Source organism: Triturus cristatus, chromosome 12 (genome assembly GCF_964204655.1).
Source record: "Triturus cristatus chromosome 12, aTriCri1.1, whole genome shotgun sequence".
NCBI classification, from domain to species: domain Eukaryota; kingdom Metazoa; phylum Chordata; class Amphibia; order Caudata; family Salamandridae; genus Triturus; species Triturus cristatus.
This window is the reverse complement of record NC_140595.1, coordinates 301844253-302088045: the sequence shown is the minus strand read 5'-3', so window position 1 is coordinate 302088045 and position 243793 is coordinate 301844253. Positions and strand designations below refer to the sequence as shown.

Sequence of the window (243793 nt, the reverse complement as noted above, 5' to 3'; positions counted from 1 at the left end):
AATTGCACTGTAGGGATGATCAAAACCAACAGTGGTAGGCAGCCATCTTAGAAAATTATTTTTTATAGTTACCAGATTTTCACCAAAATACAGCCAGACGCAATGTGGTGGCCATCTTGGAGTGGTGTAGCAATATTATTTTGCATACTTATTGTTAGTTTGTTCCACGATGGTACATGGAGTCTACACAGAATGTAAGAAGGATCTTAAAACATCCAAGATGTCCACTCACCATAACTAGGTTTGGCATGCTCCATACAAGACGATCAAATTGGCCCGATGCCCAAAAATGGTTCTCTCCTGACTTAAAAGCAAAAAAACTGGCCCTTCGACAACTTGAGCGACGTTGGCGTCGCAACTATGCCCCTGACGCTAAAACTCGATACATCTCTGCCAGGAAGGACTACATGAAATCTATTCTAGTTACTAAAACTACTTACTTTTCCTCCCGTATAACCAACTCAACCAATAAATCGAAGGACATCTTTTCTATTCTTAATGAATTAACCAACCTTGACAATGTTGGTCCCAGTTTGCCCCCGACCCAGGTTCTCTGCAATTCACTGAACGTTTTTTTACCGAGAAAATCACGGCCATCAAAGCCAGGATTCCACAAACCTCAAGTCCTCTCCTTTCTGTTCCAAGCCCCAACACTATCGACTTACTTAGCAGTTTCCCCCCCATCACCCCAGAATTATTCCAGGACTTACTGGTAAGAGTAAAATCTGGCGCCCCATCTGACAGATGTCCTCCTTATATCTTGAAAGACGTCCTCCTTATATCTTGAAAGACTGTCTATCAGTTATTCCGGCTCCCGCCTGTACCCTTCTAAACAACTCTTTGGCCACTGGACTAGTCCCCCTCGCATTCAAAGAAGCTATCGTAATACCCCTTCTGAAGAAACCGGGTGCAGACCCGACCTGCAATGCAAATTATCGTCCAATCTCCCTTCTTCCCTTCCTTGCAAAGGTGTTGGAGGCTCATGTCGCCAACTGCCTGTCCAACTTCATAGAGACATCAAACTGCCTTGATCCACATCAGGCGGGCTTTCGTCCAGCCCATTCAACAGAGGCGGTGGTAGTGGCAGTAATGGACACCCTTAGGGACTGCGCAGACAATCACATTCCACAGGCTCTAGTGCTCCTGGATCGGTCAGCCGCATTTGACACGGTCGATCACACCATCTTGATCGACTGTCTCTCAGGCTGGCATCCGGGGCACGGCAGCCGGCTGGCTGAAGTCCTTTCTAGCAGACCGTTCCCAGGCAGTTCACCTGGGTAACTTAGCGGGCACCAAGCAAGCCATCACATGTGGTGTACCCCAGGGCTCGTCCCGGTCACCTCACCTGTTTAACCTCTATATCTTCCCTTTAATCGAAGCTCTTAGAGACAAACAGGTAACGGTGCTGAACTACGCGGACGACCTACAGCTCCTATTCACAATTGACAACTCAGACACGTCCATCTCCTTCTTCCAATCAACAATGAGGTTCATCCAAGCTTGGATGAACCAAAATCATTTGAAATTGAACGCAGGAAAAACCGAGCTGGTCCTGACTGGGGACAGCGCTAAAAACTGGGGCCCACATTATTGGCCAACAGAAATGGGTCAAGGTCCGATCCCTTCATCTTCGGCAAAGACGCTTGGCATCACCCTAAACAGCGACCTTTCTCTAAAAACGCAAGTAGGCCAGGTGGTCTCCAAGTGCCTCTTTCAAATGAGAAAAATCCGGAAGGTTCGCCGCCTTTTGACCCACGAAGCCCTGATACAGGTGGTGATCGCAACTGTGATCTCTCACAGACTACGCTAACTCGATATATTTGGGCCTCCCCCAGTTCCTTCTGAAACGACTTCAGATGGTGCAGAATCAGGCAGCAAGACTGATTTTGAACCAGCCCAGATGGCATTCTGCCACCCCCCTTCTGAAAACACTTCACTGGCTCCCAGTCGCCCAACGCTGTACCTTCAAAGTCAGTTGCATGATCTTCAAAGCGCTCCACTGCAAAAGCCCTACCTTCATCACAAAACTCATTATAAAGTATGCCCCGTCCCGTAGCCTTCGCTCGGCCCAACAATGCCTTTTACAAACTCCATCCTTTAAACGTAAACGCTTGGGCGGCTGCAGATTTGGCACTTTGGCACCTAGTCTGTGGAATGCCCTCCCCCTTGAGATCCGGCTATGCCCCAACCTCATATCATTCAGGAAATCCCTAAAGACCTGGCTTTACCAACAAGTATACTACTAATCCCGCAGGCTTCCAACTCTGACTGTCCCCTGTCTCTACAGCGCCAGGAAACCAACCGGTGTCAGTGCGCTATACAAACCATTGTTAACATAACATAACATAACAAAGCATACAACACAATTCTGCAAGTACTGACAGAGCAAATTCCAGCAGCAAACAGGCAACGGCAAAGCAAGACAAACTGGTTTGCCAATGCTTATTTTGCCAAAGTACTTTTAAATTTGCCTTTTGAATCCATTAAAGGCCTAAGTGGATTGAATGGTAAAAATACAAAATAAACAATGACTAGGATGCACTCACTGTACTTGATAATTTTATTACATCATTAAATTATGAAAGACAAAACACAAGTAAAAGTTTGCATTTACACTCAAATTATTGAAACTTCACATACATGTAAAGATTATTTATTCAGTTTAGTCATACTACACTACAAAAATACTGTTAAAGTGTTAAAAGTTGCAGACCAATGATTTCATACTCCCCAAAACAAATACTCTTTCTGTTATACTATTTTTGCAATATTATCAGTTTGCCAGTTTTAAGAAGTGCAAGAGTCAGTGTAGTGACATTCAAATACCTCCATGCCCTTCATACTTTGAACAAATAGGGTAGCAAAGCAGCTTTCCCCCATTTTTCTCCATTCAGGGAAACCACATTTTTGGTGCAGGTAGCTTGCATCACATTCCCAATTTCATTTGATCTTGAGATTTTAGCTGCATGTTTTTTAAACTTCCAAAATGCCAATCGGAAAGAATGACTGTCAGAATGCTTAAGACAACATGGGAAGCAACAGTTTTGTGTTTAAGGACAGCAATTCCTTGCTCTCTGCCACCTCAGGTCAAGATGGCTATTTCACCATGATTTTAAGAGAGAGTTCCTTTCCTTTTGATATACATTTTGGATCTGGTAAATCGCTTGACATTCAGTATACCCCACAAGAATTCTTACATGTTTGTTAATGAGAAGCAGAGTTAGTAAGCAAGATCCAATATTTTCTGGATACAGATACAAAACATGAACCCTTACATCATTATTGTAATAGTTAAAAGTTATACAACTTGGTAATGTTTAAGAATGCAGAGAGACGACCAAGGGAGGCACAGGGCCAGACCTCTGCATCTCTTTGATCAGTCTGACTTTTCCCCCATGCAAGCCTCTCCCAAGAATTTCAAATTTACTTAACTGACCAAGTGTAATTCTATACCTGTATTTAGCCAATCAAGTGGTGGTTCGCAGGATACGGTGACCAAGCTGGGCCTATATAGTTAAGGAGTGCAAACAAGTGCTTTAACTCCAATGTGCTCTTACACCTGGCAAAAACAGAGCAGAATGCAGGAAGTTATCAAACCAATGCGATATGGAAGCCTGCCTTGTTAATTCTTCTGGTCTCACATTTCTGTTCAAACTGCGACGGAACAGCTACAAACTATTATGGGAAACTTTCAGACTTAAAACAAAGTAGTAGGACGTTGCATACAGAGGGCAAATCTGATATTACTTTTGGCACATTATATATATCAAAACATCAAAACAATGCATTGAATATTAATTTTTGTAATACAACATACACGGAAATGGTGTTCTTTTGAAAGGGCAGATTCCTTTTAATGCTTTCTATACTGATGTATGCCTTGACCGAGGGAATACATGCATTCTCCATCCTTCTTCAAACTGGCAAACAAAATGTAAAAATACAAATATTTCAAGTCATAACTGTACAATAATAGTTGACATCTTTCTTCTTCACAGCCAAAAATATGTTCAAAGTTAACTGCTTGTGTGTGTTTACACATATTTGCATCAGTGACAAGTCTCTCGATTTTTTTCTTCAATACATCTGCACAAAGTACGATGGGGTCGATCTTCTTAGAAGTGCACATGCCTTTCCATATTTTAGCTAACTTGCGGGAGAGAAAACAGACAACCTCACGTAAATAAACCAAAGATAAAAACAGTGGAACCTTCTCACCGTCAGCACCTAACCCTAAATTACTCCCAATTTTTTAGTCCCTTGCAAGTTTTATCAAGGGTGTATGTGCACACCGAAAAGCACCCACCTCACGTAAATAAATGGCAACAAATTCAATGACAATTGTTACTAAAAACAAAGTTCATTATGAGTATAGAAAGTTTGAGACACTGTATGGCACAAATAACGGATCATCATCACTGTAAATCCACTAAACTAAATACGAATGGCGTAAATTGGCATAATAAGCAATGGCACCTACCAAAAACAAATCAGTCTCAATTTATATGTGTGTGTCTTGTGTGACAATCCTAGTTAGTCAAGGACGTTAACAGGCTAATCTAGCCCATATTCCAGCGGAGAGAATGCAATCTAGAAAACAAACTCAATGTTTCCTGAGGTAAGAGATTTGCTACACAAGTAATTGTGGAGGGAAAACCTGAAAGTTGGATATGGTATCAACTCTGAAGAAAAAGGCACATAGTAAGGTAACGTTTTAAGGCAGTGTAGTGGAATTACAGACTTGTTCCTTCAAAGTCAGGATTTTACTGTGATGATTAGCTAAAGAAGTGTTTATTTAAACACTGCTTGTGTTTTACCACTCTCTCTACTAACTGAAACGAGAAACCTATTCAACAGAAGTCTGGGCGGGGAAACTAGGGAAAGGGGGCATGAGCATGAGGCAAGGCAAATAGATACGGTATAGATTGAGCATCCAGCACGTCTGGTTAAAAGGAAAGAAGATTTGATAGAGCTGGAAATAAACTGAAATGGTTTTATATGTGCACAAGAAACAGTCACATACCTGATCTGAAAAACTTGTTGATGTTAAAGAGTTACTCATTAGCATCCTCTCTTGATGTCATGAATGTTACTAAGCTCGTTTCTCACCGCAGTGATCTCCTCAGTTTCCAGGTAGACGTGTCCACTGAGAATTGTTTGGTATGATTTCTATTAGTCAGAAGGGGTTGCCCTATTAAATTCCAATCTAAAGTACTCCATTTTTCATGTTAGGCTTTTTTCTAACCCCCCTGCTTTCGCATAATAAACCTTACATAAGATATTTCAAAACCATTTCAATCTAACTAAATCTTTCAAAAGGATTAGCAGTTACTTAAGATTACAAAGTTAGATAAAAACAGAGTGTCCAAACTAGGTACGTCAAGGAGGAAAGGCTTCAGCAATATATTTAGCTACGAAATGGCCCAATCAATACTTGAAGGAAAATCTAAGCATCATTCCTTAAAGGTAAGGTTGCCAATTCAACTCTATTCTAGAAAACTCCTGTTGAAATTTATAAAGTAACTAAATGGAAATCAATCCATAGGTTTACACGAGTGCACAGATTCAGATTTAAGAACCAGCGCTAAGGTTGTGTACAATCCATTCTCAAAAGCGAATGAAGTAAAAGTGTGCTCTTGACTGAGTCAATCATTTCATAAAGTTGTTTACATGAGATATTGCTAGATAGAAACAAACTCTTAACTTTTTGGACTAAAATCTTAAATTCCTAGTTCAGAAGTCATTTCCAACGGAGAACTGCAACCACTGATGACCTTTAAAAACAGAAACTATATACAGTACCTTTTAAGAATGGAGCATAATAGTATGTTCCTTTGTGAGTGCTATGGAAATTGCAAGAAGATGCAAATGCTGTAGTATTCGAATACCTCAGTAGCTATGATACCACACTCATTATGGGGAAAGGGGGAAGATGAGGGTGAGTGTGTGATCTGCTCTTTATCTTGTACATCATTTGTGACCGGTTAAGTGGGTTAATGTATGAGTGGAAGTATGCCTTAGTAGAAGATTTTCATGGCCAACATAAGGATTATGTTCACCATTGCAATTTAAATTTCCGCTATAAGGTTTGGAAGTAGATGACTGGTGGCATGCAATATGGATACAGATGATCATCCTCCCATTTTACCATGGAAAGGGGCATTACTTCCTCCATTTTGATCAGTCTCCATTTCTTTGTAAGAAAGAGGGCACTAACCCTATATAGCCGGATAAGGAGGAAATATTTTCCTAAGAGTCTTTGGCTTCAACTAGCTAATGCTTGTAGTTGTCTACTTTGAGATTTGGAAAGAAACAGTGCAGACACCTGTGCCCATCTGGCGGTCACTCTGAGGGCAAAAGAAGAAAACAATAGGAAAGCACAGTATCTGCTGTGGACTACAAGAAAAGGTGGATGCGATGCACATACTGAAGTTAAAGTTTAAGAGGTGGAAAGAAAAATGTGTTTAAAAGAAATACATGTTGAAAATTTGAATATGAATGTAAAAGATTTCACCCAGTAAAATATTGTTTAAAAAGCTGAATTCAAAGGAAACGTGTAAGAAAAGATAAGTGCTACAAAATAAAGAGTAGAGCACTTTAAACAACACCCAACGTTGAACTAAGAGACACTTCCTTGTATAAATACACTATTTTAGTCCACACCAAGGATACCCAGCTGCCAAACTCATCGTATTGCGACAGGTTTGTTTTATCTGTAAGGGGCCACACATCCATTCACCGACCTAGGTTTCCAGCTCCCAAATTAACTCTTCGCCCTTGTCTCTATGCATGTTTCAGTACAGCTGAAGCGGTCTCGCGGCCTCATATGAACAGATGATTACATCATCGTAGAAGGCACTGCTTGGTTCGAGCACAAGCTAAGGTGGCGACTGTGGACCAGTTTCTGCATGCATAAGCAAAGGACTTCTCAACACTTTATCATAAAAAACGTAGAGAAAATAATAAATAACACCCACTTCTGTGACTAACGGATGAATGGGATATCGAAATAGTACAGGACTCTGATATGATCCCATGCTCTACAAAAATTGCAACTTAAATTAGCTTAGCACAACAAACAAGTGCCCCCAGAATGACGCATGCTCATGTGTCTAACTAAACCTGATAAAGTATGCCGAAGAACGATAAAGCTCACACGTCTAAATCAGGCTGATAGGGTTAGCCAATAAAATATGGCAACCTGTAAGGGAAGAACATACATACTAGCAAAGGAACAAATGTACACAGCAAAATCCTGCATAAAAGATAAAGTACTAGACGACACACATTCTCATACATCAACTTGGGTATATTGGAATTTTTTGTTACAGTTTGTGCACTGCACACACAAGGAACAAGAGGAGGACTTCACATAACAAAGAAGCAAACTTCCACCTGATGCAGAGGTATCTAGTTCTACAGTACTTCAAAAGGTTACAAATAACAATAAAGACATACGCGTTCTAGAAAAGTAGCTCAGGCATATTAATCTCCCTTGCATACAAATGTATCTTCGATTGAAATGGTGGTTGCTCACTTGACTGACGGCCGAATAACCATAATTTCCAAGTTAAAAAACACAAGTATGCCTGGGCTGTAGTTCCACTTAGGCAAGCAATCCGTATTAGCATGTTTCATGAATATGAACGTTTCTGTAGAATCTATGTGGTAATTGAGAAGGAATGCTTCCAGACCACCAACACTTATTTTCTGAAAAGGCGGTGAGATTGCAAAGTTTTAGTGTCCTTCTCCTTGACACTCTTATTCGGTGAGGAGCAAAGTGAATTATAAGCCTTTTGGAAAAATCACACTTTTTGGTACGAGGCATCCAACAGCTGTAGCTATCTCAACTGTGGTGGAGGCTCACAAACACAGGGCTTACGCTTTACATCATAATTCTGGAGTAAAGCAGATAGCAGTTGAAGTTCTGTCGGGTGGTGAATTCCACAATAGTTCACAAATTAGAATACACAACAAACCGACTCTGCAGCCGAAATACCTACCTATCAAATAGCCACTTAATTACATGTCCAGTACACTGCCATAATCGGTCTGAAGACTACCTTCAGGAAACGGTTAGATGATAAGTCGCTCTAATGTGTGTAGGCATTGCTCAGTGATTACTGATTTTCACCAAATTAATAAACATTGTCAACACAGACCCATTTTAGGGGGAAAGCTTAGATAACTTGTGTTATGGAATATTGGGACACAGAAAAACATTTTGACTTAACTCTGACCAGCAACACAGTCACAGAAATGTATGTGGAGTCCTATAAAAACCGAAGACAATTATATGTAGAATGGACTTCTTACGGCCATGTGTATCCTTTCAAACTACACCTTTTATATCACTACAGGTTTAATGTACAGATGGTTGATACCAGAAACCAAAGATAATAGTTTGCATGCCTTATGCCAGACCAAATCTCTTTGGGATCACTAATAGCTCCAGTGAAAAATGCAGGAAAAATAATTGTATTTTAAGTAGTACATAACAAACTAAATTGCCAGCACCTGCACACAGAGAGGAAGTGGAGACTGCCCTATAATCATAGACCATTAAATACTCTTTTCAGTTTAATCACACAACAAGGTAGAATTCATTAACTCACAGAATTGAGAAAACATATCCACTATCTCAATTCATGACAGAAAACACATATGTAAACGTATAGTCTTTCAAAACACATGATATTGCAAGCCACATTTTATGCGCTCTGTGGATGTAATCAAGAACACAGACATATGTCTTGATAATCACTCAGAAGGTTAGAGTGTGAAAGCACAACTCGTCCACAAATACAGGTTCCACAAATACAGGAAAACAACCTTGGATCCATTGGAGCACCTGAACAGCAAGTGGAACATGGCCTAAAAACAACATCATATGCATATATGAACAGCAGAAAAAATAGGGGAGAGTAAGAAAAGGATCCCCTCCTTCATTTGAGACAAGGCTTCAAGTGTGACATAGTTTTCGGCTGTCACAAACCAAACAGAACCTGTTTGACATATGAAATGGTTTCGGGATTTGACAGCATCTCAATGTGCTCTGCTCCGGTCAGATTCACCAACGTCACTTCTTGCTTCTGACGATTCTGCCAACGTTGGCATTGCAATGCACTTGGTAGATTTACAGTACCATCGCCATCACTGTAGAAGATCTTAGGCTCCTTGTCAGGGAAAGAATCATAGTAGAAGGAGTCAGGGGTTTCTACACCAGTGCCATAAAGGCAGTGAACACGAACTGAAGGCGGAGTCAGCGGATATACCAGGTGCTCTGTATTCTCTCTCATAAGCCAACCATCCTCAAAGTTGAGATCTTTGTAGAACTTTGGAAAATCCCGAATGGTGTAATTGGCAACAGGAGTGCTTACGAAGATCTTGTCTGGAGACCAGGTGTGGTTGTAAGGAAGAAGCCAATTTGTGGTTACGGCCGACCTCTGCTGATCTCGGATCTTCAGTGAGCTGATAACTGGAATTCTGTTGTTGTCACCTGTAAAGGGAAAGCAGTAATTGCCTTAGTCAATAAAACATCTTGGAAATGTTCAAGTTAAAATTAATATACTGTCTGTTATAGATGTCATAGAATGAAAACAAGACTCAAAAATCATAGAAAAAGAGTACACAAACCATAAAGGGCCTTCTGACCAGGCCTGGTTGGGTCCATTTACCTTGGGCCTGCATTTCAGCCATGTTTTGCAGGTACATAGGGACAGATACATAACTTTTGTGGCAGATATGCTAAGGATTACATTCTGTGGCATTAGGTGCTATAAAGACTGCTTTAGCCTTATGGTACAACTGGTCCCAATTAAATAGGAAATACATGCAGCACTGCTATGGCAGTTGAGATCTGGTCCTCAGACTAACATTCCCAGCATATGGCTACTTTTGTGAAATAACATACATAAACCCTGGACTTGGTACATACAGTAGCCATAAGTGCAGAGAAGACAAATTGTCTAGTAGCTAAGGTTAAAGGGGGGGGGGGGGGGGGCTAGATCAGATATTATTCAAATCAGTGCAGCACAACTCTACACAACAAGCCATCTCATAATCTTTAAGAAATGTTTGGGAGTAGAGATGCAACTCATTGAAGTTTCCTGCCTGTAAGAGATTCCTTAGCACAAATATCCTCAAATTCTCAGTTAAAACATTTTACAGCCTGAAGGAACTGTCCCTTTACAGCGAGCATTTTGGTGAAATAAATGAAGATCAAAGAAAAGTTATAGCCAGAAATCATGATTCAACTGCGCAAACCTGTTTTTGAACATGCTTCAATCATAATCCACGAAAGTAATTCCACGCAATAATGCTTTATGAAAGTATGGTGAGATGACTAAGTGGCTGACCTGCATATTTTCTATATGGAGACATTGGCCAAAAAGGCCAATGTATCCCCCTTCTTCCGAGTTGAGTGCACTCTTGGTTTGTTGAGCATGGATTAGTTTGCTAAAGAGGAACACAGCTAGATAGTCTGTGCAATCCATCTAGAAATGGTATTCTTGGAAACTGCTGTGCCCAGAGTTTGAGTTGAGTGCCTCACAAAGAATTGCTGTGTTTTCCTGATGCTGTGGGACACTTGCATGTATTACACAACTGCCCTCCTGACATCCAATATGAGCACGGCCCACTCTGCTTGTCGTACTTTGATATTTGGGACCGCGTAGGAGACAGGGCCCTACCCCTGTTTATTTATGTATTAGCAAACCGCGATTGGTCAATGCGGTATTTACAAGCGCTTTGCATGACGTCCCATTGCCAAATGCACTATGTATACGTTATTATACATTGACTCCGTGGGTTCCATCTTGGAGCGGTGGCCATCTTAATAGTTGCCCTCACATAGACAAACCCATTATAAGCAAGTACGGGCCTTTAGAATACATGTACTTTCTGCTTGACTTCTCCATGACCTGGGCAGCTGGTCTCCGCTGCCCCAGGTCAGTCCGGTCTCACGAGCTCCCCATCCTCCGGCCACCTGTGATTAGCATCAGGGCATGACACACCATAAAACCTTTTTCATCCCACACAAGCCTCCGGCTAATCTCTTTCACACCTGACTGTTCCTGCTTTATGGCCTGTTTTTCTAAACAGGAGATGCCCGTGTTCAACTAGGGCCTGTTGATATCTGATGTGGGATCTGAGCCTTGCTGGGTAAATAATTGCGGGCTGGCTTAACTGGAATGTGGGATGGTCATCATGACTCTGCTCTTTCGTTTGTAATATATACTTTTGAATAACCATACCATAAACTGAAGAATGTGTGCCTGAAGCACAAGAATCTGTATATAAGGGAAGACTGTTTTTTGTTCTGTAGACTGCCTCATTCAGTTGCTAAGGCTTCTGTGCGACGTAGTCTCACTCATTTGAGTTTAATAAAGATGTCTTTTCATATTTCAGCTTCTGTTGCCAAGTTCTTTGTGATATTATCAAGATATGCAGAATTTTATAATACCACATCAGGAAGTACTCGAAGTCATAGGGTGCTACCCCTAGCACCTCTGGGGTCTCAAAAATTGGAGTACTTCATGCTGTGTATGTAGGCTTCTGGAAGAAAGCTGAAATAGTGAGTCTGGTTTATGTGAAAATGTGAAATAACCTTTTATAGGAACTTTAGATCTGTCCTTGTTATTACCTTATTCTTCTGTATGGATATGTATGGTACATGTACCATTAGTGCTAGTATCTCACTAATAGAATTGCTACTAAGAACACCGTTTTCAATTTAAGATGCCAGAGTGCAGTCTTCTGCATTGGTTCAAAAGGTGCTTTCATCAATCCTTCCAACACTAAGTTTAAAAGCCACTGTGAATGAGGAACCTCCTGTTCTGGGTAAGGCCTTTTCACTCCATCCATAAACCTTTTGATCAGTGGAAGTAAGAACATGTTTTCAAGTAGGCCGCAATGGCTGATAAATGCACCTGCAGCAAGGTATATGAGAGCTCACATTTGTAGGATGTTTCATGGATCGGACTATTAGTGTCCTGGTGGAGCATGTGTTGCATTTTCTTGGACTGGCACTAAGTTACATAACCTCATCCACTTAAAGGCATAAACACCTTCTGGTGGCAGGACTACAAGCCTCCCTGAGAATACATAATGTAGCCTTTGGCGTATGGAGGTGTTTAAATAAGGCTATTTCAGGAACCATTCTGTCAACTGACTTCCCCTTCCTTTGCTTCATGGTTAGTGTCCCTGATGAAGTGGAATTTTGACATAATGTTGTTTCAGCAACTTAAGTACATTTGAGAACCATGGCAGTCGACGCCACCTTGGAGCAGCTATGAGGACTGTTGTCATGCTGGAGATTATGAACTTCTCTAGTGCCGATGGGATGAACAGTATCAGTGGAAAACAATATGCAAAGATCCTCCACCACCTTATTGACAGGGATTTCGCAGTGGTTTGGGATGGTAGTGCCTTGATGTGAAGCACAGGCATTTTGTGTTTTCTGAAGTTGCCAAGACATCTGCTGTTATCCAGAGATCGAACAGTTGGTTTACTATAGACTTTTTTACCTCAGTCATGTGTGCAGCTGGTTTGTCTGCTTACCATCTGCCTGAACGGTCTCCATCCCTGGAACATGACTAGCCAGCAATGATATGTTCTCTGCTACGGCCGACTTACAAATGTTATGGGCTAATTTCGACAGTGGGTATGATACGGTTCCCAGTTTGTTGATATAGAACATTGCTGTTGAGTTGTCTGCTAGTGTTTGTACAGTCTTTACCCTCAAATGGCTCTGGAATGTCTTTAGTGCTAGGAAGATAGTCTTCACCTCTGTCAAACACACCAGTTTTCTAAAGTTTTGGTCTGGCCATAGCCTTCTTATCTTTAAAGTACATGGGTACTCCCCAACCTACCATTGAAGCGTCTATGGTGATGATGGCTTGTAGTAAAGGAGTCTTCAAGGGTCACCGATTGAGCATATTCCCCACACTCCACCTCCTTGGTCTTTGCTTCCCTTGTCCGTTACAATCACTAGATCCTCCAAACTGCCTGATCCCTTGATTGAGTTACCATTCCTGTACTGGTCTTATGTGAAGTCTTGCTTTGGGAAGGAGGTGTATACAGAAAGCCATCATCTGTAAGAGTGTCATTACCTTCCTCACTGTCAGAGACCAAGTAATCTGATGCAGGCACATTTAAGCGAGTATGAAGTGAATCTTCCTAGTCATTTAGTACGCCATTGCCAATTGTGTGTGGAGTTCTGCTCCTAGGAAAGGTTTCATGGTTTGTGGTCTGGGAGAGGATTTCTCCCAGTTCACTGTAAATCATAGTGGGTGTAGAAGTGATTCTACGCTGGTCATGTTCTCCCGGCAAAGCTCCAAAGTGTCCCCCTTGACTAGCCAATCATCAAGGTAGGGGTAAACATTTATACCCTGCCTTCTGAGGTGTGTGGCTATCACTGCCCGAGTCTTAGTAAGACCCTTGGCGCAGACTTATTCCGAACCGTAGGACTTTGGATTTGTAATTTTCTCCCTCCATGACAAATCTTAGGTACTTTTTGTTTATGTAAATGGGTATGTGGAAGTAGACATCTTCGAGATCTACTTTCGCTAGGTAGTCCTTTTTGTCTAGCAAAGGTATTACAACTGGCAATGTAGTCCTTCGGAATTTTTAGATTTTTATGTACTGGGTTACAAAGTGCAGGTGTAAGATAGGCTGCATGGCTGTATCTTGTTTAGATGCAAGAAAGTAAACAGAGTACATACCTGTGTTTCCATCCTCTCACAGCACCTTCTCTATAGGGTTCTTTCTCTGCAGTTCTGAGACCTCTTTGTGCATCAAAATTGGTCCTTCTTGTAATGCTGAGGTGTTGTTTGTGTTTTTGTACCAAGTCTATACAGTATCCCTTACAAATGCTATTTACAACCCACTTGTCTGTGGAAATGGCTTCCCAGTATTTGAAGTAGTCCTTTATTCTCCCCCTACAGGAGTTTTGTTAATGGGGAACTGAAGTTCAAGTCTCTTTGAGGGTCCTGAGGCAGATCCTCTAGAGTTTTTCCTTCGTTTCTTGAATTAAAGTCTAAAGATCTGAATGGGCTTCTATTACTTTTATGGTTTCCTTCACCTTCTTAATCTTTCCCAGTGCTTGGTCTACCCCTAGGGCCAAAGTGCTGGTTTCCTGTGAGAGGTTACCGGATTGTACCCCAGATTTAAAAGCGTACATACATAGCAACGCAGATCTGCTTATGACCTTCACCGTAGCCAGCTGACTGCTTGCTGTGTCAGCAGCATCGGAGACTCATTTAAGGCATGAGTTGGCGATGTCCTTTCCTCCCTCATAATGCTTTTTGCAGTGTGTTTGAATTAGCAATTCACCACTGTGTGGCTGCAGCGCTCTCCAGAGGCCTGATGGATGCAGGAGCCATGGCTTTCTTCATTGCCACAGAGACAATTAGGAAGTCTGGCTCTACATGGCTGTGAATAGATTAGGGGTCTTGTGTTGACGCCCTGTATTTCTTCTGTATGTACTGTGTGACAGCCCTTGCTGTGCCTCTACCCAGTCGGAGAAAGCAATGTCCCGCATCCACAGAGTACCCCTCTATTGTTTCTCCATCTCCGACAAGCCTACCATGTCTGTACTTGCCCAATGTGCTCAAAGGACCTGGTCTCTGTGCAGGGCCGGCTTTAGCGCTGGTAGCGCCCGGTGTAACAATCATTTTTTGCGCCCTCCCACACCCCATGACCACCTCCTCGGATTCTCTCACTGCCACTGGGAAAAAGGACCCCTCATCTCTCCAATCATAAGTTATTGTTAAAAATACAGCTGCCGCCTCCACAGGTCAGCGCCCAGTGCAGCCGCACCGCCCTAAAGCCGGCCCGGACTCTGTTGATCAGGATTTCTGGCTTAAAATACACGCCTCAGTCCTCAGACTTTGGTCTTGAAGCAGTCAGAAAATAGTCTGGGTGATCGTCGTTGAGGATGAACTTTCAATGGCAATTTGGGATAGTTTGCTCTAAAATGGTGTCGAGGAGCTCCAGGGACCCTACTTTGACCCAAAAACATTCTGCGAATGCCGATCCCTCCTGACAAATCCCCCAAAAACCTCTCCAGTGATGCGCGCCAATCTCGGTTTCTTCAACTGCTTTCCTTTCTTCGAAGACTCTTCTACACCTCCATCTAAAAAACATCAGGAGCTCTCCAATCACCGCTGTACCCAACAGCGGAAACCATATAGGGGCTTCACCTATGTCAACTCCCAAACCACAAACTAAAAGTTTGGAAGACAACAAACATTTACAGACCCAATCACTAGATGGCGGGTTTGTGCAAATCATGTGAACCTACAAGAGATTTCATGCCACAAAAAATAGACATAGCAAGATGACTTTCTATGAACTGCAGAGGAAGTGGGTGGCGATTTTCAGAAACATATCTTCAAAATAGGTGCATATGTGCTTCCTCCCCAATAACCTTAGATTGGATTGGAGATGGCATTTTTAAAGTCCTGACCTTGGCAAACACAAAGATATAAGGAGATTGAATGGGCACACAGTGAGCTGATGGTGCCCCTCCTGCTCCTCCAGCCACAACTTACAGGTAAATTCTGTCCATTGGGACAGAAGAAAACGTCAGACAACTATAGCACACAAAGCTAGAATCCCAGGTAGAAAGCCTAGGGGATTCAAATCAGTATGACAATTTTGAAGAAACAAAAAACGTTGGAGAGTAACTAACCTAAGAGATGGATACAGAGAACAGTGCTGGTGGGTGGGTAGATGGATGGGAGAGAAGCACATAGTGGTGGGAGAGCAACAGGGAGGGTGAGGGGAGAAAAGCACACAAGGGAGACAGCTGTGATGGAGTGCTTAAACAAAAAGAAAGAAATACTTGCCGAAAAGGAAGCATAGAAGCCAGACAGTAAAGGAAATGGTAGAGCTATCCTCTATGGTGTTACAAACACCAAATGGACACATTAAAAGAAGGAAAGCGTCAAATTGAAAGCCAGAAAATAAGAGTGACAGCAAAGTAAACCAATCTAAGAAAAAGTCCAGCTCCAAGTCCTTGTATGCGCTTGGTAAGTCCACGATAGGTCTTTTGCAACCAGCGAGAAAGAGGGAGAATGTCCTTTACTCTTTTAAAGGCCTCTGGAAAAAAACACAGAGTACTGAAATGTTGACTGGGGCACCCATGTGGGGGTCAATAAAGAGTACTGTATTTTATTTATTACTTTATTTTTTTTATTGTGTGGACCTAGACACAGAAGCAACAGAGCGATTTTCAAGTCGCATACAAAGCATAAGTAAGCCAGCTGTACAGACTTTAAGAGAACCACATTTCTAGAAGCAGTCAAAAAGATTGTTGACATTTTGAAAGGAACTCAATAACAGATTTGGGTATTATTATTAGGTGAGCCGAAAGCTGGCTCCGTTACCTTGAATTACTGTATGGTTGCCAACATTTCACTCTAACAAGGGGCTTCGAATTTACACAAGTTTGCAGCCTTTTGGATGTTCTCCTGGATCAGAATTGAGAGCTTATCAACCAAGATGCAGGAATGTACTTGTGTCCAGTCAGACCACAACTGAATGGAGGAACTTTGTTTGAAGATTATTCGTCATCTAACTCAGCTTTTGCATCAGCATTCATATCTATGTCTGCTGGGGTTAAAGGTGGGGGCAAAAAGATGCACGAGGATGCCAGGTAAAGAACGGGTGGTAGAGTTGCCGTTTGCCAAGTAAAAGGCCAGGGAGCCAGAGCGTAGTAGGTGGTATGGAAGATTAATACATATGCAGTAGCAGCTCCTTAATTAAATATTGTACTCCACTGAATTGCATAAAGATTGAAAACAAATTCAAGCCAGGGGGAAAGGAAGTCATCTCTGAGTTGGTACATGTCTCCTCATAACTATAGGGTCATAAAGGAGTGTATTGTATAGTAATTGCATTGATATAGCACTTACTACCCCTGAAGAGGCGTCTATTTTTTCGGCGAGTAGCACGCTACTCCACAACCCATAAAGAATTAGTGGTGAATTAGTATAGTGAAAATATGAAAGTAATTTGAGCGGTGGATATGTTAGTCAGTCAGTTATTTGGATTGGGAAGGATAGTGGAGGGATAGGAGAGGGAAAAAGGTTTGCATTTATATAGCGCCTGCTAACCTTGATGGGGTGTTGAAGTGATTTTTCGGCGAGTAGCACGCGACTTCGGAACCAATAAAGGATTAGAGGTGAATTAGTATAGTGAAAATATGATATATGAGCACTGGACATGCAAGTCTTATTTGGATTGAAAAAGAAGATTTGGGCCACTGGGCTCAAGCCAGTGTATATGTGCATAAGGTTCAGGCATTGTGAATGCTAGCCCAAAGTAAATACAGCACATGTTTCTGATTAGCATGACTGAAGAGTATTCACATGACTGGGATATGAGGGACAATGCTGAGGCATCACTAGATTGGGCTGAGGTGACAGGCAGCCTAACATGTTGTGCATTAGATAACTGAGAAACAAGCAAAACAATGCACCATGGTTGCATGGCACCACTAGGAAATGCTGAACTACTATTTCAGGGCAAGGAAGTGCTAGAACTCCGCGGGTCTTTTCCTCCACAGTGAAAGAACATGGTTTGATGGTGAGCTGCCAAGGCCTGTAACATTGCCAAACACAGAATCTGCACCTTCTGAAAAGGAAAACATGTGGCCTAAAGCACTACTCCTGTAATGATAGGACGCCCATAGAATGGAGAAAGGCACCCATGAGCAGCATGTGCACAGGCTCAGCCGAGTCTATGCCTCAAAAACTGAACCAGTAACGGGAGACATGGCCTTGTGGAGTAATACTGTGTGTTGTGAGGTAGGGTACTTGCCCACACTTCTGAAGTACTTTTGCTTTTTACTTTGCATAAAAGGCTAACGTGACCATTCCTGTCTTCACAGACATTGACCACTCTAAGCAATCTTCCTGGGAGGTCACATATCTAGAAACACAAACACCGCCAAAGATAAAAAACATTTATTAAAATAAAGGAAGCTGTAACATTGCCTTGTTTTTCCATAAAGGGGCTTGACAAAAAGTGGAGGATATTTAACAAGCCACTCAATTGATGTCATACCCGAAGGTATAAAAATTCTAACTCTGCGTGGAATAAGTTACACAGCAATGGAAGAACATTCAAGTGACCCCAATAAATCAATCTCTAGACTTGTCATATAGCCTTCAATATTTCCACCGAAATCTTTCCAGGTATCAGTGCCATGTGCAGTACTTGTTCATCTTACCTATTAAAGTTCTAGCCTCCTCTAATGCAGAACACCACAAAGGTGATAGCCTATAATCTGCAATGCATCTTGCATTTAATGGCTACTTAATGACTGCAGATCTTGTGGGGAGAGAAGAGAGGGATCTGCAATAGGAAAGATGGTTGCAAATACTGTGCATACTTGGTGCAAAAAGTAATGCCAAGCACCATTCAGCGACGATAAAGTACATGATCAGGACAGTCACATAAGCTATGTTTAGGGGTTATTTTTATAGGGGATGAAATTCCCTTGTGGTCGGGCATCTTGGCACCCATGTGCGTTTTGTAGGAGCATGACCACTGAAGAGCAGACTTATAAAGGAAAGCGATCAGTTTTGACCACTTTCCAGAATTTGAAAACTTCAGGGGAGATGCACTAATACTAGTCACTTATAAGGGGCGGTGGGGGTACAATTCACACTAGATGCACAGACTGATCTCCTGTACAAATAACGTCCAATCAACAAGTAGTAGCAGCACACAGCACTCACACTTTGGGACTATAAGGATAAAAGCTTAAGAAACTAGTGTCAATAGCTATGAGTAATGCACTTATTACAGTGAAACATAATTTCCGCCGCTCCTAGGTTAGGCGCGTTACCTGAAGCAAGGACTCGCAGGGTTTTGGCCACTCCACCCCAGGGGGCTCCCAGCGCCACATACGACTTGATGTACTTGTTCTTCCAGTAGGCTGTTTGTTGGTTGAGGAAGTAGAGGGTGTACATATTGCCCATGCTGTGGGCAATAAGAACCACTGGACTGCCGCATTCCATATACATCGACTCGATCATCTTTTTCAAAGCCAGAAAAAAATCCCCATTCTCGTCTGAAGAAGAAAAGAACATTCAGTGTTTGTAGAGGAGTCCGTAAACCAAGCCAAGCAGCACAAATGATGTTCCTGCCTTCCTTTATGTAAAGTTAGCAGTAGTAGTAGTAGTAGAGCTGACATGTTTAAAATCAAAAGCCGATAAAACAAAATCGAATTTTCAAACCAACGTAAACAATAAAGAAACTCAAAAAACGTTTCCTAAAAAGTAATAACGTGTTAACTAGGCTAAGAATGGGTCTAATAAAGCCAACTGCATGTATTGCCTGGGACCTTGTATGATCTGCCCGGATTCTGGACAGGTTGTGCCTACAGAATAGTCCATACACGAAGGCCACCTTTATATCGACTGCCTAACCAAAGCTTCACGTGAAAAAGCGGTACAATACAACATTACGTACTATGTGTGCATGTTCCAAGAGCGTCTTCTACTGACCAACAATACACCGGTCTCCTTCTAGTAAGAAAGGATGCAGAAACCTTGAATTGTTACATTAACAAATTACACCTGGCCCTACCCACTCAGAGTCGTCTCCTAGATGTGTAAAACAGGCATGCCTTTCTGCCCCCAATGGACTCAAAGTCAACTTAAAGAATGCACAGTCCCTATCCTTTGCAAGATAACTTCATTATCTCTGACAAACCTGGTGAATCATACTAGGCTTTCAAATTGGACAAACTGACTTTCCCCCAGATTTTGTCGATCCTGCTGGGGTACAGACTACAAGTTAGGTGGAATACCTATGGGGAAAGTGGGGTGGGAGATGGGGACATCTCCTCACCCCAATTAGGAGGTGCCCTAAATCAAATCACACCTAGGGCTTGATATTCACAAACTTCACTTTTGAGTACATTTACACTTTTGAGTACGATTACTACTTTTAGGTATTCACAAATTGCACTTTTGTAGTAACTTACACTTTTGTAGTAAGTCCACCATTACATGCCTAGCCACTGGTACTGCAACACCCTCTCAAAGAAAATAACTGAGGTAGTGACTTAAAATGAAACCCCATTGGAAATAATGTTAAATTATTTAAAAATATAAATAAACAAATTAATGCTAAAAAAATATATTAAAGATGCCCGTTTATCATTTAATTCTAAAATATCAAATAACATTTTACATTTTAAAGTAATGTAACATTTTCCAATAACATAATAAATACGTACGTTTTTAATATATTTTATTAACATCAATTAATGCCAGGTCTGTTGTGCCAGTTGAGAGAGCACACCAACTTGCTTTTGGATGTAAAGCATGGCTGTCATATTGTCTTCCTCTACAAGTACTGTTTTCCCCATGAGAAGTGAGAGAAAAGCTTTGAAGGCTGGTCTGGTGGCTAAAAGCTCCATGTAGTTGATGACAGCCCTAGTGCTGCGGAGCCCAAGAGCCTTAAATTACCCCTTGGTGGGTTGAGCAACCCCACCCCACGAGTGACATCACTGGTGATGGTCACCTGCACAGGGTGGTCTAGGAAGGGCCTACCGAGCAAATGAGACAATGCTGGGTCCTGGTTGTTAACACAATCTTCCCAATGCCATTCTGCTTGTGCCCACTGCTGTGACAGTCATTATTTAAATGGGTTCATGTGTAACCTGACGTGCAGTACAATCGCTATGCATGAAGCCATCATTCTAAACAGTTTCATTACAGGGTGGACAGTGATGGGATCGGGTGCGTGAAAAAAAGTGGACAACAGCTATTGGAATGCCTTCACTCTCTATTGGTTGGGGTATGCTCTGCCTGTTAACCCATTTAGAATAAAAAAGAGGAAGGACTGAATTTGATGGGGCTAAAGATGCAGCTTTTTCGCATTAATGGCAAAGCCTAGACTGCGAAGTAGACACTGGTAGCGACGTGTGCGTTAGACATTGTTGGTTGTTTCTGCTCTTTATCAGCCATTCGTCTAGATATGGAAACACATGAAAGGCATTTTTCCACAGATGGACTGCTATGACTGTTAGATACTTTGAAAATACCCTTGGAGCTGTAGTAACACAGAAGAGCAACACTTTGAACTGGTAGTGTTTTCCATTTACTGTATAAATAAGTGTTTTCCATTTACCGCAAAGGCACATGTGATGCGCTGGGCACATCGGACGTGAAAAAACACACATTCTAAATCCAGCAACAACATAACTTTGCCTTGGCGTGGCAGAGGGATGACATCTCGCTAAGTGACAGTCAGTGGTTAGAGGAAATGAACCAGTTAAATGGTAAGAGGCCAAGGATCGGTCTGAGTGAACTATCTTTTCTTGGGATGGGAAGATGTAGGCAGTACACCCCTACTGCGTGCCTAGGTGTAGAGGTACTGGTTCTATGGCACCCTTAGCTAGGTGTGTCTGCACCTCTTGTTCCAGAAGATGGTGGTGATGTGAACTCAGTACGTGACTGCAGTGTCAGATTCTTGGAAGAAGGTGTGTGAATTTCGAGGTAGCACCCTTTCCATAAATTGGAGAGAACCCACTGATCACAGAGGATACATCAAATATTAGCATTCATTTTCTTGCCTCTGGCGACCTGCTCGTTTTCTCCTTTATGGTGAACCTCAGGTAGGTGCTTTAGTGGTTCTTTCATCTCCTCCCAGTGGTAACAATAGAACTGGAGAGAAGGCCACACCAAGTTAGCAATTTATTAACGTGTGGCTGTCTCAAGTGCTACCCACTACTCTGCAGCATTTATCTTTTTAGACTTATCAGGGGAGTATCCCGTGGCCCTTGCAGAAATCTTTCTAGACAGTGTACACCAGCAAGGAATCCGGGGTAATGTTTCTGCAAACAGATCTTCTAGGGCAGACTTAGATTTCATTTCCTGGCCTTAAGTGGGTCCCTAAAGAGGTCAGGGATGTACTTTAACATCACCTTAAGCAAAGGAAGATAGCCAACAGACTGCGGTCTTAGAAAAACTCCACAAGTAATTCATCCTCCTCTTCCTCAGGACAGAGCTTCATAGGATGTGTTGGGCAGCCCACTGTATCACTGCTTGGTACATAGTAGCATCATCTAGTGTGGATGATTTAGCAGGATTTGGCTCGAGATCAGGATCCACTGTGGTTCCACCACAAACCTCCCAGCGTTAGTCTCTTTCTCATGAGACTTAAAGGGATCCTCATAGGTTTGCCGTGGGAATTAGGGTATACCTGGGTCAGAATCTTGTGTATTAGGTGGAGGGGGTATGGAGTCAAAGGAGGTAGCGGAGGGGGGGTATGGATGGTAGTAGTAGGAAGAATATATGGCTTGTAGCCGCATGTCTATAACCATTTTGTAGCCTGATGCTGTAAAAAGAGGGACCTGAGATCCTTTCTTGAGGGTAAGGCATCTCCTTATAGAATGGGAATGAGTCCTGGAGCCAGAGCCTTAACCAGAATGTTGCTGGAGGTGAATAAATTGTTAGTTTTTTTTGGTGTTTTGCGCCCACACCATCTGGCAGCTTTTCAAAGACTAAGCCCTCTGAGGTGTTCGACCTCTGTGTCGGAGGGGGCTTCCATGAAAACTTGAATGATTGGCGTTAGTGGATCTTCGGCCTCTATTGTGGCTCAGAGTAGGCTTTGTCGACTGCTTGAGACAGAGCTGGTGGCAGCTTGACACTGAGTGAAGTTTTTCAGTGTCTATGAGTCAAGTGGGATACTGAACAGGATAAGGTTCGATGCAGTTGCGCTACGGAAACCATGCGTGGCCACAAGGCTCCAAGACTGGAGCGGTGCATTTCAATGCTCGGCAGCTCTCATCTCGAGGGAAAATCTGAATTATAGACCACACGCATCTGTGAAGTATTCGAAATGGAAAACATTGATGTAGGGCTGCATTACAGAAGAACGCGCTAACGCAAGGTGAAAATGAGCCCATTGAAGGAAGAAAGAGTTTGGTTCCTTTGTTTCCTGCCTTGCTGCCTGCCCTCGTGACTTCTGCCCTTTCACTGCCTGCTTCCCTTCCCAGGTGGTTGGAGGCGCCCTAGTGGGACGTGGTCCCAGGGCTGACATATCCTTGATGGAAGCATCTGCTGACATCGGCACCACTCTGGGGGAGAACTCTGTCTCCCAGACTGCAACTTTCCTGATTCAGCTGCCGCGAGTGAAGGGGAGGGGGAGGCGTGGCCACTGCACCTAAAGTGCTGCCTCTACAACCGCACGCGGGACGAAGCCCGGAACAAGGTCGGGCCTGTCTGAGCCCGTCAGGGGCCATTAGATGCCGGGCAGGGCCACCCCGCCGACATTTGACTTCCAATACATCTCACCGGTGAGACACTGTTGCGCTCATCTACGTTTTGTTTTTCCCAAGCGTATTATTAAGTGGCTGGGACATTAAAGCTGTGAGCTTCAGCAGACTGGTATTATCATACTTGTGTATAATTGGGAGTTGCACATCTTGGCCAAAAGAAAGTCACTCACAGGGAAGGGGGTGGTGGGCACTTTGGATGCCTTTCTGAACCGGGCAGGGTCAGCTTTAATGCATGAAATAGCGTTAACAGAACGTAGGCTGTCTCTTGATCCCACAGGAGTAGGGCCACATCCGCACATACACGCTCAGGAAGTTAATACGTCCGTCACAACTTCCTTTACGATATCTTCCGCACCTGCATCTCCGCCACCGATGGCAATTCCCACGCATGATTCTCAGGCAATAAATAAGGAGGGTGCGAGACCTAAAGTTGTCACAAGGGCCCAGAAAGCCAAAAACATCCAACCTTCCCAACTGAAACCTCCCGGGAAGAAAGGGAAAACAATGGCTACTACTAGGCAATCCAAAAAATAGCCAATCTAGCACCATGGAACCCTGGACTAATCCTGTGCCACAAATGTCGCTTCAGGAGTTCACTCCCCCTGCAGAGACGGTCAGTGCAGTTCCTGCAGGTGTAGGTATGAGAGAGTTCTGGCAAAAATGAGGGGAAACACTAGTGGCGGTTGTATCCCCCCTTAACTCACTAAAATTGAGAACAGACTAGTGACTCTCGAAAGTCTTGTTAACCTTAACACTGTATCAACCCAAGGCCCTAGTCAATATGCTTCTAGGGTTCCATTCAGTGTCTGAGGCCTCTGTATGTAAATCTTCCCAGACCAGAGCACCCAATCAGTTTCTTCCTCCCCCCAGGGGGTCCTACTAATGCCAGCCTGCAACTTAATACAGTTTGCACTATTACTGAAGGTGTTCCCCCTAACCCCCTGGCAGGTCACCTGGTTTCTATTCATCCTAACCGGCAAAAGAGCCAGTTGAGTCCTGTAAATTCAACAACTAATTCCCATCAGCAGCCGGTACACAAGATGACCACGGAACAGGGGTCTCGCATGGACCCAGGACCCCAGAGGGTGGGAAAGGGGGGGGGGGGTGGGGTGGGGGAGAGCCATGGGTCCAAAGGTACTTCATCTCCCGCCCGAAGCCACTCCACTCACAGTGTCCTGGTGAATGTCCCCATGTTCCCTCAGGGGGAGTCTGAATACTGGTCTACTCTGCGTAATAGATCCCTATATCACTTAACTGGGAAAACAGGTTTGACAAGTGAGCTTTTTTGAGATTTTAAAATGGCCCGCAGGATAAGGTGGGTGGGTCACTCCGAAAAGTCCCTTGATGAAGACTGTGTGGTCCTTTCCTTTGCATCTCCTGCACTTGTCCGCACAATTTTGAGCTGGGTGGGTCTTTGGCCAGTTACAAGTCAGGGGGTCAGTATTGTGCCATTGGGTTTCTTTTATCATCCTGCAAAACTCTCCCAACGTCATCCAGAGGGCTTCAGTGGTGGCTTACCTTATCTCTGCTACCCGATTTCTGTCAGTAATTCTTATGCTCCACTTTATAATCTGGATGAGGTTGACTGACTGGCAACCCCTACGCAGCGTGACAAAATAGCTGAGGGGGTGACCTGGCAACCCTGCGGCCTCTCCTGAGGTTCAGCGTAGTAGAATAGCGAGCCCCAGTATTGGTACTCATTTACCTCCTACTACCACTGTGTGCAATTCCACGGGGCCTATTCGCGGTAATTCCCATACACATGACTTGCGTAATGATGTTAGCTCTCCACTTACCACAGAAGGGTTGCCCTCCAGTGCAAGTCAACACCTATCTATTTACCCAGCGAACCACCCCTCCAAGAAAGTATTGTCTGAAACTAGTATCACCTCTTGGAATATTGCTGGGCTGCGTGCAAAGATTTCAAATCCCGTATGGGCTGAGTTTATAGATCGTATCGACATCTTATGCCTACAAAAAATATGGGAGCTGGAGCCAGTCCATATTTCTGGTTATATGACCTTCAATACCCCGGCGGTGAAGGGCCTGGGAGGAAGGCGTATATATGTATATATCTAGCATGTTAATGGTGGATAAAATTGTTTTTTCCGCAGGGAATTGCTACTACCAGATCATTCAATTGTATGTAAAACCTTCTAAGAGAGTGCTTGTGGTAAACTTTTACAAAAATGTACCTGAAGGAGAGTTGGGGATGGAGCTTTTTAGGATTGGCGAGGCCTTGGATGTTATTTGTAATTCGAGCTCCATGGATACTGTGATTATTCTGCTGAGGGATTTTAACTGTGCGCTGTGTAAATCAGCTAACCCGAAGATTTGTGGCACTGATACGGAACAGAGGGTACTCAATTGCCATTTTGAACACACTAAGGCTGGGGATCATCTCAACGACTTAATGTCTCGTTATGATTTGGGATTTGCAAATGAACTTGTTCCCACCCCTGTGATTATGTCCCTGACTTTTGTTGGTAGAGGCTTTGTCTCCACCATCGATTTTATGCTGGCTTCACACACCCTTGCCCAGAGTTTGTTGTCCATTATGATAGGGACTATTGTGTTGAGTGACCATTATCCACTTTGTCTCAAGTTACAACTACAAGCTCAAAACATTGTGAGGAAGAATCATGTGAACCAGGTGATGGGATCCTTAGAGCTGAATAAAACGAATGGGTATGCTCTTCGTTGGTCCAAAGTAGACCCTGAGGTATTGACTAAGCAGCTTATTGTATCCTGTAAAACTGCGTTCGACATCTGCTTAAATGAGCTTTCTACTGCTGATGACTGAACTTGTTCTTTCCATGAGATAACTAAGGAGGTTAGGAAGTTACTGACTGCTCAATGCCGTACTGGGCTGAAAACCACTGGCTGGTTCAATAGAACATGTGCCAAGGCACATTCCATCCTGAAGGTAGAGCTCCATAGGCAACCTAGATCCCAGGAGGGGATAAGGAGGGCTAGAGCTTTTTATAGGAGGACAATTGCTGCTAGAAAGAGGTCACTGAGGGAGGAAGCCTGGGAGTCGCTACATGCCGCAGCCCAAAAAAAGGACTCTGCAGCCTTCTGGAATATCTTAAGGACCCCGCCTCTGTGTGGGGGGTGGAGGACCTTCCATTGAGATTGCAATCCCAGAAAAGGATTGGATAACCCACTTTTCTGCATTATATAATGGCCCAGACACCGATGAGCTGCCATCTCAGGGTCCTCTCTGCGTACACAATGGCAACCTCCATGTAACGCCTGTAGCAAGGGGGGCAAGGCTCCGGGCCCTGACGGCGTGCCACTAGACTTGTTCAAGTCAAGCGTCCCGCTCTGGGCCCCACTACTAACCCAGATGGTCAATGCCAGTGACTGTACCACCTTCCCGAAGACTTGGACGGAGTCCATCATTGTCCCACTATTCAAGAAGGGAAATCGCCAAGATCCTGGTTGTTATGACCAATTTCCCTTCTTGACTCCATGGTGAAGGTGGCAGGCTGAGTTGTCCTGCACCGACTACAGGACTGGGCAATAAAAAATAATGTTCTGTCCGATCTCCAGTATGGGTTTAGGGAGGGCTTGGGAACCCTGGAACAGAGTTTAAACCTGGTAATGATCGTCGGGAAACACACAAGAGCCAAAAAAGGGAGACTATACTTAGTCTTCGCCGATTTGACTGCAGCATTTGACTCTGTAATCCATGCAAGGTTATGGGGGATTCTTGCCAACCTTGGTATGGATCCTAATATTATTGCCTTCCTGCACAGTTTTTACGAGGGAGCTTCAGCCAGCATAAGATACGGGGTGGATGGCTAGTGCACAGCAGGATTCCCTGTTAGACGAGGGGTCAGGCAGGGCTGCGTGCTGGCCCCTTTTCTTTTTAATTTATACATCAATGGCCTGGCTGAGGCACTCCTTAGGAGTGGGCATGATTTTCCCCAAGTAGGTGGGTGACCTATACCGGCCCTCCTCTACGCAGCTGATGCCGTTTTAATGGCGCGTACAGGTAATGGGTTACAAAGGGTCCTGACCAGTTTTAACACCTTTATGCTTGATTTGGGCTTAAAGATTAATTTTTCCAAAACTTTTATAATGAATTGTGCTACTGGAACCCGGAGCATCATGGGTCGGGATATCTATTTGGATTGTAAGAAGCTAGCAACTACAACTACTTTTTCGTATCTCAATGTCCTCTTCAGTCATAATGACACATGGACCCGTGCAATTGAGCAGAAAAAACTGGGTTTTAGTAGATCAACCAGCGCCCTGGCTACTTTTGCAAAGAGACTGGGAAGGAAGCCGCCCGGTGAACTCTTGCAAATTTACAAGACCCAGTGTACTTCAGCAGCGATATACGGGGAAGGGGTATGGGGCATTGCCAATTCCCTTCCCTTACAAACTGTGGAAAACGCTTTCCTTCGGTATATCCTCTCTGTCCCTCCTGGCACGTCCTCTTGTGTGTCATGAGGAGTTGGGCCTCCCGTATTTAGCAGATCTTATCAAACTTCAGCCAATTCTCCTATGGCACAGGATCTGGATCAGTGAGCAGACCCACTAAAATAGAGACATCCTGCTTGACTGTATTAAGTTGGATGGGGCGCTGAAGATACCCTGGCTTAGGTTTATTGAATATGCTACTTACCAGTATGCATCTGTTCTTGGCATGTAGGGCTGCTGACATTCATATCTGTGCATAGATCGCCGCCTAGTGTTGGGTCCGGATGTTTGCACGTTGTTGTCCTGGAAGAGTCTTCGAAGTATCCTGAGATAGGTGACTCCTCCCCTGGACCACAGTGCGCATGGGCATCCTCTCCATCCTCAGATTGTTTTTCGCCATTGTGGCAGTGATGGAGTAGATACAGAAAGTGATGACCATGCTATACAGGAATTCTGAGAGCTGCAGCTGCTACAGGCACCGGGGAGGAGGGTGGGCGATATGAATGTCAGCAGCCCTACATGCCAAGAACAGATGCATACTGGTAAGTAGCATATTCAGTTCGAGGCATGTGGGCTGCTGAATTCATATCTGTGCATAGAATATATAGCAGTACCTCCCATTAGCGGCGGCTACCAGTGCCAGCTGCAGCGGTCTGAAAAAGAGTTTTGAGAACAGCCTGTCCTACAGCTGCCTGCTGTTTTGATTGCACATCTACACAATAGTGTTTTGTAAATGTATGTGTAGTGGACCAGGTGGCTGCTCTACATAGATCATGCAAAGGAATGTTTCCCAGGAAAGCCATGGAGGCCCCTAACTTACGTGTTGAGTGGGCTCGTGGGGGAATCGTTAATGTGAGTTTAGCTTTTTGATAGCAAATTTGAATACACTTAACGATCCATCTGGCTATACCTGCTTTGGAGATGGCGTTACCTTTGTGGTGTGGGGCAAAGGCAACGAAAAGTTGTTTTGTTTTCCTAAAGACTTTAGTCCTGTCTATATAGTACATGAGGGCTCTCTTTACATCCAGTGTATGGAGTGCTCTTTCTGCGACAGTTTGTGGGTTTTGAAAGAAAACAGGCAGTTCAATGGTTTGATTCATGTGGAACTGCGATATCACCTTGGGCATGAATTTGGGGTTGGTACGTAGTACGACCCTGTTGGCGTGAACCTGTATGAATGGCTCTTGAACGGTTAGTGCCTGGAGTTCACTAACTCTCCTCAAAGAAGTGATTGCTACTAGGAAAGCTACTTTCCAGGTGAGGAATTGAATCTCGCATGAGTGTAGAGGTTCAAAGGGTGGACCCATCAGGCCTGTGAGGACCAAGTTGAGGTTCCACATTGGAGCTGGTGGGTGGCTTGGAGGAATTACTCGTTTGAGTCCTTCCAAGAATGCTTTGATGGCAGGCACTCTGAATAAAGAGAGGTGCAGCCTGTTCTGGAGATAGGCTGATATTGCGGTCAAATGGACACGTATTGAGGTGTACGCCAGATTGCATCGGTATAGGTGTAAGAGGTAACAAATTATGTTTTGGATGGATGAGTCTAGCGGGTTAATGTCATTGTTATTGCAATAAATGACGAACCTTTTCCATTTGGCTGCATAGCAAGCTCTGGTAGTGGGCCTTCAAGCTTCCTTAATGATGTCCATACAGTCAGGTGGCAGGTTTAGGTAGCCAAACTCTAGGACTTCAGGAGCCAGGTTCAGCTGTTGCGGATCTGGGTGCTGAATCTCTCCATGGTTCTGCGTCAAATGCGCGGGTTTGATGCGCGGCCTTTGATGCGGCACAACGGAAAGTTCGAGAAAGGTGGTGTACCATGGTTGGCGTGCCCATGTTGGAGCAACTAGGACGAGTGTCAGTGAGTGTTGTCTGAGTTTGCGTGCCACCAGCGGTATCAATGGTGCTGGGGGAAAAGCGTACGCAAATCTGCCGGACCAGTTCATCCATATCGCATTGCCCTGCGACTGCGGATGTGGGAACCTGGCGGTAAAGCTTTGGCATTTTGCGTTTTCGCTTGTGGCGAATAGGTCTATCTCTGGATGACCCCACTGTTGGAAGTACGGTTGGAGTACTGACGGATGTAGCTCCCACTCGTGCATCTGGTGGCTGTGTCTGCTGAGCAGATCCGCCATCTGGTTGTTTTTGCCGGGGAGGTGTTCCGCCATGAGGAATATGTTCCTCTGAATGGCCCACTTCCACATGCTCGGAGCCAGATGAGACAACTGTGGAGAGTGTGTTCCTCCCTGCTTCTGTATATAGTACATGGCAGTCATGTTGTCCGTCCGGATCAACACGACTTTGTTGCACAAGTGTACTTTGAATGCTTTCATTGCCAGGAAGATTGCCATCAGTTCTAGAAGGTTGATGTGCATCTTCTTTTGCTGTATTGTCCATAGTCCCTGCACTGTGTAATTGAGTACATGAGCTCCCCATCCCTGGAGAGACGCGTCCGCTGTCAGTATTATTTGTGGAACAGGCTCTTGGAACGGTCGGCCCTTGCAAAGGTTTTGTGGATTCCACCAATGCAGAGAGTTGTATGCCCGACCGCTCACCAACACTAGGTCTTTTAGTTGCCCTTGAGCCTGATTCCATTGACGTGCTAAGCACTCCTGAAGCGGGCGCATATGTAGTCTCGCGTGTGGGACTATGAAAATGCAGGAGGCCATCATGCCTATCAACTGCATGAACACTCGCGCGGGAAGGGAGTGTTGGGGTTTGAACTTGGAAATCAGCATTTGCATGCTGTTGATCCTCACTAAATTTGGCTGAGCTGTGGCTGCCAGAGTGTCTATGGTCGCACCTAGGTACTGTTGTACGTGGGCGGGTAGGAGATGTGATTTCGGGTAATTTAGTGAGAACCCCAGACTGTGAAGAAGGTGAATGGTGTGGGACATGTGGCTGGCACATTGCTGGGCTGACTTTGCCTGAACAAGCCAGTCGTCCAGGTAAGGGTAGACGTGAATTTGTTGCCTCCGTAGATGTGCAGCCACAGTAGCTAGGCACTTTGTGAAAACTCTGGGTGCTGTTGTCACGCCGAAGGGAAGAACCTTGAATTGGTAGTGCTGCCCTTGAATAGTGAACCTGAGATATTGTCTGTGTGAGGGGTGAATGGGTATGTGGAAATACGCATCTTTGAGGTCCAGCGTGGCTAGGAAGTCTCCCTGTTTGAGCAGCGGGAGGACTTGTTGTAGGGTGAGCATGTGGAAATGCTGTGAGAGAATGTAGCGGTTGAGGGGTCTCAGGTCTAGTATAGGTCTGAGTGACCCGTCCTTTTTTGGTATTAAGAAGTACAGGGACTACACCCCCGTACCTTGCTCTTGGACGGGCAAGACCTCTATTGCGCCTTTTTCCAGCATACTTAGCACTTCCTGCTGTAATAGCGCTAAGTGCTCTGAGGACATAGGACGGTGTTTTGGTGGTATGGTGGGTGGAGTGGAGGTTAATTCTAGGCAGTAACCGTGTTTGATAATATCTTTGACCCACCTGTCCGTGGTGATGGAGTTCCACGTGGACAGGAACCTTTGTAGCCTTCCCCCGACAGGTGTTATGTGGTCGGGAGGAAGGGAGAGGGCGTCACTGTTTGTTCTTGGGGGAGGACCTGGTATTGCCGTATCCGCGTCCTCTACCCTTTGTGCTGGAGCCACGATATCCACCCCGGGTGTTTTTATCGTAAGTACTTTGTGTGTTGCCCTTGTTGAAGGTTTGCTGTGACCCCTGTGCTCTACCTGCTCCTCTATTTCCGGGGCGACGAAAGGAGCCACTCCGAAAGGACTGTTTGGAGAGCCCCCATGGACTTTGCAGTGTCTGTGTCCTTTATTTTTTTTTCTAGGGTGGTGTCAACCTCTGGTCCGAACAAGTAGTCGGGGTTGACCGGCTGATTGAGGATGTTATTTTGAACCTCAGGCTTGAATCCGGAGATTCGTAGCCAGGCGTGTCGTCGTAACATGACGCTGGTATTTATTGCTCTGGCAGCTGTATCTGCGGCATCCAGTGCACACTTAATAGATGCGTTCGTGAGGAGTTGTCCCTCCCTGATGAGGATCTCTGCTCCCTCCTTGTATTGGTCAGGGAGATGTTGGAGTAGGGTTTCTAATGTGTCATAGTGGGCGCGATCGTAGCGAGCTAGGAGCGCCTGGGTATTGGCAATACGCCATATATTAGCTGCTTGGGCTGCAACCCGTTTGCCGGAGGTCTCTAGCACCTTGGACTCCTTGTCCGGGGGAGGAGCTTCGCCAGTAGTCTGTGAGTGCGCCCTTTTGCGAGCATTAGCGACTACAATGGAATCTAGAGGCAACTGGCCTCTAATGTACGTAGGGTCCACAGGCGCCGACCTATATTTTTTGTCGATCCTGGGGTTTATTACTCTTGCCCTAGTGGGTTCTTTGAAAATGTCCTTTGCTGGTTTAAGGACACCTTTCAGCATGGGTAGAGTTTTGATATTCCTTTCTGAGGATGCGAAAGTATCCATTAGAAAATCGTCCTCGATTGTGTCATGATTGGCCGCAGCACGTTCAATGAGGGCGTTGAATGCGGCAGTGTCCTCTGTGGGAGACGTTTTCGCGCCATATAGCTGCGTGTCCTGTGTATCCATAGGCGCACCCGGGTCTACAGGGTCATCCCAAGCCTGGTCAGGGTCCTGTTGGCCTTCAGGGTCCATCTCTCTGGGGTAGGGGACATCGTCACCCATGTAGTCCTCCAAAGCATCGGTTTCGGAGGGAGTCGGAGAGAAGGGCTGTGGATCTAGAAAGAGGTATGGAGACGTAAAGAACTGGTTCCGAATCCACTGGCAGCTTTTTCTTTAGCGGGATCCGGTAGGAGTCCAAAGGCTGCTCGGAAGATATTCTTCGCTTGTGGAGCATAAGTCTGCCGGTGTCGGCATCGATGATGTGGGACGGTGACGTCTCCGTAGGAGAACATTCGGCAGGTGTGATCCTAGTTTGGGTGACACGTGTCCTGATTTCAAACAGTTTGGGTGCCGTGGATGGTGGCAGTCCAAAAGTGATGTTGGGTATTGCTGGAGGAGCTTTTTGAGCCTTTTTCGGCTCGGAGCCAGACGTGTCCTGGAGGGTTGCCTTTTCTTTGATGCGTTGCAAGGACGCTGCAACTTGTCGAACCTGTAACGCCGACAGTTCTTTGGCGCCGAGCGGTTCTGCAGAGGCAGGCGTGGCCTTCTTCGGGGCCACGGGGTCGAGTCGAGGAGAGGTAGTAGCTGTCGACGACGATGATTGGGCCTTCGGTGCCGCTTTCGAAGCGATGTGCGACGCAGCGGCCATTTTGACCTTCGTGGCTGGAGCCGATTGTTTCGGTGCCGGGGGCCGAGGCGGCTTGGCGGTACCGATGGCCTTTTTCCGTGTGTCGGTGCCGACGTCGGCTGCTGCGAGTTCGGCACCGAAGTCCCGTTTGGTGCGGTCGGCGCCAACGGGTTTGGCTGGCGTCGAAGGTGTAGAGGGCTTCAATCCGACCAGTGGTAGTTACACTTTCGGTTTCTGTGGAACCGACACGACTTTTGGTTTCGGTTTCGAGGAAGGGAAACCAGTCATTTTGGGCACTAATGGCTGTCGCTGAATGTCCGAGGCCGGGCCAGATGGCGGGGCCGAAGAACTGCGGGATAGGTCTTGGGTAAGGCCCGAAGGCGATCCCTCGACCGGAGCCATTGACTGACGCACTGGGATATCCTCCGTCTGTACGGGTAGGCCTTGCTCGTCACCGGAGCTACTTTCTTCGGCCCCTAAGGCCTCATCGTAGTCTCCTACCTCGGTGTCGGCTTCTTCCCTGTGAAAGAGTTGTTCTTCGATGTCTTCCGATCCGGAATCGTGTTCGGAAGCGGGGCTGGAGGGTAGGTTCTCCACGCCTTCCACATCTTCGTCCTCGGCGATGAAGATGTTGGTCGGGGCCGGTGCCGGTTGCTGCGCTTCAAGTCTCGCCGCTCGTCGATTCCGGAGAGTCTTCTTGGATCGGAATCGGGCACAGGCCATACATGTGGATTCGTCGGGATCCGGTGAAAGGCATTTGTTGCACACCGGGTGGACGTCGACATGGGGATATTTCGCATTGCAAACAGGACACCGCTTGAATGGTGTCCTCGATTCCATCGTCAATGTAGGGTCGATGGTCAGATACGATGCGAAAAAGTTGTTGTTGAAGTCAGTAAACTAACAAGTAACTGTCGATACCGATCGGGAACAGTACCGACGCGAACTAAAGGCCTTTTGGCCTGAAAAAAAGTTTTTCCTAACTTGAGTCAAGATAAGCACATCCGAACCCAATGGCGGAAAAAAACAATCTGAGGATGGAGAGGATGCCCATGCGCACTGTGGTCCAGGGGAGGAGTCACCTATCTCAGGATACTTCGAAGACTCTTCCAGGACAACAACGTGCAAACATCCGGACCCAACACTAGGCGGCGATCTATGCACAGATATGAATTCAGCAGCCCACATGCCTCGAACTTATAGGTTTATGAAGGATCTCTGACACCCAGAGTTTTACTCAAATCCCAGCTCTGTGGCTGGAGTATCGAGGAAAACCCTGAAGAAAGAGTGCCTCAAAATGTTGGACTCTGTTAGAATAGCAGATGAGGCATTTAAACCTACAGTTATCCAACACCAGATAAGGCTTAGTTCTTTGGGTATGGAACCTTACTTAAATGTTGTCCCAAGTGGACATGATAGAATGCTGTTGATAAGATTCAGACTGGGTGTGGTACTCAGATTAGTGACTACACCCAAAATGAATGATTGGTCAAGAGTGTTACTTCCGTGTCTGTGTGACACCTTCTCAGAGAAGTCCACCATCCACCTAGTCTTTTTTTGCAAGTTTTTTAAAGAATTAAGGAAAGTCTGGTTACTTCCCCTTTTAAAGACAGCAGGGCCTTAGGCAATGCTGTCCAGCACTTGTTCGTTTACAACTTTTAGAGAATGAACACGTGGCCTGGAGGGTATCTACTTTTTTGAAAAAGGCCCTGCGGTTGAGGAAAAGCATGTCATTCGAACTTTGGGAGGCTGCCTTTTAGGTGAATTATTGGGACTTGAATTAGGTTTGGATTTTATGTAAACTAAATGTTTTATGTAAGGTGTTTTTGCTATTTAATCCTCTCTTTTTAACTTGGATATTTTAACTATGCACTTTTACTTTAAATATTTAAGGATTGTGATATGTGCTTTTATGACTGTAATTTGCATGGTCGAATAAAGATTAATTGACTTGACTTGAATGACTGGCGTTAGTGGATCTTCGGCTTCTATTTTGGCTCAGAGTAGGCTTTGTCGACTGCTTGGGACAGAGCTGGTGGCAGCTTGATACTGAGTTAAGTTTTTCAGTGTCTATGAGCCAAGTGGGAGACTGAACAGGACACGGTTCGATGCAGTTGGATGTGGTTTTGGAGTCTGGGGTGTTCTAGCAGGAGGTATGGGAACCAAAGGTTTAGGTTCAGCTCTGGGCTGGATGCCAGACTCCCATGGGAGTAGTGCTCTGCCTCAGCTGAAGGTCGTTTAAAGGCTCGAAACAGACCGTGAGGTGCAGCCGATGCATGTGGTGTAAGCCTAGCTTCGGCCCAGAGACTGGTATGTGCTGTGGTGCTGGTTCAAGGAACTCTACCTCCTCTTCAACAAAGGCCTCGGAGAGCTAGGTCTCAGATTCTTCTTGATTCTGACCATGAGAGAAAGACAAATGACTCCCTCCATGGTGCCAGGGGATATGCTCAGCCCCAAAAATGTTAGTCAGAGAAGATAAGTCTTGACGCTTCATCTTGTGATGCGGTCACCTTATCTTCCTCCAAAATCTATGCGTCTTCCTGAAGCACAAGACAAAAAAGGCTTCACAGGAGGTATTTGCGTGCTCCAGGGTTAGGCAGAGGTTACAGTCCTAGATTCGATAGTAGAGGGATATTTCACGTTGCACATGGGGCAGGAATGGAGTGGAGTGCAATCCATAACTCGATCCTATGCCAGATGGTGGAAGATAACAATCTGGAGGTAGAGCCTGTGTGCTGGTGCATTCTGGACTAAGCGGAGAGTGGCAGCAGGTCTTGTGACTCAAACGTCTTCGGAGAGCAACAAACCCTAGAGACCAACTTTAGACATCAGGAGTATGCAGAGCATATGCATCTACAGCAACGCAAGCTACGAACTGAAGTTTTCATATAAACTATCTCCCAATCCGGTTGTATTAATGGGTTGACCAAATTCCATATTCATATTCTAGTTTCATGCATCTGTTTTTGTAAAGCGCTGCATACACCATATTATGCCCACAGAGTGCATTGGGGGTGTGGGTACTTATAATGAGGAGCAGTGAGTAGCATCATAGTACATTCACTAGAACTACTTGTAACAAACCCGTCAAGGACAATGATTATCCAAATGTCAGAGTGAAGAGGTACATTTTTAAGGATATTCTGAATTTGAGGTAATCACCATCTAGTATCTTTTAAGGGGTAGAGAATTCCACAGGGAGGAGCCCTGGTTCTTGAGAGGTCAGCCACTGTTTCTCTTGTACCTGACCGGTCAGGCGGACAGCATTCCCCGGCTAGCAAACCCGAGGCTTCTGGTTGGTTGGTAACGAACAAAAAGTTTTGCAAAGCAGATCAGTGCACAGCCATGGATACAAAGCTAAAAGTTCCAAAGAATGCTCTCTTTTACTGAGGGCCAATTGAGGGATGTACGGACCAATGTCATGTTTTCATGCAATTTCCGGCCAAACAGGAAAGTTGCATAGTTTCTAACTCAGGTGAGATATGTAGGGAGAATCATGTGTGTACAAGCTGTTGAAGTATTCCAGGTGTGACAAAACCAAGTACAGAATAAGCGCTATCCTGAGAGCAGTGCAAGAACTGGCAAGACACCTTTCAGCAGGCGTAAGTGGTGGAATGCAGTTTTGGAGACCACATTTTGCTGGGACTAATAAGAAATAGCCATCTAAGATCACACCCAAATTATATGCTTTTTCACTAGATTTTGTGGGTACCAAATCCTTGCACCAATTTAGAGGGAAGGAGCCTGGATTAATAGGATTTAATTTTTTTTTTCATCATTTAGGCAGAGCTAATTATTTTGCATCCATCAATATACCTGTGCGACTTCATGAGATAAATTAGGAAGGTTGCCATGCTACAGATGCCACTGTCATCCACGTAAATGACGGCACTCAAACCAGCCTCTCAACAAAAGCACTGGCAAAGTGACAGACTTGGCTTCTGTAAAGTGCATGCACACTGAGGCACATAACCACATTTACACAGAGCATGCTCAAAACTAACCTGCCACAAGCACGAACAAAAAAACAGGTCTGGATTTCGTGTACACAGAAGTATGCAAATAAACCAACCCACCCACCTACCTACAGGCACCAATTTCCATTAATAATTCCAACAAACATACAGGCAAACAAGCACACCAACCAACAAAAGACAAGAGAGTCGCCCATACACACAAAAGAAAACGATTCAGGCACTCGTGACCAGCATATCTACTGGCAACCGAATCATACAGATCAATAAACATATGGGGCACTAAGGCACTCAGCCCATAAAAAAAAACTGAGCAGTGTGGGTGTGGTGCCGTTCTTTAGGGTGTGTAGCACTCAGTGATGTAGAGGTAAAGGGGTAGAGTGATCTATGGAATCATGGGGTGATATGCAGCGGGGGCACAAAGTGAAGTGTCATTGGGAACACACAGTGGGGCTAAGAGGGCCAAATGTGATGTACAAGGAAGGATCACACTAATCGGGAGTAGCTCGGCACAGTTTGAGAAGTTTCAAGTTCTTACAAGTCAGCTGTAGAAGCTGATCCAGAAACGTTTATTTTTTCCTTTGTATTCTGGGATTTGTATTCCTGCATTTATAATGAGGGGGGGGGATAAATAAATCACATGAGAGAGAGAATACATACACAGCATATCAGGAATGAACAAAAATCTACTGATCCTGCAGCTGACTATATATGAAGCACTTCAATCTTAATGTCCACAGAATAATTGAGGCATGTGCCAGTCGCCTCCGAGACCTGCTGCAGTTAGGTCTCACTGGAAATCCAGAGATACAAATTGTAGAGAAGTGGAGATAGCATGGGGGCGTGGCTAACCGTCGTACATGGCTGCTGCTGCCTGACGGAGCTCCATGGCGAGACCCTCATGTATCGTCACAATAAATGGATCCGGGGGATAAATACTGCCGATTCCCCTTTCTCCCGACCCTTTGTCATGAGGGCGCACGACGAGCTGGTCCGAGAGTCGCCCTGAGCACGAGACAGGGTATTGACGGCCGGAGGCCTGCATATGCCGGGGCCTAACTGCGCTGCGGACTATGGGAGCCTGGGGGGCAGCCGAGCACCGCGAGGTCTGCCGCCCGGGCAGGTTGGGAGGGGGGAGGGGGGGGGGGCGTGGCCGAACGGCCATTTTGTAGTAATTGGGCTACATTTGAGGGATAGCCCAAATGTAGCCCAAATCCAGGGATAGTAGCCCAAGGGGTATATAGGTAAACCGCGCGTTATCCCAGCCACCATTTTAGGCTTGGTGACCTGGTGGCTGGGTGCGCTAGTTTAAAGTTTTTGGTGGTTTTTGTAGGTGAGAATAGGAGTTATAACGGTACCTGGAGTCATGTCAGGTGGTGACTACCGTGTCTTGGAGGCCATCCGTTTGTTGAGCGAGGCGGGGAGGACGGACTTGCTGGTTCAAGAGGCTAATTGGACGAGGCGCCCGGCGAGGCGCGCGTTCGCGGGGGTGGCGGCCGCCGTCGCGGCTTGTTCGCCACCCGGGAGTCCGTCGCGAGGAGCGGTGAGTGTCCGAGGCGGCGCATATGTCAGGAGCGCCGCCTCTGGGTCTGCGGCGGTAGCAGAGGGGAGTGCGAAGGGATTGGAGGCGGGGAGGGGGCGGGGACGAGCGGCGCAAAGGGGGGAAGGCTCCGGACGCCTCACAGGAGAGGCGTAGGTCTTACGCGGGCCGCTCCTCGAGCCGGGGAGCGGCCGTTGCCTTGGTGACGGCGGGGGCGCGGAGACGCTCGACAGAGGGCCGGGCAGGCCCGACGAGAGGATCGCGGAGCGCGCGGGGGCGGGAGGAGCGAGAGGAGGTGGATGAGGGGCTTGGGGAAGAGCCCGGGGAGAGTGCAGCACTGGCGGTGATTTCTGGGGCCGGCACAGCGCGGAGGCGCGCGGCCCCGGGGTGGGAGGCGTCGGAGTTGGGGAGTGTGGGGGGAGGGGGGGGGCGGGCGGCCCGGGACTGGACAGGAGATCCGTGGACAGGCAGGGCAGGCAGCAGGTGGGGGGTCAGCGCGGCTTTCAGTGGGGTGGGGACCGCGTCGGGCCACGAGGCGGACGAGGTGGAGCCGGGGAGAGGCGGACGAGGTGGAGCCGGGGCGGGGGGGGGGGGGGCGTGACACGGGCGCATTGGAGAGGAGCGCAGGGGTCAGGGGTTTGGCGGGGCGCGACGACGGAGGGTGGGGGCAGGTAGGGGGGGCCCTGGGGGGGGGAAGCACCAGGGGGAGAATCCCCAGTGCTATTTGAGTCAGAGGGCAGTGAGAGGGACTGGGGAGGCCTGGATATCTTTGAGTCCTGGGCGGAGGGGTTGGGGGGGCGTCGGGAACGGGGGAGACAGAAGGGAGGGGGGAGAGGTGTGTGGGGGGTGGCAAGGACGGAGTGGGGCCGAGCGGGCAAGGGGCAGGGTGGAGCGGGCAGGGGGAGTGGAGCGACGGGGACGACGGCGATGGGGAGGACGACGAAGTGGCGGATTTGAGCGAGGTGGGTAAGGCGTGGGTCGCGGAGTCATCGGGGGCTGGCAAGCGGGGATGGGATGGCAGGAGGAAAGTAGGTAGGCCCAGCACACCAGACCATTCCTTTTCCTTGCAGGTAGCGGAGCGACAGCGGGATCAGCGCGGGGTACCGGACTTGGCAGGGCTGGGAGCGGCCTGGCGACGCCAAGGAGAAGGGAGGGTGGAGCCTCGGGCGGCGTGCCCAGTACCTGCGAGGGATCCCGACGCGGCTGGCACAAGTAGGCCCGTGGCGGGCTCGCCAGCCCCAACACCTACGGGGTCACAGCGCCCCGGGGGACAGCGCCGGAGGAACGCCGCAGAAGAAGTTGTGTTTGTATCGCGGAGGCAGGTGGCACCACCAGCGGGCAGCGCTGGGGGTGCAGGGCAGGAGGAATTGGACTATGAGGAGGAGAGTATGGAGGAAGGAGAGTTGCGTGAGGTGGGAGACGGTAGGGACGGGGGGCCGAGTAATGTTGTGGCTAGTTTCTTACAGGTGTCACGACGCCAGGCGCAGCCCACGGGTCGGACATCGAGGTGGGAAAGCAGCTTGGCCCCCAGGACAGGACGTCGGGAGGAGCGACGGACGGAGACATTGGCGCCAGGTAATGCACATTTGCTCGGGCGGCCAAGGATGGTGTCGAGAGGGGTGGGGGGGGCGGGGGTAGGGGAAAGATTGCGCAAAGGTACGTATGTGGTGGATGTGGCTGTGGGCACGGACGGCGTAGGGCAGGGAGACAGCGGGCAGACCAAGAAGGAGGGGACAAGCGAGAAGGGGACAGGGGACGCAAAGGCAGAGGAGACAAAACTGGAAAGTAAGGAATTGAAGATAAAGCGGTTACCATATATGGGAGTGACCAAGCCCTTGGGGGTGCACTTGATGTTGGCAACGAAGGAACGGATCTGGAAAGGGGAGTATGTGGAGATGCTCAAACTCCTGCACAGAGAGGTCAGGGCAAAAGAGGGTTCTAAGGATGAGGAATTTGAGCTCGCAAAGAGGCCTAAGGTGCCGCTGACATTAGAAAACTGGACAGCGGCTTTTCTGATATATGCCAGCGTGTATTGCGAGAAGTTTCCGGAGAGGTCAGTGGCCATGTTTAAATACATGGACGTCATTAGGAAGGCACAGATTACGGGGGGTGGATATGCCTGGGCTCAGTATGATGAGGAATTCCGGGCGCGCATGGCATGGGATGCGGAGGCAAAATGGGGAGAGTTGGATACGGATTTGTGGCAGCATACCATGGGCCTGGCTGGGTCGGGGAAGACTATATTTACGGCCAGCGGGCTGCCGCTTGTGTATCAGCCCTTTCGAGGGGGTCCCACCCGCGGGGGGGTGGGGGGAGCCGGCAGAGGGACGACAGGAGACAAGGGGGCTTGCTGGGACTTTAACAAAGGCCTATGCACGAGAGAGTACTGTAAGTTTCGGCACGAATGCTCGGGCTGCGGTAAACGACATCCGCTGGTCAAGTGTTGGGGGACTCCAGGACCGGGGCACAGCGGTCAGCAATGGCAGTCGGGAGCCCCTAAGGCTGGAGCCCAGCAGCAGTCGCAGCAGGGAAGAGGAGGGAGGGGGGTGAGGGGGACTGGGGCCAAAGGCTCGTACTCCGGTTAGGTTAGAGCAGTTGGTGGGGGCGCTGGGGGACTATCCGGACAGGGCGGCGGCGGAGAAGCTGAGATTGGGGTTTCAAGAGGGTTTCAGGTTGGGGTACGAAGGGCCAAGGGTCCGGAGATGGGCAGACAATTTGCGCTCAGCGAGGGAGCATCCACAGGTGGTACAGGCGAAACTAGACAAGGAGGTACAGGAGGGCCGCATGGCGGGACCCTTTCGCGAGTGGCCTTTGCCCAATTTGATTGTGTCACCCGTTGGCGTGGTACCTAAAAAGGAGATGGGCCAGTTTCGCCTTATTCAGCATTTGTCATGGCCAGAAGGGGGGTCGGTCAATGACTTTATTGCGGAAAGCGCGGCCACTGTGTCCTACTCATCTGTTGACGTGGCTATGGCACTGGTGGTGTCCGCGGGCGCAGCAGCACAGATGGCAAAGTGCGACATCAAGTCAGCTTTCCGGTTGCTGCCAGTTCATCCAGATGACTGGGATCTGTTGGGCATACAATTCGGCGGTCACTGGTATGTGGACAAGGCATTGCCGATGGGCTGCTCCATGTCCTGCGCACTTTTTGAATGTTTCAGCACGTTCCTACAATGGTTGTTTACGGAACGAACGAGTCACCAAGGCGTGACACATTACTTGGATGACTTCTTTTTTGTCGGCACCTCAGACTCCGCGGACTGCCAGCAGGGTCTGGACAGCTTCCATGAGATCATGGGGGACATGGGCGTGCCACTGGCCCCGGAGAAAACGCAGGGCCCCAGTACGGCACTGGCTTTCCTCGGTATTGAATTGGATTCGGTCCAAATGGAGGCGCGCCTCCCGGAGGAAAAGAAGCGAAACATGTTGAGCTTGCTGACCAGTGTGTTGGCACGACAGAAGGTGATGGTCAGGGACATACAGGTGTTGCTGGGACATCTCAATTTTGCTTGTAGGGTGGTCAGAGTAGGGCGGACTTTCTGTAGGCGACTGGGGCGCGCATTGGAGGGGCAGAGGCCTCCACACCATCATGTGAGCCTGTCAGCAGGGGTGAGAGAGGACTTGCGCATGTGGCAGTTTTTCCTGCACCAGTTTAATGGGGTGCCTTTGATGAGGGAAGTGGACATGGTATGGGACGTACAGATTTTCTCGGACGCAGCGGGGAGCAAGGGATTTGGTCTGTATTGGCAGGGGAGATGGTGTGCGGAGACCTGGCCCGAGGAATGGTTGGAGGGAGGCAGGAGCATTGCGTTTTTGGAATTCTTTCCCTTAGTGGTGGCAGTTACACTGTGGGGGGTTCTGTTGGCCCACAAAAAGGTCACGTTCAGGATCGACAACATGGCAGTGGTCCAGGTGGTGAACAGGCAGTCGGCGCGGGATGCGCAGGTGCTTAAGCTGTTGCGGGTTTTTGTGCTGGGGTGTTTGAGGCATGATATTGCGTTTCGCGCGGTGCATGTGCCAGGAGTGGACAATGACATTGCGGATGCCTTGTCTCGTTCACAGTGGGGGAGATTCCGTGGGCTCGCCAAGGACGCGGACGTGAACCCGACCAGGATGCCGAACCAACTCTGGGAAGTAGGCAATACCGGATGCTACAATTGGTTCTAGGTTCATTAGCGCGGTCAACGAAACTGGCATACAGGGCGGCGTGGGAAGAGTTTGTCCGCTCAGGGGCTAGATGGCGGGCTTCCGAGGCGGAGAGACGGGAGGATGGAGTGCAATTTATTCTGGATTTAGTGGAGAGAGGTTTGACGAGGGTGACAATAGTGGGCAAGTTGGCGGGGGTTGCGTTCATCGGCAAACTGTTGTGGGGTTATGCGCCATCCGCGGGGGAGCTGGGGGCGCGGATTTTGGAGGGCTGGGCGCGGGAATGCGGAAGGGTGGCCAGGGTGCGGAGGCCACTGTCCTGGGAGCTGTTAGGTAGGGTGCTGGGGGTTCTGCCCGTGGTGTGTTGGGACAGTGGGGAGGCCTTGCTGTTCGCCACGCTTATGTCTTGGATGTTTTTTGGGGCGTTTCGGGTGTCGGAGCTGCTGGGGTCGAAAGGGGAACGGGGTTTGACCTGGGATGAGGTATCCTTTGGGGAACAGGTAGTGAGCATTTGGCTGCGGAAGGCGAAGACAGACCAGAAGAGTCGGGGGAAGTGGGTTACGTTGAGGAAAGGGCGATCCCCGGGGGTGTGTCCGTTCCGCTGGGGTCGGCGGTGGAATGCATGCTCTGGGGGACTGTTTTTCTCCCATCAGCAGGGGCGAGGCGTTAAGGCTTCGCAATTGCTGGCAGTACTGAGGAAAGCACTTAGGAATCTGGGGGTCGAGGAAAAGGGTTTTGGCACGCACTCCTTTCGCATTGGGGCATCGTCAGAGGCGCATGCGAGGGGTTGGGACAGGGAAGAAATCATGAGGTTGGGTAGGTGGTCTTCGAATTGCTACCAGCGTTATGTGCGCAGCGAGCCGGGGGGGTGGGGTGACACTATAAAAAAAATAAAAAAAGCAGAAGGGGGACTTCGCAAAGTGCAGTGGAGCTTTTCAAGGGGTGTGGCTAGGTTTTCATTCTTGTTTTTCTTTTCAGGTTCGGTCATGAGACCCCTGGCCCGAGAAATGTCTATATGGATTGTGGGGCACTCGTTCGTGAGGAGGGCCCAATTGCAGGCGCAGGAGAGCTATTTTGGGTAACAGTTGGGTTTCAATAAAGATGTGTTCTCTGTGGGGTGGAGGGGTGGGGGGGGATGCGTTGGAAGGAATTGGTACCGGTGTTGAACGGGATCTTACGGGCGGGTCGGTGCCCAGATGTATTGGTTCTCCATTTGGGGGAGAACGACATGGTGAAGGAGACAGTTTTGGCACTTATGCGGGCAATGAAGAAGGACCTGGCTTTGATTAAGGAGAGATGGACGGGTTGTTCTATTGTGTGGACGGAATTTGTCCCCCGGAGGAGTTGGAGGGGAGCGGTGAACCCAGGTGCGGTGGATAAGGCGCGGCGTAAACTTAATACGGAGATGGTGAGGTTTTGTCAGCATTTGGGGATTGGCCGAGTGGCACATGGGGACATTGGCTACGATGCGCGGGAGATGTTCAGGGACGATGGGGTGCACCTGTCCAGGATGGGAATGGACCTGTACCTTTTGGAGTTGAGGGAAGTGTTGGCGCGTATGCTGGGAGTTTACAGGTGTTAGGTCATGCGGGGTCGCGGCGCATGGGGGGAGGGGGCAGAAAAAGGGGAGGAAGAGGCGCAGTCGCCGACACTTCCCCCCCCCTTTTCCTGGGTGGCGGGGTGGTTGACAGTTGGCCGGGATTGGCTAGAGTTTGTTGTTAGAGGTTTGGTAATGTGGGTCCAGGGACAGGTAAAGGGTAGACAGGTTGGATAAGTTTAGATTAGAGGTTGGATAGTTACAGTTGCACTAAAGGCAGGTAGGGGTTAAGGTCAGGGGAGTTTGGGAGTTGGGAAAGGCTACATGGTGTAGGATTGGGTTATATGTTGGTTATGGAATGTTATGTTGTATTTTGGGGGGATGGGGGAAATGATGTGGGGATCGTAGGGGTGGGGGGAAAACACAAGGAGTCAGGAGGTTATTGTATAGCGAGGCGTTAGTTTTGTAAGGCAGTGGCCAAGGAGTTAAATTGTGATATGCACCTGTTTCAATAAAGCGGCCTTTTTCACACACAATAAAGTGTTTGGTGTCGGCTTGCCCCCCTCTCCCCCCTTAATCTCCCAACGGGGTGCAGAGACCAGCTGCGGCGACGGAGATCGAGGCGGTGAGCCTTGCAGATACTGTCGTCCTTCCACGGCGGTAATTCAGAGACCGGAACACTGCCGGGGGCCCCAAGTGGATGCACGCTGTGCGCCAGTGCGATCGGGAGGAGCTGTGTGGCCTGCATGTGCCCTGCCGTACCGCGGACCCTGCCGGTCCTACGGAGGCCGGATTCAACTGGGGAGCCAAGTGCTCCATCCACCCAGCGGCAGGAGACATCAATTCATCGCCAGGTGCAGACTCCTGGGACCGGCAGAGACGGCTCTAATCACCGCACTGACACTGTGAAATCTAACAGAGGAGGGCAGGTGGGGGAAGATGGAGTGGCGGAGTGAAATGGCCGGATTGTACAGACTAACTGCCCTGAGGAGATGATTGAGCGCCGCTGTGCGTGTGTGTGCTGCCCCCCGCTGTGACACTTCATCAGTTTAGAGCCTTGGGATTGCGGTGCGGGAGGCTGCTGGTTACTGCAGTCATTCGGAAGTTTGCAGGGCTGCTGTGACCTGAAGGAGCGCCTTCACACACGGTGGGCCCCTCTGCCTTTGCCCTCCCCACCCCACTTCTGCCAGTAGGCTTGCCCTGTATCGTGCGCTTCACCACCTGCAGTTGAGCCTAGCCGCTCTCTGTTGGGGTTCGGTTTGGCAGTGGGCCCCCATCTGCTCCCCGAGGGGGGCTCCACGTATGCAACAGAGGGCGGATACAATGGGGCGCACGAGGAAGAAATATATAGAGCAGCCCCAAACGGAGCAGCTGCCCCGAGAAGACCCCGAGGAGCACTCGCAAACATCTATAAGCTGCGTCCCGCCGACCAACGAAGAACCTGTCCGGGACAAACTGGACTTAATCCTGCAGGAGATACTGGAGTCCTGCACATCCATAGAGCGACAGATGGGTACATTGGTCACAGGCCTATCCCTCCTGAAAGCGGACCACCTGAAGCTAGTGGACACTGTCAAAGACAACAAGCATGCGCTGCTGGAGATCCTGCCACAACATAAAGATAATACGGAGGCCCTAGACTGCATGCATAAACAACTAACGGCCCTTCAGGACAGGGCGGAGGACGCTGAAGGTAGGGCGCACCGCAACAATGTTCACGTGCAAGGCCTGCCGGAATGGGCAGAGGGGGCCCAATGCGACTCAATACATGGAGCAATGGTTCCGTGACCGGGCTCACCGGATTGCAACAGGCAGACCAAGGGCGGGGGCACCACCAAGGACAATGATTGCCCGCATTCTCAATTACAGGGATAGGGACATACTGCTTCAAAGAGAAAATGCGCCCATTCAATTTGAGAATCACCTCATCTCGTTCTATCCGGACTACACAGTCAAGGTGCAATCGCAACGTGCCTCCTACCTGCCCCTCAAAAAGAAGCTCCAGGAGCTGCAACTTAAATACGCACTAATGTTTCCTGCCCGGTTGAAAATACTGTACAAACAGAAATCCCACTTCTTTGATAGCCTTGAGGAGGCAAATGACTGGCTTGAGGCTACACTGCCGGCCCAAACACTGGTCGACCTTGAGCGCAAACTACGAGGTGCTACGACACAACCGCAGAGACCAAGGCAGTGGGGCAGTGGACGATCTGGGTAGTCAGGGAAACAAGGACCCTCCCCGGAACAGTCTGCACGGGACCAGGCATCAGTGATTGCAGCGGTGTCGGCCATACGTGTAACACACTCACACATGCCTTCAACGCAGTCGGAGGACACTGTGAAATCCATACTCTGATAGTCAAATTAAACTTTATTCGGTTACACAAGGGCAACCATAAAAGTTACGAATCAACATTTCTGTAGTAGGGGATCTCTGTGTATAGTCATAATCTAGTGAATAGTCCCGCCCATGTGCGTGGACCCCGGAGCAATAAAAAATAATCTCTAAAGGTGACAAATCATGCAGACCTGCATACACCTTTAAGAGAGAATTTAATTTAATTTAAAGACAGATAATGCAGCCTATACCCACAGGCTACACTGTCCAGTACTTCAACTAGAATTCCACCAACATCCACAAACAGCACTGCCTGTCCAGCTTTTCTCCACATAGGAAAAAATCCTGCCTCTACCAGCAAAAGCCTCTGGAATGATAGAGAGGAAGGAGTGGACAGACAAGCCCCATAGGCTGCCATTATGTGGCTTAGAACAGGATACTGTGCCTTTAAGAAAACTTTCCAGGTTTCCAGAAATTTCCCCAGTATCCCAGAATGCCCAGCAGGTCCCATTTACTTTCAGTTCTTTTTTCCGGCTCCTGCTAGCAGGACCCTGGAGCATTGAGCTCTCCCCTTTTCAAGGGTTTATTGTAGTTTGTCAATTTTTGTCACTTTTTCAAGTGCTTAGTGGCTGGTACTGTCAACATGCCTGGCTTGTTCCACAAGTGCCCGGAATGTGGTAGAAAGAAGGCTAAAACTGATCCACACGAGGTGTGTATAGGTTGCCTTCCCCAGTCCCACGTGCCTGAAGGCTGTGATATCTGCCACTCGTTCTCTGCCAGGACCCTGAGGGACAGAATGAAAATCAGGCTTCAAAACCTGGAGGAGAGAAGGCTGAAGGCACCAGGTAGGTCTGGAGGGGCTGATTTGGCCTATACTGAGGCCTCTGGGGGCTCCCCAGGGGCAGGAAGACCAGTAAGCGTTCCCACTCCCCGTCGACGTCGAGGGCGTCGTCGAGGAGGATGACCACCATCTGTTCGCCGTCTCCCCAGGGCTCTGGGGAGAAGCGGCGTCGGCGGTCGACGTCGAGGGACCTGAATAGGCCGCCGTCGACTACATCGGCGTCTTCGGCGACGACGCCGTCTACGGCGCCTTCCAGCAGTCGGCGTCGAGATCGGACCCGGCGTCGGCGCTCGCCGTCGGGGGGAGATCGCCGTTCGCCGTCGGTGAAGAGGAGACGGTGGACGTCGCCGTCGAAGATCGACGTCGAGACGCTCGAGGTCAAGAAGATCGCCATCGAGGCGCAGATCGCCATCGAGGCGCAGGTCGCCGTCGAGGCGAAGGTCGCCGTCGAGGCGAAGGTCGCCGTCGAGGCGAAGGTCACCGTCGAGGCGAAGGTCACCGTCGAGGCGAAGGTCACCGTCGAGGCGAAGGTCACCGTCGAGGCAAAGATAGACGTCGAGGAAGAGAGTCATCGGGATCGGTGTACTCTGTGGTGTATACGCCTCCTCGGATGCCTACGCCACCGCCTCCTACGCCACCGCCTCCTCCACCTCCGACTCCGCCTCCACCACCTCCGCCTCCACCACCGCCGCCGCCGCCGCCACCACCACCACCACCACCACCACCACCACCACCACCACCGCCACCACCACCACCACCGCCACCACCGCCTCCACCGCCACCACCGCCTCCACCGCCACCACCGCCGCGGCCACTGCCTCCGCCGCCCCCACCTCGGTCGTTGCCACGCACTCCATTGGGACCGCCGGCGGTTCCCCCGCGGTCTGTTTCCCTTCCGAGGTACCCGACTCCGCCGCAGGGGACTCCGAAACCACGACGCCCGCGGTCGCCGGGACCGGCGGGCAGACTGAAGCCGAAGAGGTCGCGCTCCCGCTCTCTCAGGAGGAGAAGATCAAGGAGCCATGGACGGTCATCGTCGGACTCAGGACGACGCCGTAGGAGGCACAGGTCCAGGTAGCACACGCGATCCTCGACCAGAGATTTTTCCCCGACGCTGTCGGACTCGCCGGGGACTAGGGTGTCTCCGGTGGATGATTTGGTCTCTTTCCAAGAGGTGCTGTTGAGAGGGGCAGCAAAGTTGGGTATCACGGTGACGGTTCCAACACCCACGACGTCTGTGATATTCGAGACACTTCATAAGAAACATCTGTCTCGCCCTCTACTGCCCCTGGTACCAGGACTGGTGGAACCCGCGTTGGAGCTGTTCCTCACTCCTGCTGTGACGAAGGCTGCCCCCTACAGGCTCATGAAAAAGTATAGGGCCCCGGAGTCGGACCCTACCTTTTTGAGGGTGGACCCGAAGCCGGATTCGGTCATCGTGACGGCGGCGAGGAAACAACATGCGACCGCCCCTTCATCGACGGTTCCGCCTGACAAAGAGCCGCTGGCTGGATTCTGCGGGCAGGAAGGTGTGTGGGACCACCGCCACCACCATGAAGGCGGCGAGTGCAGGGGCTTTGTTGGGCCGTTACGACCGGGCCCTGTGGGAGTCCCTGCAGCAGTATGCGGACCTGCTGCCCCGGGACAGGAAGGAGGACTTCTTGGAAACCGTGCGTGAAGGTATGCTGGTTTCTAATCAGGTGATCGGCGCGGCGGCGGATGTCTCCTTGTTGGCCGCCCACGCCTACTGCCATGGCGTCCACCAGAGGCGGCATTCGTGGCTGCGCCTGACGTCCCTCAAACCAGAAGCGCAGCACAGAGTGGCCAACCTGCCCTTCTTGGGGGAAACCCTGTTCGGAAAACATGCGGATGATGAGATGGCCTGCATGAAGGCGGAGGCGGAAACCCTGACGGCCGTCGGGTTGGAGAAGGCCGAGAAGAAGAAACGCCCGCTCCAGAGGCGGTTCGGGTCTTCGGGCAGAGGGCGTGGGCAGATTTCGGGACAGCAGCAGCACCAACAGCAGCAGTTCCGGAAGCCCTTCCAGAAACGCCAGAGGGGTAGAGGAGGCCAGCAGGCGACTACCACTACCAAGGGCCCGGCCGGGTCTCGGCCCTGAGCGGCTACTTCCCCCTCAACCGTTACCCACTTCAGTGGGGGGAAGCATTCAACTTTTTCCGGCAGAGTGGAGAAAAATTACTCAGGACAAGTGGGTGCTCAATATTGTTTGCAATGGATACAGTCTTCGGTTTATCAGCCCGCCTCCAGCGATTCCGCCGTTCAGCTCTCGGTTCCAGCTGAGAGAGCTCCAGGCGGAGGCAGACATCTTGTTGAGAAAAAAGGCGGTAGAAGAGGTACCTCTGTCTCAAAGGGGAAGAGGTCTGTACTCTCGGTTCTTCCTCGTTCGCAAGAAGGACAAGAACGAGTTCAGGCCCATTCTGGATTTGCAACAGGCAAACAAATGGATTCGCAGAGAGAAGTTTCGCATGCTATCGTTGCACCAGATTTACCCTCAGCTGCAACGGGGAGACTGGCTCTGTGCCATAGATCTACAGGATGCGTACTTCAATGTGCCCATAGCAAGGAAGCACAGGAAGTTCCTGCGATTCCAAGTCGGCGCCAATCACTATCAATACACAGTACTGCCATTCGGGCTAAAGTCTGCGCCCAGGACCTTCTCGAAGTGCATGGCGCTGGTGGCGGCACATCTGCGAAGGAACAAGGTGTTGGTCTACCCGTATCTGGACGATTGGCTGATCAAGGCTTCATCCTTCTCGGAAGCGCAAGATCACTTCCGATGGACGTGCGCTCTCTTGCACAAGCTGGGGTTACACGTCAACATGTCCAAATCGGTCCCGACCCCGGTCCAGTGCATACAGTACCTGGGAGCCTCCATCGATACGAGGTCAGCAAGCGTGTCTCCTTCGGAGGAGAGGCGGTTATCACTCCTTCGGAAGGCTCAGGACTGCTCCATCGACGACAGTGAGGAAGGTGTCTTCTCTACTGGGATCGATGGCCTCCTGTATCTTCCTCACGCCTCACGCTCGGCTACACACGAGACCACTGCAGGAGTGCTTGGAGGATCAGTGGGATCAGAGGACAGGCTCTTGGGACGACAAGATACGACTGTCGCTACATGCTCTTCAGTCTCTGAAGTGGTGGTGTTCGGCGGAAAACCTCCTCAAGGGGGTTCCCTTCCACAAGGACATTCCCACGACGAGTGTCGTGACGGATGCGTCTCTCCAGGGCTGGCGAGCTCATTCCGGGGACTTGCAGATTCAAGGGAAGTGGTCTGCTTTGGAATCGACGTACCACATCAATTTCCTGGAACTCAGATCTGTCTTCCTGGCACTGAAGGCCTTCCTTCCGTCCTTCCAGACCAACTCGCTGCTGATACAGACGGACAATACAACCACGATGTATTACCTCAACAAGCAGGGGGGGTCGAGATCGCGCACTCTGTCGCAGGAGGCGCAGGCGATCTGGCGCTGGCTGCTGGCCCGAGGACTGACGATTACGGCCACGCATCTGCCAGGGGTGCAGAATGCTCAGGCGGACGCCTTGAGCAGGCTGATTCAGGAAAACCACGAATGGGTCATAAACGACGAAGTACTAGGAGAAGTCTTCGCAAGGTGGGGGACTCCAGACGTAGATCTGTTCGCCACCGCCGAAAACAGCAAATGCCGAGACTTCGCATCCAGGTACTACCAGCGGGGGACGCTGGGGAATGCGCTATGGATCGATTGGTCGAACAGCTTTCTGTACGCTTTTCCACCCATTCCCCTGATTCCGGCAGTGCTCATCAAGCTGTCCCAGTCCAGGGCGCGGATGATCCTGATCGCCCCGGAGTGGCCCAGGCAGTGGTGGTTCACGGACCTACTTCACCGGTCTCTCCTTCCTCACATGCGGTTGCCATGCAGGCCGGACCTTCTCACGAAGTTCGGGGGGCGGATGGTGCACCCCAACCTCTCGTCTTTGAGTTTGGCGGCATGGCTCCTGAAATAGTGCAATATGGGCATCTGAATCTACCAGACGATTGTATGGACATACTGAAGGAGTCTAAACGACCTTCCACTAGGACATCCTATGCTTACAAGTGGAAGAGGTTCTGTATCTGGTGTAAGTCCAAGAACTTTGATCCGACGACATGTAAGGAAGATGTCATCCTTCCGTACCTTTTACATCTGGCGCAGTCTGGCCTTAATTTCCATTCCATTAAGGTTCATCTGGCTGCTTTGACTGCTTACAGGAAATGCCCTTCACAGACTTCCTTCTTTCAGATCCCTGTGGTCAAGGATTTTTTGGAAGGCTTGAAGAAAGTGTTTCCTCCCGTCAGACTTCCCTCGCCTTCCTGGGTCTTGAATGTGGTGCTGTCCAGACTGATGAAGGAGCCTTTTGAACCCATTCACAAGGCTTCGTTGCAGCACCTATCCTGGAAGGCGGCGTTCCTAGTGGCCATTACATCGGCCCGCAGGGTGAGTGAACTTCAGGCATTATGTTGTCAAGAACCTTATACTGTATTTCATGCTGCTAAGGTTGTGATGCGTACTCACCCTAAATTTCTTCCTAAGGTTATCTCTGACTTTCATGTCAACCAGACTATAACTTTACCTACGTTCTTTCAGAATCCCTCTTCGCCAGCGGAAAGGTCTCTCCATTCCCTGGATGTTCGGAGGGTGTTGAAATTTTATCTGGATAAGACCAAGGATATTCGTAGGTCTGACCAATTGTTTGTTAATTATGGCTCAGTCAGGACTGGTCTTGCGACCTCTAAGCAGTCCATTTCTCAGTGGATTGTGTCCTGCATACAATTGTGTTATCAAAAGGCTAATAAGACCTTAGGGGGTAAACCTAAGGCTCATTCCACCAGGGGCAAAGCTGCCACGACGGCTTTGCTGCGTAATGTTCCGATTGCGGAAATCTGCAAGGCAGCCACTTGGAAGTCGGTCCATACCTTTGCTGCGCATTACTGTCTGGACACGGATGCCAGGGCAGATGCTCAGGTTGGGCAGGCTTCGCTGCGAAATTTGTTCGCACAGTAGTGGTAGTGTCTTGTGTGTTCTCCACCGCTTTTGTTGTGTGGGGATGGGCTTGCCATTCTATTTACTAGATTATGACTATACACAGAGATCCCCTACTACAGAAGGAGTAGTTTCTTTTCTGTAACTCCAGTTCTGTAGTAGGGGTATCTCTGTTATAGTCATAAGCGCCCGCCCTCCTCCCCGGTGGAGAGATATTTATTCATATGTAGAATGCTACAGGTCTGGCGTGCTACGCCTTCAAAAAGAACTGAAAGTAAATGGGACCTGCTGGGCATTCTGGGATACTGGGGAAAGTTCTGGAAACCTGGAAAGTTTTCTTAAAGGCACAGTATCCCGTTTTAAGCCACATAATGGCAGCCTATGGGGCTTGTCTGTACACTCCTTCCTCTCTATCATTCCAGAAGCTTTTGCTGGTAGAGGCAGGGTTTTTTCCTATGTGGAGAAAAGCTGGACAGGCAGTGCTGTTTGTGGATGTTGGTGGAATTCTAGTTGAAGTACTGGACAGTGTAGCCTGTGGGTATAGGCTGCATTATCTGTCTTTAAATTAAATTCTCTCTTAAAGGTGTATGCAGGTCTGCATGATTTGTCACCTTTACAGATTATTTTTTATTGCTCCGGGGTCCACGCACATGGGCGGGACTATTCACTAGATTATGACTATAACAGAAATACCCCTACTACAGAACTGGAGTTACAGAAAAGAAACTACTCCTTACATAAAATCAGGCATATTAAAATACGACCTAAAAAATAAACCCACTCTAAGATATTTCACGTTGTTAAAAGAAAGGGGCCAGAAGGATCTAAATGTGCAAAACTACTAATTCACGAGGAACAAACGTTCCATAAAACATCGTAGAAAGAATAAAATGGGTCTATTTTTCATTTTACACCCTAAAGGGGACTTGGACCGACATGCTGGTATCTACCCAAAGAAACAACAGCTCCCACGTTATACATCCATACAAGCCCTTGATTTCATTATCGATTTTAAATAACCCACGACAAAAAATATACAATCCTCATTCAGTAGTTGTAAATACAAGAGGGCTGGGCGAGCTTGTCTAAAATTCAGTTTCTTTAGAATAGGGACCAGGAAATGTTTCCATGGAACTAAATAAAATTTACAGAAGTACAAAGTGCAGCAAATCCTGTGGAGACTGGCCGTCGCAGCCACAGGATGCTAGCACTTGTCCTCTGTGACAGCCCTTGGGTCTAGCCACCAGAAGATGAGAGGTTTGTCCAGAACCTGGTTAAAAGAAACTTCTCATGTGTGGACAGGGACCCTAGGAGGTAAGGCTCAGTAAGGAGTTGTTTTGAGCATTAAAAACCTACGGACACTTACTTTCTTGAGTTCCTGCTCGTCCCTATCCAGTTTCTTTAATAATAGGTAGGCTACCTTAACTAGTTCCACGTCCTTCTTGGTGATAGTTTCAGGCTTATAGAATAGCTCTACGCGACCTACCTCTTCCAGACTTCTTTTAATGTAATTAAGCCATGGAATTTGGAGTGCTTTATCAAGTGTCAAGCACTCTCTCATTATCATGTGGGTGAGGTTTAACTCCTGATTCAACCAGCATTTTAACCAGAATACAAGAGGGCGCGAGGCCAAGGTGTCACTCCGGTACGGGACCCCCAATTCTTCATGGGCCGCCAAATTAGAGAGGCTTTCGGGGGCACATAACAGGCGCTTAAAAAATTTGTTCTCAGCCACCTGTAACGAGTTCACTATAGTGTGATCCCAAATTTCACTCCCATAACTGGCTATAGCCAGGCTTTTAGCCTGATATACTTTTAACATTGGTCTCCTCCCTATCTTTGTAGCAAAATTAAAAATTGCCGCATTTGCCCTGGCCATAGCCCCCCTGTTCTTGGTCATTTGGGGCCCCCATTGTAACTGATCATCCAGGAGAACCCCTAAATATGAAAAAACATTTGTACGGGGATGGGGGAAGAGCTAACCCTAAAATGTAAAGTTTTTTTGGGGCACAATCCCACTTGCATGACATAAGATTTCGTATTGTTAATGGCCAGATCCCGATCAGTCATAAAGCTGAAGAAAGCCTCAAGCAGAGATTGAAGGCCTAATGCCGTCCTCGCTAGGAGGACGGCATCGTCCGCGTATAGTAGGACAGGGAGTCCACGCCGCCCTACGTATGGGAAATCTACCTCCAAACTACTTTGTACAGATCATTTATATAAAAATTAAATAAAAATGGAGCCATTATAAACCCCGGTCTTACTCCCCTTTTAATATCCAAATCCCTGGTGACCCCAAGGTACTGGGGAGAACCTTACATTGGCCCTGGATGACCTATGCAGATCTTCCAAGTAGTCAGCTAAACTGTTCTCTACCCCCATTGCCCTCATGGCCTGCCACAGCTTGACCCTATTGACACAGTCAAAAGCTGAGGACAGGTCCATGAAGGCAAGGTATACAGTACCAGGGCACGCAACTGTATATTTACTCAATATCAAAGAGAGATTAAGGCATTGAGCCACAGTAGAATGCCCGGGACGGAAGCCAAACTGGACGTCAGATAAGATTTTTTGCTCCTCCGCCCAGGTAGACAATCTGTCCAAGAGTACGCGTCCCACGACCTTGACCACTGAATCAAGAAGGGAGATTGGCCTATAGCAATAAGTGCTATTCCTGTCCCCCTTCTTGAAAACAGGGACAATGGTCGAGGTGCCCCAGGACACCCCTTTTTTGCGGCTGCGTTAAACGCTGCCAAGAGTATTGGCGCCCAGAAAGAAGGGTCAGACTTAAATAAGTCCAGGGGGATACCGTCCGGGCCTGGGGCTTTATTGCTTGTTAAGCCTAAAATACCTTCGACTACCTCACCCAATTTAAAATTCACTACAGGGGCATTCATATCTCGACCAACCTGTAGGAGGGGCTCCGTAGGACTCTCAAACAATGATTTAAAATGAAGCACCCATTCCTCCTCCGTTATATGGGAGTCAAGGGCCGTCACCCTATCCTGAGCAAAAAGAGGCCCATTCACAATGCTCCAGACCCTAGAGCTACTCCGCAAGGTACTAGGAGTTAATCAACTCCTTCCAGGCCTCTTCCTTCAGATCACCTTTCCTTTTTGCCAAGCAATCCTTGTATTCCTTCCGGCAGACTCGCACCAGTACAGGATCTCGAGGATTTGCTGACATAGATTCCCTTAGTTTTTTAGCGGCCTTAGAGCAAGGGGAATCAAACCAACTGGGTCCATTGTGCACCCGTCTGCCACCTGGGACACTTAAGATCTTTCCAACTTTTTTTTACAACAGATGCATAGGCATTAATAACCTCGCCTGATAGTCAAGATCCTCTGTTCCCAATCAGTACCCCACAAACAGTACAAACGCTTTTTGGATGAGGCGACAGGACTCCCAACCTAATAGGTGCAACGGTGTACCGGGATCGAAAGGAGGAGGGAAGTGAATCTTTTGTATAATTTCCAATTTAACTTTCACCCTCCAATATCCCCTTACATTGATATAGCCATATAGGGTTCTTGCCAGTGTGTAGCTCCGTCAGGCTCGTTATAAAGATGGACTTTCCAGGTCCCCCCCGTAAGTATCGCTATACTTCACCGTGTGGACTTGTGTTGTTTTAGTTATGGTTTGTATTAGCAAAGTTGCTATGCTTGTCCTTGTATTGGGACGTTTACAGTTGTTAACGTTGGGGGAGGGAGGCTCGCCGCTAGATAGTGCACTTGATGCTGTGGCACAGGCCCTGGCTGTTGTGAAATACAAGACCATTACTCAGATATGTCTATGCAGGGTAAATATAACAGTGACCGGGAATGTCCGTTGCATGGGTTTCGCTCCATAAACTACGCCGGATACACGCCCTATTGCATAGGAGGAATGTACATGTCGCGCTATTGCAGGAAATCCACCTCACACTTACGGAAATCTCTAAACTGCGCTGGAAATGGAGAGGGCAAATGTATAGCACATCCTACTCGGCATTTGCCAGAGGGACATTGAGCTAGGGTACGACATTGGGTGGCATTTGCACCACTAGAACAGCGTATTGACCAACAAAGCAGATATAGGATAGTGAAGGGGATGTTGGATTGGGAACAACTGATCCTGGGGAGGGTCTATGCTCCAAACTATGATCAAGATGTCTTCCTTAGAGGCCTTAACACCATCTTGGCAGACTGGGCTGATATCCCGTGGGTGCTGGGAGGAGATTACAATGCAAAACTGGACACCCAATTTGATCGCTCCCACCCCCCACTCTTTGGAGCAACATCCCTTAAACAAACGGAATTCCTGAAATCATGGGCACAGGGGTGGCTATTGGAAGATGTGTGGCGGCTACGTAACCCCACTCACCACGAGTATTCCTTTTATTCCCCACCGCACTTATTGCATACCAGGCTAGATAGGATTTTCTGCTCGGCCGCTATATCTACACATATCCATCACACAACATACCTGGGAAAAACTCTGTCGGACGACAACCCGCTAGAGATCACGTTGATTTGGGGGAGGGTCCCCACCCCAGTCCCCACTTGGAGATTATGGCCTCAGCATTTAGAATACACGGTTTTTAAAGACAGACTAGCCACAGTTATTACTAATTACTTTACTGAAAATACTAATACTGCCTCCTCCTGCCTTGTGGAGTGTGATGCGTTCAAGACTGATACGGGGTACCTCTATAGGGGTGCTGGTGGGGGCAAGACAGGAAATTAAAAAGAAACTTGCGGCATTGGAGGCTACCCTGCAGGATCTGGAGCGAGATGCCAGTACTGTGGGTGCCACACAATCCCATTTACAAGACGGCAGGATCAGACACGCGGAACTCCTCGAAGATCTCCGCTTGATCGAGTACAGGGCATACTCTCAACGGACGCATACTGAGGCGGATAAGGCAGGAACCTTATTAGCCCGATTGAAAAGGGATGCCCCCCCCCCCCCCCGGTAATAATACCAGAAATTGTACTACAGGACAGCGCTAGTGTACATACACAAACTGCAATAAACATGGCCTTTAAGGAATACTATACAGCACTCTATCTCACACCTGAGCCAACGCCACTGGAACTAATACATAGATTCTTGGATGGTCTCCCATACCCCAAATTGCTGAAAGCAGTGCAGAAAGAACTAGAAAGTCCCATTACTAGGGCAGAAATTAAAGAGGCCATCAAAGCACTGCCACGTAATAAGACCCCAGGAACGGACGGTCTCCCAGTAGAGTTTGACTCCACGTATGTGGATAAGTTGGTACCACACCTTGAATGCTTATATATAACAGCGTATGACACCCATAGGCTCCCACTCAACTATGCAAGCGTTGGTAATAACACTCCCTAAACCGGATAAAGAAGTGTGTGTTATGGCAGGTTACCGCCCCCTGTCTCTCCTGTCCACAGAGTATAAGATACTCAGTAAAATTCTAGCATGCCAGATTCTGCCCTATCTCCCCAAGCGGATCCATTTAGACCAGTGTGGATTCTTCCCAGGCCGCAACAATTCTTTAAACATACGTCGCTTACATCATGTAATGGAGGCTGCAGCCCAAGTCTCAGAAACCGCAGGGTGTATAACACTTGACCTCCAACAGGCGTTTGATACTGTGCATTCGGATTATATGTTTCAAGCGTTACACAGATTTGGTGTACCACCCAAATATATTTGATGGGTCAAGCTCCTATACACTGCTCCCACGGCTCGGGTCCGTACGGGCCCTCACATTTCCGATTCATATCCAGTGTCAAGGGGCACTAGACAGGGTTGCCCCCAATCCTCTATCCTGTTTGCGTTAGCCCTGGAGCCCCTTCTCCTAAGAATCCGGATGGAGGCCGGGGACAGGGGTATCCTTATAGGTAACACCAATGGTATCGGCGTATGCGGACGATTTAATATTATATCTTAACAATTTACAGGACGGCATTGAGCCTGTCCCCTCTATCTTTAGCCAATTTGAGTCCATTTCCGGTTTAAAAATTAATGGCGCAAAATCATATGCATTCTACATGTCCTACAGGGACAACCCCGGGGCTATCCCCTTTGGTCCCATTAGGTTGTCAGTTGCAGCGGCTACCTTCAAATACCTAGGTATCCAAATACACAGGACGACACAAGATCTAGTAGATGGCAACCTTATGAAAGCTATACGGTCATTACGGACCCAGGTTGCTTCATCCCTCCCTCTCTCGGTCATGGGTAGGGTGGCGATATCCAAGATAGTCGTGCTGCCAAGGCTGCTTTATTTCTTCACTAACCTACCTATCCTATTTCCACACAGTATATTCCGCACACTGGACAATTTGCTAATTGACCCAATCTGGGGGAGGGGCCGCAGGAGAATTAGTCTGGCAAAACTCAGATTGAGGCCGGGAGAGGGTGGGCTGGGAGCCCCTGACTTTAGAGCATATTGCATGACCAGTCAGCTGCAATGGTGGTTGTACTGGTTGGCTGGACGCAATTTGCACGAGATTGATTACACTCCGCGGACACGGACTCCGGGATTACTGCACACATGGTTACATCCGGGGACCCGCATACCTCCTGATACCCCTCCCCTGCTGAAACTGGCCCCAGCCTACTGGAAGCGCTCTTTACACTACACCAGGACTGCTGCCCCCTATTTGGATAAATTACCATTCTGGGGATACCACTTGCCACAGGACTGGTTACTGCACAACGTATTCAGCAGTGGACGCAAGAGGGAGTGGACACATTAGGTTGTTTATTTACTGATTGAGTGCTGGTGAACCATAATAACTTTACCCAAAACTGGGGGATCCCTCAGACGCTGTTTTTACTACATGCGGCGATTATACATTATGTTAAAAAACAATGGTTCGCCTATGGGGGCGGAACCCCCAGTGCATGACTTAGTACACGCAGTGTACTTAATGGGAAGAGGACGCCACTTGGTCCGATGGTTATATAGAGCCACCCAGGCACACGCTGGTCTATCACTGGCTCCCCTACGTGTAAAATGGGTGGGAGACATTGGGCGGAGTCTCACGGATAAGGAATGGGGAACCGCCTTAGAGCATCCTAAGAAAGTGTCCAGGAATGCTAGATTTAAATACATCCAATACATGGTGCTACACAGAGCATATCTTACACCACATCGTTTGAACTGTATATACACAGATGCCCAGCTCACATGCCCTAGGTGCAGAGCGGCAGATGCGGACTTGTTCCACATGTTATGGACCTGTCCAAAACGAAGTAGTTTTTGGGCACAAATAAAAGATATAACAGCAGACATCACCGGCACCACGGTATGAAACGCAGCTGAAAGCTGCCTTCTGGGAGTACACCCCCGCCCTAAACAACGGAAAACCCAGTATAGATTTGCGAACCTGGCCAGGATACTGGTGATAAGAACCATTACTATGAGGTGGAAGTCTGCGTATCCTCCTCCATTACACATGTGGCACTCGGAGATGGTCCGATGGGGAGCGGCAGAAAGCGCAGAGCTACGGCGTGAGGGCAGCGCAAAAAACCCATCTCCATGGACTGGGACATTATGATGGAATCACTTAAAGATGTGAATGTAATGGAGCCGACTGTATCACAGTCAGAAAAATGCTTCAACATATGCGTTGAAGCATTAGTGATGGTGTTAGCTATTGTATAGTTAGTACCCTGTGTGAATAGTTAATTGCCACAAGGTTCTCCGGCGAGCCTAATGGGAGGGTAGTGGGTGGGTGGGTCGGTTAAGTAAGAAGAAGTGGGCTTATGGTATTGCATGTTCAGATACCTTTGTTAATACGGAAATGGACTGTACATCTGGATATCATAGATAACAGACATACTATGTACAGAGACTAGCTATCAGGTTGAATTAGTAATACTGTGTCAACACTCATAGTGCTAAGATGGAACAGCTTTGCATGTCCATGATGTTACAGGTATGGATTCATGAATAAATGTCTATGTTGTAATGCTGACGTATTTTATAAAACTCAATAAAAAGATGTTAAAAAAAAAAAAAAAAAAAAAGTGGAGGCAGCATCCGGGATGAAGTCACACTTTAGCCAGTATGGTCATTTCAAATTCCTTTATTCTTCTATGTGTAAAAACATAGGACAACAGCCAACAGCCAACGCGTTTCGTTCCCTTCATAGGAACTTCATCAAGGCAAAAGGTTTTTGGGATGGACCACGTTCCATTTGATGAATCAAGGCAATAATAAGCCAAATAAGAAGGACAAAGTGGAATCTGGTTTCTGGAGAGAGTTCCGCTCACATGTAGATGCTCTTTAGTGTCTGCATGCGCAAAAATGATATTAGGACTGGACGGTGGAATCCAACAGTACTGCTAACGACAAGCACCGGAGCTCCCACTCGGCATCCCGAATAATTTGGGTAACAATCGCTTTTCAATTGATTACAGTTGGATTCCACCTTCCAGTCCTAATATCATTTTTGCGCATGCAGACACTAAAGAGCATCTACATGTGAGCGGAACTCTCTCCGGAAACCAAATTCTACTTTGTCCTTCTTATTTGGCTTATTATTGCCTTGATTCATCAAATGGAATGTGGTCCATTCCAAAAACTTTTTGCCCTGATGAAGTTCCTATAAAGGGAACAAAACGCATTGGCTGTTGTCCTGTGTTTTTACACAAAGAAGAATAAAGGAATTTGAAATGACCATACTGGCAAAAGTGTGACTTCATCCCTGGTGCTGCCTTCACTTCTCTACAACAGCATATCAGGACTGGATAAGCTACACATTTCTATCCTTTTGACAAAGAAAGAATTTAATTAGAATGAAAAGCTGAACATACCTTTGAGCGATTTCTTTAGTGAGGTAAGAAGTTATCTGCGGATAGATACCATACTTAAAAAGTTTTCATCCACACCTAACAATGAGATAAATGCCTAGCGACACAAGTGCAGTGACAAGATGCCCCGTATCACGAGTGACACCTTCAGCCAGTCCTAAGTGTCTGGGCACAGCATTCTGCAAACTGATTTTACAGTCTGGATCTCTGGTTGTGAAATCAAAGCTACCAGTCTCAGAATGCAAAGCTCTATAGGCTAAAACTCCAGAACTGGTTGAAGAGGACACATGAATTGGGCATCTTGGTAATTATGTGCATGGATACATCAAATATATTAAAAGAAAAAGCATATCAACGCAAGGCCATCCACCTGAAAAAATTCCACTGTTTTTGGCCAGTGTCCTGACTCGCTCAGGCAGTAATGGGTTATGAGGTGAAAAAAAGACTCACTACAATTCAGAGCCTCAAAATTAACTCAGACCACTAAGCAATCCTTTCCTGAAGCAGCACCAGCTTTATATAACTTCCCAGTCAGCTGGTAACTCAACCCACTCTATCTTTTACAAAATTACTAAGAGCACATCCACTCCAAATAAAATAACCATCCCATTTCTACCTACCTCTGAGTGTAGGCTATTTTTCAATTGTAATGTTCTGTTTTCATGAAAATGATATTTATACCACTGGTGCCAGTTAGCCATAGGAGCTGTTTTACTTGTCTGGATTTTGTGTTTGGTCTACTGGTTTGATGTTATTTTATTTGGTGTTCCGCATTCTAAGCGGAAAAATCTGCTTTGGGTACAAATTTCAACAGTTTTCATTTTCACTGCTCCCAAAAGGTTTTCATTACCATGGTGGTCTATATATTTCAGTACAGGTACTAACGTTCCACTGCAATAAATGTTTGTATTCGAATGCATGAAAGATCGGATTCTCACTGCACTGCCCAATACGAATGATTTCTGCGAAAAATGCATTTCTACCCAATAGTTCAGTAATGAAAACTTCACATGCATTATTACTAATGGAATTGAGTGAAACTGGATTCCTTAACCTAGAGTGATTCCTTACCTCTTGGACAACCAATAGCAAACCCATCAATTTCACATAATGCACATCGTTCCTTAACCTTTAAGTCAGGCGGTACCCAAGACCTTTTCATTTTACAAAAATTATACATTTAATATACATTCTCCGAGGAGCTTTCAGCAAGTCCTCTAAACTCATTGAGCTGTTGTTGCGCCATTAACATTTCAATTTTGCCCAATTCATCCATTGGCTAATCTCACTGTGAATGATGACATTCTTTGCTTCCACAAGGAGCACATCTAGTTAAATGTAGCTCCCTTCAGTGCCAGGGACTACTATGGCAATGGGTGCTTTTTAAGAACACGACAAAATGACTTTTAGCCATTTTATTTCTTAGCTTATTGAGAGTCCAGCAGTTTTCTCAAAAATAAAATTGTGAAAAAACCATGAAAAAACAGAACCAGAATAGACAGAGCCAAAAGGCTGGGGTCTATTGCCAAACCCACTGATTTTGCCAATGCTGGTTATGATATTGTCAAAAGGCTTAGAATGAAAGTTGCAAGCAGCATTCATCAAGCCAAATCTAAATAATGCATTCAGCTAACTAAGAAAACAACTTGAAATACAAATTTGACACTACAGTTAACAAAACCTAAGACATTCTCTAAAGCAATTAAAAAAACCTATTGGACACTCAGCCCTATCCCATTAGCAAAGATCAGGGACGCCTTCGATTAGCTCTTCATTCAAAAGTTTAAAGACCTCTTTGTGACCAAATACGTTAACCTGCAGGATATAAAGTAGCTCTCATCCAGACATTGCCACATGCGATAAAATATTAACTTCTTGAAGCTGTTGAGACCGGTTATGCTTACAAATCATGGTCAGCAACGACGGTAAGGAATATGGTTACATGACTAAATTTTTTTAAATGCAGAATATTCCATAGTTTAAAAAAATAAAAATAATAAGGAACTGCTACGCAACCACTTAAAAGTGGTTGCTCACACCTTTGTTAGGAAAGACTTCTATTAACACTGGTGTCCTCACTTTTGCATTTAATAAACTGTCTACTGCAGGTCTACCATTGCCTTTAAATATTTTTAGTATCTTTGCTTTTTTTAAAGTTCTGATCAGGGCCTCTCACAAGTAATTAGCTTTGTATTACATAACATAAAAGCTTCAAAGTCTGGCTATTACTCTAAATAAATAATTATAATAAAACTATCCAAGTAAAGCAAAGGCACAGAATGTTTTTCACACTTTACACTGACTTACCTACACTATTTTGCCTGGAAAAGAGTTAATACTTACTTGGAGCTTTGCGCCAGTCGTATGGGGCCCCTCTGACATCTTGATCCCTTGTATAGCCCCATTCCACCATACTCTCTACCAATTTGAAAAAGTAAATGCCTGCAAACATGGTGTAAATATAAAACATGACCTGTCAGTTTACGTATTGGAATAGTTAAAAAAACACACAGAAAAAGAAAACCACCAGCATCATAAACAAGAACTCGTTCATGTAGGACATGAGATACCTAGATACCAATTTGTAGTTACAATAATGGGAGTTGAAGTAAAAGCTGTAGTTACTCCATTTCTGTATAGCCAAGACCCAAAACACATACTTTGACATACTTTTACGGAAGGTTAATACTAATATGGTTTAAACTTTTATGCTTTCCTACTAGGACTCTGGGAAAACTCATTTAAGAGGTATTCTAAATAAGGAGTCATTAATTACATAGGCTAGATCCACATGAGGAGTTAACAAACCACAGGTAAGATGAGGAATATGCTACTTACCAGTATGCATCTGTTCTTGGCATGTAGAGCTGCAGAGTTGTACACTTAGCATAGATCGCCATCTGGTGTTGGGCCCGGATGTTTGCAGTTTGTTTTTCTTCTTGGACAGTCTTTGGAAGTCACGAGTTTGGTGACTCCTCCTTCGGTCCGTACTGCGCATGGGCTTCGGCTCCATCCTCAGATTGTTTTTCGCCAACAGGGAAATGATGGAGCGTAGTAATAACAGTGAGAAACCCATGTGTTGTATCTAAATAAGATGTACTGGAACGGATACAGGTAGCCGGGGAGGCGGGTGGGCGTGTACAACTCTGCAGCTCTACATGCCAAGAACAGATGCATACTGGTAAGTAGCATATTCCGTTCGAGGCATATGAGCTGCAGATTGTACACTTAGCATAGATTATATAGCAGTACCCAACCCTAGCGGCGACCACCGGTATCCGTTGCAGCTGTTTGAAAAAGTGTCTTTAGTACAGCCTGGCCCACCCTAGCTTGCTGCTTGGAATGCACATCTACACAGTAGTGTTTTGTGAAGGTGTGCGGTGTAGACCATGTGGCTGCCTTGCAGATGTCATCTAAGGGTATATTCCCTAGAAAAGCCATAGAAGCCCCTAACTTTCTTGTAGAGTGGGCTTTAGGGGGAACAGATAATGTTCTCTTTGCCTTTTGATAGCAAATTTGTATGCATTTTACAATCCACCTAGCTATCCCGGATTTTGAAATGGGGTTGCCTTTATGTGGTGGAGAGAAGGAAACAAACAATTGTTTAGTCTTCCTGAAGGGTTGCGTTCTTTGTATGTAGTATAGTAACGCCCTTTTTACATCGAGTGTGTGTAAGGCCCTTTCTGCAACAGATTGGGGTTGCGAAAAGAAGACAGGTAATTCCACTGATTGATTGAGGTGGAAGGGGGAAATGACTTTGGGCAGAAACTTCGGATTTGTGCGAAGTATGACCTTGCTGTGATGCATTTGTATGTAGGGTTCCTGTATGGTGAACGCCTGTATTTCACCAACCCTTCTAAGGGAAGTGATAGCTACAAGGAAAGCTGTTTTCCAGGTGAGAAACTGTAGCTCACATTTGTGCATTGGTTCGAAGGGCGGACCCATTAGACGTGTAAGAACCAAATTTAGATTCCATACAGGGGAAGGTGGTGCCCTGGGAGGAATTACTCGTTTAAGGCCTTCCATGAAGGCTTTAATAGCGGGCACTCTGAAGAGTGATAAATGCTGCCTGTTTTGTAGATAGGCAGCGATCGCTGCTAGGTGTAGGCGTATGGATGAATATGCCAGGTTACACCTGTAAAGATGGAGCAGATAGCATATTATGTGCTGTATGGATGCATCTAGAGGGTTGATTGTATTGTTACGGCAGTAAATTACGAATCTTTTCCACTTTGCGGCATAGCATGCTCTAGTGGTAGGGCGTCTGGCTTCCATGATGATGTTCATGCAATCAGGGGGAAGGTTAAGGTATCCGAATTCTAGGATTTCAGGAGCCAGATCGCCAGGTTGAGCTGAGCTGGGTCCGGGTGCCTGATTTCTCCATGGTTCTGGGTTAGGAGGCATGGGGATAGATGCAATTTTTGATGTGGTACCACTGACAGTTGTAGTAGCGTGGTGTACCACGGCTGCCTGGCCCACGTCGGAGCTACCAGAATGAGTGTGAGGGAGTGCTGTTGTAGCTTCCTGACCACTAATGGAATTAGTGGGAGAGGTGGAAAGGCGTATGCAAATCTGCCTGACCAGTTCATCCATATCGCATTGCCCTTGGACAATGGGTGTGGGTATCTGGCGGCGAAGCTTGGGCATTTTTTGTTTTCGTGGGTGGCGAAGAGGTCTATCTGAGGATGCCCCCACTGTTGGAAGAATGGGTGAAGAACTTGTGGATGCAGTTCCCATTCGTGTAGTTGTTGTGTTTGTCTGCTGAGCAGATCTGCCATGGTGTTTTGTACGCCTGGAACGTGCTGTGCCAGGAGAAAGATGTTTTGGGGAATTGCCCATCTCCATATGCTCTGGGCTAAGCGGGAGAGCTGGGGAGAGTGTGTCCCCCCCTGTTTTTGTATATAATACATCGCAGTCATATTGTCTGTGCGAATGAGGACTGCTTTGCCCGAAATCTGTTTTTGGAAAGATTTTAGGGCTAGAAAGATCGCCAAGAGCTCCAGGTGGTTGATGTGGAGCGATTTTTGCTGTGGCGTCCATAGACCTTGCATGGTGAGGTGTAGGAGGTGCGCTCCCCAGCCGGAGAGCGATGCGTCCGCTGTTAGAATCACCTGAGGAACCGGGTCCAGGAACGGCCGCCCTTTGGAAAGGTTTGTGGTGTTCCACCACTGCAGAGAGTGATGTGTGCGGCCGTCCACCAACACCAGATCCGTCAGCTGACCCTGGGCCTGGTTCCACTGTTGTGCTAGGCACTCTTGAAGTGGACGCATGTGGAGTCTTGCATGGGGCACTATGAAGATGCAAGACGCCATCATTCCTATGAGCTTCATAAACACTCTTGCTGGAAGAGAGTGTTGAGGAAGGAATGTTTTGCGTAAGGCTTGAATGCTTGTGATTCTGGCTGAGTTTGGATAGGCAATACCCTTGGAGGTGTCTATAGTGGCCCCGAGATATTGCTTTGTGTGAGATGGTATGAGGTGGGACTTTTGGTAGTTCACCGTGAAGCCTAGCTGGTGGAGCAGTTGGATGGTGCTGTTTGTATGCTGCACACATTGGTCGTAGGACGCGGCTTTTATCAGCCAGTCGTCCAGGTAAGGGAAGACGTGAATGTGTTGACGTCTGAGGTGTGCTGCTACTACTGCTAGGCATTTGGTAAACACCCGCGGTGCGGTGGTGACCCCGAAGGGGAGAACCGTGAATTGGTAATGTTGCCCGTCCACCACGAACCTGAGGTATTTCCTGTGAGAGGGGTGTATTGGAATGTGAAAGTATGCGTCTTTCAGATCCAAGGTTGTGAGAAAGTCTCCCTGGCAGAGGAGTGGGAGGACTTGCTGTAGGGTGACCATGTGAAAATGGTCTGAGTGTATGTAGGCATTTAGAGGCCGGAGGTCGAGAATGGGTCTGAGGGTCCCGTCTTTCTTTGGTATTAAGAAATATAGGGAGTAGACCCCTAGATTTTGTTGATTGACGGGGACCTGCTCTATAGCGTGTTTTTGTAGGAGTGAGAGTACCTCTTGTTTGAGCAGTGTGGAATGTTCTTGAGACATTGGACGGTGCCTTGGTGGGATATTGGGTGGGGTAGATGTTAGTTCGAGACAGTACCCTGACCGAATGATTTGGGTTACCCATTTGTCCGATGTTATGGACTCCCATACGTGGATAAAGTTTTGTAGTCTGCCCCCGACCGGAGTGGAATGGTCTGGGGGGAGCGGAGGGGAGTCATTGTGCGGGGGGGGTGGCAGAACGGGTGTTGTTGGTTTTGCCCCTGCCCTTATTGTTGTTACCCCTGTAACCACCTCTCTGATTGCCCTTTGAAAAGGTATTTTGAGGAGGGGACTTGTAGGAGGTAGAGGCGTTATCGGTGGAGGAGCCTCTGCCTGTGCCACGAAAGGACGAGCGTCGAAAGGAACGTTTGGAGGCTTGTGTTTGGAGTGCCCCCATAGACTTTGCTGTGTCTGTGTCTTTCTTCATCTTTGAGCGCTTCGTCTACCTTTGGCCCAAAGAGTGTTTCCTGGTCAAAGGGGTGATTGAGTATGGATGCCTGGACTTCAGGCTTGAAACCTGAGATCCTGAGCCAGGCGTGGCGACGAAGCAGGACACTGGTATTTATGGCCCTAGAAGCAGTGTCGGCTGCATCGAGGGCACACTTAATGGAGGTGTTTGTAATTAGTTTACCCTCCTGTATCAGGTCATGAGCCTTGTGCTTGTATTTTTCTGGAAGGTGCTGCATAAGAGCCTCTAGTTCGTCATAGTGTGCTCTATCATATCGCGCAAGCAGTGCTTGTGTGTTTGCAATGCGCCACATGTTTGCAGCTTGGGAGGCGGTGCGTTTACCAGACGCGTCCAGAAGTTTAGATTCTTTGTCTGGCGGTGGGGCATCTCCTGAGGATTGGGAGTTAGCCCGCTTTCTAGCTGTGGAGACAACTAGGGAATCTAGGGGAGCAGGGCCCTTGATGTAAGCAGGGTCTGTGGGTGCCGCCTTATACTTTTTCTCTATTCTAGGGTTCAGTACTCTGGCTCTGACAGGGTCTTTGAACACCTCTGTAGCGTGCTTGGTGACACCCTTAAGCATGGGTAAAATGGAAGTGGATTTGTCTTGTATATCAAATGTATCCAGTAGGAAGTCATCTTCTACTGGTTCACTGTGCATGTCCACCCCATGGTAGTGTGCTGCTCTCTGCACAAAATGGTGAAACCCTAAGGAGTCCTCTGGAGGAGACGGTCTTGATGGGTATAAGTCGTCCTGAGGTACATTGGGTATATCAGGGTTATTGTAATCCTCCCATGGATCTGGGGTCCCTGGTGGAGTGGGATCCATTGGGGCGTCCGCCGGGTAATTGTCCGGATCCCCATCATCCGGATCTGGGGATGGGGTCGGATCGTAGTGAGGTACAGGTGGCGGAGACCTGTGAGGTGGAGGTGGTGGAGGAGGTGGAGGGGGTAGGGGAGGCGGTAGTGGGGAGGGCACTCTGAGGGGAGAAGTAGCAGAGTCCTTCCTTTTGGGTGGAGGAGGAGGAGCCGGAGCATCAAGGCGTCTTTTCTTGGTAGTTAAAGTCAAAAGCCCAGTTTTAGGATCTTTAGACAAAGTCTTTTGTAAAGGGTCTGGTGTAAACAGAGCCAATGGTGTCGAGTCGTCTGTCGGCACCGGTGATTTCGGAACCGGGGGTTTCGATGGTCTGTGTGCGCCATGCTTTTTTGAGGTCTCCGGGTGTTTCGGCGTCGAATGATGTTTCGGCGCCGGAGCATCGGTGGTTTCGGAGTCGAGCTGGATTTTGCAGTCTTCGGTGCCGGATGCTGTTTTTCGGCACCGGGTGTCGGCTGGCTCGATCCCGAGCTGCCATGAGACTTTGGGAGCTTCGACACCGGGCCCGAAGGTGGGGTGATCGAAGTTTTGGTTTTGGTTTTGCCCAGGCCGGCAGGCGAGGGAGTAACCTGAGTCTCTTTGGTTTTCGGTGTGGGGGTAGGAGGGGGCATATTACTCACGGCCCGCTGCGCTGGTGTAATGTCCTCCACGTCGGAGTCGTCGGCCTCGGAAGCGCTGACGACGTCTTCCTCCTGCTTGGTGTGTGTTTGCCCCGAAGCTTCGGCGTCGTCTCCGAAGATGTCCGGTGGAGCTGCGGAGGATGAGTGCGCCATGGTGCGTCGAGCTCTTCGATCTCGGATGGTCTTCTTCGATCGAAAAGACTTGCAGGCGGGGCAGTCTCTAGCCTCGTGTTCCGGAGAGAGGCAAAGGTTACACACCTGATGGAGGTCGGTGTGGGGAAATTTAGACCCACATTTTGGGCACTTTTTGAACGGAGTCCTTTCCATCGGCCGGGACCGGAGTCGCGGAGGGCCCGAAGGCCGGTGTCGATGAACGGGATGGAGAAAGTGCCGCTTCGAGAGATGAAGATGATGAAGGAACTCGAAGAATCGAGGATTTTCCGTCGAGGCTGGAACCGTAGAAGTTCGAAGCCGGAGCACGAAGTATCACATCCGAGCCCGATGGCGGAAAAAAACAATCTGAGGATGGAGCCGAAGCCCATGCGCAGTACGGACCGAAGGAGGAGTCACCAAACTCGTGACTTCCAAAGACTGTCCAAGAAGAAAAACAAACTGCAAACATCCGGGCCCAACACCAGATGGCGATCTATGCTAAGTGTACAATCTGCAGCTCATATGCCTCGAACATATATATACGTTATAGTTAGGCTCAGGTTTCACTCTTACAAAGCCAGTGAATTTCAGCAGTTAGTTTCCTGAGGTAACTATAGCTTAAGCGCGGCAATGCACTGCTTATGACCACACATATTACATCACTTGTGACATGGTCAGTGACATCACTAATGACATCACTGATGACACCATCCAGTGAGTGCGAGGATTTTGTAAGAGTTTATGATTGTTAAACATATATACTGTACTACAAAGGTTAAAGTAGTATACTAGGTGTACTACTGAGTGATACTACTTCTAATATATATCATGTGAGTGGTTGTGTGACTGTATGCATCATTGTGCGTATGGATGTGTAAGTGGCTCTATGGGTGTATAAGTGAGTGTGTGAGTAGCCGTGGGGGTGAGTGAGATGTTGTGTAAGTGGCTCTATCGGTGTATAAGTGAGTGTGTGAGTAGCCGTGGGGGTGAGTGAGATGTTGTGTGAGTGGCTATAATGGTAAATGTGGGGGAGTGTGTGAGTAGCCGTGGGGGTGAGTGAGATGTTGTGTGAGTGGCTATAATGGTAAATGTGGGGGAGTGTGTGAGTAGCCGTGGGGGTGAGTGAGATGTTGTGTGAGTGGCTATAATGGGGTGAGTGGGTGAGTGAGTGAGATGTTGTGTGAGTGGGTGGGTGAGTGGGTGGGTGAGTGGGTGGGTGGGTGGGTGAGTGGGTGGGTGAGTGGGTGGGTGAGTGGGTGAGTGGGTGGGTGGGTGGGTGAGTGAGTGGGTGGGTGAGTGAGTGGGTGGGTGAGTGGGTGGGTGAGTGGGTGGGTGGGTGGGTGGGTGAGTGGGCGAGTCGGTGGGCGAGTCGGTGGGTGGGCGAGTCGGTGGGTGGGCGGGTCGGTGGGTGGGCGGGTTTTCGGTGGGTGGGCGGGTTTTCGGTGGGTGGGCGGGTCGGTGGGTGGGTGGGCGGGTCGGTGGGTGGGTGGGCGAGTCGGTGGGTGGGCGGGTCGGTGGGTGGGTGAGTCGGTGGGTGGGTGGGTGAGTCGGTGGGTGGGTGGGTGAGTCGGTGGGTGGGTGGGTGAGTGGGTGGGTGGGCGAGTGGGTGGGTGGGCGAGTGGGTGGGTGGGCGAGTGGGTGGGTGGGCGAGTCGGTGGGTGGGCGAGTCGGTGGGTGGGCGGGTCGGTGGGTGGGCGGGTCGGTGGGTGGGTCGGTGGGTGGGCGGGTCGGTGGGTGGGTGGGTGAGTCGGTGGGTGGGTGGGTGGGTGAGTCGGTGGGTGGGTGGGTGGGTCGGTGGGTGGGTGGGTGGGTCGGTGGGTGGGTGAGTCGGTGGGTGGGTGAGTCGGTGGGTGGGTGAGTCGGTGGGTGAGTCGGTGGGTGAGTGGGCGAGTGGGCGAGTGGGCGAGCGAGTCAGTGGCTGGGCGAGCGAGTGGGAGAGCGAGTCAGTGGCTGGGCGAGCGAGTGGGCGAGCGAGTCAGTGGCTGGGCGAGCGAGTCAGTGGCTGGGTGGGTGGATGGGCGAGAGAGTCAGTGGCTGGGTGGGTGGATGGGCGAGCGAGTCAGGGGCTGGGTGGGTGGATGGGTGAGAGAGTCAGGGGCTGGGTGGGTGGATGGGTGAGAGCGTCAGGGGCTGGGTGGGTGAGAGAGTCAGGGGCTGGGTGGGTGAGAGCGTCAGGGGCTGGGTGGGTGAGAGCGTCAGGGGCTGGGTGGGTGAGAGCGTCAGGGGCTGGGTGGTCCAGGGAAGGTATGGCTTGGCAGTTCGGGCTGGACTCGTCCCATGAGGCACAGGGTCAGAATGACTTGTATATGGCCATGTCTGAACTGGGGTGGCAGAGTGGGCTAAAGAACGGTGATGGATCAAACCCAGATCTGTTGACTGGGTGTGAGTGTTTGATTGGTTCTGATGCTCCGTCTATCACCACCCCCTTTTGTACCGCTTTGTTCGCCGTAAGTTGGCAGGGTATGCTCAGATTGTCACAGAAAAAGATGCTGTTGATCCGTCAGGATTACCGGGCTCTGCAGCACCTGAAGGCGCAGCACCTCCAGAGGAGTCCTAAGTATGCGCATGAAATTTCTTTCTCCAGAAGCCCAGACAGAGCTTCAGTGGTGGCTCAATCACATGCAGGCTTGGAATGACAGATGCCAGTTGTCAGGGATGGGGCGCCCACTGTGGAGATATTACCACAGTGGTCAGAGCGAGAGGAGGCTCTCCACATCAATTGTCTGGAACTCCTCGCAGGATCTTTCACAATGCAGAGTTTAGCGGCTAACAAAGTGTCTTGTGTCATCCTGCTGAAGATGGACAACATCTCGGCAGTCAGATATATAAACCACCTGGGGGGTACCTGGTCCAAGGTACTGGCAGCCTTGGCCAGGGACTTTTGGAACTATTGTCTGGAACACAAATTATCAGTGAGGGCGGAATACCTACCGGGGAGACTCAATCAGTCGGCCGACTGACAATCCAGACACCTGAAGGACTACAGGGAATGGAAACTGGATCCCTCTCTGTTTGAGAATTGTGGTTTGTTGGGGCCCATGCCAGATAGATCTCTTTGCGTCAAGGCTCAACCATCAACTTCCACCTTCCTTCAGTTGGCGACCGGATCCTCTAGCAGAGGCGACGGACGCCTTCCTGAAGGATTGGAGTCCGTTTTGGGGATGTGCGTTCCCCCGTTTTTAATGATAGCCAGACTCACGGCATTGGTCAGGAGACAAAAGGTGGAAGTGATCCAGGTGACACCACTTTGGAAAATCGCAAGTATGGTATCCGGTTCTTCTGGAACTTTCTATGGATTTTCCAATCCCCACTTCCCCCGACTCCTCATCTATTGACGGACCCTCAAGGCAACTTGCACCAACTGGTTCAGGATGGTACTCTTCTACTGATGGGTTGGAGAATTACAGGGGACGTTGGAAGTCCCAGGCCTTCTCTTCACGGGTTGTCTCCCTCATCAGAAGAGCCTGGGTCCATTTTGCCGCAAAGCGATATGGTTCGGCATGGAGGAAATGGTCACGCTGGTATCTGAGAAGGGATCTTGATCCTGTGGGGGCAGATATAGTGCATACTGTCATTTTTTGTCCGAATCGGTTGACAAGGAGTTGGCTTACCACATTATCAACGAAAGCAGATCGACGATCTTGGTGGGACATATGCCTATTCATGATGTTCTGGTAGGGGAACGCCCACTAATCGGTCATTTCCTAAGGGGTATTAGACTGTCTTTCCCTCAGGAGCTGAAGTACTCCTCCCTTTGGGATGTTAATGTTATGCTCATAATGCTGCACTCGTGGCAGGCTAATCAGTATTCGTCTCATAAGGAGTTAACAGATAAGTTAGCACTCCTGTTAGGTCTCATTTCTTGCACAAGAGTTTCTGATGTTCGAGCCCTAGTTATTACTATACATATATTTACCCCAGAAGTGATGTCATTTACTATTTCATGACGCACTGAATCCAATATCAGAGTGGTTCACTACCCAGCTTTTGCGGTTCATCTAAAGTGGTGTGTGATCTGTTGCTTGAGAGCATATGAGACTGTGACTGAGGAATATACATCACCTGGGATGGCTCAATTGTTTATTTCCCTCAAGAAACCTTTCAAACCAGTCTCAGCAATGGGTCCTACAAGAAACAGGTACTGATACGTCTTCCTTGGGGGTTCATTCCGCGAGGGGAGCTAGGGCGTTGAAGGCCTTCTCCCTGGGAGCCGCCTATACTCAGAATGGCTGATAGGTCTTCTGATTCAACTTCTAAGACCTTTTATTTTAAGCTGATCACAGGCATGGCTTCACTGGTGGTCAAACACCTTTAAACTGGCATAATCTGAGCCTCCGGTCCAGACAGACTAAAACATTTCCTAGCGATCATGAAGGAAAATTTCAGATCTATTAAGGACATGGAGATGTGGATTATCCCTCCCAATTGGGTACAATCTATTACTCTCCCTGTATCCGAAGAAACCTTCGGGGTTGGAGAAGTATGTTTTGAAGGTTGTTGTCAATACAACGGTTTATTAAAGACTCTTATACAATATTTTGTTCTGAAATATGCCCATCATTATGTTAAACATGGACCTTAGTAATCTGTAGATATCCTAATTGCTATAAATGTCTGTTGATGATCAGTTTTAGACATGATTGATGGATCTGGGAATTTATCGTTTGTATCTTGTCATTTTTCATTCGGATCAGACCAGAAGAAAGATTTTTGAAAGAAAAGTCGAGTTTAGGATGTTTTGCTCAAAGAAAGAGGAAATGCTTTTCCTTTATGTTGGATATATGGAACTGACTGTGGTTTTTATGTTGAGTTTTTGCAAAAACTCATGGGATTTCTATTCTTTAGATTAAAATGTTTGGTTAAGGCTGCTGAGTTAATAAAGGAAAGAGTAAAGCATAATACTCGCTGATGGAGCTTTTGGCTGCCTACTGTAGAAGGGGTCAACACCTTTGGTAAGAATGCAGTCCGAGCCCTCAGCTCAAGAGTGTGGAAAAGAATGTAGAGTAGGGTAGTTGTACTGAAGGTGCCCGCAGTTCACTCATGCGACTAGCTGACGTAATCACAATGAGGAAGACACTTTTCAGGGTCAAGAAATACAGTGAGCAATGATGCATAGGCTCAAATAGTGTACACGTAAGAAATGTCACGACCAGGTTAAGGTCCCACTTGGGCATCAATCATGATTTGGGAGGGAATATGTGTGTCAAACCTAATAACCACGTCAGAACTGGTTAAACAAATGCAGTGGGTCTAGCATATGCAGAAAGGCCAACAAATACTTTCAGTGCCCACTCCAAGGACTTTCTGGGGTAAGGAAAAAACAAACCGAACTTCCAAACATTTAACCTGTAAGGAGTCAATGTTTTCGAACACTACACCAAGAAACAAATGTATCCCAGTGTCTGGCAATGACGATAACATCTAACATTTCAATCACCATCTCAATTATAGTTAATAGAGGTGTGAATTTTGGAGGTTTAGATGTAGTGCCTTGCCCTGTTGGACAGGCCTAAGTGCCTGCCAAAGTGGTAGCTTAATTGGAGGAACGATACTCATGCTCCATAGTTTCAGGTACCACAGTTTCCTAGCCCAGTCCGGGGTAATTAAAGTGACATGGTGCAAGCTGTTTTGATCTTCCAGACTTGTGCTAGGAAAGGAAAGGTGTACGGAAGTCCCTCACTCCATTGCAGACGGAAAGCGTCTCCGAATAAGATCTCTTGTTGAAACTCCAACTCGCATAATCATTGACTCTGTGTGTTTAACTGTGGCGAATAGGTCCAGCTAGGGCTGTTCTCACTGATCGAATATGTCCTGTACCATTTCGGAATGCAGATGCCAATCAAGACCTGTCAGATGTCTGCTCAATTCGTCCACTTTGGCATTCCGGGATCCTGACAAAGTGGCTGGCTACTAAAAAAAAAATGTATGCTGTTCCAACCGCTTCCAGAGGTGTAAAGCCTCTTGGTACAGGACCCAGCACCCCACTCCGCAGTGCGTGGTCCTTGAGGTCCTGCACCAGCCTCCCTTTGATGGATGTAGGAAAACCTTTTGGGTCAGATAAATAGCCCACAGAGGCTGCTGATCTCCATCTTTCTTATATGACAACCCCACCTCGTAATGCAGTAGCGAAGCATCTGTCACCACAGTGAGCTCTGATAAGGGAAGGGAGAGAAGTCTGCTGAAGAATAAATTGGGATTGGTCAGCTACCATTGCAGATCTTGGGCAGTCTCCCTAAAGACATCGATGAAGTAGGAACAGCAGCCTCGATGCCGGCTCACTGGGTTTTCAGGTTCCACTGCAGGGTCCACTGGTGCCACCTAGATTTGCTGACAAGAATGATGCACATGTTAAAGAGACCAAGAAGCCTTTGAATTATCCTCCGTGATATTCAGATAATAGCCCAAATGTCTAGGGATTGATGCAGTGGAGGAGAGGCCTTGAACAGCACTGTGTCCAAGATCGCCATAATGAATGGAAGCCACTGTGAAGCAATCAGGTGAGACTTCAGCTTGTTTATGGCAGTGACACCTGGTGGTCTCTGAAAATAATGGGGAGTAATACTAGACATGGGTTCACCTAATATTTTCCAAAATGAAAGGGGTATCCCCTTATGCCAAGAATTACATACAATATGTCAGAAGCCGACTTTTGTCATTGATACTACTCATATAGCATGAGTGACTAATGTGTCAGCATTTTCTCATGGTTTGCTTCCCCAAATAGGCCTCCCAACATTAATCTGCCTTGGTTACCAATTATTACTTCCAGTACACTAGCAGCAGCAGTTTGTCCTAGCTGTCCCTCATAAGCCAAGAATTACTTCCAGTATGTCAGGGCCAGCATTTTTCAACAGCTGTCCCCCGTTATGCCAAGAATTACCTCCAATATGCCGGCAACGACGACATCTTTGGTGTCTCCATAAGGCACAAATTACCGTAAGTATGATATGGTCAAGCAGCAGAATCATAAGCATAAAAAACATTAACAAATACTCTTACTCACACTCACTCGCTTTTTCAGTCACGCTCTCGCCACCTCACTCAGTAATTCACAATCTCTCACTTACTCATTCTGACTCAGTCACTCACAAAAACGTACCCACAAACTCAGATTCTCTCACTCTCAAACGCACTTACGCACACTCACTCTTTCACAATCACGGACCCTCACTCACAGATAAATGCATACAGGGGGCTCCGATTTGAACTCCTGGTGCACAGGTGCTCTGTTTTCATAAATAGGTTTCAGAAGGCTCCGGGGCCCTTACGCACCTGCTGCACAATTGATAGCTGCACCTTGACCCCACCCTCCCACTCCTTCTCATAATCTACCCCTCCCTCCGACTCCTTTACTTACTCCCTCCCTTATTTATACTCCGTCTCTGTCTCACACTCACCAAGTGATTCCCACTAATGTTTACACTCATTGTGACACTTATAAACATCGAACACACATAATCAATAAGGGGCCTTGTATAACGTGCTACTCACCCATGAGGGTCTCAAGGGGCCTGGGGGGTTGGGGGGGGGGTTCGGCTCCGGAATCAGTTGAAGAGCCAGGTCTTGAGGTCTTTCCTGAACGTGTGCAGGGTCGGGGACCGTCTGATGTTCACAGGGAGCTCGTTCCAAGTCTTGGCTGTGATGTAGGAGAAAGCTCTCCCGCCGGTTCTGTATCTGCGGGGGGCATCTGCCATGGCGAGGTCGGCGGAGCGGAGGTTCCTCTTAGGTATGTGGCAGGATAGTCTCTCGTTGTGGTATTTGGGTCCGATGTTGTGTAGGGATTTGTAGACATGGGTGAGGAGTTTGAAGTTGACCCTCTTCTCGACGGGGAGCCAGTGGATGCCTCGTAGGTGTTGGGTCATGTGCTCATGGCACGTTGTCCTGAGAATGAGTCTGGCTGCGGCGTTCTGGATGGTCTGAAGTCTACGCAGTAGGGTTTTGTTGATTCCGGCGTAGAGAGCGTTGCCGTAGTCTAGTCTGCTGGTGATGAGTGCGTGGGTGACTGTCCTTCTGCAGTCGGGGGGATCCACTTGAAAGTCTTACGCAGGATGTGAAGGCAGTTGAAGCTGGTGGAGGCGACGGCGTTGATCTGGCGGTTCATGGAGAGGGAGGAGTTGAGGATGACGCCGAAGTTCCTAGAGTGGTCTGTAGGGGTGGGTGGGCTCCCGAGAGTGGAGGGCCACCAGGCGTGGTCCCAGGCGGAGGTGCAGGGACCGAGGATGAGGACCTCGCTCTTCTCTGAGTTTAGCTTCAGGCAGCTGTCCTTCATCCAGGCTGCCACGTTCTTCATACCTTCCTGGATGCAGTGTTTGGTGTCTTCGGGATTCTTCGTGAGTGAGCGGATGAGCTGGGAATCGTCGGCGTAGGATACAATGCTGAGCCCATGCTGTCTGACTATGGCGGAGAGGGGGGCCATGTAGATGTTGAAGAGCGTGGGGCTGAGTGAAGAACCCTGGGGTACTCCGTAGTTGATATCCGTTGGTTCGGAGGAAGGTGGGATGGGAGGAGTTGGATTCTCTGGGTTCTGCCGGAGAGGAAGGATTGGATCCAGCTGATTTCGGCTCCTTGAATTTCTGTGTCGTGTAGTCTGGATGCTAGAGTGTAATGTGAAACGGTGTCGAAGGCTGCGGAGTGGTCTAGAAGGATGAGGGCCGCGGTATGCCCCTGGTCGAGTAGCATGTGGATGTCGTCGGTGGCGGCGAGGAGAGCGGTCTCGGTGCTGTGGAATCCCGACTGGGAGGCATCCAGGATGGAGTTCTCTACTATGAAGGCAGTCAGCTGGGTGTTTAAGAGTCTCTATATGACTTTGGTCGCAAAGGGGAAGAGAGAGATGGGCCGGTATTTTTTCAGGTACGTAGGGTCGGCTGACGGTTTCTTGAGGAGGGGTTTTACTTACGCCCCTTTCCAGTCGTCTGGGCAGATGCCGGATCTGAGGGCGGCGTTGATAATGTGTCCCAGTTCAGGTGCAATGGCGGTGGCGGCCCTGTGGAAGATGTGTGGTGAGCAGGGGTCCCTAGGGGCTTCGGAGTGGGTTCCCTTCATGATAGCTGTAATGCATTCGAGGGTTGCCAGTTCCCAAGACTTAATGGTCGGCTTATCGGCGGTGGTCGGAAGGGAGGTGGTGTTCATCGTTGGTTTGTTAAAGTTGTCGTAGAGGACTTTTATCTTCAGGTGGAAGTAGGAGCTGAGCTTATCGCAGAGTTCCTGGGAAGGTGTGACGTCCGTGGCTTCGCAGGTGTGTTTTGCGAGCTGCTGGATGAGGCTGAACAATTCCTTGGCGTTGGTTGCGTTGGCCTGGATTTTGTCCCTTATGAACATCCGTTTGGTGTCTCTTATGTGCTGGTGGTATTCCTTCAGGGCGTTCTTGTGGACGTCCCATGCTTCCATGGTTTTCAGGTTTCGCCAGGTTTTCTCTAGTCATCTGCAGGAGCGCCTGGCTTCTTGAAGTTCTGTGGTGAACCAGGCGGCTTTTGGCGGGCATTGTATGGCGGAGGGGTGCACACTTGTCGGCCCAGCAGGTGATCCAGCAGTGGAGTTCCTTGGCTCCGGAGTTGGTGTTGGTTGTGGCGCTGGAGGGGAGGGGGGTCCTGAAGGAGGGTGGTGTTTAGGAGTTACTCTGTGACTTTACTCCAGTTGCCTTGTGGTGAGCGTAGGGCAGGCTTGGGTGCGGTGGTGGTGTTGAAGGTGAAGTGGACGCAGTGGTGGTCGGTCCAGGGGGGCTGGGTGGTGTGGCGGAGGTGGATGTTGGTTCCTCCCGCGAAGATGGGGTAGAGGGTGTGGCCCACTCTGTGGGTGGGTGTGTTGACGAGCTGCTTCAATCCTAGGTTGTCGAGGAGAACAGTGGAGTCGGGGGTCATTGCCGAGGTGAAAGTTTAGGTCACAGAGTAGGATGTAGTCCATGGAGGTGATGGCGTGAGGTGCGGAGAGCTCGGCGATGGTATTCCCGTGGTGGGTGCGAGGACCTGGTGGTCTGTAGATGAGGGTGCCGTGTAGCGTGGTCCTGGGGCTCGTCTGGATCTGGAAGTGGAGGTGTTCAGTGTTGGAGTGAGGGTCACACGTGCTGGATGTGGAGAGGCGGAGGGGGGTCTTGTGTGTGATGGAGAGTCCTCCTCCTGGGCGGTACTTTCTCTGGATCTTGTAGCCGTCAGGGATGGCGGTGGCGAGGTCGGGACCGGAGGAGTCATTGGTCCAGGTTTCCATGAAGAAGGCGATGTCGGGCGAGAGGGTGTCGAGTAGTTCCCAGATCTCAATGGCATGTCGGTGCAGGGAGCGTACGTTGAGCAGGATGCAAGTCAGGTTTTGGTAGTGTGTGCGACGGGCGTTTCTACAGCGGTTGCGGGGGCTCTGTCGATGGTGAAGGATTTGCAGCAGGGTCTGCACGAAAACTGCCCATGTGTGTTGATAGGTGACGCTGTCGCGTAGTTGGCGTGCCTTCCGGGGTTGAGTGCGTGGAGGGTCGTAGCGGTGAGGCCTCTGCGAACCAGAGGTCCTAGCGCTGGCCACGGTCAGGTCGCTAACGGGCGCAGACGGGCTTGCCTTCGCCGCCATTATGTAGGGGAGGGACGAGTAGCTGGGAGATGGGAGCGGGTGGTCAGGGGGAGGGGTTACGGGTGGACACGGAACATCAGAGAAACGGCGGGTGGGAAGAGGGCAGACTGAGGTGGTTCAATGAGAGAGAATCACGGGGTAAAATAGTGACAAGGTGAAGTAATTCACACCAGGCAAGTAATGCAGTAAAAATAAACAACAGTGAGGCAGGTGGAACGGAGAAAAATGAACACAGTGAGGCAGGTAACAGCGGGAGAAAAATAAAACACAGTGAGGCAGAGAAATCGGTAAACAGAATCGGGTGGGATCAAACCCTGCACGTAGGGGCTGGCAGGCGACACAGCACAGCGGAGCCTGCTTTTTTTTTTTTAAATAGTACTATGTAGATGATCATTGCTCAGGCCCCTCAGATGACTCCGGTCACCAGGAGCCTGGAGACCGACCGAGAGAGCGGATGATTGCACCCACAGAGTTCATTAAAAATGTCCAAATGTTTTGTTTTTATTAACACTATTCAGTTAAATAAATAGCACAGTGAGTGGGCCGAAGCTCAGGGCATTATGTGGAGCCTCGCACATCACAGAGCTGCACCTTGAAGCCCCTGTTGAGGAGCCACCACTGGTTTATGGTGGAACTGAATGATGTAAAAGTTCCACCTGGAGGAGGTCTAGGACTACAGCAAGCAAGCCTCTAGAAGCCTGTTGTCGAAGTACAGAAATAGAGGGCTCTCCCGACCTCCTAAGATGGACAGCATGAAATGCGTTACTTACCTGTAATTGCAGTTATCCAGTGTTGGTATCTTTCATAGATTCACATGCCTGAATCATTCCCAGTCGTCGGGATGGGAGTCCCCGGTATATAATAAAAGTAATGTCTCACTAGACATATAAAGAGATAGGCCAAAGGCCTCACATTAGTAACATATCCAGGTCCTTTTGTAATGAGGACCAAACTCTAGAGAACAACCAATCAGCTATCACCACCCTCTGGAACCTTCCTGGAAGGAGCTCTAGTCCCTCAGGTTTTCGTAAGCACAGTGCTAAGTAAATGTATCACTGAGAGAACCAGGGGAGCCCTTCCAGGGGAGGTTGGTGGGTTGCATGGTAATCTATGAAAGATACCAACACTGGATAACTGCAGTTACAGGTAAGTAACGCATTTCTTATTCAGTATTAGGGTATCTTTCATAGATTCACATGCCTAAATCAGAATAGCAAGCAATGATAGGCACAATTCGGATGGAACAGAATGCACAAATTCATCAGATAATAACATATCAATGCGAAAGCAGAGAAGTAACAAAGTTCAATCAAAAGAAAACAATAGAAAACACAATGGAGAAATGTGCATGTAAAGAAAAGGATGGTGGGATGAAAAGAAGGCTCACCTCTATTGAAATAGATGACGTAACACCGCCTGTCCCACTGCAGCATCCTTCATGAGTTGCGTATCCAAGCAGTAATCCTTGGTAAATGTATGTGGCGTCTTCCATGTCGCCGCTCTGCAAATGTTTGTGATAGGCACACCCGCAAAGAGTTCCATGGAGGTAGAAATCGCCCTAGTGAAATGGGCATGAGCTGTTGAATGCAAGGGATGGCCTGCTTGCTGGTGACCGAAAGTAACAGCGGCCGAGATCTACATCTACCTAGAAATACTCTGTTTAGTAAGTGGGAAAGCTTCGAGGTAGACTGTAAACCACAAAGAGTTGGTTGGATTTGCGAAACGTCTTTGTCCTGTCAAGGTAGAATTTAAGGCAGCATTTAAGATCCAGTGAATGCAGAGCCCTTTCTGCCGCCGTTTGAGGATTCGGAAAAAAGGTTTGTAAGACTATAGGCTCATGGAGGTAAAAGTCTGACGGGACCTTGGGTACAAACTTGGGATTAGTCCGAAGTATAACCCTATAATGTTTGAATTGAAGAAAAGGGTCTTGAATTGAGAATGCATGAAGTTCGCTTACTAGCCTTGCAGACGTAAGGGCTAGAAGCAGTGCCGTTTTCCAAGAGAGAAACTTGAGTGGCTCTGTGCATCGGTTCAAAAGGGTGTTTCATAAGCTGAGCAAGAGCGATGTTGAGTTGCCAAGTTGGAGGTGGAGACTTCACGGGAGGGAAAGTCCAAAACAGACCCTTGAGAAATTGTTTAATCAGCCTATGTGACCAAAGAGAAGGACCCGTAGAAGATCTCCTGAAAGAAGATATTGCTGTCAGGTGAACCTTAATAGAGGCGTGAGCCAGACCTGAAGTTGCCAGATGGAGAAGATAAGGCAATATTTGTTCTGGAGAAGAAGTGAAAGGATGTATATTCGCAGACTTACACCAGATGCAGAATCTTTTCCATTTCAAAGAATAGGTTTTGTGTGTACTGTCAGCCCGTGCCAGAACCGCCCTGCAGTCTGGAGGAATCTCTAGGCCATGGAACTCTCGGAACTCAGGAGCCAAGCCAATAATTTGAGAGATGCTGGATCCGGATGTCGGACTTGTTCCCGGTCCATTGTGAGGAGAGAGGGAAAAGATTTCAACGGAATTGGTGGTTCCAGGGAGAGAAGATGTAGCTCTGTGAACCAATGGTGGCGAGGCCACGCTGGTGCGATCAGGATTAGCATGCAGGGTTCTGCCTTCAACTTTCTGAGGACCCTGGGAATCAGGGGAAATCAGTGGAAAAGCGTAAGCAAAGACGTTGAACCATGCTGTCGAAAGTGCATTCCCTAGCGACCCCCGTTGGGGATGCCAGCTTGCCAAGTTTCGGCATTTGGCATTGTGCTGGGTGGCAAATAGATCCAAGAGAGGTGTGCCCCATTGAGAGAATATGCCATTGAGAACCTGCTGGTTCAATTCCCATTCTTGACATGTTGTTTGTTGCCTGCTCAGTGAATCAGCCAGCACATTGTCTGTTCCTGGGACATACTCCGCTCTGAGGGAAATGTTGTGTTGAAGTAACCAGTTCAAGATCTTTTGAGATTCGCAAGAGAGTGGCAATGAACGAGTACCCCTCCCTGCTTGTTCAGGTAGTGCAGTGTTGTAGTATTTTCCGTTCGGACAAGCACTAGAGAACCTTTGATCCTGGGAAAAAACGCCAGGAGGGGGAGATAAACAGCCCGTAGCTCGAGGAGGTTTATGTGAAGTTCCCGTTCTGAAAGAGACCACTTCCCGCTGATCCGAAGTTCCTGGAGGAATGCTCCCCAACCTTCCAGGGACGCATCTGTCGGGATTATATGCAGACAGGCTTGAAGCAAGAAAGGCAGGCCTTGAGAAAGATTCTGTGGACGAGTCCACAACTGCAGAGCAGTGACCATATGGGGGGGTCACCTGAACGACATCGAAGGATTCTTCGGCTTGAATCCACTGATCGGATAGTGACTCTTGGAGAGGGCGCATGTGGAGGAGACAGTAGGGAACCAGCAGAATACAGGATGACATCATCCCCGAGAAGAGATTTGAACAGGCGCTCTGTGAGAAACTTCCTGGCTTTTATGCAGTTCGCTAAGTGAAATAGTTTGCACTGTCGCTCTTGTGATGGGAAAGCTTTCCTCTGGTTTGTATCGAGAATAGCACCCAGAAAAGTTACCCGTTGAGACGGTTGCAGGATGGATTTGTCTGGATTGAGAGTAAGTCCCAAGCGACTGAAAAGCTGCAGACAGGCGTTGGAGGATCTACTGCACCGTCCAGAGAAGGTGCCTTGACGAGCCAGTCGTCGATAGGGAAAAACCACTTCAGAAAGGCACCTTGTGAAGATGCAAGGGGCTGACTGGAGTCCGAAGGGCAGGACTCTGAATTGGTAATGTCTGCCTGCCACAGCAAACCTCAGAAATTTCTTGTGATTCTTGTGGATAGGGATATGGAAATAGGTATCTTGAAGATCCAAAGATACCATGAAGTCGTTTGCATTGAGAAGTTGGAGCACTTCTTGAATGGTAACCATGCGAAACGATTGTTTCTTTAAGAATTTGTTGAAACTTCTCAAATCTAGAATCGGCCTCCATTTCTTCTCCTTTTTGCGCACCGAGAAAAAACTGGAGTAAAAACCTTTCCCCCGCTGGCGAAGGGGAACCCGCTCTATAGCATCTTTCTGGAGCATTAGTGATTTTTCCAGAAGTTAAATGCGCAGATTCTTGTGAAGTATAGGTCGAGGAGGGGTCTGCGGAGGAATTTGAATGAACTCCAGTGAGTGCCCAAACTGTACCAGTTGAAGAACCCAACGGTCCGTTGTGATCTGTTTCCAATTGTGTAGGAAATGGGAAATTCTGCCTCCTATTCTGGAGGATGGAGAGGAAATGGAGACCGGTGGTAGAGAAAAGTCACTGACGCTGGGCAGAATAATTCTGTCGTCTGCCCTTCCCGCGAAAGGAGGACTTATTGTATTGAGATTGCTGCTGTTGGAACTGTGGCCGATATTGCTGGTTGGAGGAAGAATAGGAAGATCGATACTGGTGGTAAGTTCCCCTAGCGGAAGACTGACCTCTACCTTGTGAGCCTTTTTTTAAATTGAAGGGTTCCCAAAGCCCTGGCCATGTCCGTATCCTTTTTTATGTCCTGAAGGGCTTCATCAATATGAGTGCCAAAGAGCAATTGGCCATCATAAGGCATAACCAAAATCTTTGTCTGGATTTCCGGTCCGAATGTCATCGCCTTAAGCCAACCTTGACAGCGGAGGACCTCAGCCCCAGCCAATCGGCGGAAACCAGTAGAGGCGATATCCATCGCACAATCGATTTCGGGAGCCGAATGTTCGCCCTCCAACAAAATTTTCTTTGCCTCCACTTTGGAGTCGTCCGGCAGGTCCTCCAAGTATGGGGCAATGTCCGCCCACATCTGCCTGTTGTAGCGCCCCAACAATGCTAAGGAATTAGACGCACGCACTGTCAATGCAGACATGGAAGAAAAGCGCTTCCCAATGTTGTCCAGGTGTCTGCCCTCCCTATCTGGAGGGGCTGATGGCGGAGCAGAAGGGTTTTTAGATCGCCATTGAGCTGCCTGAGTGATGACTGAATCAGGCTTGGGATGTCCGGTAAGACAGGCGTGGTGTCTGGAGCTAAGTACTTTTTATCCAAACGAGGCAATACTGGGGAGACCGTAGAAGGATTTTGCATGATTTTAATGCCTTGATCCCAGATGTAGTCTGATTGGCACAGATCTCACCGATTTTTTAAAAGGTTCCTTGAAGTCATACAAGAAACAGTCCTGCTGGTAAGAAGGCATAGGGATTTGGAAACGCTGTGCAGCCCTTTCCAAAACGTTGGGAAAACCCCCAAAATCTTCAGGAGGCGAATCTGCTTCAGGAGGCACTGGAGAAGCCGGAAAAGGGATGACGTAGTCGTCCCACTCATCAGGAGTTGATTGGGAACCTCTCCCTCCTCTTGTTGGTCATCCTCCTCATCATCCGTGGAAGGGGGAGGTGGTAACGTAACAGGTATAGCCGGAGGTGGAACCTGTAACCGTGGAGGCGGAGAGAGAACTGGAGTAGAAGACGGAGCAGAAGTTGGGAACCTCTGCTTGTAGTCAGAAATCAAAAATTGGAGGTCAGAAACCAAAGACTCAGGGAGACAAACCATGGGTTGTTGGCGAAGATGGCTGTCATCTGGATAATATGCCTGATCATCTGCATCTTGCTAGTCATAGTCCGAGTCCTCCTGGTACTTTACATGAATTTCGGAGAGACTTGTTGCAGCCCTGACAATGCTGCCCTCATCTGAATCCTCGTCCAAAAGTTGAGACAGAGGTAATGGCTGGACCCTGCTTAGTGATGTAAGGGAAGCCGTCAGCTTTCTTTTAGTACCCTTGAGGTGAACATAAGCACTGTCCACCGTTGATTTTGGTGTCGTCGACGAGGCCGTCGTCGACGAGGAAACACCAATGGACACAACCGATGATAGCGTCGACGAAGTCCCCGTCGACGAAGTCCCCGTCGACGGAGTCGTCGTCGACAAAGTCACCATCGTCGACGATGGGAGAGACGTCGATGGAACACCCCTCGTCGACGTACTCGTCAATGCGCTAGTCGACAAGCGTGGCGTTGACACGGTCTTGGACGTCGACGATGATTTTTTAATTTTGATCGTCGACAACAATGGAACAACAGCGTCGACGATGACGACGTCGTCTACGAGTGTGATGCTGACGACGCCAAGAGTGTAGAGACTGTCGTCGTCTACGAGGTTACTCCCACAGCTGTAGGAGATTGTCGTCGAGGCCACCATCGACGAGATGGTCGTCGACGGGGCTGAAGCAGGCTTTTTAAAAGTGTGTACAATTCTCAGCAAAGGATCCTTGTGTGGCAAAGCCTTAAGTGGTGCCTCTGAAGACTTTTTCTACGTCTTCTTTTGAGGGGGCTGCGAAGAAGGACCTGGAGAAGCATCTCTGGACCTTTTCTGTGAGGTTCTTGAAGACTTTGTTGAACCCTCACTCTCCTCAGAGGAAAAGGGGTATCCTTAAGCCTCTGCCGCCAAATAAACAGCCGTCCCTCACGGTCTTTAAGAGTCTTAGATGAAAAGATACGACATACCTTACAGTCTTTGAAGGAATGGTCCGGATAGAGACAGTAGAGGCAGTCTTTATGCTGGTTGTCGACATGCAGTCTCTTCTTATTGCAGGAAGCAAAGGGCCTAAAAACGGGCCTTTCTTAGGAGTGTCTGACATGAAGACAGAGTAGACTTCACTCAGAAGAAGTAATTGTGAAGAAAAATACACTTGAATTCCAGAAGCAAGGAAAAACTGAGTAGAGCTCAGTGGAGACTCCCTTAGCACGACGTGCGATAGAAAATCTGAGGGACTAGAGCTCCTTCCAGGAAGGTTCCAGAGGGTGGTGATGGCGGATTGGTTGTTCTCTAGAGTTTGGTCCTCATTACAAAAGGACCTGGATATGTGACTAATGTGAGGACTTTGGCCTCTCTCTTTATATGTCTAGTGAGACATTACTTTTATTATATACCGGGGACTCCCATCCCGACGACGGGGAATGATTCAGGCATGTGAATCTATGAAAGATACCCTTGTGGAGAGATCCAAGACAGGTACATGAAAAGATCTGTCCAGGTAGGACATTCAGGCTCCTAGGGCCAGGGTAGATATGATCACAGCCAAAGTGAGCATTTTGAATTTGTCCTTCCACAGGAAGGCTGCAGGGGTGGGGGAATCTTATCGCCCGACGCCCGAACCATGTTGATTTTTATGACGGGCAAGAAGATTTACTGTCTATTTTGTCCGAGGGACAAGTAGAGATTAACTCACATCAATAATAAACTATCTGTGAGCTGTGTGAGTTAAATGCTTAAATTGGTGGTTTCGGAAAGGAGACGCCAGTGCTAGCGAAACCGCACGAGGCTCCGAGCCGGGTGGACCGGACAGTCAACAAACCCGGGCAGAGAACACTGAGCTGGGAGCCGCGCGCCTGGGAAGGGAGAGGGGGTAGGAGTAAGTGTGTGTGTGAGGGGGGGGGGGGGGGGGGGGGGGGGGCGGAAACTACGAATTAGTATTAGTTCTGGAAGAAAGTGCGAGGATAAGAGGAAAGAGGAGTAGCCCAAAAAGGGACTAAACGATGGACAGAGTACGAGATGCGAAAACAAAAGACGGGAGGCCGTTAAGAGAGGAAAAAGGTAATACGGGTGGTGGGGACAAAAAGGTGAGGCAGAGCAGAAGAGGGGCGAGGAAAAACCGCAAAGGGAACACAGGATAAAACTGTAAGTGGAGTGAAAACGTAACGGGGGCCGAGTGAGGGGGAGAGAGAAAGTGAGGGGGAGAGAGCGCGTGAGGGAGAGCGCGCTTGGAAGCCTTCGGAACGAAAGCGCTCCTACATTTTAGCAAAAAGTTCCTTTTGGAAAGAGTGTTTGCCTCCGAAGCAGGGGTATTCTTGCACCGTGAGACTGTGGGGGAGGAGTAACACACAGGTGTATTCCTGCAAAGGTACATACACCACAGGGAGTATTCTTGCACAGGGAGTATCTCATTTACATCAAGACTGGAAGTGGGACGCACAATATTCATCCCTGTGCGACTATGAAAGGCACTCGCTCGCTGCAGAGTATCCCTTCCCCCGGGGGCACACAGGGGTATTCCAGCGCAGTAAGAGGATGGGGAGGGGTTGCTGGAGCATCCTTTCATAGTAAGGGGTGGAGGAGTAACTAGAGGATCCTTTCACGGTGGGGGGCAGCTTATCCTTTCACATGGAGTTGTACAAACATGAGTAACCCAGTCTGGTCTGTGTTACTGGCGGGCTTGGCAGGCCCGGCAGCTCAAATGCAGATTATCGGCACTTCGGAAGTTCGGAAGTTTTCCGCTCTGCATATCAAATGACGACCAGAAAGAGCCGCTCTCTACAATCCCGCCAAAGTCATCACGTAAAATCCGGGAACGGGTGTTGGGTCTCTGCTGTCTGAAGCTCCTCACACGTGAGGAGAACATGAGGGCATCATCCAGGGCCAGGGGAGACTGAAACCCGGCATAAGGAAATGGATATGCGGCATGTAACAGCATAGCGGGGGGCGGCACCCCCGCCTCTGCTCTCATGAGAAATCGCCAACACCCCTCCCCCACTTTTCAGCGCGGCCGCAGGGCGGGAAAGGCACATACCGCCACGGGAATCGGAGCAGCACTGATCTGACTGGCTTTAACTAAGGCTCTGGACTGCAGCCTTCCATTGAGGGTTTCTTTACTGTGACTGGTGGCCAGAAGCAACCACTGATGCTGGTGTTGAGAGCGCGCCTCCCCCCAACGACTTATACAACTGGCAAAATGGTCAATCCTCGGGTCAGCACGGAGCCGTGGTTACACTGGGAACATCCAGGGGATGCACACTAGAGGAGCAGCAAGCAGCACACAAGTAGTCACTAAAGCGGGTACGCTGCAAAGGGAGTTGCCCTGTCTTCCCTCTACATGCAAGTCTCAGGTCAGTGTGTCATACATGCCAACATTTCAGAAGAGCAAAGCTGGACATTTTTTAGAAAAAAAATCGGGAGAATGGGGCCTTGAATCGGGTTACTGTCATGTATGGGCTTTGAAAGTGAGCTGCTGCAGCATCGGACATTTGAAACGCAAATGCACTTTTTTTTTCTTACCTTTCAGAAGCATGGAGCACAATGGCAGGCAGAGAGAGGGTGACGCAAGTGTTGTGCACTGGCCTGGCAGGTTGCTGGCAGTGCATACACCAACCCCCCCGTGTGTTAGCCCGGGCTGAGACAGCTTCCCGGGTACACACACAGCCGCCCCAGAGTACGTCAGAGGTCTTTAAAAGACCATTCGCTTGTTAATACGGGTTTGTTGGTTTTTCACCCCTTCTAGAGCTCCCGCATCGCCACTCTGACTATTGCTGGAAGAATTAGCACGTTACACATTACCAAGCCCGGTCAGCTGAAACCCCGAGGACTCAGCCTTCTGGATGCTTGAATCGGGAGGCTGGAGACTAGCCTTGAAATCGGTAGTCTCCCGCCTGAATCAGGACGGTTGGCATGTCTTTTTTTATTGATTTTTTTGTCCGGTGTGTAGTCTGTTGTGACGGCCCCTCATGTTAATACTACCCCTTCTATTCCTGATAATAAGCCCCTCATTGGCTCAGCCCCGCCCCATAATTATAACCACTTTAGCTTGGTTTAAGTCTTGTCTCTGGCTCTGAGAGAGGGGTAAAACTCATATATATATGCAGTCCCTGGCTTGGCTAGTCAGTCTCACTATTCCCTCTACGTATATTGCTCAGCTCGACAGTGGCTCAGACAGGAATTATAGTCCTGGCTCACGAAAAATTAACTAAGGATGCCACAGGTGGGCTTAAGGCACCTGTTGATTCTCTTGATTGTGGGGACAGGTTATTTTCGTTATCTGATGTTTCAGAGGCTTCTGGGCCTGAAGATGAAGTGGCAGTTACAAGCTCTGCAGTCTCAGAGAATAGCAGCAGTAGCTCACCTGAGAATGAGAGCACCACGGTTAATCCATTGGAAGGGGGACAAACCTTTTAAATCAACTACTGGGTCAAGCAGGAAGCCAGCGGCATCTGCGCTTAAGTGGGACTATTCGGGTAGCAAAAAGTCTCTCATGAGCCACCCCAGGACACAAATTGATTTTAAATTAGCGCATGCTGATTAATCAACTATAATTAAAGCTGCTAAAAGTGGCAAAAGTGTGCATTGTATTATATTATTAGTCATGTGCTGGAATCTGCAATTTTACAGTGAATGCACACAAACTATGCAGGGAGATATTTAGTATTTTCAATTTCAGTTTGCATTTTTGGTACTTTCGCCCAGAATAATCAAGTTCAGAGCGGGTCTGTCACACAGAGTATTGACTGTGTCTTGATTTTGAGGTTATTTGCTTTAAATATATGTAGGTTAGTGGGTTTTAGGTTTCTGAGGCCCCCTTTTGTTGTGTTTTGCTGTTTATTCTGATTTCCTCAGCCTCTCAGGGTGTTGGCCTACTGCAGTCAGGGGTGAAAGATGCTTCTATAAACCAGAATATTGGGGGTTAAACCAAATTTCTCTTTCTGCCCGGAATAAACCAACCCCTGCCTACTTGCTAAGAAAAGTGAACCCATAATCTTACAGATGCCTCCCGTTTGTCTTGTATCTTTCAGTCGTTAGTCGCTAGTCGCTATAGTCCCTTCTGATCACATTCATTTTTCCTTCTGCCGCTCACTCCCTGCTTTGCGCCTCAACTCCTGTTCTACAAACCTGACCACCTCTCTTCCCAGCATACTCTTTGCACACTTCCTTGCATTCTTGTACACTACTTCATCACTGTAGCCCCCCCCCCCCCAAACTCCATTTCGGGTCCCACATATTTCCACTCTATGAACTCACTGCAACCACCATCTGTCTCTTTTCTTCTGGCTAGTAAGTCTGCCACCAGTGTCTTTTATGCTACATGCTCACGAGCCACAGCATTACTCTCCCCTAGGGGCTTAGAACATGTAGTGAGTTGGAGACAAATGGGCCAAGCATGACACCTGTATTCTGTGTAGTGGATGAATAGGGCATGGAACCTGTGGCCTGTAATATGAGAGAGAGAGAGAGAGAGAGAGAGAGGGGATAACACTATTCGGTCTGTATTGAGAGAACTGGTAACATGAAGCATACAGTGTGAAGGAACAGAAGCAAAGGGTGATGGGATGGAGCCTACGATGAGTCAGTGGAAGGGTTATGGACTGTAATTGAGAGGAAAGGAGATGTGTTTTGCCTTTATGGTGAGAGGAATGTGGAAGCTTATAGGTTGCTGTAAAGGGATTTGCGTGGTTGCTTACTACTGATGGGCAGAAGCGGAGGGCAACTTTACTTAGGAGGGTGTAACCGATTTAGTAAAAGCAGCAGCTAAATTATTTAGGGTAGTAAAGGGGACAAGTGGATTTTATTACAGGACAAGAAGATTTCTGTAGCACTTTGTCCCTTGGACAAGTAATTTTTTTCAAAAATTCCACACCCCTGGGAAGGCATTTAGAGGCTGGATAGTCCTGAGGACCCTGTTCTTTTTAAGAAAAGAAAGAAGTAGCATAACAACCCTCACCTCTCCCCGAATCTGGTACCAATATGCTGGCTCCCTTAGCGAGTAAGAAAAGTACCTTCTACAGCAGGATGGGCAGTTGCGCCTTTAAATTAGTTGTATTGTGGGGAGGAAATGAAAGGCAAGATGTGCTCCCCTTCGACAAATTGCAAGACCATTCTATCAGACTTGATAGATTGCCAACCTAGGAGGAAATAATGAATTCTGCCTCCTTTGTGTTGGGCGTGAGTTACTGAGGGAAAACTAAAACTGATTTGGTATCTGCTGCAGCAGGGGATGAGGAGTTGGAGGAATGACGACCCTACTGTCCTGTGCAATGTCTGGAGGTGCCACGTTCGCAGCCCTGAAAAGGTTGAATGGTTTGTTCTACCACTAGCTGGGAAAGCTGCCAGTGGCTATAGGCTATCCCTTAAAAAAGGCTGTTAATTTGTGAAACTGATGGGGAAATTATCCTGCATGAGTCTAACGAGCAAGCGTGGCCCTACAGGCTTTAAACCTTTCCAGCACAGTCAGCTTCCTCTACATAGAGTCTAGACCCATTACAAGGGCATGTCCATCAGCAATGCTTGCATGTCGGCAGAAAATCCAGTTGAACTCATCCAGGTGTACCTTTGAATTGCAACACTAATACCAACTGACTTGCCAGTAAAGTCCATGGTGTCCAGGCCTATGCGGATAACCTAATTCGCCACTTCCTGCCCGTCACAGATTATCTGAGCCATGGAAGCCCGATAGGCTACTGGGACTGCCAGCAAGATCTCACAGGCCATGTAACATATGGCATGCATGTAGTGGACTGACAGGCAGACTGCGCTTATGGACCTGTAGTGAAGATCGTTATCTACATATGTACAATGCTAAGTTAGCACAACCGTGTTAGATGTTAGAAAGCCATCTTGCCGCTTTTGCTGCTTTTGCACGACACTGTAGTCACATGTTATTAAAATGAGAAATGCTTACTCGACTTTGCTTCACATGAGAACTGTCTGTTGTTAACATCCCAAACAGTGAGCAGCGACCTTGGTCTGTACACAGTGTAAAAGAAACAGTCTGGGTCGCTAGACGGTGCATGTTTGAGTTCAGGTTGATCGGCCCACTAGTTTAGCCAGAACACGCACGCAGCTGCAAATACCTGAAAGTCGAGTGCTTGTAATATTGCAGTGTTACATGTTTTCATTACATTCGGAAGAAGAGCGTTCCTAGGAGCAGAGCATAGCTGATCCTGTGATGTGAACTCTCTGAGCTGATCTTTACGGTATGGGGTTCCCCATTCAAGCTAGGAGACCTTTTATTAGTCTAATAATACTATTAAGTGTGTTAGAGAAAGGAAGGTGGCTTAGATCCACTGTCATTTTAGTATGATTGCTCCTTTCATTTTCTATGGTATTGTAACTATGCTGATGGTTTTGATTTTAATCGTTTGTCTGCTAATGTTAGCCAAACTGCTGCATCTTAGGACACGAGGTTTATAAAATAAACTCTTTAAACTTTTACTGTGTCTGTTTATTCTGTTTTGGACTGGTACAAGAATAATTACAAAAAGGTATTTCCGATTCCCACCATTCTGATTCCCACCATTCCTGAGAAATATACTAAGTCGCTTGTTCTGGGTTGTCTATACATTGGGACCGCCGAGCTAAACCTCGGATAACGAATGGGACACTGATGCTGGCCGGATAAGGGGATCTGGGTTCTGAGGTGAGTTTTTGGTACACCACAATTCACTGAGGGCCTGGGTTCCTGCGCATCGTTCTGCGCATAAGCAGAATCCCTGCAACAGACCATAGTATCAAAGTGGCAGAACAAAACATCAGTTTGCCAAAAGCATGAATCGCTTTGGATTTTCTATCCAGGGAACTGGCCAGAAAGGAGTTAGGATTTATCTTACTGGTCAAAGCCTGTGCAATGAGGCTTTCAATGGTGGACTGGTGAGGAAATCTGGATCACTAGGAGCTTCCTTGTGCCGCCTGGTTACTTGTGGACAAGAATATGGTTTTGACCCCATAGCCAACAAGGAATCCATGAGGACTTTGTGGTTGGAGAATTGCTGCCAAGACATTTGACTTAGTTTCAATAAAGGACAACTACAATACTAATATTCAGTACCTCAGCTGCCTTCCGAACCACCACCGAAAATGAGGCCCTTTCCTCTGTTGGTGGCTGAAGTGGCAAGCAGAAAGTGGTTCGGGACCACTACAAGTCAAAGTATAAGACATTATTAGTGTAATGAGTGGGAAGGAAGCCATCCCCCCACCGAATCACCATCAGTATCTTGCTGATAACTGCATTGTAGTAGATACATTGAGTTGGAATCCGGTAGCATGACAACTGGTTGGGCTTCAGTTATTTTCCAGCACAACATAGCACAAGCGAGGGCCAATGTTAGTTCATGTATGTCTGCATTAGATTATCGATACACATAGATTAAGCCGCTAATGACAATGATGTGGGCTGGAAGAGGCATGGAATGTGGTCCCAGAGTTAAAGCTTGCATCAGTGAACGAATGTGCCCATTTGCATTTCTCAAGAGGGATGGGGGGGGGTACACAGTAATAGGAGAACGCGGCGGATGTAACCCAACTGGAGGCTCCTGCGGTTCTATGGGGCCCAAAGGCACACCTGAGGAATTTGGAAGATAACACGTTATTTGCACCAAAGCCTCCTTGAGGGACTCTATGTGCTACATACCATGACTACAGCCTGGACAACTCTGACACATCAGAACCAGCTGAGGAATCTATTACCTGGCCGGTGATCACAACGGAATAAGGCTTAGATCTTGAAACCCTAATGCCTTCTCTTTAACAGGAGAGAGGTGTGATGGGGTTGAGCTCCGCTTTGCTTTCTAGTTCTTGCATTTGGACTTTGACTGACTAGAAGCTTCTGAGCGGGAAGAGGAGTGGTCCCTGCCTTGTAACCACGACAGGGACGGTGACTGAGTCCGATTTAGATTTCCGGGGACAGGTTACTGAGTCACAATGGAGACAGATATCACATCTGTCAAAATATAAACCCCATAGGATATAATGGGATTTATATTTCGGCGGACGTCATATTCGTCACCGTTGTGACGTAGTAACCTGTCAGCAGAAATCTAAATCAGGCCCTTAACCATGGATATCACGCAGGTCTTGTTCTCAGTCTACTGGTTATACTTGTACGATGTACATCTTAACCTCCGAGTCTTAGGTTGCCTTCTGGTCCATTCGGGTACATTGATCACAAGTCTTTAAATCGTGACCAGAGCCCGGGAACCAAAGATGCGCCTTAGTCGGATCCGTGACCAACACCTACTTGTAGTAGTCTCGGCACAGCTTAAAGCCAGTCGCTGTGGATGGGAACATAGTCCCTAACACACTGTGTGAAAACAATTTGGCAATGTCAAGCGATCAACAAAGATGCTACGGCTCCATGTCGGATGGTACGGACAGAAAAGAACTGATGTCAGCAAGCATTTATATGCAGATCTGCTCCATTATTTCCTAGAGCGGGTTAGAGCCAGCTCGGAACTGCACAATACTACCAATTGACACACAGGAGCAATGATGAAAACAATTATCTGGATCCAGTTTCATTTCCAGGGATATTCTCAAAGGGATGAATCTGCAGTTAGAAGTATCTAACAGATGCGGACAACCCTGAAGTTATTGCCTGGACCAGAATGAAACTGTCAATTTCATCTTAGGACTGGCTCATTTAGATCATGTTTCGAACCGTTCTATCTTATCTAATGCCACTGGTTACACATCTCTAAAAGAATTCAATTTAAAAACATACATTAGACAAAGCAGATCATTCTTCATGGCTGATATTTTTGCAGTCACAAAGGGTACCTTGGGAATGTCTGGCACAAATCCTCTGGAACGTGTTCCCCTCCAGCAATTAAGCTCAACCAAATCTTTCAAGTTTCAGTAAAGAGATTAGAACATGGCTTTCATCTACCAGTATAACAACTCTGATACCTTTTTCATTCGGATCTGACTCCAGTGGGGGGCAAACCCCTTGAACTCACTGTCCCATTATATAAAGCATATCCCTAGCCTAGTATTTATGAGAATGCATCTGCTTCTCCATAGATATGCGGACCTCTGCCAGGCACTCACTCACAGAAGCCACACTTACGGCTTGCAAAATGACACCTCCACTCTTGACATTTGTATGCTTCAAGTCCTAGCTAAAAATAAAAGAAACCTAGGGGTACTTTGACTCAGAGGTAACATCACTCCGTCAGATCAATAGGGATGAACTCATTTACAGGTGCCATTTCTCTGCAAGGTTCCACTATTCATCAGTCAGATTGAGTAATTCGAACTATTGGTTACGATTCAACTGTCTTAGTACTATGCAATCTATACATGCTCACCCAAAAACAAACAATACATTGAAGTGAATATAAGAAGGAAAGAGATACATTTGTCCTCATTTGGAAAAATTGCAAAGTTAGCTTAAAAGCTCTACATTGACTGGAGGAACCGTGAAGATCGAAGAGTACCAGGCACAGCCCATTAAGAAATAAGGGTAGAGTATACATTCAGGGACTGTGTACGCACTACAAATCAGCCAAGGCAGGTATTGCATGCCACCTTAAGTTCAATATACTAATGGACAAAATCCTCAGGACTAAAAAAAACAAAGCCAATGAACATACGGTTTCCACTAGACCCCCGACAGCCATGTCAGCCCTGAGAGCCCAACCAAACTATCTACATTTAAGGAAATTGCTGAAAACATTTCAAGCAGTGATAATGTCACAAACTGAGATGTAGTAACAGTGATTATGTGACAGGTGGATTCAAACTGTTGCAACAATGACATGCCTCAGTCACCTCAGCAACCTTCCAAGCTCACCACCCCTTGCAAACATCCTACCAGATCACCGATATTGGTTTCCTGGTAATCTTACATCCTTTTGCTAAATACTTTCCAGACTAGATAAACTTACACATGTATAATGTAGCATTTTAACAATACCCATCGCCACGGTTAAAAACTGCTTTGCTGCGCTAGCACTTTGAAAAGGCATCCAAAATTAAAATGAATTGCATTGTTGTTTTTCTCCACTGCTGTTGGTGGTACACAATGAGATTTTTCTGATTAAAGATGGGGTTTTTTGACGTCTCAGGATTTTCAGCGGGTGAAATGAGCATGAATTTGAACAGCATGCAGTGTTACTTTACATCTGGAATAGGTTTATTTCAAATATGAGAAAATAATGTAAAAATAAATTAACTTATTAGGAATAAGACGATTTACCAAGTTACACAAATATTACATAGTAGGAGATGGATGCTATGGGACAAATGATGGTTGAATAACACCTGCACCTATTCACAGCTACATTTATAAGTGGGTATTTATGTATATAGTTATCAGCAGATTATTTGTAGCAATTACATTTTGAGCTACTCCTGGAAAAGGAGCAGTACATTTACTTAAATTTATTTAGTAACCCATATTCTGGATGATCACCATCTCAGCCACTGCAGGGCCCTACACTTTCCCTCTGCAAACCAAAGCTCACCATTTCAAATTTGTCTCTCCGTGTGCCCTGTGATCTACAGGCGAAAACAAAACCCATGTATAACAAATCAATACAAATCTTTCATGGGGCTCAACAGTGAAAAGTTACCGTAAAACTTTCCAGTATGCATCAGTGACCCAAAATAAAGAAACTGTTGGAAAAAATGAAGTACAGATTCAAAAAGGAAATCAGAAATTCAGAAATATAAGAGGTCCTCATCCAGAACCGAAGGGTCACACAAGAGGATCATATTAACCATCCTCTGTAAAGAACAAACCATTACAAAGGATTCCAATAACTATCAGCTCATGAAGTCTTAGTAGAATATTAAGAAGGAATCAAACCTGCAAGTACTGGAGTTGGTTTGAATACAGTAAAGTGGTAGACTAGGTGGCAACTTGTGTTGCCTTGCACGTTTGATATTCTAGCGTAGGTAAGATACTTTCTTGGTCATGGCCCAATGAATAAAACAAAATATTTAAAAGCACTGCTTCATTCACTTGTGGCAGGTGGTAGATAACGCAAACTATACATACCAACAGAATATTTACTCGGATCTAGATACTCCAAAGAAGAAGTATTTCCAAAGCCTGGAACGCGAATATCCACTCCGTCAGGAGGACTGGTCGTTTTTGTAGTCCTGTTATACACCAACCTGAAAACAGAAACAGAGAACCCTAAATTAAGGACAACTATCAAAATCTCTTAAATATTAAATGTGTTGTTAGGTAAAAAGGAAAGGTTGCGTCCCGTGAAAATGAAGGTTCTACTGGTCCAGTGACTTTTGCTTTATCAGCTTTTAAAATGGGATGAGAACCAGCAATGTGGAAGCGCATTATAGAAGGAGGCCAAGAACCACATTTGGATATACATTCCTCACAGCACTAGGCATACCTGGAGGCTGTACACAAACATGTTGCATTACTTTTTAGGAGGACAACGGCTTTGGTGAACTTTTCGCAGAGGTCGGGCAAGAGGCCCCCAACGGAGATGCTCCAAATATATCGTGCCAAATGCGTAAGCATAGCGACATATGGGGCAGGTATCTGGGGATATGGTGAAGTGAATGAATTACAGAAAGTTGAGAATGCCTTTCTAAGATATTTACTGGCAGTTCCTCAAGGCACCTCAACATTTGTCACACAGAATTGGGAACTCCCTATATCACAGACACAATAAAGATACAACCTGCCTTACTATGGCATCGTATTTGGTCATCTCCAAAAACATAATTTAAATCGGGAGGTTCTGAAGGATAGCCTAGGTCTCGAGAATGCCTCAAAAATCGGGTGGCTTAAGTATGTAAAACATCTTTTAATTGACTTAGGTCTAGAAAATGACTATAAAAAAAACCACTCTGCTAGCCTTAATCCCTAGGAAAACTTTTAAAAAACAATGCATGAGCCACATGGAGGAGCGGAGATTCGCCGCAGAGGCAAATAAGCAAACAGTACAGAATAACCTAATGATGCAATCCAGCCTTGGCATTCAACCATATCGAACGATTATAAGTGGTAACGGTAGATTTGTGCTGACACGCTTTAGGCTGGATGTATTTCATCGCTTGGTTAGCTTCCCTAAAAAAAATGATTGGAGCAAACACCTTGCAAACTGCCCCTGCGATGAGGTCTCGCTGCAAACATCGATGCATGTGGTTCTATTTTGTAGATTCTATAAAGAACAAAGAAAAAAATGGATCAAACCAATTTTAAAAATTTGGGGAATGAGACCGCGTCACCCGGCCTACCTTGCACTAAAACTTTTAGATGCAGAATGTTTTACGAGGAATATAGCACAATACTTGAAATCTGTAATTAAGCAAAGAAAGTATATGTGAAGAATGTTTTGTTATGAACTCTGTACAGTGATTAACTTTTTAACTTTCTTTTTAAACGGACATATTTGCTTTTTCAAAGAATCCCCCGATTGTTTACAGTGTTTGTTTACAGAGCCTAATAACGGTGTCATGAAACTATTAATTGAAAATAATTTTTCACATATTATGTTTTAATGAGCTAAGAAATTGTTTTATTGTTGAAATTTGTGCTTTTATGGGTTTTTTTGTATCACCAAATGAAAACCGAATAAAGATAAATTGATTGAACTCAAGTTTTCCGGGGGTGGAGTACCAATACATGTCTCCTCCCAGCATACATGCTAAATTTATATATTTTTGTAGCAGTATATTAAAATATCTTGAGTATTACTTAAACTAAAAGAAGTAATACGCATTTGTAAAAATCTAACTCCAGGACCCAGAGGCTATGTTTTATTACAACCACAGCCTGCAAGACGGGGGAGAAAGACTGCATGTGAACCAAGCGCACCCATGCTGATTAAAAACAGATGGTTCCTGCGCGTCGCTGCTTGCTCCGGAGAGCAAAACGCTCTGGGAGTAAACCTTTGAAAAGAAGCTGGGACATCGACAAGCCTTTGGCCAATTGTGTACGGAAGCCAGACGCAAAGGCCAATAAATAGCATGTGAGCACAACATGCACGCGCTTTGAAGAAAGCTGAAGCGATTCCAAGAGGTCAATTTCCTATGCAGTGCATGCGTGCTGACATAGGTTTGACTTAAAAACAGGGGGACGGCAAATTTGCACCTAGTACTTCAATAAAGGGGCATGTACTAACAATAATAGGCAAAAACACAAATGTATATATTTATAACAGAACTAATGTTGGTCATAAGGTAAAGGCGGGACAAGTAAACGATAACGTTTTTTCTGGATAAGATAGGACAGAAGGAGCTTTACCCATCACACACCCTCTAAGTGTTGGATTTTTTGTAGTTCGAACACAGATATCCACTTATGAAAATTGCTAATGCTATACGTTGTAAGATCAGCACAATGATCTATGTATAAGAGCTTCAAACTACTTGCTAAGATGGAAGGTACGATCATCGAAACAGTTATGATTAAAGACAATTTAGGTTCAAGGCAGCCATCCTACCTGATGTTGTCAATCCAGCAGTCAATAAAGACTGGTAAAAGCAGCTCCAGGTTCAGCCAAAGAGTGAAGTAGGTATCAGTCTTCTTGGAGCAGAGGTAGTGCACCACGGATGGTTTGTCCAATTTTGCCTCCAACTGGTTACCCAAATCACCAGGCACTGCAATAAATACAATGAGATCAAGTAAGAATAATAAGGCATCATGTTAAATGCAATCCATTATCTTTTATGGGTATTTTTGACAGGGAATGTGAAAACTTTAATACATGCTTTCTTCAAAAGCAACTGAAATCAATGTGTGTCCATTCGGGGCCTGGTGGGACATCTTTAGCTCTTTGCTATGCTTGTGTAATAAAATGGATGCACATGAGCTTTAGGTTTGTCTCTTCCAGCCGGTCTGTGCTCTGTTGGAGTGCCAGTCTCATTGGGGGACCAGCCCATCTAGGCTGAGGTGATGGTGGTAGGTACACAAAGTGGTGCACAAGGCCAGCCTAAGTTAGCCATTGCTTGGTTGGCAGCGTCAGTCACTTTTTGGATCAGAACACAGGACAGCCTTTCAGTGACTGGAGAGCCAGACGTGGTAAGTGATTGCACTTTATCTCTTAATGCCAGTCTGCCTTGGGAACGGGTGGGCACCATCAGGGCAAAGGGTTTCGCTCAGGATAATTTGCAGCCACACTCAATTCTGTGCTGGAGACTTAAAGGCCGATCAAGAGATGTAGCATCCTAGTACACTGTGACATGAAGCCCAACCCTTTCACTGCCTCGCTTGCCCCCTCTCCCAGAACACACATCTGCACCCCCTTTGTGCCGAACCCTCAGGCAGCTACAACACAAATCACTAGTCTCCGGGCAGTTGGCAAGTTTTGACACTGAGATTTGGCATCTGCACAGCAGGCTGGTTCTTGGCATTGATATGTACTGCTCACAGCATAGTGTTAATGAGTGAATAAATTCAGTACATGGTGCAGTACTGTGGCCCACTTTAGGTTTCCGATAAGTAAAGGGTGACTATGGGAAGGAATGGGGATGAAGTGAGTTGGGGCATAATAGATGATGAAAATAAAACAAAGCAGGAAGTAGTATAGGGAGGAGCAAGATACAAAAAGAGGCAGCAGAAGAGATAAAAGCAATGGTGATAGACAAAGTTGTGGTATCAAAAAAAGAAAGAGTGAGAGGGTATCTTCAGAGATGCAGTATGCAGCGTGGAGGCATTCTGCGTGTGGGTCTGTGCGAGTTTGTGGCATGAGGAGCTAGATCTACATGGGCATCGCCCACAATCACCCTCTATCAACTCCAACTCCATCTGCTACAACTCAACCACTCCAGGACCAAACTACTGTTGCGCCACATGATCAAGCTGCAAGCCCTCTAGCAGCAAGCTGCCAGTATCTCCTCCAACAACCATGTCTGCACTATAATGGTCACAGTAGCACCCTACTAAACCCCACAGCACCACTCGGTCTCCCAGGACATTAGCATACAATGCCCCAGTCCCAGCACTACCAAGCCACAGCACACTAACTGAATTGTTTATAGTATAGAAGATAGATAATGTGTGCATGATGTGTATATACATCATGCATCTGACTACAGGTCAAGAATATTCAATTTATTTGCTTCTCAGGCAGAACAATTACTGGGCCTCCGGTGTAGGGAGGCCCAGAAGACCCTCAAAACATGGGCCGCTTCCATGAACAAGCACTGGATCAATGGAAAACGTCTTTGGGATTACCTCCAGGCTCCTTTTTAGGTCTCGCATAGATCGTGCGCTGTCTCTTCGAGACATTTTGTTTACTTTCAGTATGCTTGGAGCCCCTCCCATTACTTACAATTGGCATGCTTCAAAGCCACTCTTGATTGCTTGCTTCCTGCTGGTCAGCTATGTGGTCGGCACTTCCCTCTTCTTGCATGTGACCCTCCCATAGAACATGGCCCAAGTACTTGTGCCCTTAAACTGCTAACACTTTTGGGAGTTGATTTTTTATCTTTATTGTTGAGCCACTGTGTAGAGTTAATTCCACTTCCTTTGAGATAAAAAAAAATGTGCTTCCAATGCAGACCTTTACGGGTTCCCCAGCTTCAAAGGTCAATAGTCTGCATAAAAGGAGACACGAATTGCTCTGTGTTTTAAGTGCAGTGCTGTAGCCATTGAAGCTGGGGAACCTCATTCAAGTCCCTTTGGCACCATAACTTCTTGTGATTGTGGTGCAAATTAGTCCTCCACCCTTCACATTGCAAGCGAAAGCAGTATTTTGTCTTTCATTTGTTATAGGAGACAGCTTTAAAACAATATTTGCTACAGCACCTTTACCACAACCTAAGTTTTATTTTTAACTTAACTATGCCTAAAAAAGAGTTTCAGTGAGTTTTGCAGTGCTTTTAAAAACAATAGCATTAATTCTTAGCTCAAGCACACATTATCAAATTTGGTGACCCGCTTGCCTGTTATACACACATTCTGTTTCCGTAGTGTGTGTTGCTACCTCCCTTCCATAATAAATAGCAATTTAGAATAAAAAAAACTTTAAACCTACTGAACAACCACAGTGCTGTACAACACAGCTAAAATAAACTAAACAGATAGCTCTCGCAGAGGATAGACCTATTGGCTTTGCCACTGTTTGTTCATGATGTTACAGATTAAAGTAGAATTGAGTGGAGATCTAACTCAACTGCAAGAAGGAATATGGTGTTGAAAATCAAATTGGGCACCAATAAAATGCACTGTATTCAGTCCAATCATGGATTAGTAATAGGAAAATGTTTTCACCGAAATCAACCTAAAAACTGGCCTTAGCATTGCCATCCTAACTGTTGCAATGAACACAATGCCTTTCTTTAATAAACTGCATGTTATTAGCTCTAATAATTATTTATATCTTTTTCACCATCGGTTCGCACGGTTATATGATCTCAACTGCCAATCTGCAATGAAATCCGGTATATTTTATATGAACTAACCATGAACCATTTTTATGTAGGTGTGTGTTGTGTAGGTAGAGGAATTATACCACTTTCATATCCCTCCAAAATGGCACTTTATATATGCCTGTTTCCCATTAACTTTATTTAGTTATTAAGCCATTCAATTTTTTTTAACAATAACTTAAGTGAAGAAAATCATAGCCACGTTGAAGGTTATGGCCATATTTGTAATCAGCATCACCACGCAAAATAGCAACATATGGTTTGCAAAAGAAGGGTTTTATCAGTTTAAGTCTGGTGATAAGAATAGTTTATCCGTCCATTTTATGTAGAAGGTTTAACTATCCGAATTGTATTTTTTAATAAAGGCCTATACTGTCAAATGGTTGGTTCTAAAAGTGTTGAACGGGCTGCTGGGTAAAGTACAGATTTAGCCGCGTGGACTCGGGACTTCACAAATTTCAATACTCCCCGCACTTTAATTTTGTTTCAAATCGCATGAATTTGATATTGTTTATAATCTATAAATGTAATATATTTGATTATAGGCTCCTTTTCATTCTTTAATGTAAGAGAAGTTTTCTTCTCATATAGTGTGACTTCTATGCAGTGGGGTTACGAAAAGTGGAGCACTACGATTTAAACACTCATGGGAGATAATATACTGGTGCAGCCATTTAAGCCCACACTGTGGTTTCTCTCAAAAATAGTTTTACCGGAGAGGGTAGACAGGAAATGGGCACTGCTATGCGTACCAGTTAGTTGGAGAAAAAAAAACATATATATATATATATATATATATATATATATATATATATATATATATATATATATATTCACTGAAAAAACCATAGGTTTCACACACGTTATAGTTAGCGGAAATTTTACTGATAAAAAACCAATGAAATTCCCCCGTTATAGTTAGTGCAGGAAACTATAACTCACGCGACCGCAATCCTCTGCTGATGCTAATACTGTATTTAGACACTTATTTGCCCATGTCTTCTTCCATAAATTTTTAGCTATACATATATTCCAAATATTTTTTTTTCATAAAGACACATATGTCATCAGCAGAAGATTGCGGTCGCGTGAGTTATAGTTTCCTGCACTAACTATAACGGGGGAATTTCATTGGTTTTTTATCAGTAAAATTTCCGCTAACTATAACACGTGTGAAACCTATGGTTTTTTCAGTGAATTTGCAAGTTTTTTAAATGCTAATTCCTAACTATAACGTGTGTGAAACCTATGGTTTTTTCAGTGAATTTGTACGGTTTTTTAAATGCTAAGTTACTTTACGCCATTCGTGGCGTGCGCGCCCACTTATCGCAGTTCGTTCCGTGCGCGCACGGTGCGCTTCGCGCACCGTGCGCGTACAGTGCGCTTCGCGCACCGTGCGCGCACAGTGAGCACGCGGTGCGCTTCGCGCACCGCGCGCCCACGTTACGCTAGATGGGCCATGTAAGCACGATGCGCTTCGCGCACCGTGCGCACATGGAGGACATATTATGCGCTTCCTTGTGATAGGTAATCTGTTGAAATTTTTTTTGGAAATGCTGTGCTCTTATATGCCATGCACAAATGGTGGCCTTCGGCCACCATTTGCACACGGGGTGGAGAGAGTGGGTTTTTTTTTTTTTAAATAATTATTTACCGTAAGCGTACGCTAAGCGTAATCGGCGAAATTTTCGAAAAATAAAAAATTACCGTTTTTTGCCTTGGGGGATCTTTGAAGACTCAACTAACATGGTTATGTGCATGGGCGCTGTCTAAACAGCCCCTTTATATGTTTTTGGCATTTGTTTATCAGCTCCCCCCTCAGAGTGCGAGAGAGAAAATGGCGGCCGCCGCTTCCTGGTTTCGACCGATTTGAATGTTTACTAAGATCTAAGGGCCAATCAGAATCGCGCTCGCGCACGCCACCGTACGCGTACGGTAAGCGCACCGTAAGCGCACCGTAAGCTGGCTCAGATATATATATTGATTTAAAGGCTATTTTCTCAGAATCTACTGAACAGATTTACACCAAACCTACAAAAGGCACTTCCTTGACCTGAGGACTACCTCTCTGCCAAATTTCAAGTAATTCTGTTCAGCCGTTCGGGCTGTAGCTGTGTCTAAAGGTCCTATGGAAAAATGCATGGGAAAAACGCGTTTTGGGACCCCCCTTTTATCTCAGCCCCCGCTAGACGAATCCCCCCGAGACTTTCAGGGTAGGAGCGGAGCGTAGCGCCCCACCTATTTTGAAAAATTCGCAAGGATTCGTCGACCGGCGCAAAAGTTATTCAAAATAGAATGTTGCGGATGTCCTATGGAAACGTGGTCCTAACTATAACTACCTACTGGCGACCGCCAGTAGGTAATATATATGATTAGGAGAGTTGACAGAGTGAACTTCGCAGGGCTCTTCTCGAGCAGGCCGGGGGGGGGGGGGGGGGGGGGGAGTCACGCTTGGAGGAGGGGTGTAATGTGATAAAGCGGACTCGTGGTCAACTGAACACTCTTAACAGACAGGAAATATGAACTCCACTTAACATGCATCATGTTGAATGAAACGCTTCAGCTTGGGGAGGGGAAAAAAGGCGCACAGTTATATGAACATTTTTATTAAATCAGTTCGAGTTCTCTACATGTTCGAAAACGTAAAAATATAACTTTGAAAATGTGGTGAATCCAAAAGTTAATATATAAAATATGCAAAACATTTACGGCCTCATTCTGACCCGACTGGTTAAGATTTCCAACCACGAACTAACCCAAAGTTATTGGGGGGAGGCAACATGGGGAGAAAAGAAATTAAAAGTGTACCAAGCACTTTACAATTAGAAAAATGCAAAAGGCGCAGTCTCATGCTGCTAACAGAAGATTTTAAGCTGTAAATGGAGATAGCAGATGTCGGATGGGCACACAACAGACAAGGAAGGGTTCACCCCTCGGTGAGACGTCGGACAGCAGAACAAAGCTGGTATTCCTCCCAAATGGTTTTCGTGGTGGTTGAACGTTTGAATGGGGGGCAGAAATAAAAGACAGAGCAAAGGGGGGGAACGGGGCAGCGAAAGAGGGAAAACAAGCACCGGTACCACTCGTTCAACACACAAACACCGACGGCCACTCTTCAAAAACAGACAGGGCATACATGGAGGCACACCAGTAAGAATAACATATCAGGAAATATGAAAAACAGGTTAAACGTATGATCAATTGGTCTGTAAGAACATCAGTCATGCAGGGCCTATACCCCAACCATCCATCGCACTGCAGCACTGCATATTTTTGATGCTTGCAAGGTGTTTGTTATCCAACTGTCAATTACGCGGCTAAGTTTGGATTTGGGTACGCAAAAAATCAGACTTTAAATTTCAAAATACAAATATGTTCTTGATGTAAGAGACTCCTTCAGTTGGATATTTGGAGGAAGACTAAGTGCTTTTCGTGTGCGTGCACTTTACACATTCTTGCAGTGACTTTACTTATTCAAACAACCTATTACAGGAAAGATCTGCCTCCATAGAGTGCGTTTACAGGCAGGAGAGCATGAAACTGTTCCTGCCATTGTGAACATAAGGTCGCTGCAGCAAGCTATCAATACAAGGGAAGCAACCGTCATAGATTGCCCATTGTGATACTGTGGGCGATGGGAGGGCAGAATTAGAGCGGGAGGAATCTAGAAATACTGACTCTAGAACACAAAAAATAACCCCCCAACCCCCCCACCACATCAACACTTGAATTAAAGGGGGAGTTTAAAGAGAACACACCAAGTGCTGGCAGGCTTCAGATCCATGACATCTCGCTGGTGCAGTAGTCCCAAGATGTGTGGGCATTGATGCTCAACTTTCTACGAATGACTTCTTGGAAATGTCCCTAAAGATACATTGCAACTTTGACTAGTCTTCTGAGCTCCAACATGATGTACTTGGATAAGAATCTCTTATGTGGCAATAGTTCTGGTTGAGCCAGGTAACCAATCGCAGGACCAGTTGATTACAAGGGTATCCTCCGGCAGAAAAGACTTGACCTTCTGTGGTTTCAAGATGCTACGCAGGAACAAAGGAAGGAGTTTCAAACCATGAAAACTATGTCCAGTCATGAACAGTTAAGCTTTGCTATGTTTTCCTGTTCCGCTCCGCAGAAAGCTAGTCAGTGAGAGCGGGGGAGTGCGCACTGTTCCACAGTTGTGAGCCACTCAACAATTTTAAAGGACAGTACAAGAGTACTGTGCAAAATGGGGGAGACGCTGGGGACCACTTTTAAGTGATGTGATGTACCACCACACTGAAGGTTTGGGGTCTTTATTATGATGGTTTTTGTAAAAAGGAGAGCTATTAAAGTTGTGATGCTTGCGATTCTCCCCCTCTACTTTGCCTATTTCTGCATCTTCTCATCAAGTGATGTGGGGGTGGGGCTTCAAATAGTCCAACTTGCTTCTTGGTCACATAGTTCCAGCCACGACCCTCAGTTACACCATTTGTTCCATGTGGCTGACGAACTCAAATCGGACTGAAAGCCTCGTCCTGTAGTCCAGTTCTGGGGGGTATTCACATACCTGGTCTCTGTAGCGAACTGAACGTGTTGAAGCAGCCGTGCTCCTACCAGTGCACATGGGTGCCATTTCTGGAATCTATGCGTAAATTGAACTTGCACCGATTTCTAGTCAAAGCATAAGCTTAATAGCGCCTTTTGCTGGGGCCGGAGGTGGAAGTTGACCGGCTTGCTGACCAAATGTAGTCTTTTGTACGAATGTTTTCTTAAATGGCTTCATTTACAGCGCTAACCAAGCAAGATATCTGTATCTCACCGGTACGTTACCACATGGACTTCATGCTTCAAGGATTCAATCATCCAGTCTTGGGCTTTACTTGTGCAAACCATAGTAATCAGACTGTGTAGTTGAAATAATTTCAGTGATCGAAGCAAGACTACAATGACCAGAAGGCATTAGGTTGTTTAAGTGTTGTTAAATAAAAGATCTGGCCTGAAAATGAAGTCCTTGGTGGCAAGTTTCTATATGGTAACCAAACCTTACTCTACAGGACCCCCTATTTACTCTCAAGATTTCAGAAAAGCAGTGGTGAGGCAGAAACCCGATAGAGAATTAGGTTTGTAGTGAGTGCCCTCTAAATGTGGTAAATAATTACATATTTGATAGTCTGGAATGACGAATGCGAATTATGTATTTAAGAAATCGTGGGTAAAATAATCCAAGAAGGAGCAGACTGATGTTAAGTGTGCTTGTCAATCGGCGATTAGCAGCCAGCCTAATCGACCACAGATGTGGGAGATAATGGATTGAGAAACTGCGTTACACTGACTGACAAAAACAACTAAGTGGAACACCCTCCCAACACCTCCTCCCCCTTGCGTTCCTGGAATTAGTGTGTGTGTGTGAATGAATCTCCAACTGAGGTCACGTTAATGCATAACAAACAGGATAGGAAATCACATGACAGTCACTGTGAACTGTGCAAGGGAAAGATCACATGATGAAGGTGAAGCTTTCCACGTGGTTGCTAGAGAACCATTAACGGGCTGGATGTATAAACATCAGCTGAGAGCTCGCTCTAAAATTACTGGCAGCGTCACCACATTCGCAGGCGCATTTCAAAATTGTTTTTACTTGGACGCAGGTTTTACAAACAGTGAGCTATGCAATACAGCCACAGACAGCAGTAAAGATAACCCATCTAACCGATCATCACTTTGTTGCTTTGGAAACTTACAGATGTCATGTGCTAGCCCCTAGGCTAGGAAGCAACGGGGCATTTTACACTGGGCGAGCTGTAACAGCACTCACAATCCCTAAAGTTTGATACAGTTCCCTTACCTACACGTCTGGGCATCTACATCTCCTTTTTGTGTGTGTGTATATATATTATATTCATTCTCTCTCTCTACACCTCTCTACCCCCTCTTCCTCCCTCTCCACCCCTCCCTCTACACACACCTCTACACCATGAAGATTAATACAGAGCCGACACTCTATTCCAGTAAGCGTATGATTTATTCACACACGGCAACCACAGTAAAAACCAACGCGTTTCGGAGTTCACACACTCCTTGATCACGGGTTCAATTTGCAGCAGTGAGAAAGATCTGATAGATGCACAGGAAGAAAGCAAATTCCGCTTCCTTGTTAGAGGTTACTCAGAAAACATAATTGACAAGGCTATATATACGACATACTAGAGCACTATCTAGAAATGACCTGCTGTTTAAACCATCATGCAGCAAAGCCAAACAAACCAACAGTGCAAGGCCAGACAGCAGCAATCCTAAGCTAATCTTGACATTTAATAAGCACAAAGATAGCTTGAGTAAAATAATCAAGAACAATTGGTAAGTGATCCGGTGTTGGGGGATAAACTCCCACAAACACCTACAATAACATTCAGGAAGGCCCCAAGTACCAGTGACTTCATGGTCAGCAGTAGCCCAGGACTTAAAAACGGGCTCTAGTTGGCAGTCAGGTCGCAAAGGATTTGTGAGGTGCTAATCATGCAGGGCATGCAAATTTGGCGTCAGTAAGACCACCTACTACATGCCATTTAGGAACAAGCCCGTCATAATCAAAAAGTTACTAACCTGCAAAACCGAATTTGCCATTTACGTGCTGGAGTGCTCTTGTGGACTGCGGTATGTGGGTAGCATGAAACTGCAAGTCCACAAGAGAATTCTCCAGCACCTAAGGGCCATATCTAACTCGGATGTCACCTATCCAGTGGCCCACCACTTCAAGGAGCTCCACAATAATGATTTGGACCACTTGAAATTCTATGCTGTGGGCGCAGCCCCGCAATTAAGACTAGGTGGCAACAGGGAGGCAACTCTAAGGAGGTTAGAAACCAGGTACATCTTGGAGCTAGTTAGTAAAAGCCCACAGGGGCTCAACAACACCGAAGACTTGTACACTTGCCTGTAGTTCTGCCTTGACCAATACAGTCATTGCACAATCTAAGAAAAATATCTGCAAGGGCAGTAACACTATTAAGGTATATATAGTCCTAATATGCTGCACTCATTTATCCATGAAGAAAACCCTTCTCTTTTTGTAAAAATGTGTTTACATTGGAATGTTTTTACAATTAGTATTTTATCGCACTTAGTCACTTTATTTGCGTTTATTCTTTCGTATTAACATAATTTAACGCAGATTAGCACCTTAATAACAAAAAACACTTGCACTTTGCACAAACTTATGCACTTTACAAGCAGCAGGACATCTGCCCACAGGGGCAGTATTCTCTTTTGCACATGGATTTAAGAATGGTCCTTGCAATTGATTTTAAAACTCTTTTAGCATTATATTATATAATTCTTTCTTTCTTTAATCTTTATTTCGACTTTATAAAGTCATAAAAGAGAAACAAAACCTATACAAACAAATATACACAATAGGCGAACACCCAAGATAAAGTTACATCAACAGTACAATATAACAAAGATGAACTTCGTGTGATACAGTTAATATTTCATATCTTCACAAAAGTTCTTCTAATATTCCAAGCAGCAGATAAAAACTTGCTAACAGCAAATACAGTCAGAGGGGATAGGTCAGATTTCAACCAACGATATGCTTCCAAGTGATTCCTAAAACCCTAATTTCTGCAGATTGGAATGATCCATTTTTTCCTGGGTTTCGTGTAAGATAGACAAAAAAACATTAAATGAATGTCACTCTCCAGCTCATTTGTACATGCTGGGCAATTTTTAGGAGTGGGTGAGTGCCAGCTGCTAGTGAGGGCTCTAATAGGTAATGCATTATATCTCCATTGTAAAAATAGTTTCCTAAGACCAATGGGGTTTATGTCATCCAATACTGTCTCCAGTTTATAATAGTCCTTCACTGTTAGGAAGGTGGTAGACATAGGCCCCAGTGTGGTGGTTGTTATTAAGTGACTCAAATTACGGTCATAGTACAGGGCAACTAGATTTTTCCGGGATATGGTACTGCATGCTTCTTGTGGATTTGTCCACAGAGGCTCCAGGCCCATTGCCATTAGCTCCTCTTTTATGTATTTAAGCCATGGAATTTTACGTATAGCTATATGTTGGAATAGCTCTATGAATTCACATCGATAACTCTGGAGTTCGGGGGTTGTCCAGAGTCGCCTCCAGAAAGTTAGGGGCTTCACACCTAGTTCTTCCTTGATTGATCTTAGACCCATATCAAGTCTAAGAGGGAGGAGTGGTGTGCTCGAAGGAAGAGCTGCTAAGCTCCGTAGGAACTTGTTTTCCGTTGTGACAAGATCAAGGGCACAGTTATTGCCCCACAATTCACGACCATATAATACTGCCCCCCTCGCCTGCATTTTGTAAATTTCTAGTGGTGAACCAATGGGATGTGTCATAGATTCTTTCCATACTTTCAAAATACCCCCCGCCTTTTGAGTCAACTTTAGGTTTGATTTTATCTGATGGTGGGACCATGTCATCTTCTCATTCAAGGTCAGTCCCAAATATTCAAACGTATGGACTCTTTCTAAACTAATACCATGAATGACAGGGTTGGGACGGGATGACCTAGGAGGATTAAAAATCATAAATTTTGTTTTATCCGTGTTGATCTCGAACCCCCGATCTGCACAAAAAGAGACAAAGCCATCCAGGACTCGCTGGGCACCCATGGGAGTCTTAGCGAGTAGCAAGGTGTCATCAGCAAACATAATAGCTGAGACACCTATACCAGCGAGTCGTGGGGCGTCTCTATCTGGTACTTCGTTCAGGTGGGAGATAAGTCCATTTACATAGAGGCAAAACAGGGTTGGTGCCAGGACACAACCCTGCCTTACTCCCCTTTCAACAGGGAAACTAGCTGATAATCCTCCTTCTCTCCCACATCTCACCTTTGCAAAATTATTAGTGTGAAGACGCACTATAATCTGCAACAGAGGAGCTGGGAGGCCCAAATCCTGCAACACAGTCCAAAGTTTCGTGCGTGGGACCAAATCAAAAGCTGCACGCAAATCAACAAAAATAGTATAGAGAGAGCCTCCCTCCACCCTGACTGTCTTCCAGAAGAGCATACATAATCTAAAGATCTGATCAGTTGTTGAAACGCTCTTTCTGAATCCAGCCTGATAGGGGCTCAGGATCTCAAACTCTTCCATCCAATCCAAAAGATGGTTTAGGATCAACCTTGAAAAGAGTTTCTGGGCCACATCTATCAGACTGATGGGCCTGTAGTTACCAGGGAGCAAGGGAGACCCCTTTTTGTAGATAGGGACAACTTCTGCACCTAACCAAGTAGGAGGAACTGGCATACCCCCAAGAATTGCATTAAATAGTGCGGTGAGATATAATCTAAATATCTAATGAACCGAGTACATGTTGGTATTTAACAGCAATGTTGAAGCATTGGGGTGTTTTAACAGGTTTTATGTACTTGCATTATGCTTTTAGAATGTTATTAACTATGTGTGTAAATATTTATAGTATTTATACTGAAAAAATTGCGTATTTTGGACATGGCTCTTAAAGTCAGGATCTTTTCTTTCAAATGTGAAATTGTGCTGCATTTTTGTATTGTGAAATTGGAATTCAGACGGGCAGTCTTTTTTCCATAGTTAACTAGCACTTGGCACTATAAATGTGGGGAGAAAATGATAGCACATCATGTGATCAAGGCCTTCAGAGGCCGAAACGCATCATGGTAGCACAGCGCACAAATTAAATAAAACAACTTGCACAAAGACAGTGGAGTCCGTTCCGTTTCCAGGGAATCGGTGGAGAAAAGGACTGTTTGAGATATCTATCTATCTAGCTCTCCATCTATCTAGCTCTCCATCTATCTAGCTCTCCATCTATCTAGCTCTCCATCTATCTAGCTCTCCATCTATCTAGCTCTCCATCTATCTAGCTCTCCATCTATCTAGCTCTCCATCTATCTAGCTCTCCATCTATCTAGCTCTCCATCTATCTAGCTCTCCATCTATCTAGCTCTCCATCTATCTCTCTCTCTATATCTCTTAGACCATGCTCAAGAAATATATTCTAGGCTCTTTTAGGCACTTGATGCAGCCTATACATTTCCAGCCTTCTGGCATAATCAGGTCCCTAACACCTGTGACAGTAGAAAACAGAGTAGTAGAACCCAAATGTCCATGGCTCAAGGATCAATAGGATCCCCATAAGCATCAGTTCTGAAGCTCAAGCTGAATTATCCAGTAGCTCAAACTCACGTTTTATGGGAACCACGCAGATAATTGCAGTGTAAAAATGTAACCTGTAGTGAAGTTCTTCCTCGTGTTTCCCCATCTTTCAAATGTAAACAATCTTTGCCCCAGGCCACCAACTCGCTTGTTCAAAAGGTTGACCCTCGTGGCCATTCTCTTCACTTTGCCCTTCATTGAAGAGACCTGGTTGACAGAATAGGCCATGGCTTTCAGGTCAAGTAGGACAGGATCTTCTTGAATTAGGTTGGCCGCTCAGCAGCCTTCCACACTGTGTCCAAGAAGGCTGGTGAGAGGGACATCTAGGTATATATATTTTATCCCGCTCAAGGGCGTCTTAACCCTAGCATCTTTGGAAGGCATGGTGGGACCTGACAGCAACAAATCAAGTTCCCAACAAAACAATTAATGCACACCAGGGCTTATAGAAGCCAACCCACAATTCAATGGGAGGCATCAGCTGAGGTTATACTGCAAGGTGGCATCAGAAGGGTCTCATTGCAAGACCTCCAAGTACCTCCTCAATACTCCATTCAGCTTCACTCGGCACATACAGTTGCCATGCCATATAGGAGCCACGGGAAGGCGCCCTCTACAAGCCTGGTTTACCCACTTCCTGTATTCCAACTGCAAGGCGCCTCACTCCACCCTCAGGGAAATCGCACACATCTAGTACACTCTCTGATCATAGATCAACGGATGTCAAAATTCTTCCAGGGGCTGTGGTGAATCAATAAGGTGTAATATTGGGTGCGAGAAAGCAGCAGTGATGAGGTCCTGTTATTGCAAGGCTGTCAAATGATTGCAGCACACTAGGATAGACCTGAAATAAAGCCATGTCAAGGGTCTTGCCTCATACACTGTCCTGGTGTTGGAGCCACACCAGAGAGCCTCAGAAACAAGTCCATCTGGGCCCCTGGTGAATTCAGACCACTTCCTCCTCCTCCATATTTTGCAATGCCTTTTCCAAGACCAGGTTAACTATAACTAGGATACACCTAGTAGCCAGGTATTTTTAAGATACACTCCAGCACAAAAAAAACCACTCCTTTTTAAACACCATTTCCTTTATCATTGTATATTCAACTAAAAGTGCTCCTGCATATTCGGTAGGTTGTAGCACACCCCGCTTCGCAGTGAAGCGGGATGGACCAGATGATGAAGCATGCCACCAATCGGTAACCCTGGGGGGTGAGGGTTTTCAAAGGAAAAAACTTTTTTCTCCAGTGGAGGGTTAGTCCACCCTTTTCTCTAGACTGGGATCTCATTTTTTGACTTGATTATGCATTGGCCCAACCACACATACAAACATATGCTTTTACATAGATGGAGCGTTTTTTGGTTTGGCCCAGTTTGACGAATCTCCATAAAACAGTCTCCCAACTATCACCCTAACCCAGAAGTAGATTATACAGACACGCAGAGAAAGGCACAGGATGGATATGCAAGAAATTGCCCACTTTCTAAAAGTAGGCAGCAGCAGAGCTAGCAAGAGACACCCAAATGATGGACAAAATGTGGAACAAATCAAACATTCACCCCCAGTCAAGAGAGCGGTGTTAAGTCCATTGTTCTTTTGCTCACCATGCCATCCCAGTTTAGACCCAGCCAGATGCAAACCAGTCTTGACCCCAGGGGGCAGTCCAGCCCGAACTGCCAAGCCAGGCCCCCCCCCCCCCCCCCCCGGACCAGAACCAAGCATCCTGGGAACGATTTCGGGTATCACCCCTCAACTGAAGCATTTTGTACAATGACGTACAGAGATGGTTCACTAAAGTTTATTTTCAGGTAAAGATACAGCATTGCCTATTGTAGTCAACCTATAAAGACTCCAACTCAACGTTTGTGGATCTTCTTGTTACAGATGTTCTTCTCAGCTGCACCTTCTCGAAATCCTTTCCCTCACCTGATCATGCCAAACCTCAATTCTAGTATAAATCTGAGTCACGGCTGTATGAAGGTGGGCTTCTGGAGGTGTGCTGTTCCCAAGGACCAAGAGCCTCTTATAAACACTGCTTTTCCCTTTCCCCATCATTAAGGCTGCAAAAGTTCTCCTACTTAAAGCTTCCTCTTTTGGGTCACCTTCTGTTCAGTTACTGTAAGCTGACTCTAGAGCTGGTCATTTTACACTAACTAATGTTGGTTATGATACAAATGGGACAATTTCTCTCCTGGTTCCTTGCCTTGGTAGGCCTGTTAACACTGAAAAATCTTTGACACTTAGTATGCACTCTCAGAATCAACTAAACTTGAACAAAGCAGGAGAAGCCGTTTGCCGCCACCTCACGTGTTTCATACAGTTCCTTTCACCCGAATTACAGCCGGTCACCCGCTGACCCAGAGAGCTTCAGTCCACACATCAAGCCTTGACCTATGGTGTCCTTAGTGGCAAGGAAAGTATCAAGGATAGGGCTTGCAAACCAAAGGAAGAGTGGTCTGAAAGCTTAACAGCCCTCATGAGCCTCATCTCTGCATTCATCTGTGTAAAGGAAGCACTACTGTTATGAGACTTAATTCACGCCAGCACTCAGAAACCCCAGGTGACCCAAACAAAGAGCTGGTTAAACAATGAGGAAGCCATGCTAAGAGTAGCCCAAGTGCAATTACCTTATTTCCAGCTTGCCTTCAGCCCTACTTTGTACCTATTCCTAACAAAGCATTGTTATTACTCTTTCCTGCTTTCCCATGCAAAACCTAGGTCTTTCCTCTGGTGACTGAAGATTCAGCTCCACTGGCTCTCTTCTCAAACTTCCTTACACAACCACTGAAGGCGTGTTACAACTTTTAAGAGAATATAGGGATGCTAAAAAGGTTTATTTTGGGTCCATTTTGTAGGACGTTTAGTTGGCATGGACTGCCCTAAAATCTCAAAATAATGTATTTCAGGGCTTGCAGGGTTCATACTAACTAAAGTAGTGACCTGGACATAACAAAATAGGCCATGTTTTTGTGGCGGTGGCGGGCTCCTGAAAGTCAGTCGGTGATCACTTAATATATTGCTAGACAAGCTACACCAGAGTTGCAAAAACAATCAAGTACACGATTTCCATCCAAAAGTAAATATCTCAACCTGCAGCCACTGAAGTGTAATATGGTTTGTTCTGTATTTAATTGTTATTGAAGTGACTTTTGCTCAAAGGTTTCCTAGTGCTGTAGAAGATGTTGATGAAGAATGCGAATATGGAAGAAGACAGGTTTTTGAGGCTCATCGGAATATCAGATATCTTTTTGGAAGGATGTGACAGTAATGATGGGCCACAGGAGCAAATGCGAGAAGCATAGGTTTACTATATCATAACTTCCTTTCCAGCCTCTCGATTTTTGAAGTCAAGTGCCCAGGACTGGGAAGTGATGAACACAAGCACCTTCTCCTAACTGAGAGTTACTTTTAACGCAGCTGGCTCATGGGCAACGAATGTAACTCTGTGCAGGGGGGGGGGGGGGGGGGGGGAGTCTTACAGGGACATGGCCTCTCTTTTTAGACTTCCATTTCCCCCAGGAGGCACGGCACTCGAACCTCTGCTACAGATATATACTTCACAATGTGTTCTGGTGGCATCTCTTGGGATGGAAATCTGTGGTATTGGGGATCTCTCAACTATTCAGGTAGAGGAAAAACGTTTCTGTAGAGAACTAGTCTGTCCCCCTATCTTCTTCCCATTTCATTTGCCACAAAGAGCTAGGCCTAAGCTATCTGAGCGATTGAATACAAATTTGCCTGCCTTTGTTATGGCTGCCACTTGGAAAACTAAAGGGTTCGGGTTCTCTCTAACGAGAGATATAATCAGTAACGGTTTAACCTGCGACAAAGGCCTCTTCCTTCCGTGGACAGCCTGTGTAAAACAATCCTTTGAAGAGACTGGCCTTGCTCAAGCATTTTTTAATGCAGCATCTAAAGTTAACCTAGGGAGCAAGTATGTTCAAACTCTACTGCTAGCCAAAGCACAAGAGGAAAGGCTAAGTGTAGAATCATCGAAACCTAATATTGCAGCTTATTTGCAGTTGAATCTAGAAGCCCCTCTATACAAGCATTGGCATAGCCAATAGGTCTCGCCTTTGGGACCTTATAAGTGTTTAGCCATGCAACAGTTGCATAACTAAATACTTATAAGGTCCCAAAAGCGAGACCAATTGGCTATGGAAAGTAATCGTGGTCAAGCGCGGCGCGTGCGCACATGCACTGTAGCTCTAGGCTGGACTGGTAGCACTTTTTGGAGCCCTCTCAATAAGTCTCGCCAGACCAGCGCATGCGCTGGGTCAGGCGAGACCTAAAAAACTACTTATTCATCCCCAGGTACGATAGTAACGCTCTTTATTGTTCGATTCAGGGTGGACATAATTAAATTCCTGCTCATTTCCCCACTAGGCTTAAAGAGTAATCTTGAATCAAGTTTGTGCCCATGTAATGGCATTTTCAGGGCAATCTATGTTACGTTTTATCTTTTTTTTGCGGCTTTTATAAAGAAATTTTCTAAAATGTTGTTAACATCTTTTTGTAAATTCCAGAAACCGGAAGCAATGTATCAAGGCTTATCATTTCTTACAGCAGTTATCTAATGACCGGGGCGCAACTAGATTCGAACTTCGGGGGGGTTTAACACTCCCAGCCAGGGCAAGCCCTAGCACTGGTCGCACACGGTGCAACAGTCTTTTTTGGTGCCCCCATTTCCTCCTGCTCCATGAATTCACTCACTACCCTCACCAACAATGCACCTCATCTCTCTATAGCACCTTTCTGACAAACATTTCATTTTTTTATAGCGCTACTCATGGTTTACTCACACTCAGTTCTGTGATCTACATGGCACACGTTCTTTGTAGCAGGCACAATAACCCTCTGCGCTGTATGAGTGGCAGGAGTGCCCATGTGAGTGGACGGTGAGCGATGAGTCAGGGGGGAGAGTAGGGTAAGAAGAGTGACTACAGGGTGAGTGAGGTGACCATATGAATTTGGGTCCAAATGTAAGTGCAGAGTGGGACGAATGAATGCATGGTTAGTGATGGGCTTGTTTGAGTGAGATTGCAGATTAAGTAGTGAGGGGGACAGGTGAGTGAAGTGTCACATGAGTGCAGGGTGAGTGGTGTGCTCATGTGACTGCAGGGTGAGGTACAGGGTGAACAGCACAAATGCACTCAGAGTGCATGGTGATCATTGGGAGTGCAGGGTGATCATGAAAGTGAAGGGCGAGAATGAGTAGTGACTTGTCTAAATGCAGGGTGCATTCGCAGACACTTGAAGTAACTTTGCATGTTATTGACGGAGGCGTAGGGTTTCAGATAGAAGTTAAACTATTGCTATTATGACATCAATCAGGAATCGAGGGTGAGGAATCAAATCATGTGCTGATCCTGCAACAACCTTCCAGTCTTATGATTAGGGTTACCAGCTCATTATTTTGGTGTCCTAGACGTTACAAAAATAAGCAGTCACCTAAAGCCATATTTTCAGCACTTATCTGTGCATACTTTGAACAGCAAATATAAATAGAAAGCACTTTTAATTGTGTTCTAGGGCTGCCTGAATGATCCAGTACTGATAATTAAAGGGAACTAAGATAGAAAAGTCACATTACAAATGAACACATACTTTTTTATTTATAACCCTATTTAGTGGCAAGAAGAGGTCTTTGCAGGCTCTTTAAACACATGGCTGGCATTTCTTTTTTTCCGGCAAGCCTACTTTGGATTCCTTTTCATGAAATGTATTCTCTCACTACGGCAGTAAATGTAAAATACAAATGGAAGGAATAGGCAGAGTGGGGGCCCGGGGCGGGCGGTAGAACCAGAAAAAAAAGAAAACTGTGCCTCTGTATTCAGTTTACAAAGGTATGTCAATATGCAAATGGTCTTTAAAGACCTGTGAAAAACGTAGGCGTGCCGGAGAGAGGACTCCAGACACTGCCCAGCCGAGCCCACAGCAGCTCGAGCAGCAGCAGCCCAGGGGGCTGAAGCCCTTTTAGCCCTATGGGCATTGAGCACTTGTCTAATGATGAGACCTGTATAATGTTTAAAGCCACTTACTTTTTTATACCTGTTTTACCATCATTGTTTGTTATTGATTATGCGGTCGTGTTTGTTTATTGAAATAGTATTGGCAGAACATGATTGAAATACATGTTTTTATTGCTTGTTTGCACTTTTATGGCTACTTCGCAACCGAATAACGTCTTTGAAGTGAACTGAACTGAGTACGGCTGGATTTGCAAATAGGAACAAAAACACAAAACCTGCAGCAAAGTAACACAAGTGGCAACAAAGATGTCTCTAAAATGCACGTTCTCTACTTTTGAAGTTAAAGCCAGTCTCACAAAGATCATGTCAGTATTTTTCAATTTAAAGCATTGAATCAAAAGAAGCGGCTGAGAAAGCTGGCAATAGTTTTGCTGCAGGAAGGACAAACACTCCGATTCAAGCAGTCTGTAGTTTTATGGCAGAAAACAATACAATATTTTCGTGACTAATCTACATGAACTAAAGACCTTCTTAAAGTGCTTCCCTTTCTTCCTGCACTCACGAATGGCCTGTTCTTTGTTGATGGTGTCTGTATGTGTATCTAGATGTCAACAGTTACTTTATCTGTAGCAAAATCTTCCAATAGGGGCTAACTCACCATCAACAGTGAGTTGCGGAGAGGACTCGCTGCAGCCAATTGTAAGTCAGGTGACTCACCCTGCCGCAAAGCACTTTGGAAGTAGAGGGCCTGAGGGAGTCAAGATGAATGTTGTTGAGGTAACTGCTCTTTGGCTCTCCCAGGAAGAGCAGACGATAGAACCAGTTGCAGGAAGATGGGACCGAAGAACCAATGAGGAAATTATGTCCGGTTCCGTCAAGGGATCGGTTTGCATGAAGAAGTGCTTTGATTGAGGCAGAGGTTGATGAATGAGGCCTGAAGTGAAGCAGAGATTGAAGACTGATGCGAGAATTGTTTGAGATGCAGAGGGTTTCTGAGGTTGTGAAACAAAGGGCAATTATCCATTCTTCAAACAGGAGATCAGGAAATAATTCCAAGCAAAGTAAGCTGCACTTCTTCGTCATTACCTGCTCGGGCCAGGGCACTCTGAGGCCCAGTGACTTCCAGCCAGCCCAGCCTGCTGCAGGGAGTACTAATAGCCGATTACAAGCTTGAGGGTGAGGGTTCCCAGTTGTTGTTTGCAGTGTTATTATTCAGTTGCTGGCACAAGCTAGGGTTAGTGACTGTTTATCAGAACCTGCAGGGAGCCCAGGTGTGTTTGGGAGGCTAAGGTGAGCTTTAAATTGGAAGCTTCATTTTTAAACCAATGACAGCAGGTTGGGCAGTTGCACTGTTTGCTACAGCTCGATAGGCTTTTTGTGCAATCCAGCTTGGGTCCCATTCATGCTCATTATAGCATGCAAAAGAGACACAGATGATGGACGGAATGCAGAGCAAATTAAACATTCACCCCCAGTCAAGAGAGCTGGGTTAATTCCATCGTTCTTTTGCTCACTACGCCACCTCAGTTTAGACCCAGCCATATGCAAATCAGTCTTGACCCTGTGCCTCATGGGAACAGTCCAGCCCAAACTGCTAAACATGGTCACATTTATGCTGGTTACAGTTGTCTGGGGCACACTGATGCTGGTTACAGGTGTTTGGGGCCTATTGTTTCTTTTAAAAGCTGCTTGGAGAGCAAGTGAGTCACGCGCGAAAAGAAAAGATGATGGCCACAATGCTTCACAAATCAAACATTCATCCTAGTCACAGATCTGGATTTAATCCACCGTTTATTTTTTTTGCTCGGCATGCCATTCCAGTTTGGACCCAGCCATATGCAAATCAGTCTTGACCCTGTGCCTCATGGGAACAGTCCAGCCCGAACTGCCAAGTGCATTCACGCCTCCCCCTTCAGCCACACTGGCGGCAGCCGTGACTGGCTGGCAGGCACAATAGGTATTGCAAGCTGCCGTGACCTTCTGATGAGGGCATGGGCACCAGCTTAATTTTTTTTTTTTTTACAGTTTAAGCACTGCCTGAGGCATGCAAATGTCACACATACGGGCACCGCAAACGAAGAAACACAAACGCTTGGAGAAAACTTGTCGGATAGACTGTCATACGTGGTTTCAGCTGCCCCTCCGGATATCTACTAGCTTCCCCTTTCACGGTCACTGTCCCTTTTTGCACGCAGTACCTGTTTCACCTAACACGTAGCTCGCTTCCCTTTTACCGCCGTCACTCCACATACCAGCTTCTCCTTCTACTACCTCACGTTGTTACGCTCTGCGTCAGCCGGTTACACAAATTCCTGCTCGAGTTCCCACACACCATTATTACAGCTTCTATCAGCCGGTTCCTCATATCGGCACTTCCGCACTCTCTGTCCCGTGTATCAGCTGCCACAACACCTCATGTTCCCAGTACCTAAATGTTGCATTGATATTTCGGGGGGGGGGGATGGTCGAAAAGTTCCGTTGACTAATTTTGGTGATAAAAACGAAGTGTCTGCAATCAAACTTGGGATACCATAAGTAGCATTAGGTGCAGCAGTAAAGAGTCTAATTATTTTCGGCTCCAATCGGATTTACAGACCAAGTCTGCATCTTGATGGTAAATGCAATTAAAACTATAACTGCCTCGCTTGTGTTACTTGAGAAGTACAACTGGCGTACATTATAAGGAACAGATGCAGGGCCACTGGAATTATATGGCAGGGTTGACCAAATTATGTAAGAAAAGACAAAGTGGCCTAATGCACATTTTGTGATAATTTGTTTATTATTTTGTCATTTTTACACTTGTTAACACTATCCGGGCCTGGGTTGCAACTCAATGGTACCAGTTTAACACCTACATAGAGCAATAAGCAACAGAAAAGGGGCCAGTGAACATATGCCAAGGGTCTTCCACCGTGCTGCTTGTAGTGACCAGCTGGTCACTGGTCTAGTGTTCCAATGTACCAGCCACTCCCAGAGGGCTGGCTTACACCCCCCCCCCCCCACACCCATCCAGCACAGGCGTCACAGGACATGTGACCCTGCCAATAAAAGAGGCCAGGCGCAAGTGCCCGAGGCCATTTCCACTAAGTAACTGTGTCGGTTTCGTAATTTCGTGTGCATGAGGGTCTAGATCCCTGCACCATTACACTGCTACGTTTTTAGTAACTTTTCAACCGTTTGAGCTAGAAACACATTTTTAATTCTTCCATAACTATGCAAAAAACACTGCGACCGCACAATGCCTTAATTCTAGTGCCTATGAATTTATTTTTAAAATGCAATACATGCAAGTATGTAAATCTGTTTCCAGGTGCTCGCAACTTTGGAACAAATGAAAATGCATGTACAGGAAAGGGATGTAACCTGCTCAAGATCACACAGATCACACAGTGCGATGAAGTGTGCCTGGGATTAGAACCTAAATCCCTATGATCAACTACTGTCAACTCAATCATTGAACTACATCCACTACAAAAAAAATTACACTTTTCTTCTCGGTTCGGTCGATAAACTTTCTTCAATTCTAAAATCTTCAGGAGCATTATTACTCCGCAGCAGCAGTTGTGTAGGTGCCTACTGTGAAAACTGCTGCAAGGGAGGAATGTTCTTGGGGTGGATGGGCGGAGGAACCCTCGGCTCATCTAGTCGTGAAGACAGCCCACGGTCTTCTAGCTTAAGTGGGATTTTGACAGGATACCTTTCTTGTTCAGTGACAGTCAAACGGAAAAGTTATATTACACAGCTGATTTGATTGATACACCGGTCCTACAGGCCCGGTTCTAGCAGGGAGGCCGGGTGGGCCAGGCCCACCCAAACATGACCTTTGGCCAACCCAGTCACTGCAGAAGAGGTCATGGAGAAGGCACCTATTAAGTGCTTCCTCAATTTCAACGTCGGAACCCTGAAATGTTTTTTCCACTGTCTTTAAAACTGAAATTGAGTGGTGTGACACGTCAAATAAATAAATATATATATATTTTTTTAAGGAGTTTTATATAGCGTGAACTTGACCGGTATCGGATACAGTCTCTTCAAAATAATTTTTAAAAAATGTCTTTAACACATTGAAGCTTTGACATTAATGTCACAATATAGCGATGCACTGAGAAGTACTATTAAAACGGTGCTTTCAGTATCCCTACCCCATCCTCACACTGGTAACAGAGCCATTAGTGAACCAAGAGGCAAGACAATTGTCATGTGGACATTGTATATGGCCCAGATTATTATAGAGCAACATTAGTCTATTAAATCAAACACAATAGGTTTTTGTGTAGATGGTTTTCAGATGCATGTATTTGAATGTGCTTTCATGCGCAAAAATGAGTTTTGGTGAAATAAAATATTTGCCCAAGCTCACACAATTTAAGTGGGCAAGCTCCAATTTAACCAGGTTTTATTTTTTCACTCTGTACAAATCACCCACTAAATGGCTATCTGTTTCTCCTTTTTATGTTAATGCTTTGTTTTTACTACTTTGTGCAGTTTTCTGCTGTTTTTATATAGTGTTAACTCCACATCATAGGCAATGTAGAACACCAAAACAAAGTCACTATCACAGTTCTCTAAATATGTTAATCCTGATCAATATATCGTTCGATCAAAGAGTTTGATGACAGGCTGTCTGAACACAGGACAGCAGTGAGGACGTAATATGGTCCCAGGAATGAAGATCACTACATCTTAAATAATTTGGAATCTATCTGCCTAGACTGATGACTGGATTTGTTATTACGCACTTCACAGTTGACACTTGAATGGAGATTGACAATTTGTACAAAAGATTTATTGATCACATGAAAGAATAACTCATTTTTGAGCCTTGAGGAAGCCCTGTTGGGCGAAACGTGCATCGGCTGCTATGTGAATTTGGAATAAAGTTTAATTGACAACTCGACGTGGAATTGGACCAATATTTCAAGCTTTCTGTGATATTTGGCACAGTGGAATGGACATAATTATAATGAATCAAATGTTGATATATTGATCAGGATTAACATATTTAGAGAACTGTGATAGGGACTTTGTTCTGGTGTGCTACATTGCCTATGATGTGGAGTTAATTTTGGGATTACATTGTGGTCTCAAAAAGTATAATACTTTAGGTGGATTAGTATTTAGCATTGTATTAGCACCCAATATTGAATGTTTAGAAATTAATACATCAGAATCGTTATGACATATGTACATGTGATGATGTGCAGATCGATATAGCATATCCACCCATTCTATGTAAAAAAAAAATGCATATAGTGTGACCTTGACCTGGAGATACTAAATCACTCTACATGAACACCAGTTACATTATACAATGTCACATTCATTTCTTTTAGGCACTGTATATTTGGCCCAGAATCACAGATGTTGAGCCAACGCCGAGACTCAAACCTAGATTGTTCAGTTCCAAATTTGGAAGCTCTCGCCGTAATGCCACATCCTGGGTAGATTGAGGGTGGCAGGCAGCAGGTACATGAAAGCTCGGCTCATTATGGGCTTGAAGTTCCAACAGGAGCTAAAGCTGAGGTAGGGCCAGGGCCAAGCTTCAGGCTCAAGCCCAGATCAAGCTTTTAGTGGAAGTCTTCCTAGTGTAAAATTTCAAGGCTTCGGTGTGCTAACAGGGACCCCCTAAACCTTGAAATACTATTGCACTAGAACGGAGATACCCCTTTGGGGGCAATTCCAATGCTTTATAAATTCTGCCATTCATTCATTCACTCTGCTGGGAATCTTAGTGCTGGTGCTAAATGCTAGCCTACAGGAAATTAGAAGAGTTGGGCTGTTGAGTATAGACATCTGCTCTTACGGTCAAATAACTCTCTAGACACACTGTTTGCCTGTTTGGAAGAAGATATAATGAAAATCTTGTGTTTGTAGGCTACCTACAGAATTGACAAAAATTGGGCCAACATTGGCCCACCCAAACGAACCCTTGGCCTATCCAAATGAAAATTCCTACAACCAGGCCTGCTGTCCTACGTGAACACGAATTTCTAACTAAATAAATGTGCCTTCTGTGCAGTGCCGGCCTTTGCTTGGATAGCGTCCAGGTCGAAACCAGACGTGCCCCAACCTAGCCTTTATTCCGAGTGCGGTACAGCTCATATTACTTAATAGAGATAAGAACAGCTGTGGCACCACTATTCTTTGTCAGCCTGACACTGCTGTGTCTGGTATGTGATGATTGATGATCATGACTTTAACATTAGCCGTTGCTATCCTGTCTGTTGATCCCATTATGCTCATCACTGGACTAAGAGTACCCACCTATTCCCTGGCTATGACGCAGAGCTAGACGCTGCCCCAGTGGAGTGTAGCTGCAGGCACATAAAGGGCGAGGCTGCTGAGCGTGAAGGAGAATAAGGCATGGTCTACTTTCTTCAACTTTTGCTGCCACTTTCCTCATCTCCGCCTTCCTCTTTCGACGTGCACCTGCTGTGATCTCTGGAGGCCCGTCTGTGTTCACGGGTCAATGACGTCAGGTTGATTACATCAGAGCAGTGAATTCCCAGGGAACACATTTCCCCATCAGTCCCTGAATCACTTATGTCACAGCAACACGCAAGGTCCTTTCCAAAAGCGAACAATGTGGACGTGAGAGCCCAGTGGAGAGGGGGAAGGAGGAGAAGGAAGGGAGGACAAGAAAATTAACACTAACTTTCACAATGTTCCAGTTGTGACAATTCAGACTCTTCCAGTCCCCCAAAGCCATCAGAATGGCAAGTACAAGTCGTTTTTAATGTATATAGAATTAAAAAATAACTGCTCTTATGCTTATCTAAAACTAGGCACACAGCGCCACGATGTGGGAGACTGTAATAAGTGCCGGTGTTGACAATTAAGTGCCGGTGCCAAGCACTGAAAACAATGGCTCAAATTAAGCACTGCCAACCCAGGTTAAGGACGGGAGACTAAGGTCCTAGCAGTGCAAGCTTGGTGTACCCCTGCATATCACAGGAAATGTTCTGGACTTTGTCTTTGACTTTGCCATGGACACGCCTAGGCCTCAGTGCACACACCAGTTAAGCTCCCTTTATGGCCAGACCACAAAATACATGACATGCATTTGGGTCACTCAGGACAGTGGTACACGCCCTTACACCCACGTCCACTGGGGACCTTCATAACTCAGCAGCCGTAGACATTGTTAAACACCAATGCCTTGCAGCAAGTTTCAGGTGTTGTTCACGGAAAAAAAAACGCAGGATGCATTTTCTACATGCTTTAAGGGTGTAGTACTCAAAGGTATTCGCACACTCAAGAGGCACATTTGTTCACAAATCACCTTCATATGCAAACTCGCTTAATATTTGGGTAGAACATGAATTTGCGTTAGAAAATACATTTCCTCAAATAGAAAATTTTGCTCGTGTAGTGACTTTTTCCATGGGATCAAATTCGCAAGTGTTTCCACAAAGTCACATTTTTGAGTATATGCTAAAGTTTTGTCAGTGCTCTCCTTATTTGAAGATTTAGCCAACAGGAGGTAAAAATATTTCTTTTGGATGGTACGGATTGGGGAGGGGTGGACAATCTGACTTCTGTATAGGGAAACCTACAACAGTCAGCAAGTGAAAGTCCTGGAAATATTAGGAGGAAAAATAGGGTAATTAACTCAACTATGTTTTAACCATTCATGAGTACATTTACAAAAGGTTTGTGAAACAGCCCATGACTCAGCACTGTGTGCTCACCTGAGCAGTGTTTCCTTAAGACTGCTGCTGTTCAAGTTGTACCAATAATTTACCTTCTCCCCTCCCCAACATCTGCCCCACCCTACACCCTACTCCCCCCAACTCCCCCCCCCACCCTCACTCCACCCCTAAAAGTCTGATTTACGCTAACCATGGCTCGTGGTGATCTAGGCACTTTATTTTTAGAAAGCAGACTGTGGTAACCAATGCTATGAGCTGACTTGGAATGACCCAAACTGTAGAGAAGGCCTTAACATGACAGCTAATCTTGGGGCACTGGTTGCAATCAAAATGTACAATAAAGACTGATGAAAACATGTTTTGCCACCTCTCTAAAGAGCGCCACTAGGAGGAAGGTTGGCAAAACTAAAGATATCTATAAGGAGGGCCAAATCTGGTTTGTCCCACAAGGCACTAATAAGTTACCCATAGTGGTTCCCTCGCCAGATGTCGGATGCGTCAATTTTGGAAAAGCTGCGGAGGAGACAAGTCAAAGGGGCAGCCAGTCGCACCACTGAGGAGCTTGCACTCAGATCTTCAAGACTCGTACCAAGGAGTGAAGAACTGGAGAAGGCTTGGTCTGCTGGCCGCCAAGCAGCTGGTCTCAGTGTTCCACCCATAGCAGGGAATCTATATGGAACTGGTACGAGGTACCACCCAGACAGACCATTCTTGGTCCAATAAGCCCTGGAACAAAAGACACAGCCTTATAATTCAGGGATTAAATCAAGACTAAGAAATTTTGATCCGCACTCAAATGCAAAACACAAGTCCATCCAATTTGTATATTTTTAAATTGTTCTTTATTTTCATATTCTTTCTTCTAGTAGCCTTCCTAGTAGCCAACGCGTTTCGTCCTTTTTTAAGGACTTCTTCAGGGCTCAGCCGATGATTTTCATATAAGTATTTGATTGATTCTCATTTCGATGGTTTCTACCTCTTTTCTCTCTTTAATAGTGTTCAGCCGTGTTTGATAATATGAAGTCAAGTTGGTAAATATCCTAAATGTAGGATGATGTATCTTTTAATAGCTTTAGGTCATCGCTATTTCAGGCATCGTAAGTGTGGTTTTAGAAGAGCTGTCACTCCGTCATCATGCTGCACAAGCAAAATGAATCCTCCTGGATGCCACAGAGGAGGGTGATGGCAATCAGGAGAAGTCGCAGAGTAGTCTTGGCTTAGCTGAAACCAGACAAATAGGCTTAATCTTCCTTCCAAGGAGTCCACTTGCAACCCAAGTTGATCCTTATCCCGCACAAAAGACACAGGTTCTGAATACGAGTGAATCATTGTTTCGCAACTCCTGTGTAAAACCTGTTTGTGAAGGTGTCAAATTATAAATTTGATCGTATTTAACACATCCGATAATTGACTAATGCATTCAACTCAAACTTTAATACATTTTGGCAGGTCACACCTGCAGATATAACAGGGTAAAAGCCTAGGGTATTTACCACATCAGGATTAGTTTGATGCGCTAAACGCTAACATCCGCACGGTATTCCCCAGAAACTCGTAATAGGCGCCATTTATTGCACCCGATATATAACCTACCCCGTAGTATCGTTGTTTACCAGATGCGATAAATAGCACCTACTCTTGTTATCAGAGCCATAGCCAAGTAATGCTGTGTAGCTGCATTTATGAAGCTGAACCAAGACAGCACTACAAGACGCAGCTCTTTCCTACCGGGTGTACAGGAACAGATTGCTAAATGTTAGAGGCAGCATTTCCTGGAATGCGTGAAGAGTTTGAAGTCACCTCCATCCTCTACATGTGCAGAAACATCACTTGCGACACTGAGCTACTTGGCATATCCTAACAAAGTGACAGCAACTTATCAAAGAAGTAGCTGTGTGGATGGAACTTTGAGCAGGGAGGAGTTTGGGTAAGAGTAGAGAAAAAAACAACATCAGTAGTTCTGCAGCTCTGCGATCCATAGTGAAGCATACGTCTTCGACAGAAGTGTTAAAAGACGCAGATTTACCGGCTCGGCTTCACTACAGAACACAGGAAATATTCAACTCTGCACTGATCAAAGGGCCCCTCGTGAGTTTGGTCACAAGGCCCAGAAGACTGACTTTAGGACATCACGGATCAGCCAGAAACAATACAGCTTGTTCATAGTCTTAGGACTTCTACCGTTATGTACATTTAGTTCTAGGATTGTACATTCAGTGTGCGGAACGTACGCTCACTCTAATCAATAGACATATATTTATTCAAACCCACATCTGCTTGGACCTAAGTTCCATATGCAGATCATTTACTGGCTTTGTTAACTACTGCGACCTATCCTTATGCCCCGATGATCGTGTGTCTGACCTTACTTTGTAAGTAGTCCTTATGTAAAAAAAAAAATCCTGGATTCTCACTTTGATATAGGACTTTTTTCTCTGCGCACTGCAATTTCATAATTAAATTCGACCTCACTAATACACTTTTCTTAAAAAACAAAAAAGACTGGATAATTTTCCAACTTTACGGGAGCCGCTAAGTGGCTTCTGGTGGCCAAACCAAAATTGGTCTAATTTGATGAGGTTTAGGCTACTTTGTCGAATGTTAAAGGAGGGTGTTGTGTTAACATGTGCTAAAGGGCTTATACATTAGGAAATGCCAGACACTTTCACCAAACTTCGAATGTGCACCAGTCTCGGAGTATTAGTGGATTTGCCAAAACTGTCTGCACCCCGCACCCCCACCCCCCGTGCTAAAAAAGGTGGGCACCAATGCTTGACGTGGCTGAAAAGAATATCGAAATCTTAGTGCATAAGAAGCTATAAACCAAAAGCTCGGCTGCAATGTTGCTTTCGGATGGTGTCCCAGACGAGGTCTCCAAAAACGTAGAGTGTACTCAACTGAAGGCTGAACATGTAGAGGAGAACATAACGCACACACAAATAAACTATACATTGAAATTAAATAGCAGACATGTAGTGCTCATCCAGAGCACTTGTCACAAGTAATCTGACCAAACGCTCAGGGTTTTTCAATTTCAATTACCCCAAACGAAAGTTTTCGGCCTCAAGTTCCTGCTGTACACAGTGGCAGAAAAAACTGCCTTAAACATCCGGCTGACTAAATTGGTCCATCTTGTATATAAAAGGTTTAGGGGCACAAGCTCTACAGTTTCACCTATTATGCCTCTTGGTTAATGCGCCATTGCCCGGCCCATTCCCAATGCCCTGCGAAAACACCTTATAAGTCTCTCCCTCGTGGAAGTGACGCCGGAAGCGGATATTTGTGTGCTTATCCATTGTGCAGAAGTGCGCCTCTGCAAAGGAGCCGGATACAACCGATTTGCTGCTTTTTTTGCAACGGGGTGCTTATTAAGGTTAACAGGACTTATTTCCAATGAACATTCAGCTGCTATTCTCAAGCACCCGCACTTTCTTAAAGCCATCAGATGTAATCAGTTTCCAGCCAGCACTTATTAAATTATTCTGTATTCATTAATTTTTTTTAACTTGATCTTTTACAATGTCCGAATATTCGGTCTACTTTTAAAAAATTGATTGGTTTTATCATTATTGTACATTGTAAAGGATTTAATTAACTATAAACAGTAAAGATTCCGTATTTCCACACTGTTATTATCGGGACAGGCGGAAATCACAAATATTTCTCCATTCTCAAATCCGCTCTAAGTCACCGAAACAAAGAGCACCAGACAGAACAGGCTCATCCTATGTGAATTCAAAATCAGAAACTATAAGGTCAGCCAAACATTATCTATGTCCAATGGATCCAAGAATATCACGTCCCAATAACCCTCATTTAATCTCTGGTGCTGCGGACAAAAAATGTGAAGACGCAACTAATCTATGGCCTTTTTCCAACTTATTAACGTTGCACTGAACTATAATGCACTGCCTTAACTTAGGGTGTATTATAGATGTCTAATATTGACAGTTACTCAAGACCTACTATAGGTTTGATTTTACTCCGTGCAAGGACTACATTTCCCAGAGTGCAAGATGCGCTCGGCGGCGCGGCCCACTGAGGGCGGGGTCTGCTAGGTCTACTAATGACCTGTTGTACAGAGCGCCTTGAGACTGCCACTTTGACTGAGACCTTTGAGAAAGAAGCTAGTGCTTTGAAACGCGTCAGGTCACATTAAAGCAATCAAGGAGCAGCTTTGTGTGTTCATCTCCTGCTTAATGACGCCGGATGGTGTGACTTGCTGTGAGTGCGCCCCTGCATGCTTGGGCATTCTTGACAGACAGACACACACAGAGACACACACACACACACAGACACACACAGAAACAGAGACAGACACAGACAGAGACAGACACACAGACACACACAGAGACAGACACACACAGAGACAGACACACACAGAGACAGACACACACAGAGACAGACACACACAGAGACAGACACACACAGAGACAGACACACACAGAGACAGACACACACAGAGACAGACACACTCTTTAAATGCAATCACAGGCATGACCCACAGCAAGCCTCCCTACGACGGAACTCAAACAGAAGAAATTGCAACTTACTACCACATGAATAGTATTGAGGTAGCAACCCACTCTGAATGGTTATTGTGCAAATAGACATAATGGTACATAGGTCGGTTCACAAAATCAAAATAGATTGACAAACAGTTAGTGCACAATCTGCAAAGACTTTTTGGAAACCAACTGTTTGCATACATGACCCTGAATTTCCAACGACGCCAAGTGCTTGCCAGTATGCCTTTTGGTTAAAAAGAAAAATGATGTGGCCTAATTCTGGAGTCTGATGAGGAGGTGCATTTTATTTTTACAATTAGAACAGAACGGTTTACCAGGGAAAGATCCACTAATCAGTAGGAAGTAAATGAATCTTGCTCCATTTGTGAAAACGATCAGGGCCTTTATTACTAAAGTGCCCGGGGGCACAATGGGCATTTGTGCCCACTTTGTGCACCCCGAGGGAACTATGATATTACTGAAGGGGCCGCAGACAAACAACTGTGCGGCCCCTTCTGTAATAGAGATAGCTCTGGTGCACATGTTGGGCCATCGTTCTCAAGAGGGCGTGTCCTCATTTGCATGGGGGCAGACGCCCCATGAAATGAGGGAATCTCTTTCCTTCTGCGCCAGCCCATTATTATGGACATGGGCACAGAGGTGAAGAAGCTGTGCACCCCCTGATGGCAGCCCTCTGGAAGGGGTCAAGGAGGTCCTATGGGACCCCAGAAATCCCCTTGCAGGAGGGTGCAGTCACACACTGCAACCGCCTGCAGGGAGATCTTTCTCCCCTCTTAAAAGAGCAGGTGGATTGCAGCCTGCGCAGTGAAACACGGAGCGGCTTTGAAGAAGCCGCTCCATTTTTCACTTGAATATGCTGCCCCAAGGCAGCATGACTTGGCATTTCCCTGAGGGCAACGCATTCAATCTAACAGGTCACACGCTCCATGTTTGCGCACGGCGCACCTCTTTGATGGTGCATTGTAGTGCAAACAGTGAACGTGCCCCCTATACATAATAGGGTCCCTGGTGAGCATTCTGAGCATCCTGGATAGGAATATAAGGTTGTAAAGACAACCTTTACTAATGGAAATAGACTTAGACTTTACTATCACCCCACGGTATAAACAACTAACTGCATCAAGTGATCTGTGTATCGAGCATAAGAAATGAAAGCCCTTCAGTTGTACGGTGGTGCAAGGAAAAATTAAAGTACATTTATCTACTAGAGTCAGATAAAATGTTCCTGCTATAGAGACCACTTTGAAAATGTATCAAATGCAACTGAAGAGAAATCCAGATTCATTGATCAAGTAAGGTCTACTATTGCTACCATAAATTATGAGAATCTGCTTGTTAATCTTGACAGTTCGCCTGTCCTTCTAGATGTTCAGTGTTTTTCTTACTTCCCTGGTCAGCTTAGAAAAGACTCAAAGGATACAATTGCTATTCACTCTGACAAATTTAATGGGATCATCATGATTCAAGCAATGAATGGGAAACAATCTTGGTGTAGACAAATGAGTTGTGCCCAGATCACTGTCCAGCACTAATCATTAACGAGAGAATTACCAGAACTTTTTTGGGAATTACAAACGTTTTGGTAATTCGCTCACTGATGTTCTGTACTGGGTAGTGAATTGTGCATTTATGAATTATGGGGGGTGAAACCCAGGCAGGCCTAAAATTCCCTCACACTCCGATTGATTTTGGGTTGATAAAAGGGTTCCTAGATGGTACTGAATGAAACAGGAGGCCCATTCCCAGCCATCAACGAAACGGGTAAGTTCACCATGCAGAAACTCCCATCAAGAAAAAAGTTATGATGGAACAGTTTGGAATCCATTTCAAACAAGCATTAACCAAAGCCATTAGGTATCATCTGTGAAAGGCTTTGAAAAGGATTGTTTCTGAACAGCATAGTGATCTGTTGCTGAAGGCCAAAATGGTATATGATGATCCATACATGTGCATACATGCGCAAATGTGTCAGCATGCTGTGAAGGTCCCGAGTTCCTTGCTTCCTGTTTTGCATAATTTATTGAGCACTCTAAGCATGAAAAGGTATTGTGTGCTCCCTTGTTTCCAGACAAAGCTGTACATCTCCGATGAGCACTAACTAGAGTAGAATACGTGTCCGGGGTTGCTTTGATTCATTCCAGGTTGGCTTGGATGTTATTTATTCAGTGCTTGATTTGTGAATGAAAGAGCCAGTGCCCGAAGCTCTGCTCCGAAGCCGCAGCCAGTGCAATTAATTGTCAGCAAGCCGAAGACAGAAGCTGGTAGTCTTTCATCCACTTCCAGACACTCCCCGTCACTTTCTTCTTGCTCCTGCAGGTTCCTGCTTTCTCTCTTGGCTGTCTTTCTCACCCTCCAGTAACCATCAGCTCAACTTAAGCATTGTATTTACTAAAGCTGTAATACTGTGCCTGTTGTGGTAAAAGGGTTTTGTCATTTTTCAGCTTGGCATGAATGGAACTGTGCTAATCCTATGCTTAAAGACTTTGATGTGAAAATGGCAAAAGTGTTTGTCCCTTTCTAGCTCAGCATGGATGGTACTGTGCTAATCCTATGCTTATGCTTAAACTCTGCTAGAAAATCAGACATTTGAGGTGAGCAGATTCAGTATTGCTGTGATGCGTACGTATACAGAGTTTCTGGCTCAGCTGTACAAGGTTTGGTTTCACTTCACACCCACTGGCGACACTAGTTAACTTAGTGCAATGCACCAGCGCTGATGTGAAAGACAGGTTATCATAACCCTGCTGAACCCCACCCAATATACTAATGAGGTGGTGTCAATGTGTTTGGGTTACTAATAGGGAGCAGTGGTAATCCAAACGATCATTGTTAACGATTAACACACTCAAGAGCACTAGAAACGGAATATGTATTTCACCATATTTATTTTAAAACGCAGGGATCTAGTGCACATAACATTGTTAACATCACAGAAGTTAACAACAAAAAAACAAGCGTTTCAATATCAGTGAAAACAGGAAAAATCGTAACATCACAATATATAGCCCTTAAACCTTCACTTTGCCATCTCTAAGCACTATGCTAGTTCTAGAAGATTGATAAATAATAAGCCCAAGTTTCAGAGGTGGTGAGCATACCTGGACAACAGAGTTTGTCTTTTTGGAATAGCTTATCAGCTATTTCAAGCAGAAGGCCAAGAGCTAGGAAATAGTATCTACAGAAGAACATAATCCAGGCACCAGTTCATGAAGGAAGAATGGAGTGCTTCGCAGAGCCTCAGGGAGTCTTGAAGAAGCCTTCTTTGGTCAAGATGGAATCTGGTGATGTGCTCATCTGAGTCCGTGACCAGGGTGAAGTTTCTCTCCTAGCTAAAATGTAGCCCTTCTATATTGTATCTTACCTAAAATTGAATTTGCAATATCACCCTAGGAATGTTTTGCAATCTTATACATCAGTGGATGTACTAATAAGATAAAGAATACGTTGCTATAGACGACATTATTTGGGTTATAATTGTTATATAATCTACATTTACATACAGAGAGAGTGAAAGAGAGAGAGTGTGCAGGGAAGAGCAAGGAGGGGAGAAGAGAAAGAATGGATCAGTTCACACAAATCGTTGGGTAAAGAGAAATATCCCCAAACAGCTTATAAAAAAAAAAAAAGGAATTTTATGGTGTGAAACCGCTCGCCTTCAGTAAAAATCTGCACTAAACGTCTTCAAGGTCTGATAGAACAATTGAAAATTAGAAACTATTACTACGTGGCCATATTGAACAATCAGGGCTGGGGAGACAGAGTGATGGGCTAATAGCTTCTGAAAGACTGCCCTTCACCTTGCTTGTCCATTCCTCTGCCTCTCAGAGGTGCAGACACGTTGACGTTACATGCCTAAGATTCTGTGAGGTACGAGGAGGTACTGCTTCATCACTGTCATTTTCCAGCCTGGGCTTGGCCCCCGACCCCCTGGCCGAGTCCAGTGTAGTCTGGTGCGGTGCTGCCAGTGTGGCCATCAGCGCCTCCAATGCGGCACAGTGCAACTCTCCAGGATGCTGCTGCAAACCAGCACAGTCTTTCAGTACAGCTCTTGGACCCTTGAAACCCCCACTCTGTCCTTGATCTTGCAGCTCAGCTGTATCCCCCTTTACCCTCGCCCTGCCACCACCACTTGGCTGCCAGTCTGTGGCTCAGCCCAGCCACCCTTCACTGCTGGTGAGGGTCTGGCGTTGCAGTCTGGCCCTCAGTGCACGTGAAGGAGGAAAGTGAATCGGGGGGGGGGGGGGGGGGGGGGGGGGGAACTTGGCATAACTCCGCACATGAAGTACCACAGACTGTCCAGACGCCAGGAGAGCGGTGAGTGGTGCACATACTTTAGCAGCAGTAGCAGTGGACACTGAGTGGAGGGCAAGGGTTGGTGCCTTGGAGCACTATGTTGCAGCATAGCCTCGTGTTGTACCGAATCATCTAGCATTAGGTTAGCACGGCTTGTATACAGTGTGGCAACTGGCACCAACCCCCTCTAGCTTCATAACATCACAGTGGCTACTCCCAACCACCCCTCCAGCGATCAGCAACTCAGTAACTTTCACACCTTGCAACGCCCTGTAAGCAATTCCAAAGAGCTGCCCACCGTTTCACTCAAGTTAAGATCAAAATAAGCAGCATTCAATCACTCTTTCGACAATGTCATCCCTGCACAGCGTGCTCGTGCCCCCCCCTACCCAATAAATCAGCCAGAGGACATCACCCAGTGGGGAGTGGCGGCAGTGGGGTGGAAGAGACTCTAGCCTTGGAAGCTTTCTCCTAGCCCAGAGGAGTCAAGAACCCTCTGTGGGGATAACGAGGTCTGGAAGGATGAGGAGAGAGCTACCAATAGCCTTGAAGCGCAGGAAGAACAAGTCAGGCGATTTTGTGAACCCTGCCACAAATGGGGAGCCCACCCCTCCGGCCTCAGAGTTAAGCTAGCAGCGCCTGGCTCTCATGTCTGCCCCAGCGAATCTACTATTTTCCGATTGAATGTCTGCCCTCGATTATGATCCAGCCAGCCCCAGGGGTAGGGCAGGTTACTCGACCCCTGAGCACTCACTCGCCTCAACTTTTTTCAGAAACCAGTCACAGTGGATGGAACAGATGCCTGTAAATAAAGGGAATTAGGGAGAGGTTTCAGCCTACACTAGCCTCGTCCAAGCTGAGTCTGCCCCGACGCTTGCAGTCCAAGCTATATTCCACACAGCCCTGCGGACATTGCCCAACCAAGACATCAAGCTGGATACCAGTGGTAATGTCACTGGAGCCAGAAGGTTGGGTCTAAGAAGTCTTCTGTTCCATCTGCCCTACCAGCCTTAAGCACACTAACCGTCTCCCAAAACTGTTCTCGGGTGCCCACCCTCTCCTGCAGCCTTTTGCTAGATCTTTCACCAAGCCATCCCTCTTCCGAGATCAGGTGCCTTTCCCGAGCACTGGAACTCGATTACACAACTTCGACTTAATCTGCTAAAATAACCAGTCTAAACGCCCATAGCTCTCAAACAGATGCTCATTTCCACCCAGTGACCTTTTCTCGGCTAGAATTGATTCCGGAGCCAAGCTCAGACTGCCCCTTTAGCCCACCAATGGGCTCAATGGACTTGGGCTTCAGCTGGGAATATAGCCCTACTATCTCTAATCAAATCATCTAATCCGGATGCCCTTGGCAAACAATACTTAGACCCATTGGCACAGAACTGAATGATCAATCTATTCTGGAGCCGTCACTGTTCCTCAGAGGCTCCTCTTAGCCCTGGGTCACCTGGCAAAGCCACCTCCGGTTCCTCCAGGGCCACCCCTTGCTCCATCTGGCCGCAACTTTTGCATACTCTTCAATCTACTGTCTCTGCTCTTAATTATCAATTTGATAAGCTGAACCTTCAAGTTGATCTTCTGAACGCGCTTGCTGTCTTAATGGCAGGGACTGACAAGCTTGACAATTTAAACAAGTTAATCCTTAGAGCGCCATCAACAGCCAATCTTGCTCAGTCCATCTACTGCTTTTTACCTATCATAGACAACTTGTTTTCATTACCAACGTTTCTCAAAGTAGTTTTAACGGAAGTCAGAGGGGTCACAGCCAGTTCAGGGAAAAGTCAACCACCGGCAAAAGCAACTTCCTTCCAAGCCTCTGAAGCTCCCAACATACCACTCCCACACATGTGTATTGTATCAATCAGCTCTAGTTCTGAGCTTGCAGACCCCTGGCCGATCAGCCCCATAAGGCAGACAAATGTAAATAGTTTCCACGCCTTTGAAGATCTGCATTCTCTCCTATCAAATGTGCATATCTTGACAATATGCTTGAGCCCTGAACAGGCAGGCTCACCATCTTCTTCACCTCAGCAGCCACCTCCACCTCGGCATCTCAGCTGGTCCTCGGGATCATAGACTCAGGCGCAATCCAGCCGATATGTACCCTTAGCAAGAGGGTAAGGAAGCAACGCCGGAAGCAGTGGAACAAAATCTGTAGTAACTCCTACTCTGCTACACACAATTTGTTTCAGCTGTTCACCAAAAAATGAACATGGCCCCCCACGCCCAACATAGAAGAAAGCAGCCTCAACCACTTAACACACTCTCTATCATCGGCCCAAAGTGAAAGCCCAGAGCCGTTCGCTCAAGCACCTCGCCATGCTTTCACATCAAGCTGCAAGCCAAACAGGCACCCGCTCCAAAGATGCTACCTCAAGGGCCAATCAGGTGGGCGAAAGGGGGCCTGGGGCGACACCAAATCCAGGATGTCTCGCAGACATGCCTGCCCCCCCCTCCCCCACACACCCAGGCCAATAGTGAAACCACTGGAGTCACGTTCGCAAGGACTTGGGGAGCCCCACTCACCTTCGGCAACAGCACACATCATTGAGCCTTTATCTTCCCGCCAAAGGGAGGACACTCCGGGAATTCCCTCTGCACCAACGTTTGTACAGGTTGCCCAGAGCCCTCCCAGAAGATGCGGTCCAGTAAAACAAGCTGCTCACAACTCTCAAGTGCTAAATTGCCCCTGTGATTTTTTTAAATAGGGGAAACATATTAAGGCTACTGAATGTCATCCGAGTTCAGCAGTTGGGAGACACTTTCAATCGAATTCCTGGCCCCCCAGGAGTTTCCAAAGAACGTATGTTAGCAACCTTTGCCTCGTGGCCCTTGCGGAGTCAATTTTTTTTTTAGAACTAAGACTTTCAACACATGGGTCATCAAGATCAGACCCCTTAAAGTTTCTGGTGATCCTGTGGTTCTGGCAAAATCTCAGACTACCCCCGATTTGCTCGGGAAAGAACCATACTGTAATCCTAAAAACACCCTAGGCTGCACTATTACACCCCGAGTGATATAAGAGTCGCAGCAAACGACCTCTAAAGGAATGGCTGGAACTGGCTGCCATCAGCCCTGTCCCGTAGGCACTCCGATTGAATCAAGTCTTCAGGGCCCGTAGTATCCGAGCCGTCATCTTTATCTTTGTGCTCTTGTCATCTACACACTCCCCAAGATCCATAAAGATCAATTTAACCCACCCGGACGCCCTATCGTCTCAGGATGTGGCTCTATTCTTGAGCCCCTCGGTCTTTATGTAGATTTCTTCATAAAAGACTTCGTACATTCTACCCCATGCTATGTAAGAGATAGCACACAAATGATCACGTTAGTTGAGAACCACTCTTTTGACCCCTGTACTGATAGCCTTTGCACTCTCGATGTTGAATCACTATATACCAACATCCCCCAAATTGACTCGTTACGTGTGATTGAGGGTATCTTAGACACACGCACCAGACCACACGCTGTCCCCACCATCTTCATTTTACAGCTGCTTGAGATCTGTCTCACAAAAAAGAAATTCTTATTTGATGGCCAATTTTACCAGCAAACAAAAGGTACATCAATGGGAGCAGTTTTTGCCCCAAATCTGGCCATATTGTACATGAATGCCCTTGAAACCAATCATATACTTGCACAACAGAACCCCTTCTTCTCGGCAATTTCTCTTTGGAAGCGCTACATAGATGATATTTTTATGATCTGGCATGACACCCAAACCATGCTAGAACATTTCTTGCATTGGCTGAATAACTGCGGTGGGCTCAAATTTACACTTTCACACAAAGCATCGATCGCATTTCTAGACCTGAATATAATACACAAAGAAGGTCAGCTAATCACCAGTTCAGAAAGCCTACTGAAAGCAACACTCTTCTTAAATATAACAGCAACCACCCCAGAGCATTGAGAGATTCCTTACCCTATTCCCAGTTCTTATGCATACGACGTAACTGCACCTTGAAAGAAGATTACTTCACAGAAGCAAAAACGTTAAGCAACAAACTCGCAACTAGGGGATACCCCAAGAGACTAATACGTAATGCCCTCAAAAGAGCATGGTACTGCCCTAGAGATTGCCTTCTAGTGCCCAAGCCAAAGAAAACGCAGAACCGCATTGTATGCGTCACAACTTTCTCCCCATCTTCAAACAAACTTCGCAAAAGTGTACTGAAGCATTGGAATGTGATCAATGCAGGTATACTTAATCTCGACAGGCCTCTTTTTGCATTCAAAAAGAATAAAAACATCAAAGATCATCTAGTCAGGGCCGCACTCCCCTGTCTGCCCAACACCGGCACTCTCCACAACCACTGGGGGCTCCCTCGTCTGACAGGACATACTAAGTGTGGAAATTGTACGGCATGCAGATACACTTCTGATTGTAAGGAATTTGTTTTTGGCACTGTTAAACATGTACACAATGATTTTAGTAATTGTAACACAAGCAATGTTATCTATGCCATTCTTTGTCCCTGTGAGAAAAACTACATAGGCCAGACAACGCAAAAGATTCGAATCAGAATCTGCCAGCACAGGAGCAGACTTCGCTGCAAAACACCCAACGCACCATTGGTTGAGCATTTCGAATCTCTGCATCACACTGAAGATGACATACACTGGACAGTGATAAGTGTTGTTAAAATGCCACCAGGGGGAGCGGACCTCTCCCAATTGCTAAATAAAGAGGAACTGAAACGGGTCCTGAAAACTGGCAGTATTCACACAGGACTAAACCGCCTTGAAGATTGGACCACACTACTATAACTTTTAAATCTGTGACATGATATGGCTCTTCCTCAATATCTGGCAGTCATTCCACCCTGGCTGCCTTATCCATGTTTCTGATGATGTTTTTCCATTTACTGCCGTACCTCAATGGGACGCATTTTTATTTTTATGTAAATGGTTTATTTACAATTCCAATTTATGTTCCCTGTTAAATTACCATGAACAATTAAGACTGCTTATCCCTTGAACATTATGTCTAAGCGCATCTGACTTCCCCTCTCCTTCCTCTTCTGGATCCTTTGCATGACACACCACTCCAAGATGGCCACTGCATTTACCCGGTCATACGTTTCCATTCAGACCCATTGGCCTTCCTCAATTGGCCAACCGACTCCCCCGGATCACATGATCTCCACTCCGCGTCGTATGACACCCCTCCTACTAACACGCACTTCTCCTATTCACTCTAATCGTATTCGGCCACGGAACGTACCCGCTCCATTACATGAGGTAAGCTCTACTCATCACGCCTTCTATCCCTCCTTTCTCATGACTTAAATCTTGCCGTTCCCTTATTGTACCTTAACTTACTTTTCAGACGGTTTTCTACCACGATCCGCGATCTTCCGCGATCCACCTACCCCGTAGGTAAGCCTCCACCGCTTTCATCCCACTCTCCCACTCCACCCGATATCCCCTCCTCCTCACTCCCTTTTTGCACCCCTCGCAGGTCCTGGATAAATTTCCCTCGACCGGCACTCACGATGCATTGCACGTACCCGAGTTAATCCCCCGTTTCTGGCGCCGCATAATTACAATACTACGCTCGAGGTAAATCGCTCAGTTCCCTTCCTTCCGTTCGCATTTTGCATGACTTAACTCTTCACATCCTTGACGTAATTTCTTTCACCGATTCGGGTCTCCCATTAATTTCTTTCTAATGTTTGTCTTATTACTGTTCACTTTTTTTTATTTTCAAACAGTGGTCATTGTATTGTCTTATTGTGCACATCGCTATTTAAGTCCGAAGGTCCCACTTCGACACCTCAGCATTCATGTGGTTTTTATTCTCAGTGTTTGCCTGACCATTGCTTACTCCAGCCAATGCTTTATCAATGCCTTAATGTGCACATCGCTATTCAAGTCCGAAGGTTCAACTTCGACACCTTAGCATTCATGGTTTTTATCCTCAATGTTTGCCTGACTACTGCTTACTACTTCCATGCAATGTTTCTTTTAATGCTAAATGATTCAACTATTCACTGTGCACCTCGCTATTGAGACCAACTGGCAAACGTTTAATCCTTGGCATTCACGTTAATATCTGAGCCCGCTCATTTCTTGAAGAATGTTTATTGTGATGCTTCATGATGTAATGATTTACTGTGCACTCTGCTATTTACACCTTGACACTCTCGCTACCCTCTCCTCATCGCACGTCTTATTACCGCTTATTTTTAAACAAAGACTAATGTTTAAATTATCTATTATGTATGCAGCACGCTATATTAGGCAAACCGGCAAAACCCTGCAATTCACGTTAATTTTCAAGCCTCGACTTTCGCATGAAGTCTTTTGCCATTTCGTCTTTGCACCTGCGTATCTGACGCCTACTTTTGTTTCCACCTCAACGTATTATGTCTTCATGTTTTTCCAAGCATCGAACTAATTCTTCCTTCTTTTGCGGTTTCCTCTTATTCCCATTTTTCCGAATTGTTGTCACCTTGTTATGTTATCTAGGCAAATGTTTATGGGCAATTTTATTTAATTAGTCCGGATGATGATCCGATATCCTCTTGATAAGGATCGAAACGCCGTCGACACAGTTGTCAGCCTTACACACTCTATTTATTATGTATAAATTACTGTGAAGGTGACCATATGTTTATTAGATGTTTCGCCATTCAAAGTATTTACTGACAGAAACATCCATGAAATTGCCTAAGCCTTTTCGTACTTTGTTGTCTATGTGAGATGCAAGTTCTATGATACAGGCTTGTATCCCACTGTGATTTAACTTCCATCCTCTATACTACTGTTCTAAAATATTATATAATAAAAGTGCCTTGTCCGGCTGGATTTTGGCGTAAATGTAGTGCTGATTGGGGCTATATTCATTATACTAATATCCTCTCAGGGACCACTGTTTCCTGAAACATACCATTTCCCAAAGGTCCCTGACCTATTCCCTTTTTGGGTGCCCTTGTTTGTTTACATATACTTGGAATATTAGTGGCCTCTCGCAGAAACTGTGTCCCCTGAAATCATGGCCTTTTTAAGGGACTTCAAAACCAACACCTTCCAGGAAATGTGATCAGTGTTAAGTCACCCTATCACTGGCTTCATCGCGTTCAGCAACCTAGCTTCCAGAGACCACAAGTTTGGCACATCAAGAGGGTAGGGGGAGACTGTCCCTATATATCATTGTAAAACTGCAGGTGAAAAACGAAGCAACTGGTTGCAAGTAATAGACATCTGCAACTTGAGACCACATTGCTTGCTTCTGCTTATTAACATCTACATCAACCCAAGCACAAGTGAGAAAAGGCCAAACCTCAACCAGTTAATATCGGTCCTGTGTGATAGAGCCAGGGACCATCCCCTAGATCACTACATGATAATAGGTGATTTCAACACAAACCTTTAAGATTACAATGAGGAGGATGCTGGGTTTTCCTTTGAAGGTACCTAGAACATCAATGAACTAACCAGGCCGAAACGCTGTCTACGAAGCTCGCTTGGGGAACTACTCGTCTCGCAGGTTAGCAATATGAGCTTCAAATTACTAAATGGCCAGTTCACCCAAGACATTCCCCCAATTGGTCGAGAACTGATGAAAAACGTGCTTTTACCTTTACTGCTCCATATGTAATGTAGAAATGTTCCCGTTAGTAGAAAGCTATTGCATCGCTCCACGCACAGAGACTATCGCCCCAGACCATTAGTATTATATCCAACTTGCCTCATCATACCTCAGTCTGTGTCACAAGCAGGGGAATATACACCGATAACCTCAGGCATCTCAAATGAAGAGATGATATCAGGGGCAAAGTTGTGGCTGAATGTGTAAGACTCACTGCATGGCCAGGTTCTGGACACATTCGCTGATCGATGAGTGGACAAAGCTACTCACTCAACGTTTCATAGAATTCCCACAATCAGCTACAAACACCATTCAGTTGTATTCCACTCCCCACGACCACGACTGACAATGCCTCTCCTTGCAGATCTACTATATCTGCTCAGGCGCTGTAACAGGTTATGTCAATAGCCAGGTTAGACCAGACCAGGTCCCTGGGCCCAACAGCCTCCCCCAGGCTTTCTTCAAGCGGCACATTCTCTTCTGGGTGGCAAGCTTTCATCGCTTTTTTATTACAGAGTGAGGAGCTATCCTGGAGTCATGGCGTAGAGCTATCATACAAACCATCTACAAAGGGGGACCTAAATCATATCCTAGCAATTTCAGACTAATTGCGCTTCTGGATAACGAAGCAAAATTCTAGGTCAGTCTACTGCTGAAGGACCTGCAGCAATGGGTGGAGCCGTAGGGGCTCATCCCATTTAATTAACATCAAAATCAAGCAATTGCCGCGAACACCTTGTTGCATTGCTGCTTCATGGACTTCAGGGCAGCGTTTGACGGAGTACCAAGGGGGGCACTCTGGTTTAAAAAAAAAAAAAAAAAAAAAGTGAAAAAGGGCATCCCATCCAAACTCCTGGAGTCCATCATTCAGCTATACTCCAATACCGGGATCCGCATTAAACTGGGAGACAGAGCCTGCGTATCAAGAAAAATCCTCACCATGAGGGGTGTAGTGCAGGGACGCTTGTTGGCCCATCTACTTTGACTTATTTATTTCGGATCGGTCTAAAGCCCTTGACACTATCAACAGTCACTCCCCAAAGATTGGTGGGAAACATATCAGCAATCTACTTTATGCAGATAACCTTGCCCTGTTTAACTACACAAGAGTAGGGCTGCGTAGACTGTTAAACCTGATGCACTCCTACACCTCCACCAACAGCTTGGATGTCAACCTAAAGACTGTCAAAATTATCAAATACAACGTGGGGGCCAAGTTTCTTCTCCCCCCTGGAAGTCATCAAGGCAACAACAATGCCATTATTGACCTTTGGTACTGAAATTTTATTGGGAAAAAATTGATAACTACCGAACAAACTTGTCACTAGGCTATATAAATTTGTCCTCCGCCTGACAAGATCCTCATCTGCCACCCAGATCAGGCTGCAACTGGGCCTCCATTATCAGCAGGCCACCAGAGCTGGTGCCTTTCTAAATCTGAGCCACAAACTCAGGGATGGCTGTTTAGAGGCACTACTTTGGGATGAGATTAAAACTGGTGTCCCTAGGCAACTGCATCCTCTGTACCTTGAAGACCCTCTAAGTTCATTGAATGTGATGGAGCTCTGGTCTTCCAATCTGAGTCACCTGCCGTTAAGCAATGCATTAAAAAATGTGTACGCCTCTGTTCATACACTATGAAAAGGCAACTCTAGCTAAGCACAAGCATGCCTGGGCAGTCATCAACTCCTATCAGCCAGTATCTCCTGCCTGTCTTGCTCCGATTATAAACTCAAGAAGGTATGATTCATGGCCCTCAGGGAAGGGCCTTTCTTTTATACATCTCGCAAGATGGCGCCAGCCCTCGGAAGGAACAACATGCCATGGTTGTGGTCTGTGTGAGTAATCATTTCAACACATTGTCTGTCTCTGCCCATCCTTCCTTGAGGAATGTAAATCCCTTTAGAAACAAGAGTGGAATGGACTAGGAATTCGGTCCTGCCATCAGGCAATATTGCCTCCCTTAACCCAGGCAATAACATCATCCTAAATATTCTGCTTGCCAAGTTTGTTGTTTTAGCCGCCAATAAACTTGGCTGCTCTAGGCCTTCTCTAAGCAGCTCTGGTCCCTCACTCTTAGCGAACCCCCAGCTGGTACCCGATTCCAACTGTAGATTTACAGGTTGAAGAGTCACCACTGCGCGTGCCTCTGAGTGAATCATTGTCCAAGACATTGTGCTAGACTGTACCTCTCATGCGATAAAAGGAATTTTATGGGCCCATTCCACCCCCCACCTCATTTCTCTGCTTTTTAATTATCTGTCATTATAGTGGGTGTCAGGGGTACTTTGCTCCCCGCTGAATAGTTTAACGGTTGGGCACCACTGATTTGCCTGTGAAAAATTACTGCTACCACCCTGCCCTGGCATCGGGTGATTGCCCTAGGTCTGACTGTGAAAAACGTATCACCCTTCCCTGAACTGGCATTTTGCTGTGAATTTATAGTCTCTTATATTCATTTTATTTATCCCTTTAACTTGATGATGGTTTTATATGCTCCGAAAGCACTGATATTTACCTTGCTGCTTTATCTTGGTGTGTGACTCGATATGATTGCAAATTGATTTTTAATGTTTCTGTATCCATGTTCACGGAATTCTCGTCTTTGCACGTTAGTCTTCCAGCCACTGGCACTTTGCTGGAATTTAAATTCCCTTTTTACTCATCCTTTTAACTTGACGGTTGTTTTAAATGCTAGCAATGCACCTATATTGGCCTTGCTGTATTATCTTGCCATCTGACTCAATATGATTGCGAATTGATTTTTTTTTTTTTTTTTTTTTTAGTTTTCAAAACCTTTATTGAATAGATCTGAGTTACAGCCTTATCTAAAATGCAAGCACATAGAGAATGGAGGTATACATTATGAACGATTCAAAATATTTTTTAGAACACATTTGTCAAAGACCAAGAAAAGAGAGAGAAGCCAACCAGAGATACAGAGAAAACAAGAGGAGAGAGAGGAAAAAGAAAAAAAGGGAAAAAAGACCGAACTGGAGGCCAATCCGAAATTTAACTATTGTTGTTTATATCGTTCAACCAATCTTTAAGTGGTTTCCAGATCTTTAGTCCCTTAAGTTTCCCTCTCTTCCCCTTTTGGGCATAGAGGGCATACTCCAGATGAAACATGTAGCAGACGCGTTTTCCATTGCCCGAATGTAGAGGGTAGTGGATCAAGCCACGAGGAGGCAATACATAGTCTAAGTATAGTCATCCCAATAAAGAGAAACTCCTTGCAACTATCCTCCGGTGTTGATACCCCGAGTAACATAAGTTGGGGAGTTAACAGTACCCTTCTATTCAGAACATATTGCAGAAACGTAGTGACCTCCAATCTAAGTTTCTCAAGCTCCGGGCATGTAGAAAAAATATGCACCAGATCTGCGCCCAAAGTTTTACATCTGAAACAATGAATTAATAATTTTAGCAGGAGAGATATAGAGATCAAAAAATGTTTTGAAGCATTGTGCACGAAGATTAGCTGAAGACAATTCGGTATTCGCGAATATTATAGCGCTTTCCAGGCACGAATCAGTAACCTCCAGCCTTTCCTGCCATTTATTAGAATGCTTTTCAATATCATCAGGTACCCCTTCAAGAAGAATCCTATAAAGCTTCGAGATTGTAAGGGGGTCCCTGCCAGCAATGACCTCCAACAACGGGATCACCGTAAACCCAATTATGCCCCCAGTTTTCTTAATGATGAAGTCCCTTATTTGTAAAAACTTAAAGAAATCGCTATTGATAAGATTAAACCTATTTTTGATTGTTTCAAATGTGGCTAGCTGATCTCCATCGAGCAAGCCTGCTATATTACGGACACCCGCCCTTATCCACCGATCAAAATATCCATCCAGCAATGATTCAGAGATCTGGGTATTATCGAGAGGTGGAGTATATCTGCTAAACCTGCCCATGCCTAATTTTTTTCTAACCCTGGTCCAATTTTGGTATGCAATAGTCAGGATCTTAAATCGGGTTCTTTTGTAGTAACTGGGCTCATACATTTTTAACAAACAGCCACGAACTCCCGGGCCCATTAACATCTCATATATAGTGGGCAGGGCATTTGATGTCATGATCCTATTATCTAAGGGTCGAAACATGGGCCAATAATATTTGAGTGACGCCGCCAAATAATATAATCTGATGTTTGGTAGTCCAAGTCCGCCTCTTTCCGCTGGTAATGTTAGAAAACAGTTTGCGCGACGCAGTTTTTTTATAAGACCAGATGAATCTCGCTATCTCTCGTTCAATCTGTTGGAACCATGTATTATGTATTTCCAGAGGTATTGTGCGGAAAATATATAATAATTTCGGCAGGACTACCATTTTAATCAGATTGCATCTCCCAATAATAGATAGCTTCAAGTTGTCCCATCGACCCATGTCTTTCTTAAATTTATGGATTATAGGGGTTAAGTTTGCCTCTACTACCTCCTTAGTTTGGGCCCTAACTCGGATGCCGAGATAGCCAGATATTCGGCCAAACTTCTCGGACAGCATTTCGACTTCGGCCAGTGTAGTGGATAATTCAGAGGTGACAACAGCGACATCATCGGCATATGCCAAAATTTTGATATCTATATGATTTAAGCTGAAGGGGGATATATTCTCGGAGGCCTCCAGAAGCCTAAGAAATGGGTCCATATATAGTGCGTATAGCAGAGGCGAAGATGGGCATCCTTGGCTTGTCCCTCTTTCTATGGGGAAGGTTTCAGAGAGGCCTCCCATAATCTGTACCTGCGCTGACGGTTTATGATAAAGAGCCTGCATTGCCCTAATGAAGCCTTCTCCTAAGTTATTAGCTTTGAGGCATTTCCAGAAGTAATTCCAGGAAACACGATCAAATGCCTTTTCGGCGTCTAGGAAAGCCACTGCTAGTGGGAGTTTTAAGACATCAGAGGCATCCAACATTGCAATAAGTCTCCTTATATGATCCTCAGTCCCCCTTCCCTGTATAAATCCATGCTGCCACCGGGAGACCAATCGCGGCACAACGCTGTTGAGGCGAGAGGCAAGGATCTTAGAATATAGCTTGGCGTCACTGTTTAGGAGTGTTATAGGTCTGTATGAGCCCATATTTAACGGATCTTTATCTTTTTTTAAAAATATGACTATATTTGCCGAGCCCCAGGTCATCGGTGGTGCTTCTCCCCCCTTGACAAAGTTAAAGAGATCGAGAAGCTCCGCACTAACCTCCTTGAAAAAAGTTTTGTAAAATTCTAACGGTATTGCATCGGTCCCGGCGGCTTTGGATGATGGTAGATCGTATAGTGCTTTCTGAAGTTCTTTATCTGAAAAATCTACTTCGAGATGACACACCTCTTCATCTACCAGTTTTACTTTAGGCAAAAGCAAAGGGTCCCAGCCCTCACTAGGAAGCGGATCTGCAGTATATAGGGCCCTATAGAAGTCTTTGAAAGAATCTCTGATCTTGCCCTCGTCAGATATTAAAGCACCATTCATATTTTTTATTTGACTTGTATGTCGGGCAGAAGTTTGTTGTCTGGTCCTGACTGCGAGTAATCGCCCAACAGATTCGCTATATTCATAGCATTCTTGTTACTTGGCTAAATATAATCCTGCAAGCTTATTTAGGTAAATTTTATTTATTTATTTATTTAAACTTGTAACGCGCAACAGCTACCCACAGTGGGTTTCCCGGCGCAGAGGGATAGACTAAAGAAGAAAAACGGACCATTGTTAGCAGCACCCTGAGACAATTAGATACCCATGCAAATCAGCAGAATAAGAATGTTTTAAGACGTTTCCTGAAGGCAAGAAAATTAGTCTCAGTTTTCAAGGAGGAAGGTAGCGCATTCCAGTATTTAGGGGCGCGGTGGGTGAAGGCCCGCCCTCCCATTTTAACAAGTTTAAATCGAGGAATAACAAAATCACAGTTAGCAGACGATCTGAGTGTTCGATTAGGTATATAAGGTTGAACGAGGTTACGCAGATACATTGGAGCCGAGCCCTGCTTGATTTTAAAAAGATAGCATAAGGCTTTAAAGTTAATGCGGCTAGGGATCCTAAGCCAATGTAAATCGCGTAGAGCCTGCATAGCTGATTGTCTTCTCGGGATGTTACAGAGAAGACGGGCAGCAGAGTTCTGAACAACCTGAAGTTTATTAACAGTGGCCGCATCAGCACCAAGGTAGAGGACATTTCCGTAGTCCAGGCGAGAAGTTACCAACGCCTGAACAACGGTTCTCCTAGTAGATGGAGGCAGCATCCATAGAATTTTCTGGAGCCATCGTAGAGTAGTAAAACAGATGGCGGCCACCTGAGTGGCCTGCTGTCGCATGGAGAGTTTATCATCTACGAGGAAGCCAAGATTACGGGCCACTGAAGAAGGCTGGGGGAGAGGTCCCATCTCGCAAGGCCAATGTTGAGGGCCCCATAGATCTTTCCTTTTCCCGAAAATAAGAATTTCGGTTTTGTCACCGTTTAGCTTAAGGAGATGCCTTTGCATCCACCCAGCTATACGGGACAGCCCAATTTTCAAAACCGATATATCGTTGCTTTCGCAGCTGGAGAGGGAGAAAACAATCTGGGTATCATCAGCATATGAAAAGATGGTCAGCCCAGCGTCTTCTGCTATGGAGGCTAGGGGTCTTATATAGATATTAAACAGCAAAGGGCTGAGTATAGACCCCTGAGGAACGCCATATGCTGATGTATAAGTGGAAGAGGAGGCTTTCGCGGAAAAGACCTGGAAGGTGCGCTCACTTAAAAAGGAGGCAATCCATGCTAAAGCTGGACCGTCCAGTCCCAGGGAACAAAGAGAGCTAACAAGAATGGAATGAGACACAGTGTCGAACGCCGCACTTAAATCCAGAAGGATAAGCGCTGATGTTTCACCGCGGTCGACACTGTGTCTTAAACTCTCTGTTACCCCAAGAAGGGCGGTCTCAGTGGAATAATTAGCACGAAAACCAGACTGAGATGGATGCAAAAAACCCGACGATTCCACTAGACTGTATAATTGGGTGTTAACATGCCTCTCCAGCACTTTAGAAAGTACGGGTAGCAGCGATATCGGTCTAAAATTGGCAAGATTAGACGCATCTGCTCCAGCCTTTTTCAGAGGTGGGACAACCATTGCGTGTTTCCAGTCCTGCAATACCTGGGATTCACATAATGAGGCGTTTAAAAGTCTCATAAGAACCCTCCGAGGTGTAAGATCTAGTGATTTAAGAATTTTTACAGGAACAGGATCACGAGGTGAGCCCGAGCGTATACTATTTAAACAGACGGAGAACGAAGTGTCGTCAAACAATTCCCAGTGTGTCAATTTTACCCTGGGAGAGGACAATTCGATATCTCCAGTCAGTTCAGGACGCAATTCTTCTGAGTTCAAAGGGAGGCTCATAGAGTCGTAAATGCGTTCAACCTTAGCTATAAAAAATTGTGCGATAGAGTTACACTGGGCCTCGTCTAGTGCTGGAGGTGTTGGGATAGTATCAGCTCCTGTCAGTTTTTTAACGACAGAAAAAAAGAGTACGAGGACAGTTCTGAGCTTGTGTAACAGTATCCGCAATGTAAGCCGCTTTGGCGGTTTTACATTTTTGATGGTAATCTCTTAAAGCCTCTTTATAGACCGTCTTCGAAGAGACTGAATAAGATTGTCGCCATTTCCGCTCCAGGGCCTTACATTTAGTGCGCAGGGCTTTCAAGTCAGTGGAAAACCAAGGCGCCGGGGGACGATGTGACCTGACATGAATAGAAGAAGGCGGAAGGAGAGTGGTCACAGCGTTTGTAAGCCAATTGGAAACGACTGTGTTCATCTCACCAACTGAAGCCATGCATTCCTTAGGGCAAGTGCTGGAAAGATGGTGATTAAACAGATTAATATCGAGTTTCCCCCAACGATAAGTAGGAGCACCCTTGTCAAAGATTTTATTTATCTGATGTTTAGGGTACACTAAAGAGAAGTGAACCGCAAAATGATAGGTAAAGATCGTTTAGAGCTGATTTGGTCACTAAGATTGAGTCTAGAATTGCGGTTGGTTCTATTTTATCTCTTATATTTGCTAGTAATTCAATTTCAAGCTGGGAGAGTTTCTGATAATAGCTCCTCACCTGCTGGATATATCTCTTCCTTCTACATGTTCCAAAGCTGATAGTCTCCCCTCGTATCCAGGCCTTAAACGTATCCCAGACCACTCCTGGAGATGCCGTACCCTTATTGATACTAAAAAATTCGCCTATCCTGCTTCTCATATAATTTCTATAGTCTTGATCTAAAAGAATAGCCCTTTCGAATGACCATTTTTTATGTTTATTTACCATACCATCAATGAGGAATTCGAAAATCAGTGGATTATGGTCAGATAGGACCCTGGGGGATAATTCAATTATTGCATCCTTTACTAACGATGATGAGACCAAAAAGTAGTCCAGCCTGGCACATTTTTTGTGAGGGGCTGAATAATAAGTGAAACCTGGGTCCGTACCCCTTAATTTAGGCCAAACATCGATGAGCCCCACATCAGATATGAAATCATTTAATGCCCTGCGCACTTGTGGTTTACGGTCCGTAGTTCCAATACTGCCAGCATTTTTAGCCCCATTAATGTTTAAATCCCCACATAATATGTAAGGCTCTGGCCAGGATGGAAGCTCGCTAGATAAAAATCTCAAAACTGATGGATCATCTAACACTGAGGAGTATACTGAACCCAGTGTAAGGTAACCCGATCCGCACTTGATAACCATGAGTATCCATCTACCCAATTTATCCACACTTTTTCTGTCGCACCGCACACTGTTATTTCTAGATAGCACAGCGACTCCTTTTGTCCTACAGTCCTGGGTGGAATGCGCTAGTCTCTTAAACCCGAGAGTACCTAACAGATTACAATCTTTATTAGCTATACGCGTCTCTTGTAGACATAACAAGTCTACCCCAAGGAATTTAAGGTCTTCTTGTGCCCTTCTTTTGTTCTTATCGTTGAGCCCACATATATTGATAGAAGCTATACGGAGATAAGAGCTAGCCATAATTTATTAACATTGCTTCCCACAATATAATATAATAGAATCTTTCTGATATGGTTCTTAGACTTCTAACCAGCCTACATTTATTAGAGACATAGACAGACAATAATCCTACCAATTTTGGCATTCAAGTAACAATATAGAAAAAAAACCTTGCCTCCATCTAGCTGTACTGTGCTTGCGAAACTTACATCATTTGAGCTAAACAAGAGATTGTATTTTTCTCCCCCCGTCCATCCCCCCCTCCCCTCCGAACCACCCTGAACCGACCCCCTCCCCACCCCCCCACCCCTACTCCCTCCCCATCCCCTTAGACACGGCAAAAGGACCAGTGGGTCCCTAGTGATGTAGAGCAGGGGGGCTCCCCTGTAGATATCCCAAAGAATACTCAATATATACCGGCTCGTACATAATAACAAAGCTTGACTGGACTGGCCAAGATAAGAGAGAAAGAAAAGTGTAATAAGTTTCAAGTCATATAGTTGTTGGCACTAAGAGTATGTGTCCCGGAACAAAGAAGCCTTTTATACTGTATTTAGAAATTCTTTAGCCTGAATTTCTGATAGAAAAAAAAATTGTTTTCCTTGATGCAGTATTTTTAGCTTTGCGGGATTGAGCAAAAACACTTGTGCGCCTTTCGCCTGGAACAGGGGCATCAGTGAGCGAAGCTGCCACCTTCACTCGACTGTAGCCTGACAAAAGTCTGGCCTAACAAAAAATTCTTGACCCTTTCCCTTTCTCTTCCGGTTAGGTCTGGCTGCATTATAAACTGCTTCGCGGGCCAAAAAATTATTGAAAGAGATCAGGATGTCGCGGGGTAGCGCATTATCTTGGTTTGGCTGTTGTCGCATCTTAAAGGGGAAGCGATGAGCTCTTAATATTTCCGACTTCCAGTCCCAGCTCTTTAGATCCGGGAATGCTTCCATGAATAGCTCTACCACAAACTGACGCACATCTGACGTTTCTAATCCTTCCGGTATCCCAAGAATGCGAAGGTTGTTCCTTCTCATTCGATTTTCTAAGTCAATGAGCTTCCAGGAAACATCCTCCCTCTGATTTTTAAAGCTCTCCGTAACCCCTCTCTGTGCACTCAGTTCATCCTCGAGTTTTGAGACCCGCTCCTCGACTTCGCATGTTCTAGCTGCGATATCTGCGCACGTTTTGGCAACTCTTTTGATTGAATTCTGTAGTTTGCGGCAGGCACTTTGGGCCCTTGAGCTTTCTGCCCTAGTCTCTGCTCTGTGCGCCATGATGAGCTGATAAATAGAATGAAGAGTGACTTCCTTAAGGGCCTCCTGCACCCCGCCAGGACCTAGAGTTTCGCCCCCTTGTTCGGTGATTATATCAGTAACATTGCTAGAAAATGAGTAATCCCAGGCTAATGGCTCCTGTATGTTATTAGCGAAGGACTCCCCCCAACAAACCATGTACCTTAGCTTTCCGGATTGTATCAGGTTCATACGGTGTCATTTCTTCCGGATGATTTTCATCCTCAATAGAAGAGATACTATCACTATCCTCTTCATGCGTTTTTTTTTTTGCTCTGGCTGCCGTCTTCAGATGATGTTGAGGGATCAGGCATTGAATAGAATTTATTCCCAGTTTCCAGCTCCTTGATGTGTTCAGATCCTGCAGCTGCTGAGGCCCCCGCAGAGAAAATGCCTCCAACTTGGTTATTTGTGATGGAGGGCGGCAGGTGATGGAGGGCGGCAAGATGGTGGCTGTTGAGTCAGCCGAGTGAGCAGGTTCATCGGGCTCCCCTGATAACGCTCCCTGCTAATGCCTTTTAGCTGACAGCTAAGGGAAAAAAAAACACCGGCATAACGACCCGGAATGATTTGGCGGCTGGCCTTATTTCTACAAACAGACCCGCGGACCCTACATAGAGCTTTTAGCCCGCTCCGCGCTTTTCAATTGAAGAATCCAGTGGCTTGGTCAGTTTCAATCGGCATGGCGCCGAAAGCTCTCCCTAAGAACGCCAAGCCTCGCCAGCCCGCAGGCGGCACCAACAGCCCGGCCAAGGTTGTAAGGAAAATGTCGGTAAATAGCATCTCGAAGGAGCAGACACCTAAGCCTGCCCGAACCAAAACAAGCGTCCACCCGCTCTTTAAATCACAGAGCTCGAAACCTGACATAAAACCGGCAACCGTGCAGGAGCTTACCACGTCTGATTTAGTAGCTGGGGGGGACACTCTCTATACCGGCTGCCGATATCGGAACGATCCCACCCCCGGTCGAAGAGGTCGGGAGCTGTGGCTCAAGACAGCGTGATACTGAGCACAACAGAGACATTGTGGGCCCTGTAGTTCTGCCTGCGGACTTCGTGATCACACCTGAGAAAAGTCAAAGTAGCGAATTGATTTTTAATGTTCCTGCATCTAGGTCTGTGGACTGATCTCCTTTGCACATTAGTCTTCCTGCCACAACACTAAACATTTGTTTTCTCTCGCCATGCCGTTTTTAACTTACCTATGTTAGTACTAAAATAGTAATGGTTTTTAACTAACCACAGGATAAATTTACTCCAGCTCAGACCTGGGGCAAGTCCAGCACCACACATGGCCAACCACTGGTACTAACACACTCTTTGACAGAAAATAATTGAGGCAGGGAAGAAAAATAGAACCAGATAGGATAAAACGTTAAAAATAAAATTCATTTATTTTGAATATATATATAAAAAATAATAATAATAATATATATATATATATATATATATATATATATATATATATATATATATATATATATATATGTAATTTAGCAATCATGGCACTATCCAAAAGTAACACTCACAGGACTGAAGTGCAAAATGAAATCTAATAGTTGGCAAACGAACGAACGTGTATCAGACGCGTTTAAGCAGGATGCCTTTCTCACTGGTCACTTCTGCCTTAACTGCTAGCTAAGTGAGAGCATTAGCCATCCCTCCCCCATCGTAATAAAAGCCTTTGAATGCCAAGAACTGTACATTCATGCAATAAGTGACATTATGGAGACAAAAAAAAATACATCTCTAAAGTCTGCTCTCTAGCCAAACCATTTGTATGAAGAACAAGGGGGCCCCAGTAGTAAGACCAGGGGTGGTATATATGGTTGAAAGAAACAATGGTCTAAGGGAGGCCTAAAAGGTCCTCGGGTAGCCTAAGCTACTTATTAATGAGCGCAGTTTTTAATTTCAAGGAACACTTTCATAGGAAGTCCAAGCGGGACTTAGTAAGCAATGTATGAAGGGACACCGGGTTTTTTGGAATGACATCACATTTATTAACAGCATAAATTCAATTATTTACGATAATTCTAGTGCTCACACGAAAAAAGTGAGTGCGTGAAGTGAACGGTGCTTAGTGACATTTAAAACTTTACATCGCATTGACAACAAAATTCAAAACTCCAATCTAATCAAATACAGTGTGGGAGTTTTGGTTGTGAGGTCGACGGCATTTCGATCTTAATAATTAAAGATCATCATCAGAACTGGAGTGTGAGCAAGTAGAATTTCTATTGCTACGGGTGGCCGAATCATTTCTACGGATTCACTCCCAAATTCACCGACGCCTCAGATTGACTCCTAAACCCGGACTAATCCCGGTTCGCAAATTAATTCTCCATTGCCGTTTTAGAAGATGCCTACTCCGGTTTCCTGAGTCAATCTGGAATTGCCCCATTTTGTTTGCCCTCACCCGATCCTTCACACTACCGGTTCTCCCGACAAGCCCGCATCGCCCCCCCCCCCCCCCCCCGTGGCAATAGAAATTCTACTTGCTCACACTCCAGTCCTGATGATGATCTTTAATTATTAAGATCGAAATGCCGTCGACCTCACAACCAAAACTCCCACACTGTATTTGATTAGATTGGAGTTTTGAATTTTGTTGTCAATGCGATGTAAAGTTTTACTTTTTCGTGTGAGCACTAGAACTAGTATCGTAAATAATTGAATGACTCCATTTATGCTGTTAATAAATGTGATGTCATTCCCAAAAAACCTGTGTCCCTTCATACATTGCTTACTAAGTCCCGCTTAGACTCTCTATGAAAGTGTTCCTTCAGATTAAAAACTGCGCTCATTAATAAGTAGCCTAGGCTACCTGAGGACCTTTTAGGCCTCCCTTAGACCATTGTCTCTAGTCAAACCATGGCAAAAATATACCTGTTGTCGTGCTTTTCCGACTAGCAGAGGACGGTGGAGTGTAACACAGGTTGGGGAAGCAGCAAACGAGGTAGTGAGACAAAAAACACATGCATGTTCATGGAGTGCGAAAGAGAAAAAAGTAGTTAACTGATTGCGAGCCATGGAAGGATACACATCATCCAATCAAAAAGATGGTAAAGAGGATATGCTCCATGGAGGGTCATACAGAAGAAGAGGTAAGAAGGCTATTGAATAATAAGGAAGCAAATGAGAGTGACACGAAAACCAACCAATGATAAACGTGGGCGGACTCTAAGCCTACTGTAAATATTGCTATTGTCTACAAGAGGCCTTTCAGAACCGGTTTCTAGCGGTAATCTGCAAAACTGCATTTGCCCTATATATAGTTACTGCCCTATCCTACTATTCACATTCTCTTCCAATAGCTACTGAATTCTCGGTCTTTCTGCAAAATTATAGGTGTCTGCCACTTGAGAAATGGCTATGCGGTAAATTATTCTTGTCTCCTTAACAAATAAAAATAATAAAATTCACAGCACAAGTGAAAGGCTCGTTATTTAAAGATCACTAGGAGGACTGTAATATCAGTGAATGTTTTTAAAATTAAAATGTTTAAAGCAAGCCTCAGGCAGCCACAGTTTGGTTGCTTTGTCGTATATTCTTGCAATATATATATTTTGTAATCGCATGGCTTGTTAAAGGCAAACCAGTTGGTTTTGCCAATGCTCGTTTTCAAAGTAAATAAGGAACAAGGGACCCTGCTGACCGGTAACACTAAAGTCAAGGTCATGCAAAGTTATTTGTGTTCTTTACATAGCCATGAAGATACTCAGCTCATAGCAATGATGAAACCCTGAGGTACAATGTGTAGTGTTTGCGGAGCGTAGCTGTAGTCGCTGCAAAAACTTGCCATCACTTTAGCAGTTTGTATGTTCATTGTGTAGTAAAACAAACAAATGAAAAGGGAAAATCGTACCAACTTGCTAAAGAAAGCGTTTGGAATGAATACAATCCCGTCTCTTAGTGTCGTATATCACCCAAGCATAAGTCTTTGACATGCACAATTTTCTACAATCAATCTGTGGTCTATTGTTAAACTTTACATTCCCAAGGGACGTGTAGGAGACAATAATGGATAGGTTAGGAGACATTCAGAGGCCTAACGCAGCCCCTGTGGCGATGGGGGCCCCAACCATTGAAGGCCAATGCATATCTATCGAGTTATCCAACTGGACTTATTCTTACAATTACTGCCTGAAGACTTAAAATTCACTTTCTTGTAGAGTGTTCAGCTTTCGTAAAAAGGTAGGTCCCCGACACATCACATAAATCCTAAAATCATAAGTCTGTCTGGTCTGAAGTCCACGGAGTTTGAACGTGGCCACTTGTGATGGTGCGGCAGCGTGTTAAACAAAGTGATATAAATGCCTTCACTGCCTTAACGTATAGCACTTCTAGACGCTACCGAAGGAAGGACTACACCTTTGTCACGCACCCTCTATCAAGTGCTCTGAAAGGTTAGGCACTAATCCTCGAGAGCATGTAGCTTCTTGGGAGAGCACGGGCACTCTACCTAAGAACAGGTAAATACGTATTCTTCAAGTACGTATTTGTGTGATCTTAGGCAAGAAGGTACCCGCTCTAAAAATGCATTCTGCGTAAGAAGAGGGAGTAATTCCCCGCTACTCTCAGCACTCTTGGGGCAAGATCGCCTTGCATTTGAATAAACTTTGGGTATAAAGGCAATGAGGATTATCTCTCCCTGGGGTTCGTGATCGTAGCTGTAGAGCCCAACTGGTAACCAGTTATTATGTAACACTTCCTGCGATATTCAGGAAAGATGATATTTCCACCCTCCCGGGCTTTGATTGTGCTGCGCCGCTCGCTATCCACAAAGCTGCAAGTTAAAGTTTAATTGAAAGTAGCCCAGTCTCAAATACGTTACTACCACGTGACTCCGTTTCATGATTATGAAACTAGATGTGTAACTACCGACACGCAGAATACGAACGAGGCACAATAACACACTTACCGAGCACAACGGGGGGCCCTGGAGGACAGGTGGGCGCCCCAAAGCCCGCGGGTGGCAGCAGCATTAACACAGCAAACAGAAGAAAGCGCGGGGGTATAGGGAGCGTAGTGCCGCCGGGGCTCATCTCTCCCAAGCATCCCGCGAACAGCAGAGCTAGATTCTATGACTATCCGACGGGAGCAACAGATCACGACCAACTAAACCTCCTTAGTCAAAGGCCGGGCTAGGGGAGGACAGCGCGAGCGTCAGGGCCAATCACAGGACGCCGAGACGAGGAATAGACACAACCAACAGCTCGCCGAGACACCGCGCTTCCTCCTTTGCTTCAAAGTCTTAGGATCGAATGACGTTGAGAGCGAGTTCTCACACCTTCCTAGACAAGAGTAATCGCACGAGCAAGCATTCCAACAGAGTCAACGAAAGCGGGTTAACACTGGCCACGCCCGTATCTCTGTTTGCTTTAATAATGCCCCTGCGGTGCTGTTCGAAATGAGGAGCCAATAAATTAACAAGGAGAGCCAGCCTCTTAGAGCCCGTGCTCGAGCCGGATACGAAAATGTTTGTAAAAATGTTTTAAAAAAAAAGAATCATTACATAAATCTGTTCTGTAAAGTCTTTTCAAAATACAAAAAGTGTATTTCTTTAACTTGTGGAAGCTTTGATGATAATACGTCCTATTATAGCAATGCACTGAGAAGTACTTATTAAGAGTGATCGTTTTTAAACAGGAATTATTAGTGAAGTAAGAGACAAGGCTGTTGCCATGTTTACTCTGTAAGGGGAGGGGGGCAGGTTATTATACAGCAACGTTATAGTTATTAAATCAAACACAATAGGTTTTTAGTTTAACTGGTATTCTGAACTCACATATTTGAAAGATCTTTCATATGTGATAATGTAGAAAAACAGAGTTTTGGAGAAATATCATATTTGCCTAAGATCATACAATTTAAATGATATTGATTTCAAGACCAACAAATATTTATTCTGAATGTCCTTTTCATTTTAGTTTTTATTTTAAAAAGGAATTATACCAGTCAACAGCTTTTTGACTTAAGCAAAGAGTGAGTTTGTAAGGCACTGCTCTGAGAGTCGTTAAACATAACGATCAACTTATTATGTGCATGTATACAAATATTTTAAGTCAATTACATGAGAATAACGTAATAGGTTTTTGTTGTTTCATAGGTCTCTAGAAAAGAAACAGACATATGTCCTGATCCAATGACAAGAGGCAGGATGCCGGTATTCAGTACAGCATTCCAAGAAAGCATTAGTGTAATATTCGGATTCCCTTTCAGACCATTTCCATAATCAAAGAAGAAGTACTTTGACTTTATGTCTTTCATTGTCAATAATGGATTATCTCCTCTGAAGATGATTTTGTCCCAGAGAACTAACTGGTTTAAAGCATTACGTCTTGTCGAATATTCAGCAGACAAGTATAAGAATAACTGTTTAACATTCCAGTCAAATAGTGGCTGCAGATTTGCATTGATATCAAACGTGATGAATCCCAAATCACTTTGTTCTCGTGGTCCAGTAAAATCTTCAACATTTTCAGCATGACCCGTGATACTTGTATATCCACCGGTGTGACCCTCTCCTTAAAAGCAGTAGTGATGAAGCAGCCAAAGGCGTGGACGGCCATGACGCTCAGGAAGAAAGCGAAGAGAGAGTTGGCTCGGGACAGGGCAGTATTCATGATGCCAGTGGGAAGAGAGGCTCAGACCGCAATCTAAAAGCTTAAAACACGGCACGAATCGTCAGCGCCCTTGATCCACCGCACACATTTAAGTGTGGAAGATGCATTTTATACAGGTTTTGTGGTTTAACTTTGTACAAATCAGCCATTAAAGGGTATGGATTTGTCTTTCCTAAAGTTAAGGCTTTGTTTTGACCTCTTTGTGCATTTTGCACAGTTTTTATACAGCCCAAACTCGAAGGTATGGGAGCACTTCACATGAGCACCAGTTACATTACACAAAGTCACATTTATTTGTTATAGACACATTGAGATTAAACAATTTGCCTAGAATCACAGGGCGTTGAGCTAACGCCGAGACTCAAACCTAGTTTCCCACTTTCAAAGTCAGCAGCTCTAGCTGTAACTTCTCATTCTGGGTAGAGGAAGGATGGCAGACAGAAGCCATATGAAAGCTCGGCACATTTAGGGCTCGAGGTTCCAATGGACTTCAAGCTGAGCAAGAGCCAGGATTCAGACTCAAGCCTGGATCGAATTTTTGTGGCTCACCCACCTCTAGCTGCTGTCAGTGATCACATGAGTAGGGTGACCCAATAACTGTAGGTCACTGAGCACCAGTTTTCCCTCCCTGTGCTTTCCTTTCAACAGTAATTACTTTCAGGTGTGTTGGTTCAATTAGCTGAATGGAATCTAACTGACCCTTTCCTATCTAGAATGTATAGAGTCAGTGAACTGTGTCCCTTCCCGCACACCTTTACCTAGGTAGCTGCTGCCCTTACCCTTGCTGGTCAGAGTTTGAGGCGCTCCTCCACTCGCAGGCAGCCACCTGCACCTCATCCATGGTGGTCCTGTGGGGAGCTTTTGTGCCCTCTATCTCTCTGCCTTTTGATATCTTTTTCCTTCTCTTTTCCATTTCTCTTTTCACTTTTTTCGCTTTTTCTGCTCTGCACTTTTTTGCTTTCTGCTCTCTAGCCTCTTTCCACTTTATGCACCCTTTTTTCACTGTATACCCTCCACTGCTCGTCCCCTATGGCCCGCCCCCTCCATCGCCGCTTCCCACTTTCCCGCCTCCCAGTTGTCCAGCCCTCCCCCTCACACTACTTATGGCACCCGCTGCGCGGTGAAGGAGCAATCTCACTGACCTCGTCAGTGAAGTGCTTTCCTTCCCGCACAGCTTCGTGTAGGTAGCTGCTGCCCCTGTCCCCTGCTGGTCAGAGTTCGAGGCCCTCCTCCACCCGCAGGTAGCTGCCTCGCCTCATCCGTGGTGATCCAGTGGGAAGCTTCTCTGGTCTGCCGCTTCTCTGTGTCTCTGCCTTCTGATCTCTTTTGTATTCTCTTTTTCATTTCTCTTTTCACTTTTTCTGCTCTGCACTTTTTCTGCTCTCTAGCCTCTTTCCACTGTTTCCACATTTTTTTCTCCATGTCCCCACTCGCCCCCCACGGCCCACCTCCCTCCAGTGAGGATTCACGCTTCCTGCTTTCCCACCCCCCAGCTGTCCATCACTTTCCCTCACACTCGTTATGGTGGCCAGTGCAAGGCCACGCCACTGGCGCGCCAAAGGCAAGCCAGTCTGCGCCGGTCTGAGCCTTGTCTGCACCCAGTAACACGTACCCTGGTTCTTGCACCATCCACTGCTACAATGCCAGCACCCTCCACGCCCTCAACACCAGACGTCACACCACCTGCCACCAGGCTACGCCAAGCGACACCCACTGCACATTTTCCTGCCATAACTACAGCAGCACTTTCGCTTGCCAACGCATTCCAGCCCTTTCCACCACAAGACTGCCAGATAACGGACCGACCACCTCAACTGCATCCTGCTCAACACACGCTCCCTCCACAAACACGCCGTGGAGATCTGGGACCTGCTTGACTACGTCAACCCCAACATCGCCTTCCTACCAGAAACCTGGGTGAACACCACCTCAGCCCAGGACATCTCCACCGCCATTCTGGACGTCTACAAGATCATCCACAAGGACCGCATCAACAAACAAGGGGGAGGCAGCTCCATCATGCACAAAAGCACCCTCCGCCTCACCACCCATGTGGACGACCACTCCACCAACATGGAGCACCTCCACTTCCAGGTCCAGACGAACCCGAACACCACCCTCCGTGGCACCCTCATCTACAGGCCCCCTGGACCCCGCCCACCCTTCAGCGATTCCATCATCGACTTCGTCACACCCCATGCTCTCGCCTCTACAGACTACATCCTCCTGGACAACCTCAACTTTCACCTGGACAACTCCAAAAATGAAAACACCTTATCTCTACTGGATAACCTCGCCACTGTCGGACTGGGAAAATGGGTCACCTCCCCAACCCACTCAGCTGGACACACGCTTGACCCCATCTTCTCCCCCAACGACAAAATTACCTTTAGCCACACCACCAAACTCCTGTGGCCGACCACCGCTGCAACCACTTCTCCTTCACCAAACCCACCATACACCACCATGCCCACTACTACCGTCGCCGATGTTGGAACTGGGTCACAGAAGAACAGCTCATCACCTGCCTCAGCAACCTCCCACCCACCAAAATCCACAGATGCCAATATCTCAGCACATAGTTCCCACCGATGGATCTTCAACTGAGCTGACACCCTTTCTCCCCTGAAGAAAGCCTCAGGCAAGCGACCCCGCAAGACAGCCAGCTGGTTCTCTCCCGCCCTTCATGGGCCCAGATGCACCTGTAGATGGCTCGAGAAGAGATTGAGGAGCAGCAAGACCCTGGAAGACCACTCAGCCTTGGAAACTGCAGTAATCGCACACCACCATCTCATTAGAGCAACAAAGAAAGCAGCCCTACAAGAAAAGGTCAATGCAAGCGCACTAAACAATAAAGAACTCTTCGCCGTGGTCAAAGAATTCACTAGAGCCAGCATAGAGACAGCAAACATCCCTCCCTTCCAAGACCTCTGCAACAAACTAGGCACCTTCTTCCACCGCAAAATTAAGGATATACATAACAGCTTCAACAGCCTCGATACCCAGGACCCTCCCACCCCACCGGCAACCACTGTACCCAACAACACTGGACCCCAGCAGACCCTCCTCAGCTGGACTCCTCTCAACACGGGTGTAGGAGAGTAGGATCTGCTTCACATGGGTACCACCACTTTTTGCTGGTGTTTCACTGTTTTTCGACCTTAGTCTGGCTGTGGCCCTGCTAATCAAGACCACAGCCTAGCTGTTTCCTCTCTAAAATGGTTTCTATGTACATTAGGTACATATCTATTTGGATTCTGGAGTGCCTTATCAGCCCCTAGTATATGGTATACTATGTACCTAGGGCACAGGTACCTCAGAGGCCTACCAGGGGCTGCAGCATGTATTATGCCACCCCTGGGAAGCACTCCAAAATGACACCACAGGTCTGCTACTGCAGCCTGGGTAAGGGTGTGCTTGCACCCCTTACTGTGGTATAGGCTACCTATATCACTACCCTATACAGACACATATAAACCTATAAGCCACTCCTATGGCAGGCCTTGACAATCCTGAAGGCAGAGTGCTTGGTTTTATGTGAGAGGGTGCCCAAGCATGAGATGAGCCCCTCTGCAGCATTCGGAAATACTTCCTTATGTTCTGTGATACAGCCATACCATATACTCTTAAGTGCATTATAACCTCGCGGTAAATGCAAACTTTGGAATGGCTGCATCAAAACATGTCGTGTTTGGTGTCAAACGCTTTGGAATACTATGCCCCCCCCGCCAGTCCTGGCGGTGGGGGTAGCATTCCACCCTTCTAGAGGGAGAGACATGTTCACACTGGCTAAGCCCGGTTAAAACTTTCCAAAGCCCTGGCATCACAAAATGGATGCCACTGCCACAGACACGGGTCTGGCCTCCTGCTGCTGAGGGAAACTCCGGCAGGGGAGGCCTGGACAATAGGTTTCCTGTCACAGGGAGGTGTAACCGCCTCCCCAGACAGGCAGATGTGTATTGGGGCAGGGTGGGTGCATTCAGAGAATGCTTTTGAGACACTGCCTGGGGCACACAAGGTGTCCCTGTGCATAGCCCAGTTCAAACCGGTTGCAGGGGCACTCAGCCCCTGCTCTGGCACGAAACTGGACAAAGGGGAAGGGGTGTAACCACCCCCACCCCAGGTCCACCCATAGGTGGGGCCTTAGAGTTAGTCCATCCCCTAAACTTAGTATAAGTATAGGAATCCAGTCCCTAGGACTTTAGATTACCCTGGACGAACCTCTGCATCATATATCCTGGACCTTCGACTTTCTATCACGACTAGAAGATGGAAGAAATCTCCCTTGGGGTCAAGGAGTGACTCCCCTGCTTGGCAGGCACCAAAGAAGCAACTGACGGTCTGCAATTCTGAAGCTCCCGCTGGACACCAAAGTCTTTGCATACCCAGAGGTGAATTTACAGACTTCCCTGAGGCTATCCTGAGTCCACAGCAAAGCTGAGGCCGGTGGCTATCGTGGGTGACGTGGAACCGTGACCCCTGGACACCGTGAACTTTTGCAGCAACACTACCTTCCTGGTCATCCTCGAAGTTGTACTTTGGGCTCCGAGTAGCTCCAGCCATGAGCACCTCCTGCACTGAAGATTGTTGGCCTCCACTCCACGAGTGACCCGAGGGCCAGCTTCAAGTGCGATTGCTCGAGCCTCCTCGCGATCCCTAGCCTGTTGGCTAGCAGGTCCCCACGAAGGTGACTCCTTTTCTGATTGGGTGTTCCTGGTTGCTCCAGATGTGCCCTGACTTACTCTCGCTGGGTGAGTCCTTTCTCTGCATTCCTGTGACTTGCTGTTGCCAAGGCTTGTTGGGTCCTTTCTGATCGCCGACACCGCAGCACTCAACAGACTTTGTGGGACAGCCCGAATCCAGCTCGTGGACTTCGTCGACGCCTCCTGGACCTCGTGGCGGAAGAGTCAAGACACCCATCAAATCACCTGAAGCACCCGACATCTGTGGGCATTGGTCCATCCTGCCCTAGGTCACTGGCTCTGTCCCCTCTGCTTTCAGGTTCCTTACATCCCAGATCCAGGCTTGGATCTCTTCGGACACTACTCCTCGTCACGGCAGCAGCAGTTCTTTGCAGGTTTCCATTGAAATCGACGACGCGACCAGACACCAAAAGACACCTATGCACCCGGCTTCCCTGGGTGAGATAACTCGAGTACTCTGGTGCTCACGTGGGTGCTAGCCCTAGGAATTCTTAAGTCCAAAAGGGTTTGGTCCTGACTCGATTAGAAGTATCCCTAATCTTTAAAATTCCAACCGCGACATTGCCCATTGAAGATAATAGGAACCCGCATACAGCTCCCGTGGGTCCCCTGTGTCACTACCTTGGGTGGTTCCGTGGGGTCCCAGCGATTCCTGAGGCAATAGGCCTAGTGCCTATTTCAGTCGTGGTTCTTATACCACTTTTTTAGAATATGGTTTGGTGCGCCCCTAGGGCCCAAACGTGTATTTGTGCTTTTACTGATGCTTGATCACTTGTAACTTTAGTACTTCAAACTCAAGTCTCATAAAGAGACTAGAGGGGTGTGTTTAACCTTAAATACATATATTTTGAATATATACCTGGTGTGGTTGTCCTTTCATTTGATCATTCAAGAGATTATAGGCTGTTAAAACAAGCTGCTTTGCATTCCTTCAAGACTTAGCCCGAAGGCTGCTCTCCATAGCTACCACTAGGATAGCTTTCAATAAAGGTTGTCTTTAACCTATCACCATAAGGGGTTGTTTGGACTGATACAGGGTGCCCACTAGAACTAGTGGACAGCATATATCAGGCCACCTTCTCACATTGGTGTGCAGCTTGTGGGATTCCAGCTTGCTATTGTTTTACCAGATAATCTCAATTAAATTGATCAACTGAAAACCACTAAAGGTACCTGAGGTACATATAATATCAAGTTTAGCTAAAGTAAGTTCTACTGAACTTAGAGTTGTGTGTTAAGGGATAGCACACCCTTTCTACACTCAAGAGACTTTAGTAGGCCACACTAGTGTAGGTAGTGCAATACACCACACCACATTAGTAACCAGCCAGGAACTAGTGAGTCCCTACCTGGAACCAGTGAGCTCCTTCCCTATAAATATGAGGATCTCTCCCTTGCTCAGCTTAGGGCCTTATGTTCCATTAGGAAGCTGAAGACAGGCAAAAGTCCATCCACCCAGCATCTCATAAAGATACTGAAACTGGATGATATCACAAGTCCTAGTGGGCCTGTAGATGGAGACAGTGTGGGTGGGGCAGTACCTGAGGGTGGGTCCAGGAGTGGAAACTCCCCTGACCCTAACTCTGATGCTGACCAGACTGGTAACAATGACCAGACTCTGGTGAACACAGACCATCAGGATGAGGATGAGGATGATGACAATAATGCCACTTCCTTCATTACCCCTGGTAGGCCCGAACACAGGGCTAGAAGGGATAGATCTCTGTCAAGGGGATCTATTCAGTCTAACTCCTCTATTGGAACCTCTGTTTCTTCTCACAGAGGGAGGGAAACCTCCCAGGAGAGGAGAGAGAGACTGCTGAAGTATGAGCAAGACAAGTTTAACCTCAGAAAGCAGCAGATGGCCTTAGATAGGGAAGCCCTGGAGCTCTACAGAGCTAGTAAAACGGAGGGACTAGAGTCCCTTGGTGGCAGCAATTTCCCTAGAGATAGGGAGAGGTCTTATGACCATAGAAACCTAAGTAAGATTGTCCCTCCCTACCAGAATGGGGATGACATCCACAAATGGATAACTGCCTTGGAGAGGGCCTGTAAAGTACAGAAGGTCCCTCAAGGTCAGTGGGCAGCAATGTTATGGCTCTCCTTTGCAGACAAAGGTAGAGTCAAGCTCCTCACTGTAAGAGAAGAGGATGCTGATGATTACAAAGTCTTGAAAAGTGCTCTGATAGATGGGTTTGGCCTAACCAGTGAACAATACAGGTTAAAGTTCAGAGATACCCAAAAGGCACAGAATCAGGACTGGGTTGTGTTGGACCCGGCCTCGTGGCGTGGCCCATCCAGACCCGTAGCGACACCAGACTAACCTCTACACCCCACACGACCCTGACTAACGTAGCCTACCCGACCCAGAACCCGGGGCTAACCACGTCCTCCCCTCCATCTTCCCGACACGGGCACCCTTCCCCTTCCATCAGCCTCGCGGCCTCCAGTGACCCGGCCCAGCACCCCAGAAGGCCGCCCTCGACCCAAGTGCAACCGCGGCCTAGTCGCGCCATGCCGGCTGGGGGAGAGAGAGCTCCTGGTGAGCAGGAGAGGGAGGAGTAGTTTCATTCACACCTGGCCTCCTCCCAAGAGATAGTTTCGATCGCCCCTTCGGCCACCCTGAGGGCTGGCTCCATGCCTGCTGCGTGTCTGGGATCCCTCCCGACCCCGCTTTGAAAAGGATCAAAGGGCCGCGTGGCAGGAACCCCCAACAAACGACCCCCAGGCGCTAAGACCCCTGCCCGTGAGGACTCCGGACATCAAAGAGGAGTCACCCTATAACAAGGGGCGCTCTGGGAGCATCGGCAGTTGAATCCTGGAACGAAACGAGCCCTGCTGACGTGGTCGCGGCTGAAGAACATCCTCTCAAAATCCGACGGAACTCTTGGAACCTCGGTGAGCCCTGCAGACAGCGTCGCGGCTCCACCTGGCAGAGACGGACTTCTGCCTAGAAACATCCGAGCCCTGCTGACGTGGTCGCGGCTCACCTTGCACCCTGGAGAACTCTGAGCCCTGCTGAGCGACTCGCGGCTCCTGGAAGATTGTCCGACCTCCGACACCCTTACTCGAGCCCTGCAGATTTGGTCGCACTCAAGAGACATTCTGGTCCGGCTGGGCCCCCAAAGATCGTCTCGTATCCCCCGGCTCTAGGATTGAGAGCCGTGCGCCGGATACGCTCCCGCATTGACCCAGATCCTAAGACTGTCCCGCTACCCCTACCCCAACCGAGACTTTGTGAGCCCTTGCTCTACTTGTACATACGCCTCTGCGGATCATAAAGATCCTGATAATTCTAGATAAAGCATACGTACTTCAGAATCTACGGTGTGGTGTCTCTGTGTTGTATGGTGCTAAATCAGTGTGTACGATCTTAGGTACGGGACCTAGCCCTGAGGGGGTCTCCTGCCAGTGCTCGGCTACTTCTCCCGGAAAAGGTGGGGCGCAGGGTGGTCAGGTACATATTCTGTCCTTCCCTGAGGCTGGCCCTTCTAACATTGGTGGCAAGCGACGGGATCCGAGCCCACAATCTAGAGATCGTACAGCGAACGGCTGACGCACTACCGAACAAAGACGGCAGAAGAAACCACCATGAGCACCGCTGAAACCGACGCGAGTGCTACGTTTTGTGTACAGCGGTTAGAAGAATACACACACAAGGAGCTGAAACAATTTTGCAAACAACGGAAGATCGCTACCACGGGTCTGAACACCAAGGAAGACATGCAACAAGCCCTGAAAGCCTGGCTGGAGTCCGGAGCCTCCCTTCCCCGACTGGACGAAGTCGGTGAGGAGACAGAGCGGCCGGACGAGCTCAGGAACTTCCCGAGAACAAGCAATAACCCCCAGGCACAAAGCAACGCAGCGGATGGGGGCTGGTCCCCGGAAGACGTCACAGACAGGGAAAGGGACTGAAGTCATGAACTGGAAATGGCCAAACTGAAAATAGAAGGCGAGATAAGGCTACCCGAAAAGAGGCTAGCGGTGGAACAACTCCGAGTACAAGGAGAGCTAGAAGAAAAGAAGTTGCAATGGGAGCACAAGGAAAAAAAACTTCAGCTGGAGCACGAGCGCAGCTTGAAAGATAAAGAGTTACGAGCAAGGAGCGAAGGAGCTCGACCCCCGGGGGGCCAAGAACCCGCACCCCTGGGGGAACCGAAAGTCCACATTCCTAAGGATGTGGTCAAAGAGTACTATTGAAATGATGACATCCAGCAGTGGTTCAAAGCCTACGAGGTAGCCATGACCTCCCACCGCGTCCCACAGAAGGACTGGGGGGCCGGGTTGTGGGGGCGATTCCTGAGCGAAGGACGGGACACCCTCCTCGACCTACCGGCCTCTGTGCAAACATCCTACAGCCATATGAAGGAGGCCCTCCTCATGAAATACGGCCTCACCCCCGAAATGTATCGGCAGCGGTTCCGGGACTGCAGAAAGATCCCAGGCACCACCTGAGTGGAATACGTAAACTTTTACAGCCGAGCGCTGGAAGGGTGGATCAAGGGCAGCAAGGTAACCACCTTCGAAGAATTGACCGACCTCATTGCCTGGGAACACTTGTCCACAAACTGTTTTGTAGAACTACGCCAGCACCTGCTCGACAGCAAACTCGCAGACCCGAGGAAGCTGGCCGTCGAAGCAGATCGCTGGGTAAACACCCGGGTCCCTCGGAACCCCGTAGGAGATTACCCCCGCAGCCATCAAGGACCTCCCCGTCAGAGAGGGGGGGGGGGAATCAAGGGAAACAGAGGGAGTTCCCATCCGGGCCCCCGCGTAGCCCCCCGAGGAACCCACCCCCGGGGTTCCCAGCTCCTCCGCCAGGCAGTACCGCCACCCCAGGCAGACAAGGACCCCGGGTGAATATCACATGTTTCCGCTGTCAACGGCTAGGGCATTACGCCAGCGACCCTCAGTGCCCCATGGCCCAGAAACCCCCACGACAGCTCCCCCAGCCCGACACATGGCCACCGTAACCCTAGGGGAGGAGTTTGAGGACCCCGAGGGATGGAAACCTGCAGCCATGGCCCTAGTCTCTCTAGGAGATCGAGATATAATTCCCGGGGCACCCCTACCCGCAAACACCAAGAAGTACCGCCAGCTCGTAAAGGTTAACAGCCACCCGGTGGAGGCCCTTCGCGACACCGGGGCGAGCATCACTGGTGTCCTCAGCCACTTAGTCCAGGCAGACCAGATCATCCCAAATGTCTTTTGCCCTGTGATAGCTTCCGACAACACTGAGAGTTTGTGTAAGGTGGCCTTGGTACCATTCGAATGGGGGGGGGGGTAACCGGAACATTGCGGGTGGCTGTCCGAACCGCACAACCTGTAGACTGCCTCCTGGGAAACGACCTGGAAAGTTCCCCCTGGAGACAGGTCGAGCGCAAGACCCACCTCGGGATGATGGGTCTACCAGAATGGGTGTGCGCAGCCACCCGATCCATGGCGGCCCGACTACCCCCCCGCGGGGGAGTCGAGGACGAAACCCCCAGCACCACCTCCGTTGACCAAACCGGAGACGACCCTGTTGAACCTCACGCCCTATCCCCAGGAGGAGAGCCCCTCGCTGACGATGGACTCGTCCAGCCCGACCACGCGCAGATCACGGAGTTAGGTGATCTGCCCGAGTTGGCCCAGTGGCGCCACGAAGGGGGCCCTTCCCGAAAGGAGTTCTGCCGAGAACAAGCAACCTGTCCTTCTCTGGTCGGACCCCGGCTGCAGGACGCAGCCCAAGCCGCGGGCGACCAAACGGGAACCCACTTATTGTATTGGGAGAATGACCTCCTGTACAGCGAACAGCGGTCTGCCGAGCTAGGGTCAGCCCGGGTGCTGTTGGTACCCCTACGCTTTCGAGACTTCCTCCTGGGCTTGGCCCATGATGTACCCCTGGCCGGCCACTTGGGCCAGGACAAGACCTACCACTGCCTAGTAACGCACTTTTATTGGCCAAAAATGCGAGCCCACGTAGAGGCCCACTGCAAGTCCTGCCCTACGTGCCAGGCCAGTGGTAAAAGTGAAGGGAAGCGCAAGGCTCCCCTCCAACCCTTCCCAGTCGTCAGTACCCCCTTCGAGCGGGTCGGAATTGACATTGTGGGGCCCCTGGATCCCAAGACCGCGCAGGGTCACCGCTTTATCCTCGTCCTAGTGGACCATGCCACACGATACCCGGAGGCCATCCCCCTCCGCACCGTCACGGCCCCCGTGGTGGGCCGGGCCTTAATGGGGATATTCTCCCGGGTAGGGTTCCCCCGAGAGGTCGTGAGCGACCGAGGCACCAATTTAATCTCAAAATATATGTGATCCCTGTGGCAACAATGTGGAGTATCTTATAAATTCACTACCCCTTACCATCCCCAAGGCAATGGCCTAGTGGAGCGGTGTAACCGGACTCTGAAGGGAATGATCATGGGTCTCGAGGAGCCCCTGCGGCGTAAGTGGGACGTCCTTCTCCCCTGCCTCCTGTTCGCCTACAGCGAAGTCCCCCAGAAGTCCTTGGGGTTCAGCCCGTTTGAATTACTGTATGGGCACCCAGTCAGAGGTCCCCTGAGCCTGGTCAAAGAGGGATGGGAGACGGCACCCTGGGACCCCCCGCAGGATGTGTTCCGGTACCTGTTGACTCTCAGGAACCAGACTCGGAAGTTCCGAGAGCTGGCCGAGGCCAACCTCGAGGCAAGCCAGGAAGAAATGGAGCGCTGGTACCACCAGAATGCCACGCTGGTCGAGTTTCAGCCCGGCCAGCAGGTCTGGGTGATGGCCCCAGTGAAGCCGTGCGCCCTCCAAGACAAATGGACCGGGCCCTTCAAAGTGGTCGAACGAAATAGTCAGGTGACATACGTGGTGGACGTCCAGTCCCCTCGGAACCCCCTTCGGGTCCTCCACGTGAACCGCCTCAAGCCTCACTTCGTGCGGACAGAGTTGAGCTTGCTCCTGGCCACAGACGACGGGGCGGAAGAGGAAATGGAGCCTCTTCCTGACCCCCTGCGGGCCAAGGAAAAGGACGGCTCCGTGGAGGGGGTGATCCTCTCCCCCTCCCTCACACCCCAACAACACGAGGACTGCCGCCGGCTCTTGGGCCAGTTCTCCGACCTGTTCTCCCTCGTCCCCAAGGTCACCGACTGGTGCGTCCACGACGTGGACACCGGAGACAGCCCACCGGTATGGCACCAAGCCTACCGCGTCCCCGACCGAGTCCGGGCCTGCATCCAGGCGGAGGTATCGAAGATGTTATCTCTAGGGGTGATCGAGCCCACAGACAGTCCTTGGGCCAGCCCAGTGGTACTAGTCCCGAAAGCAGCTGCCCCTGGTGTTGCCCCCGAACTACGGTTCTGCGTGGACTACCGGGGGCTCAATGCGGTCACCTGAGCCGACGCTCACCCTCTCCCCGCGCAGATGAGCTCATTGACCGCCTTGGGTCTGCTCATTTTCTCAGCACCTTCGATTTGACCTGCGGATACTGGCAAATTGCACTCACGGAAGGCGCCAAGGAGCGGTCCGCCTTCTCCACCCCGGATGGGCACTACCGCTTCAGAGTGATGCCATTCGGGATGAAAAATGCCCCGGCCACCTTTCAGAGACTGGTGAATAGAGTCCTGGCCGGGCTGGAAGAGTTTAGCGCCGCCTATCTAGACGATATTGCGGTATTCAGTTCCGAGTGGGGTGAGCACCTCCAGCACCTCCGGAGGGTCTTGAGGGCCCTGCGCCAAGCCGGCCTCACAGTGAAAGTAAGCAAATGCCAGATTGGGCAAGGATCGGTGGTCTACCTGGGGCACCAGGTCGGCAGCGGGCAGGTCGCCCCCCTCCAACCTAAGATTGACGCCATCCTGGCCTGGGAACCACCAACCACCCAAACCGAAGTCCGCGCCTTTCTGGGCCTCACTGGTTACTACCGGAGGTTCATCCAAGGTTACGGCAGCCTCGTAGGACCCCTTACGGAGCTCACGTCCAAAAGACAACCTAAAAAGGTGCAGTGGACCCCTGCCTGCTAGGAGGCGTTCGACGCCCTGAAACTCGCCATGTGTACAGCCCCTGTGCTCCAAGCCCCCGATTACTCCAAAGAGTTTGTGGTACAAACGGATGCTTCCGAGCATGGCATTGGAGCTGTCCTATCCCAGCTCAATGAGAAGGGCCTAGATCAGCCCGTGGCCTTCATTAGCCGACGGTTACTGCCCCAAGAGCAACGATGGAGCACCATTGAACGCGAGGCGTTCGCCGTAGTCTGGGCTCTAAAGAAACTGCGACCCTACATCTTCGGAACCCACTTCCGAGTCCAGACGGACCATCGACCGTTACGGTGGCTCATGCAGATGACGGGAGAGAACCCCAAATTGCTACGATGGTCCATCTCCCTTCATGGGATGGACTTCACAGTAGAGCATTGCCCTGGTACCGACCACGCCAACGCTGACGGCCTCTCCAGATTCTTCCGCCTCAGCAAAGAGAACCCCCAAGAGGGTGGGTAGTTCTCTCCGGCCTTCAGCTGGGGGGGATGCCTGTTGGACCCGGCCTCGTGGCGTGGCCCATCCAGACCCGTAGCGACACCAGACTAACCTCTACACCCCACACGACCCTGACTAACGTAGCCTACCCGACCCAGAACCCGGGGCTAACCACGTCCTCCCCTCCATCTTCCCGACACGGGCACCCTTCCCCTTCCATCGGCCTCGCGGCCTCCAGTGACCCGGCCCAGCACCCCAGATGGCCGCCCTCGACCCAAGCACAACCCCGGCCTAGTCGCGCCATGCCGGCTGGGGCGAGAGAGAGCTCCTGGTGAGCAGGAGAGGGAGGAGTAGTTTCATTCACACCTGGCCTCCTCCCAAGAGATAGTTTCGATCGCCCCTCCGGCCACCCTGAGGGCTGGCTCCACACCTGCTGCGTGTCTGGGATCCCTCCCGACCCCGCTTTGAAAAGGATCAAAGGGCCGCGTGGCAGGAACCCCCAACAAACGACCCCCAGGCGCTAAGACCCCTGCCCGTGAGGACTCCGGACATCAAAGAGGAGTCACCCTATAACAAGGGGCGCTCTGGGACCCTCGGCAGTTGAATCCTGGAATGAAACGAGCCCTGCTGACGTGGTCGCGGCTGAAGAACATCCTCCCAAAATCCGACGGAACTTTTGGAACCTCGGTGAGCCCTGCAGACAGCGTTGCGCCTCCACCTGGCAAAGACGGACTTCTGCCTAGAAACATCCGAGACCTGCTGACGTGGTCGCGGCTCACCTTGCACCCTGGAGAACTCTGAGCCCTGCTGAGCGACTCCCGGCTCCTGGAAGATTGTCCGACCTCCGACACCCTTACTCGAGCCCTGCAGATTTGGTCGCACTCAAGAGACATTCTGGTCCGGCTGGGCCCCCAAAGATCGTCTCGTATCCCCCGGCTCGAGGATTGAGAGCCGTGCGCCCGATACGCTCCCGCATTGACCCAGATCCTAAGACTGTCCCGCTACCCCTACCCAAACCGAGACTTTGTGAGCCCTTGCTCAACTTGTATATACGCCTCTGCGGATCATAAAGATCCTGATAATTCTAGATAAAGCATACGTACTTCAGAATCTACGGTGTGGTGTCTCTGTGTTGCATGGTGCTAAATCAGCGTGTACGATCTTAGGTACGGGACCCAGCCCTGAGGGGGTCTCCTGCCAGTGCTCGGCTACTTCTCCCGGAAAAGGTGGGGCGCAGGGTGGTCAGGTACATATTCTGTCCTTCCCTGAGGCTGGCCCTTCTAACAGGTTGACTTTGTTGACTGTGCTGCTAAGGCTCTGGAAGGTTGGTTATTGGGCAGTAAAGTGTGTGACTTCAAAGGATTGTATAATCTGATAATGAGGGAGCAGATTCTTAATAACTGTCAAAATCAGCTTTTGCACCAGTACCTGATAGACTCTGATCTGACCTCTCCCCAAGAATTGGGAAAGAAGGCAGACAAATGGGTCAGAACCAGGGTGAGGCAGAAAGTACAGAACCAAGGTGGTGACCCTAAGAAGCAAGATTCCAAAAACTCTGATAAGGGTGGGGACAAGGGTAAAGACAAGAAGTCTTCACAAGGGCCCCAAAAATCTTCTTCGGGGGGGATTCACAGGCTAACAAAGGGAAAGGCCAAAAGAAGTCCTGATGCAAAATCTGTAAGCAGAAAACTCACTGGACCAGTGACTGTACCAAGGCTAAAGAAAATACTCCAACCACCACCAATGCCCCTAAGGCACCTGTTCCCCCTAATGCAGTTACAATTGGTGGTGGGAATACACAGAATAAGGGTGTAGTAGGGTTGACCCTGGGTTCTGAGATGGATTTTGGCCTAGTCAGAGTACCAACTCAGGCTGTGCTTGTTAGTGATGGGGACATGCCCCCCTTTGTGAGCCCCAGTAACCTGGGCAAATACAGACAGCAGCCTTTAATAAATGGAGTAGAAGCTTGGGCATTCAGGAACACAGGAGCAAGTGTCACAATGGTGACAAAAGATCTTGTGGATCCTGGGCAGATTATACTTGGTGAAATGTACCAAGTGACCAATGCTAGCAATGTCAGAACAGACCATTCTCTGGTAGTTGTTAACTTCTCCTGGGGAGGGGTAACTGGCCTTAAGAAGGTTGTGGTAAGTGCGGACCTACCAGTACAGTGCTTGCTTGGCAATGATCTGGCAACTTCAGCTTGGGCTGAAGTGGAGCTCAGGATACATGCCGAAATGTTAGGGATCCCTGCACATGTCTTTGCTGTGACTAGGTCACAGGCAAAAATGTTAAAAGCTGGACAGGCCCTGGATTCTGGAATAATGGACCAGGTGCCTCACAAGAGGAGGAGCAGTAGGGTTAAGGCAGAACCTTCCCACCTGTCTCAGGATACTGATCAGTCTCCTCAGGGAGATGATCTTGAGCCTGCAGAAGGAACTATCCCAGAGGAGCTTGAACCTGACCAGGTTGAGATCTTGGGGACAGGGGGCCCTTCCAGGTCTGATCTGAGCCAGGAGCAGAAAACCTGCCCCTCTCTTGAAATCCTCAGACAGCAAGCTACTGATGAGGCTGCTGGGAATGCTAGTGGCACCCATAAAGTTTATTGGGATGATGGACTCCTATACTCAGAGAGTAGAGACCCCAAGCCTGGTGCATCCAGGAGGTTGGTTATACCTCTGAAGTTTAGGGGTTTCATATTGACACTAGCCCATGATATTCCCCTAGCAGGACACTTAGGCCAGAACAAGACTTGGGACAGAATTGTTCCTCACTTTCACTGGCCACACATGTCTGAAAACACAAAGGAGTTTAGTCGCTCCTGTGTAACCTGCCAAGCCAGTGGCAAAGCAGGTGGCACTACAAAGACCCCCCTGATACCACTACCAGTGGTGGGGGTTCCCTTTGAGAGGGTTGGGATTGACATTGTTGGTCCCATGGATCCTCAAACTGCATCTGGGCACAGATTTATACTGGTGGTAGTGGATCATGCCACCAGGTATCCAGAAGCTATTCCCATAAGGACCACTACAGCACCTGTATTGGCAAGAGCTCTATTGAGTGTGTTCTCAAGAGTAGGTTTTCCAAAGGAGGTAGTATCTGACAGAGATGCAAACTTTATGTCAAGTTACTTAACTGCAATGTGGAAGGAGTGTGGAGTGAATTACAAATTCACCACACCCTATCACCCACAATGCAATGGTTTAGTTGAAAGGTTCAACAAAACCTTAAAGGGCATGATCAAAGGACTCCCAGAGAAGCTTAGGCGAAAATGGGACCTGCTCTTGCCCTGCTTTTATTTGCATACAGGGTGGTGCCTCAGAAGGGGGTTGGCTACAGCCCCTTTGAACTTCTGTTTGGTCACCCTGTCAGGGGTCCATTGTGTTTGGTGAAGGAAGGATGGGAGTTACCTCTCAAGCCCCCAAAGCAAGACATAGTGGACTATGTACTTGGTCTCCGCTCCCGGATGGCTGAGTACATGAAAAAGGCAAACAAAAACCTTGAGGCTAGCCAGGAACTGCAAAAAGCCTGGCATGACCAAAAGGCTGTACTGACTGTTTATCAGCCAGGACAGAACGTGTGGGTGTTGGAGCCTGTGGCCCCAGCAGCTCTCCAGGACAAGTGGAGTGGACCCCACACTATTGTTGAACAGAAAAGGGAGGTTACCTACTTGGTAGACCTTGGAACCACTAGGAGTCCCCATTGGGTTCTCCATGTCAACAGGGTAAAGCCATATGTGGACAGGGCTGACATGAGCTTGCTCATGACAAGTGATGAGGGACAGGAGGAAGAGAGTGACCCACTCCTTGACCTCCTCTCACAGGACCCTGATGATGGGTAAGTTGATGGTGTAGCCTTGGCAGGCATCCACACTGCCCAGCAGCAAACTGATTGTAGACAGGTTCTCAATCAGTTCAGACACATGTTTTCACTGACTCCAAGTCAGACTACCTGGTGCACTCATGAAGTGGACACTGGGGACAGTCTGCCTATTAAAAATAAGATTTATAGGCAACCTGACCATGTCAGGGACTGCATCAGGACAGAAGTCCAGAAAATGTTGGATTTGGGTGTGATTGAACCCTCAGATAGCCCTTGGGCTAGTCCAGTGGTCCTTTTGCCAAAACCTCACACTAGTGGTGGGAAAAGAGAGATGAGGTTGTGTGTGGACTACAGGGGTCTCAATGCAGTCACTAGGACTGATGCCCATCCAATACCAAGGGCAGATGAGCTTATAGATACTTTGGCCTCAGCCAAGTACCTTAGCACATTTGACTTGACAGCTGGCTACTGGCAGATGAGACTAGCTGATGATGCAAAGCCAAAGACAGCATTTTCTACCCCTAGTGGGCACTATCAATTTGTGGTAATACCCTTTGGTTTGAAGAATGCACCTGCCACTTTCCAAAGGTTGGTGAATACAGTTCTCACAGGCCTGGAAGCCTTTAGTGCAGCATATCTAGATGATATTGCTGTATTTAGGTCCACCTGGGAGGATCACCTGGTCCACCTAAGGAATGTTTTGGAGGCCCTGTAAAAAGCAGGCCTAACTATCAAGGCTACTAAGTGCCAGATAGGGCAGAGTCAGGTTGTGTACCTGGACCACCTTGTAGGTGGAGACCAGGTTCAACCATTGCAGAGCAAGATCCAGACCATAATGGAATGGACTACTCCAACTACCCAAACTCAGGTGAGAGACTTCTTAGGCCTGACTGGGTATTATAAGAGAATTGTCAAAGGGTATGGATCAATAGTGACACCCTTGAATGACTTAACTTCTAAGAAAATGCCCAAAAAGGTTCAGTGGACAGCTATCTGTCAAAAGGCATTTGATGACCTGAAGCAGGCCATGTGTACTGCTCCCATTCTGCAGAGTCCTGATTACTCCAAAAAGTTCATTGTTCAAACGGATCAATCTGAATTGGGGGTTGGGGCTGTACTGTCACAATTGAATGAAGAAGGTCAGGATCAGCCAGTAGCTTTCATAAGCAGAAGGCTGACCCCTAGAGTGAAACGTTGGTCAGCCATTGAGAGGGAAGCCTTTGCTGTGGTTTGGACTCTGAAGAAGTTGAGGCCATTCTTGTTTGGTACTCACTTCCTTGTTCAGACAGACCATAAGCCCCTCTTATGGCTAAAACAAATGAATGGTGAAAACCTCAAACTGCTTAGGTGGCCCATTTCCCTAAAGGGGATGGACTTTACAGTGGAACATATACCTGGGAGTAACCATGCCAATGCAGATGGACTCTCTAGGTATTTCCACTTAGAACATGAAGACTCAACTGGTCAAGGTTAGTTTAATGTCCCTGCATTGGGGGGGAGGGGGGTTGTGTAGGAGAGTAGGATCTGCTTCACATGGGTACCCCCACTTTTTGCTGGTGTTTCACTGTTTTTTTTTACCTTAGTCTGGCTGTGGCCCTGCTAATCAGGACCACAGCCTAGCTGCTTCCTCTCTAAAATGGTTTCCATGTACATTAGGTACATATCTAATTGGATTCTGGAGTGCCTTATAAGCCCCTAGTATATGGTATACTGTGTACCTAGGGCATAGGTACCTCAGAGGCCTACCAGGGGCTGCAGCATGTATTATGCCACCCCTGGGAAGCACTTCAAAATGACTCCACAGGTCTGCTACTGCAGCCTGGGTAAGGGTGTGCTTGCACCTCTTACTGTGGTATAGGCTACCTATATCACTACCCTATACAGACACATATAAACCTATAAGCCACGCCTATGGCAGGCCTTGACAATCCCGAAGGCAGAGTGCTTGGTTTTATGTGAGAGGGTGCCCAAGAATAAGCTGAGCCCCTCTGCAGCATTCGGAAATACTTCCTTATGGTTGTTCTGTGATACAGCCATACCACATACTCTTAAGTGCATTATAACCTCGTGGTAAATGCTAACTTTGGAATGGCTGCATCAAAACATGTTGTGTTTGGTATCAAACGCTTTGGATTACTACCCCCCCCCCGCCATTCCTGGCGGCGGGGATAGCATTCCACCCTTCTAGAGGGAGAGACATGTTCACACTGCCCGGTTAAAACTTTCCAAAGCCCTGGCATCACAAAATGGATGCCACAGACACGGGTCTGGCCTCCTGCTGCTGAGGGAAACTTCGGCAGGGGAGGCCTGGACAATAGGTTTCCTGTCACAGGGAGGTGTAACCACCTCCCAAGACAGGCCGATGTGTATTGGGGCAGGGTGGGTGCATTCAGAGAATGCTTTTGAGACACTGCCTGGGGCACACAAGGTGTCCCTGTGCATAGCCCAGTTCAAACCGGTTGCAGGGGCACTCAGCCCCTGCTCTGGCGCGAAAATGGACAAAGGGGAAGGGGTGTAACCACCCCCACCCCAGGTCCACCCATAGGTGGGGCCTTTAAGTTAGTCCATCCCCTAAACTTAGTATAAGTATAGGAATCCAGTCCCTAGGACTTTAGATTACCCTGGATGAACCTCTGCAACATATATCCTGGACCTTCAACTTTCTATCACGACTAGAAGACGAAAGAAATCTCCCTTGGGGTCAAGGAGTGACTCCCCTGCTTGGCAGGCACCAAAGAAGCAACTGACCGGTCTGCAATTCTGAAGCTCCTGCCGGATGCCGAAGTCTCTGCATCCCCAGAGGTGGATTTTGAGACTTCCCAGAGGCTATCCTGAGTCCACAGCAAAGCTGAGGCCCGTGGCTATCGTTGGTGACGTGGAACCGTGACCCCTGGACACCGTGAACTTTTGCAGCAACACTACCTTCCTGGTCATCCTTGAAGTTGTGCTTTGGGCTCCGAGTAGCTCCAGCCTTGAGCACATCCTGCACTGAAGATTATTGGCCTCCACTCTACGAGTGACCCGTGGGCCAGCTTTAAGTGCGATCGCTCGAGGTTCCTTCACGATCCCTAGCCTGTTGGCTAGCAGGTCCCCACGAAGGTGACTCCTTTTCTGATTGGACGTTCCTGGTTGCTCCAGACGTGCCCTGACTTACCCTCGCTGGGTGAGTCCCTCAGACCTTGCTGGTCTGCACCGCAGTCCTTTCTCTGCATTCCTGTGACTTGCCGTTGCCAAGGCTTGTTGGGTCCTTTCTGCTCGCCGACACTGCAGCATTCGACAGACTTTGTGGGACAGCTCGAATCCGGCTCGTGGACCTCGTCAACGCCTCCTGAACCTTTTGGCTGAAGAGTCAAGACACCCATCAACTCACCTGAAGCACCCGATATCTGTGGGCATTGGTCTATCCTGCCCTAGGTCAATGGCAAGTGACCCAGACTCTGTCCCCTCTACTTTCAGGTTCCTTACATCCTAGATCCAGGCTTGATCTCTCTGGATACTTCTCCTCATCACGGCAGCAGCAGTTCTTTGCAGGCTTCCATTGAAATCGATGACGCGACCCGACACCAAAAGACACCTATGCACCCGGCTTCCCTGGGTGAGGTAACTCGAGTACTCCGGTGCTCACGTGGGTGCTAGCCCTAGAACGTCGTAAGTCCAAAAGGGTTTGGTCCTGACTCGATTAGAAGTGTCCCTAATCTATAAAATTCCAACCGCGACATTGCCCATAAAAGATAATAGGAACCCGCGGTTGTGTTTCCACACTGCATCCCGTGGGTTCCCTGTGTCACTACCTTGGGTGGTTCCTTGGGGTCCCAGCGATTCTAGAGGCAATAGGCCTAGTGCCTATTTCAGTCGTGGTTCTTATACCACTTTTTTAGTATATGATTTGGTGCGCCCCTAGGGCCCAAACGTGTATTTGTGCTTTTACTGATGCTTGATCACTTGTAACTTTAGTACTTCGAACTCAAGTCTCATAAAGAGACTAGAGGGGTGTGTTTAACCTTAAATACATATATTTTGAATATATACCTGGTGTGGTTGTCCTTTCATTTGATCATTCAAGAGATTATAGGCTGGTAAAACAAGCTGCTTTACATTCCTTCAAGACGTAGCCTGAAGGCTGCTCTCCATAGCTACCACTAGGATAGCTTTCAATAAAGGTTGTCTTTAACCTATCACCATAAGGGGTTGTTTGGACTGATACAGGGTGCCCACTAGAACTAGTGGACAGCATATATCAGGCCACCTTCTCACAACGGACAACATCCTCAAGATCATGAAGCGCATCCACTCTGGAGCACCCTTGGACCCCTGCCAGCACCACATCTTTAACAGAGCCGGTGCCACCATTGCCCCCAAACTCTGATGCACCATCAACTGCTTCATCACCTCCGCCACCTTCTCGGAAGATTGGAAACACTCAGAGATCAACCCCTTGCTGAAGAAACTCTCTGCTGACCCAACGGACCTCAAGAACATCAGACCCATCTCCCTTCTCCTCTTCTCAGCCAAGGTCATTGAGAAGGCCATCAACGCCCAACTTTCCAAGTTCATTGAAGCGGGTCACATCCTGGACCTCTCCCAATATGGCTTCCGAATTAACCACAGCACAGAGACCACCCTCCTCGCAACCACAGATGACGTCTGCACCCTCCTCAACTGAGGCAAAGCTGCAGCCCTTATCCTTCTGGACCTTTCGGTTGCCTTCGATACTGTCTCTCACTGCACCCTATGCACAAGACTCTGCAACGCTGGCATCCGCAACAAAGCCCTGGAATGGATCCGCTCCTCCCTCACCGGCCGAACACAGAGTCATACTACCACCGTTCCACTCTGAACCCACAGAGAACAGCTGTGGGGTGCCTCAGGACTCCCACTGAGCCCCATTCTCTTCAACATCTACATGCCCTGCTCGCAGCCATCGCCGGTACTACGGACTCAACATCGTCTCCTATGCTGACGACACCCAGTTGATTCTCTCCCTCACCAACGAACCCGCAGTCGCCAAGACCAAGTTCCACAACAGGATGAAGGTTGTTACCTCCTGGATGAAGAAAAGCTGCCTCAAGCTCAACTCAGAGAAGACCAAAGTCCTCATCATGGGCTCCACCCCCTCCGTCTGAGACAACTCCTGGTGGGCCGCAGCACTTGGAACATCCCCACAGCCCACGCACGAAACCTAGCCATCATCCTGGACTCCTCGCTCACCATGAACCACCAGATGAATGCCTTCTCATCATCCTCCTTGCACATGCTACACCTGCTTCGAAAGATCTTCAAGTGGATCCCCACCGCGTCCAGAAAGACGGTCACTCAAGCACTCATTAGCAGCAGAATCGACTACAGCAATGCACTCTACGCCAGCATCACCCAGAAACTCTTCAAAAATTGCAGAACATTCAAAACGCCTCCGCCAGACTCATACTCAACATCCCCCACTGCAGCCACATCACGATCCACCTGAGAGACCTCCACTGGCTCCCAGTCGACAAAAGAATCACCCTAGGATCCTCACACACCAAATGGCACTGTGTACCATCCCACGTACTTGCAAGACCACGGCCGGAGGAAGATCCTTCTCCTACCTTGCAGCAAAGACCTGGAACACCCTGCCTCTGCACCTCAGGCAATCACCGTCACTGCCTCAATTCAGGAAGGACCTTAAGACCTGGCTCTTCGACTGTTCCCCCCTGGCGCATTGAGACCCTTACGGGTGAGTAGTCATGCTTTACAAGTAACCTGATTGATTGATTGATTGATTGAGAATGAATAGTTGACTCCAAGTAACTGGGATACAAATTTTTCCAGGCTGGGTTTTGATTTAACATATCAGTGCATGCAAGGAATTGTTGTCTTGATTCAATTAATTGAGCCAATTGGACCAGGTCACCTGTTAACAATGATATGTAAAAGCCAAGTCGAGGAATGGAAAAGTGGTGTCTTTGGTGCAGGGCTGGGCTTTTGCATGGGCAATCTGGGCTCAAGGCCAATGCACTGACATACAGAGGGGCGCAAAGAACTGTGTTTGCATGAGTGTTGTATGTTGCAATATCAACCCTGAAATATTGACCTACAGATATCTCATGAGCATAATATCAACTCCCAAAATATCAGCAAGGTTATATGTAGTTTTATTAATATCAACACTTCATCATAATATTTTAGGAGTTGACACTATGGTCTCAATATTTCTGTATTTTGACTGAAGGAAAAGTGTAACAGGAGATATTTTTTATCATGGCCGCACAAACTCCTGAGTCGGGCCAGTCTGTCTGAGCTCAAATTCCAGTAGCGGCTGGCACAGATCGGGGGTAGTGGGGTGGGTAAAGAAGGGGGGAGGGTGGTGGCGATGCGGTAGGTGATGGGGGAGGGGGTTGGGAGTAAATAAAATAAGATTTACTTACCTCTTCGGCGGGCCGCGTCTCTCCTCGTCTTCCCTTCCAAAGAGTCCGAAACGGAAGCAGGAAACAAACAGGCTTCTCCTAAGCCAATCACAGTGCTGCAATGCAGCGTTGTGATTGGTCTGAGGACCATGGTTCGGCGCTCAGACAGGCAGTGGGAGCCTGTTCATGTTCTTCACCTGGCTGTACTTTACCGCCTGGTGGGAAACATGCAAAAGGCGCATGACTATTTGGGAGACCCAAGACTGAAGGCCAAACCGTCATGGACACTTAAGTGGTCTCCACTCCTCTCCCTGCTCTATGAGCAGCCTAGCCCGCCCCATCCTGCAAAACTGCCTCAGCAGGGAAAAATAAAATTATAACAACAGCGTGTTTGTATCATTTTATTTTTCCTTTTTTGCACTGCTGAAAGCAGTGGGGCGACGCTTCTACACCTTAGCGGAGGAACCGCCATTCTTCTGTGTGTATGGGAAGGTCACTGTACTGCTGCCCAAAATATTTATCTGTTTAAAGTATTCAAAAGTATGTATATTTGAGATGTGGCCTGGGCTGCAAACATGGCATACATGTTTTTCCGAAGCTTCGTCTTAAACTCAGAAATCCATTAATATTCTGTCCCTACATCCGGTCGATGAATGAAATCTGACAGTAAGGCATTGTGCACTCCCCAATATGCTTCTGGGAATTATGAGAGTAAGCACATGAGGAAAAACACACAGGTGATTGGTAAAGGGAGCATATAGGCCCACAAAATTGCATCATTGGGATGGAGCAATAGAAAGACTGCGACCTGCTGGCACAAGAACCTAGCGAGGGAATGACTTGATGTATGGATGTTAGCCTCACCCTCCTCACTTCGCAGGCTAGTCGGATGGGCTGCCTTCATTGAAGAAGAAATGCAGAGGTGCCTGGGTAGCAGGGACATGGGCATAGTTGTAACCACGACCTATAAAGAGGTGAGGAGGACAACAATCCTAAGAGTTAGCAGCTGCACATGCAGGCGGTCTCCTCCAGCATGGTGAGGTGGCCCTCCACAAAAAAGGAGAGGAGCTGCATATGAGACCTGAAGATCACCTGTAGGTCGAGCAGGCCAAGGTGATGCAGCCAATAAAGATCTGGATTACACTGCTGGGGTTCCACCTGGCCAAAGTCAACCATTTAAGAAGTATCCCAGCGGGCATTGGATGGGAAAATGTTGACTTTTTCCCCACCTCACCAGAATGCTCAACTCAACCACAGCACTGGAGGATACAGGGTGTGACAAGCTAGGCATTCGTTTTTGGAGTGAAGTGTTTGAACTGTTTTGCGATAAACCAGTGGGGCCTTTGTAGAGCTGCATGGGCTGATGCTAATGTCTGAGGAGGGTATGATGCTTCTGTCAGGGGTTGACCAGCATTACGCCTGCATGGTACTTCATCTCCCAGAAAGCCCTGCTATGTGGTGGGGTGGAGCCACGTCCTTAAATGAGGACGCCATACGCCGGGTAGGCATGCGTTATTCTTGAATTCTTGAATGCGACCCTGACGCACAGCAGACCGGGACATCGTCGAGAAGCAGACACGCGGACGCGTCTAACTTTCCCCCGACCTTGTTTTGTGCGAGAGTTGCGCTCGAGGAAAAGGGGACACGACAAAAAAGAAAGGAAAACTGATTACCATGCCTACTCCTCACTTGCCGTGGCAGCACATCAGTTTGGACTTTATCACCGGTCTACCCATGGATCAGGGGTGTACTGCGCTTCTGGTGGTGGTGGACTGCCTTACCAAAATGGGTCATTTTGTTCCCTGCAAAAACCTGCCCACAGCCGGACAAACAGCACAATTGGTGCTCCAAAACATCGTTAAACTAGACGGAACCCCCAAGGTCATTGTATCGGATAGGGGCCCGCAGTTCATAGCGAGTTTCTGGAGGATGTGGTGCCAAGCCTTGCACGTGGAGTCTGCGGTGTCTACGAGCTTCCATCCGCAGATGGATGGGCAGACGGAGAGGCTCAACCAGACTCTGAAGAAGTACCTGAGATGTTACGCCAATGAAGCACAGGAATCCTGGGTTTCCATGTTATGGATGGCTGAGTTGGCTTACAACAATGCTTCTCATAGCTCTACGGGTGTCTCTGCGTTCGCAGCCAACTATGGCTTCTGTGCCCGCATTTTGCCCATTGACTTGCCCGAAGACATAGCTAACCAGCCCTCTGTTCGTGCTCATATCGAGGCCCTGCAAACGGTGCACAAAAAGGTGAGGGAACAGCTGCTGCGGGCAAAGCTGACCTATAAAGGATGGGAAGACCGCCACAGGATTGATGGACCTCAGTACGAGGTGAGGGACATGGTGTGGTTGTCCACAAAGAACATCCGGTTTAAATTGCACAGTGTGTTTCATCTGAAATACATAGGCCCTTACCCGGTGGTAAAAAGGATTAATCCAGTGGCGTATCGAGTGAGGTTGCCAGGATACCTTCAGATTCATCCCGTGTTTCACTGCAGTCGTCTAAAACCCGCAGTAGGGGCAAAGAGGAAAACACCTCCTCCCATTGCTACGAATGGTGGGCTAGAATATGAAGTAAAGAGCATTCTGGATTCCAAGTACCGGAGAGGGAAGCTGTGGTTTATGGTATCATGGAAAGGTTACACCCCAGAAGACGATTCGTGGGAGCCTTGCACCAATGTCCATGCCCCGGTTGCGGTCAGTACCTTCTACCGCAAACATCCTGATAAACCGGGTTCTAGGAGGCATCTGGCAGGGGCACCTACTGTCAGGGGTTGACCAGCATTATGCATGCATGGGACTTCATCTCCCAGAAAGCCCTGCTATGTGGGGGGCTGGAGCCACGTCCTTAAATGAGGACGCCACACGCCGGGTAGACGTGCGTTATTCTTGAATGCGACCCTGTCACACAGCAGACCAGGACATCGCTGAGAAGCAGACGCGCGGACGCGTCTAACTTTCCCCCGACCTTGTTTTGTTTTGTTTCCTTTCAGGATTTCGGCAGCTGGTGCTGCAACCCCTGCGGGTGTTTGTCCCGGCCCGTGCTTTGAAGGACCGGAGAAAAGCCGGAGCGGACGCTCAGCGCTTCGACTTCACCTGGACGGAGAAAGGACTTAGTTTCTTTTACATTCCCAGGGCTAGCTGCCTGCATCACGCTGAGTGAGAACTTGGATTGCCCTTCTGACCCCCACCACGCTCTGAGGTAAGAGTGCCTGACATTGTCTTGCCGTGCTAGCTGAAAAGATCGGATTCAGCGAAATTCCCTCGGCTGAGTAAACCCCCATTTATTGGTCTTTTTTTCTTTGGTGCACCACAGAGGGACGTGCCTCGCTATCCCTCACCTATTACACCCGGAGTGCAAGACTTCGTACCTTTGTGTTTTTCTATCGGATTAGCTCCGACGTAGGAACGTGTTGTTTTGGTTCTTTTTAGAAACTTGGAAAAGGAAGCAGGAAGTCATTCTTGCTGTTCAACGAGTGAGCACCACCTTGGGTGTTGTGGGATCGAGACTATATTTCTGTGTACTGATGTTCACTCTATTCCTAAAACACAGCTCCTTGGGTATGCAGTAATATCGCAAATTGGAGCGTAGAAGAAGCTTGGTGGTTGTTTGTGAGACATATCAGGTATGAGACAGACTAGTGAGACTCATTGAGAGTAGTGTTGCATGCACTCGTGTTTTTTTCATCAACCTGTTCTTTGTTTTTACAGATTCTACCCCTGCGGTTCCCTTCCTTTCCCTTCCCTTACTTGATTGCCCTAATACTCAGTGCAGTCATTGTAAGAGTTGGGGATGTCAAGGGGTGGAACCCTTATTGCATCGCATGAATCCTCAAGAGTACCCGTCTTCGGACAGGATCGTTACAGCTTCATTCTTCATTTGCCTTAATGCCAGGCCTTGCTGGCAGCTGAGACTGGATGTGCAGGTCATAGAGGCTGCAGGTGCAGATCATAGGGAAGCTGTACTTAAAGGTTGGCAAGTTATTCTCACTGTAGCTAGGCTGGCTGGCTTTCCCATAGGAAAATACTGGGTTACATTACTGCTAATTTTGGTTAGGAAAGAGCTAGAAATATAATTTAAAGACTCTTTTTAATAGTTTTTCTAAATCCAATTTACTGTTTAGATTGATTTGAATAACTAGTAAGTAATAGATATTTTTAGAAATTTACATTTTCCGTGCCTAAAACTTCTGAAGGCTCATCTGCATGAGCTCCTACACTCACTGGCAGATAAATAGCCTACTTGATAAGGTGTGAAACTGTCCCCAAAGTAGGACAAAGGCCTTTGGGGTGGGGAGAGGTTTCTTTTCCTCTGGCAGGATGACCATCTGGGCTGTGCCCAGGAACTCGATTAACTTCAAAAGAGATCTACCCTGTTACAGGGAAATTTTAACTTGACTGGGCCAACAGTTAAACATGCACCAATTCCAGCAGGAGAGGAGCTGCTCTAAAAGTGGGTAAGGTTACCCTCCAAAACGTTTTCCCTATTGGTCAGGGAGGGGCCAGGAGTCCCCCCAACCCACAAGCTAGGGCCAGGCATACATGTGGCGTCCTGTGTACCATCTTCAGATCACTATTGGTCCGGTGAAAGTCAGAAGGACTGTACCTGCTGTTAAGACCTGTGAAGAGACCTAAAGGGCTGAGCCTGCCCCCACTTGTACCCGTGAACACCGTGAGGGGAACGGCTTACCTTGTTGCCCAGCTGTTGTTGCCAGACGCCGTGAGGGGAACGGCAAGGCTACTTCGCTCCACGCCGTGAGGGGAACGGCCAATTATTGAACTACTGTTCCCAGCAGCCTCTAGGAACCAGTCCCGTAGCTGTGACGCGGTACTGCCGCGTAACTTAAACCACGCACGCACCCCGCAGCGCGGGTCCCGTGACCGCCGTGAGGGGAATGGCTTACCTTGTTGCCCAGCTGTTGTTGCCAGACGCCGTGAGGGGAACGGCAAGGCTACTTCGCTCCATGCCGTGAGGGGAACGGCCAATTACCGAACCACTGTTCCCAGCAGCCTCTAGGAACCAGTCCCGTAGCTGTGACGCGGTACTGCCGCGTAACTTATACCGCGCACGCACCCCGCAGCGCGGGACGCGCGCGGGAGTGCCCGGGCCGCACCCAGGCGAAGCGCCCGTCTAAGACCGGATAAGACTGGGCTGGGCCATACCCCTTGATATTTAAGTAAGACTTATTTTGTAATATAGCGGTAAGATTATTTATATAATTATGCGGAATATGAATCATTCTGTATTTTATTAATATTGTTCATTAATCAAATGAGCGATTGTTGTTTTGATTCTAGCATCTTTTTAAGAGAACTATTTGTTGAATTATCTTTTTGGGACTTATACGTTGTATCCAGGCACAAACATTTAAATTCAGGACACTAAAACAAATAGATAGACCGCTGTGTTAACCTAGGGTGCCATTTTGTTATATCATTTAGGGACGGCATTGTCGGATAAAAGTGAACTCATTTTTATAATTGGAGTAAGCTGCCAGCAGGTATCATCTCCCTTTTTAATTCCACCCTTTTGGCTGTAGCTATAGAGCAATAACAGCTATATCAGTAACTTTTGTACAATACCTTTAGGGCAATAATGGGGAAAAGGAAAGCAGCAGAACCAATGATAGGGAAAAAAAAGATAGCAAAGACGCAAAAACTGGTTAAATCTGCAGCAAATAACTGTACTCTGGCTGCCATTGATGATTTGATAGAAGAGGTAGAAAATATGTTGACATGTGGCAAAGAGCCTAGTACTAAGGGAAAAAATACAATCTCATCTTACTATGGCAGAAGAGAAAAGGTGGTTCCAGCAAAGCCTAATAGTCCAACTGTCATTGTTCATCAAACCCACAATAAAGCTCAGCCACAATTGTTAGCTACATCTCTCTGAAAGCTAGGATTGGGTACTGATACGACATGCTCCTCTAGATCAGACAGCACTGATAAGATAGATAGGAACCGAGGAAACACCACCTATAGAGAGATTATTAATGTAGAGTGTTCGAATAGATACTCACTCTTAGATGATAACCCAGAGGTAATTCATATGGACAACACGAGTAGAAAGGATGGAATTGGTCCAACTAACTCTGGCATGATTGAGGAACATCAGCAGGTACAGTCTTATGATACCCATACACTTGTGGTAGATCTTTATAAAAAACTCAATGCAGTTCAAGAAGAGGTTTTGACAATTAGAAGAATGCTAGCGGCTTTAACTTCCCACTTACCAAGACATTCGGGAGGCCTAACTACTGCACTGGGGGAGAATATTCAAACAGAGAAGAAATCTCATTGTACCAATATGGAGAATCATTTGACTAAACCATTACCTAGAGTTATCTTAAATCATCCCCCGAATCAAAATTCAATCTGGAGCAGAAATATAGCTCCAAAGACATATTCCCCATCCATTTTTGGAAGAAATGCGGCTAATAGATATGACCACCCTAGATTGCCCATTTTGCAACATCAGGTACAACGTACTTACGTAAGCTCAGAAACCCCATGCCCAAATGGATTATTACAAACTGCTCAGGATCCTGGGAGGGGGTATAGGGGATCAGAGCGGAAATATGGATTAGATCAGGTATCTCATCCCTCAACTAGGGAGGAATCAAATTTCTGTAGCGTGTTCCTTACAAATGTTCCAAGATTAAAGTTGGGTAGCAGGGAGGATAGGGATTCCCTTGTAAACAAAGCCATATATTGGATTAGAAAGGAACGGCAGTGCCTCTCCATAATAAGATCAGATATAAAAAAGGCTGAACCTACATGCCCAATTCCAAATTGTGTGAAGATGGTGTCTTGGAATATAGCTGGTCTTATAAAAAAATCCCAAGAACCAGATTGGCAGGAGTACATTGATACATTTGACCTCTGCCTTTTTCAAGAGACGTGGGCAAGGGAACCTTTACACAAAATAGGTTATAGAACATTTAGTATAGAGGCTAACAACCAACCAGAGGAAGACCATCAGGAGGACTCTTAATTTGGGTAAGGAACAACATAAATGCCTCCATCGAAATCTTACCTATTAACACAGACGATATCCTGGGTTTAAGTTTTAAATTTACAAACAAATCACGGTTATACTTATTTGATATATATATAAGAGCAAGAGAAAGTTCAAAAGAATCACTAATATTACAGTATTTAGAAGAAGCCCTAGATTCTATATCGCTAAATGGGCCTATCATAATCGGTGGTGATTTTAACTGTTGTTATGAACTGTTGTCGGGTTTAAATGCAATCTTCGAGGAAGAAGATTCAGCTTTGGGTATCCCATCTTTAAGGACGGAAAAAACTCTGAGATGCTCTGTCTCTGCATTGCAATTACTTAATTTTACTGCAGAGAAAGGATTAAGGTCATGTAATGGTAGAACCCCTTCTGATTTTGGAAGTTCTAACACCTTTTCGAGAGGCCTCTCCTCATCCCGGATCGACTATATCATGATAAGTGCTGTTCATTGGGCCTATGTGAAAGATTTTAAAGTTGACAACAGAAGAGAAAGTGACCATTTTCCTCTGTGCTTAGATCTCACAGAGGAATATTTTCAATTTCATCCATTGATTCATCCTGGATCAGGGACAGAGGTTATTCAGCCCATAGTGAGTAACAACAGTAGGGCAGTAAAATGGCCTTCCATATTGGGGAAGATAGAACCACTTACCTGTATTTATAACATCTTTAGTGACCTGGTATCATTCCATTTTAATGAGTGCCCTGAGACTACACCTATAACACAGATCCACCAAAAATTGGTGGAAAATATAAAACCACATTTAACTAAATCGGCGACTGCAAAGTCTAAACATAACAATAAGATAAGGTCATCTAGCCCCTGGTTTAATAAAGAATGTGCAGCAATGAAACAATACCTAATTAAGGCTCTGCATGTCAAAGATATAATCATTATCAGGGAAGTAAGAAAAACATATAATAATGTTCTGAACGCAGCTCGTAGAAACTGGGAAGACGCAAGCTGGGAAGAATTGATAACAGCATCAAAATCAGGTGATCAATTTTTATTTTGGCAGATTATTGCAAATGGCAGTAAATTAAGTAATCCAGCCCAAGATTACAATTTGGATCCTGGCACTTGGCATAGACACTTTGCCCATCTATATGCTCCTCTGGCCCCAATGACCAGAGACCACCATTGCAGTATTGAAGATCTCATGTTATCAAATGAGATTGTTCCATGACATTTTAGCATAGAAGATATCAGCTTGGCTTTAGCTGCTATCAAGTCATCAAAAGCACCTGGCCCTGACAAGATACCGGGTGTTCTTTTTAAACACACACCTGAGGTGCGGGCTCCATACATTAATTTGCTACGCAATGCAATTGCTAGAGGGCAGCCCATCCCCGAATCTTGGAAGGGAGCGGAGATCGTCCCTATATGGATGTATGACGTTACAACGCACACTTTTACAACGCATGCACTTACAACGCATTTTTTACAACGCATAATCCATTAAAACGCACTACACTTACAACGCATGACACTACAACGCATTTTGAAAAACTACCATTACAACGCATACCATTACAACGCATAATATTTAATTGCATTTAAGGTAAGTATTAGATAGTATAGGGGTAAAAATTACTTTTCTAACTCCAGGGGGTGCAACAGTAGGGTAAGTGTTGGATAGTATAGGGGTAAAAATTACTATTCTAACTCCACGGGGTGCAACAGTAGGGTAAGTGTTGGATAGTATAGGGGTAAAAATTACTATTCTAACTCCAGGGGGTGCAACAGTAGGGTAAGTGTTGGATAGTATAGGGGTAAAAATTACTATTCTAACTCCAGGGGGTGCAACAGTAGGGTAAGTGTTGGATAGTATAGGGGTAAAAATTGCTATTCTAACTCCAGGGGGTGCAACAGTAGGGTAAGTGTTGGATAGTATAGGGGTAAAAATTACTATTCTAACTCCAGGGGGTGCAACAGTAGGGTAAGTGTTGGATAGTATAGGGGTAAAAATTACTATTCTAACTCCAGGGGGTGCAACAGTAGGGTAAGTGTTGGATAGTATAGGGTTAAAAATTACTATTCTAACTCCAGGGGGTGCAACAGTAGGGTAAGTGTTGGATAGTATAGGGGTAAAAATTACTATTCTAACTCCAGGGGGTGCAACAGTAGGGTAAGTGTTGGATAGTATAGGGGTAAAAATTGCTATTCTAACTCCAGGGGGTGCAACAGTAGGGTAAGTGTTGGATAGTATAGGGGTAAAAATTACTATTCTAACTCCAGGGGGTGCAACAGTAGGGTAAGTGTTGGATAGTATAGGGGTAAAATTTACTATTCTAACTCCAGGGGGTGCAACAGTAGGGTAAGTGTTGGATAGTATAGGGGTAAAAATTACTATTCTAACTCCAGGGGGTGCAACAGTAGGGTAAGTGTTGGATAGTATAGGGGTAAAAATTACTATTCTAACTCCAGGGGGTGCAACAGTAGGGTAAGTGTTGGATAGTGTAGTGTAATATTATGCGTTGTAATGGTAGGCGTTGTAATGGTATGCGTTGTAAAGGTATTTTTTAAAAATGCGTTGTAGTGTCATGCATTGTAAGTGTAGTGCGTTGTAATGGATTATGCGTTGTAAAAAATGCGTTGTAAGTGTAGTGCGTTGTAACAGTTGCGTTGTAAAGGTTGTTCCCCTCCCTATATATATAAAGGGCAGTAGGGACGATCCCGCTAACTATAGACCTATCAGCTTGATAGACATATTGCAAAAGGTCTATGCTAAACAGATTTTAGATAGGCTGAATGATTGGATGACTGCAAATGATGTACTTTCTCCATGCCAAGCAGGTTTTAGAAGACGGACAAGTACTATAGACCAGGTGTTTAGATTGGTAACTGTAGCGTGGAAATACACAAAGTTAAGATCCGGCCATCTATATGTGGCCTTTATTGACTTAAAGGCTGCATTTGATTCAATTCCCAGAGATCTTCTATGGCTAAATGTATTACAGCAGGGGGTACCAAAAAACATCTTAGTACAGCTGGTCAGGCTCCACGAGAATAACTCGCAAGAGTGCGCTGGGGCAAAGGGGGAGAACTCACAGATGAGATACCTGTCAAGAGAGGTGTGCGCCAGGGCTGTGTCCTGGCGCCAACTCTCTTTCTTTTATATGTTAACGACATGGTTGAGTTCTTGCAAAAATCCAAACATGATTCCCCGAAATTGGGTGGGCACCATGTTTGTGCATTAACCTTTGCCGATTATACAATTCTGCTGTCGCAAACGCCAAAAGGCTTGCAATGTCTTCTAAACTCACTCCACGAATATTGTAAACTAAAAGGCCCGGAAATAAATCCCGTAAAAACTAAATATATGTTGATAAGGCCCCATAAGTGTTTTAAGAACGATATAAAGTAGGATGGAGCGACCTTAGAGCATGTCTCTAATTTTGTTTACCTTGGAGTAACCATTGATTCCAAACTTTCCTGGAATCCACAGAAAATGAAATCAAGATCAGTTGTAATACAAAACTCTGCTCCAGTCATAAAGAAACTTTTTGCAACCATGACAAAGGCCATCACTCCAGCCCTAGAAGTTTACAAGTCCAGGGCCCAAACCGCCGCCCTATATGGCTCAGAGCTGTGGGGGGGGATCTCTTTGGAACCTAATTGCGGGGGAAAATAAGATACTGAGAAAGTTAGTTGCTCTTCCCCAAAATACACCCGTGATCCCCCTAATGCTTGATCTGGGCATAAAACGAATTGGACAAAGGGCTGTTTGGATGACCTTGCCATACTGGATAAGAATATGGACCACTGAGGAACTTCATACCTATAGACAAGCATTGAGTGAACTATTGGCCCTTGACACTCATGTCACTTTCCCGTGGTTGGTTCATATCCGTAAATGGCTTTTGGATCTGGGCTTGAGCAGGTTTTGGGAACAGCCGAATACGCTGACCCCCGACTCAAAGCAGGAAATTAAGGCCATCGACTGGAATTTTATTAGGCACAACGTCACTTTAAATTGTGGAGTCGGCCCACTTACTACCCAATTTTTAATGTTTCAAATAACCCCCTATTTTGAACAATTCTTAGATGAGATTGAACCCCTACTTGCTAAGGTACTGTATCTAAACTTTACGTACGGCACTCTCCAGATTAAGTCTTTTACATCCAAGTGGGGGACAACACAGAAAGGGGAAAATGATTGTAGGTGTACCCAGTGCCATACAGGAAGTAATGAGGATATCGCGCATGTTTTATTTTTCTGCCCTGCATATAGATACCACAGAAACAAATGGATAAAACCTTTGGGCAGGAAATTATGCATTAGGAAATTTAATGAAATGTTGCGCATTTTAAAAACTGACAGTTCTAAGCTTATTGTATTTGGTATTAGTAGATCTTTATTGGCTGTGAATTTTATAAGGTTGAAGAAAGGGCTTAAATTTTAATCTTATGAATTTTAATAATATGTTTTAATTCTATGAGACCTACACGAAAATCGAAAATGCTGATCTGTTGATGGTCGATGGCTGCATATAATTACAGTTTAGATGAAAAATGCTTACATGATGTCATGTAAAAGGTATAATTTCCTGCACTTTGCACTTTATGGAAACAACTAGATATTTGTTAATTGTAACATTTTGTTCTGAAGCACTACGGAGTAACCTATACGACAAAGTATCCCTAATGATAAAGTATTTGTGCATTTCCCTTTTATGCTTTTGTATTTATTGATGCTTTTATGATTCTGTGAATCGAATAAAGATGCTTTAGTAAAAAAATAAAAAAAATAAAAACTTGTACCCAGGACAAAGAAGTGGAGTCGAGAGGTCAGTTGGCTGACCTCCTGTTAAGCTACTGGGCTCCAAAAGTTGGAAGAACCTGCTTGCACTGAAAGTCCCAGCTTACCAGTTCCAACTGGATCAGCCCTGGACCCTGCTGGAGGCCTCTGCTGAAGTGAGTCTTGTACCCCAAGGGCTGTTCCTGAAGTCCTAAGACCCTTGGCTGTATTAAAGTATACTCCTACTAACATACTAAAAAAGCCTGGGACTTTTAAAAACGTTTTGGCAGAAAAGACTTCCGGATAATGGGGTCAAATCAGCCAAGTCAATCTGACAAAGGTGCGTTGCAGCTAGGCCAAAGATTCAGGTTGCCTCCCCTTGGGACTCTTCAGCAGCGGCAAATACTTTTCAATGTGACGTCACAGACAGGGTATCCAGCCTTGTGTAGCCACTAGAGGGATCTGAGCTCAAAAAAATGGACTAAGTCAGAACGTAGATTTTTTCACTGGGTGAAAGCACCAGGAGTACCCAGCCAGCAAGGGAGCTTCCTCTTGCGTACAATTTTTATTTTTTCTGTTCTGAGCTTTACCATCAAACTGCGACAGCTTCACCAGTATCTCATTGGATGGCAATCTGGCCTTGTGAAGCCCTTCTTGGCTATGGCCTGTTGCCTTGCCACACTGAGATTTTTTTTACTTCTATTTCCAAGATTTCAGAAGGTAAAACTTCTAACCGGGGACCGAACCTGGTTTCTTGATCCGCCCGCGCTGCATCGCAGTCACCCTTAAATCAATCCAAAATCCTAATCATGTGCTACTTGATGACTGCAGTTGGTGCTTAACGCTTTTTGATGCTATTTGCATTTAAATATTTAAAAATTCATACCGTAGGTTACCCATACTAGATTTTTGTTGTTTTGGTGTTATTATGTATATTAAATTACTCTATTTTGTTTTCAGATTTGTATTAAGTTGTTTTTTGACATTTTAACTGTATAGGTATTTCTAAATGCTTTATACATTTTATTAAGTTAAGTCTGTCCTCTCTCTCTATGCCACAGCAACCTGGGGCTGAGCTCAGGTTTAAATTAATGAAACATTTACTAGACCTAACAAAAATGGGACATTATTACTTGTAGTGCACTACAATCCACCACAACTAATAATCCACTTTCTGACACTAGATACTGGAACAAGATGCCAAGGACCCTCTCCGAAATAACCCAACATTACATCACTCTCTCTCCACACAGTGCTCTGTTGAATACCCTGGATGATCTAGATAGGAACAGGTACATGGAAATCTTTATTGAACTGGACCTAATAATCACCAGAATAGACAGAGTACAATCATGGAGGGCAACAACTATCATAAGTATGACAAACTGAAGAGCTGGGCTAAACCACTGCAGAATTTTAGAGAAACAGATCTACAAGTTGCAAGGATTTTTGGAAAAAATAAAGTCGCTGCAGCAGATGGGAGGAGCAATACAATAGTGAGAATCAGGTGTCATCCTCTGAAGCATAATGCTAAATTGGTGTGCCATTTAGACACTGTGCATTAATCCTGGTGTTGCTAACTAACATGTACCATACAACGTATGCACAACTGAACTTTGCTGTAATGCTTTAAATTAATTAAAAAATATGTACGCTTACCTTCACCTCTGGTCCCGTGTCATGTTGGGTCTCCTCTCTCTGCTCACAGGAAGCAGAAGCAGGCAGCCTCCCTCTCCTTGCCTAAGCCAATCACAATGCTGCAATGGCAGAGTTGTGATTGGCTAGGATGCTGACCCCACAGGCGTCTATGGGGAGGCCATTTTCTCTATGTAGGCTGCATGCAGCCTACATAGAGAAAATGCAGAGTGCATAAGACTGGTTTGGTCGGCCCTGGATAGTCAGCGCACTTAGAGTGGGCAAGCCACTCCGCCCCTGGACTCCTGCAGGACCAAAAACCCACCCACCCCCAACCAGGCATACCCTTCTGCTTTCTCGCTGCGCAAAAAGCAGTAACATATGATGGTATTTAAAATACCATTTTATGCTTCTGCTTTTCGCACTGCGAGAAAGCAGTGGGGTGATGCTCCTCCACGCACATGGGGGAGCTGCCCCTGTTTCCGCCTGCCTGGCCATGGCAGGTTAACTGCCGCTGAAAGACAGGCGGAAAGGGATATCATTATCCCTACGGCGGTGCCTGACAGGCTCTGCCGCCATTCTGTGGTTAGCGGGCTGTCCGAACGACTGTCTGAACAATGGCAGTTGGTCTTTCTGACCACCACCGGTCCGACTGCCATCGTAATGCGGTGGTTAGATCAGCGCTTACAAATAGTGCGGGCACCACCTCCGGCATGGCATTGGCAGTCTTTCCGCCATCCTAATGAGGCCCTATGTTACGCTATCAGATTGTTTTGTGGGAGCAGGGCAAGTGCATCAAACAGAATATTGTATGGACGATGAGTGGCCTCTATTGAATTTGGGAAAGCTCCAACCTTCCCATTAAAATTTAGATTTTTTTTAAAACTGTGTTTGTGAATTAAATAACTATTTCCTCATTTGTGTACATGTTTGATGAAAACTTGTTCTTGTACTTTTTATATTCTGTATTGCAGTTCAAATCATCGAAAATGCTTAGGCTGGGGTCCCCAGCTTCCAGTAATGACTCTGCAGGGGTCCCTGGATTTCAATAATGATACACTCGGGTGTTCAGTAGTTGTTGACAGAAGTCAAAAGGTTAAGAACCACTGATATAGGGCATTCATACTTTGTTCATGCTGGTCCCCATTACAATATGAAAGCAACAACTAGGCATCAGGGAGGTGATTTCATTACATTTGCCTTAAACCCATTAAACTGCATTTAAATAATAGAGTCGTTTATTTCGGTATTGTTATGAAAATGCATTTTGATTGCATTTTCATTTTGTATGTTGGCTTCCTCTATATATTTTTCAGTCAGTATCATTAACAAATTGGATGTGCAAGCACTTTCAAGTGATTTGGAGGAATGGGCACTTGTTGGACGGTCTGCCAATATCACGGAGGACGACTGCGACCATCCGGGACGAAATGTCAGTCACCTGACCACTCACTTGTTACTTTGTACGAGCACCATTTGTCACACTGATTCCCCATTTGGAGCAACCTTAAGTACATGGTACATAGATATTTTCATCTACTTGCACCATAATGAATGCAGTTTGCAGTAATCGTTTCTGCTGGTTGTGTTTTCTTTCTCATCTCTCTTGTTGATTAAGGCTTCCATGTTACCTTTCAATAATATTGTTTTTCATATATATTGAGCTACCGACAGAAATTTTTGTTTCTTGTACTAAACGCTACCCAGGTCACCCCATTAGATTATAAAGGGTCCAAAAGCAAGCAAGGAACATGAGCATTCTTCCTTCCACTTGGCTTTTAAAAGACAGTCACATTGCTGGTATGGTAAGCACTTTTGGACCCATTGCCACTGCACCTGCTGCACTAATGATAGCTACAACTATGAATGCATACACTCGGTCAGTGCTGTGTGACTCTCATATTAATGGTCCATGTAACTGATTCTTTCACATATTGTGGTCTTGAGGAAAAATAAATTAAGGTTGAAGTTTTAGTACCACCAGTCCATCGATCGTCAGTCAAGCTATGTTGTCTATATAGCCGTGGACAATGCTTTGCAAGGAAAAGGGTATGGATTGTTGTCAGGACTTGAAAGAGAGCAACAGCAGCTGGCTTCATCACTGGAACCTGAGAATGAGGAGGGTTCCCAGCTCCTCATTAGAGTTGGCTTCACAGAACAGAAGATCTGGCCAGTAGACATTCTACCACTTTCTGACAACCACACCAATGACGCAAATCGAGCTGACACTATCTTCAGCAAAGTCGAATCTTGGAATGAAAGGATTAGGAGTAATCTAAAACGTTCAAGAGCTTAATTACAAAAGCTGCAAATCAGGGGTGTACTATCAATAGTGCAGCAGGTGCAGTGGTACGGAGGCCCAGCGATGTGAGGGGCCCACTGGACCGCAATTATTGCTATATTTTTCTATTGAAGTATGGGATGCGGAGAAATTTCATTGCTTGTATTAGGGTCTATGGCACCTTCAGACCTGCCAACTTGGTAACATTTTTGCAGTGTAAGAAGAACTGTGAACTGGGAGAGGGTGGAGCCTGGAGGCGGGGTGGAGCTTTCAGGCCATCATAGAATCATGTAACTTGGGGGGCATTGGTGGGGACTGGGCTTTGAGATGCGGCAGACTTTAAGCAATCAGAGTTGGAGTGGCTACGGAAAAACATTAAAGGGGCAAGACCTGGAAATTCGGTGGCCACTTCTACCCAGACCACAATACAGAGAGGGCTTCTGAAGCCTCCCCTGTGTGTGTTCTGAAAACTTGCTCAATCTTACATACATTTCATAAATGCAGAGCCTTCCAGCACAAACTGGAAACCCGCTCTGTGGAGGGGGTTTCAGCTCACCTGGTTCTCACCATTTGATATCACCTCTTTCTCGGGAGACCATGTGAAGTGTACCGATATCGTTTGACACACGGTGCAAACGTGTAAGTTTGCACCTAGGCTATGAAACTGCTGAACCTAACTGTAGGGTACCTCTTTGATGACACTTGATAATATAGTCCACAGCATCCAGATCTTCCCGGGTCTTTAAAAAGGTCCTTTTCCTTTTCCCAAAATGTTTTATTAATGTTTCCAACAGGTTGAAATATCATTAATACAAAATCAAGCATACCTAGCAATTTAAATGCAGCATTATTCACTTTTAGCCCAAACCCATCTTAGATTCCCAAATCCGTACACTCTGAGCTCAAGTGTTTTACCCAATTACCACTCTCTATAAGGTACAATTAAAATACGGTATTGAAGGCTTAGGAGTGAGAGGAGGGAAAGAGATGGTAAGGAGTTGCTAACTAACAAACATCCATTGTTCATCCAGATCTCTACACCACAGGTTAAAGTCTACATTTTTCAAAAAAGTTACCTTGTTTCGCAATGAGAAAATGCATTTAACTTTATTGTATTTGAAGAAGAGAAAAGGGTAAACAGAAAAAAATATTCTTTAAACTGTGATGAATATATAAACATAGCTTTAACCATATCAGAAGATATTTTTTGAACAGGTAAAAGTAGTAGGCTCTCATACCGCATGTACTACTACAACTAGGCCTGAAATATATTTTGTCAATTCTCTGCTTGACATTAAAAATAAAATGCCTTTCAGAAACTGCTGACCTAATCTTATAACTGTAAAATCATTCCTCAGTTTAAAATGTGCTGTTCTAAGAGAAATGTATTTATTTTGCTTCCTCACAACATATGATTTCACTAACAATGTATTCTGCTATATTATATATATTATATAACGAATAGAGCATTAGCAATGTTGAACGTTTTGAAGAAATTTGTTTGCATGGTCTCATAAAGACTTGCTGATAGAAATATTTCATTGCTTTTGACTAGCCCTTTGTCTTCACAATGGGATACTGACAACTTCTCCCAGAAGAGGCCTGCAAGGGTCTCATGAGAACCTTCTCTCATGTATCTAGTGTAAGACATATTAGAAACTTTTAGATAACTGCTCACCGGCGTGAATGTTTACCAGGAGAAATGGGAGGAGAGACGACAGACCATTGGAAGACCTGTTTCCATTGGACAAACCGTGCAGAATGTTGCAAATGTTTTGTGTTTTCATATATACATGTTCCTAGTTAGAGAGCATTTAATTCAGCTTGCTTTTCCCATGCCACTGGACCCTCGATTCTTTATGCATTTTTCTTCCTTATTCTTGTCCAGATTGCTGTGTGCTACTGCTAACAGCGATTCCTATTATCCTGATCTTTTGGCTGAGAAACTTTCTATTACATGCGATCATAGCTACTGCTGTGATTACTTCTCTTTGATGTAATTAACACTTGCAACTGCAACTTGTTAGGGAACTCGGCTGAGTTTCCTAAACTACTTGTGATGGGTAGTTCATTCTTTAGCTAAATAAATGCTCCAGAATCTTGCTCTTTTCCAAGAGATCTCTTTATGGATTCTAATTTAGGTTAGAACTCTAAGATTAAGATGGGGACTTCCCATTATGGAACATGCTGTCTATATTATGCTGATTCTAATGAAACCTTTTCTTGATATTTCTTTAAATTGACTAACCTGAATAAAAACAACAAAAACAATACTAATCTCTTAATGAGAAATAAAACCTTAAAAGTATTCCAACCCTTTCAACGTTGACGAAACATTAAGTTAATCAAAGTTGATGATTGTATTTGAAATGAAATTTGTTACTGCTCCATTCTACCAATGGCAGCCATGATCCATTGGCCTGAAGAAGAAAGAAACACCAAAAATAGGCGTGTTTTGTTATAAGTGTTTAAGTCTGTTTTGGTCATTAATTTGCCCCCCCCCAAATTTTGGACACTAGCAATCTGGTAGCAGAGAGATGGTTTATGTCCTGAATAGAGCTATAAAAGAAATCCCAAACCTTGCTGTAAAGTCCTGATTCCAGTGACCAGAACTTGAGGTTTCAACAAGGTTGAAGAAGAAGAAATTGAAGGTTTCAGGCTCGGCATGGCTGAAAGATCCCGGGATAATATACAATTTAAACTTGTTTGCAGGATTTAGGTGTAGAGTATGAGGTACCATCACCTACATCTGTAATATAGTTTTCCGATATCTGTTTGTGATTGACTACTATTAATTGACTTTAGTGGCACCTAATTGCGCAAACAGGCGAAGCTGCATTGATTTGGGTGATTTCCCACTGGTCAAGAACAACACTTGCGATAGTGGAAAATTTCTTGAGTGGTTGTAATACTTCAATTCTTCTAGCAGAGCAAACAAGAAGTTATTTAAGGAGCTATCTAACAGAGATGTGTGAATGAAGAGCAAAATTGGAGGGTGAGGTTTGTGAGGATGGAGATTGTGCATCATCATATTTCGTGCTGAGATTGGTCGGTTGGTGTGATTTCACGCTGGGATTGGTTAGTCACGTTACAGTTTTGTACTGGGATTGGATCATTAAAAAGTGAATACTGTCTTTGGATTGGAATTGGTTTCATGAGAAATAATAGCTGAATTGTTATTGGGTTGCTGAAATGTGTTGTATGCTGAAAATAATCATAACATTCGTTTAATTTAATTGTCAAAACCAAATTGTTAAATTAAATGTTTTAAGGATTTTAAGAAATTGGCAAGAGGAGATGTTACGATTCAGTACGTAAGGGTGAGGAGGCACTGCCTGAGGATACTTCGGCATACATTGTGTCTACTGAACATGGTTTAAACACTTCTTTGGCTCCAACAGTGGCATAGGATTACTGAAAATGAGGGTGCATTCAGTTTACCTAGATATGGCACATTTAACACTGGAATTCTGGATCACTTGAAGGGAGATTGGAATGAAATGAAGCCACTACCTCAACCTATTTAATATAAAGCATTTAATGTTTTGGAGATGGTAGCAAGAGAAAAAGAGAGAGAAAGGTACCTGAGAAAACTGGGCAAAGCAGTGAAAAATTATGCAAATGCTCAGTGGGATGGAGAGATAGATGGAAGAAAGCTATTCTTGAGGGAAGTAGGTTATATCCAGTACTTACTTCAGAAACTGCTAATCAGGAAAATATTAAATCTGTTATAAAAAAAAGAAGGGGATGAGTCAGATACTGATTCAGGGGATGAGATATTAGAAAAGATGTTGAATTCCAGACCCCCACCATTGCATACTACACTTGCTGAGTGAGGAGATCTGAGTACCAATACTAGTCAAACAATGGCTTCTGCCCTTTTCGATCCAAGTTTAACACTCATGGAGCGGCCCTTACAAGTCTTGCAGATTGTACAACCAGTTATGACTCGATCACCCACTATGGTCCTCACTAGGACAGCTGCAGCCGCTGTGCCTACAGCGGCTTCAGTACCTGTTGTTAATGCCCGGATTGCATCTCGAGTAGTTGCGAGTGCTCCTGTTTCAACAGAAGCAAGGTCAGAAATAAAGCCAATGGCTAAGTCCGTATTTGTTCTGACTTCCCAAAATTCACAAATAGTTTTATGGAAGCCCCCACAAATGCTGCAAGCTTTGGTAGATGGAGGAGGGTCATTGGTCTTTACAACCCCTATGGCTCCTAGTGATTTAAAAGTTACTAGTGAAGGATACATACCAGCATAGCTTGAAGAAGCTATAGGAGAGAAGAAACCTCAAGCTGTAGAATCATCAAAACCAAAAGCAGAAATGGAGAGACCCTCAAATATACCAAATTTAAAGGTAGAACTGGAAGATATGATAAAGGGATTTTTGAAATTGGAGCATTTAAATAAATGCAAGAGGGAAAAATTAATGTACCTGTGTATCGCGGTTACATGAAGAGCAGCTTTGGTGCATGATCAATTAACAGAATTAGCAAGAAAATACAAGGTAGATCTTTCCAATAGCATAAATTTACACCAAAGCTGCAGGGTACAACTAGATGATCCAGCTATAGAAAACATGAGGATGACAGGAATGCACTTGCATATTTTGGAATTGATTAAATGCATTTGCTGGTACAAGGATACGGAAACATTGGAAGTTAGGTGGGCAAAGAAGCATGAAAAGACAAAGAAGGAAGCAGCTTGGGGAGAAGGACAGGGTGAACAACAGGAGAACGAGAAGACAGCATATCCACTTAGAGAAATAGCGAGAGGAACTTATGTACATGCTCTGTATTGCTTCTCCCTCCCAAATAATAGAAAATACCATGCCCCACACGGAGACACACAAAAAGGCAAAGCAATAGAAACACCTGGAAAGGGATTTCACTCTCATAAAAAGAGGCACATCAAAAGACAGTTTTCAGAATAAAGCATGGGGTTTTATTTGTGCAACACTCTCTAATAAAAAGGCTTTCCCAGATGTCAAATGAAAACAACATATATATGTATATGTATATATATATGTATATATATATATATATATATATATATATATATATATATATATATATATATATATATATATATATATATATATATATATATTACCTACTGGCGGTCGCCAGTAGGTAGTTATAGTTAGGACCCTGTTTCCATAGGAAATCCGCAACATTCTATTTGGAATAACTTTGGCGCCGGTCGACGAATCCTCACGAAATTTTCAAAATAGGTGGGGCGCTACGCTCCGCTCCTACCCTGAAAGTCTCGGGGGGATTCGTCAAGCAGGGGCCGAGAAAAAAGGGGGGTCCCAAAACGCGTTTTCCCCATGCATTTTTCCATAGGACCTTTAGACACAGCTACAGCCCGAACGGCTGAACAGAATTACTTGAAATTTGGCAGAGAGGTAGCCATAAGGTCAAGGAAGTGCCTTTTGCAGGTCTGGTGTAAATCTGTTCAGTATTTCCTGAGAAAATAGCATTTAAAAGCATATATATATGTGGGCGGAGCCTAACCACACATCTCATCCTGAGATCTGATTGGCTGTCAGCACTTCATCCAAGAAGTGTTGGCAGCCATCTTGGGACCAATATACATGATAGCACCTCATTAAAAAGCATTGCAGTTAATAGAAGGTTTTAAGACTTTAGTTACATTATAAATCATTTGTTGATGGTACCATACTCATTTTAGGAATTGTGGTATGTTCTAAGGTGATTTCACCATGTGAAAAAGCCTTCTGCTGGGATATCATGATTGAGAGAAAAATATTTTCTCATGCTTTTACCACAGAGGTTTGGAAGGTGATCTATAGGCTAAACTGAGAGCTTATTTTCTGTAAATTCACATTATCTTTCTCAGTCATGTGAGGATGAAGTCTGACATTCTCAGTAAAACATGTACATCCAACAAGGGCAGAGACTGTCAGTTGATTCCTTTGTGTTCTACTGCAGCTTCCCAGAGTGTTCCAAAGAACTACTAGAGCGCTAACAGTCCTACTTATGATAAACGTATGGCACACCTGAAGCCATCTTGCTTGGATTAAAGTGGTAACTCTTACAACATTTAATTTAAAAAGGAACAAAATGAGGGGGTTCATTTTTCCATAAAAAGTATGATTAGTGCTGCAGAAAGAAAAATTAGGGCACATTTTGAGTGACTTCTCAAATCCTCTTCTATTTCATTAAAAAATTCTGACATGCAGACTGAAACATGCACTTTCAATACCAGCAGCAGTTTTCCCTGGTGAGCAGTAGCTTTACTACAGTGATCTAATGAGCAAAAAGAGTGCTAACATTCTGAATTTATGGCAAATGTGTGACACATCTGAATGCCTTCTTGATGGAATCAAAGTAAAAAACTGAAAGTATTTCCTACTCAGGAGACTGCAGTAAATGAGGAAATTAGGAAACTTCATAACAAATAAGTCTCCCAAGATGGCCACCAGAGACAAAAGAGCCCAAATGTAGCCCAAATATCACCCAGATGTAGCCCAAGTATAGCCCAATGACAGAATGTCCCAGAATGTTCTTAAAAACAACTAGAGCGCTTACTGTCTTCATTATGACAAAAGTATGGCACACCTGAAGCCATCTTGATTGGAATAAACTGGTAACACTTAAAACATTTAATTTAAAAAGGAACACAATGAGGAGGTTCATTTTGCCATAGAAATTATGATTGATGCTGAAGAAAGAAAATGAGGGCACATTTTGAGTGACTTCTCAAATCCTCTTCTATTTCATTAAAAAATTCTGACATGCAGACTGAAACATGCACTTTTAATACCAGGAGCAGACTTCCATGGTGCAGTAGTTTTACTACAGTGATCTAATGAGCAAATAGAGTGCTAACATTCAGAATTTATGGCAAATGTGTGACATATCTGAATACCTTCATGATGGAATCATAGTAAAAAACTGAAAGCATTTCCTACTGAGGAGACTGCAGTACATGAGGAAATTAGGAAACTTCATAACAAATAAATCTCCCAAGATGGCCACCGGAGACAAAAGAGCCCAAATGTAGCCCAAAATCACCCAGATGTAGCCCAAATATAGCCCAATGACAGAAGTGTGCAAAACACTTATTATTTTGTGTTTTTGCAGTGTTATATAGTGCAGACTTGTCAGGTATTGGAGTGCTTTACATGAGCATTGGTTACATCACACAAGAACAAATTCATTTTGGTTGTAGACATGGGGAGACTAAGTGATTTGACCAGAATCACAGAATGTCGAGCTGAAGCAGAAACTTCAACCTGGTTCCCCAGTTGCAAAGTCTGCAGTTCTGGAAGTAACACCACATCCTCTCCCCTAAGTGCAACATTTAATCAAGTGGTCAACTGGATAAAAAAACATAAAGATAACAAATAATTTAAAAGTGCTTTGTCGCTATTTGAAAACTCAGAAAATATGTCCTTATTTTAGTCTTTTAGAGCACTGACCATAATTTTGATGCCAATAAGACCCTCTCATATATGTAATTTCTAAAGGAAATGCTCTAGGTATTACAGTTTTGATTACATCAAGATGATGTCAGGCATTCCACACTTTTGTAATAAATATAGAATGTTAGCAATCTAGTTGTTCATTAGGATACTGTTGAGAGGCAGAGGCCAGGGGCACGGACTCTGAAAATTGAAGGCAGGTAGGAGGGTGCAAAGGCAACAATTTAACCACACTGAGCAGGCAGGAAGGGCCGTGGAAGCACAACAGACTATGGAGGGCAGTGGAAAGGGGGGCAGGGGCAACAAACCAACAATACAGGACTTGCAAGAGAGGCTGTTGGAGGGAAGATCTATTACGGGTCAAGGAAGCTAGGGGCGGTCCCCAGATCCCCGGGAGCCACCACAGAACTGAGCAGGAGAGTGAGTCAGGGACAAAAGGGGCACCTTAATTTGAGCCGGGGTGCCTAGGAACGCTTGCTCCAAAAATGAAGAAAACAGACATATGAGACATGGAATTGGAGGCAGAATACAATGGCAGTTTAATGAGAAGATGCAACTTCAAAGAAACCGCAGAATAGAGACATAAAGTACAAAATACAGAATCCAGATAATCATACAGCTGTCATAATATTCTCTGTATCTCAATTAATGTACTGACAGAGAGAGAGAGAAAACACATCTATAAATGCATCATGGGAAACAAGTTACACCAAGGAAAATGTTACCTTGGAACACTCACGTTTACTCTTAGAGCAAGCATTCCTGCAATTACAATACAAAATCTTTTAAATGCAAAAGTAAAGAGAACAATGGTTAAACATAACATGACATTTCATATAGGTAAAATAGAATAAGATACTTCAAGCAAAGCAGAGCAAGACATTTTAAGCAAAGGAAGACAAGAGCTCCCAGCTCTTGGGGAAAACCTGCACTGCCTGTTAACCTACATACAGACGGCGAGGTAGTCCGTCGATATCTGTGGGTGCTCCCTTTTTATATCATTTTGTGGGCTCCTTTGCACGCTACATCTACCTACGTATGCTACCCAAAAGCTTCGTCTGCAGATTTTACCAGACATTTCGTCATTTACCCACTTAATGCTGACAATGGACTGGGTGAAAAGGTCAGTCTCTCAGGCCAATCGCTTATCGTAAGTTCCATAGAGCAAGCAGAAAATAATGGGTATTGTACGGGAATTCAATATATTCATGTATAAAATCTCCTCAGTTCTCCTAACTTGACACTCTGCGGTTGCCACTTCCTTAAAAGCGGGAAACCTGCCCAGGAAGCAAGTACCAGTCCAGGATGCAGCCTACTGTATGTCGACAGCTTCAGGGGGATGTTGAACTTTGATACCGAGCACGGAGCACTCGGGTAGGGTGGGGGCTACTAGTTTGGATCAGAAGGCCTCGCAGACCTGCCTTCAGACTGCTATACACTAAAATTGCAGAGCTATGGTCAATTTAACAAAGAGGCCTACATATTGAACAGAAGGGCCTACACAGGGGTTTTATGCTGGCTGAGTGGTAAGGATGTCTCAGGATAATTATATAGCAACACAGGACCCGCTGGTCAATTTAATATGGCCTACAAATGCAGCTGGCAGGGCAAGGACAAGGGTCTCATACTACAGGTGTGGACAGAACGGGCCAGGGGCCCCCTGTGATACAAAATCTACCCTCCTTCAAGGCTGTGGCAATGTAATAGACCATTGTGGGCAGAAGGAAGAGGCAATGGTAGTACAACCATACATGCCAACAGACCCGATTCAGCCAGGAAACGTCCAAAGTTTTTAAGCTCAAATGGGCTTTATTTGATCTGTCTCCTGTCTACAATATCCTCTTTTTCAATGTAACTCAAAGGGGAAAATCAATACCCCAGTTTTTTTTCAAAATCTCCCTCTTACCAAGTTCAAAATGTTCGCAAGTATGGTACATTGGATCATGGAAGGAAATGGGATAGGGACATGGACTTGGATAACAGAGGACAGGAGGGACATGGAGAGGTGCACCAAACTGACCCTGCAGGGCAGGCATCAGGGTTTGCAGCAGCACAATACACCACACAGGGCATGCAGGACGGGAGTGCAGCACAACAATCCATAGAAAGCAAGAGGGAGGGGACAGGACCATGCACATGGACAACAGAGAACAGAGGGGCAAGAGGCAATGGTAGCTAGCTGACCATAATGGACAGACAGGAGAGAAAGCTGCAGCATAACAGACCATAAAGGGCAGGAGGGATGGATCAGGGGCATTACAATGGAACAGACAAGCCAGGAGGGAGGGAGTAGGGCTGGGGGCAAGGGGGCAGGGCAGGAGCAGCAAGATAGCCATGGAGGTCAGGCAGGATGGGCACTAGAAGCAAGACACACCATGAAGAGCAACAGTGAGACTGTGATGGCATACACACAGACCATGGAGGGAAGGTGGGAGGGGGTCAGGGGCAGCTAACTGACCACACAGGGAAGGTGGGAGGAGCCATGGCAGCACAGAAGACCATGCATGGCAAGTGGGAGGGTTAGTGGCAGCACAATGGCTATGATGGGCAAGAAGGAGGATGAAGGGGCATGCACAAAGGACGATGGAGGATAGAAGGGAGGGTCAGGACCTGTGCACAGACAAGAAAGTTCAGGGGAAGGGACCTCACAACAGACCACACAGGGCAGGCAGGAGGAGCAGTTGCAGCACAACAGACCAGGGAGGGCAGAAGGGTGTGGCAGTACAATGGACCATGTAGGACAGGAGGAAGAGGATAGGGGCATGGCATGTGGACAGGCAGGGTGGAGGTGGCAGGGACAGGTTACAGTCATCTGACAATGCTAGGCAGGTGGGAGGGGAGTGGCAGCTCAACAGAACACTCAGAGTAGATAGGAGTGGCAGGTCCATGGGACATGGTGGGCAAAAAGGATGGAGCAGGGGCATGCACAAAGACATCGGAGGGCAGGGGGAAGGAGAATAGGGGCAGCAAGCTAAGCACAAAGTTTAAGCAGGAGGTCAATGATGGGGCATAGAATTGGGCAATGGAGGGCAGGAGGAGTGGACTGGTACATCATACTAAATTGAGGGCAGTGGCAGCACATCAGACCATGCATGGCAGGAGGGAGGAGGCTAGTCCATGGATTCACACAACAGAGGATAGGGAGGAAGGGGATGGGGCAGCAAGCTAACTGTTCAGAGAAGGCGGGTATTAGGAACTTTATTGTTTTTAAAACATTGTGTCTGTGCGAACTACTTAAAATATGAACAAGTATGCAGCATAATCTCACTTTTATTCAGGAAGAAGAGGACGTTTGTGACTGTGACTCCGGGCTCACTTGGCAGAAACACCCCCTGACCCTCCACCCCCTATCGCAAAATGTAATGCCCGTGAAAAGGGTAGGTGAACACAGTGTTATATAGAACATAGTCCTGAGAGCACGATTGAAAATGAAAACTAGATATAGTGTATGGTATAAACTATGCACCAAAAAGTGTGATATAAGATGAACCGGGCGTGAAATATAATATGCAATACATTGTGCGCAATGACAGATTCATTGGAGAGCGCGAGATAGCACAGGCACTAGCGCGTGCTATGCGATATGCGCCTTGGAGTGTAATATGCACAGGGCAGTGTTGTGTAACCTAACTAGTCTCTAAAGTTGTAATATAAAATATGTGCTGGGGAGTGTAACGTTGCATATGCACTGTGACAAAGATATGGATCCCAGATTGTAATATGTATGGCATAGCACTGTGCGTTATAACATAGGCATCGAGAAAGGCACGTTAGATGGGGCAATATAACCCGTGCGAAGACAAGTGTGGCATGACATATTCACGGGGTGGTGTTACAGTGCACATGGGCTAGAGAGTGTCATAGCATATGCACTAGCTAGTGGAATACAACACAGAGGTGTGTGGCACTCGGCAGGCAATGGTGGGTGTAACACAGCATTGGGCTCTGTCAGGAGCACGCTGTGACTCTCAAGTGATGTTCGTCCCCTTTCCAGAGAGTAAAATAAAAAGTATTACACATCCGGCAGTGGATGTGTGTTTTATTAACCGTGAGGGGGGTTTCTTGCATAGTTTTGGTCGAATTTTTGTCGAATCGCCTTTGAATGGCTTGGTGTGCATGTGTATTAAATGTGCCCGTCAATAGCTACCCATGTTTGTATAAATAAACGACAAGGGTGTCTACCAGGATTAGGCACGGTAGGGCATCAGACATGTCAGAGCTTCACTAGTGGTGTAAATACATTCCACGTGGATTCATTGCATGCATAGTCGCCTTTTAATGAATATCACGCAAATCGTCATGGTGATAGGTACATACGGTTTGTCCAGCATGTCCTAGGTGTGTCTATAAATATATATTTTTTAAAAATAATAAAAAACAGTGGCTGGCCCTGGGGATTGGGGTCAAAAAAATATAATTAGGAGACTGGCCCTGGGGGATGGGGTCATCAGGGCCAATAAATTAGAATAAGAAGGGGAACCAAACAGCCCCCCTTCTTAAAAAACTAAAATAAATAAAAGACTGGCATCGTGCCGGAGGCCATGCCCCCTCCGTGCAGCACTCTGCAAACGCGCCCCCAACAGGCATCTCCAGTATGCGCCAGGGAGCTGCGCTGCAGCCAGGTGTTCTGAGGCCAAGCCCCTTTTTACACCTCTCTGCAACGCAGCTCTGTGGCGCTTACTGGAGGTACCTAGTGGTCTAGTTTGACCCTAGGGACCCTTAGGATTCAAGGGGACTTAATCTCTCAACTTACAACAGCCACAGGGCACGTTTACACAGTGGTGAAGGGAGGGGACGGGGCCTGAGGTGACGTGTGCAAACACGCACTATGGCACGTTTTAAATTGGGGATATAATTTCCCTTCAATACTGAGGGCCCCTGGGGGCTAACTAGCCCACCAAGTGCTTCCAGTAAGCGCCACTGAGCTGCATTGCAGAGAGGTGGTCCAGGCCGTGCCACTTTTTACACCTCTCTGCAACGCAGCTCTGTGGCACTTACTGGAGGTACCTAGTGGGCTAGTTGGACCCTAGGGACCCTCAGGATTCAAATGAACTTAATCTCCCAACTAAAAATGGACACAGGGCGTGTTTACACAGTGGTGAATGGAGGGGACGGGGCCTGAGTTAACGTGTGCAAAAACGCCCTGTGGCCTGTTTTAAGAGGTAGTTTTAATCTCCATGCCCTATTATATACTAGGGGCTTACAGAGGAGGTCATGCTAATCACAGGGGGACCCCAACGCATAATGTTCCCTAGTGTATGTAGGTGTTTTCACTGTATGCTAAGTGTCTTTTAACATAGCACTGGCTCTAGGACTGGTTAGTCAGACTCAGTTACCACCAGTATCCGTCTGAAAAAGTTGAGGGTACAGGATGATTTTGCAACAAGGCTTCTTTCTGCTCTTCTTTTTGTTCTTTCTGCACGTTATCCTTCTTCCTGCACTTATCTTCGTATTTGAGGACTTCTGTTGCTTCTTTCTGCACTTCTTTTGTTTCTTTCTGTGCATTTTTTCTTCTTTCTTCACATGTCCTATCTCTGTAGGCATAGTTAGAAATTAGCATTTAAAAAACCTTTGAAATTCACAGAAAAAACCATAGGTTTCAGGCACGTTATAGTTAGGAATTAGCATTTAAAAAACCTCAGAAATTCACTGAAAAAACCATAGGTTTCAGGGGTGTTATAGTTAGCTGGACTTTTCACTTGTAAAAAACCATTGAAATTCCCCCGTTATAGTTAGTTCAGCTAACTATAACTCGCGCGCCCGCAATGCACTGCTGATGACATCACATATTACATCACTCATGACATGGTCAGTGACATCACTCATGACATCACTGATGACATCTCAAATGACATCACTGATGACATCACTGATGACATCATCCTTGTGATAGAGTGGCAGACCTCCTCTCACCCTAATATAACCTTTGATACACACATTCAAAAATAGAGACTAAAATTTTCAAAACAATGGACATACCAATACCAGTTACAACAACCTCTTCAGTAATTCTAAGATCCACATACACATCCACTCATTCACCAACAGTCCTATACAGTCACTCATACATGTACTCACTCATCATATGTACTCATACACCTATACATCCTGTTACACAATGCCACTCATCCATAGAGTTACTCACACACGTAGTCACTCATGCTAATAAAGAATCAAACATACATTTACTTGCATATACAGTTATACACAAGCCACCATACTTACTTTTACGGAAACTTACACATACTTAGTCTTTTAAACAATCACTTATAGAAACACATACTTATTCATACAGGAACTCTTTCAATCTCTCACTCTCACATATACTCACATATATACACCAATAGTCACATATACTAGTTTAAAACATATGTAGTTACTCATAAAGACACTATTGAGACAGTCATTCACTCACTAACACACCCATACACACACTCATCCACCCATACAGTCCTGCACACGTGCTGTGTTCAACACATACAAACAGTGAGTCACTCATTCATGCACCTATGCACTACGTAATACCCCCCACCGAACCATGCAGACACTCAGACTGATACTCAAAAAACCAACTAATAACCTATATAGACACCCATGTAGCTACTCACCAACCCATGCAGCCACTTATACACAAAGTGAGAGACTGATACAGATATTTACATATTTAAACATTACTCACTAAGCCATGTATTCACTATGATACACTTAATCAGTCAGTTACACAATCAATTTTTCAAAAACAAATCATCCATTTAGACACTTATATACCCATTTATTCTTCCATCGACCTTGAGATATACATATATAAAACATATTTAATTTTCAGAAAAACACACATTCACTGGATGATGTCATCAGTGATGTCATCAGTGATGTCATTTGAGATGTCATCAGTGATGTCATGAGTGATGTCACTGACCATGTCATGAGTGATGTAATATGTGACGTCATCAGCAGTGCATTGCGGGCGCGCGAGTTATAGTTAGCTGAACTAACTATAACGGGGGAATTTCAATGGTTTTTTACAAGTGAAAAGTCCAGCTAACTATAACACCCCTGAAACCTATGGTTTTTTCAGTGAATATATATATATATATATATATATATTTGTAAGCAAAAATGACACACTTATAAGTAGGCAAATGCTACTGTTAAATGCATAGAATAAAATACATGGAATAAAATACAAGCAAATAATAATACTGTAAATCCACTGCAAGAAATCAGAAAGATATATACACTAAATACATCAGCTGATTATAACCACTGGAGCCTTGAATGTGCACACAGACACATTCACACATCACAATGCCAATAATCAAAAGAAAACACCTCAGACGATTATAACCACTGGAGACTTGAATGTGCCCACAGCCCCCCTCACACATCACAATACCAATAAAAGAAATACATTACCGAACAAGTATCCAACATTTTTGCCAACTTAGCTGGAGGAGCCCTTGACAGCCAGGCAGAAGTCTCGAACGGGACCAAGTTCCCTGTGGCAACACGTCTGCTCCACAGCGAGCTCACGTCTGGGCGCCAGGATTTCCCTCCTTTAATACCTTTTACTCAACCTGAGGAGAAGTTTCTAGAAACCTTGCCCCTTTTCTTCTGTTATGAAAAACCAAGCTGACTATACTGGTCTGTGTTAAGGTCAAGACAGAAGCTGGCCAGGCCACTGTATTTTGCCTCTGAGATAGAGCTGTACAATCCACACATTCATTTCTCTGGCAACAACAATATCTGCTCTGAAAGGTACCAAGCACTCATCCCACACATCATCTCAGTGAAGCTTACGAAAGTCTCCAAAAGTACAGAAAACAACCTTGATCGTGACTAGCCCAAACAACTTGAGTAATCTGGGGTCTGCCTGTGTGCACAAAGCTCACGCTAGACAGAGTCAGAATTCAAGATGGCATGAGGGCATGTCAAAACCATTAGTAAAAATGTCATAATACTTCCCAATGCACAACACAATGCACATTTGTGCACCACTGCCTATAGCATCACACACTTCACTTCCCAATGTACAACATAATGCACATTTGAGCACCACTGCATATACCACTACTCTCCGAGGCAGAGAAGTACATTTCACACCTCTCTCTCTCTCTCTCTCTCTCTCTCTCTCTCTCTCTCTCTCATGCTTTCAAATGCACATCCCACACATTCTGTTCCTGGCAAGGCTGCGAGAAGCGATCACTCCCCCTCTGAAAGTACAAGGAGACATGAAAGAAATCTTCAAGGAAAAAGGCACATGCAGGAAAAATTATGTCGTCCATTCCAGAAAACACCTAAAGTGAATTGAAATAATGGTAGTCAAAGGTCATCACGTGGCCCCAATATATGGGAGTCCCTCTGATACAACATGCTCCTTGGAGTAGAGGCTATTTAGCAGCATTTACGAACAATATTCCATAATTGAAAGACAAGCCAGTGCAATGGTATGCACAAGTAGAAAGATTCATAACAAATTCTAAGGTATTGTGGACTGGATTAAATACATTTATTGACATTGTGGTGTTTGCTGATTTATTGGCTGAATGTAAGACAGTGTTGCAATTGCCAAAAGAGGAATCACCTAGAGAGAAAGGAAAAAATGCACCATCACCTGTAGAAATGGAAAAATATGAAGCGGTTGCTACCTTTTTGAAAGGCACAGTCCCACCAAAATATATGGATTGGCTAATTAAAAGAACCACACAAGATCTGAAGGAGACCGTGCATGAGTATGAGAGATTATGGCAGGTGTTTCAGCAGCACAGTGGATGTGAATATCCTGAGGAAAGGGACATGGGGATTTTTGTATCCAAAGTGTGATCTTTTGGCAAAATAAATCTCTTTACGAGATCCTGCAATATGCAAAATATTGTGGCAATGAATAACTGCTGCTGGTTTTGGCAAAGGGCTTAGGCGCTACCCGGTAGAGGATCACTGGAGGTTTCAAGAGAGGGGTTATTACATGGCATATAAGTTCCTGTCTACATTATTACAATTGCGGTTTGGATGGTAAACACTACATAAAACCCAGAGACACAAAAACACCCCCAAAAAAGGAAGAGAAGTGGTAGAAATGGAAGCAGAATTATTAGAAGAAGCCTTAAGTTCATAGGGCATTGAAATGCGAATTAACTCTAAAACCGCCGGTGCTTCAACCCATTTGGATTTATCTGCTCTGACTCAAATGGTTAAAAAACTAGTGGGACAGGCAAGAGCTCTGGCAAATCACTCTGCTTCCTTGCGGAAGGATCTTGTAATGCCTATGAATTTAGAAAGTCAGGAACAAAGTGCTACGGCCCTAGAACACCTTCAGGAACACTGTCAGGAGGAAGAGTCTGAGGAATTGGATATAAGTCACAGTCCTGTTGCTAATGGCTCAATAATGGGGGCAGTCTCAACCAACCAGATAGCTACAAAAATTTCAGTGGGTGCTATCTGTGGACCAAAGGCTTATGCTATAAAGCCTAAGGAATTTAAGGAATACCCCTTATATATGAAGGCAAAACCTGGTATGAGCTCTGGGGTAGGTGTTTTGGAGAACTTTCAGTTTGCTGCTCCACAGTCTCCACTTGCAATACCTGAAGCTCCTTCTAGTAGTGACTCCAATACATTGCCGCAACTATCAGTGTCTCTCACACAGATGTCTCCGGGGCCGCCTCCACCAGGAACTGTTGAGCAGGCAGCCTCAGGAAGGGAAAAGGTGCACGCAGGACAAAATGAGTCTAGCATTGATCTGTTTCATGTGGGTCCCTTCCACGGGGGCACACCACTCATTATGCAATGGGATGCCAAAAAACATGCGTAATCTTATTTTGGAGGAAATAAGAGATGTTAAAGCCTTACAAATCACAGAGATAGCAGCTATACATGCCCAGCTCTCAAAAATGTAAGACGCTATGACCCAGACCCCAGAGAAGCTAAAAGAAATGGAGGCGGAGGCGATAATTTAGCAGTTAGAGGGCCAGGTCTTCACACTGAAGAATAAGGTAGCCACATTTCAAAAACAAAAGTCTTCAATGGAATATAAGTTAGAGGAGCTGGAAAATCAGTCCTGGAGTTCCAATCTTCGTATCGTAGAGGTCCCAGAGGGACTCGAGGGACAGCAGACACTCGAATGGGTGGACTCCTTTATTAAAAAACATGTTCTTCCTGAATTTGCTGGGGATTAGACACTCATGAGAGCCCATCACATGCCGGCACACCAACCTTCAAATTCAAAATTTCCTCGGACAATATTGGTTAACTTTGGAGATTAGCGTGTAAAAGAACAGGTGTTATCCACAGCGATTAAGCAGCAACAGTTTAATATGCCAGAAGTCTCTTTATGCTGTATATTCCCGGATATGTCAGCTTTGGCTGCCAAGAGACGGAAAAGTTTGTAAAAATATTCTATCTGTTCAAGGCACAGGGGCCCAGACAATGATTGTGCAGCAATCTAAATAGAAAGTGCTGGTAAAAGGGCAATTCATATCTTTTGTGATGTTCTTGAAGTGCAGGAGCTGCTGCAGCAAATCTCTAATAAGTCTTAAGTTCAGTGATTTCAGCCTGTTACTATGTTTCCATGTACAGTATTTTTTTTTTTTCTTTAGCGTCCTGGCGGGGTCGGAGATGGAGGCGGTAGGAGATAGATCTTGGCACAGCTTTGGAGATCTGTGATAAAAATATATGATTTGTAAATAATTTTTGAGACTTCATCCCTTTTTAGGTCTCGCTTAGCGTTGCTGCGCACATGCGTAGCTCGCTCGGCGAGATTTAATGTTTTTGAGGACTTTCAGTAAAGGGCTTTAAGCCCCGCCCCTCTTTTCCATTGGCTGGCATCACCGTTTATGCTAAACGGTGGCCAGCCATTGGAAAAGAGCTGTGTGTGTTACCTCCCTTTGGCTTTTTCTGCCGTCCCACTTGGACGGGCTCGCCTGCTTTTTGTTCAAGTCGCAAAGGATTTCTTATCTTTATGGGGCCATGTGTTTAAACACATGGCCCTATAAAGACAAACTCCGCCGCATGTTTATTTTTGCATCTCGCTTTCACATTTGAAAGCGCGATGCAAAAATAAACCGTGGCTGCCTGGCGAGCGCTTGGTTTTTTTGAAGCGATGCTGATTACTTAATGTCACAACAAGAAGCAAATGTTCACTGTGACTTGGTTGCTCTCTGGCTTTGGCGACAGGGGCTCGTGTCTTGTCTCCTGTGCCTCGTACGTGTTTGTTATTGTTTCTATTTTGGGAGGGTCTCTGTTCTTAGTTTCAGGGATGTCTAAAGCTCAGAGCAAGTGGTGAGTGGCTGGCAGACCCGAACTTGGAGCTGAGTGAGTTTACAAAAGCCTGCACTGGAAGCTGTTGCTTTAAATTGTAAGCAGAGGCTGTCGGAAAGGGGTATGGGGAATATGAGGTTTGGCTATCTCGGACGTGAGTGCAAGTTGCTAATTTACTAATTTACTGTGTATAGGAGAAGATATTAACTGACGGTGAATATCCCCTCCCCCCCGCTCCCCAGAATTCCTCCCCAAGATGCTTGCGAGTTTTTATAAGTGATATATTTTAGGTGAGCAGGAAGAGATGGAGGATGGTTTCCGAGTGGGTGGTACTGAGAAGAGAGTGCTGTTAACAAGTTATTTTCAGGCCAGTTGCAGTGAGGCAGTAACACTTTATATGTTCCATTTAAGGGTTTTGGTATGATCGTGAGGTATGGGGAGATAAGTGATTGCTTTTTTCGTGAATGTGAAGAGCCTGCTATTTTCTTTACTTTTTTAACCACCGGTTAGCATTGTGCTTTTGTCCTAATTCTGCCTAGCAGCTCCCTGAAGACTGACTGTACATGCCCTGTCGGCACAGCTTGGCGAGGTACACTTGAGCGCCATGCATAAGCTGGCGATAGGCTCCAGCTCTTCAGGGAGAATGAAAAAAGACATTGAAGCCAACACAACACCCGGACGACACTTTGTGTAAAGAATGAAGTACTGCAATTAACACCTGTAGCCAGGCATATTAGAGGTGAAGGGAGGTCCGAGCAGCTTTCTTGTTTTGAGGCCACAAACGAAGTCCAATGTTTTCTAGTTTTCAAGGGCCCATAAATTACAGTGTTTTAATTCGAGGACCTTGTCAAACAGCCACTACAGCTCCCTCTGGTACTTTGGCTTCCCTTTTTGGGTGGCCCAGTTGCCTCATTCTTGCTCCCAGAGTGTGCTGCGGTCTGAGCTAGGAGAGCGCTGCCCCATTTGTTTGAATTTTGTAATTGCTCTCTTGACCTCTAGCCCCTTGCCTTGTGCCGTCGCACGGTCTGTCCAAGCGCTCGGTCTGGTGGAATCCTCCCCTGAGGACCGGCTTTACTGCTGAGGTCAGTTGTGATGACCCCGTTTCCCATTTGTCACCACCAGCCTTTGATTCAAGGCGTCGGCAGCTTGTGCCTTTGGGCCTGTGCTGAACCAAAGTTGTTTTTGTGCTGGTGCCTCCTTATTTGACAAGTACGCCGAGCAAGAGCAGCAGAAATTGCTTGGAGCTGAGCGACATTTTTTTTTTTTTTGAAACCGTTTATTGCAATCTCAAGAATATACAGGTATGGGCCTACAACCTTCCGGCCGGCCGCTAGAATAACAGGAGCATATGACATACATACAAAAACACTTGGCGTTGCAGAGGAGCAAAATCAGGAGGTATCAGCGTCGTGGGCCACATCACTCTGACCCCACAATACGGTTTCATTTTACACAAACAACACAAAAACCACACCCGCAAGGCAACCTGCAATCGACAGTAACAGCACGTGCTCCCCGAATGGGGGACCCTAGCCATCCACAGGAGTCTAAAGAGGGGAAGGGGAACAGATCGAGGACTGGGGGAATTCCGTGCTCGGGGCTAGGCAAGGAGTCAACTAAGGGGACGGGGCTGGTGAGGCCGCAGGCAGCAGTGGTGGCGCGCAGATACCCCCGCGGTAGGCGTTCCAGGGGCCCCATACTTTCACCCATGCCCCAGGCTTACCCCTCGCCACATACACCACCTTTTCTCGGAACATGCACCAATCCATGTGTTCTTTCCAGGCCGACACCGCCGGGGGCCTCTGGGATCCCCACAGTTGAGCAATGTCAAGCTGAGCGACATTTGACATTTCAGTTCAAGTTTCCTCATGGTTCGGGCCACATCATTCCTTGTAAAGCCTTTGCTCCCCTCTCCCCCAAAATGCACTGATATTTTTCACCCTCGGTTTTAAAACCTGCTTGTATCCGTTATTTGTGTGCTCTGTTAAAATTGTTAATTTTTTAAAAAAAAGCCAAAGACACTATCCAAAAGGTAACACTTGATCCATAGAGCCTGCCTTACGTTATAGGTATCCCCTTGCTATGTCACAACTCTGTAAAACAAGCATTGGCATAGCCAATAAGTCTCGCGTTTGGGACCTTATAAGTGTTTAGCCATGCAACAGTTGATGTTACAGGAAGGATATTATGCTGCATAACTAAATACTTTTAAGGCCCCAAAGGCGAGACCTATTGGCTATGCCAATGCCTGTTTAGTCTGTTATTTTGCTTTTCCAAGCTTTTGCTACACCTTCATCCTGGAATGCCTTGTGTTATATTTGCTTCATCCTTGCCCATTCCTTCATCCTTGTGTTTTTTCTTCCCTGCTCAGCACTTTAGTTCTGCCTTTACCTTGCTCCACATTCTACACCGCTTCTAGTACTGCATTTGTGTTGCCACATTTTTTTTTATCACTGCCATATCTCAATGATTCACGAGTTCTGCACCATAATCGCCTGGTATGTCCATCTGTCACATTTGTGTTGTGAATGTGCATCCTGAGTGAATTGTTGGGTATATCACTGGATTACCATTGCCCTTGTCATATCTCACATGCATGTTGACATTCTGACACAACACATCCACAGGTAGACATATACAATTACTACACACTTCATACACCGACTTGTTTCACTGCAAAAGTCAAAGGTGACCCTTGAAGCTGGACCTGATCCAGTATTGTTCCACATTTACAAACTAATTTACTACCACTAATGCAACTACGTCTATAACCACTACAGAGTGACAAGACAAACTGTTTGCAAAACATAGTTTTATTTGAAACGTGCCTTGTATGAGCACTGATGGGTGTTGCTGGTGGTGTGATGGATTCTAGCGGAACATGTGTGAATGTGGGTCCAGTGTGCAGCTGTGTAAAGTGAATTAGTGCTTCGATCACTAAGGAGTGCTCATTTATTGGATTGAGGTCCACATCCTCTTAGTTGGTTCTTTTTGGCCATGCTCTGCCCCAGGGTGATGAGGGGATGCATTGAGCTGTTGCAGTGTCTTCTGATATGGGGTGCTGGTCGAGCTGCTGCCAGGGGAAATGTCACTGATGGGGCGGATCCTTTGGAAAGGGCTGAATGCTCCTTATTGCAACTGACTGAATTGCTGCATCGATGGTACCAAACGATCGCCCCCCCACCCGGCCCCACACGTCTTACCTGCACTTGCCGCATCTGGCCCCAGAGGCCCGATCTGCCAAAGAAGAATACTTGCCTGAGTGGGAGACACAGAAGCCGCTGAACTGGGCAGAATGGTATTATCAGCTGTTGGACACACCTAGTTCTGTGGCTTAGGATTCACAGTGCCCGATCCCTGCAGCACCTAAGCTGGATAATATAGCATACACCTTGCTTAAAGAGGGTGGGTGAACCAGAGACTTATGCCCAATCAAAATTCAAGCAGTGTGCTGTCACCTGCAGGCTAAGGTGGGGCTGGCTGTAGTAGGGGAACAGGGGTGAAAACACCCCAAGGAATGCAAGAAGCCAGTGGTGGCTCCTCAGCTATGGCATAGGAGCATCGCCCCACTGCTTTAAAGCAGTGCCAAGTAGAAACATAAAATGATAATAACTTAGAGTTATCATTTTATGCTTCGTGTTCTGCTGGTTTGCGGGCGAGAAGGTGGGCATGGCTGCTCTGCTCTCAGAATAAGAATATGAGAGGAGTGGTGTGCCCACTCCTAAGTGTGCAATGACTGTTTGATCGGCCCTCTCGGGCCGCCAAACCAGTCATGCGCACTCTCCGCGTTACAGCTTGCATGGAGAACATGCCCACCCCTCCAGCCCCTGGCTGAGCGACATGTCATGGTACTCAGACCAATGATAATGCTGCATTGTAGCGTTGTGATTGGCTTGGGGGAGGGAGCCTGGCCACCTGCTTCCTGTTCCTGGAGTCGGCAACAGGAGAGGAGGAGCAGAGACGCAGGACCCGGCCTTAAGGTACGTTTATATTTCTTTTATTCCCTCCCTCGACACCCCCCTCTACCCCCACCCGCGACCTCCCGCACCTGACGCCCACCCGTGAGCCATGCCAGCCACCACTGGAAGAAGCCCATCCCCACCCCATGCCACAGCTCAGCTCCTCCTATCAAATATTGGGACCTGTGCTGCTGCCTCTGAGGGGCGACTTCAATCCCTTTTTTGGCCAGACTACTATGGCGATGGCCCTACCACTGAGGACATGGTGATTTAAACCCCCTTCTCACCCTGGCACCCCTTCTTGATATCCCCAACAGTGCACATTTACAACTGCAATGCATTCACCACACTGGTGACCTCCTACCACATGTCCTCCATGGCAGCTGCACTCAGGTTATGAAGTGCATCATTTGTAAGCTAATCATAATAATCAGCAACATAAGTAAATGTGAACTCTGCCTCAGCGTTTACTTATCCGTATAAGCACTATCGATCTGTACCATGCTGAACGTATGCTAGAACTACAGAGGAAAAGGCCCCTGATGGCTCTTTTCTATTTATGCTTTTTGGCTGATTGATTAAAGATAGGTATAATCTGGGTATATGATATTACCATGCATGTCTTTACAATGTATGCTTTTACAGCACATATTTTACCATGAATGTCTTTACCATGCATTTACATTAAATAACATTAAAAAGTACTTTACCAAGCATAGAAGTCCCATGCACATCTTTACCATGCATGCCTTTACCACACAATTCTCTTTCTATGAAAAACAATTAGTTATATAATAACTTCAAAAGTTAAACTTTTATATAATAATTTCAAAATTAAATTAATTCTCGAGTAACACAAATGATAAGATATTGTTAACAATATTATCAATATGTGTTTTTTTAAATATTTGAAATGTGCCCCTACCAAGGTGCCGATTCCGATCCGTTAAAAATATTCCCTGTACGAATCGTATCCGGATTTTTTTACGTACGAATCGTACAAGTCCCGTACAAACTGGCAAGTACGATTCGTATGTTAAAAAATCCATACGAATCGCATTGGGAAAATTCCTCGACACGTCCTCGGGTCGGAAAAAGTGTCCGACATGTCCCCGGACAGTTTTACGTACGAATCGGTAAACTGAAGTCCGAGCGCGCAAGTACGATCCGTCCCGTCCGTCCGAATGCACAACCGTATGGGAAAAACACCGTACGGAGCGAACTCCCATAGCAAGCATGGAGACGTCCAAACATGTGCCCGCATATGCGCCGAACACCCCCCCAGCCCACCCCCCCAAGTACGCGCCGTACCCCCAGCCCCCCCATGTATGCGTACGCGCCGTACCCCCACCCCACCCCCGTAGGCACGGAGCGTACCCCCACCCCGTAGGTACGGAGCGTACCCCCACCCCGAGTAGGTACGGAGCGTACCCCCACCCCCGTAGGTACGGAGTGAAGCCCCACCCCCAAATAGGTACAGAGCATAACCCCCCCGTAGGTGCGGAACGCACCCCCACCTCACCCCGTAGGTACGGAGCGTACCCCCACCCCTGTATGTACGGTGGGGGTCCGCATCGTACCTACGGGGGTGGGGGTACACTCCATATCTACAGGGTGGGGGTACGCACCGTCCATAGGGGGGGTGGGGGTACGCACCATCCATACGGGGGTACGCACGGTCCATACGGGGGTGGGGGTACACACCGTACCCCCAGCACCCCGTATGTACGCGCCGTACCCCCAGCCCCCCCCCCCCATAAGTACGCGCCGTGCCCTCGGTTCCCGTATGTACGGCATGTGGAGAGGTGTGGCTCACTGGTTAGAGGCGGCAGATCCGTAAGCAGAGAGTCGGCCAGGGACCAGGGTTCAATTCCCGACGCGGCAGGGTCGTGGACCAGGGTCAAAAACGGACTCGATAATTCTCGCCTCGGTACCTACTCTAACCAGGAACACACTCGGCAACTCTGGGCATTAGCTTGCCTCATCTCCACAACGGCCCCCCACATTCGCTGGGGATGCCTGGTTTCACCTTGGAGATACCCTGGAGGGACCATCTCACAGGGATAGCCAGGACGGGTTCCCCAGCGGTCTACAGCGCCAGGACGCCTCAGGGCAGCAGTGCGCTTTACAAGACACATACATTTACATTTACATTTACATGTACCCCCAGGCCCCTACACCCTGCCCGTGCCTGTACGCACCCTACCCATAGCCATAGCAAATGTGAGCACTGTACAACAACATGGCCGATGTACGCATCTTACAGACGTGAAAAACACACGTACTGACCCGGACACTGCAAAACACCACAAGGAGAGTCAATTCGAATCGCACAACACCACAAAACACGTCCAACAAGCCCAAATACATCCAATACACTGACCTGCAACAGCCAAACAGGTAAACAGAGGCCCAAAACACAACAACTCCTTATAACACACCCACCCAAAGTTCAAACACAGCCACACCCACAAATGGACCAATAAAAAGGGCCCACACACACACACCATGAGCCTTTGCAACAGACCCACTGCTGCCAGACCCCAGAGACAACCCACAGCACCATACTTGAACCTTGACTACACCTTACACTTGCACACCTTCACACAACCACCTTCACAAACACCCCCTCATCACATTCACACACACACCTTCACAACCACACACACACACCCACAACCATCCACACCCACACCCCACACCATGCCCACAGACAAGAATCCAAAGTTCACAACAGCGGAGCTGGCGATCCTTGTCAACGAAATCAACAGAGTCGAGCCACAGCTCTTTGGAACATTGGTCAGACAGACCAGCGTAGCAGCAAAATCAGCCATGTGGCAGAGGATCGTCGAGAGGGTGAATGCTGTTGCGCCCATCAGAAGGACCAGGCATGAATGCCAAGCCAGGTTGTACGATCTGCGGAGGACAGTCTGCCGCAAAATGACTGACGAATATAACCAGGGGAACATCACTGGAGGTGGCCCGCCCCGCAGACCGGTACACTACCATCCCTGGGAGGAGAAGGTGATGCGCACGCTGCCGCCGGTGGGAGTACACGGAGTAGAAGGAGTCGCCAAGTCTGGTGAGTACACAAACAACTCACCTCACATGGGGGGAACCGCATCAACAACCCAACTCCCAATAATGCACGCAACTACCCCAAAGCCATCACCGGACACAACCACACTCCAAAAACACGCACATGCCACTAGCGGCTCCATGCCCCATGCACCAAGCAAGGCCATGCCAAGTCACAGGCCACACAAAACACCAACACAAGACAGGATGTCCGTGATGCCGGGAGGCTGGGCCTCCAAAAAAACATTGTGCAACTCAGAAGCAGACACCAATGCCCTCAGCCCATATGGCCTAGGGCATAGCTATACAAACAGTGTGTCCCGACACTGTACTGTGTCGCCTGCAAATGGTGGCCGCGTCGCAGGATGACATGGGTATGAAGGCCCAATTTGCACATAACAGCAGCTAATGAAGAGGCATCACTGTGAAAGAGTGTCAGCACACACCGCCGCAGCAGCGCAGACTCAGAGACACTCTGCCCAATGGGGGCCGGGAGATTCTAAACAAAGCCACATGAACAAGCCAATGGCCTTTGAAAGACCTGCAAAGTGTGTGTGCCCAGGAAGCTGGGCTGAGGTGACAGAGGGTGACAGACAGACGGAGGGAGAGGGAGAGGGAGGGCGACAGAGGGAGACAGACAGAGGGAGGAGGGTGACAGAGGGAGGGAGAGAGGGAGACAGAGGGAGACAAAATCACCCTTGGGTGGTGTGGGCATGTCCGCTCGTCAGCAGGTGGACTGTGTGCATGTTGAAAAGGTCTGGCAGTGCGTGAAACACCCCTTTTACGTTTGGAAATCACTGGGCCATGTGTCAAACTGTGCACGAGTAGATCCTTGCTGCAGGCACAAACCTAACCTTACACCCAGTATACCCACTCACTGTGTTTGTTAGAACCCAGTCACAAATGCATAAGTTACCTACCTGCATTCTCCAATAGATATGAAAAAGCACCATTTGGCCACGTACAGTGCAACACGTAAGCCGGTTCTGCATCGCTCGTTATGCACGCTCGCTACACTGCTCACTGCGTTCAAACAAAGAGTGTGTCACACATAGGAAAAGTGTTGAAAGCTGTGGCCAAGGGACATACCCATGCACCATGCACAATGCACAGGGACTTGCCAAGTACAGACAAGGTAGATGACACTTGGCCCTGCTGTAGACAGCACAAGGCAATCCTGTGACCACTGTACACTCAAACACCAACTCCACATGCCACCTACCTACAACACGAACTCACATTCACTGTCATGCCAGCATGCACCATGAGGGGATAGACACATCACCTGGTAGACCCAATGACAAATCACACCACACCCAACAGAATGCCCGGTCACACACCCCCCCCTTACACAAGCACACACCCCCGGGGCAGCCAACGCAAATTGGCACTCCCACAATGGATATGTGACACAACAAGACCAATCCATAGCCAAATAAGCATCCCAACACTCATTAGACAGGCCAAATAACCAGGAGTACATATCAATCTGTCCCCCGCAACATACCCATCCACAAGTGCACTGTGAGAGGAATGCTAGACATATCCAACCACCCAGAGGAACTGTGTCAACTTGAATATGTATGAAACATGGATGTTGCATGAAACACCATTAAATTGTCTCTCTCACACACACACAGGGCAACGTCGTCGATCTCCCCCCAACACTGGGGGGAAGAGTCACAGGACCAGGCTCGGCGTGACGATGATCCCACCGGCACCGATGACTCTCACCACTCCGTGGATGACCCCGACCAACCTGGCCCCTCTGGTGCCCAAGCACCTGCAGCACCTGCGTCAGGTACAACTGTGCCAACCACCACCCCCATTCCTGCCACATCCCAGGATACACACAGAAGCCCTACTCGCACACAACAACGCAGCCAGTCTGACCAGGAGGGACAAGGTACTCCGGGCACCCAGGAGGAGGCAGGCGACCCCACAAATGCCATCCCTCAGGGGTCCCGGAGACCCGATGTGCCCACAACGGCAGGCCAGGCTCAAGTGAGCAGGGGTGGTGGGAGTGGAGGACGGCGGAGGCGCGAACCTGACCAGACAGCTGAGGAACCCGTTATGTCACACGTCCGCAACATCCTGGACACATACCGGCGTGACACCAGGGGCATCAGCCAGGTAGTGGAGATCCTCAATGAGATGAAGAACCTGCAGGCCGAGCAATATGCCAGTCAACAGCAACACCAAGGACGGATGGAGGCAAGACTGGATGAGCTTGTGGCGGTGCAAACGGACATGAGCCGTTCACTCTGTCGGATTGCCGAAAACATGGGCAACCCTCCCTGTGCCACCAGGCGAAGATCACCACCAGCCACAGGGAGGGATCAGGAGGAGGAGGATTCGTCCGACGGAGCATCACAGAGATCGTCACGGCCTGCTTCTGAGGGTCCCCGGAGGAAGGTGGGTCGTCCACGCAAAAGACCGTGAGAGTCAGCGGACCATCACCATCTCCCAGGTCACCTGGCCTGGCACCTGGCCCTCTGGCGAAACAGCAGCACCTCTTCCAATGACATTTTCTGCCATATGGACTTGCTGGTCACTGTCTGACCAATGTTGACAAAGACTGTGGCATGGACTCTGATGACTTCCAATGGCAAGGATCCCAACTCCCCCTGTGAACTTTGGATTACAGACACCCGGCGAGCACCTCTTTACATCCCCCCAAACACGTACCCCACCACTAATAAAAATCAGAAAAATCACGAGATGATGCCGTCATTTTGCATTATTCCATAACATGTGTGTGTTGGAAAGTCAAACCATGCCTGAGTTTTGAAGTAACTCCAACCATGCATACCCTGGGGTCTCAGTCTGGCACAGGACACACATGGGTCACAATGTATCATCCAATACAGACATGGAGCACCATACTCACCCGTGATGGGCCCAACCAGCTGAGGGGGTGCCTGCACAACTGTGCGGACAGACCTATTTCGAAGAGCAACAGTCATGCGCAGAGGTCAGGGATCATGTGGAGTGTCCTGGGGTGGGAGTCCCAGGTATGTGTAGCCAGGTGGGAGAACTATGTCCTGCATGCTGGAGTCAGGTGGATGTGGAGAATGGTGGCCAGGCCAAGGTTGGATTCATGGAGATGGCACAATGGGGTCTTGGATGACAGTGCCACAAGGTTGTGTTGGGGTCGTGCTCGTGGGCTGCATCCTGAGTGTGGGCGTGGATTGTGAAGGTCAACCTGCAGCTGACAGTGATCCATTGCAGCTATTTCTATTGGACGGTGATGTGGCTGGGTCGCCGGATGTTGAAGCAGAGCTGTGCAGATGCACCCTGGATGTGGACAAGTATCATGGGAGTTGTAACGTACTTCTCCGTAGAGTGCAGGGTAGGATTAGACACGGATGTTGTAGTTGACCTGGGGGATGGTCTGTCTTGCCTTGAGGTGGATCGAACTGTGGATCTTGTGCATAATGCAGAGTGTGCTGAAGCCTGAGGTACAGATGCTGGTGATCAGCATAGCACATGTGAGCAAGCAATCCTTGATGCACACCAGCTTGTGTGCGTGGACACTGTGTGCCTGTGCAGGGCCCTTGCGGGTGGGACACAAGCAGTTGACCCAGCTGTAAGGGGACAATCCGCAGATGAACACCTCAGTCGTGTACAAGTCCAGCATCAGGTGGCCGATGTTCAGCCATCTGCCAATGGATACCGTGCATTATTCAATATGAGAACTGGCAAGGACTGCGTCTTTGGGGAGGGTGAGGAGCACCTGGCTGGCAATGGGACAACAGATGATGATGAGATGCAGTGCGCATGTCATGGTGTAGAGGGGGATCCTGGACACATTGTAGACTGACACGCTGAGACATGATACCTGTGCCATGTGTCCCACAACAACACCATACTACATGCAGAGGTCTGGAGTACCACTCCCATGGCCTTGTTGGGGTATAGAGCTGGTTGGTGTGACAGGGCCTGGAAGGCGTGCCAGCGCTGTGTAGGCAGTTGGAGTTGCACACTCATTATGCAAAGGTGTTGTGTGGGCGATGAGTGCATGCCTGAGTGCATGCAACAGATGTATTGGATGGACATTGCTTGGATGGTGGCCTCAACATCATGGTGTAGCGTGATGTGGCACATGCAAGGACATGAGGCACGTGCAATGTGCACGTAGCATGTGCAGACGGTCCAGCCTTTGCCACCGCAACTGTGTCACACACAAGCAGATTACACCAAAATGAATGGGGGAAGGAGGAAGGGGGGTGCGTCTTAGAGGCGTGTGTGTGAAGGCAAATATAGAAACTCTGTGTGCCCTTGCTGCAGGGCCTGCAGCAGCAGGCGCCATGTCCTGAAAACCATGCCACAAGTTGCACACAAACACAAGCATGTCAGAAAGGACTACTGCAAAAGGTGTATGATAAGGAAGGAGTGTCTGGTTCAACATGGCACACACACAGAATTGAATTGAATTGAAATGAGATTTATAAACGCGCAACTCAGCCCGGAGGCATCAAGGCGCCTAGCAAACAGAGATCATAACAAGGCAAATCTAGGGCTGGGGATAGGCTTTGGCAAATAGCCATGTCTTTAGGGCTCTCCTAAAGAGTTGCTTAGAGGGAAGGGATTTTATCTCGGCCGGCAGAGTGTTCCACAATTTAGGAGCCAAGATTGAAAATGCTCTCCCGCCCCACCTAGCTCTACGAGCACGGGGAACTGCTAACAAGAGCTTATTTGCGGAACGCAGACATCTGGTGGGGGTATAGCGGACCAAGAGGTCCCTTAGCCCATCAGATCTTGTGGTGGCCAAGGCCCCATAGATCAAACACTGGGACTTAAAAGAAATTCTGGCCTCAATTGGAAGCCAGTGCAGTGTCTTTCTAGCCGCCGAGGCAGAGGCCCGCCTAGGTAAGTCCAAAACGAACTTGGCGGCGGCATTCTGCACCATTTGGAGTCGCATCAACAGGCCCTTATTGATGCCTAGATATAGGACATTACAATAATCAAGTCTTGAGCCTATTAGTGCGACTACAACTTGCTTTCTGGCCTGAGGGGACAGGTAGTGTTTAATTTTCCGCAGGATGTTCAGTAGACCCCAGCAGGTGGAGATAGTCCTCTTTACTTGTTGGTCCATTCCCAACAAAGGGTCAATCATGACTCCCAGGTTCCTGGCCAAGTTCGTGGGGGTCGGACACACGCCCAGTGTGGGAGGCCACCATTCCGCCGACCATATATCCTGCTTTCCTCCGAAAATCAGAATTTCAGTCTTTTCGCCATTAAGCTTCAATGAATTGCAGACCATCCATTGAGCAACTGCCTCCATACAAGATCTAAAATTGGAGGCAGCGGAGGAGACCGGTTGGGCGAGGGACATGAGTATCTGCGTATCATCGGCGTAGGAGACTACCTCCATCCCAAAAGATCTAATAAGCCTGGCAAGAGGGGTCACATAGATGTTAAAAAGGGTCGGGCTTAGTGCCGAACCCTGAGGGACCCCACAATGCACAGGAAGGGATGGAGATAGAAACTCACCCAGCTTGACTCTCTGTTCCCTTTGACCGAGAAAAGAGGCCAGCAAACTAAGTGCGGGCCCCTCCACCCCTATCTCCCTAAGCCTAGATGTAAGTACTGAGGGAGACAGGGTATCAAACGCAGCGGTAAGATCTAACAGGATAAGGAGAGTGGTCTGGCCCTTATCTGCCTTAGTGCGGATGTTGTCGAGCACGATGGTAAGGGCCGACTCCGTACTATGCTCTCTCCGAAATCCATGCTGCGAGTGATCCAGAAGGCCAGAGGTTTCCAGAAAGAATGCCAGATGCTGGTTAAGATGGGTTTCCAGCATCTTTGCCGGGGCTGGGAGCAGCGAAATGGGGCGAAAGTTTTTAAGAACCCCCGGATCTAGAGTGGGTTTTTTTAACAGTGGTTTAACCACCGCTCTTTTCCATTGTAAAGGAAAGGACCCCTCCTCCATTGCCCTATTCATGATAGCTAGCAATGGAGGTAAGAGAGTCTCCTTGCATAGTTTAAGGAGTTTCAGCGGACAGGGGTCCAAGGGGGACCCAGACCTAGTCTTATTCAGGAGGACTTCGATATCCTGGAGGGAGAGGGGCGGAAAGCTGGACAAACGCCCTTGTGAGACCCCCTCCAATAAGTTTGGCGATGAGGCTGATAGACAGATAGGGGTAGATAGTACTGACCTCTGAGACTCCAAGGCCGAGTGTATATCCACAATTTTAGATTGGAAAAATTGGGCGACATCATTGCAGAGCTGCTGTGAGCTAACAACCGGATCCGGCACCCTCAATGATGTGAGTGTATCTACGATCTTAAATAACTCTTTCGGCGAGGAAAGAGAGGAGGTAACAGTAGCAAAATACTCCTGTTTGGTCCTTATCACCTCCTTCTTATAGCTCCTTAGAAGAGTTTTATGTCTATCCCTCTCTCGCCAATCCCAGCTAGTCCTCCAAAGACGTTCCTGTCTCCGTAAACCCTGCCTAAGAAGTCTTAGTGGTTCCGTGAACCAGGGGGCTGAAGGACTTTTTCTCGCAGAGTAACGTAGTGAGGCTGGAGCCAATTCATCAACCGCTGTCCTAATGACACTGTCCATCCTCGTTACTGCAGATCCGACGTCCTCCTCGGGAGAAATCACCAAGTTGGATAGAAAGGGGGCGAGCACGCTATTGGTAATGTTTTTAAGGTTGCGTCTCAGTTCCATTTTACTTGAATCAGAGCCCTAACAGCTAGCAGTATCGACCACGAGTTCTATGGGGATCGCAGAATGGTCGGACCAAGATAGAGGAATAGGTGCCTCAGTGGTCAGCCGACTGTCATTGGAAAAAACCCCATCTAACGTATGGCCTGCCTGATGGGAGGGACCCTTAACTAGCTGTGTCAACCCACAGCCAGCGAAAATATCCAGTAAAGCAAGTGTGTCCGTTGATTCCATATTTTCCAAATGGAAATTTAGGTCCCCCAGAACAGTAAAATGCTCACGGCCAAAATGTGCCTCTAAGATGTTAAGCATATGATTGCCAAAATCTGTTCTGGTCCCCGGTGGTCTATAAATGAGGAGGCCTATAAAAGGTACAGCATAAGATCCATTGATGGAAAACTGAAGTGCCTGAAAGGAGTCTTTCGATTCTGACAGTGGGGTGACGCGACAGGAAAAACAGTCTCTGTGTAGGATGCCCAGCCCTCCCCCCCTACGCCCCACTCTGTCCATCCTAACCAGCGAGTAGCCTTCAGGTACCGCCTCTACCAGATCAGGTCCAGAGGAATCCTTGGCCCAGGTTTCCGTAATGAAAACCCAGGCGGGTTTTCTCGCCAGAACAAACTCTTTAAAGGCGAGATTATTCTTAATCAGAGATCTCGCATTTATAAGAAACCCCCTATCCCTCCTAGTTTTTGGATTATTGTTCTGGCCTAGCAGTGAGGCAGTATCAGCAGAAGCCGGCGGCCTGGTGGAGGACCTGAAGCAATGACAACCCAAAGAGGTCTGCAACGATTCCGGGTCATTCCTATAGTGACAGGGCAGTTTAGGCGGCTTCAAAGCCATTAGATCTTGCCATGAATACCTACGCCCTGTAAGTTCACCAACAGCATATCCTGCCACCCAGCGTTCCAGCCCGTCCTCAGCGCGGACGGGCGCAGACGGGCTGGACTCTGGCGTGACTCCGGCGTCACTGCGGCACACACGCCGCGCGCACACGCTGCGCGCCTGCATGTCCGGCCTAAAATAGGGCACTAGCCAGTCAACCTGACTGCTAGAGCGCAACTAGTGCTGGTGTCCTGACTGCGACCCCTACCCACACCCAAGATGGCGACGAAGTTCCCCGAGAACGGGAGACGCGCTGGGAGGGACCCGCAGAAGCCGCGGTGGGGAACACAATTTAAATGCGAGTAAGTGGCCGGATATTTTAAAAACAGGGGAAACAGTTTTAAAACAAATTAACTTATAAACAAAAACGGGTGATTTAAAAGTATGGAAGCGCGCCTAAATGCCAACAGCGCAGCGCCAAGCAGTAGAAAGCCTTAACAGGCTGACCCACCTTCCAAAGTCCCTTAAGTACTCTGCGCAGTAAATGCCTCTAGCCAGTCAACCTGACTGCTAGAGCGCAACTAGTGCTGGTGTCCTGACTGCGACCCCTACCCACACCCAAGATGGCGACGAAGTTCCCCGAGAACGGGAGACGCGCTGGGAGGGACCCTCAGAAGCCGCGGTGGGGAACACAATTTAAATGCGAGTAAGTGGCCGGATATTTTAAAAACAGGGGAAACAGTTTTAAAACAAATTAACTTATAAACAAAAACGGGTGATTTAAAAGTATGGAAGCGCGCCTAAATGCCAACAGCGCAGCGCCAAGCAGTAGAAAGCCTTAACAGGCTGACCCACCTTCCAAAGTCCCTTAAGTACTCTGCGCAGTAAATGCCTCTAGCCAGTCAACCTGACTGCTAGAGCGCAACTAGTGCTGGTGTCCTGACTGCGACCCCTACCCACACCCAAGATGGCGACGAAGTTCCCCGAGAACGGGAGACGCGCTGGGAGGGACCCGCAGAAGCCGCGGTGGGGAACACAATTTAAATGCGAGTAAGTGGCCGGATATTTTAAAAACAGGGGAAACAGTTTTAAAACAAATTAACTTATAAACAAAAACGGGTGATTTAAAAGTATGGAAGCGCGCCTAAATGCCAACAGCGCAGCGCCAAGCAGTAGAAAGCCTTAACAGGCTGACCCACCTTCCAAAGTCCCTTAAGTACTCTGCGCAGTAAATGCCTCTAGCCAGTCAACCTGACTGCTAGAGCGCAACTAGTGCTGGTGTCCTGACTGCGACCCCTACCCACACCCAAGATGGCGACGAAGTTCCCCGAGAACGGGAGACGCGCTGGGAGGGACCCGCAGAAGCCGCGGTGGGGAACACAATTTAAATGCGAGTAAGTGGCCGGATATTTTAAAAACAGGGGAAACAGTTTTAAAACAAATTAACTTATTAACAAAAACGGGTGATTTAAAAGTATGGAAGCGCGCCTAAATGCCAACAGCGCAGCGCCAAGCAGTAGAAAGCCTTAACAGCCAATGGATGCACATGCAGCAAAGTGGCCGTTGTGGGGACTGAGATGCCAAAATACCTACACAGCCATGTACATCATGCACAATACATATCATAATCCCTGACAAACAGCTTGCATCTTGCTACTCTACACATAGACTCATATGCACAATCTGTGATAACTATGCAGACATGCCGCATGCACAGTGGCAAGAGACCTGCATTGACCGAGATGAGGCACCTTGCAGGCTGAGGGACACCTTTATTAGTCATGTTTGCCAGAAGGCAAATGCATCTATATTAACAGATGCACAGGTCATGTGGATGAACATGTGGGACCTACACTGGCACCCCCCTTTGCACCACAGATGCAGGAAATCCATAGAGCGGGCACACAAGTGACGGGTTTGAGGCAAACACCCCGTGCTGCTCACGGAGAGGCTGCTATTCACCATTGAGCCTCTAATGGGGATGTCCCACACTATGTCAACCCGGTGCATCCCGTATGTTTCCGAGGGCAGTGTTACACACATTGATGCCTTCATCACAATCCACAATTCCATTACAGATGACTGTCACCAAGTGTGACTATCAATTCATGTGAATCCAGCTGCATGTCATGTGCCCCATGGTGATTCCACAGGTATGCAAAGTAACCAAACATGAACAGGAGCAGAGCACACACATTCAAAACAAATACCACACCCAAAAAGCCGTGCTGCATCCCTTACCCTAAGGAGAATTTACAACATGTCCGTGCATGTAACGCTGATTCAGCACACGTTGCTGTATTCATGAGCAATAGCAGGAGCACAACGATGCCACCAGCAGACAGCATGCGCAAATACCTGGGGATGAGAGACACACAAGAAGTCAGCCAAAAGAAGCACATCCGCATGCATGGGCATGTACTCGACACGTATAAGGTTGTCAACATGCTAGGTCAAAATAGTGTCTCAGGAAAAACATTGTTTTATAACGCCATCACTCCAGTGACACATCCAAACACACCTCTGAGTCACTTAGCATGCATGCAGATGGACCCACACATTGCAACACATGCCACACAAGGCTCAATGCGTGCACACTCAGACAATGGAACTCACCACTAAGCAAAGAAGTTGCGCATGAGCCGACTCCGGATGTCCTCTTCCTCCTCCTCCTCCACATCACTTGCCTCGTCACCAAGCCCTTCATCCTCCACGGGTGGATGTTCCTGCTCATCCGGATACAGGATGAGTGACACAGCTTTCTCCACTGCCATGTTGTGCAGCATGCAGCACACGAGGAAGATTTTGCAGACCTTCACCGGTGCATATGGGAGGGACCCACCGGTCTTGTGGAGGCACCGGAATTGGCTCTTCAGGAGGCCAAAAGTCCTCTCTATCACTCGGCTGGTCTGCCCATGGGCGTTGTTGTACCGGTGATCGGCAGCCGTTCTGGGGTTGCGGAGAGGCGTGATCAGCCATGGCATGTTGTAATAGCCAGAGTCCCCTACATGGAAACATCATGGACAGAAGTGGGTCAGGAGAAACAGTAAGACATGAAGTTGACGCGAAATACAGGACTAATAGAGTATACCCACCAACAAGACATGCTCGTTCGTTGCTCAGCTGCAGCATCATTTCAGGCACCCTGCTACGCCTCATGATGTAGGCATCGTGTGCTGATCCTGGAAAACGAGCACAGACATGGGAAATCACCATGTTAGCAAGACACACCACAAGGGCATTAATGGAGTGGTAATGTTTACGGTTGCGATAGGCTACCTCCTGTGCCTGTGGTGGTACCAAAGCCACATGTGTCCCATCAATAGACCCAATGACATGGGGCATCCCTCCCAGGGCATAGAACTCACCCTTGACACCTGTCAACTGCTCACGAGTTTGGAAATGAATAAACTCATCCAGGTGAACCAACATGGCCTCTAAAACATCATTCAGGACACGGCTGAACATGATCTGGGACATGTCACCAACATCAGCTATGGTCAATTGAAACGTACCCGTGGCAAAGAAATGTAGGGCTGCCATCACCTTCATCTTGGGTGTCAGTGCAGTAGGATACCTGTGTAGCGGTTGGAGGTGTGGTGCTAGCCTTGCGGTCAAGTTCTCAATCAACGGTTGGGAGAAGCGGTAGCGGCGTATACAGTCACGTTCCCTCAGGGCAGCCAAGTCTGGCATTGGTCGGGGGAGAGGTGGAGCCCTGCAGTAATTTGGAAGGGATAACGAAGAGTGAGTACAGTGCAACAACAATGTCAATGTACTGAGCACATGTTCAACAGCCAATACACATATGCTACATACAGAGTCAGGTCTGTGTAATATATCCTGGACACGTATGCCAGGCAGGTGACACTCCTACCAAGAGCCAGCTACAAACGTGGATTCTCAAGGTCAACATGACATGGCATGAAACTAGCTGTGGGCCAGTGTAAGTGAACAGGCAGACGCATTACAGGAGTGACAGACATCCGCATATGTGCAGAATAATGATGTTTATCATACAGACAGGTTGCGGAACACTAGATGCACAGGTCACATGTCCTTGAAAAAAGGACAGACCACACACCTTGCCATGAAGGGGTACATGTCAAGACAGATCACACATACATTGAGACTACGCAGATATGTCCTTGTCTCGCAAGTCCATGTTCGATACAAAGATATGTTCGATACATAGATACACACGTTATGTCTGATTCCACATGTGTCCTGGTGTGCATAATGGTGTGCCATGCCCATCTACACACAGACACATCTTGGATGCAGCAACTGCAGATGCATTTGACGGAACACCACAGCAAGCTTATGGAAACACATGACACACACATGACATAGTCACATCGTGCCACGCCGGTAGTTACATGTCAGGTGTAATTATCCGTGTACCTGGCATCAGGGGACAGTTGCGGGTGTTGGTGACTGTGCCATGCCAGTGATGCATTGCTCAACAAGTCTGTACTACATGCACACATGTCAAAGGTGTGTAGGGGATGTGTGGCACATAGTGCACCATCACACATGACATGTGTACACAGCTCATCACACATCTATTGGGTTCAAACATGAGGCGATATGTGCCACATCACAGCCTGACACACCTAGTCCCGAGACATGTAGGACTGCACTGACAATGACTTGATGTCCAGCCTTGGCCAAGTATGACAGCTCAATTCCTTTCTGTGTGCCGCCTGTCACCAGTGTAAGCTGTGAAACGCACCGTACACACGCTCTGAGGGCGTGTGTAGGGTCCGTATCCCTATGGCGTACGCCTACGGCAACACTACCATAGTGATACGGACCCTACACACGCGTGTATGGACCGTATCCCTATGTCGTACGCCTACGGCAACACTACCATAGTGATACGGACCCTACACACGCGTGTACGGACCGTATCCCTATGGCGTACGCCTACGGCAACACTACCATAGTGATACGGACCCTACACACGCGTGTACGGACCGTATCCCTATGTCGTACGCCTACGGCAACACTACCATAGTGATACGGACGTATCACTGGAGTAGTGGTGCCCTAGGGGCGTGGAACCGTACCAGTGTGTGTATAGTGAAATTACATAGGGGACACATGAGGGACAAGTATAAGGGCCTAAATGCATGCTGGTTGTCATGGAGACCAGGTTTCCAGTTCAAATTATTCATCAGGTGGCCAGCAAAAGTCGATTGGAGACAATATACAATGTTGCCAAGTGGTTGTTGACTTGACATCATGCTCAATTTTTGAATCATGCAAAGGCCCTCACTGGGGAAGGTTTAAAGGGATTGGAGGAAACGTAGGATGCAAATGAGATTGACCAATCACTCTGTACTCCTGTAAATGAAACAGGCCAGCAAGGCCAATATAAGGCAGCCAGGACCCATGAGAGAGCACTTGCCTGCACAACCTTTCATTCCACACCACTGCTGCTGCTTGTGATTCCTCTGGCACCATGTCCAGGTCTGTGGAGAGGGCCCAGCCATTCACCCTGGAGGAGAATGTGGCATTGCTGGATGTCATCCTCCCACAGTACCCCAGCCTGTATGGGAGACCAGGGGAGCAGGTGAGTGCTGACTCCACTAGCTTAGACTGTGCCCCTTTTTTGTGACTGTCACTTCTGGCATTGTGTCCAGGTGTGACAGACATGCAATGTTCTTTAGAGTGGGTCCCAGGGGGGGAATGGCTCATGTATCCCATGCAGAGCATGCTGTAGTGCATGTCTCCGGCCTCCGACACCGGGACTCGAGTCCTGCAGAGTGGACACCCGCTCAAGAGACATTCCGGTCCGGCTGGACCCCAAAGATCAGCTCGTATCCCCCGGCTCGAGGATTGAGAGCTGTGCGCCGGATACGCTTCCGCATTGACCCAGATACTAAGACTGTCCCGCTACCCCTACCCCAACCGAGACTTTGTGAGCCCTTGCTCTACTTGTACATACTCTTGCGGATCATAAAGGTCCTGATATTGCTAGATAAAGCATACGTATTCTAGAATCTACGGTGTGGTGTCTCTGTGTTGCCCGGTACTGAAGCAGCGTGTACGATCCTAAGTGTGAGACCCAGTCCTGAAGGGGTCTCCGCCCAGTGCTCGGCTATTTCTCCCGGAAGGGTGGGCACAGGGTGGTCAAGCACCTGTTCTGTCCTCCCCTGGAGCTAGCCCTTCCAACACTGGTGGCAAGCGACGGGATCCGAGCCTGCAATCTAGAGATCGTATAACGAACGGCTGACGCACTACCGAGCAAAGACGACAGAAGAAGCCACCATGAGCACCACGGAAACCGACGCGAGCGCTACGTTTTGTGTACAGCGGTTAGAAGAATATACACACAAGGAGCTGAAACAATTTTGCAAACAACGGAAGATCGCTACCACTGGTCTAAACACCAAGGAAGACATGCAACAAGCCCTGAAAGCCTGGGTGGAGTCCGGAGCCGCCCTTCCCCGACTGGACGAACTCGGTGAGGAGACAGAGCGGCCGGACGAGCTCAGGAGCTTCCCGAGGACAAGCAGTAACCCCCAAGCGCAAGGCAACGCAGCGGGTGGGGGCTGGTCCCCGGAAGACGCCACAGACAGAGAACGGGACCGAAGTCATGAACTGGAAATGGCCAAACTGAAAATAGAGGGCGAGATAAGGCTAGCCGAGAAAAAGCTAGCGGTAGAACAACTCCGAGTACAAGGGGAGCTAGAGGAAAAGAAGTTACAACGGGAACATGAGGAAAAGAAACTTCGCCTGAAGCACGAGCGCAGCTTGAAGGAAATAGAGTTCAGAGCACGGAGCGAGGGAGCTCGACCCTCGGGGGGCCAAGAACCCGCACCCCTGGGGGAACCGAAAGTCCACATCCCTAAGGATGTGGTCAAAGAGTACTATCGGAATGATGACATTCAGCAGTGGTTCAAAGCCTACGAGGTAGCTATGACCTCCCACCGCGTTCCACAGAAAGACTGGGGGGCTGGGTTGTGGGGGCGATTCCTGAGCGAAGGGCGAGACACCCTCCTCGACCTACCGGCCTCCATGCAAACATCCTACAGCCACATGAAGGAGGCCCTCCTCACGAAATACGGCCTCACCCCCGAAATGTATCGGCAGCGGTTCCGGGACTGCCGAAAGATCCCAGGCACCACCTGGGTGGAATACGTAAACTTTTACAGCCGAGCGCTGGAAGGGTGGATCAAGGGCAGCAAGGTCTTTCGAAGAATTGACCGACCTCATTGCCTGGGAACACTTGCCCACCAACTGTTTCGTAGAACTACGCCAGCACCTGCTCGACAGCAAACTCACAGACCCGAGGAAGCTGGCCGTCGAAGCAGATCGCTGGGTAAACACCCGGGTCCCCCGGAACCCCGTAGGAGACTACACCCGCAGCCAGCAAGGACCTCCCCGTCAGAGAGGGGGGGGGAATCAAGGGAGACCGAGGGAGTTCCCATCCGGGCCCCCGCGTAGCCCCCCGAGGAACCCACCCCCGGGGTTCCCAGCTCCTCCGCCAGGCAGTGCCGCCACCCCCGGCCGACAAGGGCCCCGGGTGAATATCACATGTTTCCGCTGTCAACGGCTAGGGCATTACGCCAGCGACCCTCAGTGCCCCATGGCCCAGAAACCCCCCACGACAACTCCCCCAGCCCGACACATGGCCACCGTGACCCTAGGGGAGGAGTTTGAGGACCCCGAAGGATGGGAACCTGCAGCCATGGCCCTAGTCTTTCTAGGAGATCGAGATATGATTCCCGGGGCCCCCCTACCCGCAAACACCAAGAAGTAACGCCAGATTGTAAAGGTCAACGGCCACCCGGTGGAGGCCCTTCGCGACACCGGGGCGAGCATCACTGGTGTCCTCAGCCACTTAGTCCAAGCGGACCAGATCATCCCCAATGTCTTTTGCCCTGTGATAGCTTCCGACAACACTGAGAGTCTGTGTAAGGTGGCCCTGGTACCATTCGAATGGGGGGGAGTAACCGGGACCTTGCGGGTGGCTGTCCGAACCGCACAACCCGTGGACTGCCTCGTAGGAAACGACCTGGAAAGTTCCCCCTGGAGACAGGTCGAGCGCAAGACCCACCTCGGGATGATGGGTCTACCAGAATGGGTGTGCGCAACCACCCGATCGATCCATGGCAGCCCGACTACCCCCCCGCGGGGGAGTCGAGGACGAAGCCCCCAGCACCCCCTCCGTGGCCCAACCCGAAGATGATCCTGTTGAACCTCACACCCTATCCCCAGGAAAAGAACCCCCCGCCGACGACGGGTCCGTTCAGCCCGACCACGCGCAGATCACGGAGTTAGGTGATCTGCCCGAGTTGGCCCAGTGGCGCCACGAAAGGGGCCCCTCCCGAGAGGAGTTCTGCAGAGAACAAGCGACCTGTCCTTCCCTGGTTGGACCCCGGCAGCAAGCGGCAGGCGACCAAACGGGAGCCCACTTATTGCATTGGGAGAATGACCTCCTGTATAGCGAACAGCGGGCTGCCGAGCTAGGGACAGCCCGAGTCCTGGTGGTACCCCTATGCTTCCGAGACTTCCTCCTGGGCTTGGCCCATGACGTACCCCTGGCCGGCCACTTGGGCCAGGACAAGACCTACCATCGCCTAGTAACACACTTTTATTGGCCAAAAATGCGAGCCCACGTAGAGGCCCACTGCAAGTCCTGCCCCACGTGCCAAGCCAGTGGTAAAAGTGGAGGGAAGCGCAAGGCCCCCCTCCAACCCTTCCCAGTTGTCAGTACCCCCTTTGAGCGGGTCGGAATTGACATCATGTGGCCCCTGGATCCCAAGACCGCCCAGGGTCACCGCTTTATCCTCGTCCTAGTGGACCATGCCACCCGATACCCTGAGGCCATCCCCCTCCGCACCGTCACGGCCCCCGTGGTGGGCCAGGCCTTAATGGGGATCTTCTCCCGGGTAGGGTTCCCCCGAGAGGTCGTGAGCGACCGAGGTACCAATTTTATCTCCAAATATATGAGATCCCTGTGGCAACAGTGTGGAGTCTCGTATAAATTCACGACCCCTTACCATCCCCAAGGCAATGGTCTAGTGGAGCGGTTTAACAGCCTCTGAAGGGAATGATCATGGGTCTCGAGGAGCCCCTGCGGCGTAAGTGGGATGTCCTCCTCCCCTGCCTCCTGTTCGCCTATCGGGAAGTCCCCCAGAAATCCTTGGGGTTCAGCCCATTTGAGCTGCTGTATGGGCACCCAGTCCGAGGCCCCCTGAGCTTGGTCAAAGAGAGGTGGGAGACGGCACCCCGGAACCCCCCACAGGACGTGTTCCGGTACCTGTTGACTCTCAGGAACCAGACTCGGAAGTTCCGCGAGCTGGCCGAAGCAAACCTCGAGGCGAGCCAGGAAGAAATGAAGCGCTGGTACGACCAGAACGCCACGCTGGTCGAGTTCCAGCCCGGGCAGCAGGTCTGGGTGATGGCCCCCGTGAAGCCGTGCGCCCTCCAAGACAAATGGACCGGGCCCTTCAAGGTGGTCGAATGAAAAAGTCAGGTGACCTACGTGGTGGACGTCCAGTCCCCTCGGAACCCCCTTCGGGTCCTCCACGTGAACCGCCTCAAGCCTCACTTCGTGCGGACGGAGTTGAGCTTGCTCCTGGCCACAGACGACGGGGCGGAAGAGGAAACAGAGCCTCTTCCTGACCTCCTGCGGGCCAAGGAAAAAGACGGCTCCGTAGAGGGGGTGATCCTCTCCCCCTCCCTCACACCCCAACAACACGAGGACTGCCGCCGGCTCTTGGGCCAGTTCTCCGACCTGTTCTCCCTCATCCCCAAGGTCACCGACTGGTGCGTACACGACGTGGACACAGGAGACAGCCCACCGGTACGGCACCGAGCCTACCGTGTCCCCGACGAGTCCGGGCCTGCATCCAGGCAGAAGTATCGAAGATGCTATCTCTCGGGGTGATCGAGCCCACAGACAGTCCTTGGGCCAGCCCCGTGGTACTGGTCCTGAAAGCAGCTGCCCCTGGTGTGGCCCCCGAACTACGGTTCTGCGTGGACTACCGGGGGCTCAATGCGGTCACCCGCGCAGACGCTCACCGTCTCCCCCGCGCAGATGAGCTCATTGACCGCCTGGGGGCTGCTCAGTTTCTCAGCACCTTCGATTTGACCTGCGGATACTGGCAGATTGCACTCACTGAGGGCGCCAAGGAGCGGTCCGCCTTCTCCACCCCGGATGGGCACTATCGCTTCCGAGTGATGCCATTCGGGATGAAAAATGCCCCGGCCACCTTTCAGCGACTGGTGAATAGGGTCCTGGCCAGGCTGGAAGAATTCAGCGCCGCCTATCTGGACGATATTGCGGTATTCAGTTCCGAATGGGGTGAGCACCTCCAGCACCTCCGGAGGGTCTTGGGCGCCCTGCGCCAAGCCGGCCTCACAGTGAAGGCCAGCAAATGCCAGATTGGGCAAGGATCGGTGGTCTACCTGGGGCACCAGGTCGGCAGCGGGCAGGTCGCCCCTCTCCAACCTAAGATTGACGCCATCCTGGCCTGGGACCCACCAACCACCCAAACCGAAGTCCGAGCCTTCCTGGGCCTCACTGGTTACTACCGGAGGTTCATTCAAGGTTACGGCAGCCTCGTAGGACCTCTCACGGAGCTCACGTCCAAAAGACAACCTAAAACGGTACAGTGGACCCCTGCCTGCCAGGGGGCGTTCGACGCCCTGAAACTCGCCATGTGTACAGCCCCTGTGCTCCAAGCCCCCGATTACTCCAAAGAGTTTGTGGTCCAAACGGATGCTTTCGAGCATGGCATCGGAGCCGTCCTCTCCCAGCTCAATGAGAAGGGCGTAGATCAGCCCGTGTCCTTCATTAGCCGAAGGTTACTGCCCCGAGAGCAACGATGGAGCACCATTGAACGCGAGGCGTTCGCCGTAGTCTGGGCCCTAAAGAAACTGCGACCCTACCTCTTCGGAACCCACTTCCGAGTCCAGACGGATCATCGACCTTACGGTGGCTCATGCAGATGAGGGGGGAGAACCCCAAATTGCTACGATGGTCCATCTCCCTCCAGGGGATGGACTTCACAGTAGAGCATCGCCCTGGCAACGACCACGCCAACGCTGACGGCCTCTCCAGATTCTTCCGCCTCAGCGAAGAGAACCCCCAAGAAGATGGGTAGTTCTCTTCGGCCTTCAGCTGGGGGGGACGCGTGTTGGACCCGGCCTCGTGGCGTGGCCCATTCAGACCCGTAGCGACACCAGGCTACCCCCTACACCCCACACTACACTGACTAGCGTAGCCTCCCCGACCCAGAACCCGGGGTTACCCCTGTCCTCCCCTCCATCTTCCCGACACCAGGCACCCGTCCCATTCCCCCGGCCTCGCGGCCTCCAGTACCCGGCCCGCACCCCCGATGGCCACCTCGACCCACGCGCAACCTAGTCGCGCCATGCCGGCTGGGGGGAGAGAGAGCTCCTGGTGAGCAGGTGAGGGAGGAGTAGTTTCATTCACACCTGGCCTCCTCTCAAGAGATGGTTTTGATCGCCCTCCGGCCACCCTGAGGGCTGGCTCCACGCCTGCTGCGTGTCTGAAAGGATCAAAGGGCCGCGTGGCAGGAACCCCCAACAAACGACCCCCAGGAGCTAAGACCCCTGCCCGTGAGGACTCCGGACATCAAAGAGGAGTCGACCTATAACAAGGGGCGCCCTGGGACCCTCAGCAGTTGAATCCTGGAACGAACAAGCCCTGCTGACGT

General features: G+C 47.1%; 1 protein-coding gene and 1 pseudogene across 1 annotated transcript; both read right to left on the bottom strand.

The window, feature by feature from the left end:
- Nucleotides 1–2546: 2546 nt before the first annotated feature.
- Nucleotides 2547–158350, bottom strand: PLA2G15 (phospholipase A2 group XV). The gene is made up of 6 exons (XM_085639340.1): nt 158126–158350; nt 99802–99958; nt 97383–97501; nt 63511–63609; nt 18860–19084; nt 2547–9499 (listed from the first exon to the last, which is right to left on the bottom strand). The coding sequence occupies exons 1-6, from the start codon at nt 158247–158249 to the stop codon at nt 8988–8990; spliced, it is 1236 nt and encodes a 411-aa protein (XP_085495466.1). The 5' UTR covers nt 158250–158350; the 3' UTR covers nt 2547–8987.
- Nucleotides 158351–159273: 923 nt separating this feature from the next.
- LOC146775928 (signal peptidase complex subunit 3 pseudogene) lies at nt 159274–159830 on the bottom strand (annotated as a pseudogene).
- Between the last annotated feature and the right edge of the window lie 83963 nt (nt 159831–243793).

Bases quoted from the DNA above. Each gene is read 5' to 3' on its own strand.
- PLA2G15 (XM_085639340.1), bottom strand. From the start codon at position 158,249: ATGAGCCCCGGCGGCACTACGCTCCCTATACCCCCGCGCTTTCTTCTG. The intron at 63,610-97,382 runs GTATGTATAGTT...CCATGTTTGCAG, and splicing joins TCCGAGTAAATATTCTGTTG to GCATTTACTTTTTCAAATTG. The intron at 9,500-18,859 runs GTAACGCGCCTA...TTCCCTTTACAG, and splicing joins CCTGCGAGTCCTTGCTTCAG to GTGACAACAACAGAATTCCA.